This window comes from Bombina bombina, chromosome 12 (genome assembly GCF_027579735.1).
Source record: "Bombina bombina isolate aBomBom1 chromosome 12, aBomBom1.pri, whole genome shotgun sequence".
NCBI classification, from domain to species: domain Eukaryota; kingdom Metazoa; phylum Chordata; class Amphibia; order Anura; family Bombinatoridae; genus Bombina; species Bombina bombina.
Genome location: NC_069510.1, coordinates 83,666,007 through 83,954,364, shown reverse-complemented (window position 1 = coordinate 83,954,364; position 288,358 = coordinate 83,666,007). Strand labels below are relative to the sequence as shown.

The 288,358-nt window shown below is 40.0% G+C and overlaps 1 protein-coding gene across 1 annotated transcript; it reads left to right on the top strand.

The window, feature by feature from the left end:
- The first annotated feature begins 146,269 nt into the window (after positions 1 to 146,269).
- On the top strand, positions 146,270 to 152,757 carry LOC128642683 (endonuclease domain-containing 1 protein-like). Its single transcript, XM_053695463.1, has 3 exons — positions 146,270 to 146,362; positions 150,951 to 150,995; positions 152,191 to 152,757. Exons 1-3 carry the CDS (start codon positions 146,270 to 146,272, stop codon positions 152,755 to 152,757), a joined length of 705 nt encoding a protein of 234 aa, XP_053551438.1.
- The last annotated feature ends 135,601 nt before the right edge of the window (positions 152,758 to 288,358 follow it).

Below are 288,358 nucleotides of genomic sequence, written 5' to 3'. Positions count from 1 at the left end.
ATAAATAGTATTAACCCCTAATCTGCCCTCCCTAACATCGCCGACACCTACCTTCAATTATTAACCCCTAATCTGCCGAGCGGACCTCACCGCTATTCTAATAAATGTATTAACCCCTAAAGCTAAGTCTAACCCTAACACTAACACCCCCCTAACTTAAATATAATTTACATCTAACGAAATAAATTAACTCTTATTAAATAACTTATTCCTATTTAAAGCTAAATACTTACCTGTAAAATAAATCCTAATATAGCTACAATATAAATTATAATTATATTATAGCTATTTTAGGATTAATATTTATTTTACAGGCAACTTTGTAATTATTTTAACCAGGTACAATAGCTATTAAATAGTTAAGAACTATTTAATAGTTACCTAGTTAAAATAATAACAAATTTACCTGTAAAATAAATCCTAACCTAAGATATAATTAAACCTAACACTACCCTATCAATACATTAATTAAATAAACTACCTACAATTACCTACAATTAACCTAACACTACACTATCAATAAATTAATTAAACACAATTCCTACAAATAAATACAATTAAATAAACTAGCTAAAGTACAAAAAATAAAAAAGAACTAAGTTACAAAAAATAAAAAAATATTTACAAACATAAGAAAAATATTACAACAATTTTAAACTAATTACACCTACTCTAAGCCCCCTAATAAAATAACAAAGCCCCCCAAAATAAAAAATTCCCTACCCTATTCTAAATTAAAAAAGTTACAAGCTCTTTTACCTTACCAGCCCTGAACAGGGCCCTTTGCGGGGCATGCCCCAAGAATTTCAGCTCTTTTGCCTGTAAAAAAAAACATACAATACCCCCCCCCCCAACATTACAACCCACCACCCACATACCCCTAATCTAACCCAAACCCCCCTTAAAGAAACCTAACACTAAGCCCCTGAAGATCTTCCTACCTTGTCTTCACCATCCAGGTATCACCGATCCGTCCTGGCTCCAACATCTTCATCCAACCCAAGCGGGGGTTGGCGATCCATCATCCGGTGGCTGAAGAGGTCCAGAAGAGGCTCCAAAGTCTTCCTCCTATCCAGCAAGAAGAGGACATCCGGACCGGCAAACATCTTCTCCAAGCGGCATCTTCGATCTTCTTCCATCCGGTGCGGAGCGGGTCCATCTTGAAGCAGGCGACGCGGATCCATCCTCTTCTTCCGTTGTCTCCCGACTAATGACGGTTCCTTTAAGGGACGTCATCCAAGATGGCGTCCCTCGAATTCCGATTGGCTGATAGGATTCTATCAGCCAATCGGAATTAAGGTAGGAATTTTCTGATTGGCTGATGGAATCAGCCAATCAGAATCAAGTTAAATCCGATTGGCTGATCCAATCAGCCAATCAGATTGAGCTCGCATTCTATTGGCTGATCGGAACAGCCAATAGAATGCGAGCTCAATCTGATTGGCTGATTGGATCAGCCAATCGGATTGAACTTGATTCTGATTGGCTGATTCCATCAGCCAATCAGAAAATTCCTACCTTAATTCCGATTGGCTGATAGAATCCTATCAGCCAATCGGAATTCGAGGGACGCCATCTTGGATGACGTCCCTTAAAGGAACCGTCATTAGTCGGGAGACAACGGAAGAAGAGGATGGATCCGCGTCGCCTGCTTCAAGATGGACCCGCTCCGCACCGGATGGATGAAGATCGAAGATGCCGCTTGGAGAAGATGTTTGCCGGTCCGGATGTCCTCTTCTTGCCGGATAGGAGGAAGACTTTGGAGCCTCTTCTGGACCTCTTCAGCCACCGGATGATGGATCGCCAACCCCCGCTTGGGTTGGATGAAGATGTTGGAGCCAGGACGGATCGGTGATACCTGGATGGTGAAGACAAGGTAGGAAGATCTTCAGGGGCTTAGTGTTAGGTTTCTTTAAGGGGGGTTTGGGTTAGATTAGGGGTATGTGGGTGGTGGGTTGTAATGTTGGGGGGGGGTATTGTATGTTTTTTTTTACAGGCAAAAGAGCTGAAATTCTTGGGGCATGCCCCGCAAAGGGCCCTGTTCAGGGCTGGTAAGGTAAAAGAGCTTGTAACTTTTTTAATTTAGAATAGGGTAGGGAATTTTTTATTTTGGGGGGCTTTGTTATTTTATTAGGGGGCTTAGAGTAGGTGTAATTAGTTTAAAATTGTTGTAATATTTTTCTTATGTTTGTAAATATTTTTTTATTTTTTGTAACTTAGTTCTTTTTTATTTTTTGTACTTTAGCTAGTTTATTTAATTGTATTTATTTGTAGGAATTGTGTTTAATTAATTTATTGATAGTGTAGTGTTAGGTTAATTGTAGGTAATTGTAGGTAGTTTATTTAATTAATGTATTGATAGGGTAGTGTTAGGTTTAATTATATCTTAGGTTAGGATTTATTTTACAGGTAAATTTGTTATTATTTTAACTAGGTAACTATTAAATAGTTCTTAACTATTTAATAGCTATTGTACCTGGTTAAAATAATTACAAAGTTGCCTGTAAAATAAATATTAATCCTAAAATAGCTATAATATAATTATAATTTATATTGTAGCTATATTAGGATTTATTTTACAGGTAAGTATTTAGCTTTAAATAGGAATAAGTTATTTAATAAGAGTTAATTTATTTCGTTAGATGTAAATTATATTTAAGTTAGGGGGGTGTTAGTGTTAGGGTTAGACTTAGCTTTAGGGGTTAATCCATTTATTATAGTAGCGATGAGCTCCGGTCGTCAGATTAGGGGTTAATAATTGAAGGTAGGTGTCGGCGATGTTAGAGAGGGCAGATTAGGGGTTAATACTATTTATGATAGGGTTAGTGAGGCGGGTTAGGGGTTAATAACTTTATTATAGTAGCGGTGCGGTCCGCTCGGCAGATTAGGGGTTAATAAGTGTAGGCAGGTGTCGGCGACGTTGAGGGGGGCAGATTAGGGGTTAATAAATATAATATAGGGGTCGGCGGTGTTAGGGGCAGCAGATTAGGGGTACATAGGGATAACGTAGGTGGCGGCGCTTTGCGGTCGGCAGATTAGGGGTTAATTATTTTAAGTAGCTGGCGGCGACGTTGTGGGGGGCAGGTTAGGGGTTAATAAATGTAATACAGGGGTCGGCGGGGTTAGGGGCAGCAGATTAGGGGTACATAAGTATAACGTAGGTGGCGGTCGGCAGATTAGGGGTTAAAATATTTTAATCGAGTGGCGGCGATGTGGGGGGAGCTCGGTTTAGGGGTACATAGGTAGTTTATTGGTGTTAGTGTACTTTAGGGTACAGTAGTTAAGAGCTTTATGAACCGGCGTTAGCCCAGAAAGCTCTTAACTCCTGCTATTTTCAGGCGGCTGGAGTTTTGTCGTTAGAGCTCTAACGCTCACTTCAGAAACGACTCTAAATACCGGCGTTAGGAAGATCCCATTGAAAAGATAGGATACGCAAATGGTGTAGGGGGATCTGCGGTATGTAAAAGTCACGGCTGAAAAGTGAGCGTTAGACCCTTTAATCACTGACTCCAAATACCAGCGGGCGGCCAAAACCAGCGTTAGGAGCCTCTAACGCTGGTTTTGACGGCTACCGCCGAACTCCAAATCTAGGCCTAACTATTTTTATTTTTTTATACTTACTCTTAGAGTCCTGATATAGCTTCTAGTTAGGATATATTACTGCCAGCGGCCGGGGCAGTATGATGCCTATATTATGCAAATATAGGGCTCTGTGGAGGAGTTTTAGATCTAGCTTTACTTTGCAATGGAAATTAATCTCTTCAAGCAATGTTTTTATTTTAAGCTAAGGCTTTGGGCATGTTGTCAATACCTTTTGTATGGCTGTTGGGCTGTCATGACAAGTTCATATGTCTCTCATATTAACATTCTCCATGTCTAACTAGATGGCATCTAATAAGCTCCCATCTTCATAAAAATTAACACTTGTACCTCTTATAGTAATTCGGAGGCCATTTATTTATAGAGTCCAGTCTTATATTTAATATCTATAATGACTCAATCTTAACACAAAAAGGAAAAATAGATAAATAAATACAATGTTTTCCCATCTCGCCATGTAATTTGAGAATTTAATTTACCACCTCCTCCCCCCCTACATAATGAACCTCCTAGATGAGGAGGGCTACCTATGCTGCTTTTCTTGCCTATGCCGCAACCTTAAATACTCCCCTAGCATGTACTTTTACATATTGCCACAGTATTGACTCTAACTACTACATTCTATTCAGCAGGGCTGATTAACATAATTTTTCAGAAGAGTCTCTGATTGTTTCATCATGTTATTTCCATTTGGGAATTGTACCTTCATTGTGGTTATCACTTCCTATGTTCATTGCCAATTTAATCTAAGCTTATAGGTCTAAAAGTAACCGTTCAATCTACTCAATTTCCTCCCTCAGAGTTTGTTGCACGTATTAAGAGGCACAAGAGTTGCCTTCAATGTCAAGTGAGGAAACACATTTTGTTTAGACCATGTTAAAAGAAAAAGAGGTTCCAGACTTCTGCATTGTATCATCTATATTGTGAATTATTCTTAGTTTTGTTTTATGCTATGTTATTTCATATAAGTTGTATTATTCCGCACAACCTCAATAAAAATTATTTTAAAAAAAAACTGAATTCAAAATTTTCTTATCTGCAACTCTCGAACTAAACATCTGGTTCTTCCTCTTTAACAAGTTCACTAAAATAAAATGTAAACTACGACTGGCATTGCTATCATGACGAATTCAGCAAAAAGGCTGATACCAAAAAATTGGAAAAGCCATAACCTCCCATCAATTTCAGTCTGGAAGGAAGCGACCTCTCAGTCTCTTAAGCTAGAAAAATACCACTACAACCGTAATAAACAGACAGACGACTACCATTCAATCTGCTTCCTATGGGAAGAACACCTCAACCAAACACAACCCTCACCCACGGCATAAGGAACCCAATAGTATCCCTATTCCATATATTTCCCATTACATTCCACTGTCTGAAAACGACAAAAGACCTTTCAGTCCTAACCGACTCACCATCCATCTCTACGGCCTAATAACTTCTTTCTTTCTTACCTGCAGGAACCAAGCAATCAGATTATACCTTATGCAGTTTAATGCCTATGTTGACACTTATTAACTTAATTTAAATTAACCAATAGTTGTGCATACCGCTGTAGACCCGTAAAGGGTATCTTACTCCTGAAGAAAACTGTTTTTCTACTTTTTTTTTTCTGTCAGTTATACTTCTCCTGTTGTTCCTTTGTATTTATAGAATAACAAAAAACTGATGCACATGTAACTATTTCGCATATTTTCACGTCTGTATTGGTTATACATTTTTCAATAAAGCATTTGAAAATAAAAAACAAAAAAAAAATGTTAAAAATAGGAATGAATCTGTTTGTTTGTCATGCTGCCCCCGATGCCAAAACCCGGTGTTGCAATGCAAGAATTACAACCAAAAAACAATTGGTTGCTAACAAAAATGCATTTTTCCCTAACAACCATATATCCCAGGTTGTCCAATCAGAAGGGGCAAGGATCCGTAAGGGCTATCCAATTCGTCAGTGATGGTACAAAACAAAAAGGGGTGGGGTAATATCACATGATAAAAACCCCAAGCATAGAAAAAGAGGATGCTGTCTGTGTGCAAAAACTGTGACTGCTAAAAACTTGGCTGTGTTACCTACAGTTACAAAAAGGCATAATAGCTACCTTGTTTTCCACATGCAAAAACTCAATTTTGGTATTCTGAGACGGATTGGATAAACAAAGAAGTTTTTGGGAGATTGAACTACAATTTGGTTCAAACTGGTGATGTATGGTTGTTATAATTTTTTTTTAAATATTTTAAACAAAGGTTATTGGTAAGATCATAGTCAAATTATAAGTAACTAAGAATTTATTTCAGTTTAAATAAATTGACATTTAAGGTAACGGTTTACATTAAGAATATATGTACTTTTAGTGTCCTAATTAGGATTGTGTTAAAATCAATTGTGATTATATAGCTGAGTGCATTACTTGAATGTTAGTAGCTGAATATCTTGGAATATCATTGTGTTAATTGAATGAAAGGCTATTGTGAATAAGGCTAATTTTAAAGGTAAACTTTTATGAACTTTGCATAGCATATTTTAATAGTCTTAAACATGTATAGTATTGACTCATACTCTGGTTCCTACAAATATATTTCAATGTGTTTATAGATATCAACTAAGGAATTTATATTAATTTTATGGTTTCTAGTATATGCATATTTTATTGGGGTTCAGATTAAAGGATAATTATTAAATATATTGTGTTATAACCCTGCCATATACTGACATAATAAACTAGAGGACTGGTCAAATAAATGGGATCTGAAATGTAATATTACCAAGAGCAAAATTATGCATATAGGATCCAAAAACCCAAAGGCCAATTATAGTCTCAATGGTATATTACTGACTGTAATTAAAGAAGAAAGGGACTTGGGAATTATTATTTCAGATGATTTAATATTTGGTACACAATGCAGCAGTGCATCCAGCAAGGCCAGTCAAATCTTTGGTTGCATTGGAAGAGGTTTTAGTAGCAGAAATAGCAAGGTTCTTATGCCACTTTACAGATCATTAGTTAGACCAAATATGGAATACTGTGTACAGTTCTGGAGACCATAGCTTCAGAAAGATATAAATAAACTAGAAGCTGTCCAAAGGAGGGCTACTAAAATGGTACATGGTCTAAAATATAAAACGTACAAAGAAAGACTCTATGATCTAAATATGTATACTTAAAGGATAGAAGGGAAAGAGGTGACATGATAGAAACCTTCAAATATATGAAGGGACTTAATAAAATAGAAGTTGAAAGCATTTTTCACAAAAAAATAAATGCCAAAACAAGGGGTCACAATTTAAAGTTAGAGGGTAGCAGATTCAGGAGAAATTTGAGGAAGCATTTTTTTACAGAAAGGGTGGTGGATTCATGGAATAAACTTCCATTTGAGGTGGTAAACACAAAGACTGTAAAGGAATTTAAAAATGCCTGGGACATGCATAAGGCTATCCTAAGGAAAAGGTAACATGTAATATGGGTAGACTTGATGGGCCTTTTTGGTTCTTATCTACCGTCAAATTCTATGTATCTATGTTTCTATGTTACACTGGCAAATAAGTGCGCATTGGAAATGCTAGATATGACTGACTGATGGAGCTAGGGCAGTCCAGAAAAATCACTTACATGTTACCTCCTCAGTGGGCCCACTAAAAGGAAGCTCGTACAGGAGCAGGGTTTCCTGGCCTTCTGTGGTCCGCACCTTAGCGGTGCCACAGCTGCAGGGGGGGTGTCCCAAGATGTAGCTACTAGGTTTATGGTGCTTAGCAGAATGGAGGTAATGTGGATAGTAATCCTCAGCCCAGGGAAGGGTGGATGGATAGCAGCCTCGGAACTATATAGCTGCACTGCTGGGGCGGGCCTAGTGGGAGAAACAAACACTGTCCTTCTTAGGGTAGTTGCTATGGCTATATTTCCCTTATCTCTGTACTCTCCTAGTGCTTTATTCTTAATGGGCACAGGGATATATCACCTCCTCTTTTGCTAATGTGAAGAGCTGCAGAGGCCGTATGTGGGAGGCCCCTGGATTAAGCTTGAATGAGACTCTGAGTCTCCTCGCTCTCTAGAGGGCTGTATATAGAGGCTTAGCAATGTGTAGACCAGTGTTCCCTCTAAGGCCAGATTTTCTGAGTGGCCCAGCACTGAAACAGTTAATTAGTGAACCACACCCTCCAGTTGGAAAAAAATACACAATAAAGACAGCAAGGTATGGTTTCCTTATTAACTGCTTCACTGCTGGGATGCTCACAAAATCAGGCCTTAGAGGGAACACTGGTGTAGACTCAAGTCTGCAGATATCAGGGCCTGCAGCGCAATGCAGTTTATAGCACCTCTGTACTCACTGTGTCTTCCAAGATGTAGGCTCACGCCAAATCAATCCTCACCTCTTCGTCTTTCTGTGCCTCTTAGCAGTTCTCAGCTACCCGGACTAGCGTGTCTGCTTACAAGGGGCCCAGATGTAAGGGCCGGTAGATGGGATGATCCCCTTCATCAGGACAGACTGGTATTGGAGTGCTGCAGGGCTGTGTTAAGGGCGGGAAGATCAGGTCTCACAGAGAAGCGGTTACTCTCATCGCAGGTATCTCACATCCCTCACTCGTAGTGGTAAGTCCAGCAGCTCAGAAGGAGGGGGGGGGATTTCCTACCTCTCTGGGCAAAGGCGATCTGCTACGAAGGCTGTCTGCAATAGGCATCCCATGGTCACGTACTGGCTGCAGGCCTCAGCGTAATCTGGTGAACCAGGACTCCAGCACTGACAGACTGTCCAGTTGTGACTTTTCCAAGGTCTGGGTCAGTTTTTAGCCTGTAATGCAACGTCAGTCCCGCACTAGAAAAAATTGAGCTTTTTCATGGGATTTCCATAGCACTGCCATTACAAGTTTTGCGGTGAGGCTAAAAAGCTTATGTTACAGCCTATACCGACACCATCCGTTACGGCATCTGAGAGCAGTAGTTATGAGTTTTACGCAACAAAAATGTTACACAAAACTCATAACTGAACTGTTAAAAAGTACACTAACACCCATAAACTTATACTACCTATCAACCCCTAAACCGAGGCCCTCCTGCATTGCAAACACTATATTAAAGTTATTAACCCCTAATCCGCCGCTCCCGACATCGACGCCACTAATAAAATTTATTAATCCCTATTCCGCCGCTCCCTGACATCGTCACCACTATAATAAAGTTATTAACCCCTATTCCCCCACACCCCAACATTGCCCACACTATAATAATAAAGATATTAACCCCTATTTCGCCGCTCCCCGACATTACCACCACTAAATAAAGTTATTAACCCCTAAACCTCTGACCTCCCACATCACTACCACTAAATAAACCTATTAACCCCTAAACTGCCAGCCCCCGATATCGCCAAAAACTAAATTAAACTATTAACCCCTAAACCTAACAACCCCCTAACTTTACATTAAAATTACAAGATCCCTATCTTAAAATAAATAAAAACTTACCTGGGAAATTTAAAAAACCTAAGTTTAAACTATAAATTAACCTAACATAACTATTAGACTAAAATTAAAATAACAACAAATTAAATAAATTAAATTACTTAAAAAAACCTAACAATTTAAATCTACAATTACAAATAATAAAAAATACTAAATTACAAAAAATAAAAAAATGCTAAATTACAAAAAATAAAAAAATACTAAATTACAAAAAATAACAAACAAAACTATCCAAAATAAAAACAATTACACCTAATCTAATAGCCCTATCAAAATAAAAAAGCCCCCCCCAAAATAATAAAACCCTAGCCTACAATAAACAGTAAAACCCACCACCCAACCAACCCCCCAAAATAAAAAACCTAACTCTGAAAATAACCGAAGCTACCCATTGCCCTGAAAAGGGCATTTGTATGGGCAAATTCACAGAGACTGAAATACAATCAGGATAACAGAGGTTGCATAATCACTATTCTTAACAACAACCAGCACCCATACTCATGATTGAAGTGAAGATTATTTAACATCTGAGATGTCTGTACCTTCATAGGTCTTTACTATTCTCCCCATGGTGTAAAGCAAGCAAGCATACATTGATGTTCAGCTAAGAGCCCCTGATTGAAGACACACTAAAGGAGTCTTTATTTGACTATCTGATACACAGGCTTCATATATGTCTGCAGGAATTCTCCCATCCATAATTCCTCCTAAGAAAATGAAAGGCAAAAATCAGTCAGTTAAAGAGTGCTTATCTAAAGCGCAAGCTAAGAAAAAATCATTGACGCAAGACAAGACACCCATATTGGAAACTGAGGAAAAAGAGGCTATAATGGATACTCAATCAGAAGAACAGACGCAGCTTACTTCAAACTCCCTAATCCAACAACTAAAGGAAGTTTTCCAATTGAACTGAAGTCAGCTATTAAAGAACTAAGAAATGACATTTTAGATATTGGCCAGAGAACATCCGCACTAGAGGACAAAGTAGATGAAATAAGTGTGGAAATTCCCAACATCCAACATTCACTCCAAGAGCATAACAATAGGATACAACAACTTGAAATTCAGCTAGAGGATCTAGAAAACAGATCTAGAAGATCTAGGGGGTAGTTATCAACGTGTCTACTTTTCCTGCCTTCGCCGCCCCAATACGCCCGCCTAAGCTCGCCTCACATCGCCGCCGCGGACCTGCAAAAATTCGCCTAAGTTATCAAAAAAGCTGTCAAAAAGCCGCGCACCAAGTACGGGGCGATGAGCAGCGGACTGTGAGAGTTATCACTCATCCGATCTCGCTGCCCTTCGGCTTTTTTACAGCTTTCTTGCTAGCCTGTCACTAAGCACCCACACTAAACTACACTGTTCTACCCCCTATACCGGCGCCCCCGGAGCCTCCCGCAACTAAATAAAGTTACTAACCCCTAAACCGTCACTCCTAGACCCCGCCGCAACTCTTATAAATGTATTAACCCCTAAACCGCCGCTCCTAGACCCTGCCGCAACTCTTATAAATGTATTAACCCCTAAACCGCCGCTCCTGGACACCGCTGCCACCTACATTATACCTAGTAACCCCTATTCTGCCCCCCCCTATACCGTCGCCCTCTATAATAAAGTTATTAACCCCTATCCTGCTGATCCCGCACCTCGCCGCAACTAAATAAATAGTTTAACCCCTAAACCGCCGCTCCCTGACCCCGCCACAACCTATATTAAATTTATTAACCCCTATCCTGCCCCCCCTACACCGTCGCCACCTATAATACATTTATTAACCCCTATCCTGCCCCCCACTACACCGCCGCCACTGTAATAAAATTATTAACCCCTAAACCTAAGTCTAACACTAACCCTAACACCCCCCTAACTTAAATATTAATTAAATAAATTTAAATAATATTTCTATTATGAACTAAATTAATCATATTTAAAACTAAATACTTACCTTTAAAATAAACCCTAATATAGCTACAATATAAATAATAATTATATTGTAGCTATCTTAGGATTTATTTTTATTTTACAGGCAAATTTCAATTTATTTTAACTAGGTACAATAGCTATTAAATAGTTATTAACTATTTAATAGCTTACCTAGCTAAAATAAAGAGAAATAAACCTGTAAAATAAAAACTAACCTAAGTTACAATTACACCTAACACTACACTATACTTAAATAAATTATTCCTATTTAAAACTAAATACCTGTAAAATAAACCCTAAGATAGCTACAATGTAATTAATAATTACATTGTAGCTATTTTAGGAATTATATTTATTTTACAGGTAACTTTCGGCTAGATTTAGAGTTGGGCGGTAGCCGTCTAAACCTGCGTTAGAGGCTCCTAACGCTGGTTTTTACCGCCCTCTGGTATTTGGAGTCAGTCAGGAAAGGGTCTAACGCTCACTTTGCAGCCGCAACTTTTCCATACCGCAGATCCCCCTACGCCATTTGCGTATCCTATCTTTTCAATGGGATCTTTCTAACGCCGGTATTTAGAGTCTTGGCTGAAGTGAGCGTTAGAAATCTAACGACAAAACTCCAGCCGCAGAAAAAAGTCAGGAGTTAAGAGCTTTCTGGGCTAACGCCGGTTTATAAAGCTCTTAACTACTGTGCTCTAAAGTACACTAACACCCATAAACTACCTATGTACCCCTAAACTGAGGCCCCCCCACACCGCCGCCAATCTATTACATTTTTTAACCCCTCATCTGCCGCTCCGTACAGCGCCGCCAGCTACATTATCCCTATGTACCCCTAATCTGCTGCCCCTAACATCGCTGACAACTACATAATATTTATTAACCCCTAATCTGCCCCCCACAACGTCGCCGCTACCTACCTACACTTATTAACCCCTAATCTGCCGACCGAACCGCACCGCTACTATAATAAATGTATTAACCCCTAATCCGCCTCACTCCCGCCTCAATAACCCTATAATAAAGAGTATTAACCCCTAATCTGCCCTCCCTAACATCGCCGACACCTAACTTCAAACATTAACCCCTAATCTGCCGACCGGAGCTCACCGCTATTCTAATAAATTTTTTAACCCCTAAAGCTAAGTCTAACCCTAACACTAACACCCCCCTAAGTTAAATATAATTTTTATCTAACAAAATAAATTAACTATTATTAAATAAATTAATCCTATTTAAAACGAAATACTTACCTGTAAAATAAACCCTAATATAGCTACAATATAAATTATAATTATATTGTAGCTATTTTAGGATTAATATTTATTTTACAGGCAACTTTGTAATTATTTTAAACAGGTACAATAGCTATTAAATAGTTAAAAACTATTTAATAGCTAAAATAGTTAAAATAATTAAAAAATGACCTGTAAAATAAATCCTAACCTAAGTTACAATTAAACCTAACACTACACTATCAATAAATTAATTAAATAATATACCTACAATTATCTACAATTAAACCTAACACTACACTATCAATAAATTAATTAAATACAATACCTACAAATAACTACAATTAAATAAACTAACTAAAGTACAAAAAATAAAAAAGAACTAAGTTACAAAAAATAAAAAAATATTTACAAACATTAGAAAAATATTACAACAATTTTAAACTAATTACACCTACTCTAAGCCCCCTAATAAAATAACAAAGACCCCCAAAATAAAAAAATGCCCTACCCTATTCTAAATTAAAAAAGTTCAAAGCTCTTTTACCTTACCAGCCCTGAAAAGGGCCATTTGCGGGGCATGCCCCAAATAATTCAGCTCTTTTGCCTGTAAAAAAAAACATACAATACCCCCCCCAACATTACAACCCACCACCCACATACCCCTAATCTAACCCAAACCCCCCTTAAATAAACCTAACACTAAGCCCATGAAGATCTTCCTACCTTATCTTCACCATGCCAGGTTCACCGATCGCTCCAGGCTCCGAAATCTTCATCCAAGCCCAAGCGGGGGCTGGCGATCCATAATCCGGCTGAAATCTTCTATCAAGCAGCGGCTGAAGAGGTCCAGAAGAGGCTCCAAAGTCTTCATCCTATCCGGGAAGAAGAGGAGATCCGGACCGGCAACCATCTTGATCCAAGCGGCATCTTCTATCTTCATCCGATGAGGAACGGCTCCATCTTGAAGACCTCCAGCGCGGATCAATCTTCTTCTTCCGACGTCCAACTGAAGAATGAAGGTTCCTTTAAGGGACGTCATCCAAGATGGCGTCCCTCGATTCCGATTGGCTGATAGGATTCTATCAGCCAATCGGAATTAAGGTAGGAATATTCTGATTGGCTGATGGAATCAGCCAATCAGATTCAAGTTCAATCCGATTGGCTGATCCAATCAGCCAATCAGATTGAGCTCGCATTCTATTGGCTGATCGGAACAGCCAATAGAATGCAAGCTCAATCTGATTGGCTGATTGGATTAGCCAATCGGATTGAACTTGAATCTGATTGGCTGATTCCATCAGCCAATCAGAATATTCCTACCTTAATTCCGATTGGCTGATAGAATCCTATCAGCCAATCGGAATTCGAGGGAGCGCCATCTTGGATGACGTCATTTAAAGGAACCGTCATTCGGCGAGTAGGCGTCGGTTGAAGAGGTTGGATCCGCGTCGGCTGGGAAGAAGATGGCTCCGCTCCGGAAGAAAGAAGATTGAAGATGCCGCTTGATAGAAGACTTCATCTCGATGATGGACTTCCAACTTCAGCCCGATGATGGAGTTCTTCAGCCGCCGCTTGGATCAAGACTTCGGACCCTCTTCTGGACCGATCGCTGAACCCGGTGAGGTGAAGACAAGGTAGGGAGATCTTCAGGGGCTTAGTGTTAGGTTTATTTAAGGGGGGTTTGGGTTAGATTAGGGGTATGTGGGTGGTGGGTTGTAATGTTGGGGGGGGGGTATTGTATGGTTTTTTTTTACAGGCAAAAGAGCTGAATTATTTGGGGCATGCCCCGCAAATGGCCCTTTTAAGGGCTGGTAAGGTAAAAGAGCTTTGAACTTTTTAAATTTAGAATAGGGTAGGGCATTTTTTTATTTTGGGGGTCTTTGTTATTTTATTAGGGGGCTTAGAGTAGGTGTAACTAGTTTAAAATTGTTGTAATATTTTTCTAATGTTTGTTAATATTTTTTTATTTTTTTTAACTTTGTTCTTTTTTATTTTTTGTACTTTAGTTAGTTTATTTCATTGTATTTATTTGTAGGTATTGTATTTAATTAATTTATTGATAGTGTAGTGTTAGGTTTAATTGTAGATAATTGTAGGTATTTTATTTAATTAATTTATTGATAGTGTAGTGTTAGGTTTAATTGTAACTTAGGTTAGGATTTATTTTACAGGTAATTTTGTGATTATTTTAACTATTTTAGCTATTAAATAGTTTTTAACTATTTAATAGCTATTGTACCTGTTTAAAATAATTACAAAGTTGCCTGTAAAATAAATATTAATCCTAAAATAGCTACAATATAATTATAATTTATATTGTAGCTATATTAGGGTTTATTTTACAGGTAAGTATTTAGCTTTAAATAGGAATAATTTATTTAATAATAGTTAATTTATTTCGTTAGATTTAAATTATATTTAACTTAGGGGGGTGTTAGTGTTAGGGTTAGACTTAGCTTTAGGGGTTAATCCATTTATTAGACTAGCGGCGAGATCCGATCGGCAGATTAGGGGTTAATTATTGTAGGTAGCTGGTGGCGACGTTGTGGGGGGCAGATTAGGGGTTAATAAATATAATATAGGGGTCGGCGGTGTTAGGGGCAGCAGATTAGGGGTACATAGGTATAATGTAGGTTGCGGCGGTATACGGAGCGGCAGATTAGGGGTTAAAAAAATTATGCAGGTGTCAGCGATAGCGGGGGCGGCAGATTAGGGGTTAATAAGTGTAAGGTTGGGGGTGTTTAGACTCGGGGTACATGTTAGGGTGTTAGGTGCAGACATAGGAAGTGTTTCCCCATAGTAAACAATGGGGCTGCGTTAGGAGCTGAACGCTGCTTTTTTGCAGGTGTTAGGTTTTTTTCCAGCTCAAACTGCCCCATTGTTTTCTATGGGGGAATCGTGCACGAGCACGTTTTTGAAGCTGGCCGCGTCCGTAAGCAACGCTGGTATTGAGAGTTGCAGTGGCGGTAAATATGCTCTACGCTCCCTTTTTTGGAGCCTAACGCAGCGATTCTGTGAACTCTAAATACCAGCGTTATTTAAAAGGTGCGGGGGGAAAAAAGCACGCGTAGCTAACGCACCCCTTTGGCCGCAGAACTCTAAATCTAGCCGTTTGTATTTATTTTAGCTAGTTAGAATAGTTATTAAATAGTTATTAACTATTTAATAACTACCTAGCTAAAAGAAATACAAAATTACCTGTAAAATAAATCCTAACCTAAGTTACAATTAAACCTAACACTACACTATCATTAAATAAATTAAATAAATTAACTACAAATAACTACAATTAAATACAATTACATAAACTAACTAAAGTACAAAAAATAAAAAAGCTAAGTTACAAAAAATAAAAAAAATAGGTTACAAACATTTAAAAAATATTACAACAATTTTAAGCTAATTACACCTAATCTAAGCCCCCTAATAAAATAACAAACCCCCCCAAAATAAAAAAATGCCCTACCCTATTCTAAATTAAAAAAGTTCAAAGCTCTTTTACCTTACCAGCCCTTAAAAGGGCCTTTTGTGGGGCATGCCCCAAAGAATTCAGCTCTTTTGCCTGTAAAAGAAAAATACGACCCCCCAACATTAAAACCCACCACCCACATACCCCTAATCTAACCCAAACCCCCCTTAAAATAACCTAACACTAATCCCCTGAAGATCATCCTACCTTGAGTCGTCTTCACTCAGCCGAGCAGCGATGAAACCGAAGAGGAGATCCGGAGTGGCAGAAGTTATCCTCCAAGGGGCGCTGAAGAAATCTTCCATCCGATGAAGTGATCCTCCAGTCGGCGCTGAAGAAGTCTTCCATCCGGGCGATGTCATCTTCCAAGAGGCGCTGAAGAAGTCTTCTATCCCAGCGATGTCATCTTCCAAGCGGGGTCTTCAATCTTCAATCTTCATCCCGCCGACGCGGAACATCCTTCTTTACCGACGGACTACCGACGAATGAAGGCTCCTTTAAGGGATGTCATCCAAGATGGCGTCCCTTCAATTCCGATTGGCTGATAGGATTCTATCTATCTATCTATGATATAAGAGGTTTTGAATGGACATTTTGACACACATTTTTATCATTCACTTCTAGTAAGTGCATTTTGTATCAAGCTATTTGATTGAATACATTTACTACCATGAGTTGGGGATGCACTTGGTTTTGTGCTTTAATTTGTCAGATTAAAATGAGTTGCTTAATTTAAATCTACATGATATGAGGCCCTGTATTCAACATAGTAATTTGAAACATAAATCTACTTTTTACCCAGTACAGGCACAGGGGGATCAATAAAGATGTTTAATCAATTTGTTATAGATTCCTTCAGTAGAAGGTTTATATACCCCTTATCCCAAGATCCCTATTAACTACCATATTGCCAAGGTGCATTAGAATCCTGAAAACACACCAGGAATGCCCATAGTATCAGGGATATTCTCGGTGAGCAGCAATTTATCAGTATATATATATATATATATATATATATATATATATATAGTATATATATATATATATATATATATATATATATATAAGGTTCGTGAAAAAAGCACTCACTGGTCCAGCGACGTCTGTGACAGCAAAATAACTTTTATTAATGTGACGTTTCGGGACAGAACAAGTCCCTTCCTCTGACTTGTTCTGTCCCGAAACGTCACATTAATAAAAGTTAATTTGTTGTCACAGACGTCGCTGGACCAGTGAGTGCTTTTTTCACAAACCTTATATTATCCACAGAGCACCCTGGCAGTTGTTTCAAGTCGATGGGAGTGCATACATACCAATTGCTGTATATATATATATATATATAGTCTATATCCAATAAAGGACTGCACTCACTGGATTTAGTTTCAGAAACCTTCAAATCTTTATTGTGGTAACGTTTCGGGGTTCGCAGACCCCTTCCTCAGACCAGACAACAGTGCAAGTGAACAAAGTGTGCAATATATAGCACTAGCCCCACCCATCACAAACATCAAAATTGCGCCAAAAATCCATCACCATGGTAACACACAAACAAGGCCCCATGACCATACCACCAGAAAACACAATCAAAATACAAAATAAAACAAACTGCATATGCAAGTATTTTGCATAACCTCATAGTTGAACACTAATATGTACAATCATCAGTAGTAGTAGATATTCAGTAGTTACAATAGAATCACTGTAATTAGTTACTGATCCAGTTTAAGTAGCATAAAGTATATTTAGACAAGCAATGATGGAAAACACACTAATCAAATAATCAAATAATCAAAGTAAACATCACGCAAGAAGAGGAATCTATCTATCAGTTGCACTGTTTAAAAACATATCCACCTCCCTGTATCCAGTTACAGGACTCAATCTTAAGGAAATATACACATAAGCCATATCATATAAACATTGCAACATAGATTAGGCATTTAAACTTCTAGCATTTGAACTAGATGAAAAATAAACAAATAATAAAAGTCAATCAGATATATATAGATATATATGAGGTATGTTACTGCTAATTCAATGTCCCCCATATTTATCCCAAGGCTTGCTATGACCAATCCTATGTAAAAGTATGTGAGCTATAAGTACTAATCTGACATTCTGGCAGATACAAATATACAAAAATACAAAAATACAAAATTGTCAAGCCCCCTGGGCGCGCAGAGCAATGTGTTGTGTCCCATGCGAGTTGAATATAACAAAAAGGTCCGTAGTTCCCAGTGTCAGGGTTCTATGCAGGATGTCTTAGCCGGTGTATTATTCCCTAGTGTTGGGAGCTAAGATAGATGTAAACATGGGTGCGTGTATTTACCTATGTAGCAAGTCTGTGTACCGAGTCTGTAGTGCATCAGTGAAACAGGCGCGGCTCAACCCGGTATAGCGTGAGTGAGCTTGGAGCACGACCGCATGGCTAATTAGCATAGCCTGTCAGTCAGTCAATGGGCGTAGCTAGGTCACGGAGTGACAGCGGAGCCTGTGATTAGAGTTATGCCGGGCTGCTACTATACCTATCTCAACTGAGCTTCTTTGTGAGCCCCAAGAAAATCAAAGCTAGTATATCAGGCTTATATTAAATGGTCACATAGGTCTTAAATATGGTCTATTGTGAATAAGTATGTATAATCATATGTGTGCCTAAACATCAGAGCATTTGGTGGGAGCTATCAAAAACCGCTGTGTGCGTGATAATGGGAGGCAGGCAGATTCAGGATAAGACGAACCTAGAGCAACACGGATTTACTGCTTAAAACGTGAATCATTAGAAATTAAAAGATAAAAAAATATAAAAAATTAAAAATAACCAAATTAATATTAAACCGTTAGTGAATAAATTAAATTAAATCAATAACCAGCCTGCATCACAGGCCAAGTAGAAAAAAAGGGGGGTAGTTGGGTACTGCCATCATGGGTCTTACATGCTCATAAGAGCCACTAGGGTGTAATTTATATGAATGTTAGATCATGCACCACAGATATTATTACGGGGTAATTCTATTTAGAATAGGCACCATAGTAACAGATTGACAAATGGTATACCATAGTTCAATGGTCTAATACCCCTACAGGTCCTCCCAAATGTAACATGTATAAAACATACTTGTGCCCGAGAAGGTCACTCGTACAGTAGGATCTCAATACAGATATCATTGACCCCCTGTATACATATGGCAATCAAGTTGAGTTAGAGAGACACAATCAAAAGAGGGCACGCTACAGGTAGACATTTCAGTTGAGCCAAAATTTGCAGAGAATAGCAAAAAGACAGAAAATATCAAAAAATCAAAAAATATATATCAAGGCAATATCAAGATGCTAAATGCACAGCGCCTACGGGTCACCATATCAAAAATGTATAGTACAAGTGCACCCTAACCAGCATATATAATACACTAAGTGCTGTCAATACGAATACATTGTTGTGCACAAGGACATATACAGCTGTGGTGAGTCAAGGCATCAGAGGAAACAGTGCCAATCATTCGACATGTTTAATCCTCTGGGGTAGATGGTATCTAGTCTATGGATCCATCTAGCCTCCATCTGCAAGAGTGTCCTGCCCCGGTCACCCCCACGCCTGAGGGGGGGGGACGTGGTCAATTAAAATGAAGCGTAAATCTGTTACCTTGTGGCCTGCTTGCAAGAAATGTCTTGCCACCGGTTGATCCGAGGTCCCTTTGTCGATAGCAGTTCTTATCGCCGAGCGATGGTTTGCCATTCTTAAGCGTGCGTTGTCTGTTGTTTTGCCAACATAAAAACGTCCACAGCAACAGCTCAGTAGGTATACGACATGGCTTGTCGTACAGGTGATGAAGTGCTTTATAGTGAATTTCTGGGTAGTATGGGGGTGTCTGAATACTTTGCATGGGATCATACCGCTGCAAGTTGTGCAGCCCTTGCATCTGTAACAACCCATTTTGTTAGTTCTAAGCCATTTCTTGGTGTAACTATGTTGAGGATCTGTTTGCATAAGTATGTCCCTTAGACTTCTACCCCGTCTATAGCCCATGATTGGTGGATCCATATGCCCAAAGGGTAGTGTCCGGTCTGTGCCCAGAATCTCCCACCTGTTACGAATTGAATCTGCCAATGGTTTCTTTCCTCTGTCAAAGGTGGTTGTAAAGACCATCCTTGGGGTCTCTTTCCTAGTGATTGCTGGAGTGTCTTGTGCCATGTTTGTTTCAATTTCCTTTCTCACCTTCTTAATCAGGTTATCCTTATATCCCCTTTGTTGGAATTTCTCAGCCATCTGGTCCAGTTGGAGATCTCTATTTGTGGTCTCCGTGTTGTTTCGTACAACCCGTATCAACTGTGATTTAATTATTGCCTTCCGGGTATGTGGGGGGTGATTGCTTGTGGCTTCTAGCAATGAGTTACGGTCAGTAGGTTTAGAGAAAAGGGTTGTGAAAAGTCTATCATGTTTCTTATAAATCCATAAATCCAGGAAATCTATCTTCTCTGGATCATATTTCAACTCAAATTTGATTGGGTTTGGTAGTGCATTGAGTTCGGTTACCCATTCAGTGAGGAGTCCCACTGGTCCATGCCACACAAAGAAGACATCATCAATGTACCTTCTATAGTGTCTTATCATTCCATGATTGAACACATCCATGACGTCTCTTTCAAATTGCTGCATGTAAAGGTTTGCATACGACGGTGCCATATTAGATCCCATGGCTGTCCCTGTCAGTTGCTGGTAGAAAGTATCTTCAAAGCGAAAATAGTTCAATTTTAGACATTTCTCAAGAAGATTTAGGATAAAGGTTGTGGGTGGTCCTATGTATGGGTACTGGTCCAATGCTGCTGCAATTGCATTTATACCCCCGGCATGAGGGATCACCGTGTACAAACTTCTCACATCCATAGTTACCAGGATATCATCCTGGGTGATACCCTCCACAGTGTTAAGTATCTTAATAAGTTCACCTGAGTCTTTGATGTAGGAGTCCATGGATCTAACGATAGGTTGTAGAACTACATCAACATATTGAGCCAATGGTTGTAGCAGAGAGCCCCTTGCGGAGACTATCGGTCTTCCAGGTGGGTTTATTTGGTCCTTGTATATTTTTGGCAGGGTATAAAGTATCGGATGGATGGGATGTATAGTGCAGAGGAAGTCAAATTCATCCTGATCAATCCACTTAAGTTGTAATGCTTCTGTCAGTGTTGTATCAATCTCCATTTTGAATTCTTCAGTGGGGTTCCAGGTGAGTTTTTTGTATGTCACTCCATCATTGAGTTGCCTCAGTATTTCTGTCCGGTACTGCGTATAATTCATAATGACAATGGCCCCACCCTTGTCAGCCGGGCGTATGACAATATCAGGGTCAGAGGAGAGTGTCTTTATTGCCAATCTCTCTGTCTTGGTTAAGTTTGGACGATGAAATTCATTGTTACATTGTCCAGAATCCTTGGAAATTAGCCTAGTAAAAGTTTTGATACTAGTTCCACAGGTGTTAGGTTCAAATTTGTTTTTGGCTCTAAATCTCTTGCGCTCTGTGTCCGCATTTAGATCTTTGAAATGTTCTTTAAGTTTTAGATTCCTCTGGAATTTTTGTATATCAAGGTACGTATCAAAGTCATTGTGTTTAAATGTGGGGATGAAGGTAAGCCCTTTGTTGAGAAGGCTATTTTCATCAGCCGTCAATGTCCTGTCACTGATGTTAATGACAATATCCAGTTTCTCTACCTGGGTGGTAGGGGTGGTCTTCTTGCCACAGTAGTTCCCCCTCCTCGGGTGCGGCCTCGGCCTCTTGTGTTGGCTGATCTGGTTGTGACCCCTAAAAAATGTGAGTTAGAAGTAGATGGTACCTGATCTGTATTTCCTTGTTCCACATAGTTAGCCTCATTATCTGATCCTGAGCTGCTGTCAACTGTGTTTAAGAATCTGGACCGGTATTGTCGCTGTCGTCTTGGTCTTTGTGTGTTTCTCTGTTGATTGCTACCATGTAGCCAATAGTAGACTTTTTTCTCCTTATAGTCATTGTCCACAGTGGTGATCTTCTGATTCTTAAAGGCCATGAGTTCTTTCTTGTACTCATTTACTTGTTTGCCGATCTTTTCCATCCATGCATTGTCAGGATCATCCATGAGTACTTGCAATTTCTGGTTGTTAAATATAGTTAGTTCTTCTCTGACTGTAGCCAAAATGTTTGTACATTCCTCAATGACAAGTAGAATCAGGTCCATTGAACACTTGTTAAGAATCTGACACCAGCGTAGGCAAAAGTTTTTATTATTCCTGCCTATAGTTGGCTGGTTCCTGATCCTGAATCCCCTTGGTATCTTATTACTCTTGTAGTATTTAGAGAGGTATACAGTGTGGAGTTCCAGGTCTGTCTCTCTCTTCCTCAGTCTCATTAGATTATTGAACACCGTTAAAGTAGTTTCAGTCTGTTCATTTTCAATCAGTTCTGAATCCACCAATATTCTTAGCGCATCCTCATTGGTAAATGCAAATGTTTTGGTGGTGAATTCCTCCTCTTGTGGATCCAAGTCACCCAAGGCCTCAGCCATTGTAGTAATGGTGTGTGCTTCAGTTATTGCTTGTACTTTACTTCACTCTATGAGGTATCAGTGCAGAAATAAACACCAGTGTGTCCCAAAGTAAGGCCTCACCTAGGCCACAGTTTTGTAGTAGTATCAAAAAAGGAACCACCAGAGTGGAACCCACAGATGGAGTGAGGTTGTAGCAGATTAGTGGTAGTTGGGTGCTAGACACGTAGTATTACTCATATCCTCCGTGTGTGTCTGCACTCCCAATGCTGTGTAGTCATCAACCAGGGTGCAAAGTCAAACAAGTATACAGTCTATATCCAATAAAGGACTGCACTCACTGGATTTAGTTTCAGAAACCTTCAAATCTTTATTGTGGTAACGTTTCGGGGTTCGCAGACCCCTTCCTCAGACCAGACAACAGTGCAAGTGAACAAAGTGTGCAATATATAGCACTAGCCCCACCCATCACAAACATCAAAATTGCGCCAAAAATCCATCACCATGGTAACACACAAACAAGGCCCCATGACCATACCACCAGAAAACACAATCAAAATACAAAATAAAACAAACTGCATATGCAAGTATTTTGCATAACCTCATAGTTGAACACTAATATGTACAATCATCAGTAGTAGTAGATATTCAGTAGTTACAATAGAATCACTGTAATTAGTTACTGATCCAGTTTAAGTAGCATAAAGTATATTTAGACAAGCAATGATGGAAAACACACTAATCAAATAATCAAATAATCAAAGTAAACATCACGCAAGAAGAGGAATCTATCTATCAGTTGCACTGTTTAAAAACATATCCACCTCCCTGTATCCAGTTACAGGACTCAATCTTAAGGAAATATACACATAAGCCATATCATATAAACATTGCAACATAGATTAGGCATTTAAACTTCTAGCATTTGAACTAGATGAAAAATAAACAAATAATAAAAGTCAATCAGATATATATAGATATATATGAGGTCTGTTACTGCTAATTCAATGTCCCCCATATTTATCCCAAGGCTTGCTATGACCAATCCTATGTAAAAGTATGTGAGCTATAAGTACTAATCTGACATTCTGGCAGATACAAATATACAAAAATACAAAATTGTCAAGCCCCCTGGGCGCGCAGAGCAATGTGTTGTGTCCCATGCGAGTTGAATATAACAAAAAGGTCCGTAGTTCCCAGTGTCAGGGTTCTATGCAGGATGTCTTAGCCGGTGTATTATTCCCTAGTGTTGGGAGCTAAGATAGATGTAAACATGGGTGCGTGTATTTACCTATGTAGCAAGTCTGTGTACCGAGTCTGTAGTGCATCAGTGAAACAGGCGCGGCTCAACCCGGTATAGCGTGAGTGAGCTTGGAGCACGACCGCATGGCTAATTAGCATAGCCTGTCAGTCAGTCAATGGGCGTAGCTAGGTCACGGAGTGACAGCGGAGCCTGTGATTAGAGTTATGCCGGGCTGCTACTATACCTATCTCAACTGAGCTTCTTTGTGAGCCCCAAGAAAATCAAAGCTAGTATATCAGGCTTATATTAAATGGTCACATAGGTCTTAAATATGGTCTATTGTGAATAAGTATGTATAATCATATGTGTGCCTAAACATCAGAGCATTTGGTGGGAGCTATCAAAAACCGCTGTGTGCGTGATAATGGGAGGCAGGCAGATTCAGGATAAGACGAACCTAGAGCAACACGGATTTACTGCTTAAAACGTGAATCATTAGAAATTAAAAGATAAAAAAATATAAAAAATTAAAAATAACCAAATTAATATTAAACCGTTAGTGAATAAATTAAATTAAATCAATAACCAGCCTGCATCACAGGCCAAGTAGAAAAAAAGGGGGGTAGTTGGGTACTGCCATCATGGGTCTTACATGCTCATAAGAGCCACTAGGGTGTAATTTATATGAATGTTAGATCATGCACCACAGATATTATTACGGGGTAATTCTATTTAGAATAGGCACCATAGTAACAGATTGACAAATGGTATACCATAGTTCAATGGTCTAATACCCCTACAGGTCCTCCCAAATGTAACATGTATAAAACATACTTGTGCCCGAGAAGGTCACTCGTACAGTAGGATCTCAATACAGATATCATTGACCCCCTGTATACATATGGCAATCAAGTTGAGTTAGAGAGACACAATCAAAAGAGGGCACGCTACAGGTAGACATTTCAGTTGAGCCAAAATTTGCAGAGAATAGCAAAAAGACAGAAAATATCAAAAAATCAAAAAATATATATCAAGGCAATATCAAGATGCTAAATGCACAGCGCCTACGGGTCACCATATCAAAAATGTATAGTACAAGTGCACCCTAACCAGCATATATAATACACTAAGTGCTGTCAATACGAATACATTGTTGTGCACAAGGACATATACAACTGTGGTGAGTCAAGGCATCAGAGGAAACAGTGCCAATCATTCGACATGTTTAATCCTCTGGGGTAGATGGTATCTAGTCTATGGATCCATCTAGCCTCCATCTGCAAGAGTGTCCTGCCCCGGTCACCCCCACGCCTGAGGGGGGGGGACGTGGTCAATTAAAATGAAGCGTAAATCTGTTACCTTGTGGCCTGCTTGCAAGAAATGTCTTGCCACCGGTTGATCCGAGGTCCCTTTGTCGATAGCAGTTCTTATCGCCGAGCGATGGTTTGCCATTCTTAAGCGTGCGTTGTCTGTTGTTTTGCCAACATAAAAACGTCCACAGCAACAGCTCAGTAGGTATATGACATGGCTTGTCGTACAGGTGATGAAGTGCTTTATAGTGAATTTCTGGGTAGTATGGGGGTGTCTGAATACTTTGCATGGGATCATACCGCTGCAAGTTGTGCAGCCCTTGCATCTGTAACAACCCATTTTGTTAGTTCTAAGCCATTTCTTGGTGTAACTATGTTGAGGATCTGTTTGCATAAGTATGTCCCTTAGACTTCTACCCCGTCTATAGCCCATGATTGGTGGATCCATATGCCCAAAGGGTAGTGTCCGGTCTGTGCCCAGAATCTCCCACCTGTTACGAATTGAATCTGCCAATGGTTTCTTTCCTCTGTCAAAGGTGGTTGTAAAGACCATCCTTGGGGTCTCTTTCCTAGTGATTGCTGGAGTGTCTTGTGCCATGTTTGTTTCAATTTCCTTTCTCACCTTCTTAATCAGGTTATCCTTATATCCCCTTTGTTGGAATTTCTCAGCCATCTGGTCCAGTTGGAGATCTCTATTTGTGGTCTCCGTGTTGTTTCGTACAACCCGTATCAACTGTGATTTAATTATTGCCTTCCGGGTATGTGGGGGGTGATTGCTTGTGGCTTCTAGCAATGAGTTTCGGTCAGTAGGTTTAGAGAAAAGGGTTGTGAAAAGTCTATCATGTTTCTTATAAATCCGTAAATCCAGGAAATCTATCTTCTCTGGATCATATTTCAACTCAAATTTGATTGGGTTTGGTAGTGCATTGAGTTCGGTTACCCATTCAGTGAGGAGTCCCACTGGTCCATGCCACACAAAGAAGACATCATCAATGTACCTTCTATAGTGTCTTATCATTCCATGATTGAACACATCCATGACGTCTCTTTCAAATTGCTGCATGTAAAGGTTTGCATACGACGGTGCCATATTAGATCCCATGGCTGTCCCTGTCAGTTGCTGGTAGAAAGTATCTTCAAAGCGAAAATAGTTCAATTTTAGACATTTCTCAAGAAGATTTAGGATAAAGGTTGTGGGTGGTCCTATGTATGGGTACTGGTCCAATGCTGCTGCAATTGCATTTATACCCCCGGCATGAGGGATCACCGTGTACAAACTTCTCACATCCATAGTTACCAGGATATCATCCTGGGTGATACCCTCCACAGTGTTAAGTATCTTAATAAGTTCACCTGAGTCTTTGATGTAGGAGTCCATGGATCTAACGATAGGTTGTAGAACTACATCAACATATTGAGCCAATGGTTGTAGCAGAGAGCCCCTTGCGGAGACTATCGGTCTTCCAGGTGGGTTTATTTGGTCCTTGTGTATTTTTGGCAGGGTATAAAGTATCGGATGGATGGGATGTATAGTGCAGAGGAAGTCAAATTCATCCTGATCAATCCACTTAAGTTGTAATGCTTCTGTCAGTGTTGTATCAATCTCCATTTTGAATTCTTCAGTGGGGTTCCAGGTGAGTTTTTTGTATGTCACTCCATCATTGAGTTGCCTCAGTATTTCTGTCCGGTACTGCGTATAATTCATAATGACAATGGCCCCACCCTTGTCAGCCGGGCGTATGACAATATCAGGGTCAGAGGAGAGTGTCTTTATTGCCAATCTCTCTGTCTTGGTTAAGTTTGGACGATGAAATTCATTGTTACATTGTCCAGAATCCTTGGAAATTAGCCTAGTAAAAGTTTTGATACTAGTTCCACAGGTGTTAGGTTCAAATTTGCTTTTGGCTCTAAATCTCTTGCGCTCTGTGTCCGCATTTAGATCTTTGAAATGTTCTTTAAGTTTTAGATTCCTCTGGAATTTTTGTATATCAAGGTACGTATCAAAGTCATTGTGTTTAAATGTGGGGATGAAGGTAAGCCCTTTGTTGAGAAGGCTATTTTCATCAGCCGTCAATGTCCTGTCACTGATGTTAATGACAATATCCAGTTTCACTACCTGGGTGGTAGGGGTGGTCTTCTTGCCACAGTAGTTCCCCCTCCTCGGGTGCGGCCTCGGCCTCGGCCTCTTGTGTTGGCTGATCTGGTTGTGACCCCTAAAAAATGTGAGTTAGAAGTAGATGGTACCTGATCTGTATTTCCTTGTTCCACATAGTTAGCCTCATTATCTGATCCTGAGCTGCTGTCAACTGTGTTTAAGAATCTGGACCGGTATTGTCGCTGTCGTCTTGGTCTTTGTGTGTTTCTCTGTTGATTGCTACCATGTAGCCAATAGTAGACTTTTTTCTCCTTATAGTCATTGTCCACAGTGGTGATCTTCTGATTCTTAAAGGCCATGAGTTCTTTCTTGTACTCATTTACTTGTTTGCCGATCTTTTCCATCCATGCATTGTCAGGATCATCCATGAGTACTTGCAATTTCTGGTTGTTAAATATAGTTAGTTCTTCTCTGACTGTAGCCAAAATGTTTGTACATTCCTCAATGACAAGTAGAATCAGGTCCATTGAACACTTGTTAAGAATCTGACACCAGCGTAGGCAAAAGTTTTTATTATTCCTGCCTATAGTTGGCTGGTTCCTGATCCTGAATCCCCTTGGTATCTTATTACTCTTGTAGTATTTAGAGAGGTATACAGTGTGGAGTTCCAGGTCTGTCTCTCTCTTCCTCAGTCTCATTAGATTATTGAACACCGTTAAAGTAGTTTCAGTCTGTTCATTTTCAATCAGTTCTGAATCCACCAATATTCTTAGCGCATCCTCATTGGTAAATGCAAATGTTTTGGTGGTGAATTCCTCCTCTTGTGGATCCAAGTCACCCAAGGCCTCAGCCATTGTAGTAATGGTGTGTGCTTCAGTTATTGCTTGTACTTTACTTCACTCTATGAGGTAGCAGTGCAGAAATAAACACCAGTGTGTCCCAAAGTAAGGCCTCACCTAGGCCACAGTTTTGTAGTAGTATCAAAAAAGGAACCACCAGAGTGGAACCCACAGATGGAGTGAGGTTGTAGCAGATTAGTGGTAGTTGGGTGCTAGACACGTAGTATTACTCATATCCTCCGTGTGTGTCTGCACTCCCAATGCTGTGTAGTCATCAACCAGGGTGCAAAGTCAAACAAGTATACAGTCTATATCCAATAAAGGACTGCACTCACTGGATTTAGTTTCAGAAACCTTCAAATCTTTATTGTGGTAACGTTTCGGGGTTCGCAGACCCCTTCCTCAGACCAGACAACAGTGCAAGTGAACAAAGTGTGCAATATATAGCACTAGCCCCACCCATCACAAACATCAAAATTGCGCCAAAAATCCATCACCATGGTAACACACAAACAAGGCCCCATGACCATACCACCAGAAAACACAATCAAAATACAAAATAAAACAAACTGCATATGCAAGTATTTTGCATAACCTCATAGTTGAACACTAATATGTACAATCATCAGTAGTAGTAGATATTCAGTAGTTACAATAGAATCACTGTAATTAGTTACTGATCCAGTTTAAGTAGCATAAAGTATATTTAGACAAGCAATGATGGAAAACACACTAATCAAATAATCAAATAATCAAAGTAAACATCACGCAAGAAGAGGAATCTATCTATCAGTTGCACTGTTTAAAAACATATCCACCTCCCTGTATCCAGTTACAGGACTCAATCTTAAGGAAATATACACATAAGCCATATCATATAAACATTGCAACATAGATTAGGCATTTAAACTTCTAGCATTTGAACTAGATGAAAAATAAACAAATAATAAAAGTCAATCAGATATATATATAGGCACCATAGTAACAGATTGACAAATGGTATACCATAGTTCAATGGTCTAATACCCCTACAGGTCCTCCCAAATGTAACATGTATAAAACATACTTGTGCCCGAGAAGGTCACTCGTACAGTAGGATCTCAATACAGATATCATTGACCCCCTGTATACATATGGCAATCAAGTTGAGTTAGAGAGACACAATCAAAAGAGGGCACGCTACAGGTAGATATTTCAGTTGAGCCAAAATTTGCAGAGAATAGCAAAAAGACAGAAAATATCAAAAAATCAAAAAATATATATCAAGGCAATATCAAGATGCTAAATGCACAGCGCCTACGGGTCACCATATCAAAAATGTATAGTACAAGTGCACCCTAACCAGCATATATAATACACTAAGTGCTGTCAATACGAATACATTGTTGTGCACAAGGACATATACAACTGTGGTGAGTCAAGGCATCAGAGGAAACAGTGCCAATCATTCGACATGTTTAATCCTCTGGGGTAGATGGTATCTAGTCTATGGATCCATCTAGCCTCCATCTGCAAGAGTGTCCTGCCCCGGTCACCCCCACGCCTGAGGGGGGGGGACGTGGTCAATTAAAATGAAGCGTAAATCTGTTACCTTGTGGCCTGCTTGCAAGAAATGTCTTGCCACCGGTTGATCCGAGGTCCCTTTGTCGATAGCAGTTCTTATCGCCGAGCGATGGTTTGCCATTCTTAAGCGTGCGTTGTCTGTTGTTTTGCCAACATAAAAACGTCCATAAGAACTGCTATCGACAAAGGACCTCGGATCAACCGGTGGCAAGACATTTCTTGCAAGCAGGCCACAAGGTAACAGATTTACGCTTCATTTTAATTGACCACGTCCCCCCCCTCAGGCGTGGGGGTGACCGGGGCAGGACACTCTTGCAGATGGAGGCTAGATGGATCCATAGACTAGATACCATCTACCCCAGAGGATTAAACATGTCGAATGATTGGCACTGTTTCCTCTGATGCCTTGACTCACCACAGTTGTATATGTCCTTGTGCACAACAATGTATTCGTATTGACAGCACTTAGTGTATTATATATGCTGGTTAGGGTGCACTTGTACTATACATTTTTGATATGGTGACCCGTAGGCGCTGTGCATTTAGCATCTTGATATTGCCTTGATATATATTTTTTGATTTTTTGATATTTTCTGTCTTTTTGCTATTCTCTGCAAATTTTGGCTCAACTGAAATGTCTACCTGTAGCGTGCCCTCTTTTGATTGTGTCTCTCTAACTCAACTTGATTGCCATATGTATACAGGGGGTCAATGATATCTGTATTGAGATCCTACTGTACGAGTGACCTTCTCGGGCACAAGTATGTTTTATACATGTTACATTTGGGAGGACCTGTAGGGGTATTAGACCATTGAACTATGGTATACCATTTGTCAATCTGTTACTATGGTGCCTATTCTAAATAGAATTACCCCGTAATAATATCTGTGGTGCATGATCTAACATTCATATAAATTACACCCTAGTGGCTCTTATGAGCATGTAAGACCCATGATGGCAGTACCCAACTACCCCCCTTTTTTTCTACTTGGCCTGTGATGCAGGCTGGTTATTGATTTAATTTAATTTATTCACTAACGGTTTAATATTAATTTGGTTATTTTTAATTTTTTATATTTTTTTATCTTTTAATTTCTAATGATTCACGTTTTAAGCAGTAAATCCGTGTTGCTCTAGGTTCGTCTTATCCTGAATCTGCCTGCCTCCCATTATCACGCACACAGCGGTTTTTGATAGCTCCCACCAAATGCTCTGATGTTTAGGCACACATATGATTATACATACTTATTCACAATAGACCATATTTAAGACCTATGTGACCATTTAATATAAGCCTGATATACTAGCTTTGATTTTCTTGGGGCTCACAAAGAAGCTCAGTTGAGATAGGTATAGTAGCAGCCCGGCATAACTCTAATCACAGGCTCCGCTGTCACTCCGTGACCTAGCTACGCCCATTGACTGACTGACAGGCTATGCTAATTAGCCATGCGGTCGTGCTCCAAGCTCACTCACGCTATACCGGGTTGAGCCGCGCCTGTTTCACTGATGCACTACAGACTCGGTACACAGACTTGCTACATAGGTAAATACACGCACCCATGTTTACATCTATCTTAGCTCCCAACACTAGGGAATAATACACCGGCTAAGACATCCTGCATAGAACCCTGACACTGGGAACTACGGACCTTTTTGTTATATTCAACTCGCATGGGACACAACACATTGCTCTGCGCGCCCAGGGGGCTTGACAATTTTGTATTTTTGTATTTTTGTATATTTGTATCTGCCAGAATGTCAGATTAGTACTTATAGCTCACATACTTTTACATAGGATTGGTCATAGCAAGCCTTGGGATAAATATGGGGGACATTGAATTAGCAGTAACAGACTTCATATATATCTATATATATCTGATTGACTTTTATTATTTGTTTATTTTTCATCTAGTTCAAATGCTAGAAGTTTAAATGCCTAATCTATGTTGCAATGTTTATATGATATGGCTTATGTGTATATTTCCTTAAGATTGAGTCCTGTAACTGGATACAGGGAGGTGGATATGTTTTTAAACAGTGCAACTGATAGATAGATTCCTCTTCTTGCGTGATGTTTACTTTGATTATTTGATTATTTGATTAGTGTGTTTTCCATCATTGCTTGTCTAAATATACTTTATGCTACTTAAACTGGATCAGTAACTAATTACAGTGATTCTATTGTAACTACTGAATATCTACTACTACTGATGATTGTACATATTAGTGTTCAACTATGAGGTTATGCAAAATACTTGCATATGCAGTTTGTTTTATTTTGTATTTTGATTGTGTTTTCTGGTGGTATGGTCATGGGGCCTTGTTTGTGTGTTACCATGGTGATGGATTTTTGGCGCAATTTTGATGTTTGTGATGGGTGGGGCTAGTGCTATATATTGCACACTTTGTTCACTTGCACTGTTGTCTGGTCTGAGGAAGGGGTCTGCGAACCCCGATACGTTACCACAATAAAGATTTGAAGGTTTCTGAAACTAAATCCAGTGAGTGCAGTCCTTTATTGGATATAGACTGTATACTTGTTTGACTTTGCACCCTGGTTGATGACTACACAGCATTGGGAGTGCAGACACACACGGAGGATATGAGTAATACTACGTGTCTAGCACCCAACTACCACTAATCTGCTACAACCTCACTCCATCTGTGGGTTCCACTCTGGTGGTTCCTTTTTTGATACTACTACAAAACTGTGGCCTAGGTGAGGCCTTACTTTGGGACACACTGGTGTTTATTTCTGCACTGCTACCTCATAGAGTGAAGTAAAGTACAAGCAATAACTGAAGCACACACCATTACTACAATGGCTGAGGCCTTGGGTGACTTGGATCCACAAGAGGAGGAATTCACCACCAAAACATTTGCATTTACCAATGAGGATGCGCTAAGAATATTGGTGGATTCAGAACTGATTGAAAATGAACAGACTGAAACTACTTTAACGGTGTTCAATAATCTAATGAGACTGAGGAAGAGAGAGACAGACCTGGAACTCCACACTGTATACCTCTCTAAATACTACAAGAGTAATAAGATACCAAGGGGATTCAGGATCAGGAACCAGCCAACTATAGGCAGGAATAATAAAAACTTTTGCCTACGCTGGTGTCAGATTCTTAACAAGTGTTCAATGGACCTGATTCTACTTGTCATTGAGGAATGTACAAACATTTTGGCTACAGTCAGAGAAGAACTAACTATATTTAACAACCAGAAATTGCAAGTACTCATGGATGATCCTGACAATGCATGGATGGAAAAGATCGGCAAACAAGTAAATGAGTACAAGAAAGAACTCATGGCCTTTAAGAATCAGAAGATCACCACTGTGGACAATGACTATAAGGAGAAAAAAGTCTACTATTGGCTACATGGTAGCAATCAACAGAGAAACACACAAAGACCAAGACGACAGCGACAATACCGGTCCAGATTCTTAAACACAGTTGACAGCAGCTCAGGATCAGATAATGAGGCTAACTATGTGGAACAAGGAAATACAGATCAGGTACCATCTACTTCTAACTCACATTTTTTAGGGGTCACAACCAGATCAGCCAACACAAGAGGCCGAGGCCGAGGCCGCACCCGAGGAGGGGGAACTACTGTGGCAAGAAGACCACCCCTACCACCCAGGTAGAGAAACTGGATATTGTCATTAACATCAGTGACAGGACATTGACGGCTGATGAAAATAGCCTTCTCAACAAAGGGCTTACCTTCATCCCCACATTTAAACACAATGACTTTGATACGTACCTTGATATACAAAAATTCCAGAGGAATCTAAAACTTAAAGAACATTTCAAAGATCTAAATGCGGACACAGAGCGCAAGAGATTTAGAGCCAAAAACAAATTTGAACCTAACACCTGTGGAACTAGTATCAAAACTTTTACTAGGCTAATTTCCAAGGATTCTGGACAATGTAACAATGAATTTCATCGTCCAAACTTAACCAAGACAGAGAGATTGGCAATAAAGACACTCTCCTCTGACCCTGATATTGTCATACGCCCGGCTGACAAGGGTGGGGCCATTGTCATTATGAATTATACGCAGTACCGGACAGAAATACTGAGGCAACTCAATGATGGAGTGACATACAAAAAACTCACCTGGAACCCCACTGAAGAATTCAAAATGGAGATTGATACAACACTGACAGAAGCATTAAAAATTAAGTGGATTGATCAGGATGAATTTGACTTCCTCTGCACTATACATCCCATCCATCCGATACTTTATACCCTGCCAAAAATACACAAGGACCAAATAAACCCACCTGGAAGACCGATAGTCTCCGCAAGGGGCTCTCTGCTACAACCATTGGCTCAATATGTTGATGTAGTTCTACAACCTATCGTTAGATCCATGGACTCCTACATCAAAGACTCAGGTGAACTTATTAAGATACTTAACACTGTGGAGGGTATCACCCAGGATGATATCCTGGTAACTATGGATGTGAGAAGTTTGTACACGGTGATCCCTCATGCCGGGGGTATAAATGCAATTGCAGCAGCATTGGACCAGTACCCATACATAGGACCACCCACAACCTTTATCCTAAATCTTCTTGAGAAATGTCTAAAATTGAACTATTTTCGCTTTGAAGATACTTTCTACCAGCAACTGACAGGGACAGCCATGGGATCTAATATGGCACCGTCGTATGCAAACCTTTACATGCAGCAATTTGAAAGAGACGTCATGGATGTGTTCAATCATGGAATGATAAGACACTATAGAAGGTACATTGATGATGTCTTCTTTGTGTGGCATGGACCAGTGGGACTCCTCACTGAATGGGTAACCGAACTCAATGCACTACCAAACCCAATCAAATTTGAGTTGAAATATGATCCAGAGAAGATAGATTTCCTGGATTTACGGATTTATAAGAAACATGATAGACTTTTCACAACCCTTTTCTCTAAACCTACTGACCGAAACTCATTGCTAGAAGCCACAAGCAATCACCCCCCACATACCCGGAAGGCAATAATTAAATCACAGTTGATACGGGTTGTACGAAACAACACGGAGACCACAAATAGAGATCTCCAACTGGACCAGATGGCTGAGAAATTCCAACAAAGGGGATATAAGGATAACCTGATTAAGAAGGTGAGAAAGGAAATTGAAACAAACATGGCACAAGACACTCCAGCAATCACTAGGAAAGAGACCCCAAGGATGGTCTTTACAACCACCTTTGACAGAGGAAAGAAACCATTGGCAGATTCAATTCGTAACAGGTGGGAGATTCTGGGCACAGACCGGACACTACCCTTTGGGCATATGGATCCACCAATCATGGGCTATAGACGGGGTAGAAGTCTAAGGGACATACTTATGCAAACAGATCCTCAACATAGTTACACCAAGAAATGGCTTAGAACTAACAAAATGGGTTGTTACAGATGCAAGGGCTGCACAACTTGCAGCGGTATGATCCCATGCAAAGTATTCAGACACCCCCATACTACCCAGAAATTCACTATAAAGCACTTCATCACCTGTACGACAAGCCATGTCATATACCTACTGAGCTGTTGCTGTGGACGTTTTTATGTTGGCAAAACAACAGACAACGCACGCTTAAGAATGGCAAACCATCGCTCGGCGATAAGAACTGCTATCGACAAAGGGACCTCGGATCAACCGGTGGCAAGACATTTCTTGCAAGCAGGCCACAAGGTAACAGATTTACGCTTCATTTTAATTGACCACGTCCCCCCCCCTCAGGCGTGGGGGTGACCGGGGCAGGACACTCTTGCAGATGGAGGCTAGATGGATCCATAGACTAGATACCATCTACCCCAGAGGATTAAACATGTCGAATGATTGGCACTGTTTCCTCTGATGCCTTGACTCACCACAGTTGTATATGTCCTTGTGCACAACAATGTATTCGTATTGACAGCACTTAGTGTATTATATATGCTGGTTAGGGTGCACTTGTACTATACATTTTTGATATGGTGACCCGTAGGCGCTGTGCATTTAGCATCTTGATATTGCCTTGATATATATTTTTTGATTTTTTGATATTTTCTGTCTTTTTGCTATTCTCTGCAAATTTTGGCTCAACTGAAATGTCTACCTGTAGCGTGCCCTCTTTTGATTGTGTCTGTCTAACTCAACTTGATTGCCATATGTATACAGGGGGTCAATGATATCTGTATTGAGATCCTACTGTACGAGTGACCTTCTCGGGCACAAGTATGTTTTATACATGTTACATTTGGGAGGACCTGTAGGGGTATTAGACCATTGAACTATGGTATACCATTTGTCAATCTGTTACTATGGTGCCTATTCTAAATAGAATTACCCCGTAATAATATCTGTGGTGCATGATCTAACATTCATATAAATTACACCCTAGTGGCTCTTATGAGCATGTAAGACCCATGATGGCAGTACCCAACTACCCCCCTTTTTTTCTACTTGGCCTGTGATGCAGGCTGGTTATTGATTTAATTTAATTTATTCACTAACGGTTTAATATTAATTTGGTTATTTTTAATTTTTTATATTTTTTTATCTTTTAATTTCTAATGATTCACGTTTTAAGCAGTAAATCCGTGTTGCTCTAGGTTCGTCTTATCCTGAATCTGCCTGCCTCCCATTATCACGCACACAGCGGTTTTTGATAGCTCCCACCAAATGCTCTGATGTTTAGGCACACATATGATTATACATACTTATTCACAATAGACCATATTTAAGACCTATGTGACCATTTAATATAAGCCTGATATACTAGCTTTGATTTTCTTGGGGCTCACAAAGAAGCTCAGTTGAGATAGGTATAGTAGCAGCCCGGCATAACTCTAATCACAGGCTCCGCTGTCACTCCGTGACCTAGCTACGCCCATTGACTGACTGACAGGCTATGCTAATTAGCCATGCGGTCGTGCTCCAAGCTCACTCACGCTATACCGGGTTGAGCCGTGCCTGTTTCACTGATGCACTACAGACTCGGTACACAGACTTGCTACATAGGTAAATACACGCACCCATGTTTACATCTATCTTAGCTCCCAACACTAGGGAATAATACACCGGCTAAGACAACCTGCATAGAACCCTGACACTGGGAACTACGGACCTTTTTGTTATATTCAACTCGCATGGGACACAACACATTGCTCTGCGCGCCCAGGGGGCTTGACAATTTTGTATTTTTGTATTTTTGTATATTTGTATCTGCCAGAATGTCAGATTAGTACTTATAGCTCACATACTTTTACATAGGATTGGTCATAGCAAGCCTTGGGATAAATATGGGGGACATTGAATTAGCAGTAACATACCTCATATATATCTATATATATCTGATTGACTTTTATTATTTGTTTATTTTTCATCTAGTTCAAATGCTAGAAGTTTAAATGCCTAATCTATGTTGCAATGTTTATATGATATGGCTTATGTGTATATTTCCTTAAGATTGAGTCCTGTAACTGGATACAGGGAGGTGGATATGTTTTTAAACAGTGCAACTGATAGATAGATTCCTCTTCTTGCGTGATGTTTACTTTGATTATTTGATTATTTGATTAGTGTGTTTTCCATCATTGCTTGTCTAAATATACTTTATGCTACTTAAACTGGATCAGTAACTAATTACAGTGATTCTATTGTAACTACTGAATATCTACTACTACTGATGATTGTACATATTAGTGTTCAACTATGAGGTTATGCAAAATACTTGCATATGCAGTTTGTTTTATTTTGTATTTTGATTGTGTTTTCTGGTGGTATGGTCATGGGGCCTTGTTTGTGTGTTACCATGGTGATGGATTTTTGGCGCAATTTTGATGTTTGTGATGGGTGGGGCTAGTGCTATATATTGCACACTTTGTTCACTTGCACTGTTGTCTGGTCTGAGGAAGGGGTCTGCGAACCCCGAAACGTTACCACAATAAAGATTTGAAGGTTTCTGAAACTAAATCCAGTGAGTGCAGTCCTTTATTGGATATAGACTGTATACTTGTTTGACTTTGCACCCTGGTTGATGACTACACAGCATTGGGAGTGCAGACACACACGGAGGATATATATATATATATATATATATATATATATATATATATATATATATATATATATATATAAATATTGGTATATGCAACCCATGGTGAGATCCATTAAATCAAATGTGAAGGATACTAAAGATAATATAGTCAAATTGGAAGGGATAGATTGGAATCCAGAGTATGATTGCTTGACATGCAATGTATCTGCCCCTTATACCAGTCTTTATACCAGTATATACCATGATTTAGAAATTAAAGCTTTCAGCTGCAGAAATTCCTGGGGTGGGATATCCCAGATATACACACTCAGTTTCTAGCAGAGGGAATTCAATTTATGAGGGTAAATACTACAAACAAATACAGGGTACTGCTATCGTTACAACAACGGCTCCCTAATATGCTAACATATATATATATACATGGAGTGCAGAATTATTAGGCAAATGAGTATTTTGACCACATCATCCTCTTTATGCATGTTGTCTTACTCCAAGCTGTATAGGCTCGAAAGCCTACTACCAATTAAGCATATTAGGTGATGTGCATCTCTGTAATGAGAAGGGGTGTGGTCTAATGACATCAACACCCTATATCAGGTGTGCATAATTATTAGGCAACTTCCTTTCCTTTGGCAAAATGGGTCAAAAGAAGGACTTGACAGGCTCAGAAAAGTCAAAAATAGTGAGATATCTTGCAGAGGGATGCAGCACTCTTAAAATTGCAAAGCTTCTGAAGCGTGATCATCGAACAATCAAGCGTTTCATTCAAAATAGTCAACAGGGTCGCAAGAAGCGTGTGGAAAAACCAAGGCACAAAATAACTGCCCATGAACTGAGAAAAGTCAAGCGTGCAGCTGCCAAGATGCCACTTGCCACCAGTTTGGCCATATTTCAGAGCTGCAACATCACTGGAGTGCCCAAAAGCACAAGGTGTGCAATACTCAGAGACATGGCCAAGGTAAGAAAGGCTGAAAGACGACCACCACTGAACAAGACACACAAGCTGAAACGTCAAGACTGGGCCAAGAAATATCTCAAGACTGATTTTTCTAAGGTTTTATGGACTGATCAAATGAGAGTGAGTCTTGATGGGCCAGATGGATGGGCCCGTGGCTGGATTGGTAAAGGGCAGAGATTTCCAGTCCGACTCAGACGCCAGCAAGGTGGAGGTGGAGTACTGGTTTGGGCTGGTATCATCAAAGATGAGCTTGTGGGGCCTTTTCGGGTTGAATATGGAGTCAAGCTCAACTCCCAGTCCTACTGCCAGTTTCTGGAAGACACCTTCTTCAAGCAGTGGTACAGGAAGAAGTCTGCATCCTTCAAGAAAAACATGATTTTCATGCAGGACAATGCTCCATCACACGCGTCCAAGTACTCCACAGCGTGGCTGGCAAGAAAGGGTATAAAAGAAGAAAATCTAATGACATGGCCTCCTTGTTCACCTGATCTGAACCCCATTGAGAACCTGTGGTCCATCATCAAATGTGAGATTTACAAGGAGGGAAAACAGTACACCTCTCTGAACAGTGTCTGGGAGGCTGTGGTTGCTGCTGCACGCAATGTTGATGGTGAACAGATCAAAACACTGACAGAATCCATGGATGGCAGGCTTTTGAGTGTCCTTTCAAAGAAAGGTGGCTATATTGGTCACTGATTTGTTTTTGTTTTGTTTTTGAATGTCAGAAATTTATATTTGTGAATGTTGAGATGTTATATTGGTTTCACTGGTAAAAATAAATAATTGAAATGGGTATATATTTGTTTTTTGTTAAGTTGCCTAATAATTATGCACAGTAATAGTCACCTGCACACACAGATATCCCCCTAAAATAGCTATAACTAAAAACAAACTAAAAACTACTTCCAAAACTATTCAGCTTTGATATTAATTAGTTTTTTGGGTTCATTGAGAACATGGTTGTTGTTCAATAATAAAATTAATCCTCAAAAATACAACTTGCCTAATAATTCTGCACTCCCTGTATATATATATGAGTAATTTTGAAAAACAAATAATTTGTAATAATAATTCATTTATTAAAAGAATATGAAAATATCATAGATACATAGATAATGTTATAATTATCTGAAGGGGCACATGCAAGGAAGCTAAAAGAGTTTGTGAACCATATCAGTTTGAATTATTTCAATTTGAAGTTCAAGATGACTACAAAGACAAGAGGGTCTACTAATGGTTTACAGGCACACAGGCCACCTCACCCACACCATGTGAGGTATCATGCTAGGAGGGCACTGAAAACAGTTACCCTAGTTCTGGACAGCTATAACCCCACACCGCTTTCGAGTTCACAATATGAAACCTGACAAGTTTTTTCATGGGGATACCACAAGATTAAATGGCATAAGATGAAACCCCAACCTCACCCGAGACGCAGTGGTTACAGGACTTCAACCTCCACTTCCACAGAAGGAATGTTGATATTGTTCTGAATTTAAACAGCTGACCTCTATCAGAGGATGAAAGAAGTGTTTTAAATAAAGGATTAACTTTTGTCCCTACTATATGTATAAACAGGTTCAAAACATATGTGGATCTAATGAAATTCCAATGGCAATTGAAAATTAGGGAGAACTTCCAGGCTGTAGATTAAACGTGACAAATATACCAAGTTCAATCTAAGAAGTACATATGAACCAATTAATTATGATTCCTACCATTAGAACCTTCACTAGGATGCTTACTAAAGATACATGTGAACAGGTCTCACACACTGTAAAGGTATAATTTATCCTAAGGTGAAAGGGAGGCAATTAAAACCTTAGCAGAAGATCCAAGCATTTTGATCTGTCCAGTGAACAATGGGGGAGCAATTATTATACTGGACTATATAAAATCCAGCCAAGAGATCCACAGGCAACTTGCTAACTCAACAATCTACAGAGCCCTTAAAGGCAATGATTGACAACATACTACAGAAATCACTCAAGAATGATTGGATTGACAAAGACACTTTTGAGTTTTTGTCAGTTATCTACCCTGTCTGCCCTATCCTATATGCCCTGCTCTAGGTACAAAAGGATCTACAGAATACCCCTGGTAGACCAAAAGTAGACCAGGGGATTTCTGCTACAACCAATCATACTATTTGTCGACCATCACCTACAACTGTTGGTTTGGAGGATGACTCACCAGAAATAATTAAAACTCTCAAAACCTTTGGATTCATCTAATTATTAATTATACAACCCATATATTGTGTTTCTGCAGGAGACACATTCATTAAATGTTGAGCATCAGAAATTAAAGAGAGAATGAGCTAAGGAAGTTTATTTGTATCCTACAAAAAAAACAGTAGAGGCGTGGCAATTTTATTTAATAAAAGTCTTGATTACCAGATACAAAATGTGATTAGTGACCCGCAAGGTCGTTTTATTTTGGCAAAAATTAAGATAAATAAAGAAGTAATGACTTTATGCAACATTTATGGCCCAAATGAGTCCAACAAAGCTTTCTGGGAAAAAATAAATAAATTATTAACCAAATTCAGTGATACACAGCTTATTCTTAGGTGGAGATTTTAATCTTACTCCAGATTTTCACGTAGACAGAGTTTGTCACTCCATTAATGTAAAAAAGAAGAGTAAAGAAGATAGAGGTAAATTTCGATAAAAAAAACATAATTTATGCTTACCTGATAAATTTATTTCTCTTGTAGTGTATCCAGTCCACGGATCATCCATTACTTGTGGGATATATTCCCTTCCCAACAGGAAGTTGTAAGAGGATCACCCACAGCAGAGCTGCTATATAGCTCCTCCCCTCACATGTCATATCCAGTCATTCGACCGAAACAAGACAAGAAAGGAGAAACCATAGGGTGCAGTGGTGACTGTAGTTTAATTCAAAATTTAGATCTGCCTTAAAAAGACAGGGCGGGCCGTGGACTGGATACACTACAAGAGAAATAAATTTATCAGGTAAGCATAAATTATGTTTTCTCTTGTTAAGTGTATCCAGTCCACGGATCATCCATTACTTGTGGGATACCAATACCAAAGCTTAAGTACACGGATGATGGGAGGGACAAGGCAGGAACTTAAGCGGAAGGAACCACTGCCTGTAGAACCTTTCTCCCAAAAACAGCCTCCGAAGAAGCAAAAGTGTCAAATTTGTAAAATTTTGAAAAAGTGTGAAGCGAAGACCAAGTCGCAGCCTTGCAAATCTGTTTAACAGAGGCCTCATTTTTAAAGACCCAGGTGGAAGCCACAGCTCTAGTGGAATGAGCTGTAATCCTTTCAGGGAGCTGCTGTCCAGCAGTCTCATAGGCTAAGCGTATTATGCTTCGAAGCCAAAAGGAGAGAGAGGTTGCCGAAGCTTTTTGACCTCTCCTCTGTCCAGAATAAACGACAAACAGGGCAGATGTTTGACGAAAATCGTTAGTTGCCTGTAAGTAGAACTTCAAGGCACGGACTACGTCCAGATTATGCAAAAGATGTTCCTTCTTTGAAGAAGGATTAGGGCACAATGATGGGACAACAATCTCTTGATTGATATTCCTGTTAGAAACCACCTTAGGTAAAAACCCAGGTTTAGTACGCAGAACTACCTTGTCTGAATGGAAAATCAGATAAGGAGAATCACAATGTAAGGCAGATAACTCAGAGACTCTTCGAGCTGAGGAAATAGCCATCAAAAACAGAACTTTCCAAGATAAAAGTTTAATATCAATGGAATGAAGGGGTTCAAACGGAACTCCTTGAAGAACTTTAAGAACCAAGTTTAAGCTCCACGGAGGAGCAACAGTTTTAAACACAGGCTTAATCCTAGCCAAAGCCTGACAAAAAGCCTGGACGTCTGGAACTTCTGCCAGACGCTTGTGCAAAAGAATAGACAGAGCAGAAATCTGTCCCTTTAACGAACTAGCAGATAAGCCTTTTTCCAAACCCTCTTGGAGAAAAGACAATATCCTAGGAATCCTAACCTTACTCCATGAGTAACTCTTGGATTCGCACCAATACAAGTATTTACGCTATATCTTATGGTAGATTTTCCTGGTAACAGGCTTTCGTGCCTGTATTAAGGTATCAATAACTGACTCGGAGAAGCCACACTTTGATAGGATCAAGCGTTCAATCTCCATGCAGTCAGTCTCAGAGAAATTAGATTTGGATGATTGAAAGGACCTTGTATTAGAAGGTCTTGCCTCAGAGGCAGAGTCCATGGTGGACAGGACGACATGTCCACTAGGTCTGCATACCAGGTCCTGCGTGGCCACACAGGCGCTATCAGAATCACTGATGCTCTCTCCTGTTTGATCTTGGCAATCAGACGAGGCAGCAGAGGAAACGGTGGAAACACATAAGCCATGTTGAAGAACCAAGGAGCTGCTAGAGCATCTATCAGCGTCGCTCCCGGGTCCCTGGACCTGGATCCGTAACGAGGAAGTTTGGCGTTCTGGCGAGACGCCATGAGATCCAGTTCTGGTTTGCCCCAACGATGGACCAGTTGAGCAAACACCTCCGGATGGAGTTCCCACTCCCCCGGATGAAAAGTCTAACGACTTAGAAAGTCCGCCTCCCAGTTCTCCACGCCTGGGATGTGGATCGCGGACAAGTGGCAAGAGTGAGACTCTGCCCAGCGAATTATCTTTGAGACTTCTAACATCGCTAGGGAGCTCCTGGTTCCCCCTTGATGGTTGATGTAAGCCACAGTCATGATGTTGTCCGAATGAAATCTGATGAACCTCAGTGAGGCCAAGCTAGAAGAGCATTGAATATTGCTCTTAACTCCAGAATATTTATTGGGAGGAGTTTCTCCTCCTGAGCCCACGATCCCTGAGCCTTCAGGGAATTCCAGACTGCGCCCCAGCCTAGAAGGCTGGCATCTGTTGTTACAATCGTCCAATCTGGCCTGCGAAAGGTCATACCCTTGGACAGATGGACCTGAGATAGCCACCAGAGAAGAGAATCTCTGGTCTCTTGATCCAGATTTAGTAGAGGGGACAAATCTGAGTAATCCCCATTCCACTGACCTAGCATGCACAATTGCAGCGGTCTGAGATGCAGGCACGCAAATGGCACTATGTCCATTGCCGCTACCATTAAGCCGATTACTTCCATGCACTGAGCCACTGACGGGCGTGGAATGGAATGAAGGACACGGCAAGCATTTAAAAGTTTTGATAACCTGGCCTCCGCCAGGTAAATTTTCATTTCTTCAGAATCTATCAGAGTCCCTAGGAAGGAGACTCTTGTGAGTGGTGATAGAGAACTCTTTTCCACGTTCACCTTCCACCCATGCAACCTCAGAAATGCCAGAACTATCTCTGTATGAGACTTGGCAATTTGAAAGCTTGACGCCTGTATCAGGATGTCGTCTAGATACGGAGCCACCGCTATGCCTCGCGGTCTTAGAACCGCCAGAAGTGAGCCCAGAACCTTTGTAAAGATTCTCGGGGCCGTAGCCAACTCGAAGGGGAGAGCTACAAATTGGTAATGCCTGTCTAGAAAGGCAAATCTTAGGAACCGATGATGATCTTTGTGAATCGGTATGTGAAGGTAGGCATCCTTTAAGTCCACTGTGGTCATGTACTGACCCTCTTGGGTAGGATGGTCCGAATAGTTTCCATTTTGAATAATGGAACTCTTAGGAATTTGTTTAAGATCTTTAGGTCCAAGATTGGTCTGAAGGTTCCCTCTTTCTTGGGAACCACAAACAGATTTGAATAAAATCCCTGCCCTTGTTCCGTCCGCGGAACTGGGTGGATCACCCCCATTACTAGGAGGTCTTGTACACAGCGTAGGAATGCCTCTTTCTTTATCTGGTTTTCTGATAACCTTGAAAGATGGAATCTCCCTTGAGATATGATCTCCAACGCCCAGGGATCCTGGACATCTCTTGCCCACTAGATCCGTTTCCGGATAGGGGGCCGTTCCTTCATGCTGTCTTGGGGGCAGTAGCAGGTTTTCTGGCCTGCTTGCCCTTGTTCCAGGACTGGTTAGTTTTCCAGGCTTGTCTGGAATGAGCAACAGTTCCTTCCTGTTTTGGAGCGGAGGAAGTTGATGCTGCTCCTGCCTTGAAATTTTGAAAGGCACGAAAATTAGACTGTTTGGCCTTTGATTTGGCCCTGTCCTGAGGAAGGGTATGACCCTTACCTCCAGTAATGTCAGCAATAATTTCCTTCAAGCCAGGCCCGAATAAGGTCTGCCCCTTGAAAGGAATATTAAGTAATTTAGATTTAGAAGTCACGTCAGCTGACCAGGATTTAAGCAATAGCGCTCTACGCGCCTGGATGGCGAATCCGGAGTTCTTAGCCGTTAGTTTAGTCAAATGTACAATGGCATCAGAAACAAATGAGTTAGCTAGCTTAAGTGATTTAAGCTTGTCCATAATTTCATCCAATGGAGCTGTGTGAATGGCCTCTTCCAGAGACTCAAACCAGAATGCCGCAGCAGCAGTGACAGGCGCAATGCATGCAAGGGGCTGCAGGATAAAACCTTGTTGAACAAACATTTTCTTAAGGTAACCTTCTAATTTTTTATCCATTGGATCCGAAAAAGCACAACTATCCTCAACCGGGATAGTGGTACGCTTTGCTAAAGTAGAAACTGCTCCCTCCACCTTAGTATAAGGTAACTATTTAGAATCAGGATTGGAACGCAACTGCAGTACCTAAAAATATGTGGAATGTCTCACTTAACTGATATAATCCTCTATGAGTGAAAAGGATATTCCTCAGTCAATGTGATAATGCTCAGATTGTTGAAATTAACAAACCTCACAGTATAATCTGTAGGAGAGTTTTAGGTGATGTTATCACAGATGTTCCAAGTTAATAGCAAACAAGCCAAACATATTAAACTGAGTAGCAAAAGTTCATAGAAGCACAGTAGGAGGAAGCAGCCGCACAAAGTGGATTAAACACAGGCACAGTTCGTATTAAGCTTAGGCAATGTAGCAAGCAAGAGAACAGAATGTATACTGTCCGGTATTGTAATACAGTTAAAGGTACCTGAAACTTGTATTAGTGGCAGGCTCGTGCGACTTGGTCCGGAGCTGTTTGTCAGTGATCTGAAGCTGGTGCCGGAGAAACCGGAAGTGACGTCACGCTGCAGCAGAGTTGTGTAGTGCTGACAGGCAGCGTTTAGGGGAGAGAAGGCAGAAGTGCTGTAAGAAGACGGTAAGTGAATGGACTTCAATAAAGTGGTTGAAAGTATATTACCGCACTGAGAGAGGCTTTTGCAGTTGCAAGGTATTCTCCTGAACACCACTGTTAGATAAGTCCGGTGAGAGTAGAAATTAGTCTCAAAAGAAAGAATTAAGCTTCTTGGAAACCTCTGGGGAACGTTAGAGTAACTTCAGAGCTAGTATCCTATAAACAAACAATACTAAGCACAGGTTGAGTGCTGCACAGGTGTCTTAAAGGAGAGTTATCCAATCAGGAGAGAGTGGGCGTACTGGAGAGGTGGAGTAGAAAGGTGAAACCTGACAGTACCCCCTCAACAAGGGAGCTGTCCCACAGCGACAGGACCAGGACGATCAGGATGGCGTCGGTGAAACAAAGACAAGAGCCGGGGAGAGTTGAGATTAGAAAGAGGCTCCCAGGAATCCTCATCACTGGAGTAGTTCTTCCACCTAACTAAATACTGTAAGACACCATTAGAGTATCTAGAGTCTAAGATCGAATCAACCTCATACTCATTGTCCGCAAGGGTAGTAGGAAGAGGTGGTAACAGTAGCTGATCGTTCCTCGTGCGGATATAGGGTTTCAAAAGCGAAACGTGAAACGTTGGGTGGATTTTGAGAGTATGAGGGAGTTGTAGCCTAACAGCATTATCATTTATGACCTTCTCTACTGGGAAAGGTCCAATAAAAAGGCTGGCCATCTTTTTTGATGGAATCTGTAATCTCAAGTTCTTAGTGGAGAGCCATACAAGATCACCAATAGTGTATCGAGGAGGTTTCCTTCTTCTGAGATCATAGTAGTGTTTCTGAGATTTTTGAGCTTGCAGGATGTTTTGTCGAATTGTCTCAAAGTTGTGTTGAAGTGAATCATGAAGCTCATCAAGTGTAGGGGAGTCCACAGAGCCAAGAGATGATAGTATGAAATCTGGGTGGTAGGCGTAGTTTGCAAAAAATGGTGTCATCTTGGTGGAAGAATGGATAGAGTTATTGTAAGCGTACTCAGCCATGGAGAGGTATTTGACCCAGTCAGTCTGATGGTAGGAGCAATAACATCTCAAGTAGTGTTCGAGCCACTGATTCAACCTTTCTGCTTGCCCATTAGTTTGAGGGTGAAAAGCAGTGGAGAAGCGATGATCAATCTGAGTTAGTTCACAGAGTTTAGACCAGAACTTAGAGGTAAATTGTGTTCCTCTATCTGTAGTTAGCATGGGTGGTATGCCATGTAGCTTAATGATGTGATCAATGAAGAGAGTAGCAGTTTCAGAGGAAGTAGGCAATTTGTGGAATGGAACAAAATGGGCCATTTTTGTGAAAAGATCGATGACAACAAGAATGGTAGTTTGAGAATTAGATGGAGGTAGGTCAACTATGAAATCCATTGAAACGTGGTGCCAGGGTTTGGTGGGAACTGGTAAAGACATCAATAAGCCAAAAGGTGGTTTTCGCTCAGGTTTGCAAGTGGCACAGGTTCTGCAAGTGGTGATATAATCATATATTGAGGTTTTCATCCTTGGCCACCAGAAGGTCCTGCTAAGCAAATCAAGAGTCCGACGAACCCCAGGGTGACCAGCCAACGGAGAGTCATGGTAATTCTGTATCAAGGGGACTCTCATCTCAGGTGGTAGAAAAATCTTCTTGCCATGATAGAAAATTCCAGAATTTTTTATGAGGTTAGGTAAAGGTGGACTAGTTTGTTGTTTACAGTAGTTTCGTAAGTCCGTTAGCATGGGAGTAGTGAGGCCAATAAAACAGTCAGGGGAAACAATTTCCCTCCTAAGAGGGTAGGAAATCGGTCTCTCTGGCAAACGGGATAATGCATCGGCTTTAGCATTCTTGTGAGCTGGTCTGTAAATAATGTTAAAGTTGAAACGGTCAAAATAGAGGCTCCAACGGACCTGTCTAGCAGAAAGAGTTTTGTTAGATTGAAGGTATTGGAGGTTTTTGTGATCAGTGTATATGTTAATGGGTATATTGGTACCCTCCAAGAGGTGTCTCCAGTGTTCTAGAGAGCGACGAATAGCCAGCAACTCCTTATCCCCAATAGCATAATTCCTTTCCGCAGGAGACATAACTTTAGAATAAAAAGATATTGGATGTAAAGGTTCTGTGAGGGATTTTTGTTGTGAGAGCACAGCGCCAATAGCAAAATCAGAAGAGTCTACTTCTAGGGTATATTGATAGAGAGGGTTAGGAAATTGTAAAATCGGAGCTGTAGTAAATCTGGATTTCAGGTATTGGAAAGCTTTATCGGCATCAGGTCCCCAGGAGAATGAAGATGTGGAACCAGTGAGGGCTGTTAGAGGTCTGACAATCTTAGAAAAGTCTTTAATAAATTTCCTATAATAATTGGAAAATCCTAGAAAGCGTTGTAAATCCTTTCTAGAGTTAGGTTGTGGCCAATGAAGAACTGCATCCACTTTTTCCTTTTGCATTTTTATACCAGAGGGTGAGATATCATAACCGAGAAAAGAAACTTGGTCAGTATGGAATTTACATTTTTCAAGTTTTGCGTATAGCTTGTGTGCTCTAAGTCTGGAAAGAACTAGACGAACATGTCTGACATGTTCTTGTTGAGTCTTTGAGTATATTAGGATGTCGTCGAGGTATATTACTAGACAAACGTCTAATAAATCTCGGAATACATCATTGATGAAAAACTGAAAGGTGGCAGGGGCATTGCAGAGACCGAACGGCATTACCAGATACTCGAAGAGACCGTATCTGGTCCTGAATGCCGTCAGCCACTCATGCCCCTGCTTAATCCTGATCAGATTATACGCCCCTCTTAAATCAAGCTTAGTAAAAATCCTAGCCTCTGAGAGTCTTTCAATCATCTCTGGGATCAAAGGCAGAGGATAACGGTTTTTGATAGTGCACTTATTGAGCTCACGGTAGTCAATAATCGGTCTAAGAGTGGAGTCTTTATTTCGTACAAAGAAGAAACCTGCCCCTGCAGGGGAAGAGGAAGGTCTAATGAAACCTTTTTTTAGATTTTCTTCTAAATAGAGTTTAAGGTGCTCGAGTTCTGGATTGCTTAACGGATAAAGGTGTCCATAAGGGATCCGAGCACCTGGTTGAAGGTCGATAGGGCAATCGTATGCCCTATGTGGAGGGAGGTTTTCAGCCTCCGTTTTACTGAAAACATCAGTAAAATCATGATACTCTGTTGGTAACGTGTCAAGCACTGAGGTTGATTGCAGCAAAAAAGAAGTAGGGAAACACGTGTCTTTGCAGTAAACAGAATCAAATTTTATTTGAAAGGGAAACCAAAGAATACTTGGGTTATGGATTTGTAACCATTTTAATCCCAAAACAACAGAAAAATGGGGGGAGGGTAAAACATCAAAGGACAATTTTTCTATATGACCAGAAATATTAACTAATAAAGGAACAGTCTCATGTGTAATGGGACCAGAAAACATAAATGAGCCATCAATAACTTTGATGGGTATAGGAGTCTTCTTCAGGATCAGAGGGATTTTGTTCTTTTCACAGAATACTTGATCCATATAATTCGCAGAAGCCCCAGAATCTATTATTGCATCGTCAATCATCTGCAGGCTTTGCTCCAGCTGTAGAGAGAGAGAGATAGTGCAATGAGAAGGTTTCATTTGTTGTTGTAAGGAAGACATTAGAGAATCAGACTTACATTTCTTGTTTTTAGACAAAAGTGAGCACTCCTGGACGGAATGGGAGGAGCTTGCACAGTACATACAGAGGTTTTTAAGCCTTCTACGTTGTTTTTCTTCAGGTGTGAGTGGACCCCTCAAGAAACCAATCTCCATGGGTTCAGCATGAACCTTGGTACTTGAGCTGGTGGAGAGGGTTGAGGGTATATAGGAGACCTTTGCCTTAGAATCCATGGCATACTTTTCTGCCTTACGTTCGCGTAAGCGACGATCAATTTGTATAGCGGTTTTCATAAAGAGATCAAGAGTTTTTGGCAATTCAATTCGGGCAAACTCGTCTTTTAATTGTTCAGACAGTCCCAAACGGAATTGGTTCCTCAGAGCAACTGGATTCCATAAAGAATCAGTGGCGTATTGTTTAAAATCCGAAATGTACTCTTCAACTGGTCTCTTACCCTGTTTGAGATTTCTGAGGCTTGTTTCAGCAGTGAGCTGTATATCAGTGTCTTGAAATAACTCGTCCATAGCAGAAATGAAATCTTCTAAGGAGCCTAAAATTGGATCTTGGGTCTCTAGGAATTTGTCAGCCCATGTTCTGGGGTCCCCCCTGAGGAAGGAGATAGTAGTCATAACTTTCACTCTCTCAGTGGGATATGTTTTAGGTCTCATGGTGAAGAGGAGGTAGCAGGCATTTTTAAACTGCCTATAATTTTTACGGTTTCCAGAGAATAAGTCAGGGAAAGGAATCTGTGGTTCAATAATCGCTTCAGTCTGAGTAGCATTTAATGCTAAAGAGTCTTTTATGATACTTCTTAAGGATGCAATTTCAATTTGGAGGTCATGTAATCCCTGAGCTAATTGATCTACTTTTTGAGTTAAATTGTAAACAATCTGGCGTAGGTCTGCTGGTTCCATTTTTTTAAAGGCTTAGTATTATATAAGGTAACTATTTAGAATCAGGATTGGAACGCAACTGCAGTACCTAAAAATATGTGGAATGTCTCACTTAACTGATATAATCCTCTATGAGTGAAAAGGATATTCCTCAGTCAATGTGATAATGCTCAGATTGTTGAAATTAACAAACCTCACAGTATAATCTGTAGGAGAGTTTTAGGTGATGTTATCACAGATGTTCCAAGTTAATAGCAAACAAGCCAAACATATTAAACTGAGTAGCAAAAGTTCATAGAAGCACAGTAGGAGGAAGCAGCCGCACAAAGTGGATTAAACACAGGCACAGTTCGTATTAAGCTTAGGCAATGTAGCAAGCAAGAGAACAGAATGTATACTGTCCGGTATTGTAATACAGTTAAAGGTACCTGAAACTTGTATTAGTGGCAGGCTCGTGCGACTTGGTCCGGAGCTGTTTGTCAGTGATCTGAAGCTGGTGCCGGAGAAACCGGAAGTGACGTCACGCTGCAGCAGAGTTGTGTAGTGCTGACAGGCAGCGTTTAGGGGAGAGAAGGCAGAAGTGCTGTAAGAAGACGGTAAGTGAATGGACTTCAATAAAGTGGTTGAAAGTATATTACCGCACTGAGAGAGGCTTTTGCAGTTGCAAGGTATTCTCCTGAACACCACTGTTAGATAAGTCCGGTGAGAGTAGAAATTAGTCTCAAAAGAAAGAATTAAGCTTCTTGGAAACCTCTGGGGAACGTTAGAGTAACTTCAGAGCTAGTATCCTATAAACAAACAATACTAAGCACAGGTTGAGTGCTGCACAGGTGTCTTAAAGGAGAGTTATCCAATCAGGAGAGAGTGGGCGTACTGGAGAGGTGGAGTAGAAAGGTGAAACCTGACACTTAGGGACCGTCTGCCATAAGTCCCGTGTAGTGGCATCTATTGGAAACATTTTTCTAAATATAGGAGGTGGGGAAAAGGGCACACCGGGTCTATCCCACTCCTTGCTAATAATTTCTGTAAGCCTTTTAGGTATAGGGAAAACATCAGTACACACCGGTACCGCATAGTATCTATCCAGCCTACACAATTTCTCTGGAATTGCAATTGTGTTACAGTCGTTCAGAGCAGCTAAAACCTCCCCAAGCAATACACGGAGGTTCTCAAGCTTAAATTTAAAATTAGAGATCTCTGAATCAGGTTTCCCCGGATCAGATCCGTCACCCACAGAATGAAGCTCTCCATCCTCATGTTCTGCAAACTGTGACGCAGTATCAGACATGGCTCTTACAGCACCAGCGCGCTCTGCATCTCTCCTAATCCCAGAGCTATCGCGCTTGCCTCTCAATTCTGGCAATCTAGATAATACTTCTGACAGGGTATTATTCATGATTGTAGCCATGTCCTGTAAAGTAATTGCTATGGGCGTCTCTGATGTACTTGGCGCCATAATAGCATGCGTCCCCTGAGCGGGAGGCGAAGGTACTGACACGTGAGGAGAGTTAGTCGGCATAACTTCCCCCTCGTCGTCTGGTGATAATTCTTTTATAGATAAAGACTGACCTTTATTATTTAAAGTGAAATCAATACATTTAGTACACATATTCCTATGGGGCTCCACACTGGCTTTCAAACATAATGAACAAGTAGATTCATCTATGTCAGAAATGTTTAAACAGACTAGCAATAAGACTGGCAAGCTTGAAAAACACTTCACAATAAGTTTACAAACAATATAAAAAACGCTACTGCGCCTTTAAGAAGCACAAAACCTGTCTCAAGTTGAAATAACAATGAACCAAAGCAGTTATACCAACCAAATTTTCACAGTAAATGTATTAGGTTAGCAGAGCATTGCACCCACTTGCAAATGGATGATTAACCCCTTAATACCCAAAACGGATAAACAATAGAGAAAAACATTTTTTAAAACAGTCAAACACACTGTCACAGCTCTGCTGTGACTGATTACCTCCCTCAATATGACTTTTGAAGCCCTTTGAGCCCTCTAGAGAAGTCCTGGATCATGCAGGAAGAAGCAGGAAGTCTGAGTCTGAATTTTTACTGCGCAAAAAAGCGCTAAAATAGGCCCCTCCCACTCATATTACAACAGTGGGAAGCCTCAGTTAACTGTTTCTATGCAGAAATTAAGCCAGCCATGTGGAAAAATTATGCCCCAATAAGTTTTATCACCAAATGTACGTTAAAAAACGATTAAACATGCCAGCAAACGTTTTAAAACACATTTTTTAAAGAGTATATATCTCTATTAATAAGCCTGATACCAGTCGCTTTCACTGCATTTAAGGCTTTACTTACATTACTTCGGTATCAGCAGCATTTTCTTAGTCAATTCCATTCCTTAGAAAAATATTTTACTGCACATACCTTAGTTGCAGGAAAACCTGCACGCCATTCCCTCTCTGAAGTTACCTCACTCCTCAGAATGTGTGAGAACAGCAAGTGGATCTTAGTTACTTCTGCTAAGATCATAGAAAACGCAGGCAGATTCTTCTTCTAAATACTGCCTGAGAAAAAACAGCACACTCCGGTGCCATTTAAAAATAACAAACTTTTGATTGAAGAAATAAACTAAGTATAAAACACCACAGTCCTCTCACGACCTCCATCTATGTTGAGGGTTGCAAGAGAATGACTGGGTATGACATGTGAGGGGAGGAGCTATATAGCAGCTCTGCTGTGGGTGATCCTCTTGCAGCTTCCTGTTGGGAAGGGAATATATCCCACAAGTAATGGATGATCCGTGGACTGGATACACTTAACAAGAGAAAATAGTTAATGGCTTGTTGGAATCCCTAGACTTGATAGACACATGGAGATACAAAAACCTGACATCAAGGGAATATACATATCTCTCTAAAGTATATCATTCCTCCTCTAGAATTGATTTCTTTTAATATCAAAGAATCTGATAAATTGATTAAAAGATGCTATTGTAGGAGACAATAGAGTATCAGATCACCCCCCAGTTAAGATATTAATCTCATTAGGTCGATAGTGAGAGAAAATTACGGAATTTAAATTCCCTAAATTTCTGTATGGGTCAGATAAATTTAAAGATTTTAGCATGGAAAAATTGGAATTATATTTAAAGAATAACAATGTTGAAGAATGTGATGTACAAATGCAATTGGAGGTAGGTAAGGCAGTTATTAGGGGAGATATCATTGCATATGTAGCAAACTATAGCACATCCTTACAAAAGCAATATAAATATTTAAACAACAAAACTTAAAGCATCATATAATAAATATCTGGAATAACGGTCCCTTTTAGATTAGAGAAAATATTTAGCTGATAAAAAAGAGACGGATTGTTTTCAGTTTTTTTTAATTTATATCCTCTTTCTACAAACTTCTCTGCTATGGGCTCAGGTAAGAGATCTCAGCTATCACCCAGGATGAGAGTTTAGTTACACCTAGTCAAAAGGATGTCCAAAAAAGATTAACCTTTGTGACCACTTATACACCCGATAAAAAGGAGCTTACTAATATTCTAAAAGATAACTGTCATGTGGTTGCCACTGATAAATCATTATCCTTAGAGGAGTTTCAAGCCCCTGGAGTAGGTTTTAGAAGGAGGAGGTCTTTAAGAGACCTATTAATGACACCTGACAATCAGCAGCTATGTATCAGCCAGTTGGCTAAGAAAAACGAAATTGGATTGCTACAGATGTAGTGTATGCGCCACTTGTAATGGGTTGACACAGGGTGAAATTCTTTGTACACGCACATGCAAATAGAAAGTTTACAATTAAACACAGGTTAATATGTACGACTAGGTTCATAATTTACCTACTGCAATTCAATTGTGGGACATTTCATGTGGGAAAAATGAATGATGACCTTTGCACTAGGATGGCCAACTATAGAGTGGATATTAGAGCAGCAATAGCAAAAGGATGTTTCAGATCAGCCTGTTGCCAGACACTTTGTTGAGAATGGCCACACAGTAGAAGATTTGAGATATATAATCATTGACCACATACCGCAGCTAACAAGAGGAAGTGTTAGATCTACTTTCCTATTACAAAGAGTGTCAAAATGGATATACACACATTGGGGCATATGTATCAAGCTCCTTATGGAGCTTGATGCCCCGTGTTTCTGGCGAGCCTGCAGGCTCGCCAGAAACACCAGTTATGAAGCAGCGGTCACAAAGACTGCTGCTCCATAACCTGTCCGCCTGCTCTGATGAGGCGGACAGGAATCGCCGGAAATCAACTCGATCGAGTACGATCGGGTTGGTTGACACCCCCTGCTGGCGGCCCATTGGCCGTGAGTCTACAGGGGGCGGCGTTGCACCAGATCCACACTAGGGGCCTTAATATCAGAAGCCCATTTGGCTTGAATATAACTTTTGACTTACAATGTTTTTTTTAATAATACATCCAAAAATATCTGGGTGTAGGTAAAAAGTCAGAGATAATTACAATATGGTGTAGTAGAGGGATGGGAAATTGCTTCTAACATATCTGATAAGTATAGCGCTGACACTATACACATTCTTTTCTATGTTCAGGATGTGATTTAAAAGAGGTAACCCTATTCTATAAGTAACCACTAGATGGCAGACATAAGCATGTTAACATAGAAATATGAATATGTGAACATAGGATTAAATGTAAATATGTGAATAGTACTGATTGAAGGGTATAGCAGTATAGTCCTATATTTATGCTATGACGAAAATGTTATGCAGCTGGACAAATATGTAAGTGTACAAGGTATATTGCTGTATTTAGAGTTTTTGATGTCTGTGCTTCTTTTTGACATTTTTAGCTTTTTGGAGCTTCCATATCGATTGGTGCGTATGAGCAGTTGCGCAACTGGGACGCAAATGGATGGCCAGATTCAGGACATGCACGGTGGTTGGGATATAAGATGGGTAATTGTACTGTATTTTTGTATTGCTCTGAGGAAGGGGATTGCCCCGAAACGTCACTAAGAATAAACAGAGTTTGTGAAATTTAAAACTGGAGAGTGCCTGTCTACTTTGGATGTCTGTATTGTTTTACAGTGCACCCTGGATGCTTTATTAAGCGAAGTGAGTGCTGGTTCCTATTTTGAATCTATATATATATGTGTGTGTGTGTGTCTATTTGTATGTGTTTATCTATAAATGTGTATACATGTGCCCACATATATACATTCACACATACAAATGTACACACAAACATGTTTATTAATTAAATAAATGTAAAAAATGTTTGACAGTGACATGCTATATGACAAGGTGGTGGATTGCGAAGGGCACAAATGTATAAACACACAGACATACATCTATATACAAAGGTAAATATGTATTTATTTATTTATATATATATATATATATATATATATATATATATATATATATATACAGTAAATATATATACTGTATATATATCTTTGAGCCCTTTCCAGTCAAACACCTTCAGACATACAAAGTGCACATAATAACTCACCTGAATAAATACCAACTCCACACAGTGATGTTCAGCTCTGCTGAAACAAGAACACCCATGGCGTCCTCATCATGCAACTGTGCATGCACGCCAGGAAATCCTGAAACCCAGAAACCCAGCAACGCCAACTGAAAAACACAAACATAAAAATACTAATTACTAGTATACTTAATTGACAATTGTAACAATCAAAACATAACATCATATTTCAATATTGGCATCACTCGATTCAATTATGTATTTAAGCACCATCGACTAAGAACAATAAATAATGACTCAAACCCTATTTAAAGGGACAGTCAACACCAGAATTTTTAATGTTTAAAAAGAAAGATAATCCCTTTATTACCCATTCCCCAGTTTTGCATATCCAACACAGTTATAATAATACACGTTTTACCTCTGTAATTATCTTGTATCTAAGCTTCTGCTGACTGCCCCCTTTTTTCAGTTCTTTTGACAGACATGCAGTTTAGCCAATCAGTGCTCACTCCTAGGTCACTTTACGTGCATGAGTTCAATGTTATCTATATGAAACATGTGAACTAATGCCCTCTAGTGGTCAAAATGTATTCAGATTAGAGGCAGTCTTCAAGGTCTAAGAAATTAGCATATGAACCTCCTAGGTTTAGCTTTCAACTAAGAATACCAAGAGAACAAAGCAAAATTGGTGATAAAAGTAAATTGGGAAGTTGTTTAAAATTGCATGCCCTACTTAAATCATGGGGAAAAAAAAATTGGACTTGACTGTCCCTTTAAAACACTACTATTCTAAATGTGTATTTAATCCCTTAGGTATTAACATCTCCCATTTGTAAATCCACCTGGATTCCTTTTGCAACAGCTTTTAACCTCTCTCTCCAACTCTATTTAACAAGTCATGGTTAATTATAATGTACCTTAGATCAGACATCGAATGCTTAGCTTGTAAAAGAAGTCTAGTCACCAGCTGCTCAGAGCTGCCCATAGATTGTGCAGTCCGTATAGCAGCACAGTGATTAGCCATTCTCATTCTTAAGTCAACATTAGTTTTCCCCATATAAATCTACCCCAATTGCAATGTAGTGAATAGATTATATATTTTGTGATACGTTACCCTGTTTCTAATCTCAAATGTTTTGTTCTTCCAGGGATGTGAGAAAAATGTACTTTAGTCAATCCATTGCAGGTTTTACAACCACTTCAGCAATAACACCAATTCTTAGGTATACTGAGCCAAGTTCTAGGACTATAATTTAAGATTAAAAGGACACTAAACCCCAAAATAATTATTTTATGATTCAGATAGAGAATACAAATTTCAACAACATTCCAATTTACTTCTATTATTTATTTTGCTTCATCTTTTAGATATCATTTGTTGAAGAAATAGCAATGCACATGGGTGAGCCAATCACATGAGGCTTGTATGTGCAGCAACCAATCAGCAGCTACTGAGCCTATCTAGATATGCTTTTTAGCAAAGAATATAAAGAGAATAAAACAAATTAGATAATAGAAGTAAATTAGAAAGTTATTTAAAATGGGATCTTCTTTCTAAATTATGAAAGAAAAAATTTGGGTTTCATTTCCCTTTAAGTAAGGTCACATATCTCTCAATGAGCAACCTCTTCTATAACTAATCCAAGGTGGCATCATGATCTTGAATAGTGGTAAGTATATTCCAAATATACCATAATATATGAGATAAATTATGTTTATCTGGTGTAGTTATAGTAATACATATTAGCCTGTTGCCACCTTATCCAATGCTGTATATAACCTCATTCATCACATTTAACACTCATCTCCATCAATTGATAGCTTTTGGTGTCCTCAATCCACGTGTTCCTCACAGTTAGGTGGATGACAGCTAGTGGCTTCTAAGATTGAGTTTCTGTCTGTCTCATAATGAATGGTAATTTGTCATTTTCCTTGATGTTTATCAAAGTCAATTTAAAGGTCAAAGTATAATTTTGATTATTCAAACGTTCAAACCCCATCACAGTTCCAGAGATTTACAAAAAAATGTTTTTCAAATCTAAAATATATACCTTAGACAATAATTTAATACTTGAATCAATATTTCACTGAGCAGTCGTACATAAGGGTGACATTGTAGATGTTTCAGAACTGCATGCATTCCCTCATCATGTGGAGTCACTGTACACAGACATATTACATCTACTGTAACCAGTATGTTCTCCTTATAATAACAGTGTCAAAGCTCTTCAAATTTTGTATGAGATTAATAGATGGATGGTTTCTACACAGTATTCAAGTTGTACTCCTTATGTTTATGTACAAGAAAGAACATTCCAGTGGTGGTTTCATGAAAATTTACATAAGAATGTCTCTTTTCAATCTAAACATAGACTTAAAAGGACAGTATACTATAAAATTGTTTTTCCCGTAATGTGTTTCCAGTTACTTTTTTTTACCAGCTGCAGAGTATAAAATGTATGAGATTTGCTTTTTTAAGGTTTATTTGTGTATATGAATTAGCTGATTTTGTGTTTTGAAGCCACAACCTAATAAAATAGGTTGAGATTGTAGGTATAATCAGATCTCATTACTTTATCACACTGTGTACATATACCTGCTTCTTTATCTTATATCTGTAGGTATAATCAGATCTCATTACTTTATCACATTGTGTACATATACCTGTGTCTTTATCTTATATCTGTAGGTATAATCAGATCTCATTACTTTATCACATTGTGTACATATACATGTGTCTTTATCTTATATCTGTAGGTATAATCAGATCTCATTACTTTATCACACTGTGTACATATACATGTGTCTGTATCTTATATCTGTAGGTATAATCAGATCTCATTACTTTATCACATTGTATACATATACCTGCTTCTTTATCTTATATATGTAGGTATAATCAGATCTCATTACTTTATCACACTGTGTACATATACCTGCTTCTTTATCTTATATATGTAGGTATAATCAGATCTCATTACTTTATCACATTGTGTACATATACCTTCTTCTTTATCTTATATCTGTAGGTATAATCAGATCTCATTACTTTATCACACTGTGTACATATACCTGCTTCTTTATCTTATATCTGTAGGTATAATCAGATCTCATTACTTTATCACACTGTGTACATATACCTGCTTCTTTATCTTATATATGTAGGTATAATCAGATCTCATTACTTTATCACATTGTGTACATATACCTTCTTCTTTATCGTATAGCTGTAGGTATAATCAGATATCATTACTTTATCACATTGTGTACATATACTTGCTTCTTTATCTTATATCTGTAGGTTTAATGAGATCTCATTACTTTATCACATTGTATACATATACCTGCTTCTTTATCTTATATCTGTAGGTATAATCAGATCTCATTACTTTATCACATTGTGTACATTTACATGCTTATTTATCCTATATCTGTAGGTATAATCAGATCTCATCACTTTATCACATTGTGTAGATATACCTGATTCTTTATCTTATATCTGTCCGTAAACCAATCACCAATACTTGGAGAGAACAATGGAAAATTAACATTTTATTACCTTATCTATTCTATAACCCACTGGGAGCGTAATTTCTTCTACTGGCTGTGTTAATAAAGCTTGGCCTCGAGGCCAAAAACTTTCAAGATAGGTGTGGATACCACAGGCTACATAAACTATTTCAAATACCAATATAAGGGCAATGGACATACTTATAAATAATTTAATACACTCCAGCAGGTAAAGTGGATCATTGGGAACAAATTAAAGGGGAGAAAATTTTTGAGTAAACTGTCCCTTTAAGAGAGACATACTTGCTACTGGCTTGTGGTAGTATGATTGGATTTACTGCACAAATACATTTTTAAATAGTAAGATATACTGTACATTAGAAAATGTTGCCTCTCATACAGCTACAGGCTTAGATACTCAATATGGTATTAACAGTAACATTATGTTACGGTGGATATTACTAATACTATTGAAGACAAATTTAAAGTTTTAGTAAATGAACTGTTTAATTTTACTCATGGTACAGCCTGATCTATGTTATGATCTCAAGTACAGTCTGATCTTTCAACTTAATTAAAAATACAACTTTAGTGTTTATGGTCAGAGAAGTGGCTGCTTTAAGTTTAGCTGCATCTAAGTCTGTCACCATCTTTTGTCACAACACATCTTTTATGGTGGAAGTCATTTTATTTGACTGCATTACAGAATTTTGTTTGATTCATAAATTAATTCCTTGGTCCAGTAAAGATAGTATTATTTATCGCTTAGCACAAATTGGTCTTCAAACTAATGGTTCATTATTGTTTCCAGTACTGTCACATTAATGGGTGTCTCATAATATTGATCAGTGAAAATTGACTCTTGTTAATGTATCACTATGACATTCCAATCTCAATTCTTTTATCAGTTCCCTTTCCCAATTCCATTACAACTCATGAAACATGTTGGGAAAATCAACAATCTTGTACCTTAAAATATCATTTTAATGTAACTAAACTAGTATTTTCTTTTGGGTGTGAAAGACTTTATTTTTATTTAATTCTGATACTATTAGATTCCACACATGGGGTAATTTATTTACTAGGTCTCATTTATTACCTGGCACATAGTGTAATGTTATTCCACTGCATAATATTGCATGGAATTTTACAATGCTCTGTACTGTTAATTTAATGATAAACAGCATGGGACCATGTTATGGAATTTTCTATTTCTGATTTACCTCTGGGTATGGGATCACAAATGAAAGATTTTTTTTTACAGTAATCACTTCCCTGTTAGTTTCTACAGCAACATGTTTTAGTTTATCTAATATTACTGTGGTACATGAACAAGTTATTTAAAATCAGCCTATTCTAGTGTTTCACAGGCTGTATTTGGATATAGTAATACAGCTTATCTGTTTTTTAATTCCATGTCACAATCAGTGATTATTTTTCAAATCATTATGTTTATTTTTATGTGTGGTTGTGTTTATTGTCAAAAACATTTTAACCTCTTCAGGATGTTAGGACATTCCATGCCATCCGGCTTTAAAAACATAAGGACGGCATGCAACATTCTAAAATCTGCGGCCCCCTGCTCCCATCTTTGTTAAAATATCCAATGGATCTGACTGGGGGGCTTGCCTAGCAACGCAGGCAGTCCCCTATAAGCCTATCGGCAACGTTGGAGTCATGTGATCGCAGTGACAAACATGTGATATCCTGTCTGCACTGTTGTTAACGTTATAAACTTGGACAATTGCCTCCATCCTGAACGGGTTAGACAAATTACATCCCTGGAACATCTAAACTTCCAGCAAAAGTGTCCCCTTGTATTCTGCATATTCAGTTTCAATTGATACAAGTACTCCCATCTGAATGATGTATAATATATATATATATATATATATATATATATATATATTTGTATATATATATATATATATATATATATATATATATATATATATATAGTATACTTATACTTTTTTTTCCCATTTCTAGGACACTCCTCTCTTTTTTCTTGATGTCTGGATGAAATTGTTTTGATTTACACGTGCACTATTTTAAAATCGATCTACTGGGCTACTGCTGGACTACAACAGGACATACATAGGTCTTGTCCATTGAAGAGCTTTATTTAGTGTTGCAACTACTGAGAAGGGAGAGTGTTAGAGAGCTGTTTGTTGGAGATCATGGAGGTGGAAGGGTTGAGGAGGGATCCCTACAGTGAAAAAAATAAAAATAAAACATAAAATTAAAAAAAGCCTTAAAACTGCATACTGGCAGACTGTTTACCTGTACATAAATGTTTTAACAAAAGGAAGTTATCCCCTTTCGTATTTTATGGAAATATATTATTTTTAATCTTTTATCCCTATATATTTTACAGCATCTACTAGTGCTGCTGCAAGACCTGCCTTATCAGTTGAATTAGCTATGCAAATTGAAGCACCTGCCACAGTTGAACCAGTGACAATTTCCACGGAATCAAGTCACAGTTTCTCCTCAGCACACACCCTGCCAATATTATGTGCAGCACCCCTGAATTGGGTGTTGGACAAACAACAGGTATGTCTGTTAATGTAATCTTTAGTTTAATTGAGCTGCTAACATACATATGAATTCAAATTTAAATTTGAAAATCACGTCTAAATTTAAATTTAATTTTAATTTTAGTGGAGGTAACTCATAGCTTGGGACCACCTCCAACATCTTCCTTATCTTCTGAAAGTAATAAACTCAAGAAAACACCTTAAATATTTTAAATGTGCTCCCTTAAAGGGATAGTCAATGTCATATTTTTTAGTTTTTCCTAAAAAAGAAGAAAATCACTGAATAAAATAGCACTGTTAAATTAATTCTCTTTTGCAATCTGTGATTGCCTAGTATTGTAGCCTCTGCAACCATCCCCCTTATCGCAAAGATGTTTTTATATTTCAAATTTTTAAAACTGTACTGAAGAAGTTTTATTTGTAATACATAATATTAATATAACATTGTTGGTTATGCAAAGCTGATTAATGGTTAGTCAATGCGTTATATACATTTTTAAACCATACCAAATTGTGAGTAGACTGTCACTTCAAGATACATATAATTTTTAATTTGTAGATAAGTGAGAGACAAAATAGATTTCAGGTGTGCCATATAGTTAATTTTGTGTTCTCGCCTGACTAGAGTTAATCATTAATTAGAAGCAAGGCAAGTTTAAATGAGAAAAGGGTGTGGTTTAGTCATTATAAACTTACATAGCAGGCTAAATGATGGAAAAACATTTAAGAATAAACAAAAAAACTTTAGTAAATTCTTTAAAATTTACATTTAAAATTAATCTGTCCCTTTAACTACATGTGAATATATTTATTTTTCAAATTTGTTTTAGATACTGAACATGCACGCCTAACAAGATCTCCCTTGCACTGAGAGAGGTGCATAAAACCTTATATAAAGAAGAATCAATGGGCATGTTTGGAGACCTCCTGTGTGTCTCAACATTCAGAGGAGCAGGAAACCCAAGAAACATCTGGAGAACCAATGGCTCCAGTTCCTCCTGTCCCTGAACCAGGTCAGGCAATTCATCCTAATGAAGCAGCAATGCATGAAATGGTGAATCTGTGGAGACAGTACAGGGATGATCACCATGAGCTGATTGGTGCTCTAGGAGGATATTTGGAGCAACATGGGAGGATTCTTCAGAGGGCCCTTGAGTTAGAAGAGGAGAGAATTGCTTAGAAAGGTGCAGGCTAGTTTTAGAGCAAAGGGAGTTAGAAAGAAGGAAGAGAGCAGACCAAGATAACTGCAATTTTCAAAATAATTTGTTGCAAATGATTCAGGGGACCCTGTATCAATTGCTCAGATCTGAACAACGATCACCTCCTCATTCTCTCCCTGCCTCTAAGAGGTCAAAAGAAGAGACATTTTTTTGTTTTTTGTTTGTAATAAATATATATGATTTTGTAATACCGGTAATATATATATATTTTTTTATTTACATATTCATGCAAAAAAATGCTTATATTTGATTTTGTTTATTGAAAGATTTTCAAACAGAGCAGTCAGAGTCCCTGACCCCTACTCCGGTCGAACTGTCCCATCACAGAAGCAACTGGAAAGGACCAAAAGGACAAGGGAGATTAAAAAGTCCCAGCAACGACAAGGCCAGAGATCTGATAACGAATCTCTGGCCACAATTTCCTAAGAAAAAGGAAAGAGGCACCGATACCCAGAGAGATTAGCTTGGGCTCCAGGACACCTATCCTCATGTCCCTTCAGAAACCCGAAAGGAAAGAACACTCAGCAAAGAGAGACCCGTGACCCACTGAACTCCCAGAGTCAAATGAGGAAAACAACCGCAGGAGGATCCAACTGGATAGGCGCAGTAGACCAGATCCTCCCAAATAGAAGGAAATCGAAGAAACCCAGGAAGACTCCAGTAGAGAAATTCCCAGGAAAAACTTCCTCCATTTCTCCGGAAGAGAGAAAAAGAACCGCCCCAGTAGGAACAAGGAGGCTTCCCCAGGACCGGGAAACCAAGCCTGCTACTGGATGCCGGACAGATCCAAAGACTATGAAAATCTGGAAAACAGATTAACTAAAATGCCAAGTCAAAGACAAGGACTGGGTTAAAAAATCCGGACACCCGGAACCAGGAGCCGGATCAAAACTAAGAAACCATGCGGTACAACCACAAAGTTACCCTTTCTGTAATGAAATTGCACAAGAGTTGATGCAATCACTGCCATGCCCCCATGGGGTCTTGAACTCTGATCTCTCATGATGTATCCCAGTGACTGTCCACTCAGCCCCAAAGGGTTTCTAGGATAACACCCACAAAGTCTGAAGACAAAGGTAGGACCCAAAAGAGAACAGAACGCAAACCTTAGAAATTAATCCCTGTTTGAGAGAATATGACAGGCTCTAAATATCCAGACTGGATCAACCCCGGGAACCCCACAGCTCAAGGAATTGACAATGAACGAGCATCCTAAAACTCCTAACAGGCGACGGTAAGAGAGACTGCACAACAATCCCCCAGATCCCCAAGTATATAGGTTAAAAAAGAGGATATTGCAAGAAAAACGGTCCCTAAGAACCGGGTCTCCTCGACTAGATGACAGGAAGTCCCTCCCCAAAAGGCAAAGGGAAGCGAAAAATACAGCAATCCTCAAAAAGGAGAAGAGAAGCACTGCCTAAGGAGATCAGATCCAAAATAGCACAATTCAATCCGCAATGGAGAACCAATAGAGGGGAATAATCACCCCCAACACCAAGGTACTGAAGATCTCCATGAAGTCATCTGATTCCCCCCCTCATGAGGGAGAACTCTATCTCCTGCCCAAAGGACCTCAGGAACTACAAATATACTGCCATAGCAGGATTCGTAATCCCAGCTAGCTATGCTAGCTATGCAGGGACAAGACTCTTAGGATTGAGTACGAACCAAACATCGGACATCCCACCAAGATGAGAAAAAAAAAAACCTCGGATAGAAGGGCCTCCTATAACTTGTAGAAACAAGAAACAACCTCTTAACAAGAAGTAAGCAAACTTAGTACCCAAACAGGACCAGCCTGTTGCCAGGATAAAATGTGCCTGATATAAACCTCAAAAGAACAGAGTGAACTAGTACCCAACCAGTACCAGCCTGACGTCCTGGGTACGACAGAACTGTTCAAGGGTAAACTGAAAGTTCTAAACCCTAGCAGGGCTAGACTAAACAAACAGACAAACAAAAGACAAATAAGCTCTGAGGCTTAAACATTGTCTTATTTTTTTTCTTTGTGAACGTCCGCCGGAAGCAACATCTATCGCAACGATAAAATCACCAGTATCCAAATCCCAGAGAAGAAAATATATTCCTAAAAGTAAAAGACTACAACAGTATCGAGCTCTGGAATAAAAGAAATAAAACACATCCTAACCGGATCAAAAGAAAGAAGGCAGCACCCACAGGTGAACGCCAGAGAGGAATGAAAACACTAACAGCCCAGCCTGTCAGAGACCCGATTCCTCAAGAGCTCAGAACTGGGATAAGATACACAAACAAGAGATGACCAGGAGTAGGATCTCCATCCCTCCACTCGTCTAGCGCTGTTCACCATCTGATTCAGAAGACTGAAGATCCGTTGACAAATTAGAACTGGAATCCTCCAATGCCGAAAACTCATGTCACAGCAGTACACGCAGCCGCGCCAGTCTGAATCTAAAAGCACAGCTCACCTCCGGCGGGGCATCTGAAGGCCCCGAACCTGAAGGCTGTACCCCTGAAGCCTCAGAGGGAACTGTTTCCCCAGAGGAAACATCCGATATAATCAAACTCTCACCTAACGCACCCAGGTTAAGAGGACACGGATGAGCTCTTCGCTTGCAATCAGGAAGATGTAAGAGCACCAAGTCCAAAGATATGGCCATGCGAAAACGTGCAGTAACCTCTGGTAGAAATAAACCTCCTTCCGGAGAAGGGGTAACGACATTTTGAACAACTGCGTTTGTAGGAGCAGAAATTTCTAGGGAACGCACCTCACTGGACACAGAATCATCAGAGGCGGACGGCTCAGCGGTCTCTAACCTCTCCCCATTGTGAGAAGAGAGCACTCTATTACGGCATACAGAACATAATTAATTGGGCAGGAATACTCTGGCCTCCACACAATCTATGCAGGTAAAAGAATCTGAATCAGAGAATTACCTCTTTGAAAAATCAGAATCCTCTATAATTTGACTGATTAAATTATGGACAAAAATAACTGGCACCTTACACCCCCAATGGCTGGGGCATTCACCACCTCCTATGACCCAGACAAGTAGAGAAAACAGACCCTCTTCACCGACACTCGGTCAGGAATAAGGAAATGGAGAACGAAAAACGTGACCACGCTCGGTCGCGAGGTGCAACCTACAGGCCAAAGGAAAAGTGCTCAAGTCCACAAGAACTGCGCAGCTCGAAAAAACTTGTACGTTCCGCAATAGCCATGAGCCCCACATAAGCAGATAGCATCACATAACAAACATGATTAAGGTCCCCCACTGTTCAATAACCCCCCTCAGGAGATATTAACCCTTGATTCCATAAGATAAAGGTGTCCCACTGAGACCCTGTCTAATATCATTAGATTATATTCCCACAAGGAAAAAAAAATGAAACGATCTTACCGGAATCTATGCCGTGGAGCAGTAACATGGTCCTTCAAGTTTAAAAATATAGTAACGTCGCTGCTGACATGGACTTAAGTGAAGAAAGCAGACAGCGAAACTCGTCAATGCTGATTGCTTATGGAGCTGTTAATATGAGTCGGGATAGTTTCACAGAAAGACTCTCCCTGAATCTCCAGACTCTAACTTTCATCCATGCTCTCACTGAGAGGCTGAATGGACTACTTAAAACTCCAGTCCCATCTCGAAGAGTACTACCCTCCATAAGAGACTACTCCGTAAACTTCTAACATTTCTCTGCCAACCTCCTGTGACGAAAGGCAAAGAATGACTGGGGGATGAGGGAAGTGGGGGAGGTATTTAAGCCTTTGGCTGGGGTGTCCTTGCCTCCTCCTGGTGGCCAGGTTCGGTATTTCCCAAAAGTAATGAATGCAGCCGTGGACTCTTCCCCGTTTTAAGAAGAAAATTATGTTTATCTGGTGTAGTTTTAGTAATAAATATTAGCCTGTTGTCACCTTATCCAATGCTGAATATAACCTCATTCATCACATTTAAAACACATCTCCATCAATTGATAGCTTTTGGTGTCCTCAATTCACGTGTGCCTCACAGTTAGGTGGATGACAGTTAGTGGCTTCAAGATTGAGTTTCTGTCTGTCTCCTTATAATGAAAGGTAATTTGTCATTTTCCTTCTCCTTTCTAAATCCTAAGGTCCAAGAAGTTCTCTTGATGTTGATCAAAGTAAATTTAAAGGTCAAAGTATAATTTTGATTATTCAAACGTTCAAACCCCATCACAGTTCCAGAGATCTACAAAACATTGTTTTTTAAATCTAAAGTATATACCTTAGACAATAGTTTAATACTTGAATCAATATTTCCCTGAGCAGTCCAACATAAGGGTGACATTGTAGTTGTTTCAGTACTGCATGCGTTCCCTCATCATGTGGAGTCACTGTACACAGACATATTACATCTACTGTAACCAGTATGTTCTCCTTAATAACAATGTCAAAGCTCTTCAAATTTTGTATGAGATTAATAGATGGATGGTTTCTACACAGTATTCAATTTCTACTCCTTATGTTTATGTACAAGAAAGAACATTCCAGTGGTGGTTTCATGAAAATTTACTTAAGAATGTCTCTTTTCAATCTAAACATAGACTTAAAGGGACAGTATACTATAAAATTGTTTTTCCCTTAATGTGTTTCCTATTACTTTTTTTTACCAGCTGCAGAGTATAAAATGTATGAGATTTGCTTTTTTTTAAGGTTTATTTGTGTATATGAATTAGCTGATTTTGTGTGTTGAAGCCACAACCTAATAAAATAGGTTGAGCTTGTAGGTATAATCAGATCTCATTACTTCATTACATTGTGCACATATACCTGCTTCTTTATCTTATATCTGTCCATAAACCAATCACCAATACTTGGAGAGAACAATGGAAAATTAAAATTTTATTACCTTATCTATTCTATAACCCACTGGAAGCGTAATTTCTTCTACTGGCTGTGTTAATAAAGCTTGGCCTCAAGGCCAAAAACTTTCAAGATAGGTGTGGATACCACAGGCTACATAAACTATTTCAAATACCAATATAAGGGCAATGGACATACTTATAAATAATTGAATACACTCCAGCAGGTAAAGTGGATCATTGGGAACAAATTAAAGGGGAGAAAATTTTTGAGTAAACTGTCCCTTTAAGAGAGACATACTTGCTACTGGCTTGTGGTAGTATGATTGGATTTACTGCACAAATACATTTTGGAATATTAAGATATACTGTACATTAGAAAATGTTGCCTCTCATACAGCTACAGGTTTAGATACTCAATATGGTATTAACAGTAACATTATGTTATGGTGGATATTACTAATATTATTGAAGACAAATTTAATGTTTAAGTAAATGAACTGTTTAATTTTACTCATGGTACAGCCTAATCTATGTTATGATCTCAAGTACAGTCTGGTCTTTCAACTTAATTAAAAATACAACTTTAGTGTTTATGGTCAGAGAAGTGGCTGCTTTAAGTTTAGCTGCATCTAAGTCTGTCACCACTTTTGTCACAACACATCTTTTATGGTGGAAGTCATTTTATTTGACTGCATTACAGAATTTTGTTTGATTCATACATTAATTCCTTGGTCCAGTAAAGATAGTATTATTTATCGCTTAGCACAAATTGGTCTTCAAACTAATGGTTCATTATTGTTTCCAGTACTGTCACATTAATGGGTGTCTCATAATATTGATCAGTGAAAATTGACTCTTGTTAATGTATCACTAGGACATTCCAATCTCAATTCTTTTATCTGTTCCCTTTCACAATTCCATTACAACTCATGAAACATGTTGGGAAAATCAACAATCTTGAGCGCGATCCGATAAAGATCGTAGTTTGCGGCGCAAGCAAGGGAACCCCCGCCGCCCGTAGTTTCAGCTCGCAACTCGAGCTATCCTATATACGACGCCGTCAGAGGCTAAAGTGCCGTAAGTCTGACAAATCAGCGATGTCCAGAAATCTGCGTAAGTACAAATTTCTGGAGTCGCCAGTGACTTACGGCACTTTAGAAACTGCCGGCGCCTACAAAACCTGACTAAAGTTATTAAATCTCCCGTACTGTCTAACACGCCTCTCAAACATAGCCCGACACGTCTAACCCTCTATCCGCTATCCCCCCTCACTATCCTAACAATAAAAAAATGTATTAACCCCTAAATCGCCGCTCCCAGACCCCGCCGCCACCTAATAAAGTTATTAACCCCTAAACCGCCGCCCACAGACCCCGCCGCCAGCTATATTAAATCTATAACCCCCTAATGTGAGCCCCTACCCCGCCGCCATCTACCTTACCTACCCCCTAAAGTGAGCTCCTACCCGGCCGCCATCTACCTTACCTATCCCCTAAAGTGAGCTCCTACCCCGCCGCCATCTATTTTAAAATTATTAACCCCTAATTTAATCCCCCTACACCGCCGCCACCTATATTAAATTAATTAACCCCTAATCTAATACCCCTACCCCGCCGCCAGCTATATTAAATTATTTAACCCCTAAAATACTAAACTATCCCTACTACTAAACCTAAGTCTAACCCTACAAATAGCCCTTAAAAGGGCTTTTTGCGTGGCATTACCCCAAAGTAAACTGCTCTATTGCCAGCCCTTAAAAGGGCTTTTTGCGGGTCATGCCCCAAAGAATTCAGCTCTTTTACCAGCCCTTAAAAGGGCTTTTGGCGGGGCTTTGTCACAAAGTAAACTGCTCTTTTGCCTATAATCTAAATCCCCCTACACCGCCGCCACCTATATTAAACACATTAACCCCTAATCTAATCCCCCTACACCGCCACCACCTATATTAAACACATTAACCCCTAATCTAATCCCCCTACACCGCCGCCACCTATATTAAACACATTAACCCCTAATATAATCCCCCTACACCGCCGCCACCTATATTAAACACATTAACCCCTAATCTAATCCCCCTACACCGCCGCAACCTATATTAAACACATTAACCCCTAATCTAATCCCCCTACACCGCCGCCAGCTATATTAACCCTAATTATATTAGGGTTAATATAGTTATTATATTATATATATTAACTATATTAACCCTAATTATATTAGGGTTAATATAGTTAATATCGTTATTATATTATATATATATTAAGTATAATAACCCTATCTAACTCTAACATCCCTAACTAAATTCTTATTAAAATAAATCTAATTAATATTAATATTATTAATTAAAATATTCCTATTTAAATCTAAATACTTACCTATAAAATAAATCCTAAAATAGCTACAATGTAATTAATAATTACATTGTAGCTATTTTAGGGTTTATATTTATTTTTCAGGTAACTTGGTATTTATTTTAACTAGGTACAATAGCTATTAAATAGTTAATAACTATTTAATAGCTACCTAGTTAAAATAATTACCAATTTACCTGTAAAATAAATCCTAACCTAAGTTACAAATACACCTACACTATCAATAAATTAAATAAACTACAAATATCTAAACTCAAATACAATTAAATAAACTAAACTAAATTACAAAAAAACCAAACACTAAATTACAAAAAATAAAAAAGATTACAAGATTTTTAAGCTAATTACACCTATTCTAAGCCCCCTAATAAAATAATAAAGCCCCCCAAAATAAAAAAATTTCCCTACCCTATTCTAAATTAAAAAAGTTAGCTCTTTTACCTTACCAGCCCTTAAAAGGGCCTTTTGCGGGGCATGCCCCAAAGAAAACTGCTCTTTTGCCTGTAAAAAAAAACACAATACCACCCCCCAACATTACAACCCACCACCCACATACCCCTACTCTAACCCAAACCCCCCTTAAATAAACCTAACACTACCCCCCTGAAGATCTCCCTACCTTGTATTCACCCAGCCGGGCAGAACTCTTCATCCGATCTGGGCGATGTCTTCAATCAAGCAGCAGAGAAGTCTTCTTCCACCCGGCGAGGTCTTCAAGCAAAGCGGCATCTTCAATCTTCTTTCTTCGCTCCTCCGCCGCGGAGCATCCATCCGGCACGACGACTTCCCGACGAATGAGGTTCCTTTAAATGACGTCATCCAAGATGGCGTCCGTCGAATTCCGATTGGCTGATAGGATTCTATCAGCCAATCGGAATTAAGGTAGAAAAATCTGATTGGCTGATTGAATCAGCCAATAACATTCAAGTTCAATCCGATTGGCTAATTGGTTCACTTCAGGGGGGTAGTGTTAGGTTTATTTAAGGGGGGTTTGGGTTAGAGTAGGGTCATGTAGGTGGTGGGTTGTAATGTTGGGGGGTGGTATTGTGGGGTTTTATTACAGGCAAAAGAGCAGTTTTCTTTGGGGCATGCCCCGCAAAAGGCCATTTTAAGGGCTGGTAAGGTAAAAGAGCTAACTTTTTAAATTTAGAATAGGGTAGGGAATTTTTTTTATTTTGGGGGGCTTTATTATTTTATTAGGGGGCTTAGAATAGGTGTAATTAGCTTTAAAATCTTGTAATCTTTTTTTGATTTTTTGTAATTTAGTGTTTGTTTGTTTTTGTAATTTAGTTTAGTTTATTTAATTGTATTTGAGTTTAGATATTTGTAGTTTATTTAATTTATTGATAGTGTAGGTGTATTTGTAACTTAGGTTAGGATTTATTTTACAGGTAAATTGGTAATTATTTTAACTAGGTAGCTATTAAATAGTTATTAACTATTTAATAGCTATTGTACCTAGTTAAAATAAATACCAAGTTACCTGTAAAATAAATATAAACCCTAAAATAGCTACAATGTAATTATTAATTACATTGTAGCTATCTTAGGCCTAGATTTAGAGTTCGGCGGTAAAAGGGCTGTTAACGCTCCGCAGGCTTTTTTCTGGCCGCACCATAAAATTAACTCTGGTATCGAGAGTTAAAACAAATGCTGCGTTAGGCTCCAAAAAAGGAGCGTAGGGCATTTTTACCGCAAATGCAACTCTCGATACCAGAGTTGCTTACGGACGCGGCCGGCATCAAAAACGTGCTCGTGCACGATTCCCCCATAGGAAACAATGGGACTGTTTGAGCTGAAAAAAAACCTAACACCTGCAAAAAAGCAGCGTTCAGCTCCTAACGCAGCCCCATTGTTTCCTATGGGAAAACACTTCCTACGTCTGCACCTAACACTCTAACATGTACCCCGAGTCTAAGCACCCCTAACCTTACACTTATTAACCCCTAATCTGCCACTCCCGCTATCGCTGACCCCTGCATTACACTTTTAACCCCTAATCTTCCGCTCCGTAAACCGCCGCAACCTACGTTATCCCTATGTACCCCTAATCTGCTGCCCTAACATCGCCGACCCCTATGTTATATTTATTAACCCCTAATCTGCCCCCCACAACGTCGCCGACACCTACCTACACTTATTAACCCCTAATCTGCCGAGCGGACCTGAGCACTACTATAATAAAGTTATTAACCCCTAATCCGCCTCACTAACCCTATCATAAATAGTATTAACCCCTAATCTGCCCTCCCTAACATCGCCGACACCTAACTTCAATTATTAACCCCTAATCTTCCGATCGGAGCTCACCGCTATTCTAATAAATGTATTAACCCCTAAAGCTAAGTCTAACCCTAACACTAACACCCCCCTAACTTAAATATAATTTACATCTAACGAAATAAATTAACTCTTATTAAATAAATTAATCCTATTTAAAGCTAAATACTTACCTGTAAAATAAACCCTAATATAGCTACAATATAAATTATAATTATATTATAGCTATTTTAGGATTAATATTTATTTTACAGGCAACTTGGTATTTATTTTAACTAGGTACAATAGCTATTAAATAGTTAAGAACTATTTAATAGTTACCTAGTTAAAATAATAACAAATTTACCTGTAAAATAAATCCTAACCTAAGATATAATTAAACCTAACACTACCCTATCAATAAAATAATTAAATAAACTACCTACAATTACCTACAATTAACCTAACACTACACTATCAATAAATTAAATAAACACAATTGCTACAAATAAATACAATTAAATAAACTAGCTAAAGTACAAAAAATAAAAAAGAACTAAGTTAGAGAAAATAAAAAAATATTTACAAACATAAGAAAAATATTACAACAATTTTAAACTAATTACACCTACTCTAAGCCCCCTAATAAAATAACAAAGCCCCCCAAAATAAAAAATTCCCTACCCTATTCTAAATTAAAAAAGTTACAAGCTCTTTTACCTTACCAGCCCTGAACAGGGCCCTTTGCGGGGCATGCCCCAAGAAGTTCAGCTCTTTTGCCTGTAAAAAAAAACATACAATACCCCCCCCCAACATTACAACCCACCACCCACATACCCCTAATCTAACCCAAACCCCCCTTAAATAAACCTAACACTAATCCCCTGAAGATCTTCCTACCTTGTCTTCACCATCCAGGTATCACCGATCGGTCCTGGCTCCGATATCTTCATCCAACCCAAGCGGGGGCTAGACATCCACTGAAGAAGTCCAGAAGAGGGTCCAAAGTCTTCCTCCTATCCGGCAAGAAGAGGACATCCGGACCGGCAAACATCTTCTCCAAGCGGCATCTTCGATCTTCTTCCATCCGGAGCGAAGCGGCAGGATCCTGAAGACCCCCAGCGCGGAACATCCATCCGGACCGACGACTGAACGACGAATGACGGTTCCTTTAAATGACGTCATCCAAGATGGCGTCCCTCGAATTCCGATTGGCTGATAGGATTCTATCAGCCAATCGGAATTAAGGTAGGAATTTTCTGATTGGCTGATGGAATCAGCCAATCAGAATCAAGTTCAATCCGATTGGCTGATCCAATCAGCCAATCAGATTGAGCTCGCATTCTATTGGCTGTTCCGATCAGCCAATAGAATGCGAGCTCAATCTGATTGGCTGATTGGATCAGCCAATCGGATTGAACTAGATTCTGATTGGCTGATTCCATCAGCCAATCAGAAAATTCATACCTTAATTCCGATTGGCTGATAGAATCCTATCAGCCAATCGGAATTCGAGGGACGCCATCTTGGATGACGTCATTTAAAGGAACCGTCATTCGTCGTTCAGTCGTCGGTCCGGATGGATGTTCCGCGCTGGGGGTCTTCAGGATCCTGCCGCTTCGCTCCGGATGGAAGAAGATCGAAGATGCCGCTTGGAGAAGATGTTTGCCGGTCCGGATGTCCTCTTCTTGCCGGATAGGAGGAAGACTTTGGACCCTCTTCTGGACTTCTTCAGTGGATGTCTAGCCCCCGCTTGGGTTGGATGAAGATATCGGAGCCAGGACCGATCGGTGATACCTGGATGGTGAAGACAAGGTAGGAAGATCTTCAGGGGATTAGTGTTAGGTTTATTTAAGGGGGGTTTGGGTTAGATTAGGGGTATGTGGGTGGTGGGTTGTAATGTTGGGGGGGGGGTATTGTATGTTTTTTTTTACAGGCAAAAGAGCTGAACTTCTTGGGGCATGCCCCGCAAAGGGCCCTGTTCAGGGCTGGTAAGGTAAAAGAGCTTGTAACTTTTTTAATTTAGAATAGGGTAGGGAATTTTTTATTTTGGGGGGCTTTGTTATTTTATTAGGGGGCTTAGAGTAGGTGTAATTAGTTTAAAATTGTTGTAATATTTTTCTTATGTTTGTAAATATTTTTTTATTTTCTGTAACTTAGTTCTTTTTTATTTTTTGTACTTTAGCTAGTTTATTTAATTGTATTTATTTGTAGCAATTGTGTTTATTTAATTTATTGATAGTGTAGTGTTAGGTTAATTGTAGGTAATTGTAGGTAGTTTATTTAATTATTTTATTGATAGGGTAGTGTTAGGTTTAATTATATCTTAGGTTAGGATTTATTTTACAGGTAAATTTGTTATTATTTTAACTAGGTAACTATTAAATAGTTCTTAACTATTTAATAGCTATTGTACCTAGTTAAAATAAATACCAAGTTGCCTGTAAAATAAATATTAATCCTAAAATAGCTATAATATAATTATAATTTATATTGTAGCTATATTAGGGTTTATTTTACAGGTAAGTATTTAGCTTTAAATAGGATTAATTTATTTAATAAGAGTTAATTTATTTCGTTAGATGTAAATTATATTTAAGTTAGGGGGGTGTTAGTGTTAGGGTTAGACTTAGCTTTAGGGGTTAATACATTTATTAGAATAGCGGTGAGCTCCGATCGGAAGATTAGGGGTTAATAATTGAAGTTAGGTGTCGGCGATGTTAGGGAGGGCAGATTAGGGGTTAATACTATTTATGATAGGGTTAGTGAGGCGGATTAGGGGCTAATAACTTTATTATAGTAGCGCTCAGGTCCGCTCGGCAGATTAGGGGTTAATAAGTGTAGGTAGGTGTCGGCGACGTTGAGGGGGGCAGATTAGGGGTTAATAAATATAATATAGGGGTCGGCGGTGTTAGGGGCAGCAGATTAGGGGTACATAGGGATAACGTAGGTGGCGGCGCTTTGCGGTCGGAAGATTAGGGGTTAATTATTTTAAGTAGCTGGCGGCGATGTTGTGGGGGGCAGATTAGGGGTTAATAAATGTAATATAGGGGTCGGCGGGGTTAGGGGCAGCAGATTAGGGGTACATAAGTATAACGTAGGTGGCGGTCGGCAGATTAGGGGTTAAAATTTTTAATCGAGTGGCGGCGATGTGGGGGGAGCTCGGTTTAGGGGTACATAGGTAGTTTATGGGTGTTAGTGTACTTTAGGGTACAGTAGTTAAGAGCTTTATAAACCGGCGTTAGCCAGAAAGCTCTTAACTCCTGCTATTTTCAGGCGGCTGGAATCTTGTCGTTAGAGCTCTAACGCTCACTGCAGAAACGACTCTAAATACCGGAGTTAGAAAGATCCCATTGAAAAGATAGGCTACGCAAATGGCGTAGGGGGATCTGCGGTATGGAAAAGTCGCGGCTGCAAAGTGAGCGTTAGACCCTTTAATCACTGACTCCAAATACCAGCGGGCGGCCAAAACCAGCGTTAGGAGCCTCTAACGCTGGTTTTGACGGCTACCGCCGAACTCTAAATCTAGGCCTTAGGGTTTATTTTATAGGTAAGTATTTAGATTTAAATAGGAATATTTTAATTAATAATATTAATATTAATTAGATTTATTTTAATAAGAATTTAGTTAGGGATGTTAGAGTTAGATAGGGTTATTATACTTAATATATATATATAATATAATAACGATATTAACTATATTAACCCTAATATAATTAGGGTTAATATAGTTAATATAGCTGGCGGCGGTGTAGGGGGATTAGATTAGGGGTTAATGTGTTTAATATAGGTGGCGGCGGTGTAGGGGGATTTAGATTGTAGGCAAAAGAGCAGTTTACTTTGTGACAAAGCCCCGCCAAAAGCTCTTTTAAGGGCTGGTAAAAGAGCTGAATTCTTTGGGGCATGCCCCGCAAAATGCCCTTTTAAGGGCTGGCAATAGAGCTGTTTACTTTGGGGTAATGCCATGCAATTTAGTTAGGGATGTTAGAGTTAGATAGGGTTATTATACTTAATATATATATAATATAATAACGATATTAACTATATTAACCCTAATATAATTAGGGTTAATATAGTTAATATAGCTGGCGGCGGTGTAGGGGGATTAGATTAGGGGTTAATGTGTTTAATATAGGTGGCGGCGGTGTAGGGGGATTTAGATTGTAGGCAAAAGAGCAGTTTACTTTGTGACAAAGCCCCGCCAAAAGCTCTTTTAAGGGCTGGTAAAAGAGCTGAATTCTTTGGGGCATGCCCCGCAAAATGCCCTTTTAAGGGCTGGCAATAGAGCTGTTTACTTTGGGGTGATGCCATACAAAAAGCCCTTTTCAGGGCTATTTGTAGGGTTAGACTTAGGTTTAGTGGTAGGGATAGTTTAGTATTTTAGGGGTTAAATAATTTATTATATTGCTGGCTGCGGGGTAGGGGGATTAGATTAGGGGTTAATGTGTTTAATATACAGGGAGTGCAGAATTATTAGGCAAATGAGCATTTTGACCACATCATCCTCTTTATGCATATTGTCTTACTCCAAGCTGTATAGGCTCGAAAGCCTACTACCAATTAAGCATATTAGGTGATGTGCATCTCTGTAATGAGAAGGGGTGTGGTCTAATGACATCAACACCCTATATCAGGTGTGCATAATTATTAGGCAACTTCCTTTCCTTTGGCAAAATGGGTCAAAAGAAGGACTTGACAGGCTCAGAAAAGTCAAAAATAGTGAGATATCTTGCAGAGGGATGCAGCACTCTTAAAATGGCAAAGCTTCTGAAGCGTGATCATCAAACAATCAAGCGTTTTATTCAAAATAGTCAACAGGGTCGCAAGAAGCGTGTGGAAAAACCAAGGCGCAAAATAACTGCCCATGAACTGAAAAAAGTCAAGCGTGCAGCTGCCAAGATGCCACTTGCCACCAGTTTGTCCATATTTCAGAGCTGCAACATCACTGGAGTGCCCAAAAGCACAAGGTGTGCAATACTCAGAGACATGGCCAAGGTAAGAAAGGCTGAAAGACGACCACCACTGAACAAGACACACAAGCTGAAACGTCAAGGCTGGGCCAAGAAATATCTCAAGACTGATTTTTCTAAGGTTTTCTGGACTGATGAAATGAGAGTGAGTCTTGATGGGCCAGATGGATGGGCCCGTGGCTGGATTGGTAAAGGGCAGAGAGCTCCAGTCCGACTCAGACGCCAGCAAGGTGGAGGTGGAGTACTCTTTTGGGCTGGTATCATCAAAGATGAGCTTGTGGGGCCTTTTCGGGTTGAGGATGGAGTCAAGCTCAACTCCCAGTCCTACTGCCAGTTTCTGGAAGACACCTTCTTCAAGCAGTGGTACAGGAAGAAGTCTGCATCCTTCAAGAAAAACATGATTTTCATGCAGAACAATGCTCCATCACACACGTCCAAGTACTCCACAGCGTGGCTGGCAAGAAAGGGTATAAAAGAAGAAAATCTAATGACATGGCCTCCTTGTTCACCTGATCTGAACCCCATTGAGAACCTGTGGTCCATCATCAAATGTGAGATTTACAAGGAGGGAAAACAGTACACCTCTCTGAACAGTGTCTGGGAGGCTGTGGTTGCTGCTGCACGCAATGTTGATGGTGAACAGATCAAAACACTGACAGAATCCATGGATGGCAGGCTTTTGAGTGTCCTTGCAAAGAAAGGTGGCTATATTGGTCACTGATTTGTTTTTGTTTTGTTTTTGAATGTCAGAAATGTATATTTGTGAATGTTGAGATGTTATATTGGTTTCACTGGTAAAAATAAATAATTGAAATGGGTATATATTTGTTTTTTGTTAAGTTGCCTAATAATTATGCACAGTAATAGTCACCTGCACACACAGATGTCCCCCTAAAATAGCTAAAACTAAAAACAAACTAAAAACTACTTCCAAAAATATTCAGCTTTGATATTAATGAGTTTTTTGGGTTCATTGACAACATGGTTGTTGTTCAATAATAAAATTAATCCTCGTGTAAACAGCACTGTACATGTACAACCCACACAGCTGTAAAGTCATATTGACTTGTAATCCTATCAAAAGTGCACTTACGATGTATAACTTTATTATTTGTAAAATAAAACTATTTTTGAAAAAAAAAAAAAAAAAAAAAAATTAATCCTCAAAAATACAACTTGCCTAATAATTCTGCACTCCCTGTAGGTGGCGGCGGTGTAGGGGGATTAGATTAGGGGTTAATGTGTTTAATATAGGTGGCGGCGGTGTAGGGGGATTTAGATTGTAGGCAAAAGAGCAGTTTACTTTGTGACAAAGCCCTGCCAAAAGCCCTTTTAAGGGCTGGTAAAAGAGCTGAATTCTTTGGGGCATGCCCCGCAAAAAGCCCTTTTAAGGGCTGGCAATAGAGCTGTTTACTTTGGGGTAATGCCACGCAAAAAGCCCTTTTCAGGGCTATTTGTAGGGTTAGACTTAGGTTTAGTGGTAGGGATAGTTTAGAATTTTAGGGGTTAAATAATTTAATATAGCTGGCGGCGGGGTAGGGGGATTAGATTAGGGGTTAATTAATTTAATATAGGTGGTGGCGGTGTAGGGGGATTAAATTAGGGGTTAATAATTTTAAAATAGATGGCGGCGGGGTAGGAGCTCACTTTAGGGGGTAGGTAAGGTAGATGGCGGCGGTGTAAGGGAGTCACTTTAGGGGGTAGGTAAGGTAGATGGCGGCGGTGTAAGGGGGTCACTTTAGGGGGTAGGTAAATTAGATGGCAGCAGTGTAAGGGGGTCACTTTAGTGGGTAGGTAAGGTAGATGGCGGCGGTGTAAGGGGCTCACATTAGGGGGTAGTTTAATATAGCTGGCGGCGGGGTAGGAGCTCACATTAGGGGGTAGTTTAATATAGTTTGCGGCGGGGTAGGAGCTCACATTAGGGGGTATGTAATATAGCTGGCGACGGTGTAGGGGGATCACATTAGGGGGTTATACTTTTAATGTAGGTGGCGGCGGGGTCCGGGAGTGGCGGTTTAGGGGTTAAATACTTTATTAGTGATTGCGGCGGGGGATCGCAGTTGACAGCTAGATAGACATTGCGCATGCATTAGGTGTTAGGTTTTATTTAGCAGATCGCGGTTGACAGCTAGATAGACATTGCGCATGCGTTAGGTGTTAGGTTTTATTTAGCAGATTGGGGTTGACAGGTAGATAGACATTGCGCATGTGTTAGGTGTTAGGTTTATTTTGTAGCTAGTTTAGGGAGTTACGGGGCTCCAATAGACAGCGTAAGGCTTACTACGGCTGCATTTTGTGGCGAGGTGAAAATGGAGTAAGATTTCTCCATTTTCGCCATGTAAGTCCTTACGCTGGATATTGGATACCAAACTGCGCTGGTTTGGTATACCTGCCTATGGCCCAAAAAACTACGGGCGAAGGCAGAAATATACGAGCGTAACTTCTAGGTTACGCCGTATATAGGATATCAAACCAGCGCAAAATTCAGCGTCACCGGCTTTTGCAGGCGACGCTGCATATCGGATCGGGCCCCTTGTACCTTACAAGATCATTTTAATGTAACTAAACTAGTATTTTCTTTTGGGTGTGAAAGACTTTATTTTTATTTAATTCTGATACTATTAGATTCCACACATGGGGTAATTTATTTGCTAGGTCTCATTTATTACCTGGCACATAGTGTAATGTTATTCCACTGCATAATATTGCATGGAATTTTACAATGCTCTGTACTGTTAATTTAATGATAAACAGCATGGGACCATGTTATGGATTTTTCTATTTCTGATTTACCTCTGGGTATGGGATCACAAATGAAAGATTTTTTTTTACAGTAATCACTTCCCTGTTAGTTTCTACAGAAATATGTTTTATCTAATATTACTGTGGTACATAAACAAAGTATTTAAAATCAGCCTATTCTAATGTTTCACAGGCTGTATTTGTATTTAGTAATACAGCTTATCTGTTTTTTAATTCCATGTTACAATCAGTCATTATTTTTCAAATCATTATGTTAATTTTTTTGTGTGGTTGTGTTTATTGTCAAAAACATTTTAACCTCTTCAGGATGTTAGGACATTCCATGCCATCCAGCTTTACAACACCTTAAATATTTTAAATGTGCTCCCTTAAAGGGATATTCATTGTCATAGGCCTAGATTTAGAGTTTGGCGGTAGCCGTGAAAACCAGCGTTAGAGGCTCCTAACGCTGGTTTTAGGCTACCGCCGGTATTTGGAGTCACTCAAAATAGGGTCTAACGCTCACTCTTCAGCCGCGACTTTTCCATACCGCAGATCCCCTTACGTAAATTGCGTATCCTATCTTTTCAATGGGATCTTTCTTACTCCGGTATTTAGAGTCGTGTCTGAAGTGAGCGTTAGAAATCTAACGACAAAACTCCAGCCGCAGAAAAAAAAACAGGAGTTAAGAGCTTTCTGGGCTAACGCCGGTTCATAAAGCTCTTAACTACTGTACTCTAAAGTACACTAACACCCATAAACTACCTATGTACCCCTAAACCGAGGTCCCCCCACATCGCCGCCACTCGAATTTTTTTTTAACCCCTAATCTGCCGACCGCAAAGCACCGACAGCTAAATTATCCCTATGTACCCCTAATCTGCTGCCCCTAACACCGCCGACCCCTGTATTCTATTTATTAACCCCTAACCTGCCCCCCACAACGTCGCCGCCAGCTACTTACAATAATTAACCCCTAATCTGCCGACAGCAAAGCGCCGCCACCTACATTATAGCTATGTACCCCTAATCTGCTGCCCCTAACACCGCCGACCCCTATATTATATTTATTAACCCCTAATCTGCCCCCCTCAACGTCGCCTCCACCTGCCTACACTTATTAACCCCTAATCTGCCGAGCGGACCGCACCGCTACTATAATAAATGTATTAACCCCTAATCCGCCTCATTAACCCTATAATAAATAGTATTAACCCCTAATCTGCCCTTCCTAACATCGCCGACACCTAACTTCAATTATTAACCCCTAATCTGCCGACCGGAGCTCACCGCTATTCTAATAAATGTATTAACCCCTAAAGCTAAGTCTAACCCTAACACTAACACCCCCCTAAGTTAAATATAATTTACATCTAACGAAATTAATTATCTCTTATTAAATAAATTATTCCTATTTAAAGCTAAATACTTACCTGTAAAATAAATCCTAATATAGCTACAATATAAATTATAATTACATTGTAGCTATTTTAGGATTAATATTTATTTTACAGGCAACTTTGTAATTATTTTAACCAGGTACAATAGCTATTAAATAGTTAAGAACTATTTAATAGTTACCTAGTTAAAATAAATACAAAATTACCTGTAAAATAAATCCTAACCTAAGTTACAATTAAACCTAACACTATACTATCATTAAATTAATTAAATAAAATACCTACAATTACCTACAATTAAACCTAACACTACACTATCAATAAATAAATTAAATACAATTCCTACAAACAACTACAATGAAATAAACTAAATAAAGTACAAAAAATAAAAAAGAACTAAGTTACAAAAAATAAAAAAATATTTACAAACATAAGAAAAATATTACAACAATTTTAAACTAATTACACCTACTCTAAGCTCCCTAATAAAATAACAAAGACCCCCAAAATAAAAAAATGCCCTACCCTATTCTAAATTACTACATTTCAAAGCTCTTTTACCTTACCAGCCCTGAACAGGGCCCTTTGCGGGGCATGCCCCAAGAAATTCAGCTCTTTTGCCTGTAAAAAAAACATACAATACCCCCCCCCCCAACATTACAACCCACCACCCACATACCCCTAATCTAACCCAAACCCCCCTTAAATAAACCTAACACTAAGCCCCTGAAGATCTTCCTAACTTGTCTTCACCCTACCAGGTTCACCGATCCGTCCTGAAGAGCTCCTCCGATGTCCTGATCCAAGCCCAAGCGGGGGGCTGAAGAGGTCCATGATCCGGCTGAAGTCTTCATCCAAGCGGGAGCTGAAGAGGTCCATGATCCGGCTGAAGTCTTCATCCAAGCGGGGCAGAAGAGGTCTTTCATCCGATTGAAGTCTTCATCCAAGCGGGATCTTCTATTGTCATCCATCCGGAGCGGAGCGGCAGGATCCTGAAGACCTCCGACGCGGAACATCCATCCTTGGCGACGACTGAACGACGAATGACGGTTCCTTTAAATGACGTCATCCAAGATGGCGTCCCTCGAATTCCGATTGGCTGATAGGATTCTATCAGCCAATCGGAATTAAGGTAGGAATATTCTGATTGGCTGATGGAATCAGCCAATCAGAATCAAGTTCAATCCGATTGGCTGATTCGATCAGCCAATCAGATTGAGCTCGCATTCTATTGGCTGTTCCGCGTCGGTGGTCTTCAGGATCCTGCCGCTCCGCTCCGGATGGATGACAATAGAAGATCCCGCTTGGATGAAGACTTCAATCGGATGGAAGACCTCTTCTGCCCCGCTTGGATGAAGACTTCAGCCAGATCATGGACCTCTTCAGCTCCCGCTTGGATGAAGACTTCAGCCGGATCATGGACCTCTTCAGCCCCCCGCTTGGGCTTGGATCAGGACATCGGAGGAGCTCTTCAGGACGGATTGGTGAACCTGGTAGGGTGAAGACAAGGTAGGAAGATCTTCAGGGGCTTAGTGTTAGGTTTATTTAAGGGGGGTTTGGGTTAGATTAGGGGTATGTGGGTGGTGGGTTGTAATGTTGGGGGGGTATTGTATGTTTTTTTTACAGGCAAAAGAGCTGAATTTCTTGGGGCATGCCCCGCAAAGGGCCCTGTTCAGGGCTGGTAAGGTAAAAGAGCTTTGAAATGTAGTAATTTAGAATAGGGTAGGGCATTTTTTTATTTTGGGGGTCTTTGTTATTTTATTAGGGGGCTTAGAGTAGGTGTAATTAGTTTAAAATTGTTGTAATATTTTTCTTATGTTTGTAAATATTTTTTTATTTTTTGTAACTTAGTTCTTTTTTATTTTTTGTACTTTAGTTAGTTTATTTCATTGTAGTTATTTGTAGGAATTGTATTTAATTTATTTATTGATAGTGTAGTGTTAGGTTTTATTGTAGGTAATTGTAGGTATTTTATTTAATTAATTTAATGATAGTATAGTGTTAGGTTTAATTGTAACTTAGGTTAGGATTTATTTTACAGGCAATTTTGTATTTATTTTAACTAGGTAACTATTAAATAGTTCTTAACTATTTAATAGCTATTGTACCTGGTTAAAATAATTGCAAAGTTGCCTGTAAAATAAATATTAATCCTAAAATAGCTACAATGTAATTATAATTTATATTGTAGCTATATTAGGATTTATTTTACAGGTAAGTATTTAGCTTTAAATAGGAATAATTTATTTAATAAGAGATAATTAATTTCGTTAGATGTAAATTATATTTAACTTAGGGGGGTGTTAGTGTTAGGGTTAGACTTAGCTTTAGGGGTTAATACATTTATTAGAATAGCGGTGAGCTCCGGTCGGCAGATTAGGGGTTAATAATTGAAGTTAGGTGTCGGCGATGTTAGGGAGGGCAGATTAGGGGTTAATACTATTTATTATAGGGTTAGTGAGGCGGATTAGGGGTTAATACATTTATTATAGTAGCGGTGCGGTCCGCTCGGCAGATTAGGGGTTAATAAGTGTAGGCAGGTGGAGGCGACGTTGTGGGGGGCAGATTAGGGGTTAATAAATATAATATAGGGGTCGGCGGTGTTAGGGGCAGAAGATTAGGGGTACATAGGGATAATGTAAGTAGCGTCGGTTTACGGAGCGGCAGATTAGGGGTTAAAAATAATATGCAGGGGTCAGCGATAGCGGGGGCGGCAGATTAGGGGTTAATAAGTGTAAGGGTAGGGGTGTTTAGACTCGGGGTACATGTTAGGGTGTTAGGTGCAGACGTAGGAAGTGTTTCCCCATAGGAAACAATGGGGCTGCGTTAGGAGCTGAACGCGGCTTTTTTGCAGGTGTTAGGTTTTTTTTCAGCTCAAACTGCCCCATTGTTTCCTATGGGGGAATCGTGCACGAGCACGTTTTTGAGGCTGGCGGTGTCCATAAGCAACTCTGGTATCGAGAGTTGAAGCTGCGTTAAAAATGCTCTACGCTCCTTTTTTGGAGCCTAACGCAGCATTTTTGTGGACTCTCAATACCAGAGTTATTTTTATGGTGCGGCCAGAAAAAAGGCAGCGTTAGCTACTCGGGTCGTTACCGACAAAACCCTAAATCTAGCCGATATTTTTTTGTTTTTCCTAAAAAAGAAGAAAATCACTTAATAAAATAGCACTGTTAAATTAATTCTCTTTTGCAATCTGTAATTGCCTAGTATCGTAGCCTCTGCAACCATCCCCCTTATCGCAAAGATGTTTTTATATTTCATATTTTTAAAACTGTACTCAAGAAGTTTTATTTGTAATACATAATATTAATATAACATTGTTGGTTATGCAAAGCTGATTAATGGTTAGTCAATGCGTTATATACATTTTTAAACCATACCGAATTGTGAGTAGACTATCACTTCAAGATACATATAATTTTTAATTTGTAGATAAGTGAGAGACAAAATAGATTTCAGGTGTGCCATATAGTTAATCTTGTGTTCTCGCCTGACTAGAGTTAATCATTAATTAGAAGCAATGCAAGTTTAAATGAGAAAAGGGTGTGGTTTAGTAATTATAAACTTACATAGCAGGCTAAATGATGGAAAAACATTTAAGAATAAACAAAAAAACTTTAGTAAATTCTTTAAAATTTACATTTAAATTAATCTGTCCCTTTAACTACATGTGAATATATTTATTTTTCAAATTTGTTTTAGATACTGAACATGCACGCCTAACAAGCTCTCCCTTGCACTGAGAGAGGTGCATGAAACCTTATATAAAGAAGAATCAATGGGCATGTTTGGAGACCTCCTGTGTGTCTCAACATTCAGAGGAGCAGGAAACCCAATAAACATTTGGAGAACCAATGCCTCCAGTTCCTCCTGTCCCTGAACCAGGTCAGGCAATTCATCCTAATGAAGCAGCAATGAATGAAATGGTGAATCTGTGGAGACAGTATAGGGATGATCACCATGAGCTGATTGGTGCTCTAGGAGGATATTTGGAGCAACATGGGAGGATCCTTCAGAGGGGCCTTGAGTTAGAAGAGGAGAGAATTGCTTAGAAAGGTGCAGGCTAGTTTTAGAGCAAAGGGAGTTAGAAAGAAGGAAGAGAGCAGACCAAGATAATTGCAATTTTCAAAATAATTTGTTGCAAATGATTCAGGGGACCCTGTATCAATTGCTCAGATCTGAACAACAATCACCTCCTCATTCTCTCCCTGCTTCTAAGAGGTCAAAAGAAGAGGCATTTTTTTTTGTTTTTTTGTTTGTAATAAATATATATGATTTTGTAATACCGGTAATATATATTTATTTTTTTATTTACATATTCATGCAAAAAAAATGCTTATATTTGATTTTGTTTATTGAAAGATTTTCAAACAGAGCAGTCAGAGTCCCTGACCACTACTCCGGTCGAACTGTCCCATCACAGAAGCAACTGGAAAGGACCAAAAGGACAAGGGAGATTAAAAAGTCCCAGCAACGACAAGGACCATAGATCAGATAACGAATCTCTGGCCACAATTTCCTAAGAAAAAGGAAAGAGGCACCGATACCCAGAGAGATTAGCTCGGGCTCCAGGACACCTATCCTCATGTCCCTTCAGAAACCCGAAAGGAAAGAACACTCAGCAAAGAGAGACCCGTGACCCACTGAACTCCCAGAGTCAAATGAGGAAAACAACCGCAGAAGGATCCAACTGGATAGGCGCAGTAGACCAGATCCTCCCAAATAGAAGGAAATCGAAGAAACCCAGGAAGACTCCAGTAGAGAAATTCCCAGGAAAAACTTCCTCCATTTCTCCGGAAGAGAGAAAAAGAACCACCCCAGTAGGAACAAGGAGGCTTCCCCAGGACCGGGAAACCAAGCCTGCTACTGGACGCCGGACAGATCCAAAGACTATGAAAATCTGGAAAACAGATTAACCAAAATGCCAAGTCAAAGACAAGGACTGGGTTAAAAAATCCAGACACCCGGAACCAGGAGCCGGATCAAAACTAAGAAACCATGCGGTACAACCACAAAGTTACCCTTTCTGTAATTAAATTGCACAAGAGTTGTTGAAATCACTGCCATGCCTCCATGGGGTCTTGAACTCTGATCTCTCATGATGTATCCCAGTGACTGTCCACTCAGCCCCAAAGGGTTTCTAGGATAACACCCACAAAGTCTGAAGACAAAGGTAGGACCCAAAAGAGAACAGAACGCATACCTTAGAAATTAATCCCTGTTTGAGAGAATATGACAGGCTCTAAATATCCAGACTGGATCAACCCCGGGAACCCCACAGCTCAAGGAATTGACAATGAACGAGCATCCTAAAACTCCTAACAGGCGACGGTAAAAGAGACTGCACAACAATCCCCCAGATCCCCAAGTATATAGGTTAAAAAAGAGAATATTGCAAGAAAAACGGTCCCTAAGAACCGGGTCTCCTCGACTAGATGACAGGAAGTCCTTCCCCAAAAGGCAAGGGGAAGCGAAAAATACAGCAATCCTCAAAAAGGAGAAGAGAAGCACTGCCTAAGGAGATCAGAACCAAAATAGCACAATTCAATCCGTAATGGAGAACCAATAGAGGGGAATAATCACCCCCAACACCAAGGTACTGAAGATCTCCATGAAGTCATCTGATCCCCCCCTCAGGAGGGAGAACTCTAGCTCCTGCCCAAAGGACCTCAGGAACTACAAATATACTGCCATAGCAGGATTCGTAATCCCAGCTAACTATGCTAGCTATGCAGGGACAAGACTCTTAGGATTGAGTACGAACCAAACATCGGACATCCCACCAAGATGAGAAAAAAAAAACCCTCGGATAGAAGGGCCTCCTATAACTTGTAGAAACAAGAAACAACCTCTTAACAAGAAGTAAGCAAACTTAGTACCCAAACAGGACCAGCCTGTTGCCAGGATAAAATGTGCCTGATATAAACCTCAAAAGAGTAGAGTGAACTAGTACCCAACCAGTACCAGCCTGACGTCCTGGGTACGACAGAACTATTCAAGGGTAAACTGAAAGTTCTAAACCCTAGCAGGGCTAGACTAAACAAACAGACAAACAAAAGACAAATAAGCTCTGAGGCTTAAACATTGTCTTATTTTTTTTCTTTGTGAACGATAAAATCACCAGTATCCAAATCCCAGAGAAGAAAATATATTCCTAAAAGTGAAAGACTACAACAGTCTCGAGCTCTGGAATAAAAGAAATAAAACACATCCTAACCGGATCAAAAGAAAGAAGGCAGCACCCACAGGTGAACGCCAGAGAGGAATGAAAACACGAACAGCCCATCCTGTCAGAGACCCGATTCCTCAAGAGCTCAGAACTGGGATAAGATACACAAACAAGAGACGACCAGGAATAGGATCCCCATCCCTCCACTCATCTAGCGCTGTTCCCCATCTGATTCAGAAGACTGAAGATCCGTTGACAAATTAGAACTGGAATCCACCAATGCCGCCAACTCATGTCACAGCAGTACACGCAGCCGCGCCAGTCTGAATCTAAAAGCATGGCTCACCTCCGGCGGGGCATCTGAAGGCCCCGAACCTGAAGGCTGTACCCCTTGAAGCCTCAGAGGGAACCGTTTCCCCAGAGGAAACATCCGATATAATCAAACTCTCACCTAACGCACCCAGGTTAAGAGGACACAGATGAGCTCTTCGCTTGCAATCAGGAAGATGTAAGAGCGCCAAGTCCAAAGATATGGCCATGCGAAAACGTGCAGCAACCTCTGGTAGAAATAAACCTCCTTCCGGAGAAGGGGTAACGACATTTTGAACAACTGCCTTTGTAGGAGCAGAAATTTCTAGGGAACGCACCTCACTGGACACAGAATCATCAGAGGTGGACGGCTCAGCGGTCTCTAACGTCTCCCCATTGGGAGAAGAGAGCACTCTATTACAGCATACAGAACATAATTAATTGGGCAGGAATACCCTGGCCTCCACACAATCTATGCAGGTAAAAGAATCTGAATCAGAGAATTACCACTTCGAAAAATCAGAATCCTCCATAATTTGACTGATTAAATTATGGACAAAAATAACTGGCACCTTACACCCCCAATGGCTGGGGCATTCACCACCTCCTATGACCCAAACAAGTAGAGAAAACAGACCCTCTTCATTGACACTCGGTCAGGAATACGGAAATGGAGAACGAAAAACGTGACCACGCTCGGTCACGAGGTGCAACCTACAGGCCAAAGGAAAAGTGCTCAAGTCCACAAGAACTGCGCAGCTCGAAAAAACTTGTACGTTCCGCAATAGCCATGAGCCTCACATAAGCAGATAGCATCACATAACAAACATGATTAAGGTCCCCCACTGTTCAATAACCCCCCTCAGGAGATATTAACCCTTGATTCCATAAGATAAAGGTGTCCCACTGAGACCCTGTCTAATATCATTACATTATATTCCCACAATGAAAAAAAAATGAAACAATCTTACTGGAATCTATGCCGTGGAACAGTGACATGGTCCTTCAAGTTTAAAAAGATAGTAACGTCGCTGCTGAAATGGACTTGAGTGAAGAAAGTAGGCAGCGAAACTCGTCAACGCTGATTGCTTATGGAGCTGTTAATATGAGTCGGGATAGTTTCACAGAAAGACTCTCCCTGAATCTCCAGACTCTAACTTTCATCCATGCTCTCACTGAGAGGCTGACAGGACTACTTAAAACTCCAGTCCCATCTCGAAGAGTACTACCCTCCATAAGAGACTACTCCGTAAACTTCTAACATTTCTCTGCCAACCTCCTGTGACGAAAGGCAAAGAATGACTGGGGGATGAGGGAAGTGGGGTAGGTATTTAAGCCTTTGGCTGGGGTGTCCTTGCCTCCTCCTGGTGGCCAGGTTCGGTATTTCCCAAAAGTAATGAATGCAGCCGTGGACTCTTCCCCGTTTTAAGAAGAAAATTATGTTTATCTGGTGTAGTTTTAGTAATAAATATTAGCCTGTTGTCACCTTATCCAATGCTTAATATAACCTCATTCATCACATTTAAAACACATCTCCACCAATTGATAGCTTTTGGTGTCCTCAATTCACGTGTGCCTCACAGTTAGGTGGATGACAGCTAGTGGCTTCTAAGATTGAGTTTCTGTCTGTCTCCTTATAATGAAAGGTAATTTGTCATTTTCCTTCCCCTTTCTAAATCCTAAGGTCGAAGAAGTTCTCTTGATGTTGATCAAAGTAAATTTAAAGGTCAAAGTATAATTTTGATTATTCAAACGTTCAAACCCCATCACAGTTCCAGAGATCTACAAAACATTGTTTTTTAAATCTAAAGTATATACCTTAGACAATAGTTTAATACTTGAATCAATATTTCCCTGAGCAGTCCAACATAAGGGTGACATTGTAGTTGTTTCAGTACTGCATGCGTTCCCTCATCATGTGGAGTCACTGTACACAGACATATTACATCTACTGTAACCAGTATGTTCTCCATAATAACAATGTCAAAGCTCTTCAAATTTTGTATGAGATTAATAGATGGATGGTTTCTACACAGTATTCAATTTCTACTCCCTATGTTTATGTACAAGAAAGAACATTCCAGTGGTGGTTTCATGAAAATTTACTTAAGAATGTCTCTTTTCAATCTAAACATAGACTTAAAGGGACAGTATACTATAAAATTGTTTTTCCCTTAATGTGTTTCCTATTACTTTTTTTTACCAGCTGCAGAGTATAAAATGTATGAGATTTGCTTTTTTTAAGGTTTATTTGTGTATATGAATTAGCTGATTTTGTGTGTTGAAGCCACAACCTAATAAAATAGGTTGAGCTTGTAGGTATAATCAGATCTCATTACTTCATTACATTGTGCACATATACCTGCTTCTTTATCTTATATCTGTCCATAAACCAATCACCAATACTTGGAGAGAACAATGGAAAAATTAACATTTTATTACCTTATCTATTCTATAACCCACTGGAAGCGTAATTTCTTCTACTGGCTGTGTTAATAAAGCTTGGCCTCAAGGCCAAAAACTTTCAAGATAGGTGTGGATACCACAGGCTACATAAACTATTTCAAATACCAATATAAGGGCAATGGACATACTTATAAATAATTTAATACACTCCAGCAGGTAAAGTGGATCATTGGGAACAAAGGGGAATTTTTTTTTGAGTAAACTGTCCCTTTAAGAGAGATATACTGGCTACTGGCTTGTGGTAGTATGATTGGATTTACTGCACAAATACATTTTGGAATATTAAGATATACTGTACATTAGAAAATGTTGCCTCTCATACAGCTACAGGTTTAGATACTCAATATGGTATTAACAGTAACATTATGTTACGGTGGATAGTACTAATACTATTGAAGACAAATTTAATGTTTAAGTAAATGAACTGTTTAATTTTACTCATGGTACAGCCTAATCTATGTTATGATCTCAAGTACAGTCTGGTCTTTCAACTTAATTAAAAATACAACTTTAGTGTTTATGGTCAGAGAAGTGGCTGTTTTAAGTTTAGCTGCATCTAAGTCTGTCACCACTTTTGTCATAACACTTCTTTTATGGTGGAAGTAAATTTATTTGACTGCATTACAGAATTTTGTTTGATTCATACATTAATTCCTTGGTCCAGTAAAGATAGTATTATTTATCGCTTAGCACAAATTGGTCTTCAAACTAATGGTTCATTATTGTTTCCAGTACTGTCACATTAATGGGTGTCTCATAATATTGATCAGTGAAAATTGACTCTTGTTAATGTATCACTATGACATTCCAATCTCAATTCTTTTATCTGTTCCCTTTCACAATTCCATTACAACTCATGAAACATGTTGGAAAAATCAAGAATCTTGGGCGCGATCCGATAAAGATCGTAGTTTGCGGCGCAAGCGAGGGAACCCCCGCTGCCCGTAGTTTCAGCTCGCAACTCGAGCTATCCTATATACGACGCCGTCAGAGGCTAAAGTGCCGTAAGTCTGACAAATCAGCGATGTCCAGAAATCTGCGTAAGTACAAATTTCTGGAGTCGCCACGACTTACAGCACTTTAGAAACTGCTGGCACCTACAAAACCTGACAAAAGTTATTAAATCTCCCAAACATAGCCCAACACGTCTAACCCTCTATCCGCTATCCCCCCTCACTATCCTAACAATAAAAAAATGTATTAACCCCTAAATCGCCGCTCCCAGACCCCGCCGCCACCTAATAAAGTTATTAACCCCTAAACCGCCGCCCACGGACCCCGCCGCCAGCTATATTAAATCTATAACCCCCTAATGTGAGCCCCTACCCCGCCGCCATCTACCTTACCTACCCCCTAAAGTGAGCTCCTACCCGGCCGCCATCTACCTTACCTATCCCCTAAAGTGAGCTCCTACCCCGCCGCCATCTATTTTAAAATTATTAACCCCTAATTTAATCCCCCTACACCGCCGCCACCTATATTAAATTAACCCCTAATCTAATACCCCTACCCCGCTGCCAAGTATATTAAATTATTTAACCCCTAAAATACTAAACTATCCCTACCACTAAACCTAAGTCTAACCCTACAAATAGCCCTTAAAAGGGCTTTTTGCGTGGCATTACCCCAAAGTAAACTGCTCTATTGCCAGCCCTTAAAAGGGCTTTTTGCGGGTCATGCCCCAAAGAATTCAGCTCTTTTACCAGCCCTTAAAAGGGCTTTTGGCGGGGCTTTGCACAAAGTAAACTGCTCTTTTGCCTATAATCTAAATCACCCTACACCGCCGCCACCTATATTAAACACATTAACCCCTAATCTAATCCCCCTACACCGCCGCCACCTATATTAAACACATTAACCCCTAATCTAATCCCTCTACACCGCCGCCACCTATATTAAACACATTAACCCCTAATCTAATCCCCCTACACCGCCACCACCTATATTAAACACATTAACCCCTAATCTAATCCCCCTACACCGCCGCCACCTATATTAAACACATTAACCCCTAATCTAATCCCCCTACACCGCCGCCAGCTATATTAACTATATTAACCCTAATTATATTAGGGTTAATATAGTTAATATAGTTATTATATTATATATATTAACTATATTAACCCTAATTATATTAGGGTTAATATAGTTAATATCGTTATTATATTATATATATATTAAGTATAATAACCCTATCTAACTAAATTCTTATTTAAATAAATCTAATTAATATTAATATTATTAATTAAAATATTCCTATTTAAATCTAAATACTTACCTATAAAATAAATCCTAAAATAGCTACAATGTAATTAATAATTACATTGTAGCTATTTTAGGGTTTATATTTATTTTTCAGGTAACTTGGTATTTATTTTAACTAGGTACAATAGCTATTAAATAGTTAATAACTATTTAATAGCTACCTAGTTAAAATAATTACCAATTTACCTGTAAAATAAATCCTAACCTAAGTTAGAAATACACCTACACTATCAATAAATTAAATAAACTACAAATATCTAAACTCAAATACAATTAAATAAACTAAACTAAATTACAAAAAAAACAAACACTAAATTACTAAAAATAAAAAAAAGATTACAAGATTTTTAAGCTAATTACACCTATTCTAAGCCCCCTAATAAAATAATAAAGCCCCCCAAAATAAAAAAAATTCCCTACCCTATTCTAAATTAAAAAAGTTAGCTCTTTTACCTAACCATGCCTAAGCATGCCCCAAAGAAAACTGCTCTTTTGCCTGTAAAAAAACACACAATACTACCCCCCAACATTACAACCCACCACCCACATACCCCTACTCTAACCAAAACCCCCCCTTAAATAAACCTAACACTACCCCCCTGAAGATCTCCCTACCTTGTATTCACCCAGCCGAGCAGAACTCTTCATCCGATCCGGGCGATGTCTTCAATCAAGCGGCAGAGAAGTCTTCTTCCAAACGGCGATGTCTTCAATCAAGCGGCAAAGAAGTCTTCTTCCATCCGGGCAATGTCTTCAAGCAAGCGGCAGAGAGTCTTCTTCCATCCGGCGATGTCTTCAAGCAAAGCGGCATCTTCAATCTTCTTTCTTCGCTCCTCCGCCGCGGAGCATCCATCCGGCATGACGACTTCCCGACGAATGAGGTTCCTTTAAATGACGTCATCCAAGATGGCGTCCGTCGAATTCCGATTGACTGATAGGATTCTATCAGCCAATCGGAATTACGGTAGAAAAATCTGATTGGCTGATTGAATCATCCAATCAGATTCAAGTTCAATCCGATTGGCTAATTGGTTCAACTTTTTTAATTTAGAATAGGGTAGGCAAGTTTTTTTTATTTTGGGGGGCTTTATTATTTTATTAGGGGGCTTAGAATAGGTGTAATTAGCTTAAAAATCTTGTAATCTTTTTTTTATATTTTGTAATTTAGTGTTTTTTTTTTTAGTTTAGTTTATTTAATTGTATTTGAGTTTAGATATTTGTAGTCTATTTAATTTATTGATAGTGTAGGTGTATTTGTAAGTTAGGTTAGGATTTATTTTACAGGTAAATTGGTAATTATTTTAACTTGGTAGCTATTAAATAGTTATTAACTATTTAATAGCTATTGTACCTAGTTAAAATAAATACCAAGTTACCTGTAAAATAAATATAAACCCTAAAATAGCTACAATGTAATTATTAATTACATTGTAGCTATCTTAGGGTTTATTTTATAGGTAAGTATTTAGATTTAAATAGGAATATTTTAATTAATAATATTAATATTAATTAGATTTATTTTAATAAGAATTTAGTTAGGGATGTTAGAGTTAGATAGGGTTATTATACTTAATATATATATATATAATATAATAACGATATTAACTATATTAACCCTAATATAATTAGGGTTAATATAGTTAATATAGCTGGCGGCGGTGTAGGGGGATTAGATTAGGGGTTAATGTGTTTAATATAGGTGGCGGCGGTGTAGGGGGATTAGATTAGGGGTTAATGTGTTTAATATAGGTGGCGGCGGTGTAGGGGGATTTAGATTGTAGGCAAAAGAGCAGTTTACTTTGTGACAAAGCCCCGCCAAAAGCTCTTTTAAGGGCTGGTAAAAGAGCTGAATTCTTTGGGGCATGCCCCGCAAAAAGCCCTTTTAAGGGCTGGCAATAGAGCTGTTTACTTTGGGGTAATGCCACGCAAAAAGCCCTTTTCAGGGCTATTTGTAGGGTTAGACTTAGGTTTAGTGGTAGGGATAGTTTAGTATTTTAGGGGTTAAATCATTTAATATAGCTGGCGGCGGGGTAGGGGGATTAGATTAGGGGTTAATTAATTTAATATAGGTGGTGGCGGTGTAGGGGGATTAAATTAGGGGTTGATAATTTTAAAATAGATGGCGGCGGGGTAGGAGCTCACTTTAGGGGGTAGGTAAGGTAAATGGCGGCGGTGTAAGGGGGTCACTTTAGGGGGTAGGTAAGGTAGATGGCGGAGCTGTAAGGGGGTCACTTTAGGGGGTAGGTAAGGTAGATGGCGGCGGTGTAAGGTGCTCACATTAGGGGGTAGTTTAATATAGCTGGCGGCGGGGTAGGAGCTCACATTAGGGGGTAGTTTAATATAGTTTGCGACGGGGTAGGAGCTCACATTAGGGGGTATGTAATATAGCTGGCGACGGTGTAGGGGGATCACATTAGGGGGTTATACTTTTAATGTAGGTGGCGGCGTGGTCCGGGAGTGGCGGTTTAGGGGTTAAATACTTTATTAGTGATTGCGGCGGGGGATCGCAGTTGACAGCTAGATAGACATTGCGCATGCGTTAGGTGTTAGGTTTTATTTAGCAGATCGCGGTTGACAGCTAGATAGACATTGCGCATGCGTTAGGTGTTAGGTTTTATTTAGCAGATTGCGGTTGACAGGTAGATAGACATTGCGCATGTGTTAGGTGTTAGGTTTATTTTGTATCTAGTTTAGGGAGTTACGGGGCTCCAATAGACAGCGTAAGGCTTACTACGGCTGCATTTTGTGGCGAGGTGAAAATGGAATAAGATTTCTCCATTTTCGCCATGTAAGTCCTTACGCTGTATATTGGATACCAAACTGCGCTGGTTTGGTATACCTGCCTATGGCCCAAAAAACTACGGGCGAAGGCAGAAATATACGAGCGTAACTTCTAGGTTACACCGTATATAGGATATCAAACCAGCGCAAAATTCAGCGTCGCCGGGTTTTGCGGACGACGCTGCATATCGGATCGGGCCCCTTGTACCTTACAAGATCATTTTAATGTAACTAAACTAGTATTTTCTTTTGGGTGTGAAAGACTTTATTTTTATTTAATTCTGATACTATTAGATTCCACACATGGAGTAATTTATTTGCTAGGTCTCATTTATTACCTGGCACATAGTGTAATGTTATTCCACTGCATAATATTGCATGGAATTTACAATGCTCTGTACTGTTAATTTAATGATAAACAGCATGGGACCATGTTATGGATTTTTCTATTTCTGATTTACCTCTGGGTATGGGATCACAAATGAAAGATTTTTTTTACAGTAATCACTTCCCTGTTAGTTTCTACAGAAATATGTTTTATCTAATATTACTGTGGTACATAAACAAAGTATTTAAAATCAGCCTATTCTTTTTTTTTTTTTTTATAAACAACTTTATTGAATATTGCAGAATGTGATACATATAATAGGAGACGCAGCTCCTTGTTGTTTACATATCCAACAGTTGTCCATTATTTGTTATCCTTACTTTAATACAAAATATATTAACTTTCTAGAACTCTCTACTTATTGGAATCAATAGAGATATACGTAATAACAACGTAGAAAAAAGGAGAAGGGGTAGCGGGAAGGTGGAGAATAAGGGAGGGAGAGAGGAGAGAAAGAGAAAAGGGGAGAGAAGAGAGAGAAGAAAGAAAAAAAAAAAAAAAAAAAAAAAAAAAAAGGGAAAGGATCCGTCCTGCTCTGTCCGTGTCCCCTAGCCTGTCTAATTTTCTGAGGGTTGTTTTTCTTTAAGTAATTGAAGATATGTGTCCCAAGTTTGGGTTATCACTGCATAAGTATCCATTTTTCCATGTTTGAGATAATAGTATTCTTCTAGTGAAATTAACTCGGAAACCTTCTGAACCCACATAGTAAGTGAAGGTGCTCCATTATATTTCCAGTTTTTGGCTATCAGTTGTAAAATCAGCCTATTCTAATGTTTCACAGGCTGTATTTGTATTTAGTAATACAGCTTATCTGTTTTTTTATTCCATGTTACAATCAGTCATTATTTTTCAAATCATTATGTTAATTTTTTTGTGTGGTTGTGTTTATTGTCAAAAACATTTTAACCTCTTCAGGATGTTAGGACATTCCATGCCATCCAGCTTTACAACACCTTAAATATTTTAAATGTGCTCCCTTAAAGGGATAGTCATTGTCATATTTTTTTGTTTTTCCTAAAAAAGAAGAAAATCACTGAATAAAATAGCACTGTTAAATTAATTCTCTTTTGCAATCTGTGATTGCCTAGTATCGTAGCCTCTGCAACCATCCCCCTTATCGCAAAGATGATTTTATATTTCAATTATTCAATTGCTTAGATCTGCACAAAAGATCACCTCCTCATTCTCCACCTGCCTCTAAGAGGTCAAAAGAAGAGACATTTTTTTTTTGTTACAAATATATATATATGTAATACCGGTAATATATATATTTTTGTTTATTTACATATTCATGCAAAAAAAAAACCCAACAGAATTTATGCTTACCTGATAAATTACTTTCTCTTGCGGTGTATCCAGTCCACGGATTCATCCTTTACTTGTGGGATATTCTCATTCCCTACAGGAAGTGGCAAAGAGAGCACACAGCAGAGCTGTCCATATAGCTCCCCCTCTAGCTCCACCCCCCAGTCATTCGACCAAAGGTTAGGAAGAAAAAGGAGAAACCATAGGGTGCAGTGCTGACTGTAGTTTAACAAAAAAAAATTTACCTGACTTAATTGCCAGGGCGGGCCGTGGACTGGATACACCGCAAGAGAAAGTAATTTATCAGGTAAGCATAAATTCTGTTTTCTCTTGCAAGGTGTATCCAGTCCACGGATTCATCCTTTACTTGTGGGATACCAACACCAAAGCTTTAGGACACGGATGAAGGGAGGGAACAAGACAGGTACCTTAAACAGAAGGCACCACTGCTTGCAAAACCTTTCTCCCAAAAATAGCCTCCGAAGAAGCAAAAGTATCGAATTTGGAAAATTTGGAAAAAGTATGCAGTGATGACCAAGTCGCTGCCTTACAAATCTGTTCCACAGAAGCCTCATTTTTAAAAGCCCATGTGGAAGCAGTAATTGTTTCAGGAGGCTGCTGGCCAGCAGTCTCGTAGGCCAAACGGATGATGCTTTTCAGCCAAATGGAAAGAGAGGTAGCAGTCACTTTCTGACCTCTCCTCTTACCAGAATAGACAACAAACAAGGAAGATGTTTGTCTGAAATCCTTAGTTGCTTGTAAGTAGAACTTTAAAGCACGAACCACATCAAGATTATGTAACAAACGTTCCTTCTTCGAAGAAGGATTAGGACACAGAGAAGGAACAACAATTTCCTGGTTAATATTCTTGTTAGAAACAACCTTAGGAAGAAAACCAGGTTTGGTACGCAAAACTACCTTATCTGCATGGAACACCAGGTAAGGTGAATCACACTGTAAGGCAGATAACTCTGAGACTCTTCGAGCAGAAGAGATAGCTACCAAAAACAAAACTTTCCAAGATAACAACTTAATATCTATGGAATGTAAAGGTTCAAACGGAACCCCTTGAAGAACTGAAAGAACTAGATTTAGACTCCATGGCGGAGCCACAGTCTTATAGACAGGCTTGATTCTGACTAAAGCCTGAGTAAACGCTTGGACGTCTGGTACCTCTGCCAGACGCTTGTGCAAAAGAATAGACAGAGCAGATATCTGTCTTTTTAAGGAACTAGCTGACAATCCTTTCTCCAATCCTTCTTGGAGGAAAGACAATATTCTGGGAATCCTAATCTTACTCCATGAGTAACCCTTGGATTCACACCAACAAAGATATTTCCGCCATATCTTATGGTAGATTTTCCTGGTGACAGGCTTCCTAGCCTGAATCAGGGTATCTATAACTGACTCAGAGAAACCCCGCTTTGATAGAATTAAGCGTTCAATCTCCAAGCAGTCAGACGCAGAGAAATTAGATTTGGATGCTTGAACGGACCCTGTATTAGAAGATCCTGCCTCATTGGCAGTGTCCATGGTGGGACAGATGACATGTCCACTAGGTCTGCATACCAAGTCCTGCGTGGCCACGCAGGCGCTATCAGAATCACCGCAGCCTTCTCCTGTTTGATTCTCGCGACCAGACGAGGGAGAAGAGGAAACGGTGGAAAGACATAAGCCAGATTGAAGGACCAAGGCGCTGCTAGAGCATCTATCAATACCGCCTTGGGATCCCGGGACCTGGACCCATAGAGAGGAAGTTTGGAGTTCTGACGGAACGCCATCAGATCCAAGTCTGGAATGCCCCATAGCTGAATCAGCTGGGCAAACACCTCCGGGTGGAGTTCCCACTCCCCCGGGTGAAAAGTCTGACAACTTAGAAAATCCGCCTCCCAGTTGTCTACTCCTGGGATGTGAATTGCTGAGAGATGGCAGGAGTGATCCTCCGCCCACCTGATTATTTTGGTTACTTCCTTCATCGCTAGGGAACTCTTTGTTCCCCCTTGATGTTTGATGTAAGCTACAGTCGTGATGTTGTCCGACTGAAATCTGATAAATTTGGCCGCAGCTAGTTGAGGCCATGCCTGAAGCGCGTTGAATATCGCCCTCAGTTCCAGAATGTTTATCGGGAAAAGAGCTTCTTCCCGAGTCCATAAGCCCTGAGCTTTCAGGGAGTCCCAGACTGCACCCCAGCCTAACAGACTGGTGTCGGTCGTTACAATGATCCACTCTGGTCTGCAGAAACATACTCCCTGAGACAGGTGATCCTGAGACAACCACCAGAGAAGAGAATCTCTGGTCCCCTGGTCCAACTGTATTTGAGGAGACAAATCTGCATAATCCCCATTCCACTGTTTGAGCATGCATAGTTGCAGTGGTCTGAGATGTATCTGAGCAAAAGGGACTATGTCCATTGCCGCTACCATTAATCCGATTGTCTCCATGCATTGAGCTACAGATGGCCGAGAAATGGAATGAAGAACTCGGCAAGTAGTTAAGAGTTTTAACTTTCTGACCTCCGTCAGAAATATCTTGATTTCTACCGAGTCTATCAGAGTTCCTAAAAAGGGAACCCTTGTGAGTGGGGAGAGAGAACTCTTTTTGATGTTCACCTTCCACCCGTGAGACCTCAGAAAAGCCAATACAATCTCTGTGTGAGACTTGGCTCTTTGGAAAGACGGCGCCTGAATTAAGATGTCGTCTAGGTAAGGCGCCACTGCTATGCCCCGCAGTCTTAGAACCGCTAGGAGGGACCCTAGCACCTTTGTGAAAATTCTGGGAGCAGTGGCCAACCCAAAAGGAAGAGCCACAAACTGGTAATGCCTGTCTAGAAAAGCAAACCTGAGAAACTGATGATGATCTTTGTGGATAGGAATGTGCAGGTACGCATCCTTTAGATCCACGGTAGTCATATATTGACCTTCCTGGATCATAGGTAAGATTGTCCGAATGGTCTCCATCTTGAATGATGGGACTCTGAGGAATCTGCTGAGAATTTTTAGATCCAAGATTGGTCTGAAAGTTCCTTCTTTTTTGGGAACCACAAACAGGTTTGAGTAAAAACCCAGTCCTTGTTCTGCAATTGGAACCGGGTGTATCACTCCCATTGTATGTAGATCTTCTATACAGCGTAAAAACGCTTCTTTCTTTGTCTGATCTGTAGACAGACGAGAAATGTGGAACCTTACCCTTGGAGGGGAGTCCTTGAATTCTAGAAGATATCCCTGGGAAACAATCTCTAATGCCCAGGGATCGTGAACATCTCTTGCCCAGGCCTGAGCGAAGAGAGAGAGTCTGCCCCCTACTAGATCCGGTCCCGGATCGGGGGCTACCCCTTCATGCTGTCTTGGTGGCAGCTGCAGGCTTTTTGGCCTGTTTACCCTTGTTCCAGCCCTGGTAAGGCTTCCAGGTTGCCTTGGGCTGTGAAACGTTACCCTCTTGCTTTGCAGCCGGAGAGGCTGAAGCGGGACCGCTCCTGAAATTACAAAAGGAATGAAAATTAGCTTTGTTCTTAGCCTTAAAGGGCTTGTCCTGAGGGAGAGCATGGCCCTTTCCCCCGGTGATTTCTGAAATAATCTCTTTCAATTCTTGCCCGAAGAGGGTCTTTCCTTTGAAAGGGATGTTTAATAGTTTGGATTTTGACGACACATCGGCAGACCAGGACTTGAGCCAAAGCGCTCTGGCGCCATAATGGCGAAACCTGAATTCTTTGCCGCTAACTTAGCTAATTGAAAAGCGGCATCTGTGATAAAAGAATTAGCCAGCTTTAGAGCCTTTATTCTATCCATAATTTCCTCATATGAGGTCTCCGTCTGGAGCGAGTCCTCCAGCGCCTCAAATCAGAAAGCAGCTGCAGTAGTTACAGGAATAATGCAGGCAATAGGTTGGAGAAGAAAACCTTGTTGAACAAAAATGTTCTTAAGTAAACCCTTTTTATCCATTGGGTCTTTAAAAGCACAACTGTCTTCAATTGGTATGGTTGTGCGTTTAGCAAGTGAAGAAACAGCCCCCTCTACCTTAGGGACCGTCTGCCACGAGTCCCGCATGGGGTCAGTTATGGGGAACATTTTCTTAAAAACAGGAGGGGGAACAAAAGGGACACCTGGTCTATCCCACTCCCTAGTAACGATATCCGCAATCCTCTTAGGGACCGGAAACGCATCAGTGTATACAGGGACCTCTAGGTACTTGTCCATTTTACACAATTTCTCTGGGACCACCATAGGGTCGCAATCATCCAGAGTAGCTAATACCTCCCTGAGCAATACGCGGAGGTGTTCTAGTTTAAATTTAAAAACCAATGTATCTGAATCTGCCTGATGAGAAACCTTTCCTGAATCGGAAATTTCTCCCTCAGACATCAAATCCCTCGCCCCCACTTCAGAGCGTTGTGAGGGTACATCGGATAAGGCTACCAAAGCTTCAGAATGCTCATAATCTGTTCTTAAAACAGAGCTATCACGCTTTGCAGGTAACACGGGCAGTTTAGATAAGAAAGCTGCAAGGGAATTATCCATGACTGCCGCTAGTTGTTGTAATGTAAAAGGGGCAGACGCACTAGAGGTACTAGGCATCGCTTGAGCGGGCGTAACTGGTTGTGACACATGGGGAGAGGTGGACGGGCTACCCTCATTACCTTCAGTCTGAAAATCATCTAGGGCCACATTTTTAAGTGCAACAATATGATCCTTAAAGTGTATAGACACATTAGTGCAAGTGGGACACATTCTGAGAGGGGGTTCCACCATGGCTTCTAAACACATTGAACAAGGATTTTCCTTGGTGTCAGACATGTTTAACAGACTAGTAATATGCACAAACAGGCTTAGAAATCACTATAAATAAATAAAAAACACAATTGCAAAAAACGTTACTGTGCCTTTAAGAGATAAAAAAGGCACACAATTTTACAAAACAGTGAAAAATGCAGTAATCTTCTTGAAATTTTCACAGTATGTACCTAAAGCCTTAGTAAGATTGCACCACTAGCAAGAAAAAGGATTAACCCCTTAATGCCCAAACTGGAGCAGCCTAAAGCCAACAACCGGTTAAATTACTGCAGCACCTTGCCACAGCACTGCTGTGGCCCTACCTGCCCTTAGGGATCAGATTTGGGGGAATAAAGCTTCTTCTAGGCCCTCAAACAGCAGCAGGACCCTCCATGTGAAGCAGCATGAACTTCTCTTTCAATTCTAACTGCGCATCTGAGGCGCGAAATTAGGCCCCTCCCACTCCTCTCCGGAGCTATGAGGCCTACAAAAATCACTTCTAAGTGAATAAAATTTAGCCATGTGGGTAATAACCCCAGAAAGAACTCAAAAGTGCTTTCAAAGTGACTCCCAACGAGTATTTCCTAAGCAAAATAATTGATTGCTCTGAGTTAGTGTCAACCAGCATAATTAGCCCTGTTATGTAAGCATTCAATTCTTTACTAAGTCTCAGAACATAGCTTACCCTCCCCACATGGGGATATTGTCAGTCTCTTCTAGCATTATCTCAGTCTTGTCTAGAAATAAATGACTGAACATACCTCATTGCAGTCAAGCCTGCAAACTGTTCCCCCCAACTGAAGTTTTCTGGTACTCCTCAGTCCTGTGTGGGAACAGCAAAGGATTTTAGTTACAACATGCTAAAATCATTGTTACGGTTGCCTCCAGGCTGGCTGGAAGTTGGACCGTAGAAAAGGATGCTCCTAGCGCTCACCAAAGGAGCAGCAGCACCGTGGACACTATAACTGCTGCGTAGCCACCATAAGTAACGCAGACTCTATGAACCACCGCTGCTGGGCTGGTATCTCGCCGTCTGCTCTGCGCCCTGGACCTACGACCAGGCTCCAGTAGGTGAACCTCTTCCTTCTGTAGCAATCCCTGTAGCTAAGGGAGTATGAAGAGCATAGCAATCCCTGTAGTGATATAAGCTGTCCCCTACAAACATGAGTCAAAGCTTCAAGTTAGAGGGTCAACATAGGTCTGATGTGCTGGAGCACACAGCCTGCTTTTATTCAGGTTACATGCAAACAGGACACTCTCAGGGGGAGGCATAAAATCCCCCATCACACATTTGATATTAGATAGAGAGACACTCCCTTTGACAGGCCACAACATTTACTTCAGCAGATAACATTACACACAATAAAACAATGCAGTCCACCTTATCAATACTAGAAGTCTGATTAGACAATGGGAAAGTTGATCACTAAACCTAATTAGAGCTAATCCCAGCAGACTTGTATTTAGAATAGGTTTCTTGAAGCTGAACAAAATTTAACTCTTAATGGCACACAATGAAACTGAACCAAGTGGGAGAAAGCCAGGGACAAGTCATTTCACAGGTCTGGGGACATAGTCTTAAAGGGGCATTGTTCATCAAAGTCACAATATGTCCCCAGATGGTTCTTAAAGGGCCACACACACCCAACAAAAGTCAATATGTCCTCAGGGGCACAATCTTCCAGGGGCCATAGTCATGTGGAAGGAGGCTGGCAAATAGGCTTCTCCAAAATCCAGGGAAGCAGGGCAATTTTTCATTTAAAGGGCCAGTTACAAACAGCAGTTTGTAACATATCTCCCCTTTTGGAGGGAGACTAACCAGGCACCTGACCTTCTGCCGGTCAGTGCCCAAGTTAGTCTCGCAACCCACCCACAAATAATCGCTAGCAGCAAAGTAGCCCCCCCACAATACGTAGTACTGGCCTGTAAGTTCCAGGTTGCAGGATGAAAGTGCAGCATCCTCGGCCTTCCTGGCGCAGCTGGGCAAATAGCTGATGGTACTTGGGGGGCAGAGGCCAGCGGCACTCTGCCCTGGTGCCAGCGCTTCTGCTGGGGTGAGGGGTTTGCAGGTCAGTTCTGTAACAAGGACAAGGTCTGTAGGGCAGAGGCCAGCAGCGCTCTGTCCTGATGCCAGCTCTTCTGCTGGGGGAATTGGGGCATAGTCCTGCCCGGTGGCAAAGGGAACGTGGGGGTCAGTGGGGGCCAACATCTCCACTGTTAACCCTGGGCCCAAGTTAGGAGTTAGCTGGGGAGGGGGAGATTGGCTTACCTCCTCCTCCTGATACTCCGGCGGCCGTTGGGAAGGGAGGTCGATGCTCTCCGCTTCCTGTGGAACATGCTGCGGCTGGGGAGAGAGACCGGTTGTCTCCTCTCCCTGGAAGGCACACTCCGGCTGGGGAGGGAGGTCGATGCTCTCCCCTCCCTGTAGCTGGGTCTGTCGCTGGGGATCTGGGCCGCCTGCCCAGCATCCCTGTAGGGCCGGTAGAGAGACTGCGGTCCCATCTCCACCTGCCTGCTGGGGGTCCTCCCAGGACCAGTCTATGAGGCCTGCTGCCTCTGGTATCTCTGGTTGGGGTTGGGGAAGGAGACCGGTTGTCTCTTCCCTCTGCACAGTATACTGCCGCTGGGGAGGGAGGTCGCTGCTCCCCTCTCCCTGTGGAACATGCTGCGGCTGGGGAGAGAGACTAGGTGTCCATACCCTCAAACTCCACAGTTGGCGCTCAAAGGCTCGTGCCGCTTTGTTCTCCGTATCCAATTCCCGGATGATGCGACTGACTACCTCCTGCGCAGGGTCTGGACCATATCGGACTAGCCGCCTCTTTACCTCTGGAACGAAATCCGCGCCCTCATAGCGACGGATCCGGTTGAGGTGCTCTTCACATGGTTCTGACCAGTATCTTGTCAGCTCCATGCTGCTGTAGGTAGGGACGCTGCGCAGTGGCTAGCGTTGCCCTCAATTACTCTCCTACGATACCAGTGCTGTTGTGGTGCTGCTCCTTGCGCTAGGACACCAATCCCACCGCTGCCGCCAAATGTTACGGTTGCCTCCAGGCTGGCTGGAAGTTGGACCGTAGAAAAGGATGCTCCTAGCGCTCACCAAAGGAGCAGCAGCACCGTGGACACTATAACTGCTGCGTAGCCACCATAAGTAACGCAGACTCTATGAACCACCGCTGCTGGGCTGGTATCTCGCCGTCTGCTCTGCGCCCTGGACCTACGACCAGGCTCCAGTAGGTGAACCTCTTCCTTCTGTAGCAATCCCTGTAGCTAAGGGAGTATGAAGAGCATAGCAATCCCTGTAGTGATATAAGCTGTCCCCTACAAACATGAGTCAAAGCTTCAAGTTAGAGGGTCAACATAGGTCTGATGTGCTGGAGCACACAGCCTGCTTTTATTCAGGTTACATGCAAACAGGACACTCTCAGGGGGAGGCATAAAATCCCCCATCACACATTTGATATTAGATAGAGAGACACTCCCTTTGACAGGCCACAACATTTACTTCAGCAGATAACATTACACACAATAAAACAATGCAGTCCACCTTATCAATACTAGAAGTCTGATTAGACAATGGGAAAGTTGATCACTAAACCTAATTAGAGCTAATCCCAGCAGACTTGTATTTAGAATAGGTTTCTTGAAGCTGAACAAAATTTAACTCTTAATGGCACACAATGAAACTGAACCAAGTGGGAGAAAGCCAGGGACAAGTCATTTCACAGGTCTGGGGACATAGTCTTAAAGGGGCATTGTTCATCAAAGTCACAATATGTCCCCAGATGATTCTTAAAGGGCCACACACACCCAACAAAAGTCAATATGTCCTCAGGGGCACAATCTTCCAGGGGCCATAGTCATGTGGAAGGAGGCTGGCAAATAGGCTTCTCCAAAATCCAGGGAAGCAGGGCAATTTTTCATTTAAAGGGCCAGTTACAAACAGCAGTTTGTAACAATCATCTTCCTCTCAGCAGAATTCTTCATCTTTTTTCTGCTAGAGAGTAAATAGTACAAACCGGTACCATTTAAAAATAACAAACTTTTGATTGAAGATAATAAAACTACAATTCTAACACCACATTCACTTTACCCTCCTGTAGAGAGACTCTAGTGCTTAGAGCCGGCAAAGAGAATGACTGGGGGGTGGAGCTAGAGGGTGAGCTATATGGACAGCTCTGCTGTGTGCTCTCTTTGAATCCGTGGACTGGATACACCTTGCAAGAGAAAATGCTTATATTTGATTTTGTTTATTGAAAGATTTTCATCAACTAAATTTATTTTTTATTTCTTTCACCTAGATTACCTCTAAACCTAAGTCTAACCCTAACCCCCCCTAACTTAAATCTAATTTAAATAAATATAAATAAAAATACTATAATTAAATAAATTAATCCTATTTAAAACTAAATACTTACCTATAAAATAAACCCTAATATAGCTACACTATAACTAATAGTTACATTGTAGCTATTTTAGTATTTATATTTATTTTACAGGTAACTTTGTATTTATTTTAACTAGGTACAATAGTTATTAAATAGTTATTAACTATTTAATAACTACCTAGATAAAATAAAGACAAAATTACCTGTAAAATAAATCCTAACCTAAGTTACAATTAAACCTAACACTATACTATAATTAAAGGGACATGAAACCCAATTTTTTTCTTTCATGATTTAGAAAGAGCATACAATTATAAACAACTTTCTAATCTACTTATATTATCTATTTTGTTATTTGCTGAAAAGCATACCTAGATATGCTTAGTAGCTGCTGATTGGTAGCTGCACATAGATGCCTCCTGTGATTGGTTCACTGTGTGCTTTGCTATTTCTTCATTAAAGTATATCTAAAGAATAAAGCAAATTAGGTAATAGAAGTAAATTGGAATGTTGTTTAAAATTATATTCTCTACCTTAATCATGAAAGAAAATGTTTGGGTATAGTGTCCCTTTAAATAAATTAAATTAATTACCAACAATTAAATACAATTAAATAAAACTAAATAAAGTACAAAAAAAAAAAAACCACTAAATCACAGAAAATTAAAAAAAATTACAGGAATTTTAAACTAATTACACCTAATCTAATCCCCCTAATAAAATAAAAAAGCCCCCCAAAATAATAAAATTCCCTACCCTATACTAAATTACAAAGTAATCAGCTCTTTTACCAGCCCTTAAAAGGGCTTTTTGCGGGGCATTGCCCCAAAAGTAATCAGCTCTTTTACCTGTAAAAAAAAATACAATACCCCCCCAACATTACAACCCACCACCCACACACCCCTACTCTAAAACCCACCCAATCCCCCCTTAAAAAAAAACCTAACACTAACCCCCTGAAGATCACCCTACCTTGAGCCGTCTTCACCCAGCCGGGCCGAATTCTTCATCCAATCGGGGCAGAAGAGGTCCTCCATCCGGCAGAAGTGTTCATCCAGGCTCCATCTTCTATCTTCATCCTTCCAGCGCGGAGCGGGTTCATCTTCATCCCAGCCAACACGGAGCATCCTCTTCATCCGGAGTTCTAACGACGAATGACGGTTCCTTTAAGTGACGTCATCCAAGATGGGGTCCCTTGAATTCCGATTGGCTGATAGAATCCTATCAGCCAATCGGAATAAAGGTAGTAAAAATCCTATTGGCGATGATGTCCGGGGCGGCAGATTAGGGGTTAATAAGTTTAAGGTTAGGAGTGTTTAGACTCAGGGTTCATGTTAGAGTGTTAGGTGTAGACATTAAAAGAGTTTCCCCATAGGAAACAATGGGGCTGCTTTAGGAGCTGGACGCTGCTTTTTTGCAGGTGTTAGGTTTTTTTCCAGCCGTCTCAGCCCTATTGTTTCCTATGGGGAAATCGTGCATGAGCAGCGCTGGTATTACAGTGAGAAGTGGAGCTAAATTTGGTCAACGCTCACTTTTCTGAGGCTAACGCAGCGTTACCAGCGTTGTTTAACGTGAGCGCTGGAAAAAAAGGCTTGTTAGCAACGCAAGTCTTTACCGACAAAACTTGTAATCTAGCCGTATGTTTGTTTGATTTTATTAACATAATCCGTTGTTTAAAAATGCTTGTTGTTCAAACACAATGCATAGCCAAAATATATTTGTATCTGTTTATTAACATTCCAAAAAACGAGAGAGTGAAAACATATTAAAAATAAACACCTAGATTACGAGTTTTACGCTAAACAGGGTACAAAACTAACTGCAAAAAAGTTGCGTTATTTCTAACACCTGAAGTGCGGAATGAAAAATCTCCGTAACGCCACCCCATTGATGTCTATGGGGAAAAAAAGTTACATTTAAACTTAACATCCTAACATAAACCCCAAGTCTAAACACCCCTAATCTGCCGCCCCGACATCGCCAACACCTAAATAAAGTTATTAACCCCTAATCTGCCGCTCCCGACATCACCAACACTAATAAAGGCTATTAACCCCTAATCTGCCACTCCCCGACATCACCAACACTAATAAAGGATATTAACCCCTAATCTACCGCTCCCAACATCACCAACACTAATAAAGGCTATTAACCCCTAATCTGCCACTCCCCGACATCGCTGTCACTATAATCAGGTTATTAACCCCTAAACCTCTGGCCTCCCACATCGCCACCACTAAATAAACCTATTAACTCCTAAACCGCCGCCCACCCCACATCGCAAAACACTAAATTTAACTATTAACCCCTAAACCTAACACCACCCTAACTTTAAATTAAAATTAACTATAATTAAATAAAAACTTACCTGTGAAATAAAAATAAACCTAACATTAAACTATAAATTAACATAACATATTATTATAAAATAAAAAATACTACCAATTAAAAAATCTAAATTACAAATTTAAAAAACCTAACACTATGAAAAAAATCTAAAATTACAAAAAATAAACTCTAAATTACGAGAATTTTTTTTAAAAAAAAATAAGATTACAAAAAATAATAAAAGAAACTATCAAAACATAATTTATGCTTACCTGATAAAATTATTTCTCTTGTGGTGTATCCAGTCCACAGATCATCCATTACTTGTGGGATATTCTCATTCCCAACAGGAAGTTGCAAGAGGATCACCCACAGCAGAGCTGTCTATATAGCTCCTCCCCTAACTGCCACCTCCAGTCATTCGACCGAAGACAAGCAAGAGAAAGGAGAAACCATAGGGTGCAGTGGTGACTGTAGTTTAAAATAAAAATTACCTGCCTTAAAATGACAGAGCGGGCCGTGGACTGGATACACCACAAGAGAAATAAATTTATCAGGTAAGCATAAATTATGTTTTCTCTTGTAAGGTGTATCCAGTCCACGGATCATCCATTACTTGTGGGATACCAATACCAAAGCTAAAGTACACGGATGAAGGGAGGGACAAGGCAGGTACTTAAACGGAAGGTACCACTGCCTGTAAAACCTTTCTCCCAAAAATAGCCTCCGAAGAAGCAAAAGTATCAAATTTATAGAACTTTGAAAAAGTATGAAGCGAAGACCAAGTCGCCGCCTTGCAAATCTGTTCAACAGAAGCCTCATTTTTAAAGGCCCAAGTGGAAGCCACAGCTCTAGTAGAATGAGCTGTAATCCTTTCAAGAGGCTGCTGGCCAGCAGTCTCATAAGCTAAGCGTATTATACTTCTTAGCCAAATCGAAAGAGAAGTTGCCGAAGCCTTTTGGCCTTTCCTCTGTCCAGAGTAGACAACAAACAAAGCAGATGTTTGACGAAAATCTTTAGTAGCTTGTAAATAATACTTTAAAGCACGAACCACGTCAAGATTGTGTAATAGACGTTCCGTATTTGAAGAAGGATTAGGACACAATGACGGAACAACAATCTCCTGATTGATATTCTTATTAGATACCACCTTAGGTAAAAACCCAGGTTTGGTACGCAAAACTACCTTATCTGCATAAAAGATCAGATAAGGGGAATCACATTGTAAGGCAGATAACTCGTAAACTCTACGAGCCGAGGAAATAGCTACCAAAAATAGAACTTTCCAAGATAAAAGTTTGATATCTATGGAATGAAGAGGTTCAAACTGAATCCCTTGAAGAACTTTAAGAACCAAATTTAAACTCCATGTGCAAAAGAATAGACAGAGCAGAAATCTGTCCCTTTAAGGAACTAGCTGACAATCCTTTTTCCAATCCTTCTTGGAGAAAGGATAATATCCTGGGAATCCTGACTTTACTCCATGAGTAACCCTTGGATTCGCACCAGTAAAGATATTTACGCCATATCTTATGATAGATTTTCCTGGTGACAGGCTTTCGTGCCTGAATTAAGGTGTCAATGACTGACTCGGAGAAGCCACGCTTTGATAAGATCAAGCGTTCAATCTCCAGGCAGTCAGTCTCAGAGAAATTAGATTTGGATGGTTGAAAGGACCCTGAAGTAGAAGGTCCTGTCTCAGCGGCAGAGTCCATGGTGGAAAGGATGACATGTCCACCAGATCTGCATACCAAGTCCTGCGTGGCCACGCAGGCGCTATCAAGATCACCGATGGTCTCTCCTGCTTGATTTTGGCAATTAGACGAGGGAGCAGAGGAAACGGTGGAAACACATAAGCCAGGTTGAAGGACCAAGGCGTTGCTAGAGCATCTATCAGCGTCGCCTTGGGATCCCTGGACCTGGATCCGTAACAAGGAAGTTTGGCGTTCTGGTGAGACGCCATGAGATCCAGTTCTGCTTTGCCCCAACGATGAATCAATTGTTCAAACACCTCTGGATGGAGTTCCCCCTCCCCCGGATGAAAAGTCTGTCGACTTAAAAAATCCGCCTCCCAGTTCTCTACGCCTGGGATATGGATAGCTGATAGGTGGCAAGAGTGAATCTCTGCCCAGCGAATTATCTTTGAGACTTCTAACATCGCTATGGAACTCCTTGTTCCCCCTTGATGGTTGATGTAAGCCACAGTCGTGATGTTGTCCGACTGAAATCTTATGAACCTCATTGTCGCTAGCTGAGGCCAAGCCTGAAGAGCATTGAATATCGCTATTAGTTCCAGAATGTTTATCGGAAGGAGTGTCTCCTCCTGAGTCCACGATCCCTGAGCCTTCAGGGAGTTTCAGACTGCCCCCCAGCCTAGAAGGCTGGCATCTGTCCTTACAATTGTCCAATCTGGCCTGCAAAAGGTCATACCTTTGGACAGATGGACCCGAGATAGCCACCAGAGAAGAGAATCCCTGGTCTCTTGATCCAGATTTAGTAGAGGGGACAAATCTGTGTAATCCCCATTCCACTGACTGAGCATGCAGAGTTGCAGCGGTCTGAGATGTAGGCGGGCAAACGGCACTATGTCCATTGCCGCTACCATTAAGCCGATTACTTCCATACACTGAGCCACCGAAGGGCGACAAGTGGAATAAAGAACACGTCAGGAATTTATAAGTTTTGATAACCTGGTCTCTGTCAGGTAAATCCTCATTTCTACAGAATCTATTAGAGTTCCCAGAAAGGAGACTCTTGTGAGAGGGGATAGAGAACTCTTTTCTTCGTTCACTTTCCACCCATGCAACCTCAGAAATGCCAGAACTATGTCCGTATGAGACTTGTCAATTTGGAAATTTGACGTCTGTATCAGAATGTCGTCTAAATAAGGGGCCACTGCTATGCCCCGCGGCCTTAGGACTGCCAGAAGTGACCCCAGAACCTTCGTAAAGATTCTTGGGGCTGTAGCTAACCCAAAGGGAAGAGCTACAAACTGGTAATGCCTGTCTAGGAAGGCAAACCTGAGAAACCGATGATGATCTTTGTGTATCGGAATGTGAAGATAAGCATCCTTTAAATCCACTGTAGTCATGTATTGACCCTCCTGGATCATAGGTAGGATGGTACGAATAGTCTCCATCTTGAATGATGGGACCCTGAGAAATTTGTTTAAGATTGGTCTGAAGGTTCCCTCTTTTTTGGGAACCACAAACAGATTTGAATAGAATCCTTGTCCCTGTTCCTCCTTTGGAACTGGGTGGATCACTCCCATAACTAGGAGGTCTTGAACACAGTGTAAAAATGCCTCTCTCTTTATCTGGTTTGCAGAGAATTGTGAAAGGTGAAATCTCCCTTTTGGAGGGGAAGCCTTGAAGTCCAGAAGATATCCCTGGGATACAATTTCCAACGCCCAGAGATCCTGGACATCTCTTGCCCAAGCCTGGGCGAAGAGCGAAAGTCTGCCCCCTACTAGATCCGTTACCGGATCGGGGGCCAATCTTTCATGCTGTCTTAGAGGCAGCAGCAGGCTTTTTGGCCTGCTTACCTTTGTTCCAAGTCTGGTTAGGTCTCCAGACGGACTTGGACTGGGCAAAAGTTCCCTCTTGTTTTGTATTAGAGGAAGTTGATGCAGCACTCGCCTTGAAATTTCGAAAGGCATGAAAATTAGTCTGTTTGGCCCTTGATTTGGACCTATCCTGAGGAAGGGCATGACCTTTTCCTCCAGTGATATCAGAAATTATCTCCTTCAAACCAGGCCCGAATAGGGTCTGCCCCTTGAAGGGAATATTGAGCAGCTTAGACTTTGAAGTCACGTCAGCTGACCATGATTTAAGCCATAGCGCCCTACGCGCCTGAATAGCAAAACCAGAATTCTTAGCCGTTAGTTTAGTCAAATGAACAATGGCATCAGAAACAAAAGAATTGGCTAGCTTAAGTGCTCTAAGCTTGTCAAGTATATCATCCAATGGGGTCTCTACCTGTAAAGCCTCTTCCAGAGACTCAAACCAGAAAGCCGCAGCAGCAGTGACAGGGGCAATGCATGCAAGGGGCTGTAGAATAAAACCTTGTTGAATAAACATTTTCTTAAGGTAACCCTCTAACTTTTTATCTTTTGGATCTGAGAAAGCACAACTGTCCTCGACAGGGATAGTAGTACGCTTAGCTAGGGTAGAAACTGCTCCCTCCACCTTAGGGACCGTTTGCCATAAGTCCCGTGTGGCGGCATCTATTGGAAACATTTTCTTAAAAATAGGAGGGGGAGAGAACGGCACACCTGGTCTATCCCATTCCTTAGTAATAATTTCTGTAAACCTTTTAGGTATTGGAAAAACATCAGTGTAAACAGGCACTGCATAGTATTTATCCAATCTGCACATTTTCTCTGGCACTGCAATTGTATCACAGTCATTCAGAGCAGCTAAAACCTCCCTGAGCAACACGCGGAGGTGTTCAAGCTTAAATTTAAATGTTGACATATCAGAATCAGGTTGAATCCTCTTCCCTGAGTCAGAAAAATCACCCACAGAAAGAAGCTCTCCTTCCTCAGCTTCTGCATATTGTGAGGGGGTATCAGATATAGTTACTAAAGCGTCAGTATGCTCTGTATTTCTTCTAACTCCAGAGCTGTCTCGCTTTCCCCGTAACCCAGGTAGTCTGGATAATACCGCTGACAGTGTATTATCCATGACTGCCGCCATGTCTTGTAAAGTAAACGCCATGGGCGCGCTAGATGTATTTGGCGCCTCTTGAGGGTGAGTCCCTTGAGCGGGATTTAAAGGTTCTGACACGTGGGGCGAGTTAGTCGGCATAACTTCCCCCTCGTCAGATTCCTCTGGTGATACATTTTTTAAAGACAGAATATGGTCTTTATTACTTAAAGTGAAATCAGTACATTTGGTACACATTCTAAGAGGGGGTTCCACCATGGCTTCTAAACATAATGAACAAGGAGTTTCCTCTATGTCAGACATGTTTAAACAGACTAGCAATGAGACCAGCAAGCTTGGAAAACACTTTAAAACAAGTTAACAAGCAAAAAATAAAAACGGTACTGTGCCTTTAAGAAAAATAAAAAAGGTCAGAATTTGAAAAACAGTGAAAAAAAGCAGTAAATCAAACGAAATTTTTACAGTGTGTATAATAAGCTAACAGAGCATTGCACCCACTTGCAAATGGATGATTAACCCCTTAGTTTAAAAAAACGGATCAAAAAAATTATATAGACGTTTTTTAACAGTCACAACAAACTGCCACAGCTCTGCTGTGGCCCTACCTTGCCATACAAACGACTTTGGAAAGCCCAAAAACCCTTTAGAGAGGTCCTATAGCATTCAGGGGACTCCTTGAGGGAAGCTGGATGTCTCAGTCTGCAAAAGTTACTGCGCAATTAAGCGCTAAAATAGGCCCTTCCCACTCATATCTACACAGTGGGAGGCCTAAGAAAACTGTTTCTAGGCAAATTTAAGCCAGCCATGTGGAAAAAAACTAGGCCCCAATAAAGTTTTATCACCAAAACATATATAAAAACGTTTAAGCACTCCCAGCAAACGTTTAATATGACAGGAATTGAAAAATAATAAGAGTATTACCTCTGACAGTAAGCATGATACCAATCGCTATTAAATCACTGTAATCAGGCTTACCTTAAATAAATCTGGTATCAGCAGCATTTTCTAGCATTTACATTCCTCTAGAAAAAATTTAAACTGCACATACCTCATAGCAGGATAACCTGCACGCCATTCCCCAGCTGAAGTTCCCTCTCTCTTCAGTTATGTGCGAGAACAGCAATGGATCTTAGTTACAACCTGCTAAGATCATTAGAGACCACAGGCAGATTCTTCTTCTATTTTCTGCCTGGGACCAAAATAGTACAACTCCGGTACCATTTAAAAATAACAAACTTTTGATTGAAGAAAAAAACAACTACATTTCACCACATCTCTCTTACTGCTTCCGTGTGTGTCGAGAGTTGCAAGAGAATGACTGGAGGTGGCAGTTAGGGGAGGAGCTATATAGATAGCTCTGCTGTGGGTGATCCTCTTGCAACTTCCTGATGGGAATGAGAATATCCCACAAGTAATGGATGATCCGTGGACTGGATACACCTTACAAGAGAAAAATAAAAACAATTACACCTAATCTAATAGCCCTATAAAAATAAAAAAGCCCTCCAAAATAAAAACACCCCCTAGCCTACAATAAACTACCAATAGTCCTTAAAAAGGCCTTTTGTAGGACATTGCACTAAATTAAACATTTATTTTACCTGTAAAAAAATACAAAGTCCCCTGAACAGTAAAACCCACCACCCAACCAACCCCCAAAATAAAAAATCTAACTCTAAAAAAACCCTAAGCTACTCATTGCCCCTAAAGAGGCATTTGTATGGGCATTGCCCTTAAAAGGGCATTTGGCTCTTTTTCACTGCCCTTAAAAGGGCATTCAGCTCTTTTACAAAAGCACTAATCGAAAAAAAAAAAAACACCCCCAAAAAATGAAAAAAAAAACCCCACTAACCCCAGAATATCTACTTATGGTTCCTGAAGTCCAGACATCTATCTTCATCCAGGCGGCGAGAAGGCTTCATCTAGGCGGCAACACCTACATCCATCTCAGGGACGTCTTCTATCTTCATCCCAGCGTTGCGGAGCGGAGCCATCCTGGAAGCCAATACCATCTTGCGCAGAGGGTCCTCTTCATTCTGTCACTGCCGTACACTGAAGTTGAATGCAAGGTAGAATACAAGAGGTTCAAAACAGCCAATAGGATGAGAGCTACTGAAATCCTATTGGTTGATTTTTTAATTGGTAGTATTGTTTTTATTTTATTAGAATAGTTATGTGAGGTTAATTTATAGTTAAATGTTATTTTTATTTTTATTTCACAGGTAAATTTTTATTTATTTTAATATAGTTGGAATTTTAATTTAAAGTTAGGGGGTGTTAAGTTTAGGGGTTAATAGGTTTATTTAGTGGCGGCGATGTGAGGGGTGGCAGTTTAGGGGTTAATAGGTTTATTTAGTGGTGGCGATGTGGGAGGCCGGAGTTTTAGGGGTTAATAGGTTTATTTAGTGGCGGTGATGTGGGAGGCCGGAGTTTTAGGGGTCAATAGGTAGTTTATGGGTGTTAGTGTACTTTGTAACATTTTAGTTATGAGTTTTGTGAAACATTTTTGTTTTGCAAAATACATAACTACTGGTTTTAGATGGCAGTATGGATCGTGTCGGTATAGACTGTAACGCAAGCTTTTTAGACTCAACACACAACCTGTAATACACTATGAAAATCACACACAAAAACTTCATTTTTTTGAGTGCGGAATGGATGTTGGGTTACAGGCTAAAATGCTTTCGGTATAGCTATACCGACACGACTCGTAATATGCATTCCTGGCCATTACGCTGGAATTGCCATTTTTCCAGCGTTAAAAGCCGTATCGCAACACTTGTAATCTAGCCAATAGTTAGCATTTGAATCAATTTTGTGGAATTATGTTGGCACAAACATATTGCTTAGCAAAAAAAAAAAACCATTAAAATCCAAATGTGTGCAGTCTGTAGTTATATAAATACATATTAATCTTATCTTGAAGATTTTTTTTTTCATCTATTGTTTTTTTAACAATATGGTTTTTCCAAATATGCTTTAAAAATAAACAACTTGTGTATAAGTGCAATAAACACATTTAACATAACATCCCTAAACATCAGTAGCATACAAAAAATTTACATGAAAATGTTTATTGTCCAAATACTGCCTGAATATACTCAGCTCTAGCTTGGACTCCCCTTGAATCATTTGGCTCTATGGGTGCTAAGTTATTATCGTCATACTCTGCCAAATATAATATCTCCACTTCCACATCTTGTATTCTAATTGCTATATTGTGCAGCATACAGCAAATTAAAAATAGCTTTAAAACTTTCTGTGGGGCATATTGCAGTACTCCACCTGAGTTATCTAAACACCGAAATCTACTCTTTAAAACTCCAAATGACCGCTCTATGGCACATATAGTAGCTATGTGTGCTTCATTATACTGTAATTCTTCTTCAGATGAAGGATTGTTGACTGGTGTAAACAACCACAAAAAGCGAGAATAGCCAGAATCTCCTGCATGCAATAAACAGACAATGGGGTAGCTTTATCAAGCAGCGGATGCTGCAATCTACCCCCAAAGTTTCTGGCTCGCCGGAAACTTAAGTTAAGAAGCAGCAATCTCTCTTCCTTTGGGAAGCTGCACAGATACATGGGTACAATTAATAGCGCCCAATATGTTATGCATCGCATTCATTTTGTACACATTATATTTTAAACTATGCCAATCCTCAGGTGTATTGGGGAAATGCACACAATGGATTAGACGTTGGAGTAAGGCATTCATAACAACCTTTAGATGTCTTGAGAAGGTTGGCTGACTCATCCCAATCTTTATGCTGGTGACTGATTGAAAAGATCCAGTAGCCAGAAAATGAAGAACATAAAGGAGTTTGACCATACCAGGTATTGCCCTTGTCCGTGCTGTAAGGGGTTATAGGGAGTCTCTCTATGGAATTCCTATTGAGACAGAATCTCCTAATGATCTCCCTTTCACTCAAGGCATGGAGACCAATTTTTGGGAGAAATACACTTGGCACTCTTATGCATCTTTGTTGACACTCTTCTACTGCTAGTGCAGCCTGTTCCTGTGCAGCTTGTTGCTGGTTCATTAACCCTTTGAGTGCTAAGCACTTCCCCACCTGGGTGCTAAGCTGATTTTTTTTTTTTTTTTTTTTCAGATTCCCAAGACTTACACCATGGGGAAGATTAGGCGATTACCATTCCAACGGTGGGTCTTGGGGGTCTGTAGCTGCTTAGATGCCTGAGATACAGGCTTCTAAGCAGCATGCCCCCTTTCCCTATACTTTGTATTGTAAATTGTTAATAAAGTTGCACGGTGACGTCATCACGTCATTGCGCGTGACGTCACCGCGCAAAACATGAAGCCTGTCACTATGCAGGCCCGATCGCTGGGGTAGGAGCGGGTGGGAGCCCCCAGATCTCCCTCAAGGTGGGAGAGTGCTAGCGATGGCTCTGAGCTGTCGTTAGCACCAGAGTGGGAAACTCTGTGACGACTCAGAACCGACGTTAGCACTCAAGGGGTTAATCTCCTCCTTCTGTGTCGAAAAAGTATAGGAAATGTAAACATATTCATCATGTTCAGTGTTAATGACGGTCTAGGAAGACAAACAGCATAGAACTAAACCTTTCTGTGTTGTCAGAGAAACCCTTTTATAATGCAGTAACATCCCTTTATTTCTATAGCATTTGCCTGCTCAAAGGTGGCAGACTGAACGTTAAGTATGCTGCGTCGAAAAAGACGCGAGTGTACCTGTTGAAAGGTTAATAAATATTATTTTGGTCGAATAGAGTTGTATGTGAAGGCGCTTTAGCAGTAGTACACTCAAATACTGCAAGCATTGATTTGCTTTGAAATGATCTCGCAGGAGCGTATGTTCCGTCAAACTGTTCAACATTTTACTATGTTGACGCTTTGTTAACTACAAATTTTGCGTCTAATTTGACGCGGAATTCCAGTGTATTCACAGTTAAAGCATTGATAAATCGGCGCCTAGGGGGAAATGTGAGTTTGCATTTGACTTCTCAAAGTCCATTTGTTACTATTTGTAAACTACCGCTCCACTTGTAATCTAGTCCTAAACGTTTTATGTCATCTTAGTGATCACCTATACATTATAAAACAAAGTCTATATATTTTTGGGTGTTTTTACTGTAAAATATCTTTGAAAATAGCATTTGTCCCACTTATTTTTGAGATGCCGGAGTGCCTTAATTATATTTAAAGGGATGCAAAAAGAAAATTCTGTAATGTGTTAGAGCATTTCGGTATTACTTACATATTACTATGTTTAACTTCTGCAAAAAGGGTTAAACACATCATTAAGTAAGCTCCAAAGCAGCAATGTGCTACTGGAAGCTAGCTGAACACATCTAGTGAGCCAGTGACAAGAGGCACCAATCACCAGCTGACTCCCATCAGTGCATTACTGCTCCTGAGCCTAGTTAGATATACTTTACAACAAAGGATACCAAGCGTATGAAGTAAATTTAGTAATGTAAGTAAACTGGATAGTTGATTAAAATGATCTATCTAAATCTTGAACGTCTAATTTTAACCTTCATGTCCCTTTAAGTGATATTAAGTGATAGCTTAGATCACAGGACAGGCTCATTTACATTTGTCCCTAATTTACCACAGGAGATATGGAACTTGAATTTCACTAGGTTTTTAAAAGGGTACACCCCTGAGTTGCTCTTGATTTTGAAAGCTTTGTATATAGATTTTTTCCTGATATAGAGCTTAATTGCTAACATATACTATGCATATAAAATGACATAAGAAATGTGAACCTTTTATACTAAGTTACTCTGATAACACAATATGAAATTTGATAACACGCCAGATATCCAGAGAATAATGATTCCTTTTATCTTACTGTTGCAGTGTAACATTTCTTACTAAATGTTATTTTATTGCAATTTGATGCCAGGACAGGATTAGTTCACGTGTTTGGAAACTCCCAATCTATATAAAAGGAGGTAAGTTTTGAAAACTTCCAAACTGTTGTGAAGAAAATCACAGTATTGCCCTCCAGATTTGTGGTTATTATTATTTTCAGTTCAAAATAATCACAATGATCTATTTGTTTCTACCAGTCCTGGTTTTGATAAGCTTAGCTTTGGCTAAAGTTGACCCAAATTTTGAAGCGTGCAAAAGATATTTCTATGCCAACACTCCTCCTCAAGGATTTGAGCAACTCCCTGACCAGAACAACATTGTACCTATCTGCCAAATGATCAAGAACGTCAACAATCCATTCTTCGCTTCTCTGTATCACACGGGCTACAGATATGGTTTATATTCTGCCTATATATTGGACGCTCGTAAAGCCAGCATTAGTGAATCAGAGGTGGGTCAGAGCTCGAGACATTATAGTAATCTCATGACACAAGAATGTTCACATAGACAGATACACATGTAACTTATAACATTTACATACATTTTTATTGTAGTAGAAACTAATTTGGAAGGTTAACCTTGACATACACATACGTGTATCATACACATTATATGACAAGCACATGCACTGCACGTAATATACATAAATATTACACATGTATCATCTTCAGTGCATGTACTAAATCATACATGTATCATCACACTCTCAACAATATTTTTGTCATTATACTCACTACAATAATCCATTTTTTGCTTCATTTATAATCAGAAGGAGAACATATGTGGTGACTTTGAGATCCCCTCGGAAGATACGTATTTTAATCGGGAACCACAGGTGAGCAAATTAAGCATAATTTAATATTACAATACAACCTCACATATTAACTGTCACATGCATGCTGTAAGTACTTCTTGCATAAGTAAAAAAGTAGTCATAAAAAAGTTGCTTTGCTCAAAAGAACTTCTTACATTCAGGAGTAACAGCTTTGCAGACCAGGAAAGATGCTGCTCTGTATTTCACTGTTCTCTTCAAACAGCATTTTGCTATGGCTGCACAGTGTTAACGGGACAGTCAACACCAGAATTATTGTTGTTTAACAAGATAGATAATCCCTTTATTACCCATACCACCATTTTGCATAACCAACACAGTTATAATAATTCACATTTTACCTCTGTGATTACGTTGTATCTAAGTTTCTGTAAACTGCCCCCTTATTTCAGTTCTTTTGATAGACCTGCATTTTAGCCAATCAGTGCTGACTCTTAAGTAACTTCACGTGCGTGACCTCTATGTCATCTATATGACACACATGAACTAACGCCCTCTAGTGGTGAAAAAAATGTCAAAATGAATTCAGATTAGAGACGACCTTTAAGTTCTAAGAAATTAGCATATGAGCCTACCTAGGTTTAGCTTTCAACTAAGAATATCAAGAGAACAAAAGAAAATTGGTGATAAAAGTAGATTTGAAAGCTGTTTAAAATTACATGCTCTATTTGAATCATGAAAGTTTATTTTGGACTTGACTGTCTCTTTAAGGAAAATTTACACAGTGCAGCCAGAGCACAGCAATGTTTAAAGAGAACAGCCTAATGTGGAGCAGCGCTGCAAAGTAGAAGCACTAACAGTTTCTGCATGTGCCCTGTTCTTTCTGCAGACATGCTGCATTTTCTGCAATGACATCTCAGATCACCACATGTTCTGCCTTAGGGGCCATTTTATTATTGCCTGGCGGACATGATACGCTGCAGCGTATCATGTCCGCCAGACATCGCTGAATGTGGACAGCGCTTGTGCAATGCCGCCCCCTGCAGATTCGCGGCCAATCGGCCGCTAGCAGGAGGTGTCAATCAACCCGATTGTATTTGATTGGGTTGATTGCTGTACCCCGCTCAGAGGCTGCGGAAACAGTTAAGGAGCAGCGGTCTTAACTGCTGTTTCCGGCGAGCCTGAAGGCTCGCGTGGAAACATGGGATCAAAGGCCATTCGGCCCTTGATAATTCAACCCCTTGGGGTCTATATATATATAAATATATATCTAGATTTGAAACGCAATCTTCAAAATTATACCACCAAGTCCAATTATTTAAATATTTCCAATAAAGACTTATAACCTTAAAATCAATTAATAGAGTACTATTATTAAATGTAGCAAAGGTTATGGGAAAAGCATTTAAAAGAGAGCAGTCTGGAAATATCTTGTAAATGTTCAATAAGTAAATTTAATGCAATCAATAAAATATGTGCATATTCACAAATAAAATGTATAAAATAAATAAAATACCGGCATCTGTACAAAAACATACATATATAACTATATGGTATGTTGCTTTAAAAATGTTTATATTAAATGGAAGCAACAGATAATTCAAAATATAGCAGGTATTTGAAAAACAGCGATCATTTAAAACACCAAATAATTGAATGCGACAATACCTCTATACAGATCAAATGTCCTGATTTTTGCAAAATAGTTATTTGTTAGGCCCCAAATAAACTTGAGTTAGATGGCTATTTATGTACCTTACCAAGCCATGAAAATGTACCTATAGTTGGTTCTCAAACAGTTTTTCCAGAGGTCACGTGACCTGAATCCTCCAATCCAAAGGCTCCTATTCCAAGAAAAAGTGGAATTCGCTCTGTTTGAAACTCTTGTGCTTCGTAGTTAGACACAAAGTTGCAACTTGTGAAATGATTGTAGTACAAAGTTCCAGATACTTAGTGAGCACTCACCGTATCCTAAAACACCTTAGGTAACTTTTTATTCTAACTTTTTATTTTGGTTTTTTTTTTTAAAGGGAGTCTTAGTTTTAGTAAAGGTATAACTGTGTTTTTTTTTAAAAAAAAATCTGTAATGTTAGGTTTTGTTATGTTTTGGAAATGTATTTTTTTTTACACTTAGGGGGTGTTCGCTTAGAGGTGGGGGGTTAGGTAGTGTATGGGGCAGTATGTGTTGAGGGTTGTGGTGGTATAAGGGTTAATAGGTTAGGGGGTATTGACAGTATAGGGGTTAAGTAGTGTAGGGGTTGTTGCAGTGAGTTTTTGGTGGCATAGGGGCTAAGTAGTGGAGGAGTTATTGAGGTGGGCTATTGGCAGTATAGGGGTTTAGTACTGTAGGGGTTATTGCAGTGGGCTATTGGCGGTATAGGGGTTTAGTACTGTGGGGGTTATCGTGGTGGGCTATTGGCGGTATAGGGGTTTAGTACTGTAAGGGTTATTGTGGTGGGCTATTGGCGGTATAGGGGTTAATAGGTTAGGATGGGGGTTGTGGCAGTATAGGGGTTAATAGGTTAGGGGCATTGGCAGTATAGGGGTTAAGTATTCTAAGGGTTATTGTGGTGGGCTATTGGCGGTATAAGGGCTGAGTAATGTATTGCGGTGGGCTATTGGTGGTATAGGGGTTAAGTAGTGTAGGGGTTATTGCGGTGGGCTATTGGTGGTATAGGGGTTAAGTAGTGTAGGGGTTATTGAGGTGGGCTATTGGTGGTATAGGGGTTTAGTACTCTATGGGTTAGTGCATTGGACTATTGGCAGTATAGGGGTTAAGTAGTATAGGGGTTATTGCGGTGGGCTATTAGCAGTATAGGATAGGGGTTAGTAGGTTAGGAAGTTTATTGCGGTGGGCTATTAGCTGTACAGGGGTTAGTTAGTGTAGGATTAGTTTGCGGTGGTGGGTTATGTTGGTTTAGGGGTACATAGGTATATTTATGTGTCTCTGTGCTATATATTTAAAAGGGATCCATTGCTTTACATTGCCAATGTCGGTGCGATGCTGCGTTTAAACAGTAATGTTGGCACTTTTGAATATTTTTATTCTCAACATCCTGTCAGATCTCTTTTAAATATATTGCCACCTAGCAGCACTTTCAAGCCTACATGAGTTCTGTTTCCCCCAAAAAGAAGTTTATTGTGGCTCTTTGCGTGCGTCAGAAGTAGCAAGCGCAGTACAGGTTAAAAGTAAAAGTGTTCTCTTAAGCGCAATTGAATTTAATGTGTCGGGATAGTGCGACTTCAAAACTCTGGCTTACTCTTGAGAAAGCCGGTGTGTTCAACCGGCGAAACGCGTTGAGCTTTTTGATCCTTCTGAGCATTCGTAGGCGAAGTAGAGTGCCCTGACGTCAGCGGAGTCTCTTTCGCCATTGCCGAAAGCCCGGGTTGTTTGAACGAGATTGAAACCCGCTGGAACTGTCTGATAGCCTCGCACAGGACGTCGACGCTGAGCCGTGGTTTTCACACCACCTCCGGAACTGCTTATGTTATTACTAAGGGCTTGTTGTCATTTTACTTCTAGTAAGTGTTGATTTACTAGTGTGCCTTGATCTTTGTTAATAAATACTGCCTTGAATCGAGTTGCGCTGTCTCTTTCTATCTCTACAGCTCTTCAAAACTCTGGTCAACTGTTACACTCGACTAAAAGGTTGCACAAAACACATCAAAGTTATATTTAAAAATACAGTTACACTCATAACAACACTATCTCATAAAAATTATTAAATAAAATTGCAATAAATGTTATAAGGGCTCAAAGATATGAGGTCTCGGGTGTTAGAAAAAAAGACAGGGAAAGGGTTTTAACATAGAGATACATACATATACATGTCGAAATATGTATAAGAATGTGTATATATATATATATATATACTGTATATGTGTGTGTGTGTACATGTGTATTTATATGTGTATGTATTTACAGACAAATTATTCTTACCTGATAATAATGAATGCAGCTGTGGACTCTTTCCATTTATAAAGAAAAACTTAAATTATGCTTACCTAATAATTGGGCTGTGGACTCTTTCCATCTGAAGAAAAGAAAATTATCAGGTAAGCATAATTTAAGTTTTTCTTTATAAATGGAAAGAGTCCACAGCTGCATTCATTACTTTTGGGAAAACAATACCCAAGCTATAGAGGACACTGAATGCTAAAACGGGAGGGTACAAAAGGCGGCCCATTCTGAGGGTACCAGGCCTGAAAACCCCTACCCAACAAAAAAACTGCTTCGTCCGAAGCCGATAAAATTTGAAATTAAAATTTGAAAAAGAAAAGGCCCCAACAACACTGATCCGCAGACAGTCTACAGGCCTACTAGAGACAGCAAAGGGAAATACAACTGAGCCTCCAGGAGACACGGGAATCCGACACAGAGAAGAAACTTCTCCTAAAATATAGTGCAACCGCACCTGATAATGAGGGACAGAGTCCTCAAGTCACAAGGTAACTAAGAGAGTAAGATCTTCAGATACCGAAACATGTGCAGCAACCCCGGAGGCAAGCACCTGAGTCAACACCACATGTTACAGTCATGCCAGGATGCAGGAAGAGCAGCAGAAGGTAGGTAGCAAAACTAACCATCAGACTACAAAACATCCACTAGCAGTGGGACCAACACAAGCCAACCCAAAAACTGCCAGTCCTACTCCCATATCTTGAACATGGAGAAAGTACAAAAAAACTCAAAAGGGCTCACCCCACCAGAAATTACCCAAGGGCGGACAACAGATCACAGACCCTGTTAAAAGGATTGCCAACACACCGTCAAGGTGCACCAGCTGCTGCTGGGTTCAAACTGCAACCCTCTGCTCGCTAAGCAGCTAAACTAACCTGCAGGCCACTACAGCTGACCGGCAGGTCTGAAGACAGGGGAACAGGAAGGACCCCACACACCAGTCCCCAGAGGAGGACAGAAAAAGATGGACTTAGCCACCCTAACGAAACTTGGGCGCCAACCCAAATATCTCTAACAAATAGGTACTCCAAAAAGAACCCCTTAGGAGATGAACATAGAAAATGCAATAAATTCTCCCAGGTGGAACAGAGCAACCCCAGAGAGCAGCCCGCCCTCCCCTATAGAATACCTGTTCCAACAGCCTGTGCACAGGACAGGACAACCAACCTCCTGATAGAGGAAAACCCTGCCCCAAAAGGAGGACAAAACTACCCCCCCCCCCTCCAAAGGGGAGAGCATGGAGAACAGCACGCATGCTCCTATCACAAGAAGCCATAGGCCGAGGACCCAAAAGCCAAATTAAATTCATCCAGACGTCAGAGATGGATACCGAAGAACTCCCCAAGAAGGGAAGCATACATCATTCAAAGGGCACAGAAAACCTGGCCAAGCTGCAAGCAACTCAACTGGCTAGATCCAAAGCCCTAACCTATGTTCCTTGGAAAAACTTGATCACTAGCCACAGGATCATCCAAGAGAAAAAATATAGGCCTGAGCTCTAGATTGTTTAACAAACAACAACCCAGGGAACACAAATATCCTGTCTGGAAAAAAACACAGACCTCACAGGGATAGAACCGGAGTAACCCGGAGAATAGCAACGAGACTCACTTGTAATTCCCAACCCAAATGGAAGAGAACAGCCCTGGGAAGAGTGCAAAACTCCAAAAAGGAGCTAGAGTATGTCAGAGTCACACCAAGACTCTAGGGCCCAAGATGGCGTTAAAAACAACACCAAGCGAAGTCAAGACAAGTCCGGAAGTCTCATCCCGAAGGGAGAGATAGATAAGCAATAAGCCCAAAAGGACAATTCCAAGAGCCCCTGAAGGCATAAACAGCTGCCAAGAGGATTAAAACCTCCAACCCACGCGGGGAAGGAAACATTCCCAGTTCCAATAGAAAATTGTAATCAACTGAGTGAGCCACAGCAGAACTCCACAGAGTCCCAGTCGACCAACTGAAGGCCAATGAGGACTGAAACAATCCTCGTGCCTCCCGGACCCTCAGGTCCTCTCAGAATGCTTAGCTGAAACTTGAAAAAGAAAACACAAATAATAAGGTAAAGCACTTGGCGCCCTAACCGGACCAGCCAGGCAGAATAGGCGCCACGTGTCAGAATCAGGCCAAAATGAACAGAAGAACTGAACACAATCAGGACCAGCCTGAAACCAAGGGTCCACACTGTCAAGGCTGAAAATAATCCCCCCTAGAGTGGGAGAATAAACAACAGACAAACATAGGACTAAACATGTCCTTTAGAACAAAACTTCCTCAGAAGTAACAGTGCAAACAGATTGTGAGTATCAATTCCATAAAAATTTCCCGAAGGAAATATAAACAAAATTGAGCATTAAACCAAAAATAAAAAATCATCCTAACCGGATAAAACTAAAAGATAAGGCAACCCGTAGATTTATTGCCTAAGAGAACAGAGACACCCGCAGGACCAGCCCAACAGGCTACAGTCATGCCAAACTCAACACTGGAAAAGGATATGCAATAAACAAGATTATAAGGGGATTACTTCATCCCCTAAATCTAATTATGTGAGCCATTCGAAGCAGAAGACTGAGGATTCCTGCGTCCATTAAGGATAGGATCTCCTAACAATGCCAAAAGGTGCCTGAGTAGAACACAAAGGCACGCCAGTCTATAACAAAAAGCACAGCACTCCCCCACTGGGAACTGAGCAGGACATCCTGTACCCTGAAGAGCCAGGATAACGGGGCACGAACACAATTGTGAGCAAACATCAGGATGATGTAGTTGTACTAACGCCAAAAGTATGTTAAAGCGGAAATGTGCAGTAACCTCCGGAGGGAACAAACCAGCCTCCAAGGAAGGATAAACATATTCTGGGTCACCTGCACATGTAGTAGTATGGAGCGGTAGGGAACTCGCCTCTCAGAGGACAGGGCCCCCCCGAGGCAGATGGCTATTTGGGTCTTCTTCCAGACAGATCCATCGTCTTCTATCTTCATCCGGATTGAAGGCGGCACGGAGCAGAGGGGCTGAGCTGTGTTCCTGATGCCTGGATCCTCAGCTGCAGTCCTCAATGATGCCAGTCCTTGGCGGTGTTCCTCTGTGGCATGGAGGCTCCTCTTCATGCGATCTTCTGTCGCACACTGAAGATTGAATGCAAGGTACCCCATATTTATTGGGGTACCTTGCATTCTTATTGGCTGAAATTTTGAAATCAGCCAATAGGATGAGAGCTACTGAAATCTTATTGGCTGATTTGAACAGCTAATAGGATTTCAGTAGCTCTAATCCTATTGGGTGATTTCAAAATTTCAGCCAATAGGAATGCAAGGTACCCCAAATTGGTTGTGGTACCTTGCATTATATCTTCAGTCTACGACGGACATCAGATGAAGATGAGCCTTCATGCCACCGAGGACCACCACCGAGGACCGTCACCATTGAGGACCGCCGCCATTGAGGACCACCGCTGAGGATCCAAGCATCGCTTTTGTTTCACACTTTTCACGTTCCATTGAAGTCTATGAGCAATAAGTTAACGCAATCATCATATTCTAAGTTTGGCATTTTGCGCGTGTCGGGTTAGTGCCCGAATGAAAACTTTTTACTTTCAACCTGTAATTTGCACACTACTCAATGCGCATAACAAACTTCTAATGGAGTTAATGCAAGAGCGGGATAGAAAAATATCCCCCACTCATAATCTAGCTCTGTGTGAACCCTGCTCTTTACATTACTGTCTTCCAACACATTTAAATGAAGAAGATTATATGAAAAGCTGCTATTTTAAAGTTGTTTTTTCCTTCTCCCATAGTCTATAACAGGTGAATGAATATCCGTTCAAAAATGAATTATTGTTCTAATATTCAGACAATAATATTTGAACAATAACCCTATATCAAGCGGATAGTACATTTTTGTCATTTGTTTCCTTATGAATGAGATGAGTGCACATGCCTAATACACACTATGGGGCCGAATTATCAATGTCTGACGGACATGATATGCTGTAGAGTATCCTGTCCGCCAGACATCGCTGAATGCTGACAGCATACGCTGTCGGCATTTATCATTGCACAAAGAGTTCTAGTGAACTGCTTGTGCAATGTCGCCCCCTGTCAATCAACCTGATCGAATGCGATCGGGCGGATTGATGTCCGCAGCCTCAGAGGCAGCAGACCAGTTAAGGAACAGCGGTCTTAAAGGGACAGGAAACCTCAAAATTTTCTTTTATGATTTGGAAAGAACATACAATTTTAAACAACTTTCCAATTTACTTCTATTATCAAATTTTCTTCAATCTTTTGTTATCCTTTGCTGAAGGAACAGCATTGTGATACTGGCAGCTAGCTGAATACATCTAGTTAGCCAATCACAAGAGACAAATGTGTGCAGGCACCAATCAGCAGCTAGCTCCCACTAGTGTAGGATATGTGCGTATTCTTTTGAACAAGGAACACCAACAGCTAGATTACGAGTTTTGCGTTAAGAGCGGTGTGGTACTAACTTGCAAGTTATTGTCACCGCTCACTTACCTACAGCGCTGGTATTACAGGTTTTTATAAACCCAGCGTTAGCAGACAAGAAGTGAGCGTAGAGCAAACGTGTGCTCCATACTGCACTCCAATACCAGCGCTGCTTAAGTCAGAGGTGAGCTGGTTGTACATACTCGTGCACGATTTCCCCATAGACATCAATGGGGAGAGCCGGCTGAGAAAAAGTCTAACACCTGCAATAAAGCAGCGTTAAGCTCTGTAACGCAGGCCAATTGATTCCTATGGGGAAACTAAATTAATGTTTACACTTAACACCCTAACATGAACCCCTGAGTATAAACACCCCTAATCTTACACTTATAAACCCCTAAATCTGCCGCCCCCGACATCGCGACACCTACATAATGTTATTAACCCCTAATCTGCCGCCCCGACATCGCCGCCACTATAATAAACATATTAACCCCTAAACCGCCGCATTACTGCATCGCAAACACTAGTTAAATATTATTAACCCTTAATCTGCTGCCCCAACATCGCTGCCACTATACTAAAGTTATTAACCCCTAAACCTAAGCCTAAGTCTAACCCTAACACCCCTTAACTTAAATATAATTAAAATAAATCTAAATAAAACCTATTTTAATAAATAAATAATTCCTATTTAAAACTAAATACTTACCTGTAAAATAAACCCTCACGGCTAGATTTGGAGTTTTGTCGGTAACGACCCGAAAAACTAACGCCGGCTTTTTTCTGGCCACACCATAAAAATAACTCTGGTATTGAGAGTCCACAGAATGGCTGCGTTAGGCTCCAAAAAAGGAGCGTAGAGCATTTTTAACGCAGCTTCAACTCTTGATACCAGAGTTGCTTACGCAAGCGGCCAGCCTCAAAAACGTGCTCGTGCACGATTCCCCCATAGGAAACAATGGAGCTGTTTGAGCTGAAAAAAACCCAAACACCTCCAAAAAAGCCGCGTTCAGCTCCTAACGCAGCCCCATTGTTTGCTATGCGGTAACCCTTCCTACGTCTGCACTTAACACTCTAACATGTACCCCGAGTCTAAACACCCCTAACCTTACACTTATTAACCCCTAATCTGCCGCCCCCGCTATCGCTGACCCCTGCATATTATTATTAACCCCTAATCTGCCGCTCCGTAAACCGCCGCTACTTACATTATCCAATCAGCCAATCAGATTGAGCTCGCATTCTATTGGCTGATCGGAACAGCCAATAGAATGCGAGCTCAATCTGATTGGCTGATTGGATCAGCCAATCGGATTGAACTTGATTCTGATTGGCTGATTCCATCAGCCAATCAGAATATTCCTACCTTAATTCCGATTGGCTGATAGAATCCTATCAGCCAATCGGAATTCGAGGGACGCCATCTTGGATGACGTCCCTTAAAGGAATCGTCATTCGGCTAGTAGGCGTCGGGAGAAGAGGATGTTCCACGTCGGAGGTCTGCAAGAAAGAAGATTGAAGATGCAGTTGATAGAAGACTTCATCCGGATCATGGACCTCTTCAGCTCCCGCTTGGATGAAGACTTCATCCGGATCATGGACCTCTTCAGCTCCCGCTTGGATGAAGACTGCAGCCGGATCATGGACCTCTTCAGCCCCCTGCTTGGGCTTGGATCAGGACATCGGAGGAGCTCTTCAGGACGGATCGGTGAACCTGGCAGGGTGAAGATAAGGTAGGAAGATCTTCAGGGGCTTAGTGTTAGGTTTATTTAAGGGGGGTTTGGGTTAGATTAGGGGTATGTGGGTGGTGGGTTGTAATGTTGGGGGGGGTTATTGTATGGTTTTTTTTTACAGGCAAAAGAGCTGAATTCTTTGGGGCATGCCCCGCAAAGGGCCCTGTTCAGGGCTGGTAAGGTTAAAGAGCTTTGAACTTTAGTAATTTAGAATAGGGTAGGGCATTTTTTTATTTTGGGGGGCTTTGTTATTTTATTAGGGGGCTTAGAGTAGGTGTAATTAGTTTAAAATTGTTGTAATATTTTTCTTATGTTTGTAAATATTTTTTTATTTTTTGTAACTTAGTTCTTTTTTATTTTTTGTACTTTAGCTAGTTTATTTAATTGTATTTATTTGTAGGAATTGTATTTAATTAATTTATTGATAGTGTAGTGTTAGGTTAATTGTAGGTAATTGTAGGTAGTTTATTTAATTAATTTATTGATAGTGTAGTGTTAGGTTTAATTGTAACTTAGGTTAGTATTTATTTTACAGGTAATTTTGTAATTATTTTAACTATTTTAGCTATTAAATAGTTCTTAACTATTTAATAGCTATTGTACCTGGTTAAAATAAATACAAAGTTACCTGTAAAATAAATATAAATCCTAAAATAGCTATAATATAATTATAATTTATATTGTAGCTATATTAGGATTTATTTTACAGGTAAGTATTTATCTTTAAATAGGAATAATTTATTTAATAAGAGTTAATTAATTTTGTTAGATGTAAATTATATTTAACTTAGGGGGGTGTTAGTGTTAGGGTTAGACTTAGCTTTAGGGGTTAATACATTTATTAGAGTAGCGGTGAGCTCCAGTCGGCAGATTAGGGGTTAATGTTTGAAGTTAGGTGTCGGCGATGTTAGGGAGGGCAGATTAGGGGTTAATACTATTTATTATAGGGTTAGTGAGGCGGATTAGGGGTTAATAACTTTATTATAGTAGCGCTCAGGTCCGCTCGGCAGATTAGGGGTTAATAAGTGTAGGCAGGTGGAGGCAACGTTGAGGGGGGCAGATTAGGGGTTAATAAATATAATATTGGGGTCGGCGGTGTTAGGGGCAGCAGATTAGGGGTACATAAGGATAACGTAGGTGGCGGCGCTTTGCGGTCGGCAGATTAGGGGTTAATAAGTGTAGGCAGATGGAGGCGACGTTGAGGGGGGCAGATTAGGGGTTAATAAATATAATACAGGGGTCGGCGGTGTTAGGGGGAGCAGATTAGGGGTACATAAGGATAACGTAGGTGGCGGTCGGCAGATTAGGGGTTAAAAAAATTTATTCGAGTGTCGGCGATGTGGGGGGACCTCGGTTTAGGGGTACATAGGTAGTTTATGGGTGTTAGTGTACTTTAGAGTACAGTAGTTAAGAGCTTTAGAAACCGGCGTTAGCCCAGAAAGCTCTTAACTACTGACTTTTTTCCTGCGGCTGGAGTTTTGTCGTTAGATGTCTAACGCTCACTTCAGAAACGACTCTAAATACCGGAGTTAGAAAAATCCCATTGAAAAGATAGGATACGCAATTGACGTAAGGGAATCTGCGGTATGGAAAAGTCGCGGCTGAAAAGTGAGCGTTAGACCCTATTTTGAGTGACTCCAAATACCGGCGGTAGCCTAAAACCAGCGTTAGGAGCCTCTAACGCTGGTTTTCACGGCTAACGCCAAACTCCAAATCTAGGTCTTAGATAGCTACAATATAACTAATAGTTACATTGTATCTAGCTTAGGTTTTATTTTAATTTTACAGCTAAGTTTGTATTTATTGTAACTAGGTAGAATAGTTACTAAATAGTTATTCACTATTTACTAACTTCCTAGCTAAAATAAATACAAATTTACCTGTAAAATAAAACCTAACCTGTCTTACACTAACACCTAACCTTACCCTACAATTAAATAAATTACCTAAATTAAAGACAATTAACTAAATTCAATACAATGACCTAAATTACAAAAAAACCCCCACTAAATTACAGAAAATAAAAAACAAATTACAAGATATTTAAAGGGACAGTCTACCATAGAATTGTTATTGTTTTAATAGATAGATAATCCCTTTGTTACCCATTCCCAGTTTTGCATAACCAACACAGTTATATTAATATACTTTTTACCTCTGTGATTACCTGGTATCTAAGAACCTTCTTCCAGCCCCCTGAACACATGACTGTGACTGTTTATTATCTATTGTCTTAAATTTAGCATTGTTTTGTGCTAAATCCTAAATAACCCCCTGTGCCTGAACACAGTGTTATCTATATGGGCCACGTGTACTTTCTGTCTCTTTGTGTTGAAAAGAGATTTTAAAAGTATGTGATAAGAGGCAGCCCTCAAAGGCTCAGAAATTAGCATATGAGCCTACCTATGTTTAGTTTAAATTAATAATACCAAGAGAAAAAAGCAAATTTAATGATAAAAGTAAATTGGAAAGTTGATTAAAATTAAAAGTCCTATCTGAATAATGAAAGTTTAATTTATACTAGACTGTCCCTTTAAACTAATTACACCTAATCTAATAGCCCTATCAAAATAAAAAAGCCCACCCAAAATAAAAAAAGAAACCCTTAGCCTAAACTAATCTACCAATAGCCCTTAAAAGGGCATTTTACGGGGCATTGCCCCAAAGAAATCAGCTCTTTTACCTGTAAAAAAAATAATACAAACAACCACCCACACAACCAACCCCCAAATAAAACTCTAATTAAAAACACCTAAGCTACCCATTGCCCTGAAAAGGGCATTTGGATGGGCATTGCCATTAAAAGGGCATTTAGCTCTTTTTCAGCCCAAACTCCTAATCTAAAAATAAAACCAACCCAATATACCCTTAAAAAAATCCTAACACTAACTCTCGAAGATCCACTTACAGTTTAGAAGAGCCGACATCCATCATCAACGAAGCCGGGAGAAGACTTCATCCAAGAGGCAAGAAGTCCTCAATGAAGCCGGCAGAAGTGGTCCTCCAGACGGGCAGAAGTCTTCATCCAGACGGCATCTTCTATCTTCATCCATCCGGCGCGGAGCGGGTCCATCTTCAAGACATCCGACGCGGAGCATCCTCTTCTTCCGACGACTCCCGACGAATGAAGGTTCCTTTAAGGGACGTCATCCAAGATGACGTCCCTTAGATTCCAATTGGCTGATAGAATTCTATCAGCCAATCGGAATTAAGGTTGAAAAAATCCTATTGGCTGTTGCAATCAGCCAATAAAATTGAGGTCGCATTCTATTGGCTGTTCCAATCAGCCAATAGAATGCAAGCTCAATCCTATTGGCTGATTGGTTCAGCCAATAGGATTGAAGCTCAATCCTATTGGCTGATTGCATCAGCCAATAGGATTTTTTCAACCTTAATTCTGATTGGCTGATAGAATTCTATCAGCCAACAGAAATCTAAGGGACGCCATCTTGTATGACGTCACTTAAAGGAACCTTCATTCGATGGGAGTCGTCGGAAGAAGAGGATGCTCCGTGTCGGATGTCTTGAAGATGGACCAGCTCCGGTGGATGAAGATGGATGAAGATAGAAGATGCCGTCTGGATGAAGACTTCTGCCCGTCTGGAGGACCACTTCTGCCGGCTTCGTTGAGGACTTCTTGCCGCTTGGATGAAGGCTTCTACCGTCTTCGTTGACTGTAAGTGGATCTTCAGGGGTTAGTGTTAGGATTTTTTAAGGGTGTATTGGGTGGGTTTTATTTTTAGATTAGAGGTTTGGGCTGAAAAAGAGCTAAATGCCCTTTTAAGGGCAATGCCCATCCAAATGCCCTTTTCAGAGCAATGGGGAGCTTAGGTTTTTTTAGTTAGGGTTTTATTTGGGGGGTTGGTTGTGTGGGTGGTGGGTTTTACTGTTGGGGTGGTTATTTGTATTATTTTTTTTTACAGGTAAAAGAGCTGATTTCTTTGGGGCAATGCCCCGCAAAAGGCTCTTTTAAGGGCTATTGGTAGTTTAGTTTAGGCTAGGGTTTTTTTATATTTTGGGTGGGCTTTTTTATTTTGATAGGGCTATTAGATTAGGTGTAATTAGTTTAAATATCTTGTAATTTGTTTTTTATTTTCTGTAATTTAGTGGGGGTTTTTGTAATTTAGGTAATTGTATTGAATTTAGTTAATTGTCTTTAATTTAGGTAATTTATTTAATTGTAGGGTAAGGTGTTAGTGTAAGACAGGTTAGGTTTATTTTACAGGTAAATTTGTATTTATTTTAGCCAGGTAGCTAGTAAATAGTTAATAACTATTTAGTAACTATTCTACCTAGTTAAAATAAATAGAAACTTGCCTGTAAAATAAAAATAAACCCTAAGCTAGATACAATGTAACTATTAGTTATATTGTAGCTAGCTAAGGGTTTATTTTATAGGTAAGTATTTAGTTTTAAATAGGAATTATTTATTTACTAATAGTAGGTTTTATTTAGATTGATTTTAATTATATTTAGGTTAGGGGGTGTTAGGGTTAGACTTAGGGTTAGGGGTTAATAACTTTAGTAAAGTGTCAGCGACGTTGGGGGCGGCAGATTTGGGGTTAATTGATGTAGATAGGTGGCTGTGATGTTAGGGGTGGCAGATTAGGGGTTAATAATATTTAACTAATGTTTGTGATGCGGGAGTGCAGCGGTTTAGGAGTTAATATGTTTATTCTAGTGGCGGTGATGTCGGGATTGGCAGATTAGGGGTTAATACATTTATTATAGTGTTTGCGAAATGGGAGGCCCTCGGTTTAAGGGTTAATAGGTAGTTTATGGTGTTAGTGTACTTTTAACACTTTAGTTATGAGTTTTATGCTACAGCTTTGTAGCGTAAAACTCATAACTACTGACTTTAGAATGCGTTACGAATCTTGGTGGTATAGGGTGTACCGCTCACTTTTTGGCCTCCCAGGACAAGCTTGTAATACCGGCACTATGGTAGTCCCATTGAAAAAAGACTTTACAAAATGTGCGTAAGTTGATTTGCGTTATGGCCAAAAAAGTGTGCGGTGCCCCTAAACCTGCAAGACTCGTAATAGCAGCGGGCGTGAAAAAGCAGTGTTATAACTTGATAACGCTGCTTTTTCACCATAACACAAAACTCGTAATCTAGCCGCAAGAGAACGAAGCACATTTGAAAATGGAAGTGAATTTAAAAGTGTCTTAAAATGACATTCTCTATCTGAATCACGCAAGTTTAATTTTTACTTTCCTATCCCTTTAAGACTGCTGCTACTTAAAGGGACATAATACTCATATGCTAAATCACTTGAAACTGATGCAGTATAACTGTAAGACGCTGACAGGAAAATATCACCTGAGCATCTCTATGTAAAAAAGGAAGATATTTTACCTCACAATTTCCTCAGCTCAGCAGATTAAGTTCTGTGTAAAAAAGAAAATGTATGCTTACCTGATAAATATATTTCTTTTCTTGACACAGTGAGTCCACGGATCATCATAATTACTGTTGGGGATATCACTCCTGGCCAGCAAGAGGAGGCAAAGACCACCACAGCAAAGCTGTTAAATATCACTCCCTTACCCACAAACCTCAGTCATTCGACCAAAGGGAAGAAAGGAAGTAACATAAGGTGCAGAGGCGTCTAAAGTTTATAGAAAAATAAACTGTCTAAAAAATACAGGGTGGGCCGTGGACTCACTGTGTCAAGAAATAAATACATTTATCAGGTAAGCATAAATTTTCTTTTCTTTCTAATGACACAGTGAGTCCATGGATCATCATAATTACTGTTGGGAACCAATACCCAAGCCAGAGGACACGGATGATAAGGGAGGGACAAGACAGTTAGCCTAAACGGAAAGCACCACTGCTTGAAGAACCTTTCTCCCAAAAGAAGCCTCAGCCAAAGCAAAAGTATCAAACTTATAAAATTTAGAAAAAGTGTGTAAAGATGACCAAGTAGCAGCCTTGCAAATCTGTTCCACAGAAGCCTCATTTTTGAAGGCCCAAGAAGAAGAAACAGCCCTTGTGGAATGAGCCGTGATTTTCTCAGGAGGCTGCTGTCCAGCAGTCTCATATGCCAGGCGAATAACACTCCTCAGCCAAAAAGAAAGAGAAGCAGCTGTAGCTTTCTGACCCTTGCGCTTCCCAGAAACAACAACAAACAAAGAAGAAGACTGGAGAAAATCCTTAGTCGCCTGCAAATAATATTTCAACGTACGAACCACATCCAGGTTGTGCAACAAATGCTCCTTATGAGAAGAAGGATTAGGACACAAAGAAGGAACCACAATTTCTTGATTAATATTCCTATCCGAAACCACTTTGGGAAGGAAACCTAAGGCAGTACGCAGGACCACCTTATCAGAATGAAAGATAAGGTAAGGAGATTCCCACTGCAGTGTTGAAAGTTCCGAAACTCTTCGAGCAGAAGAGATAGCAACCAAAAACAAAACCATCCAGGATAACATCTAATTATTCAAATAATGCATAGGCTCAAACGGAGCCTGTTGAAGAACTCTACGAACCAAATTAAGACTCCAAGGAAGAGTAGCAAACTTAAACATAGGCCGGATTCTAACCAAGGCCTGACAAAAAGACTGAACATCTGGCACATCCACCAGACCCTTGTGCAACAAAATAGATAAAGCAGAAATTTGACCTTTCAAGGTACTTGAAGATAAACCCTTCTCCAGACCCTCCTGGAGAAAAGACAAAATCCTAGGAATCCTAACTTTACTCCAAGAATAACCTTTGGATTCACACCAATACAGATATTTACGCCATATCTTATAATACATTTTTCTAGTTATAGGCTTACGAGCCTGAATCATAGTCTCAATAACCGACTCAGAAAACCCACGCTTAGATAATATCAAGCGTTCAATCTCCAAGCAGTCAGCTTCAGAGAAACGAGATTTGGATAAAGGAAGGGCCCCTGAAGTAGAAGGTCCATCCTTAATGGAAGTCTACAAGGTGGAAGAGATGACTTCTCCACCAAATCTGCATACCAGATTCTGCGAGGCCACGCCGGTGCGATGAGAATCACTGATGCCCTCTCCTGTCTGATCCGAGCAATGACTAGAGGAAGAAGAGCAAACGGAGGAAACACATATGCCAGACTGAACTCCCAAGGAACTGCCAGAGCATCTATCAGTACAGTCCAAGGATCCCTTGACCTTGACCCACACCTCAGAAGCTTGGCATTTTGGCGAGATGCCATGAGAGCAAACTCTGGCTGTCCCCACTTGAGAATCAAGCTGGAAAACACCTCCGGATGAAGTTCCCACTCCCCCGGATGAAAAGTCTATCTGCTCAGAAAATCCACTTCCCAATTGTCCACCCCTGGAATGTGGCTCCCAGACAAACAGCAGTTGTGAGCCTCCGCACACTGAATAATCTTGGCTACCTCGGTCATGGCCAAGGAACTCTGAGTTCCTCCCTGATGGTTGATGTAAGTCACTGATGTTATGTTGTCCGACTGAAACCTGATAAACTGGGCTGAAGCTAGTTGAGGCCAGGCCAGAAGAGCATTAAAGATTGCCCTCAGCTCTAGAATATTTATGGGAAGAATCGACTCCTCCCGAGTCCATAGAACCTGAGCCTTCAGCGAGCCCCAAACAGCTCCCCATCCCGGCAGACTTGAATCCGTGGTCACGATCACCCAGGTAGGTCTGCGAAAGCAGGTTCCCTTAGAGAGAAGATCTCTAGACATCCACCACAGAAGAGAATCTCTTGTCGCCTGATCCAGAACAATTCGAGAAGACAGATCCGCATAATCTCCGTTCCATTGTCTGAGCATTCATAACTGCATAGGCCTGAGATGGAACCGAGCAAACGGAATGATGTCCATAGCTGACACCATCAGACCAATTACCTCCATACCCTGAGCCACTGGTGGCCGAGGAGAGGACTGAATGGCAAGACAAGAGTCGAAGATATTTGTTCTTCTGACCTCTGTCAGAAATATCTTAATCTCTAGAGAATCTATTATGGTGCCCAAAAATACCACCCTTGTAGCTGGAATCAATGAACTTTTTCCTAAATTCACCTTCCATCCGTGGGAGCGCAGAAAAGACAAGAACAACTCAGTGTGGGAGTTTACTTGTTGAAAAGATGACGCCTGAACCAGAATATCTTTCAGATAAGGCACCACTGCAACACCCTGCAACCGGAGCACCGCCAACAATGCTCTCAGGGCCTTTGAGAAAATTCTGGGAGCCGTTGCAAGACCAAAAGGAAGGGCCACAAACTGAAAGTGTTTGTCTAAGAATGCAAACTTTAGAAACTTGTGATGATCCCTGTGAATGGGAATATGCAGATATGCATCTTTTAAATCCACAGTAGTCATGAACTGACCCTCCTGAACCAAAGGAAGAATGGAACGAATAGTATCCATCTTGAATGATGGAACTCTGAGGAACTTGTCTACACATTTGAGATCTAGAATTGGTCTGAAAGTTCCCTACTTTTTGGGAACCACAAACAGACTGGAATACAAACCCAGACCCTGCTCCTGAATTGGAACAGTAACTATAACTCCCAGGTCAGAAAGATCCTGAACACATTGTAAGAACACCTCTCTCTTTATCTGGTCTACAGATAATCTTGAAAGGTGAAACCTGCCCCTGGGAGGAAAATTCTTGAACTCCAACTTGTATCCATGGGACACCACGTCCACCGCCCAGGGATCCGGAACATCCCGAACCCATGCCTGAGCGAAAAAAGAAAGTCTGCCCCCCACAAGATTCGCTCCCGGACCGGGTGCAGACTCTTCATGCTGACTTGCCTGATGAAACAGTGTGGTAAAGCACTGAGAAACGTGTTGTATATTTAAAGGAGGGTAGCTAGCAACCCCTGCCTTCTGGTTCCATTGTTTTATATTTTTAGTTTTCAAAAAAAAAGCTTTATTGGCGAAATAAGAAAAATACAGAGCATTATTATGAGTACAATACAATGTCAGTTGTACATAATTTGCAAACATCTGTACTATTAAGGTTTGCTTGTATAATTTCGCAGATAGGAATTAGATCAATTCAAACAGTATAAGAAAAAAAGAACCTAGTCAGGTACTGCAGAAATGTGTACCGACTACATTACTCAAATATCAACTGCAACTGTTTAGTGATACCAGTTAAAATAACAGCAAAAACATAAGAAGAAAATAAAAATATAAATCCTCGGGTACAGATCATACGGTATTTATAGCTTTTAGCAGCTTACACTCCTTACACAGCTGCTTATAATACTGCACTCGATTTAAAGATAATGCTTTAGGAAGGAAGAAGTAGTAGGATAGGGCTACAGGGCAAAAAGAGAGGAGGGTAAGAAGGAGGGGGGGTGAAAGAAGAAGAAGAAGGAAAAAAAAAAAAAAAAAAAAAAAAAAAGGGGGGGGGGTTGGGAGGAAATGAACCTCTCTCACGTTATTAACTCACAGTCCTCGTCCCTCCCAGGTCAGCAGCATCATCTCGTGTATGTCAAGTTTTCCAATTTTAAGGTAATGATATCTTTCAAGTCTCAGCAGGTCTGCTACTTTAGTTTTCCACTCCTGAACACTCGGGGTGGCCTGTTTTTTCCAGTAAACGGGAATCAGGCTTTTTGCTCCATTGAGCATCACCAGGAAGAGCCTAGATTTGTCTTCCCTTGTGATCTTAGGTAACTGATGGTATAATAAGTAACTTGGATTAGGAGGGATGATCACCTCGAGAACCCTACTCATTTCAGCCATTATATCATTCCAGTAAGGTGTTAGTAGGGGACAGGTCCACCAAATATGCAATAGGGTGCCATTTTCTCCGCACCCTCTCCAGCATCCCCCATTTGAGTGAGGGTATATGTGTTTTAACCTTTGGGGGGTCAAGTACCACCTGCTCAGCAATTTATATTGTGTTTCCTGAATTCTAGCCGAGATTGATGCTCTCTTTGTCTTGTCAAATATCTTGTTCCACTCTTTGGGTCCAATTTCTAGGCCCAGCTCGTTTTGCCATGTCTGTGTGTAACCCGGAAGACAGTCATCCCCGCCTAGCTGTAACATTCTATAAATCTGAGATATCAAATGAGATGGAGGCGCGGACATTGTGCACAAGGTTTCAAAATGTGTTCTGCGTCTAGTCAAGTCCGGTTTGGCTTTATGAGTGTCAAGGTAGTGCCGTGTCTGTGTCACTGTGAACCATGAGGCAAAAGCCCCCCTGTTCCACTCAACTAATGCCGCTTGTGATTTCAATTTACCTTGACAGAGTATATTATACATTGCTGAGTCACCAAGGCTGTAGGTCTTGTTCGGGAAATTGAGCCTTGATAGAAATTCCATATCAGGATTTTCTCTGATTGATGTGATTGGTGAGGATTGCGTCGATACGTAGGTGGCTGTTTTAATCAGTTTATCCCAAGTCGAGAACACTTCCTCGATCATTGGGTAGAGTTTGACCTCTAGAGGTCTGTCTTTAGAGGGGGTCCACGCGAGAGCTCCCACGTTGCCCCTCTTCAGCAGCACGCCATCGACCTGAACCCAGGCCTTTTGGGCCGAGTTATGACACCATTCCACTAATCGTTGAAGAGATATTGCCGTATGATACGTTCTCAGGTCTGGAATACCTAGTCCGCCTCTATTCCGAGGGAGGAAGGTAGTTTTCCTTTTGATTCTAGGCTTTAGATCTCTCCAAATATAGGACTCAAGAGCAGACTGTATTTGATGAATGATGTGCGAGGCCGCAGATAGTGGGATGGTCTGCATGACATATAGCACGCGTGGCAACACATTCATTTTAACCACTCCGATGCGGCCCATCCAAGAGATGGTTTTATTTCTCCAAGACGATAGATCTTTAAGGATCTCGTCTCTTATGCCCTTGTAGTTCATGTCTACAGTCTCTTTTATGCATGGGGTTAAGTGAATACCCAGATATTTTAGTTTGCCATGTGCTATTTTTATTGGGCATGTACCTTCCAAAATTTGAAAGTCGATGTGGGGAATCAAGATATTCATAATCTCTGACTTGGAAGGGTTTAGAAGAAAGTTCGATACTGTGCCAAAGAGTTTGAGCTCCTCTAGGGCCACCGTCAGGGACCCCTTCACATCCGATATCATAAGTAAGACGTCGTCTGCGTACATGGCAAGCTTATGTTCGTCACTTCCTACAAGGACACCATGTATTTCTGGGCTTGTCCGGATCCTGCTCGCCAAGACTTCAATTGTCAATGCGAACAAGAGCGGAGACAGGGGACATCCCTGCCTGGTCCCGTTACGAATCGTAAAGGCGTCAGAGAGTACTCCATTCACCCTAACTCTAGCGTTCGGCGCCGAGTACAGGGACATGATCTGATTTATAAATTTAGAGCCCAGCCCAAATTTCTCCAGAGTGTGTCGCATAAACTCCCAACTGACCCGGTCAAACGCTTTTTCTGCGTCTGTGGAGACCAGGGCCAGAGGGGTTCCAGTGTTGTGGGCATGCGTTATAATCTGGAGGACTTTTAGGGTATTATCCCTTGCCTCTCGTTTCGGAATAAATCCCACTTGATCAGTAGAGATCAGTTGTGGTAAGTATTTGTTTATGCGGTTAGCTATAACTTTCGCCAGAATCTTGATATCTGAGTTTAGCAGCGATATCGGACGATAGTTCTCTGGTCTATTGTCTGGTTTGTTGGGCTTAGGGATTACTGTGATATGTGCTTCGAGCATCGTATGAGGCAGGATCGGAGAGTCAGATAGCCGGTTAAAGAGAATCAACATTTCTGGTGCCAAAATGTCACAGAATGTTTTATAGTATTTAGTTCCAAATCCATCCGGACCTGGACTTTTCCCTGTTGCTAGATCCTTAATGGCTTGTTTAATTTCTAATAGTGTGAATGGAGACTCCAGCGCCTCGGAATCTTGGTCGGAGAGCCTGGGGACCTCCACTCTTTCTAGGTATTCCAATATCTGTTGCGTTTCTCGTGCTCGTGGGGGGGGGGCTCATCTCCTACTTCATTTACTCTCTGTATGTTATAGAGGTTCTCATAGTAAGATCCGAAGATCTCAGCAATTGATTTACCGTCTTCTCTCTGACCCCCATCTGGATGAGTCATGCTATATACATAATGTTTGGTTTTTTTCCTAGCTATTGCTCTGGCTAGTAGACGTCCAGCTTTATCTCCTTGTTCGTAAAATTGTTGCCTTAAGATTAAGGCAGCTTTTTGATAGTCTACTTGAAGGAACTTCATGAGTTCCGATCTCGCTTGAGTCAATCTCTCGGCTAGTGTAATATCTGCTGGTATTCTTTTATGTGCTTGCTCCGCCGATTCTACATCAGCGAGCAACTTGCGATATTTCTCTCTCCTTCCCCTTATTATTCCAGCCTTTCGCTTGAGAAAGAGGCCTCTGATTGTACATTTATGAGCTTCCCAGATCACTGAGGCCTGGGAATCCGAGTCTTTGTGTATTTGGAAATATTCTATTAGTGCCCTTTCTATTTCCAGTTTGAATACTGGATCCTCCAGGAGGAGGTCATCCATCTTCCAGATGTATGGGGTGGCTGGTACATTGGACCACAATACGGTGCATGTGACCGGAGCATGGTCTGACCATGTAATGGGGAGTATATTGCTGTTCGTGGAGAGTGTAAGTCCGATCGTGTCTGTAAACCAGTAATCGATTCTGGAGTATTTTCTATGCGGGTGAGAGTAAAATGTGTAATTCTTAGATGTAGGGTGGTGCAACCGCCAAACATCATATAGTGCTGAGTCCCTGAGGGTGGTTAGTATGCGTTTAAGAGATTTATGAGGGACGCTGGAGAGGCCGTCGGAGGTATCTAGGGCTGGGTCCAAGGAGGCATTTAGATCACCACCCAAGAATAGAATACCGGATTGGATCTCGTGTATTTTGTGAATTACTTTCTGAAGGAAGACCTGCTGAGATTGATTAGGGGAATAAACATTGACTAATGTTATAGGTCTATTGTATAGTGAACCTGTGAGGATCAGATATCTACCCTCTGGGTCTCTATATATTTCTGCCAGTTTGAATGGTAAGTCTGCACTGAATAGGACACCCACCCCATTTTTTTTCTGGGGACCTGAGGCGAAGAAGGCCAAAGGGTACTGACGACTATACCAGCGGGGTTCATGGCCTATAGCAAAGTGTGTTTCTTGAAGGTAAACGATGTTACCTCCCTGTCAATGTAAGTCTCTCATCACCATAGATCTCTTAGCTGGGCTATTCAGGCCTTTTGCATTTATCGAAATTAATTCTATGGGACGGGATACAATTCCCAGGCGTGGGTTCGTCATGCTTACCTTATTATTTTGGGAGAGAAGAAAAAAAAAAAAAAAAAAAAAAAAGGGGGGTAGAGGAGAATAGACTAAAGTTAGGAAAACCAAGAAATACTTACAAGGGATAGGGAAGAGTGAGTCACGTCACAATGAGGGAAGCTTAAATGTGAAGCACTCTGTATAACAGAGTCTTTGTTATAGAAAGAAACTGTAACTGGTATTATGCAGAAACTAATCCGCCTAGAAAGGGACGGATAATATTAATAAACAACAAAAGCAGGGGTAGTGTTCCCCGCCTACTTACGCTATATATATTTAACATTGAAAAAATAAACAACAGTAATAAGTGCATAGAAAAAGGTGCATTTTTCCCGACCTACCCTCCGTATGTTTCTGGGAGGGCTCCTGTGATGAACCTCTTTCCAAATTCCAGGGGGAAACCTAATATGAGGGTGTTAGTCTATGTGATGCGAGGGTCCTTGCCCCTTATGATACTTGATAAATTTAGTAATTGCTTTCAGGTGTTTTATGTACCTGTGGTAAACAGGATTGTTATCAACCACTTATATGCTTCTTGGGTGTTTTCTGCCTCAAGTGGGTAAGGGAAGACCTCTATAAAGATCAAAACTAAGTTTTCTAGGGAGAGGAAGGCCTAACGGTTATATATCCTCTGTTCGGTCCCAATTTGTCCTATGGGTTTAACAGCATTATTTATTCTAAAACATTCTCTTCTTATATACTAGTCTATAATTCTAGGGATCGGCTGTATAATATTTTCCTGTATCCCACAGATCTTGGTTATTATTAAATCAAGCATAACTATTGCTCTACTTATTTAGGGAGGGGCGTAGAGTAAGGGCTTCTGGAATTTACTCCAGAAGATTAGGGCTGCTGGACCGGAAACTCATGTCTCAGAGTTTTTATCTCAACAATGTTCCCTCTATTTGCCTCATACTAGCTAGGGTACCTCCATTGGACTGTGAGTAACAAACCATTTGGGCCAGATGAGCCATGATTCAGTAAGATCTTATTAATGCCCCTGGGTATTGTGATGGTAACTATAGGGTCAGGTTCTGGTCTAGGTAATAACATATAAGTAGCCACATATGTATAGACACAATTGAACATCATTAGTGTTATAATTATAGACAAACATCTGGTTTTGCTACTAACATTATTCTACGGGATGCGATAACTCTAGGGATCCTCTGTATACTATATCCCTTTATCCCATAGTTCTTGGTTATTATTAATACAAGCATAACTATAACTCTACTTATTTAGTAAGGGGCTTAGATTAAGGGCTTCTGGAATCTGCTTCAGGAGAATGGTACTGCGGGGCTAGAGACTTATGTCTCAGAGTTTTTATCTTAACAGTGTTCCCTCTATTTGCCTCATCCTAGATAGGGTATTCCCCTCAGACTGAGTGTAATAAGCTAGCTTAGTCAGATGAGTCATAATTCAATCAGAACCTAGCAACATATAGGGATATCATGGTGACAGTTACAGAAACAAGTTCTAGTCCGTAAAGTAATAACATATAAGTAATCAAACATGTGCACACACAACTGAACATCATTAGTACTGTGAATTATATACATGCATCAGGTATTGCTACTAATGTTATACTATGGATTGATCATAGGGAGTACCATCAGTTAAGAATTGTAACAATTTAAAACACTAATAGGTTATAACTTATCTGAGGTGGTTCTCAGTGTCCAGGAGGTTAAAGCCCAGTTTCAGGGCTACTGCTAGGGAGGGTAGGTCATATTGTCCAAGTAGTGAAAGACAAAAGGAAAAAAGAAATGTTCCTTATGTTCAGTCTGGGAGATGTTGCAGGCCGCTAGGTTCCCCTTCTGCTGGGCCCTCCGGGGCTACAGGGGCCTTTACAGGAAGTCTTATATTAAGGCCAAGAGCCTGATTGAAGGACGGGAGATCTGATGGTGTCTTGAGGACATGTGTGACATTATTTTTAGTGACCATGAGGCTGGTAGGAAAACCCCATCTATATGGGATTCTATTGGCTTTTAAGGCAGAGGTGACAAACCTGAGGTCCCTCCTCTTTTGGAGAGTAGCTGGACTCAGGTCTGAGTATACTTGCAGTTCAACACCTCTAAATTCTATCTGTTGCTTGTTTCTAGCTAATCGAAGCACTTCTTCTTTTTCTTTAAAGGATAGTAGCTTTAAAATGATGTCTCTAGGTGGAGCCCGTCCTGGAGGTTTAGGGCGCAGCGCCCTGTGTGCCCTTTCAATCTGGATCTCAGGACCCATAATTTCATTTCTGAGATACTTGACAAAATCTTGAATATATTCCTGTATAGCAGGGGGTTCGATTGACTCTGGAACTCCTCGCAGTCTGAGGTTGTTCCTCCTACTGCGGTTCTCGAGGTCCTCAATTCTGTCTAGCAGTGTATGTACTGTGCTCTCTTGCGCCTGCAGAAAGCTAGCTTGGTGCTGGAGATCAGAGCTGAGTACTTCATGCTTTTCTTCTACCTGGGTTACCCTGCGGTCTACAGCTGAAATATCTCGTTTAAGTTCGTGAAACATAGATTTAAAATCTTTCATGGCCTCTTTTATATCTGCTTTGGATGAGAGAAGCTTTATATCTTCTTTGGTCACACAGTTTTGGTGGGTGTGCATTGTGTCAGTATTATGAATCTGTGCAGCTACTCTTTTCTGTTGTGTCTCAGGCTTCTCCAGAGGAGCTGTAGAGTCATTTGCAATTAAAAAATTGTCCATCACTGTGGTTTGAGAATTCTTGGGGAGTCTAGCCTGTCTTTTGCTGGTCATTACATATACACCACCAGCCCAAAATGTATGACCTGAAAGCAGTGTAACAGTGTAACAGGCCAAATGACAAGAGTTTAATAGGAATTATGTCTCTGTAAGGTAGTGGTGGCAACGTACATGCAGCCGTTATTATACTATAAGAGGTTAGATTTATCTTGAGGAAACTGAGGCACTGAAATTATAGTAGCAGTCTAATGAATTTCCTTTGCATGCAGTGTTTGCGGCCTATGTAGTTGTAGCCGTGGATATTCCACTGATCTCACATAAGAAGCCTCACATGCAGAACCCACTAGGAGGTCCTGGGATGTAGTACTGGTAAGGGGATAGCAGAGTTCAGTACCTTATAAGTGTTAGATGGAGAGTGTCAGTTCCGTTCGCCACGTGGCTAGGCCTGATGGTGCGGTCTTGCTCGGGCCTGCTCCGCTCCCAATCTGCTACGCTGTTTGAACAGGCTGTGAGGGTTCACCGTGAAGGAGGTCAGTGTCCGGTATATAGTTCCTCCTGATCGCAGCTTGCAGACAGCCTCAGTCGATGTAGCCGTTAGTCTCCTCGGTATGTGCGCTACAGTGCGTGAGTTCACCTTAGTGCAGGACGGCTCCGGAGGTATGCCAGTGTAGCCTGCTCCCGGTGCTATAATGCACCGTTTGTGATCCTCCTCCTAATCAGTAACGTTTTTTGTGTATCGGAGGTATTTGAGTGCGATCACTCCCTCCGGGTGCTGTCAGGCCCAGTGATGGCGGAGCTGCTATCAAGTGTAGCTGCGGCTATTAAGCTGCCTCTGGGTTGTAAAAAGTGTCTCCGATTAGCGGGTTAACGTTAGGAAAGTCAAAAATGCTATTTTCTGCTTAAAATTATTTGATATATGCACTTATTTTAGCGTAAGTTCAGCAGGGACATCAGAGCTTTTCTAGAAAGCAGCCATCTTCAGCTATGGCTAGGCTCCGCCCCCCCATTGTTTTATATTTTTATCTGTATTTTTTGTATTTTTGATTTACAATAAATCAATTTTACATTTTGTTCATTATACATTGGAACCATGCCTTTCCTACCTACCTGTTACTCCTTAGGGAGCTATAGGCTGCATTTGTTGCAGTCTATTCTGCAGTTTTAGTTTATAGTCTCTATCCTTTGAGACTCTTGATTACCTGTGTTACTGTGTTACTGTGTCCCTGTGTTCCAGTGCCTGTGTTACCATCATATCAGTAAGCTGGTTTGCTGCTAAATATCCAGCTTGTGCCTAATAGCACTGTCTGAGTGCTCTTCACAAATGTGAGTATACTGAATAAGAATCTACACTGATATCTTTTTGGTTTATTACTACTACACACAGGCACCCTGTTTTTTTCTTATCTTCTCCAGATTTGATGTCATTTTGTTCCTGCAATCAGTGAGCTGGGTTGCTGTTAAACATTCAACCTGCTTCCAATAGCACTGTCTGAGTGCTCTTTGCAAATGTGAGTACCCTGATTAAGGTTCTTTGAAAATTATCCTTTGGTTATCAACTGGTACACACAGGCGCCTCTCTTGTTTCTTTCATCTTCCCGATTCTTTGTCATCCACATGTGAGGAGAGTGCAGCATTACTGTATCATCGCCATCAGATCAAAACAATTGTCTTCACCTTTCCTTGGTTGAACCACACAGATCTTATTGGACTTTGTTGCTTGTAAATGGGTTTGTCCATAAATAGCATTGGAATATTATATGTATATGTCTATTGTACCTAGTGTTAACAATACTACTACTGGCACTCACTTATAACTGTTTTTGTGTATGTGTATAGTGTGCATGCACATTGGTGTGTGTATACTTGTGTATGTGTATATATATATATATATATATATATATATATTATATATATATGTACATGTGTATATACATATATAATTCATTTTTCACAAATATGTGTGTGTATATGTGTTGTTAGATGTTTTCGTATTGATGTGTAGGGCTTACACACTCATTTTTCATTGTCCCAATACACTTATTATAGCACCCCCTATTTAGAGCTAGTTTATATTAGTCTCTTCAACAATCAATTCATGCTGACTTTGAGTGAGAGACAGGATTCTTAGATTGCTTCACCTTGCTCCAAGACTGATTGGACTTCCAGGAGGCCTTGGACTGTTCCTGCTTGGAAGATGAGGGGGAAGGCTTGCCTGAAAAGTTACGAAAGGAACTTTGGCGTCCCTTCGACTTATTTCTCTTATCCTGAGGGAGAGAATGACCCTTTCCTCCCGTAATATCTGAAATAATCTCAGCTAAGCCCGGCCCAAACAAGGTCTTACCTTTGTAAGGAATAGACAAAAGCTTAGACTTAGAAGACACATCCACAGACCAAGACTTCAACCATAAAGCCCTGCGAGCCAAAACAGCAAACCAGAAATCTTTGCTCCCAACTTGATGACCTGCAAAGAGGCATCCCTGATAAAAGAATTAGCCAATTTAAGAGCCCTGATCCTATCCAGGATCTCCTCAAGAGGCGTATCCACCTGAATAAAATCAGACAGCGCATCAAACCAATATGCTGCCACACTAGTGACAGTAGCAATACACACCGCACGCTGCCTTTGCAACCCCTGGTGAACATACATCCTTTTAAGCAATGCCTCCAACTTCTTATCCATAGGATCCTTAAAGGAACAGCTATCCTCTATGGGAATAGTGGTCCTCTTGGCCAAAGTGGAAATCGCTTCCTCCACCTTGGGAACTGTCTGCCAAGAATCCCTAACAGAATCAGCAATTGGAAACATTTTCTTAAAAATCGGGGAAGGGGAAAAAGGAATCCCAGGCTTCTCCCACTCCCATGCAATAATCTCAGAAGCACTGTCTGGAACAGGAAAAATCTCCACCGCTGAAGAAACATCAAAATATTTGTTCAGCATTCTAGATTTCTTTGGATTGACTACAACCGTAGCATCAGAGTCATCCAAGGTAGCCAAAACCTCCTTGAGTAGCACCCGGAGGTACTCAAGTTTAAAACTGAAAGTTACCACTTCAGCATCAGAAGAAGGAACTATACTATCTGAGTCTGAGATCTCCCCCTCAGATGCTACAGAAGAATCTTCCCCCTCAGATCTATTAGAGGAACTATTCAACATAGCCACACCTGATTCAGATACCTTACTCCCTGAATCCTTATATCTCCTTTTACACTTCCCCTGTAACATAGGAAAAGCCGCCAGGGCATCAGTTACCGCAGAGGATATCTGGGTAGCAATGTCCTGAAAGGTAACCCCAACTGGAGTTACAGATGAAACACTGGGCACTGCATGAGTAGACACTAAAGGATAGGACATATGAGGAGAGAGCTATGGCATATCCTGGACAGTTGACCCCTGAACAGCATCCGCCTTAGCTAATGATGGCTCAGATTCAAAAAGTCTATCCCTATAATGTAATGTCCTATCAATACATGATGAACAAAAAGGGATTGGAGGTTGCACATTAGAGTCAAGGCATAAGCTACATGTAACATCTTGCAAAGCCCCTAGATCCATCTTATCAAAAATAAATCAAACTGGCTTCCTAAAAGTTAAAAATTAAAAACGTTACTGGCCCTTTAAATTTTAAAAGGACAACGTTTTTACTGCAAAAAAACTGTTTGCTTTTCCAAACGAAAAAAAAGGCTAAAGCAAAAACTACTGAACCCTCCAGGCAGACAATGACACAAGCAACCTCCACACAGACAGGAACATAACAGAGCTCCAGAGAGGCGAGCAACTTAATTGCCACCTCAGCAAACCGCCCCTCCTATTCGTGGGCGTGACAAAAAGACTGACCGCCATAACATATTAGAAAAAAAGCCGGTATAAAAAACAAACACACGCAGCAACACCGCTGCAAAACTGAGAGCCTCTCCTCCAAAGTGTCTTAACAGTGCCCGCATACTGCCCACATATGATTTCAGTCCCAATCCCCAGAAAAGTGCCATAACCTTTTCTTCTGTCAGCAAAGGAAAATAATAAACAGGCACTTGCCTGAGACCAATCTGCCTGGCAGCAGGGCAGTAACACAGATATGGGAAGGCTTCCTCCCCCATAGACCCGTGGAAAAAATTAAAGTCTGACTAATCCTAATCAGGCATTCAGCCCAGACATGGAAGGTACAGTGAGAATGAAAAACCCCACCAGTTTCCAAATGCTCAAAAGCCACCACAGCTCTACTGAAGAGACTGATGTGGGTACACAGCTAGAACCCAGAACAAAACAGAACAACCTGCTCTGCTTTTAAAAATAACAAACTCTTGATTGAAAAATCTTCAGACACCTTAAAACTTTACCACCTCCTTGCACAGGCAAAGAGAATGACTGGGGTTTGTGGGTAAGGGAGTGATATTTAACAGCTTTGCTGTGGTGCTCTTTGCCTCCTCCTGCTGGCCAGGAGTGATATTCCCAACAGTAATTATGATGATCCGTGGACTCACCGTGTCATTAGAAAGAAAGCTATACTTCAGATACTGCCCAGCTGCAGGTAAAAAAAATAAAAAATAAATGAAGAAATGAACAGCAGCCAATCAGCAGTGCTGAGGTCATGAACTCTTTTACTGTGATCTCATGAGATTTCACTTAACTCTCATGAGATTTCATAGTAAACTTCCTTAAACTGAATAGGGAAATAAGATGAGTGTGCACGAAAAGCTCAAAGACATACTGATTTGCTGCTTAGAAGTCCTTTACAATGGGATGTGGCTACTGAGGATTTTTTGAGGTAAAATATATTTCTTTTTTACATAGAGATGTTCAGGTGATATTTTCTAGTTAACTTTTTACAGCTATGCTGCATCAGTTTCAAGTGTTTCAACATTTGGGTATCATGGCCCTTTAACTGCTGTTCCCGGCGAGCCTGAAGGCATGCGCGGAAACAGATGCACCATATGGTGCTTAATAATATGGTGCTTAATAATTCGGCCCCTATAAAACAAGCACATGAGCTACACGTGATATACATAAATATTGCACATGCATCATTTTTAGTGCATGTAACACATCATATGTGAAACATCACACTCTTCAACATTATTACTGTAATTATACTAACTATAATAATTCATTATTTTCTTCATTTTATCACAAGGAGAACATATATGGTGGACGTCAAACTTTTCAACTGGAACCACAGGTGAGTGAATCAAGAATAATTTAATATTACAATACATCACAAATAAACTGTCACAAGCATGCTGTAAATACTTCTTTCATCCTGACATTCATTTTCTGTGCTATATAGTTACACTTAAATAGTTTATCTATTATGTGACATTATTGCAAATAAAATTAAAAATCCTTTCATAAGTTTTTTAAAAAGAATAGTTATTTTAAATGAAGAAAAAATAATTTAATACTTTATAGTTATTCATAAAATGTATATCAAGAGTACTCTGTTTTTCTCATGGTTAAAGACAAATATATATTTTTTTCGTGATCTCTTTAAAAGGACATGAAACCCCAAATTTTTTCTTTCGTGATTTAGGTAGAACATACAATGTTAAACAACTTTCCAGTTTATTTCCATTATCAAATTTGCTTTACTACTACTTGTACTACTGGTTTCTAACTGAACATATGGTTGAGCCAGTGGTGTAGATTTTTCTCTGTTCTTTAAATTTGTCACTTTACAACGCATAGTTAAATCTTCATGAAACCCCAATTTTTTTATCATGATTCAGATAGAACATACATTTTTAAACAACTTTCCAATTTACTTCTATTATCTAATTTGCTTCCTTGTCTTGGTATCCTTTGTTGAAGACGCAGCCATGCCCTACTGGGAGCTGGATGAATGCATTGGGTGAGCCAATAACATTAGGCATATATGTGCAGCCACCAATCAGCAGCTCCTGACCCCTCTCTAGGTATGATTTTGAACAAACGGTACCAAGAGAAAAAAAATAAAAAATTATATAATTAAAGTAAATTGGAAATATGTTTAAAATCACATGCTCTATCTGAATCAGGGTTTCATGTCCCTTTAATATGTGCAAGTGCAGATGGGCATATGTAGATCTACTGGATTAAAATGTAGAAATACTCAGTCTTGCCCATGGTGACATATCACACAGACAAAGAGAGACACATTTTCTCATATGAACCAAAAACATAAAGGCATGAACAGAATACAATAATTTATATATATGCACAAACTATGGATAAACAGAAGTGACATAGACAGGCTGATATTCTACAAATATTTTACATTTATCATCAAGCACTAACTATATAAGACTGAACATATATGTACCATACATACACCATAAGTACATACAAGACCCATTGTAAACACATGGTCCTTAACTCTAGTTCATTTCTTTTTGTAGCTGGTGGACACAAATCTTCCTCAATACATGATGCTTCAACCTGATCTTGAAGCTGAGATTAAAAATCATAAATTTCCTGGAGACCCTAAAGATCGTATTCGTATGGTTCAGGCAGTGAACTCTGACTATATAAATTCGGGATATGACAAAGGGCACCTGAATCCATGTGCCGACCACCCACCTGGAGAAGGGCAGACAGCCACTTTCACTTTCACCAATGTGGCTCCAATGGCATTGTCACTGAATAGAGTAGCTTGGAGAATCAATGAGATGAACGTGAGGAATATTGCTCCCCAATGCAAGATCATGTATGTCATCACAGGAGTGATACCTGGAGACGATTGGATTATTGTTAAAAAACAGAAAAGAATTAACATTCCCAGCTACATTTGGAGTGCATTTTGCTGCTTAGACAACAATGATAAACCATTCAAAGCACAGGGTTTCATGGCAAAAAATGAAAATAATTTGAAGGTCAATCCACACTCTATTTCTGATCTGCAAAGTATACTTGTTGCACAATATAAAATACAAAATATTATCTTGTTCCAGAACAACTGCAAATAAGTGGAAATAGTGAGATCCATTAATAAAGTAATTACACTTATACATGCACAAAATTTGGGAATATCATTCATATGTAAACGGAATACACAAATATTGCCTTACTCACAGTGATTTCAACAAAATATAAGAGACAAAGAAAAATAGATTATAGAAGTAATCTAGAAAGTTGTTTAAAATCGTATGCACTATCTGAATCATGACTTTGGCCTCTAGTTATCAACGTGTCTACTTTACCTGTCTTCGCCAGCCCAATACGCCCGCCTAAGCTCGCCTACCATCGCCGCCGCGGACCTGAAAAACCTTGCCAAAGTTATCAATAAATCTGTCAAAAAGCCGCGCACCAAGTACGGGGCGATGAGCAATGGACTGTGATAGTTATCACTCATCCGATCTCGCTGCTCTTCGGCTTTTTGACAGCTTTATTGACAAGCTGCCACTAAGCACCCACACTAACTATACTGTTCTACCCCCTATACCAGCGCCCCCCCCGCAACTAAATAAAGTTATTAACCCCTAAACCGCTGCTCCTAGACCCCGCCGCAACTCTTATAAATGTATTAACCCTATACCGCCGCTCCCGGACACCGCCGCCACCTACATTATACCTAGTAACCCCTATCCTGCCCCCCCTATACCGCCGCCACCTATAATAAATTTATTAACCCCTATCCTGCGGATCCCGGACCTCGCCGCAACTAAATAAATAGTTTAACCCCTAAACCGCCGCTCCCGGACCCCGCCGCAACCTATATTAAACTTATTAACCCCTAATCTGCCCCCCTACACCGTCGCCACCTATAATAAATTTATTAACCCCTATCCTGCCCCCTACACTGCCGCCACTGTAATAAAATTAATTAACCCCTAAACCTAAGTCTAACACTAACCCTAACACCCCCCTAACTTAAATATTAATTAAATAAATCTAAATAATATTTCTCTTATTAACTAAATGAATCCTATTTAAAACTAAATACTTACCTTTAAAATAAACCCTAATATAGCTACAATATAAATAATAATTATATTGTAGCTATCTTAGGATTTATTTTTATTTTACAGGCAACTTTCAATTTATTTTAACTAGGTACAATAGCTATTAAATAGTTATTAACTATTTAATAGCTACCTAGTTAAAATAAAGAGAAATTTACCTGTAAAATAAAAACTAACCTAAGTTACAATTACACCTAACACTACACTATACTTTAATAAATTATTCCTATTTAAAAATAAATACTTACCTGTAAAATAAACCCTAAGATAGCTACAATGTAATTAATAATTACATTTTAGCTATTTTAGGATTTATATTTATTTTACAGGTAACTTTGTATTTATTTTAGCTAGTTAGAATAGTTATTAAATAGTTATTAACTATTTAATAACTACCTAGCTAAAAGAAATACAAAATTACCTGTAAAATAAATCCTAACCTAAGTTACAATTAAACCTAACACTACACTATCATTAAATTAATTAAATAAATTACCTAAAAATAACTACAATTAAATTCAATTAAATAAACTAACTGAAGTACAAAAAATAAAAAAAGCTAAGTTACAAAAAATAAAAAAAATAAGTTACAAACATTTCAAAAATATTACAACAATTTTAAGCTACTTACACCTAATCTAAGCCCCCTAATAAAATAACAAAGCCCCCCAAAATAAAAAAAAAATCCCTACCCTATTCTACATTAAAAAGTTACCAGCTCTATTACCTTACCAGCCCTTAAAAGGGCATGCCCCAAAGAAAACAGCTCTTTTGCCTGTAAAATAAAAATACAACCCCCCCCAACATTAAAACCCACCACCCACATACCCCTAATCTAACCCAAACCCCCTTAAATAAACATAACACTACCCCCCTGAAGATCATTCTACCTTTAGCCGTCTTCAGCCAGCTGACCCACCGATGGAACTGAAGAAGAGATCCGGAGCGGCAGAAGTCATCATCCAAGGGGCGCTGAAGAAGTCTTCCATCCGATTGAAGTCATCATCCAAGGGGCGCTGAAGAGGTCTTCCATCCGATTGAAGTCTTCATCCAAGCGGCGTCTTCAATCTTCATCCATCCGGAGTGGAGCGGAGCCATCTTCAGACGAGCCGACGCGGAGCCATCCTCTTCTTCCCGACGACTAACGACGAATGACGGTACCTTTAAGGGACGTCATCCAAGATGGCGTCCCTTCAATTCCGATTGGGTGATAGGATTCTATCAGCCAATCGGAATTAAGGTAGGAAAAATCTGATTGGCTGATTTAATCAGCCAATCAGATTAAAGTTCAATCCGATTGGCTGATCCAATCAGCCAATCAGATTGAGCTCGCATTCTATTGGCTGTTCTGTAATAACTTTATTTAGTTGCGGCGGTGTAGGCGGGACAGATTAGGGGTGTTTAGACTCGGGGTACATGTTAGGGTGTTAGGTGTAGACAGCTCCTATAGGAATCAATGGGATGTCTGGCAGTAGCGAACATGAACTTTCGCTATGGTCAGACTCCCATTGATTCCTATGGGATCCGCCGCCTCCAGGGCGGCGGTTTGAAAACCAGGTATGCTGGGCCGGAAAAGTGCCGAGCGTACCTGCTAGTGTTTTGATAACTAGCAAAAGTAGTCAGAACTTGTGTGCGGTACATCTGGAGTGACGTAAGAATCGATCTGTGTCGGACTGAGTCCAGCGGATCGAAGCTTACGTCTATATTCTACTTTTGCCGGTGTCTAGGGCTTGATAACTAAGGCGAATCAGCCTCGCCACAAATACGTTGTGGAATTCCAGCGTATTTGAGGTTGACGGCTTGATAACTAGGGGCCTTTATATGAATCATGACAATTTAATTTTGAAATCCATGTCCCTTTAACATGTGAATATTATAAGGGACACAAAACCCAAACTCTTCTTTCATGATTCAGATAGTGCATACGATTTTAAACAACTTTCTAGATTACTTCTATAATCTACAAAATTTGTGTTTAATTATGTCTATACGTTTGATGTCACAATCTTATAAACAATCATGAAATAAAAATAAAGATACAGAATTAAATGTATATGTTATAATTTGAATAAATAATAACTAAAATGTGACTGATGAGAGTGGGAAGTGATGTCACCTGATGGGGGCGGGGCTTAGGTCCGTTATTGTCTAGGTCGCAGTTACTAAGTGAAACCTATGGTACCAGATGTATATTTCCATGCTCTTCAATAAAATAGTTTTGTACCCTCTCTGCTGTGTTCTGCATCTCATGACAGTGACTAAACAACAAACAAACACCACAACATTCCTTATAAATGAGAATGAATGCATAAATAACATACGGCTAGATTACAAGTGTTGCGGTACGGCTTTTAACGCTGAAAAAATAGCCATTCCAGCGTATTGCGAGTCGTGTCGGTATAGCTATACCGCAAGCATTTTAGCCTGCAACCCAACGTCCATTCCGAAAATTAGTGGGATTTTCATAGCGCCGGTATTACAGGTTGTGCGTTCCGGCTAAAATGTTTCCATTATACCCTATACCGCCCTGATCCATTCTGCGATCTGAGAGCAGTTGTTATGGATTTTGTGAAACAAAAATGTTTCACAAAACTCATAACTAAAGTGATACAAAGTACAAACACCCATAAACTAGCTATTAACCCCTAAACCACCGCCATCCTGCATCGCAAACACTATTCAAAACTTATTAACCTTAATCTGCCGCCCACCCCCATCACGACTATTAAATAAACCTAATAACCCCTAATCTGCCGCCCACCCACATCGCCAACACTATTTAAATATATTAACCCCTAATCCGCCACTCTCCAACATTGCCGCCACTATAATAAAGTTATTAACCCCTAAACCTCCGGCCTCCCACATCGCCACCACTAAATAAACCTATTAACCCCTAAACCTCCGGCCTCCCACATCGCCACCACTAAATAAACCTATTAACCCCTAAACCTTCGGCCTCCCACATTGCCGCCACTAAATAAACCTATGAACCCCTAAACCTCCGGCCTCCCATATTGCAAAACACTAAATTAAACTATTAACCCCTAAACCTAACACCCCCTAACTTTAAATTAAAATTACAATATAACTATATTTAAATAAATAAAAACTTACCTGTGAAATAAAAATAAACCTAAGTTTAAACTATAAATTAACATAACATTATTATTCTAAAATAATAAAATTACAAATTTAAAAAAAACTAAAACTACAAAAAAAATCTTAAATTACAAAAAATAATAAACAAAATTATCAAAAATAAAAACAATTACTCCTAATCTAATAGCCCTATAAGAATAAAAAACATAAATTATGCTTACCAGATCATTTCATTTCCTTCTGTATAAGGAGAGTGCACAGCTTCATTCCTTACTGTTGGGAAATACTGAACCTGGCCACCAGGAGGAGGCAAAGACACCCTGGCCAAAGGCGTAAATACCTCTCCCACTTCCCCCATCCCCCAATCATTCTGCCGAGGGAACAAGGAACAGTAGGATAAATATCAGGATATAAAAGGTGCCAGAAGAAAAAAATAATTTAGGGGGCCACCCATCAGAGAGCTCGGGCGGGGGCCGTGGACAGAAGGGAATGAAATTATCTGGTAAGCATAATTTATGTTTTCCTTTTTAATATAAGAAGAGTCCACAGCTTCATTCCTTACTGTTGGGAAACTTATACCCAAGCTCTAGAGGACACTGAATGATAACGGGAGGGACAAAAAGAGAGGCGGACCCTAATCTGAGGGCACCACAGCCTGCAAAACCTTTCTCCCAAAGGCTGCTTCAGCAGAAGAAAAAACATCAAACTTGTAAAATTTAAAAAAAATCTGATTTACAAATCTGATCCATAGAGGCCTCGTTCTTAAAGGCTCAAGAGGAAGCCAATGCTCTAGTAGAATGAGCCGTAATCCTTTAAGGAGGTTTGTGTCCCTCTGTCTCATAAGCTAAGCGGATAACACTCCTTAACCAAAAAGATAAGGAAGTCGCAGAGACGCTCTGCCCCTTATGCTTCCCAGAATAGGCAACAAAGAAGGAAGGAGTTTGTCTAAAATCCTTAGTAGCCTGAAGATAGAACTTTAAGGCTCAAACCACGTTATGAAGCAAACGGTCCTTCAAAGAAGAAGGATTAGGACACAAGGAAGGAACCACAATCTATTGGTTGATGTATCAGTCTGATACGACCTTAGGGAGAAACCCTAACTTAGTACGTAGGACAGCCTTATCAGAATGGAACACCAGGTAAGGCGGCTCACATTGCAAGGCGACAAGCTTGGATACTCAATAGCCAGTAGAAACAGAACCTTTCAGGATAACAACTTAATGTCAATTTCATGCATAGGCTCAAACGGAGCCCGCTGCAAAACTTTAAGAACAAGATTCAGACTCCAAGGAGGAGCCTTAGATCTGAACACGGGTCTGATCCTAATCAGAGCCTTAACAAAAGACTGTACATCAGGAAGCTCCAAGAGCCTCTTGTGCAGTAAAACAGACAGGGCCGAAACCTGTCCCCTCAGGGAACTGGCAGAAAGACCCTTCTCCAGTCCATCCTGGAAAAACAATAGGATCCTGGCACCTTAACCTTATGCCAGGGGAATCCACGCTCTTCACACCAGAATAAATAGGTTCTCCACACCTTACGATAGATGCGATGAGTAACCGGCTTACAAGCTTGAATGAGAGTATCAATAACTCTCTCCAAAAAAACACTCTTGGCTAGGACTAAGCGTTCAATCTCAACGCAGTCAGCCTCAGAGAATTTAGATTTTGATGAACAAAGGGACCGTGTTCCAGCAGATCCCTGCGACAAGGTAACTTCCATGGAGGAGAAGATGACATCCCCACCAGGTCCGCGAACCACGTCCTCCGCGGCCACGATGGAGCAATCAATATCACTGATGCCTGCTCCTGCTTGATGGGGGCCACTACACTAGGAAGGAGTGGTAACGGCGGGAAAAGGTAAATTAGTTTGAACCTCCAAGGCACTGCTAATGCATCTATTAACTCCGCCTGAGGATACCTGGACCTCAACCCATATCTCGGTAGCTTGGTATTGAGACAAGACACCATGACATCTATCATGCTCCACCACCTGGAGCATATCTCTACAAACACTATGGGATGGAGAGACCATTCCCCGGATGAAAGGATTGTCTGCTGAGAAAATCCGCTTCTTAGTAGTCTACAACCGGAATGTGGATCGCTGACAGCGAATAGCTCTGGGCTTCTGCCCACTCCAGGATCCGAGACACTTCCCTCATTGCTAGGGAGCTTCTCGTTCCACCCTGATGGTTAATGTACACCGCCAAGGTTATATTGTCTGATTCGAATCTGATAAACCGGGACGAACCAAGAAGAGGAAAAGCCTTCAGAACATTGAAGATAGCTTGAAGTTCCAGAATGTTGATCGGGAGGGAGCGTTTGCAGGCCCTTTGCCTTCCTGGCACCCCAAACAGCTCCCCATCCTGATAGACTCGTGTCCGTAGTCACAATCTCCCAGGATGGTCTTTGAAAGGATATCCCTCGGGACAGATGATCTGGACAGAGCCACAGAGAGAGCGAATCTCTCGACCGGTTGTCCAGGGAAATCTGTTGAGAAAGATCTGAATGATCGCCGTTCCACTGCCTCAGCATGCACAGTTGTAATGGTCTGAGACGGAACCTGGCAAAGAGAATTATGTTCATGCTGGATACCATGAGACCAATTGCCTCCATACACTGAACCACAGATGGCCTTAAGGAGGGCAAGACATGCCAAAGCTAGCTTGCAACATCTCTGGTCTGTTAGAAATAACCTCATGGATATGGAGTCTTTTATAGTACCCAGGAATTCTACCCTGGTGCTTGGAATAAGAGAACTCTTGTCTATGTTTATCTTCCATCTATGAGATCGAAGAAGAGAGAGAAGAGATACCCAATGGTCCTCCGCCAGATGAAAAGATGGTGTTTGTACCAGAATATCGTCCAAGTAGGGAGCCCCTGGAACCTTCGTGAAAATTCTTGGAGCAGTAGCTAGACCAAACGGAAGTGCAATAAACTGGAAGTGCTGGTCCAGGAACGGAAACCTTAGGAACTGGAAGTGATCCTTGTGGATTGGAACATGAAGGTAAGCATCCTTCAGATCTATAGTGGTCATGAACTATCCTACCTGAACTAGAGGAAAGATGGACCTTATTGTCTCCATCTTGAATGAGGGGACATTTAGGAACTTGTTTAAGCACTTTAGGTCCAGAATCGTGTGGAAAGTTCCCTCCTTTTTTGGGACCACAAACAGGTTTGAATAGTATCCAAAACCTGGGACAATGACCCCAAGGGAGGACAGATCCCGCATGCACCCTAGAAAGGCTTCCATCTTTTCTGGTTTTGAAGACAGGCTTGAAAGGAGAAACCTGCCCTTGCGTGGTTGAGATTTGAAACCTATCTTGTATCCCTGATTTATGACCTCCAGGACCCATGGATCCTGCGTGTCCCTGAACCAAGCGTCTGAAAACAGCAACAGACTTCCCCATACATGATCCAGTGCCAGATCAGGGGCCGCCCCTTCATGCCGAATTGGTCTTGGCGGGCTTCTTGTTCTGCTTAGATTTATTCCAGGATTGAGCCGGCTTCCAAGTACTCTTGGCTTGCTCGGGCTTAGAGGAGGCCTGTTGTCATTGGGATTTTTCAGAATGAAAGGAACGAAAATTAGAGCCTTGTCCCTTAGACTTGTTCTTTTTATCCTGCAGTAGGAAGGCACCCTGACCTCCTGTAACCATGGAGATAATGGTGTCCAGGCCTGGACCAAATAAAATCTTTCCCTTAAAAGGAAGGGAAAGGAGTCTAGACTAAGAAGTCATATTTGCAGACCATGAATGCAGCCAGAGCGCCCGACAGGTCTGCTCTGAAAAAACAGAAATCTTAGCATTTAAGCGAATGATCTGCATGTTTGCATCACAGATAAAAGAATTAGCAATTCTCAAGGCCTTAATTCTTTCTTGGATAACATTGAGGGGACCCTCCGCCTCGATCAATTCCGATTAAGAGTCGCACCAGTAGGCCGCAGCTCCAGCAACCTGAGGCAACAGCCGCTGCCGGTTAAAACAAGTATCCCGAATGCTGAAATATTTTTCTGAGAAAAGTTTCCATCTTCTTATCCATCGGCTCTCTGAACGACAAGCTATCCTCAAGTGGGATAGTAGTACTAACAGAAATAGATAGGGAATGTGTAGGGTGTATGCACAGTGAAATATCCAAAAGGTCCTCAAAGGCGCCTAATATCAGATCCAATGAAGACTTTGGGAGAGTCCCCTCCCCGCCCCTCAGTGCTATACAAAAGGGATACTGTTAACACACATTTAAAAATGTTACAAAGTAACTCATTACTTGTGGGTAGTGTGCTCAAATTTTCAAAGACTTCACTTCTGCATCCTCAATTCACTCACTTAGTGCAGTGTGGACCTCTTGCAGGTATGCTCACTTCTTGCACAAGTGCCTGGAATGCTGGTTCCTTTCTTGGTCCACTCTGATGTTGGACAAAAGATAGGGGGGTGTCATTTAAGCAATGGAGCGTGTTAGCTAAGTTCTCTATGTAACCAGGTCAGCTTACATTTATTGTATGCACTCATTAGAACTCACACCCAGATCACAAAAAACCTCAATACAGCTTTACTGGAAGCAGTACACATAAGCTTTTGCAAGATGAATTAGTAGTGATAGGTGTTAGCTAGCAGTTAGTTAGGTGAATTATAGTGTTTGATTGGATGGTGTAAGGAAGGTGCGAGTATTTAGAGTTAAAACATTTGACTAAGGCAAAATACAGGTAGTTAAAGAAGGATTTTCTTTTAGAGCCGTTACCCTCTGGTGCAGCAATTTGTGTTTACATTTCAAGTACTGAGATTCGTTCTAAATATTTAAAACACTTACAATAATGAAGTGATTGACATGGTAGTGCATCAGCTGTTTGTTAACTTAGGACTACATGCAACCGGAAGCCTGATTGGTTTAGGAGAGGGAGGAGTGTGTATATCATTACCCAATGGGCAATCAGATGAAGGTTTTTAAGTTTGCAAGCTATCACATTGTTTTAAGCAGGCTAGGAGTAAGGTAGCAGCCAAAACCGGTCAGCCTATTTTTCATTTGATATTGCACTGTATTTTACCCTCTGGGTGAGTACACCCTGTAAAAGTACCATTAAAGGATATGAATTTTACCTATACCCACGGTGATCCTAGTAACTTTCTTTTGTTTATGGGATAGTAGTACCCCTGGCCCGTGTGGAGATAGCACCATCCACCTTATGGACGAAATCCCACAACTACAATTGAGAGTCCGGGACCTGGAATATTTTTTTAAAAGAAGACGAAGGGGAAAAGGAAGATACAATTTTATCCCACTCGTTCTTAATAATGTTCACCATTTTTACAGGTACAGGAAAAGTTAACGGCACTATCCTGTCCTCATAAACTCTGTCTAATTTAGGAATCAAAGGTTCATCAGGTAGCTTGGCCTCTGGAACCTCTAATGTAGACAGAACCTCCTTTAGAACAAAATGTAAGTGTTCAATCTAAAGGCTATTTCCTCCACAGCAGGAAGCCTAGAGGTAGCAGACTCCGATCCAGAAAGTTCACCCTCTTAAGATTCAGCGTGTGACCCATCCTTGGTTAATTGAAAAACAGATAAATCTAATAAATCACTTGATGACCCCTGGACAGGAGAGCTATGTTTAACCTTTCGCTTTTGCTTGACAAGGTGAGGTAAAGCACTAAGAGCCTCAGACGCTGCCATCTTTAACTGCACGGTAAAGTCTGATGGTAAAAGGCTCCCTCCAGATGGAGGATCAGGTGTGCTACGGGAAGCTGCATGTGATGAGGGAGATGACTGATGGGTATGCACCTCACGGGACAGCGAGTCCTCAGAGGTGGATGGCTCAGTGGTACTAAAGGGGTTAACCTTCTTAGACATAATAACTTTGTTGATGCATGTGGAACATAGTTGAGAGGGCAGTCATATCAAGGCCTCCTCACAATATAAACAGGTATTACTATTTGGAATAGAGGGAGTACCCTCAAGAGTATAAGAATCCTTTATAGCTTAACGCTAATGACAGTAGGACACAGAATAAAACAATCTTTTTATTTTTCACAAAAACGGCACCTTTATACTCCCAATGGCTGGGGCACTCACTACCTCCTAAACCCAGGCAAAACAGAGAAATAACATCTTCTCCGACAGCTTGCTCGGTCAGGAAAGAGGAAATGAAAGTGTGACCACTCCCGGTCACGTGGTGCACAAGGCAGGGCTGCCCCTGCAATGAGAAAAAGCACACCAAGCTACAAGCTGCGTAGCGTTCAAAGTGAAAGTAAAAACCTGTGTGTTCCAGCCACATTACAAACAGTCTATGAGCCCAATGAAATCTCACACATAAAGCAGCATAAAATCAAAGCATCACATTTGATTAATCCCCACTGTTCAATAACCTCCCTCAGGAGATATTAACCCATGATTCTATTAAGATAAAAGGAGTCACACTGTGACCCTGTCTTCTAGCGTTTTCAACATATGTAAAAATTGAAACCATCTTACCAGAATCCATGCTGTAGAACAGAAAACACAGCCTCTCAAGTGTGACAGTCTTGTAGCATCGCTCCTGACATGAACTTGAGTGAACAAACGAGCAGGCAGTGAAACTTGTCAACACTGATTGCTTAAGGAGCTGTTAGCAGGCATCCTGGATGGGTTCACAAAAAAGACTCTCCTTGAATCTCCAGACTCTAACTTTCGTCAATGCTCTCACTGTGACGAAATGCAAAGAATGACTGGGGGATGGGGGAAGTGGGAGAGGTATTTAAGCCTGGGGTGTCTTTGCCTCCTCCTGGTGGCCAGGTTCAGTATTTCCCAATAGTAAGGAATGAAGCTGTGGACTCTCCTTATATTAAGAAGGAAAGCCCCGCCAAAATAAAAGCACCCCATAGCCTACAATAAACTACCAATAGCCTTTAAAATGGCTTTTTGTAGGGCATTGCCCTAAGTTAAACAGCTCTTTTACCTGTAAAAAAAATACAAAGTCCCCCTAACAGTAAAACCCACCAACCAACCCCCCAAAATAAAAAAAATGATGAGCGCTTCTGAAATCCTATTAGCTGTTCAAAACTGCCAATAGGATGAGAGCTACTGAAATCCTATTGACTGATTTGAACAGCCAATAGGATGAGAGCTACTGAAATCCTATTGGCTGATTTGAACAGCCAATAGGATTTCAGAAGCTCTCATCCTATTGGCTGATTTGAATTTGAATAATCAAATCAGCCAATAGGAATGCAAGGTACGCCATTTTGAAACGGCTACCTTTCATTTAACTTCATTGTACGGCGGTAACCGTATAAAGAGTACGCTCCGCGCAGGATGGGATCAGTTTCCAGGATGGCCGCCGGAAGACAGAAGACATCCCCAAGATAGATGAAGGTGTCGCAGCCTGGATGAAGACTTCTCGCGGCCTTGATAAAGATGTACTTCAGGAACCGTGAGTAGATATTCTGGGGTTAGTGTTAGTTTTTTTTTTTTTTAGATTAGGGATGGGAAGTAAAAGAGCTTTTTTTCATTTTTTCGGGTATTGTTTTTTTTTAGATTAGGGCTTTGGGCTTTTGTAAAAGAGGTGAATATCCTTTTAAGGGCAGTAAAAAACAGCTGAATGCCCTTTTTTATTTTGGGGGGTTGGTTGGGTGGTGGGTTTAACTGTTGGGAGGACTTTGTATTTTTTTACAGGTAAAAGAGCTGTTTAACTTAGGGCAATGCCCTACAAAAGGCTATTTTAAGGGCTATTGGTAGTTTATTGTAGGCTAGGGGGTGTTTTTATTTTGGGGGGGCTTTTTTATTTTTATTAGATTAGGTGTAATTGTTTTTATTTTTGATAATTTTGTTTATTCTTTTTTGTAAGCTTAGTCGCCTAGATTACAAGTTTTGCGTTAGAAGTTGTGCGGTGCTAACGAGCAGTTTATGCTCACCGCTCACTTACAGACAGCACTGGTATTACGGGTTTTTACAAACCCGGTGTTAGCCGCAAAAAAGCGCTGCTTACGTTAGCGGTGAGCTGGTAAAACGTGCTCGTGCACGATTTCACCATAGGAATCAATGGGGGAGAGCCGGCTGAAAAAAAACACCTGCAAAAAAGCAGCGTAAAGCTCCTAGCGCAGCCCCATTGATTCCTATGGGGAAAATACATTTATGTCTACACCTAACACCCTAACATGAACCCCGAGTCTAAACACCCCTAACCTTACACTTATTAACCCCTAATCTGCCGCCCCCGACATCGCCGCCACCTGCATTATATTATTAACCTCTAATCTGCCACTCCGGACACCGCCGCCACCTACATTATACTTATGAACCCCTAATCTGCCGCCCCCAACATCGCCGACACCTACATTTTATTTATTAACCCCTACTCTGCTGCCCCAATGTCGCCACCACCTACCTACATTTATTAACCCCTAATCTGCCACCCCCAACGTCGCCGCCACTATAATAAAGTTATTAACCCCTAAACCTAAGTCTAACCCTAACACCCCCTAACTTAAATATAATTAAAATAAATCTAAATAAAATTGCTACAATTAACTAAATAATTCCTATTTAAAACTAAATACTTACCTATAAAATAAACCCTAAGCTAGCTACACTATAACTAATAGTTACATTGTAGCTAGCTTAGGGTTTATTTTTATTTTACGGGCAACTTTGTATTTATTTTAACTAGGTAGAATAGTTATTAAATAGTTATTAACTATTTAATAACTACCTAGTTAAAATAAATACAAATTTACCTGTATAATAAAACCTAATCTAAGTTACAATTACACCTAACACTACACTACAATTAAATGAATTACCTAAATTAAATACAATTAATTAATTACAATTAATTACAGCTCTTTTACCTGAAAAAAAATTACAATTCCCCCCCAACATTAAAACCCACCACCCACACAACCAACCCTACTCTAAAACCCACCCAATACCCCCTTAAAAAAACCTAACACTAACCCCTTGAAGATCACCTTACCGGGAGACGTCTTCACCCAACCGGGCAGAAGTGGTCCTCCAGACGGGCAGAAGTCTTCATCCAACTGGGCAGGAGTGGTCCTCCAGACGGGCAGAAGTCTTCATCCAGCCGGCATCTTCTATCTTCATCCATCCGGCGTGGAGCGGGTCCATCTTCAAGCATCCTCTTCTTTCCACGGCCGACGACTGAATGAAGGTTCCTTTAAATGACGTCATCCAAGATTGCATCAGCCAATAGGATTTTTTCTACCTTAATTACGATTGGCTAATAGAATTCTATCAGCCAATCAGAATTGAAGGGACGCCATCTTGAATGACGTCATTTAAAGGAACCTTCATTCAGTCGTCGGCCGTGGAAAGAAGAGGATGCTCCGCTTCGGATGTCTTGAAGATGGACCCGCTCCATGCCGGATGGATGAAGATAGAAGATGCCGTCTGGATGAAGACTTCTGCCTGTCTGGACGACCACTTCGCCCAGCTTGGATGAAGACTTCTCTCGGCTTCGTTGAGGATTTCGGCCCGGTTGGGTGAAGACGTCTCCCGGTAAGATGATCTTCAGGGGGTTAGTGTTAGGTTTTTTTAAGGGGGGATTGGGTGGGTTTTAGAGTAGGGTTTGTTGTGTAGGTGGTGGGTTTTAATGTTGGGGGGGAGGGAATTGTAATTTTATTTTCAGGTAAAAGAGCTGATTACTTTGGGGCAATGCCCCGCAAAAGGCCCTTTTAAGGGCTTTTTGTAATTTAGTGCAGGGTAGGGCTTTTTTATTTTGGGGGGCTTTTTTATTTTGTTAGGGGGATTAGATTAGGTGTAATTAGTTTAAAAATCTTGTAATTTCTTTATTATTTTCTGTAATTTAGTGGGGGGGTTTTGTACTTTAGATAATTTTATTTAATTGTAATTAATTGTATTTAATTTAGGTAATTAATTTAATTGTAGTGTAGTGTTAGGTGTAATTGTAACTTAGGTTAGGTTTTATTTTACAGGTAAATTTGTCTTTATTTTAACTATGTAGTTATTAAATAGTTAATAACTATTTAATAACTATTCTACCTAGTTAAAATAAATACCAAGTTGCCTGTAAAATAAAAATAAACCCTAAGCTATCTACAATGTAACTATTAGTTATATTGTAGCTAGCTTATGGTTTATTTTATAGGTAAGTATTTAGTTTTAAATAGGAATAATTTAGTTAATTGTAGTAATTTTATTTAGATTTATTTAAATTATATTTAAGTTAGGGGGTATTAGGGTTAGGGCTAGACTTAGGTTTAGGGGTTAATAACTTTATTATAGTGGCGGCGACGTTGGGGGTGGCAGATTAGGGGTTAATAAATGTAGGTAGGTGGTGGCGATGTTAGGGCCGGCAGATAAGGGGTTAATAATATTTAAATAGTGTTTGCAATGCGGGAGTGCGGCGGTTTAGGGGTTAATGTATTTATTATAGTGACGGCGATGTCCGGTTTGGCAGATTAGGGGTTAAAATATTTATTTTAGTGTTTGCGATGTGGGAGGGCCTCGGTTTAGGGGTTAATAGGTAGTTTATGGGTGTTAGTGTACTTTTTAGCACTTTAGTTAAGAGTTTTATTCTACGGCATTGTAGTGTAAAACTCTTAACTACTAACTTTAAAAAGCGGTACCAGTCTTGACAGGAGAGGGTTTACCGCTCACTTTTGGTCAGACTCGTAATACCGGTGCTATGCAAGTCCCATTCATAATATAGGATACGCAATTTACGTAAGTGGATTTGCGGTATTTCTGAGTCTGGACAAAAAAGTGAGCAATACACCTGTACCTGCAAGACTCGTAATACCAGCGGGCGTTAAAAAGCAGCGCTAGGACCTCTTAACACTGCTTTTTAAGGCTAACGCACAACTCGTAATCTAGGCCCATGTTTTTTATTTTTCATAATTTAGTGTTTATTATTTTTTGTAATTTTAGATTTTTTTATTTTTTTTGTAGTGTTAGGTTTTATTAAATTTGTAATTTAGATTTTTTAATTGGTAGTTTTTTTATTCCATTAGAATAGTAATGTTAGGTTAATTTATAGTTTAAACTTAGGTTTATTTTTATTTCACAGGTAAGTTTTTATTTATTTAAATATAGTTATATTGTAATTTTAATTTAAAGTTAGGGGGGTGTTACCAATCAGATTTTTAGTTTGCTCCGTTACCTTTATGTTTGAATATTACTTTTAATTGGGGTCATTGGCCCCCATCACTACCTTGTATTCTGTAAAAGAGCAGAGAACAATATATTATATATCCAATGCTAAATTTTCAGGTTAGGCTTTGGTCCTTTTAATCTCTATACCCTTTTTGTTTTCTTTATCAGCATAAAAGATCCAAGTGTGGTCTTAACCTTTATATATAGGGACTAAAAAGAGGATTTATGTTTAAGCATTTTGTTCATGTTCCTAACACATTGTCTGTTTTATGAGTAAGATTTATTTCCTATATGACTATGTGAGACTTGTATTTTGTATAATTCCTCAATAAAAATATTAAAATAAAAAAAATAAAAAAAATAAAAAGTTAGGGGGGTGTTAGGTTTAAGGGTTAATAGTTTAATTTAGTGGTTTGCGATGTGGGAGGCCAAAGGTTTAGGGGTTGATAGGTTTATTTAGTGGCGGCAATGTGGGAGGCCGGAGGTTTAGGGGTTAATAGGTTGATTTAGTGGCAGTGATTTGAGAGGCCAGAGGTTTAGAAGTTAATAGGTTTATTTAGTGGCGGCGATGTGGGAGGCTGAAGGTTTAGGGGTTAATAACTTTATTATAGTGGCGGCGATGTCGGAGAGCGGCGGATTAGGGGTTAATAGCTTTTATTAGTGTCAGCGATGTTGAGAAGCGTCCAAATAGGGGATAATAACTTTATTATAGTGTCGGCGATGTCGGCGAGCAGAGGAATAGGGGTGAATAACTTTAATATAGTGTCGGGGAGCGGCGGAATAGGGGTTAATAACTTTTATGAGTGTCGGCGATGTCGGGAGCGGCAGATTAGGGGATAATAACTTTATTTAGGTGTCAGCGATGTCGGGGCGGCAGATTAGGGGTGTTTAGACTTGGGGCTTATGTCAGGGTGTTAGGTTTAAATGCAACTTTTGTTTCCCCCCTAGACATCAATGGGGTTGCGTTACAGAGATTTTTCATTCCGCACTTCAGGTGTTTTATTCTAACACTCTCTCCCCATTGATGTCTATGGGGGAAAGTGTGCACAAGCACGTCAAAGCAGCCCTTGGATTTTGTGCAGTATGCAGCTTAACGCCACCATATTGCACGCACAATGCTTTTTAGTAACTCGTAATGGCAGCGCTATGGAGAGTGAAAGAACGCAATTTGTTTGGCATTAGTTTCGCACCCTGTTTAGCGCAAAACTCCTAATCTAGGTGATAGAATTTTCTCTGTATCTTTCTTAGCTCTGTATTCCTCAGAAGTGAAAAATGATATACAGCCAGATTACGAGTTTTAAGTGCAATAGGGAAATTAACAACCACAACAAAACCATTGTTATTCCACCCCCCTATAGCGCTGGTATTACAGGTTTCCAAAAAGCAGGCTTGTGCGGGCGAAATGGTTGCGTTGAGATCCATACCGCACTGAAAACAGACGCTGCTTTGACGTGCTCGTGCACGATTTTCCCATAGACATCAATGGGGAGAGCTGGCAAAATAAAACTAACACCTGCGATCACGGAATGAAAATCTCTGTAACGCAGCCCAATTGATGTCTATGGGAAATAAAAATAAACCCTGAGGGGCCCATTTATCAAGCTCTGGATGGAGCTTGAGGGCCCGTGTTTCTGGCAAGCCTGCAGGCTCTCCAGAAACAGCAGTTATGAAGCAGCAATCTAAAGACACACATCGCCAAAAATCAACACGATCGAGTACGATCGGGAACATTGACACCTCCCTGCTGGCGGCCGATTGGCCGCGAATCTGCAGGGGGCGGTGAGCTGCTGGTGCAATGCTGAATACGGAGAGCGTATTGCTCTCCACATTCTGCAAGGTCTGGTGGACCTGATCCGCACTGTCGGATCAGGTCCGCCAGACCTTTGATAAATATCCCCCTGAGCCTAAACACCCCTAATCTGCTGCCCCTAACATCACCACCACCTACATACACTTATTAATCCCTAATCTGCTGCCCCTAACATCGCCGCCACCTACATAAATTTATTAACCCCTAATCTACCGCTCCCAATGTCGCTGCCACTATACTAAAGTTATTAACTGTAAGCATAACCCTAACGTAACCCTAACCCTAAGCCTAACCCTAACACCCTAACTTTAACATAATTTAAATACAGCTAAATTAAAGTTACAATTATTAACTAAATAATACCTATTTAAAACTAAATACAAACATACTTGTAAAATAATAATAGTTATATTTTGTAGCTAGATTAGGTTTCATTTTTATTTCACAGGTAAGTTTGTATTTATTTTAACTAGGTAGACTAGTTAGTAAATAGTTATTAACTATTAATAACTACCTAGTTAAAATAAATACAAACTTACCTGTGAAATAAAACCTAACATGCCTTACACTAAAGCTAACATTACAAAAACAATAAAAAAAATCCTAAAATAAAATTAACTAAATTACAAAAACACTAAATAAAAAAAACAAACGAAATTATCAAAATTAAAGACGAATTACACCTAATCTAATAACCCTATCAAAATAAAAAGCCCTCCCAAAATAACCCCCCCCCCAGCCTACACTAAACTGCCAATAGCCCTTAAAAGGGCCTTTTGTGGGGCATTGCCCCAAAGATATCAGCTCTTTGACCTGTAAAAAAATACAAAAAAAACCCAACAGTAAAACCCACCACCCACCCAACCAACCCCACAATTAAAAACCTATCTAAATAAACCTAAGCTAACCATTGCCCTGAAAAGGGCATTTGTATGGGCATTTCCATTAAAAGGGCATTTAGCTCTTTTAGGAATCACCCAAGCCCTAAGCTAAAAAAAAACCCAGCCAAAAAACCCTTAAAAAAAACTAACACTAGCCCCCGACGATCCACTTACAGTTATTGAAGTCCCCGCTTGAAGGATCCATCCAGCCGGTGAAGTCCTCATCCAAGTGGCAAGATGTCTTCATCCAGGCGGCCTCTTTGATCTTCTTCCATCCGGCGCAGAGCGGGTCCATCTTCAAGACATCCGGCGCGGAGCATCCTCTTCATACGGTCACCGCCGTAAACTGAAGCTTCAATGCAAGTGACGTCATCAAAGATGGTGTCCCTTGTATTCCTATTGGTTGAAAGATTTCTATCAGCCAATAGGAATTAAAGCTGAAAAAGTCCTATTAGCTGTTCCAATCAGCCAATAGGATTGAGCTCTCAATATAAAACATATTAACATAGTAGATGAGGTTTAAAAATAAGTCCATCGAGTTCAACGTATATACAAATATACTTACAAAAAAGCTCTAGTTGATCTTAAATTAATCCCATTAAAAGGTGACTCATTCAACACAAGCAATCATATCCCTGAATTCTGTTTCTAGCCAGAAAAGTATCCAAACCAGTTTAAATGTATATAAGGTATTGACATTGGCATTCACTACCTCCTCTGGTAGGGAGTTCAACAATTTTATTGCTCTTACACTTAAAAAATGTGTCCGTTGCAGGAAATTAAGGGGCTGATTTACTATTGTACGGATGGACATGATCCGATATTGCAGATCATGTCTGCCGCACATCGATAAATGCTGACAGCATACACTCTCAGCATTTATCATTGCACCAGTAGTTCTGGTGAACTGCTGGTGCAATACTGCCCTCTGCAGATTCGCGGCCACTCGGCCGCTAGCAGGGGGTGTCAATCAACTTGATTGTTTTGGATCGGGTTGATTTCTTGCGATGTCTGTCCACCGGCTCAGAGCAGGCAGACAGGTTATGGAGCAGCAGTCTTTAGGGGCTTGATAAATATGCCCCTAAATCTCTTTTCCTCCAGCCTTTAATTTTGACCTATTGTCACAAACAATTTTCTTGGCATAAATAGAGCTTCTGCCCTCTGTGTATATGGGCCTTGAATATATTTATAAAAAGCAATCATGTCACCTCTCAAGCACTTTTTTCAAGAGAAAACAGACCTAGTTTGGCTAGCCTCTCCTCATAGCTTAAATTCTCCATTCCCTTAATTAGCTTTGTGTTTTTTTTTGAGATTGGTCCCCAGAGGTCTTACCAGGGATTTATACAGTGACAGAATTATGCTTTCCTCCCTTGAATCAATGCCTCTTTTAATACATGCTAGCATCTTATTAGCCTTAGAAGCCAATGCCCTGCATTGTGCACCCATCTTTAGCTTGTTATCGATTACTACTCCCAAATCCATTTCCTCCTCTGTTTGATTAAGTCTTGTCCCATTTAAATACAGGTAGCCCTCAGTTTACGCCGGGGTTAGGTTCCAGAAGGAATGGTTGTAAATCGAAACCGTTGTAACTTGAAACCCAGTTTATAATGTAAGTCAATGGGAAGTGAGGGAGATAGGTTCCAGGCCCCTCTCAAAATTGACATAAGTAAAACCTAATACATTATTTTTAAAGCTTTGAAATGAAGACTTTACATGCTAAACAGCATTATAAACCTAATAAAATAATCACACAACACAGAATATATAATTAAACTAAGTTAAATGAACAAAAACATTTGCTAAACAGCATTATAAACCTAATAAAATAATCACACAACACAGACTTCACTTGCATTTTTCTGCAAACAGTTCTTTCTATGCATTCCAATCTGGACTGATTTATAGACAGGAAGATCTTGTTCTTTTGAAATCTGCTCGATAGCTCAGGTCTGGTTAAACTGATTAATTTCAGCTTGCTTGGGTTTGCTGCAACACAAGCGGACAGCTCCACCTACTGGTTATTTTAATAAATGCACTGCTTCTCAATGCTTTTCAATAGCAGTCACATGACTGGAAAAAAAGGTTGTTATTCTGAAACGGTGTAAATTGAACCGCTGTAAAACGAGGGCCACCTGTAATATATTGTTTGCTTATTTTTACTTCCAAAATGTAGAACCTTGCATTTTCCGTATTAAGGGACGGATTTAACAAGCAGCGGATGCTGCTGTCTCCGCCCGAAGGTTCCGGCTACAGCGAATCATGTCCGCCCAGCATATAATAATCTCATATTACATTTACCTGTCCATATTTCTAATTTTTGCAGATCCCCTTGTAATGCAAGTTCCTCCTGTTCTGACCTAATGATCTTACACAACTTTGTATCATCTGCAAAAATAGAGATGTTACTATTTAATCCTTGTATATTTAATCCTCCTGCACTCAGACTTCTGTAACACTTTCTGCCCCTTTTAACCATTCTGTGTTCCAAGATATAATCTGTAAATTCCATTGAATTGGTCAGTATTGCTTCAGACTTGAAAAAGGAAAGATTACTTCCGAAAGCTTGTCAACTTAAAAAATGTATAGTTAGTCCAATAAAAAAGCATCATTGCTCAATGCAATACTCCTGTTATTTATTTATATATATATATATATATATATATATATATATATATATATATATATATATATATATATATATATATATATATATATATATATATATATATATATATATATATATATATATAAAAAACAGCAATTTAAAATATGGGGAGGCAAAAAGTGAGTTTAAAATCCTCCACTAAATCCAAAATGTAGAGAAAATAACTCATTGTGTAAACCATTTACAAATCAAGACAAGTCAGAAGACTTGCTTTAACCACAGAAACTCTCTGATTACACTGTTTCCAATGCAGCAAAGGATTCTGGGTGAGACATGCAAATGAGGTTCACAATGACTCACTTTTTTACTTCAAGCCTGCTTTTTAAGGCAGACTTCCCTTTATGCCATAGCATTGCCGCGTTACACAGCTTCTAATCTTAGCTAGGGGTAGTACAGTGATTCAGACCAATCCCAGTTTGTGGTATTGCCACTCATCAGCTGGGAGTAGGTTGAATCACTGCTTGGTAAAGTTGTTTTCTGGGGTAAAAACATTAGCAATTTAAAATATGGGGAGGCGAAAAGTGAGTTTAAAATCCTCCACTAAATCCAAAATGTAGACAAAATAACTCATTGTGTAAACCATTTACAAATCTAGACAAGTCAGAAGACTTGCTTTAACCACAGAAACTCTCTGATTACACTGTTTCCAATGCAACAAAGGATTCTGGGTGAGACATGCAAATGAGGTTCACAATGACTCACTTTTTTACTTCAAGCCTGCTTTTTAAGGCAGACTTCCCTTTATGCCATAGCATCGCCGCATTATACAGCTTCTAAGCTTAGCTAGGGGTAGTACAGTGATTGAGACCAATCCCTGGGATTTTCTCTCTCTCTCTATATATATATATATATATATATTGTATATAAATAACATCTATTTTTAGACATGTATATGCATGTATCTCATTGTTAAAGCCCTTCGGCAGCTTTTGTTTTCCTAACACCGGAGATCTCATATCTTTGAGTCCTTATAACTTTTATGTTTTGAGAATAATTATTATTAGACAATGTTATTATGAGTGTAACTGTCCGTTGTAATGTATTTTTCAAGTGTTTTTTGCACAGCTCTGAGATCACTGTAAGGATTCTAGCATAAATCAAGATTGCGCTAGCGAAATCGTGATTTTGCTCAACTTATAATATCAGCCCAATTAAAAAGGAGCACAAATGACCACGAAAACCCTCACAAAATCATTTGCGCTCCACTTGTAATTTAGCCCTAAATAAGAATATTGGATAAAAAGTATTTTACATATTTTCAGCTACTTACCCTCAAAGGGCTCCAATGCGGGCTCCAATGCACTAATATATATATATATATATATATATATATATATATATATATATATATATATATATATATATATATATATATATTTTAAAAAATCAAAGTCCAAAAGGGATAAGCACAGTACAGTCCTTCGTTAGTCAGCAACTGCCAGGGTGCACATTACAATTATGTAGTATACCAAGCTGAAAAAATGGCACTCTGTAGACTTTTAATAAAAATTACCTTTATTAATACCAATTAAAAAACGGCATGACATTTCGGGATTCATACAATCCCTTTGTCAAATGCCCCCACATGGTCCACCTCAGTGAACCTAAAAACATATGTCAGCATGTTCACCTAACCGTGTTTAAATGTACCTCGGTCAACAACGAGCTCCAATTGCGTTACCCCGTGCATGTGATGTCATCACACTACGTCACTCGAATTAGTGCACGCATGGAGGACGGTTACCATAGTAGCCATATAAACAAAACAAACCCAAATGAGCATATTACTATGATATACGCAACCAGTGCATGAACGACCACACCCCCACTAACACTCCAGCCTCCTAATCGACGTAACAAATGTGACGCCCCAGGGGATGGGAGTCAGTGTTAGGATGGTTGTCATGACAATATAATATATAGAAGCCACCCGTAGCGGTTTAGAAGTATAGAAATTCACAGATATACACATTTATACATTACTTTGTACATTGTCTAAACCATACACAGAGTGAAATATGCAGCATCAGTATATATGTTACCTATTACGTATATTATATCTATCTAACATCATAGAGAATACATCATTACATCATTAACATTCCTTTAAAGCAATGGAATAAAGTATTAAACTAACAATTTTTAGAACATACAGTATATACCACTCCTATGTTACAATAGTATCCTAACCCAGATCCCTTAAGATAAACCTATCACCAACTTGTGCTCTATCATACCTAGACCTAAATCCTACTATACGTCTTCAATGCCAATTGAGGTAAGGTAAAGACCAGTGAGATTCTATTAGATCGAACAATCATGTATCATCCTGCTGGTATGTCCATATCTCTGAATGATTCAATTGCCATAAGACCGCTGCTCCTTAACTCCTTAACTCCTACACCTCCTCTGAGGCTGTGGACATCAATCTGCCCGATCTCATACGATCGGTTTGATTGACACCCCCTGCTAGCAACATTGCGGCAAGGGCGGAATTGCACAAGCAGTTCACCAGAACTGCTTGTGCAATGGTAAATGCCGACAGCGTATGCTGTTGGCATTCAGCAATGTCTGGCGGACATGATCCGCTACAGCGGATCATGTCTGCCAGACATTGATAAATCGGCCCCATAGTATTCTTAAGGTGCGTTATTGAAATATTACATATAAAGGGCTAGATTACAAGTGGAGCGCAATTGTTCGTGCCCACGCAATAAGGGGTACAACGCAAGGGATTTAGTTCATTGGACCGCTTAACATTTTACACGTTAACTGTTTTGCAAAAATAAAAATCTGCACAAAACACATAAAAAATACATTACAACATAAAGTTACTTTCATAATAATACTGTCTAATAAAAAGTATTAGAAAAAATATTGCACATAAAAGTTTTAAGGGCTCAAAGATATGAGATCTCAGGTGTTAAATAAATCCCTTATTAATGTTCAAGGAAGACCCATCGTTTCAGGAATTGGGTCATTGCTTGAGCCTTTGGGAGAGTGGGTTGAAAAGATACTTCAACCATTAGTAAAAATGTTACCATCATATCTGAGAGATACAAAACAGCTCCTTAACATCATAGACACAACAGAATGGAAGTCTAACTACTTATGGATAACAGTTGATGTAACAAGCCTATACTCTAGTATCCCTCAACAACAAGGAATAGAAGCTGTTAGATTTTTTTCTGGATACATTTTCACACTATAACTCAGAACACAAAGAATATGTACTTAGAGTATTAACTTTTTTGTTATCACATAACTATTTTTCTTTTGGGGAACAGTTCTTCCTACAAAAAAGAGGCACCGCCATGGGTGCCACTTTTGCACCAGCCTTTGCTAATATTTACATGGGCTGGTGGGAATTAAAGTATATCTGGGGAGAAGGCTGTTCCTTGAAGAGAAATATTAAACTATATAAGCGATATATTGATGACCTCCTATTTATATGGCAGGGGTCAGAAATAGAATGTGATTTTTTCTTAACTGAGCTTAATAATAATGACAAAGGGTTGAAATTTACTTATACTATAGATAAAATCAAGATAGACTACTTGGATCTCACATTAATTGGCAATGTAAGTAATAATAGCATTGAAACTCGTCTTCATAGAAAAGCAATAGCAGGCAACAGCCTTTTACACTCCATAAGCATGCATCCAATGCATACTAAATATGGAATCCTGAAAGGAGAATTTATATTTATGTTCCACACAGGATGTTTATACCAGAGAAAAAGAAATCTTGAAAGAGAGATTTACACAAAGAGGATACCCCAAATATTTAATAGATAAAGCAGAAAAGATGTTGAAAAACTTGATAGGAAATTAAGAGTAAACCTTTAGTACAGAAAGATTTACCTATCTTTGTTACTAATTATAGTAACCAGTTTGAAGAGATTGCAAGTATTATAAAGAAAAATCTACCCATTTTAAAAGGAGATGAAACACTTTATAATTTAGTGAAAGATGGATGCAAATGCGTATCTAGAAGGAATAAAAGTTTGGGGAATACGCTATCTCCTAGTGAAATAAGGAGTATGAAAGAAAAGAGAGAGAGTAGTTGGTTAAGTTGTAAGGGGCATTATAAATGCGGCAAATGGAATTGCAAAGTATGTAAGCATACACTGACATTAAAGCAGTTTCAGTCTAAAGTAACACAAAGAGTATTTGAGATTACTGATTGTACCAATTGTCATACTACTTATGTGATATATCAATGCAACCTACAATATGTAGGTTTAACATCTAGAGAGGCAAAAGATAGAATAAAAGAACATCTCTATGAGGTTAAAACAGCATGTCCGAAATCACAAGTAGCTTGTCACTTTAAATATATGCTCAATGAATGTACAGAAAACTTAAAATGGCAAATAATAGAACATGTATTTACACCCAGGAGGGGTGGCAATCGAGACAAGCTTGTACATAAAAGAGAAGCATTCTGGATCTTTAAATTAAAAACTAGGGCACCAGAAGGGCTAAATATTCAAATAGATCTTATTAATTTCTGGGAGTAAAATCTATGAAACTTTGTAATAGGGTATATAAACTCTCTTTATTTCTAGAGTCAAAGTTTTGCTTTTTTGAACTTTAAAGTATCGCTTATTGCTTTGCTTTTTTTATAATATCGTTTATTGAAGGATTTTAACCAATCAGTTCTCATGTAGAGTAATTATCAATATACTAAATTTATTGTAAAAAAGTATGTTCATTTAATATTATGGCATTTATATGCACCATGTCTCTAAGAGGACAATAGAATAAATATGTTTAGTTTTCTAGAGTATTAGCTAGCGTAAGGAGAATATCAAAGAAATAGTTGCTATTTATATGTTGGTTACTTAGAATTTTCTTTAGTTCCCTCTAAGTTCTTTGATATTATCTAAAGTGTATTAATTCTTATTAATAGATGTAATTTATGGTATTAAGGGAATATTATTAGGTTAATATACGCAAATATGCTCTCCAATATATTTGTAGATAGAGTTTTTAAGTGTATGAATTAAACCTTAAAGTATTCACCCATATGTATCAATACTTCTTGTATGAACGTTATATGAACTGAAATGTACTATGCCTTTATTTGCTTTCGTTTCATCTTATTAGGCTTATACAGAATGCCTAGGTAATTGCATTATATACGTGCTATAGTTCGCAAATGATTTCATCTTAATATGTATTTTTTATGAAGTCTAGCCAATTTAATATAAAGAAGGGTTTCACTATTAGAGTTAACTTTATCACTGTTTATGTATTTATTGTACTTATAGTGTATATTATGTTGCAGATATATAGACTGGTCTGAGAGGGAAAATTTGCATGTTATGAAGGATTAATTTTCTGTGTAAGCATGACATAAGAGTATCACACATGTATTTAATTAGGTTGTAAGGGTCAGTGCAGCACGGTCTATGAGGAAGGCGCAAGCTGAAACGCGTAAGACCGGTGCTGCACTGGCCTCAGGATCCTCTGATGAATGTTTTTAAAGTTTCCAATAAAAGTTAATTTTTAACTTTTCACCCTCTGCCTCGCTTTCTGGATTTTGTATATGTTAAAAAAAAAGCCAGCGAAGGGCTTTAAAATTTAAATACATACAGATACATATCTAAAGATGGATATGTGTGTATATATATATATATATATATATATATATATATATATATATATATATAGAGAGAGAGAGAGAGAGAGAGAGAGAGAGAGAGAGTACAGATGAAGCTTGCACTCTCTGGATTTTCAAAAAGGTGCTTTATTTAGCAAAAAATGTGACGTTTCGGGGATCAATCACCCCTTCATCAGACCTGATGAAGGGGTGATTGATCCCCGAAACGTCACACTTTTTGCTAAATAAAGCACCTTTTTGAAAATCCAGAGAGTGCAAGCTTTATCTGTACTATATTAATTCGTGCCTGCACCCTGGTAGATGCTTTTTAAGTGAGAGTGCGCTTTCCTTACTCTATTATCTATATATATATATACATATGAATATATATATATATATATATATATATAGAGTGAGTCAGGTGCACTCTCACAAACAGTTCTTTAAATGCCATGGTGCTAGAGTAAGGAAAAGATATGGCAAGCAGGAAACAGCACTCTCTGGTCTTAGTAAATAAGTAAATTTATTAAGTGACGTTTCGGGGAATGCTCCCCTTCATCAGACCAATGTTACATACAGTGAATCAGATATTTATACCCTCACACAGGACCCTCCCCCAGTGTAAAAAATGCCAAAAACTGTTGCCTAGGCAACCAGTTCTTGGTAAACAACACAGTGCAATTATACAATAAATTAAAAGACATAAAGAAATAACAGCAAGTAACAAATATGTTTAAATCTACACCTACACAGAGAGGTACAAGTTCATATAATATAGCTTATCCTTGGCATGATCTAGATATTCATTCCCATACCTCTACAGTGATAAACAACCATGGCAACAGTTTAAAAACATTTCTCTCAAGTACCAGATAGTGTTGCAAACCATATATCCTAGTCCAGCAGCGAACACGTAATTTTAAATAGGAACAAAGGTTCATCAGAGACTATATACCTGACCTGCAGTCCCTACATACATACAGATGCAAATGTAAATAACCGGATTAATCCACATAAGACTCAATGGTCTGGGGCCCCAAGCGTACAGCACCTGACACAGGCCAGCCCGCGTTCATTCTAGAGAGCATAATTACACATTTAAATTGATCAAATTAGCCCCGTACAGAAATAGGGGGGAACGTAACAACGTGCACAAAAATGATCACACCATAGTATGTTGTCTGTCTATTCAAAAAAGCCCTTAATTGTCAAAACCCCTTTATGCACAATCATGTGGGAATTACCTTAAATAAAAAAACGGGACTTCCAAGTAATCAGCTACAAACGGCCCCTATTAGGAAAGGTTTACAGGCCGGTGAGTGCAGAGGACCCTAAGTAGTGTCAGACAGATCAAGCTCCAATGCGCATGCGTATCGCATGTGAGGCGCCACCCACACTAGCGAAAATAGAGCCACAGGATAGGAGGTGAGGGGCAAGCCCCTATATACCTAAACACTAACGTTTGAAGAACAATAAACCATCCTAACTCTGAGACACCAATCATGATTAAATTAATATTAGAGGTCCCTCCTATTTAGTGACTGCGAATAAGGGAGCATATACAGTTACCAAAAGGATAAATAAGGGGCTATGTGTCAGGCTGTAGGATTCAAAAAGTGAAGAAAATATTTATATCAGCGGTAGCCCACATTGCATGTTGGTGCGCTAAACAACAGATACCAAAAAGGAACTAATAAGGGCTATACGTCAGGCTGTTTGACTATAGGAGTGAACGATATACATACTGACTAAATAATGGGGCCACTGTAAAATATCTATAAACTATAATGGGGACTATTGCTATATGTAAGGATCCAATACTAATGATATTATAATACTGAGGAGAAGTATATCCGTGAATACCGTTACAAAAATAAGACAATAATGGTACAGGTGCCCCGTCCTAACAAATGACTATACTGAAATAGATCAACAGTTACACCTTGACAGTTTAAACATAAGCAAGCAGTAAAGTGAAAAGAGAAAATGCCCAGACACCTAGGGTGTCATGAATCAAACCATTAATCACAAGTGCCCAGTTCACAATTAGTCCACATATAGGGGGGATATCAAGATCTAATCCGTGCGAATTGCAGAGACTTGTAAAATGTCCTCACAAGAAGCAATGCCAGTCAATACCCATGTTCAAACCCCTTGGGTGAACAGTGTCCAGTTGTAATTCCACTATCCTTTTTCGGTAATAGCAGCTTTCCCCGATCACCCCCCCGGCTCAGTAGGGGAACCTTGTCAATTAGTTTAAACCTCAAGTCTGCCACGGAGTGGCCTTTTTCCATAAAGTGCCTGGCCACAGGCTGGTCACTTTTCCCTTTGTCAATTGCAGTGCGTATGGCACTTCTGTGGTTTGCCATCCGTTTTTTGATGTCGTTGGAAGTCTTGCCTATATAGAACAGGCCACAATTACAGTTCAACATAAATATATCACGAATTTCGTGGTGCATGTAAGGTAATGCTTGATTTTAAAGTTCTCATTCGTGTGTGGGTGTCAGAATTGGCTGCATTGGAGCATGGCATTACATGTAACACAGCTAGGACACTTATAGGATCCCTTCTTAGTCGAAGTTATTACCTTACAATAGCTGTTGATAGGGTCTGTCCTCATCAGTATATCCTTTAAGTTTCTACCCCGCTTATAGCCAATCCTTGGTGGTCCATACCCACGGTAGGGTAATGAGTCATCAGACTCTACAATGTCCCATTTCTCTTTCAAAGTCATCCCCAGGGTCCTATTGTTGGGGGTGTAAGTAGTAATAAAGTTAATCCTACCCTGGGTACCCTTGCCAGTGTGGTCAGCATTTAGTTGCACTAAACTTTTTTAAACTGTTGCCATGGTTGTTTTTCACTGTAGAGGTATGGGAATGAATATCTAGATCATGCCAAGGATAAGCTATATTATATGAACTTGTACCTCTCTGTGTAGGTGTAGATTTAAACATATTTGTTACTTGCTGTTATTTCTTTATGTCTTTTAATTTATTGTATAATTGCACTGTGTTATTTACCAAGAACTGGTTGCCTAGGCAACAGTTTTTGGTGGTTTTTATACTGGCGGAGGGTCCTGTGTGAGGGTATAAATATCTGAATCACTGTATGCAACATTGGTCTGATGAAGAGGAGCATTCCCCGAAACCTCACTTAATAAATGTACTTATTTACTAAGACCATAGAGTGCTGTTTCTTGCTTGCCATATATATATATATATATATATATATATATATATATATATATATATATGTGTGTGTGTGTCTATATGTGTGTACATATGTATTTATATGTGTATATATGTGTCACGGATACCGGGCTGCAAGGGTTAAACCCCTACCCCCCTACAACCTCACCCCTGTTGTTTCTCAGTGGTTTTGGGCTCCTCAGAGCAACCACAATCTCTGGAAGCTTTTTGTTGGCTTGTTTTTGTGTTCTAAACTTGTTAAGGGAAGAGCTGGTCTATAACCGGGAAAACCCTCCTAGGCTGGCCGGGCTCCTGGAACTCCCGGTTGCCGCCTCACAACGGACACCCGCCTAACCTCTCCCAGGCTGGCCGGGCTCCTGGAACTCCCGGTCGGCCACAGAACAGCAGGACACCCGCTAATTTTACCCCTGGTTGCTTCAGCAACCATGTGCCCCAGAGCTCCGCTCTTTTGGGGATTAGTAGCCCCTAGGGAGGACAAGATGTGGGGGAATTACCGGAGGGGAGTTCCTTTGGGAACAGGGTTTTTTTGATACCCCTACCCCCATAAATTCAACGGGCTGTATCCCCGGTCCCCAGTGACAAATCCCACTAATTTTTGGACTGTGGCATCTGGGAACTGAGAGCTTTAAAATGACACCTGCTCTCCCGGGATCACCCCGAAACCGCCACCCCTGTGTGCTGGGATTCTGTGGGACTGTGGCTGCTATGGAGGTGCTGGTCTGTCTGGAGGGTCAGGAATGGCGGGAAAATTGTGGGATTGTCCAGTATCTTATCAAGATGAGCTTTGTGTATAAAAGGAGTGTGTGTTTTCAATAAAATCAGTTCCTGTTTCGCCTGAATGCTAGTTTGTCTAGTTAATTGGTTGGGCTCCAGCTAAAATCACTTTCCTGGGCTACATAGCAGCCTGTTCCAGGCAGAGGAAGGACCCTCTGGCAGAGCTACCTAGTCTGGGTACCCAGAGTCTGCCACAGGGTGGGACCCTGAATACTGGTGCTGTCGGGCATCAGGGGTGGCTACAGGCTGTGGTCACTTGCAAGCTACATAGCTGCAGTCAGCAGGGAGGAAGCAGGACCCGTATGGCAGAGCTACCCAGTCGGGGTAGCCGGGGTATCCGTCACAATATGTATACATAGAATACAGAAAAAAATATGAAAAGTGTGTGATACAGCACTTATAGTAGTCAATATGTGTTATAATCAACACTAAAAAGCCATACTGGGACACAATAGAAAGCTCAATACAGATATTATCAGCACCCCTTATGAGGTACAACAACCACCCTTGAGGAATAGTAAAGTTGTACATCCTGGGATTCCAATCCCTAATACTCATATAGCTGGATGACAAAGAGCCATGCTTCCCTGGAACGCTGTGTTCACACATACAAAACTGGGTAACCACTCTGTTTACTATGAAACTTGCATCCAAGCCCTCAGCTGCTCCTTCAATATGAATGAGCTGCATGGCTTCTGGGGCTCCAATACTTGGCGTCTTGTGTACTCCCTTACATCGGAGTATGATGGCACAGAGGGAAGACAGGGGTGTGTGTATCTCCGTGCCCAATACGAATAGAGGTAAGCGTGCACAAAATGAGCTTCGAGTGCCAGTTAGTGAAATACAGAGAAAGACGAGAAAAACTCAGCTCATAATATAAAACTTTACATTTAATGATATGTTTAAAAATGATGACAGCAGCCAACCGAGTATACAAAAAAGGATAGAATGCACAGCACAGCAGGCTTACACGCTTCAGCGTTCAGCCGTATTCATAGCCTAACATATGTGCACTTCTCAATGTCTAAAATACCCTAAAAACAATGCTATTGGTTAACAGGAAGACGCGCATCACCATCTTATTAGTGGAAATGCCTAGTAAGGACTGCAAAGATTTAACCCTTGATGGTAAACCACTAAAAGTTAATTCACAAAAGGATTATAAGAATCCACTAAAAGTGTAAAAACAAAATTTATGCTTACCTGATAAATGTATTTATTTCCGGATATGGTGAGTCCACGACATCCTCAATTACTAGGGGGAATATCACTCCTGGCCAGCAGGAGGAGACAAAGAGCACCACAGCAAAGCTGTTAAGTGTCACTCCCCTACCCATAAACTCCAGTCATTCAACTGAAGGGAAATGGAAAAAAGGAATAACACAAAGGTGTAGAGGTACCTGATGTTTATTCAAAATAACTGTCTTACAAAAAAAGGGTGTGGTCGTGGACTCACCATATCCGGAAAGAAATACATTTATTAAGTAAGCATACATTTTGTTTTCTTTCCTAAGATATGGTGAGTCCATGATGTCCTCATTTACTAGTGGGAACCAATACCCAAGCTAGAGGACACAAATGACAAGGGAGGGATAACAAAACAGGCAAGCCTAAACAGAAGGCACCACCGCTTCAAGAACCTTTCTCCCAAAAGAAGCCTCAGACGAGGCAAAAGTATCAGATTTGTAAAATCTTGAAAAAGTGTGCAGAGAGGACCAAGTTGCAGCCTTGCAAATCTGTTCCACAGAAGCTTCATTTTTAAAAGCCCAAGAAGAAGAGTCAGCCCTAGTAGAATGAGCTGTATTTCTCTCAGGAGGCTGCTGACCAGCAGTCTTGTAAGCAAAACGAATAATACTTCTCAAACAGAGTGAAAGAGAAGTAGCAGTAGCTTTCTGACCCTTACGCTTTCCTGTGAAACTAACAAACAGGGGAGAAGACTGGCAAAAATCCTTAGTCAACTGTAGATAGAACTTAAAAGCATGCACAACATCCAAATTGTGCAACAGACGTTCCTTATGAGAAGAAGGATTAGGATAGAGAGAAGGAACAACAAATTCCTGATTGATATTTCTATCCGAATCCACTTTAGGAAGAAACCCAAATTTAGTACGAAGAACTTCCTTGTCAGCATAAAAAAGTAAGGAAAGGCGAATCACACTGCAAAGCCGAGAGTCCAGAGACTCTCTGAGCAGAAGAGATAGCAACAAGAAACAAAACCTTCCAAGATAACAACTTAATATCTATGGAATGCATAGGCTCAAACAGTGCCTGCTGCAAAACTTTAAGAACAAGGGTAAAGCTCCAAGGAGGAGCAACAGACGTAAACACAGGCCTGATTCTGACCAAAGCCTGAAAAAAAGATTGAACATCTGATACATCTGCCAGATGCTTATGTAACAAAATAGATAGTGCAGAAATCTGACCTTTCAGAGAACTGAATGACAGTCCCTTCTCCAGACCTTCCTGGAGAAAAGACAGAATTCTAGGAATCCTGACCCTACTCCAAGAGTAGCCCTTGAATTCACACCAATAAAGGTATTTACACCATACCTTATGGTAAATCCTTCTAGTAACAGGCTTACGAGCCTGAATCAAAGTCTCAATGACCAACTCAGAAAAAACACGCTTGAACAGGACTAAGCGTTCAATCTCCAAGCAGTTAATTTCAGAGAAACAAGATTTGGATGAAAGAATGGACCCTGAGTGAGAAAGTCCTTCTTCAGAGGAAACCTCCAAGGTGGAAGAGATGATATCTCCACTAGGTCTGCATACCAGATCCTGTGAGGCCATGCAGGGGCTATTAGAATCACTGATGCTCTCTCCTGCTTGATACGAGCAATGACTTGTGGAAGGATAGCAAACAGAGGAAACAGGTATGGCAGACTGAAATCCCAGGAAACAGCCAGAGCATATATCAGTGCGGACTGTGGAACCTTGTCAATTAGTTTAAACCTCAAGTCTGCCACGGAGTGGCCTTTTTCCATAAAGTGCCTGGCCACAGGCTGGTCACTTTTCCCTTTGTCAATTGCAGTGCGTATGGCACTTCTGTGGTTTGCCATCCGTTTTTTGATGTCGTTGGAAGTCTTGCCTATATAGAACAGGCCACAATTACAGTTCAACATAAATATATCACGAATTTCGTGGTGCATGTAAGGTAATGCTTGATTTTAAAGTTCTCATTCGTGTGTGGGTGTCAGAATTGGCTGCATTGGAGCATGGCATTACATGTAACACAGCTAGGACACTTATAGGATCCCTTCTTAGTTGAAGTTATTACCTTACAATAGCTGTTGATAGGGTCTGTCCTCATCAGTATATCCTTTAAGTTTCTACCCCGCTTATAGCCAATCCTTGGTGGTCCATACCCACGGTAGGGTAATGAGTCATCAGACTCTACAATGTCCCATTTCTCTTTCAAAGTCATCCCCAGGGTCCTATTGTTGGGGGTGTAAGTAGTAATAAAGTTAATCCTACCCTGGGTACCCTTGCCAGTGTGGTAAGCATTTAGTTGCACTAAACTTTTTTTTAAACTGTTGCCATGGTTGTTTTTCACTGTAGAGGTATGGGAATGAATATCTAGATCATGCCAAGGATAAGCTATATTATATGAACTTGTACCTCTCTGTGTAGCTGTAGATTTAAACATATTTGTTACTTGCTGTTATTTCTTTATGTCTTTTAATTTATTGTATAATTGCACTGTGTTGTTTACCAAGAACTGGTTGCCTAGGCAACAGTTTTTGGCGGTTTTTATACTGGCGGAGGGTCCTGTGTGAGGGTATAAATATCTGATTCACTGTATGCAACATTGGTCTGATGAAGAGGAGCATTCCCCGAAACCTCACTTAATAAATTTACTTATTTACTAAGACCATAGAGTGCTATTTCTTGCTTGCCATATATATATATATATATATATATATATTTATATATATATATATATATATATATATATATATATATATATATATATATATATATGTGTGTGTCTATATGTGTGTACATATGTATTTATATGTGTATATATGTGTCACGGATACCGGGCTGCAAGGGTTAAACCCCTACCCCCCTACAACCTCACCCCTGTTGTTTCTCAGTGGTTTTGGGCTCCTCAGAGCAACCACAATCTCTGGAAGCTTTTTGTTGGCTTGTTTTTGTGTTCTAAACTTGTTAAGGGAAGAGCTGGTCTATAACCGGGAAAACCCTCCTAGGCTGGCCGGGCTCTTGAAACCCCCGGTTGCCGCCTCACAACGGACACCCGCCTAACCTCTCCCAGGCTGGCCGGGCTCCTGGAACTCCCGGTCGGCCACAGAACAGCAGGACACCCGCTAATTTTACCCCTGGTTGCTTCAGCAACCATGTGCTCCAGAGCTCCGCTCTTTTGGGGATTAGTAGCCCCTAGGGAGGACAAGATGTGGGGGAATTACCGGAGGGGAGTTCCTTTGGGAACAGGTTTTTTTTGATACCCCTACCCCCATAAATTCAACGGGCTGTATCCCCGGTCCCCAGTGACAAATCCCACTAATTTTTGGACTGTGGCATCAGGGAACTGAGAGCTTTAAAATGACACCTGCTCTCCCGGGATCACCCCGAAACCGCCACCCCTGTGTGCTGGGATTCTGTGGGACTGTGGCTGCTATGGAGGTGCTGGTCTGTCTGGAGGGTCGGGAATGGCGGGAAAATTGTGGGATTGTCCAGTATCTTATCAAGATGAGCTTTGTGTATAAAAGGAGTGTGTGTTTTTAATAAAATCAGTTCCTGTTTCGCCTGAATGCTAGTTTGTCTAGTTAATTGGTTGGACTCCAGCTAAAATCACTTTCCTGGGCTACATAGCAGCCTGTTCCAGGCAGAGGAAGGACCCTCTGGCAGAGCTACCTAGTCTGGGTACCCAGAGTCTGCCACAGGGTGGGACCCTGAATACTGGTGCTGTCGGGCATCAGGGGTGGCTACAGGCTGTGGTCACTTGCAAGCTACATAGCTGCAGTCAGCAGGGAGGAAGCAGGACCCGTATGGCAGAGCTACCCAGTCGGGGTAGCCGGGGTATCCGTCACAATATGTATACATAGAATACAGAAAAAAATATGAAAAGTGTGTGATACAGCACTTATAGTAGTCAATATGTGTTATAATCAACACTAAAAAGCCATACTGGGACACAATAGAAAGCTCAATACAGATATTATCAGCACCCCTTATGAGGTACAACAACCACCCTTGAGGAATAGTAAAGTTGTACATCCTGGGATTCCAATCCCTAATACTCATATAGCTGGATGACAAAGAGCCATGCTTCCCTGGAACGCTGTGTTCACACATACAAAACTGGGTAACCACTCTGTTTACTATGAAACTTGCATCCAAGCCCTCAGCTGCTCCTTCAATATGAATGAGCTGCATGGCTTCTGGGGCTCCAATACTTGGCGTCTTGTGTACTCCCTTACATCGGAGTATGATGGCACAGAGGGAAGACAGGGGTGTGTGTATCTCCGTGCCCAATACAAATAGAGGTAAGCGTGCACAAAATGAGCTTCGAGTGCCAGTTAGTGAAATACAGAGAAAGACGAGAAAAACTCAGCTCATAATATAAAACTTTACATTTAATGATATGTTTAAAAATGATGACAGCAGCCAACCGAGTATACAAAAAAAGGATAGAATGCACAGCACAGCAGGCTTACACGCTTCAGCGTTCAGCCGTATTCATAGCCTAACATATGTGCACTTCTCAATGTCTAAAATACCCTAAAAACAATGCTATTGGTTAACAGGAAGACGCGCATCACCATCTCATTAGTGGAAATGCCTAGTAAGGACTGCAAAGATTTAACCCTTGATGGTAAACCACTAAAAGTTAATTCACAAAAGGATTATAAGAATCCACTAAAAGTGTAAAAACAAAATTTATGCTTACCTGATAAATGTATTTATTTCCGGATATGGTGAGTCCACGACATCCTCAATTACTAGGGGGAATATCACTCCTGGCCAGCAGGAGGAGACAAAGAGCACCACAGCAAAGCTGTTAAGTGTCACTCCCCTACCCATAAACTCCAGTCATTCGACTGAAGGGAAATGGAAAAAAGGAATAACACAAAGGTGTAGAGGTACCTGATGTTTATTCAAAATAACTGTCTTACAAAAAAAGGGTGTGGTCGTGGACTCACCATATCCGGAAAGAAATACATTTATCAAGTAAGCATACATTTTGTTTTCTTTCCTAAGATATGGTGAGTCCATGATGTCCTCATTTACTAGTGGGAACCAATACCCAAGCTAGAGGACACAAATGACAAGGGAGGGATAACAAAACAGGCAAGCCTAAACAGAAGGCACCACCGCTTCAAGAACCTTTCTCCCAAAAGAAGCCTCAGACGAGGCAAAAGTATCAGATTTGTAAAATCTTGAAAAAGTGTGCAGAGAGGACCAAGTTGCAGCCTTGCAAATCTGTTCCACAGAAGCTTCATTTTGAAAAGCCCAAGAAGAAGAGTCAGCCCTAGTAGAATGAGCTGTATTTCTCTCAGGAGGCTGCTGACCAGCAGTCTTGTAAGCAAAACGAATAATACTTCTCTAACAGAGTGAAAGAGAAGTAGCAGTAGCTTTCTGACCCTTACACTTTCCTGTGAAACTAACAAACAGGGGAGAAGACTGGCAAAAATCCTTAGTCAACTGTAGATAGAACTTAAAAGCATGCACAACATCCAAATTGTGCAACAGACGTTCCTTATGAGAAGAAGGATTAGGATAGAGAGAAGGAACAACAAATTCCTGATTGATATTTCTATCCGAATCCACTTTAGGAAGAAACCCAAATTTAGTACGAAGAACTTCCTTGTCAGCATAAAAAAGTAAGGAAAGGCGAATCACACTGCAAAGCCGAGAGTCCAGAGACTCTCTGAGCAGAAGAGATAGCAACAAGAAACAAAACCTTCCAAGATAACAACTTAATATCTATGGAATGCATAGGCTCAAACAGAGCCTGCTGCAAAACTTTAAGAACAAGGGTAAGGCTCCAAGGAGGAGCAACAGACGTAAACACAGGCCTGATTCTGACCAAAGCCTGAAAAAAAGATTGAACATCTGATACATCTGCCAGATGCTTATATAACAAAATAGATAGTGCAGAAATCTGACCTTTCAGAGAACTGAATGACAGTCCCTTCTCCAGACCTTCCTGGAGAAAAGACAGAATTCTAGGAATCCTGACCCTACTCCAAGAGTAGCCCTTGAATTCACACCAATAAAGGTATTTACACCATACCTTATGGTAAATCCTTCTAGTAACAGGCTTACGAGCCTGAATCAAAGTCTCAATGACCAACTCAGAAAAACCACGCTTGAACAGGACTAAGCGTTCAATCTCCAAGCAGTTAATTTCAGAGAAACGAGATTTGGATGAAAGAATGGACCCTGAGTGAGAATGTCCTTCTTCAGAGGTAACCTCCAAGGTGGAAGAGATGATATCTCCACTAGGTCTGCATACCAGATCCTGTGAGGCCATGCAGGGGCTATTAGAATCACTGATGCTCTCTCCTGCTTGATACGAGCAATGACTTGTGGAAGGATAGCAAACAGAGGAAACAGGTATGGCAGACTGAAATCCCAGGGAACCGCCAGAGCATCTATCAGTGCGGACTGTGGATCCCTTGACCTTGAACCGTACCTTGGAAGCTTGGCGTTCTGATGAGATGCCATCAGATCCAACTCCGGCACCCCCTATTTGAGGGATAACCTGGAGAACAACTCCGGATGGAGAGCCCACTCCCAGGATGAAACCTCTGTCTGCTCAGGAAGTCCGCTTCCCAGTTGTCCACTCCTGGAATGTGGATGGCAGATAGACAGCAATTGTGAGCTTCCGCCAACTAAAGAATCTGAGCCACCTCCTTCATGGCTAAGGAACTCTGAATTCCTCCCTGGTGGTTGATGTAAGCCACTGAGGTGATATTGTCCAACTGGAACCTGATGAACCGGGCTAAAGACAACTGAGGCCCAGCGATCAGAGCATTGTAAATCGCTCTCAACTCCAAGATGTTTATGGGGAGAGCCGATTCCTCCCGAGTCCATAGTTCTCCCATACATTAAGCCACAGATGGCCGAACAGTAGACTACAGAGAGAGGCAAGAAGAAAGAAATATTTTCATAGATAGGGTATCTATTATGGTCCCTAAGAAAATTACCCTTGTAGCTGGAACAAGGGAGCTCTTTTCCAGAGTCACTTTCCAACCGTAGGAACCTAGAATAGACAACAAGATCTCTGTATGAGAGTTTGCATGTTGAAAATATGGCACCTGAACCAATATGTTGTCCAGGTATGGCACTACAGGAATTCCCTGAGACCTGATCACTGCCAATAGAGCCCCCAGAACCTTTGAGAAAATTCTGGGAGCTGTGGCAAGGCCAAAAGGAAGAGCCACAAACTGAAAGTGTCTGTCTAGAAACGCGAATGTCAGGAACTTGTGATGATCCCTGTGAATGGGAACATGAAGATACGCATCCTTCAGGTCTATGGTTGTCATGAACTGACCCTCTTGGACTAAAGGCAGAATGGAACGAATAGTTTCCATCTTGAAGGACAGTACCTTGAGAAATTTGTTTAGACACTTCAAGTCCAGAATAGGACGGAAAGTTTCCTCTTTTTTGGAAACTACGAACAGATTGGAATAGAAACCTAGGCTCTGTTCCTGTACAGGAACTGGAACTATCACTCTCAGGGAGAAAAGATCCTGAAAACATTTCAAGATGGCCTCTCTTTTATCTGGTCTGCAGAAAATCTTGAGAGGTGAAACCTGCCCCTGGGAGCAAAGGTCTTGAATTCTAATTTGTAACCCTGAGATACTATGTCCACAGCCCAAGGATCTTGGACATCTCATATCCAAGCCTGAGAAACGGAGAAAGTCTGCCCCCTGCATGATCAGATACCAGATCAGGGGCAAACTCTTCATGTTGATTTAGACTCAGCTGCGGGTTTCCTTGATTGCTTCCCCTTGTTCCAAGACTGATTGGGTTTCCAAGAAGACTTGGAGGCCAAATTATCAAATGTCTGTCGGACCTGATTCGACAGTGCGGATCAGGTCCGACAGACATAGCTGAATGCGGAGAGCAATACGCTATCCGTATTCAGCATTGCACCAGCAGCTCACAAGAGCTGCTGGTGCAACGCCGCCCCCTGCAGACTCACGGCTAATCGGCCACCAGCAGGGAGGTGTCAATCAACCTGATCATACTTGATCAGGTTGAATTGTGGTGTTTCCTGTCCGCCTCATCAGAGCAGGCGGACAGAGTTATGGAGCCTGCAGGCTCGTCAGAAACACAGGGCCTCAAGCTCTATTCAGAGCTTGATAGATAGGCCCCTTGGACTGTTCCTGCTTGGAAGAGGAAGATTTTCCTTTGAAATTATGAAATGAATGAAAATTACTCTGATGGCCTTTAGGTCTATTCTTCTTGTCTTGTGGTCTATTCTTCTTGTCTTGTTAGATGCTATAAGATAAAAGCACTGGGGAGTTTTTTTTTGTTTTGTTTTATACGGAGCTTGATAAATGGGCCTCATAAAATTCAATATATAAACTTGTAATATTCTAAGATCATAAGCGAATAAGGTAGATTTGTATAATAGACAATATTTTAAAACTTACAGTATTAAGCACTAATCTATGTGCTAAAAATTAAGAGCAACGCTATAAGCAATGTGAGTTAGCTGTTCCCTGTCATAGGATTATAAGATGAATTGAAGTTATATATCAATTTTTGCTCTATAAGTAGCAATCTTCAGGAGAGAGATGAGAGTTATATATAAAGTGTAATCTAGGTTGTAATCTGTCTCTTAAATAAACAAGTAGAGTGAGACTACTCAGGAGCCTGAGTAGAGTCAAGCGATACTCAACAAGTTGCGCTCGTCTGAAGAGTGGAGGAAGTATAAGGCAGCTATAGAGGACAGCTACTATATGGGGATGAAACCCCAGTATAGCGGGAGTAGATATAGAACAGAAAGATTTAACAGCGCCTATACATCCAGATATAACTGTAAGTGATGTAGAGAAATTAGTCTGTAAGTCCTGTTAGTATAGATAATAAATAGTGAATAGCTAAATGTCAATTAATATGTAGTAGTGATATTCCTACTGAGGTTGGATAGTAGAGAATACCCTTACCAGATATTACCCCAATCTAATGAGGTAAGTATGCCGCACTGGGGGGTATATGTAGGTGGTAGATCACTTCTGGATACCGGTGGATGCTCCCTTTGTGATTTCGTCTGCCTCCTGGAGTATGTAGGGATGTAGTTCTTGCAGTGAAGATATCCCACAAGCTTCCTGTGCAGATGTGTTTTTTGCCTCTTGGAGTTATTCTCTATCCTGGTATAAACTTTCTCCTCCGTCCGTAGGGGTACCCAGGGAGACAAGAGATCATAGATAGTGTAATACAGCTTTTTATTTAGAGTAAGCAAGTAAAATACAGCATACATTCAACTCACATTTATAGCCCTCAAACACAATGAGGTATGTTCACCACGTATAAAACCATAAGTGGTCTCTCAGGGGATGTGACAGTTGAGATTCCAAAGAGTAGGTTTATAAAAATATAAGGTGAGCAATGTCCAGTAAAATTGCCTCATAGGGCAAACAAGTAATAAGAGTAAAAAAGTATTTTTGTAATAAAAAGTGCTAGCTTGACAAGTATAAAACGTTGGTAAAATAAATACAAGTGTATAGATACCCTGACGCGTTTCAAAGGTTTTTTTCTGTAATCCTTCTTCTTGCTTGCCCTATGAGGCAATTTTACCGGACATTGCTCACCTTATATTTTTATAAACCTACTCTTTGGAATCTCAACTGTCGCATCCCCTGAGAGACCACTTATGGTTTTATACGCTGTGAACATACCTCATTGTGTTTGAGGGCTATAAATGTGAGTTGAATGTATGCTGTATTTTACTTGCTTACTCTAAATAAAAAGCTGTATTACACTCTCTATGATCTCTTGTCTCCCTGGGTACCCCTACGGAGGAGAAAGTTTATACCAGGATAGAGAATAACTCCAAGAGGCAAAAAACACATCTACAAAGGAAGCTTGTGGGATATCTTCACTGCAAGAACTACATCCCTACATACTCCAGGAGGCAGACGAAATCACAAAGGGAGCATCCACCGGTATCCAGAAGTGATCTACCACCTACATATACCCCCCAGTGCGGCATACTTACCTCATTAGATTGGGGTAATATCTGGTAAGGGTATTCTCTACTATCCAACCTCAGTAGGAATATCACTACTACATATTAATTGACATTTAGCTATTCACTATTTATTATCTATACTAACAGGACTTACGGACTAATTTCTTTACATCACTTACAGTTATATCTGGATGTATAGGCGTTGTTAAATCTTTCTGTTCTATATCTCTGTAATCTGTCTCTATATAGAACATTTTAAGTGAGTGTTTTCTATCAGTTTACACGAGAATCTTAACACACTTCTTTCACTTTCACATTACACGAGTTTCACTGATACTCTGAGAATTGCAGAATGTCTCAGCTTCTAATATAATATTCCCACTTTTTTTTTTTCTCTTTCCCCTAACACACACTTTTTTCACTCTTGTTTTTTTTTCTCTCTCACTATTTTTATATCACACACCTCTTCACGTTTGCAAGTTTCCCTGACACTTCACTTTTTCGTTCTCATATGGAGAGATATGTACACAGTTTAAAACAAAAGTCTCCAATGATGGCCTCCAGAAATAAAGAGAGAAATAAAAACAAAAATAATGCTGAAAGTTCCTCAGTAGAGGTAGGAGAATTGATGGCCACTAATCAAGAGGCACATACACTAAATCAAATGTCTAATCAATTTCTTCCACAATTTGATAATATAAGGAAAGATATATCTGAGTTAGCTAATGAGTTAAAACAATATAACTCCAGATTAACAGAGGCAGAGGATAGAATATCTTATCTTGAAGATCAGGTAGCTTCAAAAGAATCTGTTATTAATGTTCTGGGCAAACAAGTATCTAAATTACAAGGCAGGCTAAATTCCCTAGAGGACTGATCTAGACGCAGTAACATTAGGATACTAGGTATTTCTGAAAAATTTAAGAACGAAGAGTTAGAAAAAGTAGTATCTCAAGAGCAACCAAAATGGTTACAAATGCCAATAGAAGATACGGAAATAATAGTGGTAAGAGCACACAGAATTGGTACTAGAATGCAAAAAACTCAAAACTAATAAATAAGTAACCCCTATCCACGCCCAGTAATTGCAAAACTACTTAATTACCAATGTAAGGTAGAGTTAATGAAATATTATAAAAAAAATGAGAGACCCCCTGATAATAGATAGGATTAAGATTATGCTTTTCCCGGATTTCTCCCTGGAAACAGCTGCAAAAAGAAAAGCTATGACTCAAGTTTGTAACCAAGTCAACTAAAATGGGTTAAAAGCTTATATAGTTTATCCAGCTATATTCAAGATTGAGTGTAAGGAAGGGGTTAAATCATATGATAATCTACAAGAGGCAAAAAACTCTGCTATGATTATTTTTTAAAGGATTAAAAGCTCTAAAGATTAAGAAGCTCAAAGAATCCATACTGTTAAGAGTATGGGTAGCATTTGTATTTTTTTCTGAATCTGATGGTCCGTAGCTTGATCACTAAACTGATTTTGTTAACTGTAACTGTAATGTTTACTGTTCTTTTCTGGATGATTTCTACTATGACGAATATAAGTAAGAATTTTATCTATGAGGAGGTTTATTTTATTTTGTGAAAAGTATATGTATTATTATAGTTTTAATAAATGAGTTTTTGCCCTTAAGATATTTACTATAAAGCAAGTAATATGCTGTACAAAGGGTTTTTTTTTGTTTTTTGGGGGGGGTTCCTTCCTCCTCCACTGGGACCTCCCCCGTTTCACCAGGCCATTTCTCCAAGTCATTAAAGATGATTACAACATTTATAAAATACCCCCAAGTAATAAATTATTAACTATTACCTTGTGGAATGTGGCTGGTATCTCATCACCGATTAAAAGAAAAGCAATTCTCAAAAATCTCAAAAATCTAAATTCAGATATTGCATTATTGCAAGAGATAAGATTAAAAGAAATTAAATAGCTAAATTGAAAACCAACTGGGTGGGAGAGGTGTATGCCACATCCTGTTTAAGTAGGAAGAGAGGGGTTGCCATATTAATTAATTGGAAAATGGACTAAAAAATACTAAAATGTGTCCTGGATCCAGAATCTCGCTTTCTAATTTTACAAATACAAATTAAAAATCTCCTTATGACTATATGTATTGTTATGGCCCGAATGAGCTACATTTAAAATTCTGGCATAATCTTCAAGCTAAATTGATTGAATATACAAACGCTAATTTAATAGTAGCTGGTGATTTTAATTTAACCCCTAAATTTCCTATAGATAGATACAGCCCTAACACTAGAAGATATGACTATAGACTTAAAAAAGAAGCAAAAGTCTTTAAATCTTTTCGAAAGACATTGAAACTCCACGGTATTTCGTGTTTGCAAAACCCAGACGAGAAAGCCTATACTTGTATGTCTAAAAGTTTTCTATCCTTATCTAGGATTGATGTATTTATGATAGCTGAGAATTTTATGAAAGAAGATACCCTAGCTGAAATTAAAGATTTTACAATATCAGATCATCCCCCAATTATATTAAAAGTTCCTCTTGTAGGGACGATGACTCGAAGTAAAATAAATAACTTCTTCTTTCCCAGCTTCATGAAAGATAATTAATCATTTACAGAGTGGCTTAAAAAAACATGGAATGAATTCCTACTGAATAATAAAGAATATAGTCAGAGAAAAGAGATTATGTGGGAGACAGCAAAGGTGGTATTAAGAGGAGAAATTATAAGCTATTTGACCCAGTTTAAATAGCTGTCTAATAAATGTAATAAATATCTATTGGATTCGTCCAAAGCTAATTGGTCAGAATATATCAGTTCAAAACAGGAAAGGGATGTTTTTAATTCAAAAAGTGTATAGAGAGGATTTAAAGAGCAGAGTGAGATTCATGACATTTGGCAATAAAACAGGGAGCTATTTGGCAAAAATTACCGAGCTAACTAAAAAATCAAATATAATAGGTGCCATTAAAAAAGAGGGGAAAATGGTGACAAATATAAAAGACATGTCAATTTTTTTTTGAGGTTTTTCAAAAGTTTTATAATGCAGATGAGATACATGAAAGTCTAGAGAAATTGAATTCTCCGATATCAAAGGAGGAAATAGAAATAGGAATTAAGAATGCTGCTTATAATAAAGCTCCTGGGTTGGACCAATTACCTTCCGAATTCTATAAAATCTTAGTAAAGGAGGTTACTCCTCTGTTAACAGATCTGTTTAATCTCTATTATTCCGGTAATAGTACAATGTCAAATTTTTTTACAAATGCAACAACCTCCTTGATTCTTAAAAAAAGGGAAAACTGCCAACCTGATTGATTCTTATAGGCCAATTTCGTTACTAAACACTGACTACAAAATACTGGCCACAATAGTGGCTAATAGACTTAAAGATGTCATGGACAATCTCATATCAGTAAATCAAACAGGTTTTATGAAGAATAGATCCTCCACTTTAAATATTAGGAAAACATGTGCAATACTGGACTATTATTGGAATGATAGAGACCGGGAAAATAAAGGTAGAGTAGACGACCTGGCTTTGATAACAATTGACGCTGAAAAAGCTTTCAATGCAATCCAGTGGGACCATCTATTTTCTAGCCTGAATAATTTTGTTTTTGTGGAAACTTTACCAATTATATTAAATCTATTTATGATAGTCCCCTATCTATAATCTCAATAAATGGGATGCTTACACCGGAAATTAGATTGGGTAGAGTTACACGACAGGGATGTCCCCTGTACCCGTTATTTAATTTAGTAATTGAACCATTAGCAATAAAACTAAATCAAACTATACAGGGAATTATATGTAACTCAGTAGAAACAAAAATTCTATTATATGCAGATGATGTTATTGTTTTTTAAAAAATAAAAATAATAATATGCCTATTCTCATGGATCTTCTTAAAAAAATTGGTTCCTTCACAGGATATAAAATGAATATGGCCAGGTCGGAACTGATGTGGATCAGAAAAACATAAAACTCTGCCCAAAATATTTAATTTAAAGAAGTCGACAAAATATTATATTTAGGTATCTGGCTAAATAGGAACTCAGCAAAATGGTATGAGGAAAATAATTCTATTTTTTGTAAATTAAACAGTTCATTTGAATTCTGGAAAAAGCTCCCTTTGTCTTTGTCCGGGAAAATTAACTTGGTGAAAATGGTCTGGTTTCCAAAAATGTTATATAAATTACAAAACCCACCATTATTAATTATAAAGAAAAACATCAAACTTTTTAATAAAGGTTTAACTAATATTTTTTTTTTTGGGGGGGGTAAAAAGAAAGTCAGATATTCTATAAGTAAAGGAGGGATGGGGGAGATATTTTTTTTTCTTTCTCCTGTGTTGTTTTTGTTCCTCATCATAGAGTTATGGATTTTTTTTTTTTTTTTTACTGTAATCTCCAATTTATGGAGGGTTAAGAAAGTTGTTTTATTTTCAATGTTGAGGGTTTAGTATCCATATCCTCCAATGAGTTATCTTGCCGGGTTTTGTAAGTATTGTGTTAAAAAAAGAGGAAAAAAGTTCAACAATGTGTTATGAAGTGATATATATTTTGCTTTTGAATGTTATTTTTGTTTTTGTTTTTTCTGTTTTTTGTCTTTTATTGCTTCTCTGAAATATTTATCACCTTGGCAAGGCAATCAAATGTATTATGATCACACTGTTGAAATAATAAATAAATAATAATAATAAAAAAAAATACATTAGCAACCCACTGAACCGTCTTACTTTTATGTTATGCCCAGAGCCCTAACTGCTGTTTACACAGATAATAAGCACATTGCCCAGATTATAAATACATATATCCTGATAATAAGCACATTGACCAGGTTATGAGTACATAATATATACCCTTATAACAAGCACACTGCCCAGATTATGAGTACATGTACACTTATAATAAGCACATTGTCTAGATTATAAATACATATGATCAATGTTTCCTGCATCTTTAATCTTTTTTTTTTTTTGGGAAAGTGTCAATTGTTCCTAACCATGTACTTGTGCTCATCCTGTGATATTATCTAAAAAATGATTGGCTTCAATTTTATTGTTCAGTACATGCCAAACTCCAGACTTTAGAACTTTAATTTTAGCTGGATACAACAAAAAAGCGTTAAAGCCTTTCTCTATTAATTTTGAGCAAAAGGGGGCCATTTCTTTTCTGCGAGTAGACGTCTCCAGTGAGTAATCTTGAAATATTAATATTTTTTTGTCTTTTAAGAGGACTGTGGCTTTCTTTTTTCTATAATAGTTCAGAAAAGTTATCTTGTCTTGGAAGTGTAAAAATTTAACAATTATAGGTCTACTCACAGTTGTGCCATCAGATCTATTTTTCTCGGGTCCTATCCTATGTATACTTTCAATTATTATTTTAGCTTGGCCATTAGGTATGTCTAAAAGGGCTGGCAATATTTCATCTATGAACTTATTAAGATCACCAAATTCTTGGGTCTCTGGAACTCCTAGTATTCTCAGGTTGTTTCTTCTAGAACGATCTTCAAGATCATCCAGGCTATCTTGTAATCTCTTAATAGTAGTATCATAATATTTGGAATCTTGTTCTCGTAAGTTCATTCTATCTTCGATTTCTGAAATTCTAGCCTCAGCTTCATCTAATCTGTTATTAAACTGCCTTACTTCCAACGATAGAGCTGCAACATCTTGTCTAATCAGCTCGAGATGGGGTAACATTGAGGATGAAAATTGCTCAACCAACTGTTGAGCATCTAGATTTGTCTGGGGTATAGAATGTTCTTCTATTATACTGTCTTGGGAAAGAGAGGTGTGACTTTTAGCTTTTTGTTTGTCTTTTCTGGGTGGCATTGTGGGCGATTTATTTTTAGCTGTGTAAACAAATTTCTCCATATGAAGTAAAAAAAGAGACCAAAAAGTGTGATGCGCAAATTAGATTGTGAACAGTGTCTTGTGGGTTTATTTGTTATCGTGCAGTAGTATCAAATAGAGAGAGAAAAAAAAAAAAGAAAAAAAAAGTCATTTTGTGAGGATAAATTCCTCAGAAGGCAAAATAACGTGCTATGTGTTCAAGTGTAGGATATAATATGTGAGTTGTGCAAAAAGGGAGAATTCTACCTTCGTTATGCCCACTACTGTTCTAGCGATATCAGAAAGAGTTTCAGTAACACCAATTATTGTAACACAGTAAAATAGGTAGAGAGTATTTATACTTATTATGCTCACTATTTGTGTGAGGATTACAGTTACACGATTTGTTAGAAGTTCTCTGCTGAAATAATGCAGAGGAGGGAACTAACCTCTTTAATGCAATGGATGATTAATTATTAGTTCTGTCACCTTCAGACGGGCCTTTCAGTCTCCCCAGTTATTACGACACACCCAGTTTAAACAACAAATATTTGTGCTTAATATGGTTTTTGCATATAAAAGAATTTCAATGGCAGAACTTAATGCAGGCCCTCACGGGCAAGAGAGCAACAATAGGGCCTAAGGTCCTTAAAACCTGGGACTTATAAATGTTAGGCACCCTTTTAACATTATTTAATTGGAGTTGTTTTTCAAATGATTATGTTCCCTGAGTTCAAAAGCAGTACAAAAGATGTAATCTACCACAAATAAGAGAATTCCTTATAAAAAAAAAAAAAACAACAAGCAGGGGAGCTAAACTCCTCTATATTGCAACATTATCAAGTAACACACATTAATGTCCTTGGCTTGAAAAAAGGTTATTCTAAATATATAGGTAAGTGCCTCACCTCTAATTAATCTACTATATATAGAGAGAGTATAAAACCTTAGGATAAATAGATTTGCATATAGTGGTTTGCAAACATTTAATTACATTTCGGCATCCCTGCTTAATAAATTCCTTAACAAGGGCAGTTCAAAAGAAGGATATTACTAGCCTTAACCAGGGAGAGCAGGGCAAGTGGCATACGTCAGCTTTATACTAGTTGGTTGCCAATATTTTCTGTATAGCTGCATACCCTTACTTCAAAAAACATTGCTGTCTTATATTCAGTGTAAGCAAGAAAAATAGGCAAAAAACAGAGTTGACATAACATTCAAACTTTGAGCAGTAGTTGCAGTCTATCAGGCCCATTTATCAAGCTCCGTACGGAGCTTGAAGGGCCGTGTTTCTGGCGAGTCTTCAGACTCGCCAGAAACACAACTTATGAAGCAGCGGTCTAAAGACCGCTGCTCCATAACCCTGTCCGCCTGCTCAGAGCAGGCGGGCAGGAATCGCCGGAAATCAACCCAATCGAATACGATCGGGTTGATTGACACCCCCCTGCTGGCAGCCAATTGGCCGCGAGTCAACAGGGGGCGGCGTTGCACCAGCAGCTCTTGTGAGCTGCTGGTGCAATGTTAAATGCGGAGAGCGTATTGCTCTTCGCATTTAGCAAGGTGTTGCGGACCTGATCGGCAGTGTCGGATCAGGTCTGCAACACCTTTGATAAATTGGGGCTTATCAATCAAATCAGCAAAAAGAAAGCCACATATAGTAGCAAAGTCAACAGCAGCTCCCCCAGCACTCAGAGGCTTTTTCCTTCTTTCCCCCTTACTTTTCTGAGTCAGAACATTCCTTCCGGCACTGGGTTACCACTCTCCCTGAGGGGGGACTTAAATTGAGGAGTTCCACCTCACCCTGTCCTTCAGTACAAGTCCAGCAGACTCTGTTATTCTCTTAGGCTTTATGCGCATAGCCAAAGGGTAGCTTCACCCACCCTCTAAGGGACCCAGACTAGATTTAACCTTTATTACCGGTATAGCTGTAAATACAGTGGTTCTGAGAGAAAACTGACCACGGTGGGGGGGAAGTTTAAATTTATCCCGAATTTCTTGCAGTTCAAGTTCAATCAGTTCCCTAGCTATCTTCACTGGGCTGTGTGAGACTCAGAGGGGGGACTAATGTCAGCTAAGTTTCCCTTTTCCCAGGCTATATACCTGACAAACAGCAGGGTTTTTTTTTGAGATATTATAAGTGTTTGCGCTGTCTTCACCCTCCCTCTTGAGCACCCAGACTTTATAGCTAGTGGAGATGTGTGAGGGCTGCAAATGCCACTATTTTAATTATCATACGGCAATACCTAGACTTTAATCTCCTCACCCACACTTTAGATATATCCGTGAAAAGATAGTCTGGGTGTCAGGCATGAAAAAAAAAAACACAGGCCGCTGAATGAAGTCAGAAACTTGTCCTTGGCCAGAGGACTGCTAACGGCCAATTATGGATTACTGGACCAAGCACTCGTTTGCGTGCTTTAGACGGCTTCCTCGCCACTTCTCCCTCCTTCTCCCAGTGGCTTGGGCCCAGGCGAATCCTGTCCGCCAAGAGCTGCGTCGTCCTCGCAGGTAGTGTGCGTTGGTGAGCAGTTAGGAGCTCTAGGTCGCTCCCTGTAGCTTCCGACTCGATGGACTTCACTGTCGGTTCTGTGGCTGGCTAAATACAGAAGCCTGGAGGTAGCTAGCCTGAGCGGGATCTGTCTGCTGCTAGCTCAGACGCTAACACGCTGCTCACGCACACTGGATGCGCACATCAGGGCTGCTGACGTCGTGTCCCGCATTCACTTTAGTACCGTATGTTACATGCCTGTCATACTATCGATACCTGTACCAAGATCACACTTACTGGGCTGTCCGATTATAAATACATATACCCTGATAATAAGCACATTGCCCAGATTATAAATACATACACCCTGACATACCACCCAACATTTCAAACTTCAAAAGAGGGACAGCCCCCCCCTCTTGCGGCAAACATTTTAAATTTGGTGGGCAGGAGCAGGGATGGGCCTTAAAAAAAACCCATAAGACCAAAGTAATATAAATAAAATTCAAAATAAAGTCATATCTTTTAATACTCTTAGGCAGCAAATCAAACACAAGCTCAAACCACTGGTATAGCTATGTGAGTTCTGTATTTAATTAGCCTTTGCAGAGACAGTGCTAAATATTTTTATCTTAATTGGACATTTAATAATAGACTCTTTAAAACTGCTCTCTGCATTCCCCATTAATATTTTCGATTCTGGCCTTTAAAGTCAGCAAAAATGCACAGTAACACACTACATAGCATACACTTACACATGCAGATACACACACACTACATAGCATACACTTACACATGCAGATACACACACACTACATAGCATACACTTACATATGCAGACACACACACACTACATATCATACACTTATACAGGCAGATACACACACACGCTACATAGCATACACTTATACATACAGATACACACACACTACATAGTATACACTTACACATGCAGATACAAACACATACTACATAGCATACACTTATACATGCAGCTACACACACACACTACATAGTATACACTTACACATGCAGATACACACACACTACATAGTATACACTTATACATGCAGATACACACACACACATACTACATAGTATACATTACACATGCAGATATTTACACACTACATATTATACACTTATACATGCAGATACACACACACACACTGCATAGCATACACTTATACATGCAGCTACACACTTATACATACAGATACAGACACACACCACATAGCTTACATTTATACATGCAGATACACACACACACACTACAGAGTATACACTTAAACATGCAGATACACACACACACACTACATAGTATACACTTACACATGCAGATACAAACACATACTACATAGCATACACTTATACATGCAGCTACACACACACACTACATAGTATACACTTACACATGCAGATACACACACACTACATAGTATACACTTATACATGCAGATACACACACACATACTACATAGTATACATTACACATGCAGATATTTACACACTACATATTATACACTTATACATGCAGATACACACACACACACTGCATAGCATACACTTATACATACAGATACAGACACACACCACATAGCTGACATTTATACATGCAGATACACACACACACACTGCATAGCATACACTTATACATACAGATACAGACACACACCACATAGCTGACATTTATGCATGCAGATACACACACACAGGGCTGGACTGGGAATAAAAAGCAGCCCTGGAAAAATATGAAGACCAGCCCTATTTTATGTTGAGTCAGTAGAATGCAAATGCCCCATTTTTCTCAAAGGGCATTACTGGAATACTCCTCCCCTAATATTTTTTCAGAATTAAATTATATTACTTTGTATTAAACAAAAATGCCAGATTGATGTTATATAGCAAAACTACAACCCAATTGTATCAATTAATCGCCCCTTTAAATTATAGCTTTCCAGTCCCAGCTGCTGCAGCCCACTGGGAAATCTCCTGGTATCCTGTGAGGCCAATCCAGCCCTGCACACGCACACACACTTATACATACAGATACACACACACACTACATAGCTTACACTTATACATGCAGATACACACACTACATAGCATACACTTATACATGCAGATACACACACACACTACATAGTATACACTTACACATGCAGATACACACACACACACACTACATAGCTTACACTTATACATGCAGATACACACACTACATAGCATACACTTATACATGCAGATACACACACACACTACATAGTATACACTTACACATGCAGATACACACACACACACTAAATAGCATACACTTATACATACAGATACACACTTATACATACAGATAGACACACACACTACATAGCATACACTTATACATACAGATACACACACACTACATAGCTTACACTTATACATGTAGATACATACACACACACTTATAGATACAGATAGACACACACACTACATCTTATATGGGTAGCTGTAATTCATTGTATGGGGTCCTGGGGTTGGCAAGCACATTAGCTGGCAGTCTGAGGCTGCCACTGTTCATTACCCTGGTGTTAGAACTGCTCATCGTATAAAACTGAAGGCATGTGTCAGGGTTTTTTCACTGTTGTGTTTGCCATGTGCTGCTGGCAGCCATTTTACTCACCTCTCTTCCTGACTTTGGTGCATTGTGGGGGATGCTGCTCAATTCCTGCACTTCCTTTTATGGTGAGACTGGTGTGCATCATCCAAGTGAGACAGGATGCAGTCTCAGAATTGTGATGTCATCACTTATTGTTTAAAGGGCCTCTGTTCAGTATGCTTTGCCTTTGCGTTGTCTCAGACCTGTTTGTGAGAATTCCTGTGTATTACCTGGCTGCCTGACGTCCTTCCTGGTTCCTGATCCCTGGCTTGTTCCTGACTCTGCTGTTTTCCTTGTTCCTGATTCCGGCTCGTCTTACTATTCGCTTTGGCTTCTGACTCGGCTCGTCTGACTACCAGCTCTGGTTTTGTCTCCTGGCTTGTTATTTGACTTGTGGACTTTTTATTATTTTTTTGCTATTAATAAAGGTGTGATTATTTTTGCACTTCTCGTCTCAGTCTAATTCCTGGCACCCTGACATTACGCAAAGGCCATGAATCCTGATGGTGCTAATAATCCACCTTTACCTGCCATCATTTCCAGGATGGATGTACAGGATCACCGCTTGGATCAATTTACACTAGCCCTGCAAACCCTGCTGACTCGCACTGCACATTTGGACCAAAGTGTCCTGCAAGTTATGGCTGCTCCTGTTTCCGCTGCTGCACCTATGCCTACCAGGAGCATGTCCGGTTCTGCACCTCTACCTCAGCGATATGGAGGCGATCCTATTCAGTGCAGAGGGTTTTTGAACCAGGTGGGCATTTACTTTGAGATGTTACCTCAGGCGTTTCCCTCTGACAGAGCTAAGGTGGGATATCTCATCTCATCTCGTTACTCTCTGACACAGCTCTTGCCTGGGCTAATCCCTTGTGGGAGACTAATAAACCTGTGATTTCAAATTACCCTGAATTTGTGGCCTCCTTTTGAAGGGTATTTGATGTTCCGGCTCGCTCCTCCTCTGCTGCTAAACGACTCATGTCCATTCAGCAAGGTACAAGATCTGTTGCTCAGTATGCTATTGAGTTCCGTACGCTTGCCGCAGAGGTAGGTTGGAACAATGAAGCCCTTGTTGCTGCCTTCTTTCATGGGCTCTCTGATGCGATTAAAGACGAAGTTGCTGCCAGAGATTTACCAGAGGATCTCGAGGCATTGGTGTCTTTTTTGATCCTAATTGACATCAGACTCAGAGAGAGGCTCTCTTTCAAGGAGTGCTTGTGGAAGCCTCCTGTTCCGTTGTCTCCTATGTGATCGTTCCCACCTATGCCTCCCTCTCCTCCCATGCCTCCTGGTCCCGAGTCACCAGGTACTGCTGAGCCGATGCAGCTGGGATTCACGTGTCTCTCCGCGGCAGAGAGGGCCTTTAGGAGGAGGGAGGGGCTCTTCCTCTATTGTGGGTTACAGGGCCACCTTTTGAAGTCTTGTCCTACACGGCCGGGAAACGCTCGCACCTAAGGTCCTGTCGGGGGCAGACCTTGGGTGGTTTATCCTCGTCCCCGGAACTGCTTAAGGAGAAACCTTTGGTCACGGCTGTCCTTTCCTGGGTGGACTCCTCCATAGTCACCCAGGCTCTTGTTGACTCCGGTGCTGCGGGCTATTTCATTGACAGTGCTTTTGTATCAAAGCATTCCATTCCTGTTTTGCCTCGATGCGTTCCGCTTGCTATTGAGGCCATTGATGGCAGGCTCCTTCAGCCGACACTCGTTACTCACGAAACTGCTCTGTTGTCCATGGCTGTTGGGGCTCTCCATTTTGAAACCCTCCAGTTCCAGGTGATAAACTCTCCGCATTTTCCGGTTGTTCTGGGTTATCCCTGGCTCCAAAAGCAAAATCCCAACTCGACGGGCGCAGGTCCGAAATGTTGTCGTTGTCCCCGCAATGTATTTCGACTTGTCTTCGGAAACCAGTTAAAGTCTTGTGCACTTCTTCGGTTTCTCAATTGCCAGAGGAGTACCGAGAGTTCCTAGACGTGTTTGACAAGGTGCGTGCCGGTACGTTGCCTCCTCACCGGTCTTACGATTGTGCAATAGACCTGCAACCCGGAGCCATTCCTCCTCGGGGCCAGGTGTACCCTCTGTCTGTTGCAGAGAATTGTGCTATGGAGGAGTATGTTGCTGATGCTCTGTCGTGGGGGATCAGCCTCAAATCCTGCTCTCCTGCAGGGGCTGGCTTCTTCTTTGTGAAGAAAAAGGGTGGCGAGTTAAGACCATGTATCGATTATAGGGGTCTTAATCGTCTTACCATTAAGAATGCTTACCCTATTCCGCTTATTACAGAACTCTTTGACCGCCTCAAGGGAGCTACGGTCTTTACTAAACTTGATTTGAGAGGAGCGTACAATCTCGTTAGGATTAAGGAGGGCCGCGAATGGAAAACAGCATTTAACACCAGGAGCGGGCATTATGAGTATCTTGTAATGCCTTTTGGCCTATGTAATGCTCCTGCTGTTTTTCAGGAATTTATTTATGATGCCCTACGAGATATGTTACAACAGTGTGTTGTGGTGTACTTAGACGACATCCTCATACACTCACCCACACTTGAGGCTCATCGTTCTGATGTTACACGGGTTCTTCAGAGACTACGTGAGAACGGCCTGTTTTGTAAACTCGAGAAGTGTGAGTTCCATCAGACTCAAGTAATCTTCCTAGGTTATGTTATCTCCATTGCAGGGTTCTCCTTGGATCCTGACAAGTTATCTGCAGTTCTGCAGTGGCCTCGCCCAGTTGGTCTTCGGTCTATTTAACGTTTTTTGGGGTTCGCCAATTACTATAGAAAGTTTATTAAAAAATTTTCTTCCTTGGTCAAACCTATCACAGACATGACCCATAAAGAGAATGATCCACTCCATTGATCACCTACTGCCATTAAGGCCTTTGATTGTCTTAAGACTGCCTTTGCTGCCGCTCCAGTTCTGGCTTATCCTAACCCTGTCCTGCCTTTCGTTCTTGAGGTCGATGCGCCTGAGACTTTAGTAGGTGCCCTCTTGTCTCAACGTCCTAGGGCTAACGGTTCCTTGCATCCATGAGGTTTCTTCTCTAAGAAATTGTCTCCAGCAGCGTGCAATTATGAAATTGGTGACAGGGAATTACTGGCCATAATTTTGGCACTTAAGGAATGGAGGCATCTTCTCGAGGGTACTAGTGTGCCAGTGCTCATTCTTACTGACCACAAGAATTTAACTTATCTATCTGGAGCAAAACGTTTGTCGCCCCGACAGGCCAGATGGGCGCTATTTTTGTCTCGGTTTAATTATGTGGTCTCCTACCTGCCTGGTAGTAAGAATGCTAGGGCTGATGCCCTCTCTCGACAATTTTCGCCTCTGTCTAAGGAGGAGTCTGTACCTACTTCTGTTATACCTCCTGACCATATTTACCATACGTACTAATTTGACTTGGGGGAGGAGATCCTGGCTGCACAAACCAATGCACCTCCTGAGAAACCAAGTGGTAAGTGTTTTGTTCCTGAGAATCTTTGACCTAAACTTTTGCACACTTACCACTATCCTAAAGCCGCAGGTCACCCAGGCAAGAACCAAATGATTTGGTCTGTCACTCGACAATTCTGGTGGCCAGGTCTTCGTACTGATGTTGCTGCGTATGTTGCCTCCTGCTCAGTTTGTGCACAGAATAAGACTCCTCAACGTCTTCCTGTGGGTCTTCTTCAACCTATTGCTAATGGTAAGAGTCCTTGGACACATCTTTCCATGGACTTCATTGTCGAGCTCTCTGTTTCCAATGGCAATACTGTTATCCTTATGGTGGTTGACCGTTTTTCTAAAATGTCACATTGCATTCCCTTGATGAAGCTGCCTACCGCTCAGGAGCTTGCTTCAATTTTTGCCCGGGAGGTCTTTCGTTTACATGGGTTACCCAAGGAGATAGTGTCGGACCGGGGTAGCCAGTTTGTCTCCAGATTTTGGCGTTCCTTTTGTGCTCAAATGGGGATCCAGCTTTCCTTCTCCTCAGCATATCACCCTCAATCCAAAAGGGGCTGCGGAACGGTCTAATCAAGCTCTGGAACAGTTCCTCCATTGCTATGTCTCAGATCACCACAATAATTGGTCTGAACTGTTACCTTGGGCAGAGTTTGCTCGTAATAGTGCTATTAATGCTTCCTCCAAGATATCTCCGTTCATGGCGAATTATGGGTTTCAACCATCCTTGTTGCCCGATTCATTCATGTCTCAGGGTATTCCTGCTTTGGAGGAGCATCTCCGGCAACTCCGTTCCACGTGGGTGCAGATTCAGGATTGCCTTCATCGTTCTATGCAGCGCCAAAAGTTCCAGGCTGATCGTAGGTGTCTGCCCGCACCTTCCTACCAGGTTGGTGAGAGAGTTAGTCTGTCCTCCCGCAACTTGAACCTTCGTGTGCCTTCCAATAAATTGGCTCCCCCGTTATGTTGGTCCTTTTCGAATACTCCGACGGGTTAATCCTGTGGCCTACGCTCTTGACCTTCCTCCTGCTATGCGCATCTCCAATGTTTTTCATGTCTCCCTCTTGAAACCATTGGTTTGTAATCGGTTTACCACTGTGTTGCCTCGTCCCCGTCCTATCTTTGTTAACAACCATGAGGAGTATAAGGTCAGCAGCATTATTGACTCTCGTATGTCCAGGGGCCGTGTACAGTATTTGGTTCACTGGAGATGCTACGGTCCCTCCTCTGATGTTCATGCTCCCGCCCTCCTCCGTGCCTTCCATGCCCGTTTCCCCAATAAGCCTTTTGTCCTCCCGCGGGGTAGGGGTCGTTGAGGGGAGGGTACTGTCAGGGTTTTTTCACTGTTGTGTTTGCCATGTGCTGCTGGCAGCCATTTTACTCACCTCTCTTCCTGACTTTGGTGCATTGTGGGTGATGCTGCTCAATTCCTGCACTTCCTTTTATGGCCAGACTGGTGTGCATCATCCATGTGAGACAGGATGCAGTCTCAGAATTGTGATGTCATCACTTATTATTTAAAGGGCCTCTGTTCAGTATGCTTTGCCTTTGCGTTGTCTCAGACCTGTTTGTAAGAGTTCCTGTGTATTACCTGGCTGCCTGACGTCCTTCCTGGTTACTGATCCCTGGCTTGTTCCTGACTCTGCTGTTTTCCTTGTTCCTGATTCCGGCTCGTCTGACTATTCGCTTTGGCTCCTGACTCGGCTCGTCTGACTACCAGCTCTGGTTTTGACTCCTGGCTTGTTATTTGACTTGTGGACTTTTTATTATTTTTTTGCTATTAATAAAGGTGTGATTATTTTTGCACTTCTCGTCTCAGTCTGATTCCTGGCACCCTGACAGCATGCTAGTATTATCAACAGGGATTAGACGTCATCATTACCAGAGGTTAGAGGTCACCATTACCTGAGGTCAGAGGGTATACAGCCTTCTTACTCCTGCTTAACCCACACACCATTCCTTTTCCACAGGGAATCTAACAGGTATAAAACCCTGGGAGAGAAAAGCCAATGCAGGACAGATGACTAGCAATCCGGGACAATGGGACAGTCCCCTAAAATCATGACTGTTCCGTGAAATTTGGGACAGTTGGGGGGTATGCACTGATAAATAGCACATTGGCCAGGTTATAAATACATATACCCTGATAATAAGCACATTGAGCAGATTATAAATACATATACCCTGAAAATAAGCACATTGACCAGGTTATGAGTACATATACCCTGATAATAAGCACATTGTTCAGATTATAAATACATATACCCTGATAATAAGCACATTTACTAGGTTATGAGTACATATACCCTGATAACAAACACATTGCCCAGAATATGAGTACGTATACACTGATAATAAGCACATTGCCCAGATTATAAATACATATACCCTGATAATAAGCACATTGGCCAGTTTATAAATGCATAATATATACCCTGATAAAAAGCACATTGCCCAGATTATGAGTACATATACACTGATGATAAGAACATTGCCCCGGTTATGATTGCATATACACTGATAATAATCAGATTGCCCAGATTATAAACACATATACCCTGATAATAAGCACATTGACCAGGTTATGAGTACATAATATATACCCTAACAAGCACATTGCCCAGATTATGAGTACATATACACTGATAAGTGATAATAAGAAAATTGTCCAGATTATGAGTGCATATACACTGATAATAATAACATTGTCCAGATTATATTTATGAGTACATATACACTGATAATAATAACATTGTCCAGATTATGAGTACATATACACTGATAATAATAACATTGTCCAGATTATGAGTACATATACACTGATAATAATAACATTGCCCAGATTATGAGTACATATACACTGATAATAATAACATTGTCCAGATTATGAGTACATATACACTGATAATAAGAAGATTTCCCAGATTAGGAGTACATATACACTGATAATTAGAAGATTGCCCAGATTATGAGTACATATACACTGATGGAATTACTTACATTGTATATTTGATATATCTTTATAAATTTGGTTGTATGCTTTAGTTAAGTAACATACACATTACCCATGGGTGAGAGCATATCTAACTAATGAACATGAGGGTGTGTTCCTCCAAGCCTTCTAATTGGCTACATCACTCATGTTGTTCTCCAATCATCTGAGGGGGGTGTACCTTACTAATGGCATAAAGAACGCATGTTTGGGAGAAAAAGTTATGTTCTGTTTGGAAATTTCTTGACAAAGTCTGCTTAGAAGGCAGATGAAACGCGTAGAGTTAAAGAGTTCTAAGATAAAATATTTCTAAAGGATCTGCATACATTACTGGTCATGGAAGCAATCAGCTGTTTAAAACGGCAAAGATTTGACTTTTGAAAGACTGGGCTTGCAGTGGATCCTGAGCTTTAAGTGAAGCTGCTTATGACCAGGATATCTCTGATGTGCCTGTTTTTACCTGCAATTTTGTAAGTGCAATATAGCACACTGTGTTTTAATAAATTTTGTTTTACTTCCTTGAATCTGGGTTGTGCTTGTGTTTTCCCCCCAGACATATACACTGATAATAATAACATTTCCTTCCTAAGAAGATAGGGAGAGTCCACAACTTCATTCCTTACTGTTGGGAAATACAACACCTGGCCACCAGGAGGAGGCAAAGACACCCGAGCCAAAGGCTTAAATACCTCTCCCACTTCCTCATAACCCCAGTCATTCTTTGCCTTTTGTCACGTAAGGAGGTGGCAGAGAAGTGTCAGAAGATTTGAAGAGTCCTGAATGAAGGGTATCTGCCCTTTGAGATAGGACCAGAGTTTTTAAGTAGTCATTTCAACCTCTGAGTGAGAGTATCGATGAAAGTTAGAGTCTGGAGATGCAGGGCGAGTTTTCTGCAAAGCCATCCAGACTACCGCTAACAGCTCCTAACCAATCAGTGTTGACGAATTTCACTGCCTGCTTTTTCTACACTCAAGTCCATGTCAGGAGCGCTGCTATAAGACTGTCACAATTGAGAGGCTGAGTTCTGTTCCACAGCAGGGATACTTGAGGTAAGATTGTTTCAATGTTTACACCTTTCAACACTATACAGGGTCACAGTGTGGCTCCTTTATACCTCGATAAGTATCCTTCTGCGGGGGGCATTATTGAACAGTTGGGGTTAATCAGATATGCTGCTTTATGTGTGAGTTTTTTTATATTAGGCTCATAGACTGTGTGTTTTTGGTGGATCAAACAGGTTTCACTTTCGTTTTGAAGGTGTTGTGCAGATCATAATAGCTTTGGCGCCCATTTAAATAGCAGATGAAGTCCTGCATTTGTGAACCATGTGACCGGGAGTAGTCTATGCTCTTTTCCTCCATTCCTGCTGCAGTCTACATCTGGGGAGATCGATTCCTCTGTTAACTGCCTGGGTCTAGGAGGTGGTGAGTGCCCCAGCCATTGGGGGTATAAAGGTGCCTTTTTATAATAAAAAAGCGTTGTTTATTTGTGTTCCTCTGGGATATAGCTAAGCTATGGAGGACTCTGATGCGTTAGAAGGTACTCCTGTCCTAAATTATAATGCCTGTTTATATTGTGAGGAGGCCATGGTTTACCTGCCCTCTCAATTTTGTTCCATATGTCTTAACACTGTTCTACATTCTAAGAAGGGAGACAAGCCTGCTAAGCCAGTTAGCGCTATTAGTCCCTCTGAACTGTCAACATCTCAGGACTCTGCATCCCGTGAAATTACTACCCTTGCTACATTTTCCACTCCACATGCAGTTCCCCTAATCCTACATCTGGAGGGGGCCTTCTCCCTGCGGACTTTGTCGCGCAGTTACAAACGGCGGTGTCTGCGCCCCTGAGTGCTTTACCTCGCTCTAACAAAAGAGAAAGGTTAAACATAGTTCTCCTGACCTGGAGTCATCTAAATATTTTTCAGACTTAGCGATTATGTCTCATTTATCCAACGATGAGTTAACCTCTGTGGCCTCAGAGGAGGAACTTTCTGGGTCTTCAGTATCTAAGCCTCCTGCAGTGGAGGAACCCTCCTTTAGATTTAAGATTGAAAACTTGTGGTTCTTATTAAAGGAGGTTTTGTCTACGCTAGAGGTTCCAGAGGCTGCGCTGCCTGATGAACCTAAGATTCCTAAATTAGACAGAGTTTATGAGGACAGGAAGGTTCCTCTGACTTTTCCTGTGCCGGTTAAGATGGCGAACATTATTAGTAACAAATGGGATAGAATTGGATCTTCTTTTTCCCCCTCGTCGACTTTTAAGAAGTTGTTCCCGGTACCGGATTCACAACTGGATATGTGGGGCTCCATTCCTAAAGTGGATGGCACTTTCTCCACGCTTGCTAAATGTACTACTATCCCGCTAAAGGATAGTTCTTCATTCAGAGAGCCGATGGATAAGAAAATGGAAACTTTTCTAAGAAAAAAGTTTCAGCATACAGGCTTTCTTTTTCAACTGGCAGCGGCAGTTTCCGCAGTTGCTGGAGCAGCTACCTATTGGTGCCACTGTCTGTCAGAACTTATCGAGGTGGAGTCTCCACTCAGAGATATTCAAGACAGAATTAGATTTCTAAGAATTGCTAATTCTTTTATCTGTGATGCGATCATGCAGATTATTAAGTCTTGGTCTGCCGATATGACTTCTAAGTCCAGGCTCCTTTCGCCCTTCAAGGGTAAGATTTTATTTGGTCCAGGACTGGACTTTATTATTTCTATGGTTACTGGAGGTAAGAGTGCCTTCCTACCGCAGAATAAGAAGAACAAGTCTAAGGGACGACAATCTTCTAATTTTCATACCTTTTGTTCTGACAAGTCTCAACGACAGCAATCCTCTTCTAAGCCAGAGCAACCCAAGAGCACTTGAAAACCGTCTCAGTCCTGGAATATGTCCAAACAGAATAAAAAGACCACCAAGAACAAGTCGGCATGAAGGGGCGACCCCCGATCCAGGATCGGATCGTGTAGGAGGCAGAATGTCTCTTTTTTCAGATGTTTGGTTCCGGGATGTTCAGGATCTTTGGGTCCTGGAGGTCGTATCTCAGGGATACAGGATAGGCTTCAAATCTCGCCCGCCAAGGGGCAGATTCCTAGTCTCAAATCTGTCTGCCAGACCAGAAAAGAGGAAAGCCTTTCTAGGGTGTGTTCAGGATCTGTCCTCCTAAGGAGTTATTGTCCCGGTACCTATCGAAGAAAGAGGTTTGGGGTTCTATTCAAACTTTTTCGTGGTCCCAAAGAAGGAGGGAACTTTCCGCCCGATTCTGGACCTAAAGTGCTTGAACATGTTTCTCAGCATCCCTTCTTTCAAGATGGAGAGGGTAGGGTCCATTCTTTGAAGAATGGACCATACCCTCAGATTCCAATCAGACAATATACCTCGGTTGCCTACATCAACCATCAGGGGTGAACGAGAAGCTCCTTATCGATGAAGGAAGTATCTCGGATTCTGGAGTGGGTGGAGGCCCACAGCTGTTTGCTGTCAGTGATCCACATTCTGGGTGTGGACAACTGGTAAGCTGACTTTCTCAGCAGACAATCCTTTCACCCAGGGGAATGGTCTCTCTATCCCGAGGTGTTTGCAGAAATATGCAACAAATGGGGGACGCCAGAAATAGATCTCATGGCATCCCGTCTCAATACCAAGTTACCCAGGTACAGGTCGAGGTCAAGGAATCCTCAAGCAGAGCTAGTGGATGCACTGGCAGTGCCTTGGAGGTTCAATCTCATCAATCGTTTTCTTCCATTACCGCTTCTTCCTTGTGTGGTGGCAGGAGCGTGCATCAGTGAACCTGATTACTCCGTCGTTGCCAGAGAGGACGTGGTTTGCGGATCTGGTGGGGATGTCCTCATCTCCTCAGTGGAGGTTACCTTGTCGAAGGGACCTGCTGATACCAGTTACGAGGCATATCTACCATAAATTGTGGAGGACCTACTTGCACTGGTGTGAAGAGCGTTGGTTTTCCTGGCACAAGGTTAAGGTTGCCAGGATATTATCTTTTCTCCAGGACGGACTGGAGAAGGGTCTGTCGGCTAGTTCCCTGAGGGGACAGATTTCTGCCCTTTCGGTTCTATTGCACAAGAGACTGGCTGAGCTTCCAGATGTGCAGTCCTTTGTTAAGGCTCTGATTAGGATCAGACCTGTGTTTAGATCTGGGGATCCTCCTTGGAGATTAAATCTTGTTCTTTGTGTTTTGCAAAAGGCTCCGTTTGAGCCTATGGCCCCAATTTATCAAGGTCTGTCGGACCTGATCCGACAGTGCGAATCAGGTCCGCCAGACCTCGCTGAATACGGCGAGAAATACGCTTGCCATAATTCAGCATTGCACCAGCAGCTCACAAGAGCTGCTGGTGCAACGCCGCCCCCTGCAGACTCGCGGCCAATGGGCCGCCAGCAGGGAGGCGTCAATCAACCCGATCGTACTCGATCAGGTTGAATTGTGGCGATTCCTGTCCGCCTGCTCTGAGCAGGCGGACAGGTTATGGAGCAGCGGTCTTTGTGACCGCTGCTTCATAACTGCTGTTTCTGGCGAGTCTGAAGGCTTGCCAGAAACACGGGGTATCAAGCTCCATACGGAGCTTGATAAATATGCCCCAATGCCCCTATGCATTCTGTTGACATAAAATTGTTATCTTGGAAGGTTCTCTTTCTGTTGGCTATTGCCTCTGCGCGCAGAGTCTCTGAGATTTCTGCTTGCAATGTGAGCCCCCTTATCTTGTTTTTCATGCAGATAAGGCAGTTTTACGTACTAAATTAGATATTCTTCCTAAGGTAGTGTCAGATTGCAACATCAATCAAGAAATTGTTGTTCCTTCCTTGTGTCCTAATCCTTCTTCATCGAAGGAACATTTGTTTCATAATTTGGATGTGGTTCGGGCCTTGAAATTTTATCTTCAGGCTGCCAAGGAGTTTAGACAATCTTCCTCTTTGTTTGCTGTCTATTTGGGGAAGCGTAAGGGGCAGAAGGCCACTACAACTACAGTGGCTTCCTCCTGGGCCTTTAAAAACAAGGCCTCTATGGATCAGATTTGTAAGGCAGCGACCTGGTCCTCCTTACATACTGTTTCTAATTTTTACAAGTTTGATGTGTTTGCTTCGGCTGAAGCAGCTTTCGGGAGAAAAGTTTTGCAGACTGTGGTGCCTTCAGAATAGGGTCCGCCTCTTCTTTTTTGTTCCCTCCTGTTATTCATTCAGTGTCCTCTGGAGATTGGGTATAGTTTCCCAACAGTAAGGAATGAAGCCGTGGACTCTCCCTATTTTAGGAAGGAAAACATAATTTATGCTTACCAGATAAATTACTTTCCTTCCGGGTAGGGAGAATCCATGAACCCCGCCCATTTTTTCTCTTCTCTAAAGGCGGCTCCCTATTATTATTTATTTTTCTTCTGGCACCATTTAGACCCCGATTTTTTTTACTTTTCCTTGTTCCCTCAGCAGAATGACTGGGGTTATGAGGAAGTAGGAGAGGTATTTAAGCCTTTGGTTGGGGTGTCTTTGCCTCCTCCTTGTGGCCAGGTGTTGTATTTCCCAACAGTAAGGAATGAAGCCGTGGACTCTACCTATCGGGAAGGAAAGGAATTTATCTGGTAAACATAAATTATGTTTTTCCAGATTATGGGGCCTAGTTATCAAGCCGTCAACCTCAAATACGCTGGAATTCCGCATCGTATTTGTGGCGAGGCTGATTCGCCTTAGTTATCAAAGGCTCGAGACCGGCAAAAGTAGAATTTTGTGACGTAAACTTCGATCCGCCGGACTCAGTCCGACACAGATCGATTCTTACGTCACTCCAGATGTTCCGCACACAAGTGCGGCACATTCTCACTACTTTTGCTAGTTATCAAAAAACTAGCAGGTACGCTCGGCACTTTTACGGCCCAGCGTACCTGGTTTTCAAAGCGCCAGCCTGGAGGCGGCGGATCCCATAGGAATCAATGGGAGTCTGACCATAGCGAAAGTACAAGTTCGCTGCTGCCAGACATCCCATTGATTTCTATGGGAACTGTCTGCACCTAACACCCTAACATGTACCCCGAGTCTAAACACCGCTAATCTGACCCCCCCCTACACCGCCGCAACTAAATAAAGTTATTACCCCCTAAACCGCCGCTCCCGGAGCCCACCGCAAGCTACTCTATACATATTAACCCCTAAACTGCCGCTCCCGGAGCCCACCGCAACTATAATAAATGTATTAACCCCTAAACCGCCGCTCCCTGAACCCGCCGCAACCTATATTAAATGTATTAACCGCTATCCTGCCCCCCCTACACCGTCGCCACCTATAATAAATTTATTAACCCCTAATCTGCCCCCCCTACACCGTCGCCACCTATAATAAATTTATTAACCCCTATCCTGCCCCCCACTACGCCGCCGCCACTGTAATAAAATTATTAACCCCTAAACCTAACCCTAACCCTAACGCCCCCTAACTTAAATATTAATTAAATAAATCGAAATAAATTAACTCTTATTAACTAAATGAATCCTATTTAAAACTAAATACTTACCTTTAAAATAAACCCTAATATAGCTACAATATAAATAAGAATTATATTCTAGCTATCTTAGGATTTATATTTATTTGACAGGTAACTTTCAATTTATTTTAACCATGTACAATAACTATTAAATAGTTATTAACTATTTAATAGCTTACCTAGCTAAAATAAAGAGAAATGTACCTGTGAAATAAATCCTAACCTAAGTTACAATTACACCTAACACTACACTATACTTTAATAAATTATTCCTATTTAAAAATAAATATTTACCTGTAAAATAAATCCTAACCTAAGTTACAATTAAACCTAACACTACACTATCATTAAATTAATTAAATAAACTACCTACAAATAACTACAATTAAATACAATTACATAAACTAACTAAAGTACAAAAAATAAAAAAAGCTAAGTTACAAAAAATAAAAAAATAAGTTACAAACATGTTAAAAATATTACAACAATTTTAAGCTACTTACACCTAATCTAAGCCCCCTAATAAAATAACAAACCCCCCAAAATAAGAAAAATCCCTACCCTATTCTAAATTAAATAAATTTCAAAGCTCTTTTACCTTACCAGCCCTTAAAAGGGCCATTTGTGGGGGCATGCCCCAAAAAGTTCAGCTCTTTTGCCTGTAATAGAAAAATACAACCCCCCCCAACATTAAAACCCACCACCCACATACCCCTAATCTAACCCAAACCCCCCTTACAAAAACCTAACACTAATCCCCTGAAGATCATCCTACCTTGAGTCGTCTTCACTCAGCCGAGCCACCGATGGAACTGAAGAGGACATCCGGAGCGGAAGAAGTTAATCCTCCAAGCGGCGCTGAAGAAATCTTCCATCCAATGAAGTCATCATCCAGGCGGCGCTGAAGAGGTCTTCTATCCGGGCGAAGACATCTTCCAAGCCAGGTCTTGAATCTTCCTTCCGCCGACGCGGAACCACCTTCTTCACCGACGGACTACGACGAATGACGGCTCCTTTAAGGGACGTCATCCAAGATGGCGTCCCCTCAATTCCGATTGGCTGATAGGATTCTATCAGCCAATCGGAATTAAGGTAGGAAAAATCTGATTGGCTGATGGAATCAGCCAATCAGATTGAGCTCGCATTCTATTGGCCGTTCCGATCAGCCAATAGAATGCGAGCTCAATCTGATTGGCTGATTGGATCAGCCAATCGGATTGAACTTGAATCTGATTGGCTGATTCCATCAGCCAATCAGATTTTCCTACCTTAATTCCGATTGGCTGATAGAATCCTATCAGCCAATCGGAATTGAGGGGACGCCATCTTGGATGACGTCCCTTAAAGGAGCCGTCATTCGTCGTAGTCCGTCGGTGAAGAAGGTGGTTCCGCGTCGGCGGAAGGAAGATTCAAGTCCCGGCTTGGAAGATGACTTCGCCCGGATAGAAGACATCTTCAGCGCCTCTTTGAAGATGACATCGGCCGGATCGAAGACTTTTCTTCAGCGCCGCCTGGATGATGACTTCATCGGATGGAAGATTTCTTCAGCGCCGCTTGGAGGATTAACTTCTTCCGCTCCGGATGTCCTCTTCAGTTCCATCGGTGGCTCGGCTGAGTGAAGACGACTCAAGGTAGGATGATCTTCAGGGGATTAGTGTTAGGTTTTTGTAAGGGGGGTTTGGGTTAGATTAGGGGTATGTGGGTGGTGGGTTTTAATGTTGGGGGGGGGTTGTATTTTTCTTTTACAGGCAAAAGAGCTGAACTTTTTGGGGCATGCCCCCACAAATGGCCCTTTTAAGGGCTGGTAAGGTAAAAGAGCTTTGAAATTTATTTAATTTAGAATAGGGTAGGGATTTTTCTTATTTTGGGGGGTTTGTTATTTTATTAGGGGGCTTAGATTAGGTGTAAGTAGCTTAAAATTGTTGTAATATTTTTAACATGTTTGTAACTTATTTTTTTATTTTTTGTAACTTAGCTTTTTTTATTTTTTGTACTTTAGTTAGTTTATGTAATTGTATTTAATTGTAGTTATTTGTAGGTAGTTTATTTAGTTAATTTAATGATAGTGTAGTATTAGGTTTAATTGTAACTTAGGTTAGGATTTATTTTACAGGTAATTTTGTATTTCTTTTAGCTAGGTAGTTATTAAATAGTTAATAACTATTTAATAACTATTCTAACTAGCTAAAATAAATTGAAAGTTACCTGTCAAATAAATATAAATCCTAAGATAGCTAGAATATAATTCTTATTTATATTGTAGCTATATTAGGGTTTATTTTAAAGGTAAGTATTTAGTTTTAAATAGGATTCATTTAGTTAATAAGAGTTAATTTATTTAGATTTATTTAATTAATATTTAAGTTAGGGGGCGTTAGGGTTAGACTTAGGTTTAGGGGTTGATAATTTTATTACAGTGGCGGCGGCGTAGTGGGGGGCAGGATAGGGGTTAATAAATTTATTATAGGTGGCGACGGTGTAGGGGGGGCAGGATAGGGGTTAATAGGTTTAATATAGGTTGCGGCGGGTTCATGGAGCGGCGGTTTAGGGGTTAAACTATTTATTTAGTTGCGGAGAGGTGCAGGATCAGCAGGATAGGGGTTAATAATTTTATAATAGAGGGCGACGGTGTAGGGGGGCAGGATAGGGGTTACTAGGTATACTGTAGGTGGCAGCGGTGTCCGGGAGCGGCGGTTTAGGGGTTAATACATTTATAAGAGTTGCGGCAGGGTCTAGGAGCGGCGGTTTAGGGGTTAGTAACTTTATTTAGTTGCGGGGGGCTCCGGGGGCGCCGGTATAGGGGGTAGAACAGTGCAGTTTAGTGTGAGTGCTTAGTGACAGGCTAGCAATAAAGCTGGGAAAAAGCCGAAGGGCAGCGAGATCGGATGAGTGATAACTGTCACAGTCCGCTGCTCATCGCCCCGCGGCTTTTTGACAGCTTTATTTGATAACTTAGGCGAACGTATTCAAGGTCCGCGGCGGCGAAGGTAGGCGAGCTTAGGCGGGCGTATTGGGCCGGCGAAGCAAGAAAAGTAGACGGCTTGATAACTACCCCCCTATGAGTACATATACACTAATAATAAGAATATTGCCCAGATTATGGATACGTATACACTGATAATAAGAAGATTGCCCAGATTATGAGTACATATACACTGATAATAATAACATTGCCCAGATTATGACTACATATACACTGATAATAAGAAGATTGCCCAGATTATGAGTACATATACACTATTAATAATAACATTATCCAGATTATGAGAACATATAAACTGATAATAATAAAATTATCCAGATTATGAGTACATATACACTGATAATAATAACATTGTCCAGATTATGGGGCCTATTTATCATAGGTCTTGAGGACCTGATCCGATAGTGCAGATCAGGTCCACAAGACCTCGCTGAATGCGGAGAGCAATACGCTCTCCGTATTCAGCATTGCACCAGCAGCTCACAAGAGCTGCCGGTGCAACGCCGCCCCCTTGCAAATTCGCAGCCAATCGGCCGCCAGCAGGGGGGTGTCAATCAACCCGATCGTACTCGATCGGGTTGAATTCCGGCGATTCCTGTCCGCTTAGAGCAGGCAGACAGGGTTATGGAGCAGCGGTCTTTGAAGACTCGCCAGAAACACGGGCCCACAAGATCCTTACGGAGCTTGATAAATGGGCCCCTATGAGTACATATACACTGATAATAAAACAATTATCCAGATTATGAGTACATATACACTGATAATAATAACATTGTCCAGATTATGAGTACATATACACTGATAATAATAACATTGTCCAGATTATGAGTACATATACACTGATAATAATAACATTGTCCAGATTATGAGTACATATACACTGATAATAATAACATTGCCCAGATTATGAGTACATATACACTGATAATAATAACATTGTCCAGATTATGAGTACATATACACTGATAATAATAACATTGCCCAGATTATGAGTACATATACACTGATAATAATAACATTGTCCAGATTATGAGTACATATACACTGATAATAATAACATTGTCCAGATTATGAGTACATATACACTGATAATAATAACATTGTCCAGATTATGAGTACATATACACTGATAATAATAACATTGCCCAGATTATGAGTACATATACACTGATAATAATAACATTGTCCAGATTATGAGTACATATACACTGATAATAATAACATTGCCCAGATTATGAGTACATATACACTGATAATAATAACATTGTCCAGATTATGAGTACATATACACTGATAATAATAACATTGCCCAGATTATGAGTACATATACACTGATAATAATAACATTGTCCAGATTATGAGTACATACACACTGATAATAATAACATTGTCCAGATTATGAGTACATATACACTGATAATAAGAAGATTGCCCAGATTATGAGTACATATACACTGATAATAATAACATTCTCCAGAGTATGAGTACATATACACTGATAATAATAACATTGTCCAGATTATGAGTACATATACACTGATAATAATAACATTGTCCAGATTATGAGTACATATACACTGATAATAATAACATTGTCCAGATTATGAGTACATATACACTGATAATAATAAAATTATCCATATTATGAGTACATATACACTGATAATAATAACATTGTCCAGATTATGAGTACATATACACTGATAATAATAACATTGTCCAGATTATGAGTACATATACACTGATAATAATAACATTGCCCAGATTATGAGTACATATACACTGATAATAATAAAATTATCCATATTATGAGTACATATACACTGATAATAAGAAGATTGCCCAGATTATGAGTACATATACACTGATAATAATAAAATTATCCAGATTATGAGTACATATACACTGATAATAATAACATTGCCCAGATTATGAGTACATATACACTGATAATAATAACATTGCCCAGATTATGAGTACATATACACTGATAATAATAACATTGCCCAGATTATGAGTACATATACACTGATAATAATAACATTGCCCAGATTATGAGTACATATACACTGATAATAATAACATTGTCCAGATTATGAGTACATATACACTGATAATAATAACATTGCCCAGATTATGAGTACATATACACTGATAATAAGAAGATTGCCCAGATTATGAGTACATATACACTGATAATAAGAAGATTGCCCAGATTATGAGTACATATACACTGATAATAATAACATTGCCCAGATTATTTGTACATATACACTGATAATAATAAAATTATCCATATTATGAGTACATATACATTGATAATAATAACATTGTCCAGATTATGAGTACATATACACTGATAATAATAACATTGTCCAGATTATGAGTACATATACACTGATAATAATAACATTTTCCAGATTATGAGTACATATACACTGATAATAATAACATTGCCCAGATTATGAGTACATATACACTGATAATAATAACATTGCCCAGATTATGACTACATATACACTGATAATAATAACATTGTCCAGATTATGAGTACATATACAATGATAATAAGAAGATTGCCCAGATTATGAGTACATATACACTGATAATAATAACATTGCCCAGATTATGAGTACATATACACTGATAATAAGAAGATTGTCCAGATTATGAGTGCATATACACTGATAATAAGAAGATTGTCCAGATTATGAGTATATATACACTGATAATAATAACATTGCCCAGATTATGAGTACATATACACTGATAATAATAACATTGCCCAGATTATGAGTACATATACACTGATAATAATAACATTGCCCAGATTGAGTACATATACACTGATAATAAGAAGATTGTCCAGATTATGAGTACATATACACTGATAATAATAAGATTGTCCAGATTATGAGTACATATACACTGATAATAATAACATTACCCAGATTATGAGTACATATACACTGATAATAATAACATTGCCCAGATTATGAGTACATATACACTGATAATAATAACATTTTCCAGATTATGAGTACATATACACTGATAATAATAACATTTCCCAGATTATGAGTACATATACACTGATAATAATAACATTTTCCAGATTATGAGTACATATACACTGATAATAATAACATTGCCCAGATTATGAGTACATATACACTGATAATAATAACATTGCCCAGATTATGAGTACATATACACTGATAATAATAACATTGCCCAGATTATGAGTACATATACACTGATAATAATAACATTTTCCAGATTATGAGTACATATACACTGATAATAATAACATTGTCCAGATTATGAGTACATATACACTGATAATAATAACATTGCCCAGATTATGAGTACATATACACTGATAATAATAAAATTATCCAGATTATGAGTACATATACACTGATAATAATAACATTGCCCAGATTATGAGTACATATACACTGATAATAATAACATTGCCCAGATTATGAGTACATATACACTGATAATAATAACATTGCCCAGATTATGAGTACATATACACTGATAATAATAACATTGTCCAGATTATGAGTACATATACACTGATAATAAGAAGATTGTCTGGATTGGATGAGACTCTTAAGCGCTTGTGCTTAATTACCCAATAAGGAAAGATAGTCTTACTATGTAGTTGGATTCAATGAGATCTATTTATTTTTAGAATTATAAATACATACAATAAAATTTAAAACAATAGAAATTGATTCTTAAAACAAATCTAACTGGTTGGCCAACCATACAGTGTGAATAAAATGATATAATATGTTTTCCAATCCCTGTTACTTAGTGTGTTATACAAACATATCTGTATATTTGAATTTTTGAATTTTGGTTTAATTGCAGATATTTTTTATGGATTTGATATAGTGGACTTGTGAAGAAGTATGGTATCCACAAAGAATATTCGCAATATTAATTCTTAATTACCATATTTACCATATTCGTTTGTTTAAAGCTGAACATACATAATTAAAATAGCGTCAATGGTATCAACAATATAATTAAAATAGCGTCAATGGTATCAACAATAGTAACAAATAATAAAAGTGAAACAAAAATAAAGTGATACAGTAAAAATCGTATAAGTTATGAAAGATAAAGTCTTTCTGCCGTGATCGTTAGAGTAATTGTTAATTGCTTTTTGTTAAAAGCGCTGTTGTTAAGTCCTCCGTGGGGATAGTATGTGCGGGCGTGCTGCAACACGTTTTTATCTAATTGCTATATATATTGCGATTATAAGTCACTGTTAAGTAGTTTTGGTTATCTGTCCTTCACATTAACTTCCTTAGTTGGTGTAGGTATAATAAATCTTACCCGTTGTTTCTTTTGGGATACTTTGTTTCTGGTCTAGTTTCTTTTTGTACCCAATTCAATCTTTACTGTGATGAATGTGGATCGGAAGCCAGGATAGCCGCTGCCGGTGTTGTAGTGGTTTCAGTATGTCGAGTTGGTTTGTCTCTGCGATTACACACACTTGAAGAAGTAGATGCTGGGGTATTGTGGTAGTGTGCTTTAACCGTTAATCCTTTTGTCAGATGGCTGGGCTTTTTGCCTGGTTTAGGTTTTCAAAACCTATTTGAATTGTTGCGAATGTGTTCTGTTTAGATCCGTACTCTATTTGTTTCAGAGTATCCGATCTGCAGGTGTCCACAGGTTTCTTTAGGCCCAATTATTAGGTAAGGTATTTCAGTTGTTCTTGGCGGTCCTTTGAAAGGAGGACTAGGTGCTTTGAAGGTTGTTCTTGAACGCTTCAGATCGGATACTCTGAAACAAATAGAGTACGGATCTAAACAGAACACATTCGCAACAATTCAAATAGGTTTTGAAAACCTAAACCAGGCAAAAAGCCCAGCCATCTGACAAAAGGATTAACGGTTAAAGCACACTACCACAATACCCCAGCATCTACTTCTTCAAGTGTGTGTAATCGCAGAGACAAACCAACTCGACATACTGAAACCACTACAACACCGGCAGCGGCTATCCTGGCTTCCGATCCACATTCATCACAGTAAAGATTGAATTGGGTACAAAAAGAAACTAGACCAGAAACAAAGTATCCCAAAAGAAACAACGGGTAAGATTTATTATACCTACACCAACTAAGGAAGTTAATGTGAAGGACAGATAACCAAAACTACTTAACAGTGACTTATAATCGCAATATATATAGCAATTAGATAAAAACGTGTTGCAGCACGCCCGCACATACTATCCCCACGGAGGACTTAACAACAGCGCTTTTAACAAAAAGCAATTAACAATTACTCTAACGATCACGGCAGAAAGACTTTATCTTTCATAACTTATACGATTTTTACTGTATCACTTTATTTTTGTTTCACTTTTATTATTTGTTACTATTGTTGATACCATTGACGCTATTTTAATTATATTGTTGATACCATTGACGCTATTTTAATTATGTATGTTCAGCTTTAAACAAACGAATATGGTAAATATGGTAATTAAGAATTAATATTGCGAATATTCTTTGTGGATACCATACTTCTTCACAAGTCCACTATATCAAATCCATAAAAAATATCTGCAATTAAACCAAAATTCAAAAATTCAAATATACAGATATGTTTGTATAACACACTAAGTAACAGGGATTGGAAAACATATTATATCATTTTATTCACACTGTATGGTTGGCCAACCAGTTAGATTTGTTTTAAGAATCAATTTCTATTGTTTTAAATTTTATTGTATGTATTTATAATTCTAAAAATAAATAGATCTCATTGAATCCAACTACATAGTAAGACTATCTTTCCTTATTGGGTAATTAAGCACAAGCGCTTAAGAGTCTCATCCAATCCAGATTTTACCCCCACTTTGAAGTTTGTGAGATTACTTCTTCGAGACTCCCTAGCTTTTACCCCCACAGCGCATAGTTTATTAACCCAACACACTAATAAGAAGATTGCCCAGATTATGAGTACATATACACTGATAATAATAACATTGTCCAGATTATGAGTACATATACACTGATAATAATAACATATTCAATATATCAATACTTTGTTATATATCCTTTGTTGGCAATGACAGAGGTCAAACGTTTTCTGTAAGTCTTCACAAGGTTGTCACACACTGTTGCTGGTATGTTGGCCCATTCCTGCATTCAGATCTCCTCTAGAGCAGTGATGTTTTGTCACTGGGCAACACAGACTTTCAACTCCCTCCAAAGGTTTTCTATGGGGTTGAGATCTGGAGACTGGCTAGGCCACTCCAGGACCTTGAAATGCTTCTTACGAAGCCACTCCTTCATTGCCCAGGCGGTGTGTTTTGGATCATTGTCATGCTGAAAGACCCAGCCACGTTTCATCATCAATGCCCTTGCTGATGGAAGGAGGTTTGCACTCAAAATCTCACGATACATGGCCCCATTCATTCTTTCATGTACACGGATCAGTCGTCCGGTTCCCTTTGCAGAGAAACAGCCCCAAAGCATGAGGTTGCCACCCCCATGCTTCACAGTAGGTATAGTGTTCTTTGGTTGCAACTCAGCATTCTCTCTCCTCCAAACACGGCGAGTTGTGTTTCTACCAAACAGTTCTACTTTGGTTTCATCTGACCATATGACATTCTTCCAATCCGCTTCTGGATCATCCAAATGCTCTCTAGCATACTTCAGACAGGCCGGACATGTACTGGCTTAAGCAGGGGGACACGCCTGGCACTGCAGGTTCTGAATCCCTGGCGGCGTAGTGTGTTACTGATGGTAGCCTTTGTTACATTGGTCCCAGCTCTCTGCAGGTCATTCACTAGGTCCCCCCGTGTGGTTCTGGGATGTTTGCTCACCGTTCTTGTGATCATTTTGAACCCACGGGGTGAGATCTTGCGTGGAGCCCCAGATCGAGGGAGATTATCAGTGGTCTTGTATGTCTTCCATTTTCTAATTGTTGCTCCCACAGTTGATTTCTTCACACCAAGCTGCTTGCCTATTGCAGATTCAGTCTTCCCAGCCTGGTGCAGGTCTACAATTTTGTTTCTGGTGTCCTTTGAAAGCTCTTTGGTCTTCACCATAGTGGAGTTTGGAGTGTGTCTGTTTGAGGTTGTGGACAGTTGTCTTTTATACTGATAACAAGTTCAAACAGGTGCCATTAATACAGGTAATGAATGGAGGACAGAGGAGCCTCTTAAAGAAGAAGATACAGGTCTGTGAGAGCCAGAAATCTTGCTTGTTTGTAGGTGACCAAATACTTATTTTCCACCATAATATGCAAATAAATTCTTTCCAAATCAGACAATGTGATTGTCTAGATTTGTTTCCACATTTTGTCTATCATAGTTGAGGTATACCTATGATGAAAATTACAGGCCTCTCTCATCTTCTAAAGTGGGTAAAGTGGGAGAACTTGCACAATTGGTGGCTGACTAAATACTTTTTTGTCCCACTGTATAAAATAAAATTGAAAATATTATCTGTATACAATTTGATCTGAACAGTGATAACCGTACTCTATTTCATCATAATATATGGCTGGCCTATTTTATAATATAGAACTAAAACTTTTGAGAGAAAAAGAAAGAAAAGCAAGAAAGAAGAGAGGAATAGAGAAACAAATAAAAAAATCCCAACTGTTAATCAAAATATATCGATAACCCAGAAATACTGCATACATAGTTTTATCAGTTTAACTAATTAAACTGATGACTCTTCTAACAGACTTTAGTAATATATAAAAAAACACTCAAACTGCATACAAAGGCCTCTAGTTATCAAGCCGTCAACTGCAAATACGCTGGAATTCCACAGCGTATTTGTGGCGAGGCTGATTCGCCGTAGTTATCAAGCCCTACAGCCCGGCAAAAGTAGAATATAGTGACGTAACATACGATCCGCCGGACTAAGTCCGACCCAGATCGATGGTTACGTCACTACAGATGTTCTGAACGCAAGTTCGGCACAATCTGACTACTTTTGGTAGTTATCAAAGAACTAGCAGGTACGCTCGGCACTATTCCGGCCCAGCGTACCTGGTTTTCAATCCGGCGCCCTGGAGGCGGCGGATCCCATAGGAATCAATGGGAGTCTGACAGCAGCGAGAGCTCATGTTCGCTGCTGCCCGATATCCCATTGATTCCTATGGGAAGTGTCTGCACCTAACACCCTAACATGTACTCCGAGTCTAAACACCCCTAATCTGCCCCCCCCTCACCGCCGCCTACTTTATACTTATTAACCCCTAAACCGCCGCTCCCGGACCCCGTCGCAACTATAATATATGAACCCCTAAACCGCTGCTCCCGGACCCCTCCGCCACCTACATTATACCTATTAACCCCTAATCTGCTGCCCCCTATAACGCCGCCACCTACATAAAGTTATTAACCCCTATCCTGCAGATCCCGGACCCCGCCGCAAATAAATTAATTGTTTAACCCCTAAACCGCTGCACCCGGAGCCCTCCGCCACCTACATTACATTTATTAACCCCTATCCTGTCCCCCCCCTACACCGCCGCCACCTACATTACATTGATTAACCCCTAATCTACCCTCCCTACACCGCCGCCACTATATTAAATGAATTAACCCCAAAACCTAAGTCTAACCCTAACACTAACACCCCCCTAACTTAAATATTATTTAAATTAATCTAAAAAAATATTACTATAATTAACTAAATTATTACTATTTAAAACTAAATACTTACCTGTAAAATAAACCCTAAGATAGCTACAATATAATTAATAATTACATTATAGCTATCTTAGGGTTTATTCTTATTTTACAGGCAACTTTGTATTTATTTTAACTAGGTACAATAGCTACTAAATAGTTATTAACTATTTATCAGCTACCTAGCTAAAATAACTACAAAATTACCTGTAAAATAAATCCTAACCTAAGTTACAAATACACCAAACACTACACTATCAATAAATTAATTAAATAAATTAAATACAATTATCTATAATAAAATACAATTAAATAAAATAAACTATATTACAAAAAACAAACACTAAATTACAAAAAATAAAAAAATATTACAAAAAGTTTAATCTAATTACACCTAATCTAAGCCCCCTAATAAAATAAAAAGCCCCCCAAAATAATAAAATTCCCTATCCTAAACTAAATTACAAAAGTAACCAGCTCTTTTACCAGCCCTTAAAAGGGATTTTTGTGGGGCATTGCCCCAAAGTAATCAGCTCTTTTACCTGTAAAAAAAAGAAGTACAATACCCCCCCAACATTACAACCCACCACCCACACACCCCTACTCTAAAACCCACCTGATCCTCCCTTAAATAAACCTAACACTACCCCATTGAAGATCACCCTACCTTGAGCCATCTTCACCCAGCCGGGCACTACAGGTCATCCGATGCGGCAGGACATCCGACCCGGCAGAAGTCTTCATCCGATCGGGGCAGAAGAGGTCCTCCATCCGGCAGAAGTCTTCATCCAAGCGGGGCAGAAGAGGTCCTCCATCTGGCAGAAGTCTTCATCCATCCGCGGCTCCATCTTCAAGACCTCCGACGCGGAACATCCTCCTCGGCCGACGGACTAACGACGAATGAAGGTTCCTTTAAATGACGTCATCCAAGATGGCGTCCCTTGAATTCCGATTGGTTGATAGGATTCTATCAGCCAATCGGAATTAAGGTAGGAAAAATCCGATTGGCTGATGTAATCAGCCAATCGGATTGAAGTTCAATCCGATTGGCTCATTGGATCAGCCAATAGAATGCGAGGTCAATTCTATTGGCTGATCCAATGAGCCAATCGGATTGAACTTCAATCCGATTGGCTGATTACATCAGCCAATCGGATTTTTCCTACCTTAATTCCAAATGGCTGATAGAATCCTATCAGCCAATCAGAATTCGAGGGATGCCATCTTGGATGACGTCATTTAAAGGAACCTTCATTCGTCGTTATTCCGTCAGCCGAGGAGGATGTTCCGCGTCGGAGGTCTTGAAGATGGAGCCGCTGATGGATGAAGACTTCTGCCGGATGGAGGACCTCTTCTGCCCCGATCGGATGAAGACTTCTGCCGGTCCGTGACAGGATATTGTTATGCAGTATGTTCCTTTAAGGATTTTAGCCAATCAAACACATACGCCCCTTACAAAACACCTGCTCACTTTTCATTCAGTGCTTAGTATTTTGTCTGACTCCTTCGTAGTTACTTCAACTAAGCTCCTATACTACGATATTTATTTCTAAATATTGTGACTCAAATATAACCTGCTACCAGTTTCTACAGTGATACTTCCTGCTCCACATTGGATATTTAATTCCTGCCGCCTTCATATCACCTCTCACCTGTACAATACCGGATCGTCTCACTGTGTCTGTAGCTAACTCCGTTCAACTAACTTCTTCAGCAACTACCCAAACCTGCTACTGGATATTTCTACTAAAGTTGTGAGTTGTGACTTGTACTGCATTTGAAGGTAATTTCACTCACCATCTCTCCTAAGTATTACTAGGTTGCTTCACGGCATTCCGCCATCTCACCTTTCTCTGACGTCAGACGCCACAGAAACAAGACGCATCTCTCACTGCAACGATCAGCGGTTACAACTCGCTATACTATCAGGAAGATTCGTATTTACCGGACATTAGGTAACTTTATTCATCTAATCTTCTTATGGTATAATCGATTGAAGAAATACATACAGAGTCTCAAATATTATTACTGAAATAACTTAATTCTGTGAACTTTTCTTTTGAATACTCTCCAGTATTTCAGTCAGACTCCGGACATACTTTTGCTCAGTCTATAGCATTTCTTTCCATAAGAGATTTTGCTTATTTGCCTTGCTGGATACTTTTACTATAAAAACACCTCTCTTTATTAGTTATTACTTCCAAATAGTTTTATCAAAAGAAAGGTGTAACAAACAAAATTACAGGAAACTCCTGATATATCCTAAAATTTATAAGCACAGATTTAAACATAAATATTCAACCTGACTGGATATATATATATCGTTACATAATACTAAGCCATAAAGAGTGTTTATACACAACATGGAACAACCAAATCTTCCCCAGGTTGTGCATAATTTGTCCCAAAAGGTGGACCAGATGGGACAAGCCATTTTAGATCTGCAATTAGAAAATCAAGTGTTAAGAGAATTACTTAAGGATTCTAAAGAGCAGCACAGCACATCTCCTGAACCACAAGTCTGCTTACCAGAAATATTTACTGGTGATAGAAAACATTACAGACAATTTAAAAATGCCTGTGGTCTTTTGTACAGTTTAAAACCTAAAACATACCCCACTGACCGTGTGAAAGTTTTAACTACTATCTCTTACTTAAAGGCTGAACCTAGAACATGGGCAGACCAGCTCTGTGAATCAAATTCACCTGTATTAAATTCACTTACTGATTTCTTTCATGCAATGGATGAGCTTTATTCTGACATTGATATTCATTTATCAGCAGAGACAAAGATGAGACAATTGAAACAGGGAAAGAAACCAGTTGAAGACTATATAAGTGAGTTCAAACTGTATGCGACAGATTCCTCCTGGAGTTTAATTTCTCTTAGGAACCAATTTAGACTTGGTCTTTCAGACAATCTAAAAGATGAACTTGCTCGCACAGAAATGCCAGACACTTTAGAGGGGTTAATGAAATTGGCTACACAAATTGATCGCAGGTTGCGTGAAAGGAAGGCTGAGCGGCAACACACTAAGGTACAGCAGAAAACACAATACTTCCCTAGATCCTCAGAACCCAGTACTACCACTGATCGAAGCACCCCAATGGAAATTGGCGTGTTGAGAGGACCACTATCAGCAGAAGAAAGATTACGACGTAGATCGCAGAGATTATGCATGTATTGTGCCAACCCCAGCCATACAGTTAGTGACTGCCCGACTCTCCACAAGAATAAAAAGAGTAAGTCTACTTATTTATATAAGTCACACAATTCTGAATTAACCCAAACTTACTGCAATCTGTCTCTTTCACTACAGTGGGACCTTAACAGACTGATGACCAACGCCATAATTGATTCCGGAGCTTTTGGAAACTTTATAGATTCCACTTATGTTGCTAACAATAAAATTCCTGTAGTTATAAAGAATATGCCTGTTTCTCTTAGAGTTATTGATGGTTCCACACTGGTCACAGGTCCCATCACTCATCACACAGTTCCTCTTTTTATTACAACTGTATCAGGTCATACTGAAATTTTGACATTTGATATAATTCCATCACCTCATTTCCCTATTGTTTTAGGTCTCCAATGGTTGCAGCTGCATAATCCTACTATCAACTGGGAAACTTTAGAACCTTCTTTTATTTCATCTTACTGTAAAAATACATGTTTCCCTCACCAAAAAATACTACATACTACTAATGATGCATTAAATTTGCCCTCCTACTACAATGATTTTGAAGATGTCTTTAGTAAGGTTGAGGCTGAGACCTTACCACCACACCTCGTCTATGATTGTCCAATTGAATTAATTCCAGGATCAGCTCTACCAGTAGGACACTTGTACCCATTGAGCCAACCCGAACTTACACATCTCAAAGAATATTTACAAGAGAATATCCGTAAGGGCTTTATAAGACCCTCCACCTCTCCAACAGCCGCTGGTATGTTTTTTGTTACTAACAAGGACAAGACGTTAAGACCCATCATATATTACAGAGAACTAAATAAATGTACAGTGAAAAATCGCTATCCTTTACCCCTCATACCTGAGTTAATAGAAAGACTGACTGATGCTACCATATTTTCAAAACTTGACTTCCGCGGAGCATACAATTTGATACGGATACGAGAGGGTGACGAATGGCTCACTGCATTCAGGACCCGTTACGGACTTTTTGAATACCTGGTGATGCCATTTGGGCTATGTAATGCCCCTGCCACGTTCCAGCATTTCATTAATGACATCTTCCGTGATTTGCTGGACGTGTGCATGGTGGTCTATCTAGATGATATACTAATATATTCTGCCACTCTAGAAGAACACATCAAACATGTCAGATGGGTCCTAGCACGTTTAAGAGTACATAAATTGTATGCCAAACCGGAAAAATGCTCTTTCCATAATACTACAATATCTTTTCTGGGTTATACCATCTCACCATCAGGTATACAAATGCAGACTGAAAAAGTAGAGGCAGTAAAGGATTGGCCTACTCCCACAAACAGAAAAGAACTACAGAGATTCCTGGGGTTCTCAAACTATTATTGAAAATTTATAAAAGACTTTTCTAAGGTTGTTCGTCCACTCACTCAGCTTACTGGTTCTACTGTTCCGTTTAAGTGGACTTCAACGCATACCAGCGTTTTTAATTTATTAAAGACATTATTCACTACTGCTCCAATTCTCAGGTTCCCCAATGTAAACCTACAATACGTCCTTGAGGTTGACTCTTCTGATCACTCCATAGGAGCAGTTCTTTCACAACAGGATTCACCTACAGCTCCGTTACATCCCATATCATTTTTCTCCAAAACGATGTCTACCGCTGAAAAGAACTATGCAATAGGAGACAAGGAGTTACTTGCTATTCGTAAGTCGCTTGAATTCTGGAGACATCTCTTAGAAGGAGCATCTCATCCGATTTTGATCTTCACAGATCATAAAAACTTACAATACTTGCAAAACAACAAAACCCTGTCAAGCAGACAGGTACGTTGGAGTTTATATTTCTCCCGGTTTGATTTCCAAATAATTTACAGACCAGCTTACAAAAATGGAAAAGCAGATGCCCTTTCAAGACAAGTCACACCACAATGTGAAACTCAAAACCCGGCATGCATTATACCTACTGAACGGTTCATAGGGTTCACCACCATGTTTCTGAAAGAGGTCCAAAAATATACTGATTTATCACCCCCAAGTATATATAAAGACCTCATATGTAAAGATGGGTTATTTTATTATAAGGATACTCTCTACATTCCCGAAGAACTCAGGATTCAATTATTAGAACAGAATCATGATTCACCTATGGCTGGACATCCAGGTGTAAAACGTACTGTAGACCTACTCAGAAGAAAGTACTGGTGGCCAAATATGTTGCAAAATGTTCACGATTACATAAACTCTTGTGCTATCTGCCAAATCTCTAAAACAGACAGGAAAGCTCCTTACGGATTACTTATGCCTTTACCCACTTCTACAAAACCTTGGCAACAGATTGCTCTGGACTTTATTGTTGAACTTCCACCATCCAAGACTTACACTACTATTCTAGTCGTCATTGACACATTTACCAAAATGGCTCATTTCTTACCATATAATAAATTACCCACTTCTTCTGAGACAGCCACATTGATCTTGGACAATATCGTCAAGCTTCATGGAGTACCCAAGACGATAATATCAGACAGAGGATCACAGTTCACTTCACACTTTTGGAAAAGTTTATGCACTTCACTTAACATTGACCACCATTATACAACTTCATACCACCCACAAGCTAATGGTCAGGCAGAAAGACTTAATCAGTGGTTAGATGAATACCTCCGTTGCTTCTGTTCTTACCAGCAAAATAATTGGTCTTCTTATCTGTCTACTGCGGAGTTTGCATACAATAATTTAACTAACTCTTCGACTAAACTTACACCATTTTATGCCAATTATGGATTCCATCCCAGTTTTGATTATGTGTCCTCCACTGCATCTAGTTCACCTATAGTAGACGACTTATGCAATAAAATATTGGATAATTTCAGATTCATTAAAGAAAACATAGAAAAGGCACAAACAACCCAAAAATACTATTATGACCTTCGACGAAGGAAACCTCCTTCCTACAAAATAGGAGACAGGGTATGGTTGTCAACCAAGAATTTGAGGATCCAAGTTCCATCTAGGAAGTTAACACAAAAATTCTGTGGTCCTTTCCCTATCCAAAGAATTGTGAATGACAATGCTGTTACCCTTCAATTACCTCCTACTTTGAAAATACACCCGACATTTCATGTATCATTGATTAAACCTTATCTTCAAACAAGGAATACTACACCCGTATTACCTCCAGTTTTGGACACTCAAGATCCTGATGTTTATGAGGTTCAGACTCTTTTAGATTCCAGATACTTTAGGGGTGTTTTACAATACTTAGTCCGGTGGAAAAACTGTTCTGTGGAAGAAGACAGTTGGGAACCATCATCTAACCTCAACGCTCCTCGGTTGGTGGCTCAGTTTCACCGGAGATTTCCCGATCGTCCGCGACCTCAAGCTGTGGGACAGCTTGCCTGAAGAGGGGGTCCTGTCAGGATATTGTTATGCAGTATGTTCCTTTAAGGATTTTAGCCAATCAAACACATACGCCCCTTACAAAACACCTGCTCACTTTTCATTCAGTGCTTAGTATTTTGTCTGACTCCTTCGTAGTTACTTCAACTAAGCTCCTATACTACGATATTTATTTCTAAATATTGTGACTCAAATATAACCTGCTACCAGTTTCTACAGTGATACTTCCTGCTCCACATTGGATATTTAATTCCTGCCGCCTTCATATCACCTCTCACCTGTACAATACCGGATCGTCTCACTGTGTCTGTAGCTAACTCCGTTCAACTAACTTCTTCAGCAACTACCCAAACCTGCTACTGGATATTTCTACTAAAGTTGTGAGTTGTGACTTGTACTGCATTTGAAGGTAATTTCACTCACCATCTCTCCTAAGTATTACTAGGTTGCTTCACGGCATTACGCCACAGAAACAAGACGCATCTCTCACTGCAACGATCAGCGGTTACAACTCGCTATACTATCAGGAAGATTCGTATTTACCGGACATTAGGTAACTTTATTCATCTAATCTTCTTATGGTATAATCGATTGAAGAAATACATACAGAGTCTCAAATATTATTACTGAAATAACTTAATTCTGTGAACTTTTCTTTTGAATACTCTCCAGTATTTCAGTCAGACTCCGGACATACTTTTGCTCAGTCTATAGCATTTCTTTCCATAAGAGATTTTGCTTATTTGCCTTGCTGGATACTTTTACTATAAAAACACCTCTCTTTATTAGTTATTACTTCCAAATAGTTTTAACAAAAGAAAGGTGTAACAAACAAAATTACAGGAAACTCCTGATATATCCTAAAATTTATAAGCACAGATTTAAACATAAATATTCAACCTGACTGGATATATATATATCGTTACAGTCCGGATGTCCTCTTCTGCCGCATCGGATGACCAGTGGTGCACAGCTGGGTGAAGACGGCTCAAGGTAGGGTGATCTTCAATGGGGTAGTGTTAGGTTTATTTAAGGGGGGATCGGGTGGGTTTTAGAGTAGGGGTGTGCGGGGTGGTGGGTTGTAATGTTGGGGGGTATTGTATTTCTATTTTTTACAGGTAAAAAAGCTGATTACTTTGGGGCAATGCCCCGCAAAAGTCCCTTTTAAGGGCTGGTAAAAGAGCTGGTTACTACTATTTGTAATTTAGTTTAGGATAGGGAATTTTATTATTTTGGGGGCTTTTTTATTTTATTAGGGGCTTAGATTAGGTGTAATTAGATTAAACTTCTTGTAATTTTTTTTTATTTTTTGTAATTTAGTGTTTGTCTTTTTTGTCATATAGTTTAGTTTATTTAATTGTATTTTATTATAGATAATTGTAGTTAATTTATTTAATGAATTTATTGATAGTGTAGTGTTAGGTGTATTTGTAACTTAGGTTAGGATTTATTTTACAGGTAATTTTGTAGTTATTTTAGCTAGGTAGCTATTAAATAGTTAATAACTATTTAATAGCTATTGTACCTAGTTAAAATAAATACAAAGTTGCCTGTAAAATAAAAATAAACCCTAAAATAGCTATAATGTAATTATTAATTATATTGTAGCTATCTTAGGGTTTATTTTACAGGTAAGTATTTAGTTTTAAATAGGAATAATGTAGTTAATTATAGTAATATTTATTTAGATTAATTTAAATAATATTTAAGTTAGGGGGGTGTTAGGGTTAGGTTAGACTTAGGCTTTGGGGTTAATTCATTTAATATAGTGGCGGCGGTGTAGGGGGGTAGATTAGGGGTTAATCAATGTAATGTAGGTGGCGGCGGTGTAGGGGGGGCAGGATAGGGGTTAATAAATGTAATGTAGGTGGCGGCGGGGTCCGGGTGCGGCGGTTTAGGGGTTAAAAAATTAATTTATTTGCCGCGGGGTCCGGGATCGGCAGGATAGGGGGTTAATAACTTTATGTAGGTGGCGGCGGTACAGGGGGCGGCAGATTAGGGGTTAATAGGTATAATGTAGGTGGCGGCGGGGTCCAGGAGCGGCGGTTTAGGGGTTAATATATTTATTATAGTTGCGGAGGGGTCCAGGAGCGGCGGTTTAGGGGGTAATAACTTTATTTAGGTGCAGGGGGCTCTGGGAGCGGCGGTTTAGGAGTAAAACAGTATAGTTTAGTGTGGGTGCTTAGTGACAGGCTAGCAAGAAAGCTGCAAAGAAGCCGATGAGCAGCGAGATCGATGACTGTCAGTTAACAACAGTCCGCTGCTCATCGCTCCGTACTTGGTGCGCGGCTTCTTGACAGCTTTCTTGATAACTTTGGCGAACATATTCAGGTCCACGGCGGCAATGTTAGGCAAGCTTAGGCGAGCGTATTGGGCTGGCGAATGCAGGAAAATACGGAGCTTCATAACTAGAGGCCAAAGCGTTCACACAGCAAACTGCAAAGGCTAGGAATAGAGGCCTATTTGTTCAAAAGGGAATTCTAATACAATTAATTACATGCTCTAATTTGCTAGAACACATCATTTCTAGCGCTACATAAATATTAATTTAACCCCTGAAAACACTTTGGTAAAGTCCTGCCCAGAAGCAGTGAGCATGATAACAACCAATGATTGGAGGGGTTGCTATTTTGTCACTCCTGATTGGCTGACCAGCTGTGTTCTGTTTAGGAGCCACAATGCTTGCTGCTCCTGAGTGGGACTTTACTTAAGTGTTTGGCACCTTTTCAGGAAAGATTTGAATTGACCCCTAGGAGTGAAATATTTTCCCAAAAATCTCAAAATTCATGTATTTATCAATGAAATTAAATCACTTATTTGTAAGATACTAGTGAATGTATAATAGTGAATCTGTGTACTTTTGGAATAAGACATAGGGGCCGAAGTATAAAGCGTTGAATGGAGGTTGATGCCCATGCTTCTGCGTGAGCCTTCAGGCTTGCCGGAAACAGTAGTTATGAAGCATCGGTCTAAAGATCGCTGCTCCATAACTTGTTCGCTTCTTTTGAGGCTGCGGTCTCCAATCTGCCCGATCCTATACAATCGGGCTGATTGACACCCCCTGATAGTGGCCGATTGGCCACGAATCTGCAGGGGACGGCATTGCACAAGCAGTTAACCAGAACTGCTTTTGCAATGATAAATGCCGACAGCTTATGCTGTCGACATTTATCGATGTGCGGCAGACATGATACGTTACATCGTATCATGTCCGTCCGCGCTCAGGGCCGGATTTCTCATTAGGCACAGTAGGCATGTGCCTACAGGCGCACTGCAGTGAGGGGCGCCTACCAGCTGCCTGTATCGGCAATTAGGAGCAATGCAAAAGCCATTTTTTTTCTTTTGCACCTATTTCAGGCACAAGACTGGCTAGCAGCTCACAACATCAAATGAGCCATACAAACATTCCTTCCCCTCTGCTCCCTTCCTCCCTCCCCCCTTTCAGACTGAAGTGTGTTTTTAAAACCGGGCCAGTGTGGTTAAGGGGTGACCCGGTGTCAGGCAACTGAAAGATGTACTGCAAGCATCAGCAGGCACCGCCCCTCCTCTCCCTGTGCAGACATCAAGGAAGTGATTTACTGCTTGTTTTGAAGCAGAAGCTTGGCACCATGGACCAGAAGGAGTAGGGGGTCTGGCTACTGTCTAAGGTGTGGGACTGCTTGTCACCGAGGATAGTTAAAGATGTGCCATTAACTCACTCACCGCTGACAGCATTTTGCATATAGTGTTAGGTACATTACTGATCTGTTTGAGCAATTGGCAGCAGCTGAAAATAAGTTTAACTTATTGTACCCAAATAACACTATATGCAGCCAGCACTTAGTTTAAGGGACATTTAAAACTAAACAGTTCATGTGAAATCCCCTAAAACAACAATAGTCAAAACAAGTCCACCCAACAAAAAGAGAGCAGTGGAGTACAGAGGAAGGATTGTGCTGGGTTATTCCTACCCCCCCCCCCATACAACAAATAACCATAAATCCATTTAATGCACAATAGAAATATGTCCAGGATTTCACAACTGGGTTACTAAATTAATCTACTAGAGCACTATAGCTGTGACATCTTTATTTTACTATGTGCTGTTTCAAAAGAGAAGTATGTTAAATACATACACCCACTACACATGCATGCTACAAATATACACACAAGACACTCATCAAGTCACATATTACTATTAACTTTTATTAATATTGTTATGTCCTTATGACACTAGATTAAGAAGCATATGTAATATATCTGATGTTATAGCTCCACATTAGGGGGAGTGACACCATGAGTTACAACTTTCAAATTCACTTCTATTACCTAATTTGCTTTGTTCTCTTGGTATCCTTTGTTGAAAAGAATACCCAGGTAGGCTCATGAGCTGGGACCTAGCTGCTGATTGGTGGCTGCACATATATGCCTCTTGTCACTGGCTTACTGATGCATTTAGCTAATTCCCAGTAATGCATTGCTGCTCCTTCAATAAAGGATACCAAGAAAATTAAGCAAAATTGATAATAGATGTAAATTGGTAAGTTGTTTAAAATGTAATGCTCTATCTGAATTATTTTAGGTTTCAAGTCAGTTTAAGGATGGAATAGTTTATCTAAAGTTTTAAAAGCATTTTTTTTTTTCATTATTCAATTCAAGTATGTTTGCAATAGATTTGTTTTCATTTTGCTGCAGTGAATTCTAATTAAAGGGACAGTAAAGTCACAATTAAACTTTCTTGATTCAGATAGAGTATGCAATTTTAAACAACTTTCCAATGTACTTCTGTTATCAAACTTGCTTTGTTCTCTTGGCCTCTTTTATTGAAGAGTAAAACTAGGTAGACTAATAAGAGCTCAGGAGTGTCCATGTGTCTTTAGTACCCTATGGCAGCAGTGTTTTGCAACATTATTTGTAGCTTTATTATAAAAAAACCTAAAACAAATATTATTTTTTCACTTTTTTTGTAAGGGGGGGGGGGGGGGGGCGCTTCAGGTTTATGTGCCTACAGGCACCTGAGATGTAAATCCGGCCCTGTCCGCGCTTTAGTAAATCGGCCCCTTAGTAGCTATTTTTGACATCTTTAGCATCTGCTTTTTCAATAAATATACTTTTATAGTTTTCTTTTGAGGTTCTGAGATGGTTTAACATCGTAGCTATTATGTTTTTAGAATAATCCAGTTAATGATATAAATTTGTGTTTTTACTAGTTACAATAACTAGTTTAATGTTAAATGTTGCAAATAACTTTGTAAATTTAAAAAAGCAAAACATACCATTATCATTTGTTTTATTAAATTATATATGTTCCATATCAAGTAAAATATAAAATAACAAATAAATCAGTATGTTCCTAAGAAATACAAGAGTGCTATCAATATTTGTTTGGACTTATCTTTACATTTTCTTCAGAAATAAGGTTATACTATGATGCAACTATCTTTTAAAGCAGTCACATTGCCAACATGCCTGACTTTTCACTGGAATAATATAAACTAGGGATGGGCAGTCAGTAACTCTTAATTGGGCACAAAATTGAAAATTCTACCATTTGACTTGTATGCAAGACTTTTTCTGCCTTTTTCTTTTTTAAAAACCATTTGAATTAATTTACCTTTAATTTTGACATCTAAAATCTATCTATCTTTTCTCTTGCTATTCATCCTTATATGGCCTAGTTTCATAGAAGCTTGTGACGGTGCTGAGTTCATCTTCTAAATTTATTGAGCATTGCCCCAGTTATATTGTCCTTTTTTGGCACAGAGACATTGGCATATTTATGTTTTGTGCTGCCCTAGGCACTCAAAATTCTGCTGCCCCATACCCCCCCTCCCCGCTTTAAATGTTTTATGCCTTCTTTCCACTTAATATTTTTTTTGGTCAGTGTGTAAAATGTTTTTGTTTTGTTTGTTTTTTCATAACAATTCTAAAGAAAATGGGCTAGCAAAACACTTGCATACAGGTGGGTTGAATTGCACGCGGATCATACCATTTTCTCCCTGAGAGAAGGGAGAGAAAAAAAGGGGAGGGGAGAAAAAGGAGGGAAATAAGGGAGGGAGAGAGAGAGATAAGAGAAAAGTAGGGAGGGAGAGGAGAAAAGGGGGAGGGAAAGAAAGGAGTGAAAGAAGGGAGCAAGGGAGGGAGTTGAGAGAAAGAAGGGAGGGAAAGAAGGGAGGAAGTTGAGGTAGGGAGGGAGTTGAGGGAGGAAGGGAGGGAGAAAGGGAAAGAATGAAGAGAGGAATGGAGGGAAAGAAGAATACACTTTGAAACAATCACTGCCCTTTACATGCAACAACATACATTAATTACCATTATTCAAGTAATTCAACTTTTTAAGTGTCCGTTTACTATTTACTCCATGGGTTCATGAATGCAGAGAAAGCTAGCTATTAGTAGCTAACATATATTAGCACTGAGAGTTTATGATTAGACATCACAGGCTGATCTAAGCAATGCACACACGCATCCAGTCTTCTCCTCCTTCTCATAAGTTCTCCTCCAGCCTCACCTTGGAAGCATATCTCTGGGCAAGTTTCTCACCAAGAACGCTTCCACTGCATAAATGCCGGCAGCTCTAAATGAAGCAACGGTTTAAAGGAGCACTGCCTGTAAAGAGCGACCTTAATCAGTGCACGTGCCTTGGGGTCGATCCGATAAAAATCGTCGCCCGCAAAAGCCGGCGACGCCAAGAATTGCGCGGATTTGGTATCCTATATACGGCGTAAGCTAGAAGTTACGCGCGTATATTTCTGCCGTCGCCCGCAGTTTTTTGGGCCATAGGCAGGTATACCAAACCCGCGCAGTTTGGTATCCAATATGCAGCGTAAGGACTTACGTGGCGAAAATGGAGAAAACTTACTCCATTTTCACCTCGCCACAAAAAGCAGCCGTAAGAAGCCTTACGCTGACTATTGGAGCCCCGTAACTCCCTAAACTAGCTGCTAAAATAAACCTAACACCTAACGCATGCGCAATGTCTATCTACCTGTCAACCGCGATCTTCTAAAATAAACCTAACACCTAACGCATGCGCAATGTCTATCTACCTGTCAACCGCGATCTTCTAAAATAAACCTAACACCTAACGCATGCGCAATGTCTATCTCCCTGTCAACCGCGATCCCCCCCCCCACCCCCAAATCCCTAATAAAGTTATTACCCCCTAAAACGCCGCTCCCGGACCCCGCCGCCATCTACATAAACTAACCCCCTACTGTGAGCCCCTAAAACCGCCGCCATCTACCTTATCTATCCCGTAATCTGACCCCTTACACCGCCGCCACCTATATAAAAATTATTAACCCCTAATTTAATCTACCTACCCCGCCGCCAGCTATGTTATCTATATTAACCCTAAGTATATTATAGTTAATATAGTTATTACATTATATATATTAACTATATTAACCCTAATTATATTAGTGTTAATATAGTTAATATAGTTACTATAGTATTTATATTAACTATATTAACTCTATCTAACCCTAACACCCCTAACTAAATTTATATTAAATTAATCTAATTAATTTATAAACTAAAATATTCCTATTTAAATCTAAATACTTACCTATAAAATAAACCCTAAGATAGCTACAATATAATTAATAATTACATTATAGCTATGTTAGGGTTAATATTTATTTTACAGGTAAATAGTTAATTATTTTAACTAGGTATAATAGATATTAAATAGTTATTAACTATTTAATATCTACCTAGTTAAAATAATTACCCAATTACCTGTAAAATAAATCCTAACCTAAATTACAAATACACCTACACTATCAATAAATTTAATAAACTACTAACATCTATCTAAAAATACAATTAAATTAACTAAACTAAATTACAAAAAAAAACAAACACTAAATTACAAAAAATAAAAAAAAGATTACAAGATTTTAAAGCTAATTACACCTATTCTAAGCCCCCTAATAAAATAATAAACCCCCAAAATAAAAAAAATTCCCTGCCCTATTCTAAATTAAACATATTTCAAAGCTCTTTACCTTACCAGCCCTTAAAAGGGCCTTTTGTGGGGCATGCCCCAAATAATTCAGCTCTTTTGCATTCAACAAATACAATCACCCCCCCCCCCCATTACAACCCACCACCCACATACCCCTATTCTAAACCCACCCAAACCCCCCTTAAAAAATCCTAACACTACCCCCCTGAAGATCTCCCTACCTTGTCTTCACCACACCGGGCCGATTGAGCTCGCATTCTATTGGCTGTTCCGATCAGCCAATAGAATGCGAGCTCAATCTGATTGGCTGATTGGATCAGCCAATCGGATTGAACTTGAATCTGATTGGCTGAAGCAGCGGTCTAAAGGTCTAAAGACTACTGCTCCATAACCCTATCCGCCTGCTCTGATGAGGCAGACAGGAATCACCACAATTCAACCAGATCGAGTACGATCGGGTTGATTGACACCCCCCTGCTCGCGGCCCATTGGCCGCGAGTCTGCATGGGGCAGCGTTGCACCAGCAGCTCTTGTGAGCTGCTGGTGCAATACTGAATACGGAGAGCGTATTGCTCTCCATATTCAGCGAGGTCTGGCGGACCTGATCCGCACTGTCGGATCAGGTCCGACAGACATTTGATAAATAGGCCTCTTAGAGAACAAGGTGGATCCTTATGGGACTGAATATCCCTTTTAAAGATTGGGAATTTATTGGGCAGCAGTTCAGGGCACTGTTCTGTCATGTGAAGGCTTTTTTGATTTTGGCTATGGGGATTTATTTGCACAAGTTTACCTTTTATTTTATTTGGGTGATATCTTTTTAAGGAGGTTGTTGGCGGTTCTTTTTACCACATCTCACTTTTGAATTTGGATCATTTGACCGCTCAGTTACTTCTTGAGTGCTGAATGCTTTGTTTCTAGCCTGTTGCTTCTCTCTGATGTTTCCAGGATCTGCAGTTTGAACAGGATTATTTTATCTGCTGGTGTGGATTGGATTCCTGGTTATCGGTTGGGTGAGTCTCTCCAGCATGGCTGGGGTGTAGAGGTGCCGGTTTTAATAAATTATTTGTTATCTATGCCTAAAGTTTTTGCATTCTAAATATTTATATAAAAATTAGAGTATAGGGGAAATAAAGGGATTTTTTATTTACTATCGGCTAGCTTTAGAGTTTTGTCGGTAACGACCCGCGTAGCTAACGCTGGCTTTTTTCCCCCCGCACCTTTTAAATACCGCTGGTATTTAGAGTTCACAGAAGGGCTGCGTTAGGGTCCAAAAAGGGAGCGTAGAGCATATTTACCGCCACTGCAACTATCAATACCAGCGGTGCTTACGGACGCGGCCAGCTTCAAAAACGTGCTCGTGCATGATTCCCCCATAGGAAACAATGGGGCTGTTTGAGCTGAAAAAAAACCTAACACCTGCAAAAAAGCAGCGTTCAGCTCCTAACGCAGCCCCATTGTTTCCTATGGGGAAACACTTCCTATGTCTGCACCTAACACTCTAACATGTACCCACGAGTCTAAACACCCCTAACCTTACACTTATTAACCCCTAATCTGCCGCCCCCTGCATATTATTATTAACCCCTAATCTGCCGCTCCGTACACCGCCGCAACCTTCATTATACCTATGTACCCCTAATCTGCTGCCCCTAACACCGCCGACCCCTATATTATATTTATTAACCCCTAATCTGCCCCCCACAACGTCGCCGCCAGCTACCTACAATAATTAACCCCTAATCTGCCGACCGGTCCTCACCGCTACTATAATAAATGTATTAACCCCTAATCCGCCTCACTCCCGCCTCAATAACCCTATAATAAATAGTATTAACCCCTAATCTGCCCATCCTAACATCGCTGACACCTAACTTCAAGTATTAACCCCTAATCTGCCGACCGGACCTCACCGCTACTCTAATAAATTTATTAACCCCTAAAGCTAAGTCTAACCTTAACACTAACACCCCCCTAAATTAAATATAATTTAAATCTAACGAAATAAATTAACTCTTATTAAATAAATTATTCCTATTTAAAACTAAATACTTACCTGTAAAATAAACCCTAATATAGCTACAATATAAATAATAATTATATTGTAGCTATCTTAGGATTTATTTTTATTTTACAGGTAACTTTCAATTTATTTTAACTAGGTACAATAGCTATTAAATAGTTATTAACTATTTAATAGCTACCTAGCTAAAATAAAGAGAAATTTACCTGTAAAATAAAAACTAACCTAACTTACAATTAAACCTAACACTACACTATCATTAAATTAATTAAATAAATTAACTACAAATAACTACAATTAAATACAATTACATAAACTAACTAAAGTACAAAAAATAAAAAAAGCTAAGTTACAAAAAATAAAAAAATAAGTTACAAACATTTTAAAAATAGTACAATAATTTTAAGCTAATTACACCTAATCTAAGCCCCCTTATAAAATAACAAAGCCCCCAAAATAAAAAAAATGCCCTACCCTATTCTAAATTAAAAAAGTTCAAAGCTTACCAGCCCTTAAAAGGGCCTTTTGTGGGGCATGCCCCAAAGAAAACTGCTCTTTTGCCTGTAAAAGAAAAATACAACCCCCCCAACATTAAAACCCACCACCCACATACCCCTAATCTAACCCAAACCCCCCTTAAATAAACCTAACACTACCCCCCTGAAGATCATCCTACCTTGAGTCGTCTTCACTCAGCCGACCATCGATGGAACCGAAGATGAGATCCGGAGCGGCAGAAGTGATCCATACGGGCGATGTCATCTTCCAAGCGGCGCTGAAGAAGTCTTCCATCCCGGCGATGTCATCTTCCAAGCGGGGTCTTCAATCTTCTTCTTCAGGATCCATCTTCATTCTGCCGACGCGGAACATCCTTCTTCCCCGACGGACTACCGACGAATGAAGGCTCCTTTAAGGGACGTCATCCAAGATGGCGTCCCTCGAATTCCGATTGGCTGATAGGATTCTATCAGCCAATCGGAATTATGGTAGGAAAATTCTGATTGGCTGATGGAATCAGCCAATCAGATTCAAGTTCAATCCGATTGGCTGATCCAATCAGCCAATCAGATTGAGCTTGCATTCTATTGGCTGTTCCGATCAGCCAATAGAATGAAAGCTCAATTTGATTGGCTGATTGGATCAGCCAATCGGATTGAACTTGAATCTGATTGGCTGATTCCATCAGCCAATCAGAATTTTCCTACCTTAATTCCGATTGGCTGATAGAATCCTATCAGCCAATCGGAATTTGAGGGAGGCCATCTTGGATGACGTCCCTTAAAGGAACCTTCATTCTGTTTTAGGACGTCGGAAGAAGAGGATGGATCCGCGCTGGAGGTCTTGAAGATGGAGCCGCTCGTCATCGGATGGAAGAACATAGAAGATGCGGCTTGGATGAAGATGTTTGCCGGTCCGGATCTACTCTTCTGCCCGGATAGGATGAAGACGTCTGCCCGAAGATGGAATTCTTCAGCCGCCGCTTGGATCAAGACTTCAGCCGGAGGATGGACGTCACTCTTCAGCCCCCGCTTGGGCTTGGATGAAGACTTCGGAGGCTCTTCTGGACCGATCGGTGAACCCGGTGTGGTGAAGACAAGGTAGGGAGATCTTCAGGGGCTTAGTGTTAGGTTTATTTAAGGGGGGTTTGGGTTAGATTAGGGGTATGTGGGTGGTGGGTTGTAATGTTGGGGGGGGTATTGTATGTTTTTTTTTTCAGGCAAAAGAGCTGAATTCTTTGGGGCATGCCCCGCAAAGGGCCCTTTTAAGGGCTGGTAAGGTAAAAGAGCTTTTCTATTTTAATTTTAGAATAGGGTAGGGCATTTTTTTATTTTGGGGGTCTTTGTTATTTTATTAGGGGGCTTAGAGTAGGTGTAATTAGCTTAAAATTGTTGTAATATTTTTCTAATGTTTGTAAATATTTTTTTATTTTTTGTAACTTAGTTCTTTTTTATTTTTTGTAATTTAGTCTAGTTGATTTAATTGTAGATAATTGTAGGTATTTAATTTAATTAATTTATTGATAGTGTAGTGTTAGGTTTAATTGTAACTTAGGTTAGGATTTATTTTACAGGTAATTTTGTAATTATTTTAACTAGGTAGCTATTAAATAGTTATTAACTATTTAATAGCTATTGTACCTGGTTAAAATAATTACAAAGTTGCCTGTAAAATAAATATTAATCCTAAAATAGCTACAATATAATTATAATTTATATTGTAGCTATATTAGGGTTTATTTTACAGGTAAGTATTTAGCTTTAAATAGGAATAATTTATTTAATAAGAGTTAATTTATTTTGTTAGATTTAAATTATATTTAACTTAGGGGGGTGTTAGGGTTAAGGTTAGACTTAGCTTTAGGGGTTAATAAATTTATTAGAGTAGCGGTGAGGTCCGGTCGGCAGATTAGGGGTTAATACTTAAAGTTAGGTGTCGGCGATGTTAGGGAGGGCAGATTAGGGGTTAATACTATTTATTATAGGGTTATTGAGGCGGGAGTGAGGCGGATTAGGGGTTAATACATTTATTATAGTGGCGGTGAGGTCCGGTCGGCAGATTAGGGGTTAATAATTGTAGGTAGGTGGAGGCGACGTTGGGGGCGGCAGATTAGGGGTTAATAAATATAATATAATATTTTGGCGGTATAAGGGGCAGCAGATTAGGGGTTCATAGGGATAACGTAGGTGGCGGCGGTGTGCGGTCGGCAGATTGGGGTTAAAAATTTTTATTAGAGTGGCGGCGATGTGAGGGGACCTCGGTTTAGGGGTACATAGGTAGTTTATGGGTGTTAGTGTACTTTAGAGCACAGGAGTTAAGAGCTTTATAAACCGGCGTTAGCCCAGAAAGCTCTTAACTTCTGACTTTTTTCTGCGGCTGGAGTTTTGTCGTTAGATTTCTAACGCTCACTTCAGCCAAGACTCTAAATACCGGCGTTAGAAAGATCCCATTGAAAAGATAGGATACGCAAATGGCGTAGGGGGATCTGCGGTATGGAAAAGTCGCGGCTGCAAAGTGAGCGTTAGACCCTTTCCTGACTGACTCTAAATACCAGCGGTAGCCCAAAACCAGCGTTAGGAGCCTCTAACGCTGGTTTTGACGGCTAACGCCAAACTCTAAATCTAGCCGCAAGGATGCCGATCCCAAGCTTTCTCTGTCATTAGTACAGTAGATTCTGAGGAGGTTAATTTTAGATTGAAACTGGAGCATCTCCGTTTACTTTTAAAGGAGGTTTTAGCTACTTTGGATAACTTTGAAACAATTACAGAGGCTAATAAACTGAATATAGTTTTTGATGTCAAACCTAAATCTGTGGAGGTTTTTCCTGTTCCCTGATCACATGTCTGACATTATATCTCAGGAATGGGAGAAGCCGGTGTTCCTTTTAACCATTCTCCTGTGTTTAAAAATATGTTTCCTGTGGCTGATTCAGTGCAAGATCTGTGGCGCACTGTTCCTATTGTAGAGGGTGCTATATCTACCTTAGCTAAGAGAACTACTATTCCTCTTGAAAATAGTTCCTCTTTTAGAGACCCCATGGATAAGAAACTGGAGGGTTATTTAAGAAAGAAGTTTCTTCATCAGGGTTTGCAGTGGCAACCAGTTGCTAGTATTGCAACAGTTGCTGGTGTAGCTTCTTATTGGTGTGACTCATTGTCTGATTTAATTTCAGAGGAGACTATGATAGAGGAGATGCAGGATAGAATCAAGGCTCTAAAATTGGTAGAGGTAGGTAGTTTTCTTACTACAGGATAATAAAAATAGACCCAAGGGTCATCCGACTTATAATTTTTGTTCCTTTTGTAACTTTAAGGGACAGAAATCTTCCTTGTCTTCTAAATCTGAGCAAGCCAAGACTTCTTGAAGAGCTAGCTAGTCCTGGAATAAGGTTAAGCAATCCAGAAAGCCTTCCGCTGATGCTAAGGCAGCATGAAGGGGCTGCCCCCGATCCAGTGCTGGATCAGGTAGGGGGCAGGCTTTCCTTCTTTCAGCAGGCTTGAATTTGCGATGCTCCAGATCCTTGGGCAGTGGATGTGGTCTCTCAGGAATACAGGATAGGATTCTAATCTTGTCCCCCCAGGGGCAGATTCTATTATTAAGATTATCTTAAAACCAGGTAAAGAGAGAAGCCTTCTTAAACAGCGTAAGGGATCTGTCTTCTCTGGGAGTAATTATCCCAGGTTTTCTAGCAGAACAGGGTCAGGGATTTTATTCAAATCTTATTGTGGTTCCTAAAAAAGAGGGAACTTCTTGACCCATTCTAGACCTCAAGTCTCTCAACAAGTTTCTCAAGGTTCCTTCCTACAAAATGGAGACTATTCATTCTATTCTCCCTCTAGTTCAGGAGGGTCAATTTATGACCACCATAGATCTGAAGGATGCATATCTTCATGTGCCTATCCACAGGGAACATTTCAAGTTCCTGAGGTTTGCTTTTTTGGATCAACATTTCCAATTTGTAGCCCTTCCTTTTCGGCCTCGCCACTGCTCTTTTGGCTTTGGCCAGATCTCTAGGGATTGCTGTGGCTCCTTACCTGGACAATAATTTGGTTCAGGCACCATCTTTCAGTTAGCAAGATCCCATACAGATTCTCTGTTAGACATTCTCCGCTCTCACGGGTGGAAGGTGAATCTAGGGAAATTTTCCTTGGTGCCAAGTACCAGGCTAAGTTTTCTGGGGACAATTATAGACTCAGTATCTATGTAGATTTTTTTGACGGAGGTCAGAAAATTCAAGCTTCTGGAGGCCTGTCGTTCTCTTCAGTCCTCAGTTCATCCAACAGTGGCAGTGTGCATGGAAGTAATTGGTCTCATGGTAGCATCCATGGACATTATTCCATTTGCTCACTTCCATCTGAGAGCTCTACAGTTATGTATGTTCAGTCAATGGAACAGAGACCACTCGGATCGCTCTCAGAGGATAGTTTTAGACTCTCAGACAAGGATTTCTCTATCTTGGTGGATCTCCCAAGACCATTTGTCTCAGGGTACTTGTTTCCTGAGATCTTCTTGGGAGATTGTGACCACGGATGCCAGCCTGTTAGGCTGGGGAGCAGTTTGGGGGTCACTAAGAGCTCAGGAACTTTGGACTCAGGAGGAGTCTGCCCTCCCTATAAATATCCTAGAATTGAGAATTGGCCTCAACTGAGTTTAGTCTGGTTTATCAGATTTCAATCGGACAACATCACTTCAACCACCAAGGAGGAACTCAGAGCTTGTTAGCTATGGAGGTGACTCACATTCTTCAGTGGGCAGAGTCTCACAATTGTCATCTCTCTGCAATTCATATCCCAGGGGCGGACAACTGGAAAGCAGATTAGCTAAACAAGCAGATGTTTCATCCAGGGGAATGGGCTCTCCATTCAGAAGTTTTTTCGATGTTAACCCTCAAATGGGCAGTTCCGGAGCTGGATCTGATGGCATCTCTTCTAAACGCCAAATTTCCAAAATCCAGAGCAAGAGATCCTCAAGCAGTTCTGGTAGATGCCCTGGCAGTGCCATGGGATTTTGGTCTAATTTATCTGTTTCCTCCGGTTGCCCTCCTTCCTCGAGTGATAGCTTGTATCAAACAGGAGCAGGCTTTGGTGATTCTAACAGCTCCTGCGTGGCCTCGCAGAACTTGGTTTGCGGACCTAGTGAAGATGTCTTAATTTCCTCCGTGGAAATTGCCTATGAGGAAGGATCTTCTTCTTCAGGTTCCCTTCCTCCGTCCGAACTTAGTCTCTCTGAAGCTGACTGCTTGCAGATTGAATGCTTAGGGGCCTATCTATCAAGGTCCGAATGGAGCTTGATTGCCCGTGTTTCTGGCGAGTCTTCAGACTCGCCAGAAACAGCAGTTATGAAGCAGCGGTCTAAAGACCGCTGCTCCATAACCCTGTCCACCTGCTCTGAGCAGGCGGACAGGAATCGCTGCAATTCATCCCGATCGAGTACGATCGGGTTGATTGACACCTCGCTGCTGGTGGCCCATTGGCCGCAAGTCTGCAGGAGGCGGCGTTGCAGCAGCAGCTCTTGTGAACTGCTGGTGCAATGCTGAATACGGAGAGCGTATTGCTCTCCGTATTCAGCGAGTTCTGGTGGACCTGACCTGCACTGTCGGATCAGGTCCGCCAGACTTTGTTAAATAGAGGCCTTAGTCTTATCCAGATGAGGTTTTTCTGTGAAGGTTATTGAGACTATGATTCAGACTCGTAAGCCTGTTACTCACAAGATTTATTATAACGTATGGAGTAAATACCTTCATTGGTGTGGTTCTAGGGTTTTTTCTTGGAGTCAATACAGACATTTAAATAAACCATTTTACAAGCGGTTGTAATTATTGTTATTATTATTATTTTCCACATTGCTAGCTGTTCCCATTAAGGGTCAAATTAAAAGTTAAGTGCTATTTAGCGATTTTGATATATCACTAATGTGTCCTTTCTTCAGGAGGGCCTGGAGAAAGGCTTATCAGTTAGTACCCTAAAGGGTCAGATCTTGGCTCTGTCGATTCTTCTGCAGAAGCCAGATGTTCAATCTTTTGTCCAGGCTTTGGTTAGAATCAGGCCTGTGTTTAGGTCAATTGCTCCTCCTTGGAGTCTTAATCTGGTTCTCAAAGTTCTGCAGCAGGCTCCATTTGAGCCTATGCATTCTGTTGATATTAAGTTATTGTCCTGGAAGGTTTTGTTTCTGCTGGCTATTTCTTCTGCCCGTAGAGTTTTGGAGCTTTCGGCTCTACAATGTGACTCTCCTTATATTATTCTTTATGCGAATAAGGCGGTCCTCCATACTAAATTAGGATTCCTACCTAAGGTGGTTTCGGAACGCAATATTAACCAAGAAATTGTTTTTCCTTCATTTTGTCCTAATTCTTCCTCTAAGAAAGAGCTGTTGTTGCACAATCTGGATGTTGTGCGTGTTTTGAAGTTCTATTTGCAGGTTACAAAAGATTTTAGTCAATCTTCTGCTCTTTTTGTTGTCTTTTCTGGTAATCGGAGAGGTCAGAAGGCTTCTTCTTCTACTCTTTCCTTCTGGTTGAGAAGTGTTATTTGATTGGCTTATGAGACAGCTGTACAGCAGCCTCCATAGAAAATTATGGCTCACTCCACTAGGGCTGTCGCTTCCTCTTGGGCATTTAAAACTGATGTTTCTATGGAACAGATTTGCAAGGCGGCCACTTGGTCATCATTGCATACTTTTTCAAAATGTGATCTTTTTGCCTCAGCTGAGTCTTCTTTTGGGAGGAAAGCTCTTCAAGCGGTGGTGCCTTCTGTTTAGGCTCGCTTGTCTTGTGTATCCCTCCCTTCAATTCTGTGGACTCTAGCTTTGGTATTGGCTCCCACTAGTAATTGAATGGATTTGTGGACTCTCCATGCCATTGGAAAGAAAATATAATTTATGCTTACCTGATAAATTATTTTCTTTCCTGGCATGGAGAGTCCACAACCCGCCCTTATTTTAAGACGTCTTTTTGTCATTTTCTAAACCTGAGGCACCTCTATACCCTTTGGGGCCAAATTATCAAGGGCCTAATGGCCCCTGACTCCCCTGTCTTAAAACCGCTGCGCCTTAATTCGTCCGCCACCTCTGAGCGGCAGACAGCAATCAGTCTGATCAAATACGATCTGGTTGATTGACACCCCCTGCTAGCGGCCGCAAATCTGCCGGGAGCGGCATTGCACAAGCAGTTAACCAGAACTGCTTGTGCAAAGTTAAATGCTGAAAGCGTATGCTGTCGGCATTTAGCGAAGTCGGGCGGACATGATTCGCTACAGCGAATCATGTCCACCCGCCATATGATAATTTGGCCCCTTTGTGTCTTCTTCTCTTTACATGATTCCTCGGCTGAATCACTGGGGATTGTGGGAAGTGGGAGAATACTTGAAGCTTTGCTGGGGTGTTCTTTGCCTCCACCTGGTGACCAGGAGATGAATTCCCACTAGTAATTGAATGGATTTGTGGACTCTCCATGCCAGGAAAGAAAAGAATTTATCAGGTAAGCATAAATTATTATTTTGTCTATATAGCTTTTTATTAGTGGGTACTCCTGAAATTTGCACGTATTGGTACCTAAGGTGCCCAATACCCGATATCTTGCACGTTTAGGGCCCCATTATGAGTGGAGCGAATATGTTTATGCGCAAGCAATATCGGGTTTTTTGTGAGGTTAAATTGCGCTGGTACGCAATATTCTAGCTTTGGATTTTTGTGCTTGTTAGGTTTTACTTTCAACTCATAATACCAGCGCAACCCGACAAGCGCAGAAATGTTACTTTTAGCACATTAGTGATATAGGGAAATCGCTAAATAACGCTTAACTTTTAATCTGGCCCTCAATGGGAACAGCTAGCAGTGTGGAAAATAATAATAATAACAATAATTACAATCGCTTGTAAAATGGTTTATTTAAATGTCTGTAGTGGTACTTCTGTTTTGTTAATGTAAAGTAGTCTTTTTGGTTCGGACGATAGGTGTCTTAGCAATCTCTCACTGGGGGTGCTCTGGGCGGTCTAGACTGGTTGGGATTTTTCACCTACACAGGCTCAGAATGCGGAATTCCTCAAGACTCTATGGCCCTGATGAAGTATTTAGACTTGCAGTCGTCTCTTGCTATTTCAAAGATGACAAGGTTATAACCCTGTATGATACATGTGGTCAAGTAAATCCATCTTATCTCTAATCCCCTTTACATGATAAAATATACAAGTTGGCAGGGCTGAGCTGACTACCCTCCAAGATGGACACGTGAGTCTGAGCTCCAGCGCCACAGAAGCACTCAGTGCGAATGTACAGGGGCATCCGGACACCTACCCCTCTCTGAGCCCACTGCACACATCACCCACAGCATAGGGGTCAGGCAAATATCCTTGCCACAAGTAGGATGTGGCGTGGCTAACAGATTATCCAGCATGCAATGGGAGTTAGTGTCCTGGACCTAGGCAACATTTTGCCCTTGTCTTAACTGGAAGCTATATCTTCCTCATTGAGGCTTTAAAGGGACAGTTTACTCAAAAATGTTCTCCCCTTTAATTTGTTCCCAATGATCCACTTTACCTGCTGGAGTGTATTAAATTGTTTACAAGTAGCTCCTTTAACCTTATATTGGCATTTGAAATAGTTGATTTAGCATGTGGTATCCCCACCTATTCTGAAAGTTTGTGGCCGCAGGTCCAAGCTATAGATAAGCTTTGTAAACACAGCCAGCAGAAGAAATTACACTCTCAGTGGGATATAGAAGAGATAAGGTAATAAAATGTTGATTTTCCATTGTTCTCTCCAAGTATTGGTGATTGGTTTATGGACAGATATAAGATAAAGAAGCATGCATATGTACACAATGTGATACAGTAATGAGATCTGATTATACCTACAAGCTCAACCCATTTTATTAGGTTGTGGCTTCAAAACACAAAATCAGAGCTTTAATATACACAAATAAACCTTAGAAAGCTAATTTTCATACATTTTTTACTCTGCAGTTGGTATAAAAAGCAATTGTAAACACATTAAGGAAAAACTATTTTACAGTATACTGTCCCTTTAAGGATACCCTGCACACGGCCCCTATTGCCACTATTGGATGTGGTAGCTGTTATAAAACACAACTGCTGAGCCTTCATTAGAACTTCCAGTGCTAAGCCGCAATTAAACATATTTTACACAATCTCGAGCCTATTTGTAGCGACTTGCTCTCTATCTAACTTCTATATATCTTCATGTAATGCACCTGAATTCCTCTCCCATTAAGTGGAAGCTGACTGTGTTACAGATATACAAGTCTAGCCTCCCCACTGGCTTCTATGTGCATATGGGACAGTTTTACAATTAGTTGGCTGCCTGCATAACTGCATGTAATGAATGTAACATCAAGTGCCTCTTAGACCAGCAATCTGTTATTGTTGTGAGCAACTGCTACACTACTTTCCACTTGTTATGCAAGAAATGATTTGTAAAAATGTTCATTGTTTGTCTATATCACTACTATTGGCTACACTATTCACTGGACAATCGTAGGGAGACTCAAAGTGCCTATCACTTTTAGTTTATTTTCCTCTATAATTCATAAATACTGGAGGGAGTTATCTGTAATAGGAGATAAAAAAGAGGGCGCCACATAGGGTGATATTGTTGGATAAAAGTTCAAATGGGTAATTATTATCGTCGCTTACCGGAGAACGATGCACCGTATTGTAACCGGTGCTGACAGGCAGGCTAACACTTTCAGTGGTTAGCACACTGGGTGGCCTCCGGCAGGTTGTACATAGCTGGTACTCAGCGTTCACTTGATTGGTGTGCGTCTGTGCAGCTGCAGCTAGCGAGTCAGACACTGTGGTGGATCAGACAATTTCAAACCTTTATCAGGGAGGAAGCACTGCAGTAGATCGAACACTTTGACACCTTAACCAGGAAGGTTCAATAGAGAACAGAGGACAACTTCCGTATATAAAATAAATGAATTTTATTCCATACAAACTGCTACGCGTTTCTAGACCTACACCGGTCTTTTCATCAGGCATACAAACAATGGATGCCTGAAGAAACGGTTTATACCGAGAAACGCGTTGCATGATTTTTACTTATTGTATATGAGGGATATATGTACTTTTAACTATTGATAATTTTATTAAATCTTTTTTAACCATATAAACCTCATTGCAATTGATTATTCCTGAGCTACCTGTTCATTCTGAATGCTGTGGATCTTCCTGCATTATCCCCTGTACAGCCAGCTGGGTTGCTGAGAAAGCCAGCCTGCCTCTATTGGCACAACTGAGTGCCGCCACACTCCTGCTTTCCATATTGCTGGACACATCACACACCATCAGTCTAGACACTGAATCTTCTACCTTGGATACCAGGGATTGCCATATCAGCCAGCTGGTGTGCTGCGAATACCAGCCCGCTCCTATAGGCACACCAGAGTGCCTTTCCAGATTGTGAGTACCCTGCACATGTATTATATGTGATTTTGGCTGTTTCAGATTCACACATACGGCGCCTCTTTCCTTGTGTTTTGATTTTAGATTTATTAACCGTTGGAGGGTGAAGATTGAGTGCTGCCTTCATAGAAGATAGATACCTGTACCACATTGGACTTCCTTGGACTCACTGTCTTTTTGTTTTCCACCTATGATTCAGGACTGTGGCATATAGTAGTGTGCTCACACACACCATTATTATATCTACATTATTATTATATCTATGCCATATCAGCAATCTGCCGACTAATGGTCTGAAATATTTATATATTAACACGTAGGCACACATATATATTGTTTATTATTCATACTAGCGCCCCCTATTGGGTTATACCCTTTGTTTTTTTAGTTTGATATATAGCCACTCTTGGGCTTAAAGGGACATGAAACCCAAAATTTTTCTTTCATGATTCAGATAGCGAATACAATTTTAAACAACTTTCCATTTTACTTCTATTATTTAATTTGCTTCCTTCTCTTGTTATACTTTGCTGAAAGGTTTATCTAGGCAAGCTCAGGGGCAGGGTTCTAGCGGTTGATTGGTGCCTGCATATATATATTGATTGTGATTGGCTCACCCACATGTTCAGTTAGAAACCAGTAGTGCATTGCTGCTCCTTCAACAAATGATTCCAAGAGAAAGAAACAGATTAGATAATAGAAGTAAATTAGAAAGTTGTTTGAAATTGTATTCTCTATCTGAATCATGAAAGACAATTTTTGGGTTTCATGTCCCTTTAATAAAGTACCATACAAATTAGGTAGGTATAGTAACCTGCAATATAAAAAATACACAGATGAGGTATAAAGGAACAGCCAACACAATCTGGGATCTCTTAGAACTGTTTATAAATAAAGCTTGCTGTTAACTAGATAACTAGAGGAGTGTCATACCCTTTGAGTAACATTGCTCATTTAAAGATTGGCATTTCCCTTTCTAGGACATATGAATTATGTGAAAGCTAGATGTAACTCTAAGGAGCTGGTATATCTGCTCAGGAATATAGGAATGGGGAGATATGTTTAAGCATGCTAGATGTAACTCTAAGGTGCTGGTATACCTGCTCGGGAATATAGGAATGGGGAGATATGTTTAAGCAAGCTAGATGTAACTCTAAGGAGCTGGTATATCTGCTCAGGAATATAGGAATGGGGAGATAAGTTTAAGCAAGCTAGATGTAACTCTAAGGAGCTGGTATATCTGCTCAGGAATATGGGAGTGGAGAGATAAGTTTAAGCATGCTAGATGTAACTCTAAGGAGCTGGTATACCTGCTCGGGAATATAGGAATGGGGAGATATGTTTAAGCAAGCTAGATGTAACTCTAAGGAGCTGGTATATCTGCTCAGGAATATGGGAGTGGAGAGATAAGTTTAAGCATGCTAGATGTAACTCTAAGGAGCTGGTATATCTGCTCAGGAATATGGGAGAGGGGAGATAAGTTTAAGCAAGCTAGATGTAACTCTAAGGAGCTGGTATATCTGCTCAGGAATATGGGAGTGGGGAGATATAAGCATGCTAGATGTAACTCTAAGGAGCTGGTATATCTGCTCAGGAATAGGAGTGGGGAGATATGTTTAAGCAAGCTAGATGTAACTAAGGAGCTGGTATATCTGCTCAGGAATATAGGAGTGGGGAGATATGTTTAAACAAGCTAGATGTAACTCTAAGGAGCTGGTATATCTGCTCAGGAATATAGGAGTGGGGAGATATGTTTAAACAAGCTAGATGTAACTCTAAGGAGCTGGGATATCTGCTCAGGAATATGAGAGTGGGGAGATATGTTTAAGCATGCTAGATGTAACTCTAAGGAGCTGGGATATCTGCTCAGGAATATGAGAGTGGGGAGATAAGTTTAAGCAAGCTAGATGTAACTCTAAGGAGCTGGTATATCTGCTCAGGAATATGGGAGTGGAGAGATAAGTTTAAGCATGCTAGATGTAACTCTAAGGAGCTGGTATACCTGCTCGGGAATATAGGAATGGGGAGATATGTTTAAGCAAGCTAGATGTAACTCTAAGGAGCTGGTATATCTGCTCAGGAATATAGGAATGGGGAGATAAGTTTAAGCATGCTAGATGTAACTCTAAGGAGCTGGTATATCTGCTCAGGAATATAGGAATGGGGAGATAAGTTTAAGCATGCTAGATGTAACTCTAAGGAGCTGGTATATCTGCTCAGGAATATGGGAGTGGAGAGATAAGTTTAAGCATGCTAGATGTAACTCTAAGGAGCTGGTATACCTGCTCGGGAATATAGGAATGGGGAGATATGTTTAAGCAAGCTAGATGTAACTCTAAGGAGCTGGTATATCTGCTCAGGAATATAGGAATGGGGAGATAAGTTTAAGCATGCTAGATGTAACTCTAAGGAGCTGGTATATCTGCTCAGGAATATGGGAGTGGAGAGATAAGTTTAAGCATGCTAGATGTAACTCTAAGGAGCTGGTATACCTGCTCGGGAATATAGGAATGGGGAGATATGTTTAAGCAAGCTAGATGTAACTCTAAGGAGCTGGTATATCTGCTCAGGAATATAGGAATGGGGAGATAAGTTTAAGCATGCTAGATGTAACTCTAAGGAGCTGGTATATCTGCTCAGGAATATGGGAGTGGAGAGATAAGTTTAAGCATGCTAGATGTAACTCTAAGGAGCTGGTATACCTGCTCGGGAATATAGGAATGGGGAGATATGTTTAAGCAAGCTAGATGTAACTCTAAGGAGCTGGTATATCTGCTCAGGAATATAGGAACGGGGAGATAAGTTTAAGCATGCTAGATGTAACTCTAAGGAGCTGGTATATCTGCTCAGGAATATGGGAGTGGAGAGATAAGTTTAAGCATGCTAGATGTAACTCTAAGGAGCTGGTATATCTGCTCAGGAATATGGGAGTGGAGAGATAAATTTAAGCATGCTAGATGTAACTCTAAGGAGCTGGTATATCTGCTCAGGAATATGGGAGAGGGGAGATAAGTTTAAGCAAGCTAGATGTAACTCTAAGGAGCTGATATATCTGCTCAGGAATATGGGAGTGGGGAGATATAAGCATGTTAGATGTAACTCTAAGGAGCTGGTATATCTGCTCAGGAATAGGAGTGGGGAGATATGTTTAAGCATGCTAGATGTAACTAAGGAGCTGGTATATCTGCTCAGGAATATAGGAGTGGGGAGATATGTTTAAACAAGCTAGATGTAACTCTAAGGAGCTGGGATATCTGCTCAGGAATATGAGAGTGGGGAGATATGTTTAAGCATGCTAGATGTAACTCTAAGGAGCTGGGATATCTGCTCAGGAATATGAGAGTGGGGAGATAAGTTTAAGTAAGCTAGATGTAACTCTAAGGAGCTGGTATATCTGCTCAGGAATATGGGAGTGGAGAGATAAGTTTAAGCATGCTAGATGTAACTCTAAGGAGCTGGTATATCTGCTCAGGAATATGGGAGAGGGGAGATAAGTTTAAGCAAGCTAGACGTAACTCTAAGGAGCTGGTATATCTGCTCAGGAATATGGGAGTGGGGAGATATGTTTAAGCATGCTAGATGTAACTCTAAGGAGCTGGTATATCTGCTCAGGAATAGGAGTGGGGAGATATGTTTAAGCATGCTAGATGTAACTCTAAGGAGCTGGTATATCTGCTCAGGAATATAGGAGTGGGGAGATATGTTTAAACAAGCTAGATGTAACTCTAAGGAGCTGGGATATCTGCTCAGGAATATGAGAGTGGGGAGATATGTTTAAGCATGCTAGATGTAACTAAGGAGCTGGTATATCTGCTCAGGAATATAGGAGTGGGGAGATATGTTTAAACAAGCTAGATGTAACTCTAAGGAGCTGGGATATCTGCTCAGGAATATGAGAGTGGGGAGATATGTTTAAGCATGCTAGATGTAACTCTAAGGAGCTGGGATATCTGCTCAGGAATATGAGAGTGGGGAGATAAGTTTAAGCAAGCTAGATGTAACTCTAAGGAGCTGGTATATCTGCTCAGGAATATAGGAGTGGGGATATATGTTTAAACAAGCTAGATGTAACTCTAAGGAGCTGGTATATTTGCTCAGGAATATAGGAGTGGGGAGATAAGTTTACGCATGCTAGATGTAACTCTAAGGAGCTGGTATATCTGCTCAGGAATATAGGAGAGGGGAGATAAGTTTAAGCAAGCTAGATGTAACTCTAAGGAGCTGGTATATCTGCTCAGGAATATGGGAGTGGGGAGATATAAGCATGCTAGATGTAACTCTAAGGAGCTGGTATATCTGCTCAGGAATAGGAGTGGGGACATATGTTTAAGCATGCTAGATGTAGCTCTAAGGAGCTGGTATATCTGCTCAGGAATATAGGAGTGGGGAGATATGTTTAAACAAGCTAGATGTAACTCTAAGGAGCTGGGATATCTGCTCAGGAATATGAGAGTGGGGAGATATGTTTAAGCATGCTAGATGTAACTCTAAGGAGCTGGGATATCTGCTCAGGAATATGAGAGTGGGGAGATATGTTTAAGCAAGCTAGATGTAACTCTAAGGAGCTGGTATATCTGCTCAGGAATATAGGAGTTGGGAGATAAGTTTAAGCAAGCTAGATGTAACTCTAAGGAGCTGGTATATCTGCTCAGGAATATAGGAGTTGGGAGATAAGTTTAAGCATGCTAGATGTACCTCTAAGGAGCTGGTATATCTGCTCAGGAATATAGGAGTGGGGAGATATGTTTAAGCAAGCTAGATGTAACTTTAAGGAGCTGGTATATCTGCTCAAGAATATAGGAGTGGGGAGATATGTTTATGCATGCTAGATGTAACTCTAAGAATCTGGTATATCTTCTCAGGAATTTGAAAAAGAGCTGAATGCCCTTTTAAGGGCAATGTCCATACAAATGCCCCTTTAGGGGCAATGGGTAGCTTAGTTTTTTTTTAAAGTTAGGTTTTTTTATTTTGGGGGTTGGTTGGGTGGTGGGTTTTACTGACCAATAACGAAGCCTAAGCCTCAGGATAGAGAGAGTGCGCTAACAAGCTAAAAGTATACACACCATATAAAGATATGTTCAAATTTAATAAACAAAATAAAACAGATTACACAAAAACATGTATAGAAATTAAATGTAGGGACGTCTCCCGAAGATTAAAAATCTTAAAAAACATATGATGCGAGCAAATATTTGCAGATAGCAACTAACAATTAATGAGATGTAAAATGTATGGCAAAAACACTCATATTATAAAATATATGGCATAACACTGATAATAATCATAAAAACAAGGAATATTAATAAAGACAAGCACCAAGTTCATATGTATAGTCACAGTGCAGATGGCCGTATGCAAATGAGCATCAGTATTGTAGCATTACGGCTTAGATTCGTAACAAACTTGTACCACAAATAGATACAATGTACTGTACCGTGAGTCAAGAGAGTGTTCAGAGGGTGTTACCGAGGAAAGGAAATCCTTCGGTCAAAGCTTGGACCGCGGCTGTAGTGACTGCCGTTCCTGGAGATAGAAGTGTGCAGACCTCTGCACATGTGAGTCGGGATCTGACGTCACAAACTTCTCATCCGCTCTTCTCAGGTTATGGATTGCCGCTCCAGCAGCGTGGAAGAAAAAACAGCTGATTGCTGTATGCTGATGGAAACTTGCTACGAGAGCAGACTAAACTGCTGTAGATATATTCGTTGATCCGATAGACTGGTAGGGCACAAGTTATCCCTTACCTTGGGATATACAAAGATGCTGGTAACCCGGGTTAAAGTTGCAGTACAGACTGTACTGAGGTATCCCTTAGTGTTTCAAAGTCACAGTGTCACAGATGCAAGCGACGCGTTTCGCCCTCCCTTGGGCTTTATCAAGATGCATGTGACAGTTAGCTGAGAGCCTTTTAAAGTGATCCATTCGTTTGTAATTGGTTAATGCATTCAGTTGTAAAGGTAACACCCTCCAGGTAGTTAAGGTGGTATCTTTGTTACTTTTACCTTTGAAATCTCTTTTCTTTAGTTGCTAAGGTAACACCCTCTAGGCAATTAAGGTGGTATATACTTGAATGAATCATTATAGATTCTATGTGCTTGTTTAATACCAAATTATATAAAAAAAAACGTTAAAAATAAAAGAGCTGTCTATGCATTACATAATCACTAGCAGCTGTGTTATAACAAAAAGCCATACTGATTTTTGGATTGCTCATTCTAAATATAATTCTAAGCTAAAAAAAAAATTTTTTAGGAACTTAAGGAGTATCTACCTTGAGCGAACATATATGTTATGAAGATATATTTACAATATGTTATAAAAATAAATAAATGCATGATATCTTATAAATAAGTGAATGAATATATAGATGAAAATGCATTGACAATATAAAGATTGTAAACCTATCAAAATAATTAAAAGTATATAAAGTGCCTGTGCATGTGAATATAAAGTGCTACTGGACAAATCTATTCAAAAAAAATGGGGAAAGGTCCAGTTCTGAGTTGAGGCCCTTTGGGAATAAAGTGTCATATTTGTAAATCAATTAAGCCTCTTGTATTAAAAGTGTTTTTTCTTTGTTACCTCCTCTCCAATGTCCTTTAACTTTTTTGATCCCCCAAAAATTAAGTGCTTTAGTGTCCCTGTGATGTTTTTCTTTAAAAGGAATTGCTCAAGAATAGAAGACTTTGAGAATCAGGTCACTCTAATAGCAAAAAAATTTGAGGATAGGGGATATGAGAAAGTTAAAATTGAAAATGCTATTTCCAAAGCACGTTTAACCAATAGAAATGAACTTTTAGAGTATAAAACTAAAAAGAGAGAAGAGAACGGTCTAATTAATGTTCCCCTTATCACGAATTACAGTGTAGATCATAACATAATCAAAAAGATAATAAAGAAACACTGGCCCCTCTTAAAAGAAGACAACATAATTGGGAAACATCTGGCAGATAAACCAACTTTTATTTTTAGAAGAGCGAACAATTTTAAAATGCAGCTAGCTCCCAGTGAACTGAAAAGGAATAAAAATTCAATTCAGAAAGACTTAGAGGGTAAAATACCAGTAGGTTTTTTTCCCTGTTATACGTGTAAGGCCTGCAAACACAGCTCTAAACTGAAGACTTTAAAAATAAACAGTTCAGAAACTAATTTTCAAATTAAAGATCTAATTAGGTGCAATCATAAAAATATTATTTATGCATTAAAATGTACATGTAATCTTTTTTATTTTGGTGAAACCACTAGATCCCTAAAGGACAGAATTAGGGAACACCTGTTATGTATAGAAAAGGGTAGGGATGACACTTCACTTTATAAACATTTTAAAGAAAAACATCACAGGGACACTTAAGCACTTAATTTTTGGGGGATCAAAAAAGTTAAAGGACATTGGAGAGGAGGTAACAAAGAAAAAACACTTTTAATACAAGAGGCTGAATTGATTTACAAATATGACACTTTATTCCCAAAGGGCCTCAACTCAGAACTGGACCTTTCCCCATTTTTATTTGAATAGATTTGTCCAGTAGCACTTTATATTCACATGCACAGGCACTTTATATACTTTTAATTATTTTGATAGGTTTACAATCTTTATATTGTCAATGCTCTTTCATCTATATATTCATTCACTTATTTATAAGATATCATGCATTTATTTATTTTTATAACATATTGTAAATATATCTTCATAACATATATGTTCGCTCAAGGTAGATACTCCTTAAGTTCCTAAAAAATTTTTTTTTAGCTTAGAATTATATTTAGAATGAGCAATCCAAAAATCAGTATGGCTTTTTGTTATAACACAGCTGCTAGTGATTATGTAATGCATAGACAGCTCTTTTATTTTTAACGTTTTTTTTTATATAATTTGGTATTAAACAAGCACATAGAATCTATAATGATTCATTCAAGTATATACCACCTTAATTGCCTAGAGGGTGTTACCTTAGCAACTAAAGAAAAGAGATTTCAAAGGTAAAAGTAACAAAGATACCACCTTAACTACCTGGAGGGTGTTACCTTTACAACTGAATGCATTAACCAATTACAAACGAATGGATCACTTTAAAAGGCTCTCAGCTACCTGTCACATGCATCTTGATAAAGCCCAAGGGAGGGCGAAACGCGTCGCTTGCATCTGTGACACTGTGACTTTGAAACACTAAGGGATACCTCAGTACAGTCTGTACTGCAACTTTAACCCGGGTTACCAGCATCTTTGTATATCCCAAGGTAAGGGATAACTTGTGCCCTACCAGTCTATCGGATCAACGAATATATCTACAGCAGTTTAGTCTGCTCTCGTAGCAAGTTTCCATCAGCATACAGCAATCAGCTGTTTTTTCTTCCACGCTGCTGGAGCGGCAATCCATAACCTGAGAAGAGCGGATGAGAAGTTTGTGACGTCAGACGCCGACTCACATGTGCAGAGGTCTGCACACTTCTATCTCCAGGAACGGCAGTCACTACAGCCGCGGTCCAAGCTTTGACCGAAGGATTTCCTTTCCTCGGTAACACCCTCTGAACACTCTCTTGACTCACGGTACAGTACATTGTATCTATTTGTGGTACAAGTTTGTTACGAATCTAAGCCGTAATGCTACAATACTGATGCTCATTTGCATACGGCCATCTGCACTGTGACTATACATATGAACTTGGTGCTTGTCTTTATTAATATTCCTTGTTTTTATGATTATTATCAGTGTTATGCCATATATTTTATAATATGAGTGTTTTTGCCATACATTTTACATCTCATTAATTGTTAGTTGCTATCTGCAAATATTTGATCGCATCATATGTTTTTTAAGATTTTTAATCTTCGGGAGACGTCCCTACATTTAATTTCTATACATGTTTTTGTGTAATCTGTTTTATTTTGTTTATTAAATTTGAACATATCTTTATATGGTGTGTATACTTTTAGCTTGTTAGCGCACTCTCTCTATCCTGAGGCTTAGGCTTCGTTATTGGTCATTAACTTGTGTCTGATACAAGCAGAGATTGTATCTTTAGAGTAAGTGTTTAGCAATACCATCCTTTAGCGCGCACTAATCCACTTATTTAAATCTGGTGGGTTTTACTGTTGGGGGAATTTGTATTTTTTTACAGGTAAAAGAGATGATTTTTTTTAAGGCAATGCCCTTCAAAAGGCCCTTTTAAGGGCTATTGGTAGTTTATTGTAGACTAGGGTTTTTTATTTTGGGGGGCTTTTTTTTATTTTGACAGGGCTATTAGATTAGGTGTAATTGTTTTTATTTTTGATAATTTCGTTTATTATTTTTTGTAAGCTTAGTGTTTTTTATTTTTCATAATTTAGTGTTTTTTATTTTTTGTTATTTTAGATTTTGTTTTTCGTAGTGTTAGGTTTTTTTAAATGTGTAATTTAGTTTTTTAATTGGTAGTTTTTTATTTTATTTCACAGGTAAGTTTTTATTTATTTGAAGATAGTTAAATTGTAATTTTAATTTAAAGTTAGGGGGGTGTTAGGTTTTGGGGTTAATAGTTTAATTTAGTGTTTTGCAATGTGGGGGGCTGGCAGTTTAGGGGCTAATAGGTTTATGTAGTGTTTTGCGATGTGGGGGGGCTGGTGGTTTAGGGGTTAATAGGTTTATTATAGTGACGGCGATGTGGGGGACCGGAGGTTTAGGGGTTAATAAGTTTATTATAGTGGCACCGGTGTCAGGGAGCAGCGGAATAAGGGTTATTTACTTTATTATAATGGCAGCGATGTTATGAGTGGCAGAATAGGGGTTAATAACTTTTGTTAGTGTCGGCGATGTCGGGGGCGTCAGATTAGTGGTGTTTAGACTCGGGGGTTTATGTTAGGGTGTTAGGTTTAAACGTAACTTTTTTTCCCCCATAGACATCAAGATTTTTCATTCCTCGCTTCAGGTGTTTTTTTCTAACACTTTCTCCTCATTTATGTCTATGGTGAAAGCGTGTACAAGCACGTCAAAGCATCCCTGGGATTTTGTGCGGTATGAAGCTTAACGCAACCATATCGCACGCACAAGGAGGCTTTTCAGAAACTCGTAATGGCAATGTTATGGAGGGTGAAATAAGGCAACTTTTGTTGCGTTCGTTACGCACCTTGTTTAACGCAAAACTCGTAATCTAGGTGTCTGTTCTTTCTTTTTTCTACAGGTCTCTGTAAGGAGTATGTGTCCTCTCACGCCTTGTAAGCTGTCTTCCTGCCAGACAGCTAGATTGCAGGTAAGTGCTTTTTGTCTTCTAGGTTTGGAGACTTGAACTTTTCAGATACTGCTGCTTTATTTTATTGGGACTCATTAATCCTTTTTTAAAGGATTTTCTAATGGCAGGATGCATGCACTTATTTTGTGACTGAGACTGGGGCTGTTGCTTTAAGAGTTTAATTTCCAGTATATGTGAGGTTCCTTAATCACATATATTTTTATTAAGGCTTTTTTTAGTTGAACTTAGCAGTTTTTCTGTGTTATAGGAGTGTTTTTACTTTTTCTTGATTCCGTTGTTACTGTCGCTTTAAGACAACTGGGAAGCGGACGCAAGAAGGAAATTCAGCTGTTATGAGAAATGAGTGCTTTTGAATTTGGCGTAATTTCTAGATAGTTGATCATGTGACCTATTGCGTTTCTGTTCTCAGTGTGTGAGCGGAGCGGTGGTGTGCGTTTCAGTCGCTCTGGAAGGAGACTCTCGATCTGCTGGTTTTTAGTTTTTCTAGGTTTTCGCATGATTCAGAGGAGTCAGGCAGGGCACCTCAGCATGTTCTGAGGTGTAGAGGTCCCTAGGTCTGTTATTTTTCTGTTTGCATTTAACATATTTTTGATCTGTGTGCAAGACTACTTAAAGTGATAGTAGTCTTTTTGTAAAAGTTATTTTTATTATAAATTTGGGGAACTTTTATTGTAGCTATAATGGACATGGAACAAGTTTCTTGTAACAAATGTTTATTATGCCTAGAGACAAAAATTGATTTGCCTATGAAATTCTGTGCAGCTTGTTTAGCTAAAACTTTGAAATGTAAAGATAAATTGTTGCCCTCTGAACCCAATAAAGTCTCTCAGGATGATACTGTTCAGGCAATGCCGCAGCTTTCTCCACAAACGTCCCAAGCCTCACTGGCGTCACATGCAGTGCCCTGTGGTTCCTCTCATCCTCATGGAGGAATATATTTGCCTGCAGATTTTGCTGCACAGATATCTTCTGCGGTATCTGCGGCATTATCTGCTTTTCCTGTGTTGGGAAAACGCAAGAGGAAAACTAAACATTTAGCGGATGATAAGGTGTCTGTTTCAGACAGTGTAAATCATTTGTCTGAGGTTAAAGAAGTTAGCTTCAGGTTTAAGCTTGAACATTTTTGTGTATTGTTAAAGGAGGTATTGGCTACTTTGGACGACTCTGACTCTCCTGACGTAGTTAACCCTAAGAAATCTAGTAAGCTTAATACATTTTATGATGTTCCTTCCTCAGTGGAACTGTTTCCTGTTCCAGACCGTGTGACAGAGATTATTTCACAGGAATGAGAGAAGCCAGGGATACCTTTCTCCCCGTCTTCAAGATGTTTCCTGTTGCTGACTCCATTAAAAATTCATGGCGCACGGTGCCTAAAGTAGAAGGGGCTATTTCTTCTTTGGCTAAGAGAACTACTATTTCTATAGAAGATAGTTGCTCTTTTAAGGATCCAATGGACAAGAAGCTGGAGGCTTATTTGAGAAAGATGTATGTTCATCAGGGTCTTTAATGGCAACCTGCAGTTTGTATTGCCACAGTTCCAAGTGCAGCATCTTAGTGGTGGGATGCTTTGATCCTATTTTAGAGGAGACTCCACTGGAGGAGATCCAAGATAGGATTAAGACTCTTAAACTGCCAATTCCTTTATTTCTGATGCTAACATGCAGGTTATTAGATTGGGGGTCAATATGTCTGGCTTTTCTGTCTAAGCCCGCAGAGCTTGTGGCTTAGATCTTGGTCAGCTGATGTTACCATCAAGTCTAAGCTTTTGGCACTTCCTTACAAGGGTAAGACCTTGTTTGGACCTGGTCTAGCAGAAATAATATCTGATATTACAGGTAGAAAAGGCTCTTTTCTACCGCAAGACAAGAAGAATAGACCTAAAGGATGTCAGAGTCATTTTCATTCCTTTCGTAGCTTCAAGGGTCAAAGGTCTTCCTCTTCCGCTTCCAAGCAGGAGTATTCCAAGTCTTCTCGGAGACCTAGTTAGTCTTGGAACAAGGGGAAGCAATCTAAGAAACCTTCAGCTGAGTCTAAGACAGCATGAAGGGTCGGCCCCCGGTCCGGGATCGGCTCAAGTGGGGGGCAGACTTTCCCTGTTTTATTGGGCGTGGTAACGAGATGTCCCAGATTCTTGGGCCGTGGGCATAGTTTTTCAGGGTTACAAGATCGAATTCAAATCCCTCCTGCCAAGGGGCAGATTTCACCTCATGGTTATCTGCAAATCAGGTAAAAAGAGAGGCATTCTTGACTTCCGGCGGGCGGCGATCCAAGATGGCCACAGGCTCCTGAAGCTCTGTTCAGCTTAGAGTTAAAGTGGCTATAGATCTTGCCATCCTCTTCTCTCTTGACAATATCTGTGTCTGGGAACTCACTGGGATCAAGGTATAACACCCCTTGGCCACAGAGAGAGAAGAAAATAAGCCGTTTGGCTTGGTGGCGGGAATATCACCGCCATGTCTCTCATATCTATTCCTGATTTTAAAAAAATTGAGTTACCTATCAATACAGACCGTTGCACTGACTCACTCATCCTGGATGAATTAAAAGTAATGAAAGTACAGGAACAACCTTACCGGCAAAAGACACTCGCTTGCGGTCTTGCCTCTCAGACTGCAATAGCTAACCCCACATTGCATCCACAAGCGAATGATAACTACGTAGCCACAGGACCTTTGCAGGGGAGAGGGACGATGGTAACAGTGGAGCCCAAAGCAAATACCTACAACACAATTATATGGCCAAATAAAGCACTGGAGGAGGGACCACAGATATATTTTTTGGCACACCCGGTGATCTCTGTATCTCTGGCTGACTGCAGAGGAAGAAAATGGAATCGGAACTATGCAAGATAAGATGATCATACCCACTGCAAATATTAGTTATTGTTTTATGCCGTTGCTTGTGTTATACTGTTATTGTTGTGTGTTTTTTTTTGTTTTTTTTATTGTCCCACTTTGCTGACCCCAATTGACCAGTCCAAAAGTGAAGAGTCATGGGATAATAGGTCACTTCTTTTTTTAACAATCCTCCTTACAGGAAGCTGCTGGAATGGAGCCTGCACCGGTTATCAAATATTTCCTTTCAAAACCGGCTTACCACACAGCCTACTAGCGTGTAGTTGTGAAATGTTTTAGTCATTGCATTTGTGATATTTAACAAATGTGGCATTTTCGTTTCCCTAATTTGCTTATTAATGTTAATGATTGTAATGCTTTTGTATATATGTAGGAAATTATATATTACGGCAGGTACTGAATCTTAACAACTGCCCAGTTGCTCACTCCTGAGATCCATACACAGGATACTGTTTGTGGAAGTCTGGATACTTTAAGTAACTTCTATCCCATGCATAGCTTTTCTTGGTAGACTGCTATACAAATAAGTACCATGAGTTTATCATGCTTTGCCTCCCTCTGTTTATTTGTTTTGACAGGTAAAACATCCGCCCACTCACAGGGAACTGACCTGCAACTGATACATATAACTGAATTGCGAATGTGTTCTATTAAGATAGCCGCTTACGTACTAACGGTACTTTCTGGGACTTGTTTTGTTTTTAGTTTTTGTTGTGTTTGTCTGGCCTATAAGTTTTAGTTCAGTTTTTTTTAAAAAGGCAAAATTAGAGAGTTGGGGCAATAGACAAGGAGCAAATCTTGGTAAATATATACAATAAAGCATAGTTTTATACCTGTATAAAATGAATTACCATGTATTCCAAATGTAATATTCCAACTCATCAAATGCTCTGCAAAAGTTACTTCTTAGGTGTTTATAAGTGTGCTGTGAACCAGCAATGCTCCTAATGCTATACGCTTGAAATCAATGTTTCCTATTTTCATATATTATGCATCATGTATTTTTTTGACAATACCAATTATAAAATCTGCTAAGAGCGACCTTAAATAATACCAAAATATCTGTATGTAAACAGGGATCAACACAAATTCCTGAGATTCGCTTTTCTAGACAAACACTTTCAGTTTGTGGCCCTTCTGTTTGGCCTTGCCACAGCTCCCAGAATTTTTTCAAAGGTTCTGGGGGATATCTTGTCAGTGATCAGGTCTCGGGGAATTAGCAGTGGCGCCATACTTGGACAACATCTTGGTTCAGGCGCCATTTTTTCAATAAGCAAGCTCTCATACAGAGATCTTGTTGTCTTTTCTACATTCCCACGGATGGAAAGTGAAGTCTACTGTTCGGCCATCAATAACCCAATGCATGGAGTTAATTGGTCTGATGGTTGCTTCCATGGACATCATTTCCTTTGCTCGATTCCATTTGAGAGTTCTGCAGTTATGCATGCTCAGACAATGGAATGGAGACCATTCAGATCTGTCTCAGAGGATAGATCTAGACCAGTCGACAAGAGACACTCTCCCGTGGTGGTTTTCTCAAGAGCATCTGTCTCAGGGCATATGTTTCCAGAGACCTTCCTGGGTGATTGTAACCATGGATGCCAGCCTGGTTGGGGAGCAGTCTGCGACTTGTTAAAGGCCCAGGGACTATGGACTCGGGAGGAGTCTGCTCTCCCCATAAACATCTTAGAGTTGAGAGCAATGTTCAATGCTCTGATGTTTTGGTCTCAGTTGTCTTTAGCCCGGTTTATCAGATTCCAGTCAGATAACATCCCCTCAGTGGCTTACATCAATCACCAAGGAGAAACTCAGAGTTCCTTAGCCAGGAGGAGGTGGCTCGGATTATTCAGTGAGCAGAAGCTCACAATTGTTGCCTATCTGCCATCCACATTCCAGGAGTGGACAATTGGGAAGCAAATTTCCTGAGCAGACAGTCATTTCATCCTGGGGAGTGGGCTCTCCATCCGGAGGTGTTCTCCAGGTTAACCTTCAAATGGGGGTACCGGAATTGGATCTGATGGCGTCTCGGAAGAACGTCAAGCTTCCAAGGTACGGTTCAAGGTCAAGAGATCCGCAGGCAGCTCTGATAGATGCTCTGGCGGTTCCTTGGGTGTTTGATCTAGCTTATCTGTTTCCTCCATTTTCTCTCCTTCCATAAGTCATTGCTTGTATCAAACAGGAGAGAGCATGCATCAATATTTCTTATAGCTCCTGCATAGCCTTGCAGGATCTGGTATGCAGATCTAGTGATGATGTCATCTCGGCCTCCATGGTTTCCTCTGAGGAAGGACCTTCTAACTCAGAGTCCATTCCTCCATCCAAATCTTGTTTCTCTGTAGCTGGCTGCTTGGAGATTGAACGCTTAGTTCGGTCTAAGCGTTGTTTTTTCTGAGTCGGTCATTAAGACTATGATCCAGGCATGCAATCCTGTTACTCAAAAGATTTACCATAAGGTATGGTGTAAATACCTTTATTGGTGTGAATCTAAGGGCTACTCTTGGAGTAGGGTCAGGATTCCTAGAATTTTGTCTTTTCTCCAGGAAGGTCTGGAGAAAGGATTATCAGTCAGTACTCTCAAAGGTCATATTTCTGCTTTATCTATTCTGTTACACAAGTGTCTGGGGGTTGTGCCAGATGTTCAATCCTTTTGTCAGGGCTTGGTCAGAATCAGGCCTGTGTTTAAATATGTTACTCCTCCTTGGAGTTTAAGTTTAAACCTTGTTCTTAAAGTTTTGCAGCAGGATCCGTTTGAGCCAATGCATTCCATAGATATTAAGTTGTTATCTTAAAAGGCTTTGTTGCTTGTTGCTGTAATGCTCGTGGGATACTCCTCTATCAGACCGAACTCGGCCAGTAGTCTTGTTATCCCGGCGTCGAGTCGGAATGATAGGGAATATCCCAGAGCAGAGAAAGTTAGTAAGATGAGGAGGGTGGCACTCACCACAGGCAGGACAGTCCCCAGCGGCAACAGCAGAGCAGTCCAAGGGCACACCACTAGAATGGTCAGGCAAGCAGGGTTCGGCAACAAAGAGGCAATCCAGGACAACAGGGGTTAATAAGCAGAGTAGTCAGACAGGCAGGGATCAGCAGCAGTATATCAGTCCAGCAATTTAGGGGTTAAACAGACAGAGTAGTCAGACAGGCAGAGTTCAGCAGCAGTAAATCAATCCAGCAATTCAGGGGTATAGCAGGCAGAGTAGTCAGATAGGCAGGTTCAGCAGCAGTATATCAGTCCGGCAATTTAGGGGTTAAACAGGCAGAATAGTCAGACAGGCAAAGTTCAGCAGCAGTTAATAAATCCAGCAATTCAGGGGTATAGCAGGCAGAGTAGTCAGACAGGCAGGGTTCAAACACATTAAGGCAGTACTGAAGTAATGATCTATCACACCCAAGAGCACACAAAGTAACACCTATACTTGGGCAGTGATAGATCTTTATAGAGGGACTTACATAGGTGCAGGATTGGCGCCACAGGAATCCGGAACCTGCATCTGAGAGAGAGGAGCGTGCGGCAATGACGTCAGCGCCGCACGCATCTAGACCTGACATAGCCCCTGGCAACGAGCAGAGAAGGAGATGCTGTGCTTTGCAACTTTCGGCTTTGCAGTATGATTCTCCTTATCTTATCTTTTATGTGGATAAGGTGGATCTTCATACTAAGTTGGGTTTTCTTCCTAAAGTCAGGAAATTGTTGTTCCTTCTCTATGTCCTAATCCTTCTTCTCATAAGGAAAGTTTGTTGTACAACTTGAATGTTGTGCGTGCTCTGAAATTCTACCTATAGGCAACTAAGGATTTTTGCCAGTCTTCTGCCCTGTTTGTTTGTTTCTCTGGAAAGCGTAAAGGTCAGAAAGCTACTGCTACTTCTCTTTCTCTCTGGTTGAGAAGTATGATTCATTTAGCGTATGAGACTGCTGGAAGCAGCCTCCTGAAAGAATTACAGCTCATTCCACTAGGGATGTTTCCTCTTCTTGGGCTTTCAAAAATGAAGCTTCTGTGGGACAGATTTGCAAGGCTGCAACTTGGTCCTCTCTGCATACGTTTTCCAAATTTTCCAAATTTGATACTTTTGCCTCGGCTGAGGCATCTTTTGGGAGAAAGGTTCTTCAAGCGGTGGTGCCTTCTGTTCAGGTCTGTCTGTCTTGTTATCCCTCCCTAGTCATCTGTGTACTCTAGCTTGGGTATTGGTTCCCAATAGTAATTGATGACATTGTGGCCTCACCATATCTTAGGAAAGAAAACTAAATTTATGCTTACATGATAAATATATTTATTTCTGGAGTCCACAACCCCACCCTGTTTATTAAGACAGTTATTTTTTACTAAACAAACAAAAAGCTCACCTACCAATAAAAAGTAGCTAAGAGTGCAACCTAGATAGAAGTATAATATATAAGTAGTAAAAAGGAAGTGGAGTTCACCAATACGTGAATTCCAAAAGTCTAGGATATAAGCACCTGATAGACAATATTTAAATAAAACAATGACAATCAAGTATGATAAGTGCAAAATATACTTTATATAGATAGAAATAAATATACAATATAAATCCTAAAAGACAAAAAATGAATCATTCATTCATCCATACACTCACACACAGCAAGGGGTCCCCTTAATAATGCAAAACAGAGCATGAATGGTATAGATGAGTGGTGCACCACTATAAAGTCCTGTTAGCTGCAGATGGAATAGGCAGAACAGCACAATGAAGCAGAAAGATGTTCAAGCATAGGTGTTGCAGGAAAGCAGCAAGCAAGACTGTAAAGCTGGTCTTAGATGATGCAAAGTCAAGCTGTATTGAAGTGCAGGACATAAAGTCATATACCAGAAAAAGCACACAATTGCTCAGTAAGCAAGTAGATTATGTCAGAGGGATTATCGTAAATGTTCCAATCATTTCCACCAAACGCCTCAGATAATAGTAATGTACGATAGATTTATACAAGTTCCATAAAGCAAGTGCCACAGTTATTGCGGAACATCAGCATACAACCGCATCCGGCGGTGCCTTAGATGTAATAAGGAAGAATGATACTTATCCGCTCAAAGAGTTCATCAGGTGGGCACTTTGTCAAATATCAGAAAGGCAGGCAAACAGGTGGAAACGGGGACATACCCAAGCAGGGTGAGGTAGCGACCGACCAACGCATCCCTGTGCGCGTTTCGCTCCGCTCTCGTGGTCGCTCGGAGCTTCTTCCGGGTCTGATGTCACATTGTTGAACAGGCTTCTTTATTGAGCAAAAGACGAGCACCTGATTGCAGGCAATACCATAATGCACATAGTATGCGGGTGTGGCTTAGTGCAAGGAATCATCATATTGGTTCAGTCCAGAACTTAAAGAGCCAGTTATGTACAATTTAAAACTGCAACAAGTGAGATTAAAAAACGGGATTTCTTTTTTACTTATTAAATGCTACAAAACTATATACTTTTGATTCTCATAAACAATCATACCCACATTCATACACAAAATTAGTACTAAATCAAAATCTTACTAATTAAAGCTAAACTTTAAAGGGACGGATATATTTATGGTTAATCATGAAAAATATAGGATTTATACAATTTTTTTTACAAATTTTGCAAGCAAATTTAATCAATAGTTCTGCTTACAGACCATCAATACACAAACAACAGCAGATTAAATATACAATTTTGGATCAATAATAAGGAAGGAGAGTGTCAGTTCAAGTAAGAGGCAAATTCCATTTTTTCATTGAACCCATTAGGAGATAATGTGTTTAGATAATACATCCATCGGGTTTCTTTTTGCAGAAGAATTGTATCAATGTTACCACCTCTCTTACTTGCCTTTACAGACTCAATACCAACGAATTTCAGACAATCCGTTTTAGATTGGTGGTATTGTGCAAAATGTCTAGCAATGGGACTATCAATATTAAAATCTTTGATATCATCACGATGTTCAGTGATACAGGAGCAAAACTCTCTGTATGTTTTTCCCACGTAAAAAAGAGGGCATGAACAAGATAGGAGGTATATCACCCCTTCAGTCGAGCAATTGATAAAAGATTTTATTTGATAAACATTTTCAGTATTGCTTGCAAACGTCTTAGTTCTTTTAACAAACTCACAACAAACACATGGGGTACATCCTACAATTTTTTGTGAATGCTCCTCCAACCAATTAGTTTGTTTCACCTGATTAAATTCACTACTGACCATTGACCAAACAGTCTTTAAGGTTATTGGCCCTTCATGCAGTCATAAGGGGATAATCCCCAACATGTTCCTGTAAAACAGGATCAAGTAAAAGAAGATGCCAATTTTTTTGTAAAATGCTTTTAACTGTATCCCAATGGGAGTTAAATTTAGTGATAAACCTAATCTTAGGAGTCATAGTATCACTTTTTAATACTTTATTTTGAAAAAGAAGGTCTCTCCTATTAGTATTCCTTACTGTGTAAAGGGCCCTTTTCACACAACGTTTTGAATATCCCCTATCATAAAATCTCTCCGCCATTTCCATGGCTTGTCTGTTAAAGGTTTTATCATCAGTACAAATTCTACGAAGGCGCAAAAATTGCCCATAGGGGATACTTTTCTTTAAATTTTCAGGGTGATGACTAGATCCTAAAAGAAGGCTATTAGAGGCTGTTGGTTTTCAATAAATTTCAGTTACCACCATGTTGTCTTGTTTAATAATCAATAAATCAAGAAACTCAAGTTTTTTACTGTTATAGTTGCAAGTGAGAAAGATGTTGAGATCATTTTGATTGAGAATAGATACAAATTTCAAAAGTTCTTGTTCAGTTCCATCCCACAGGATGAAAATATCATCCACATATCGAATCCAGAGGGCCACATGTGCATCAACCCACTCAATAAGATCACCAAATACTATGTTGGTGGGAGAATAACACTATACTCTACACCGTTGTGTTATTCCTTTTTTCTATTTCTTTCGGTCAAATGACTGGGGATTATGGGTAGGGGAGTGATACTTAACAGCTTTGCTGTGGTGCTTTTTGCCTCCTCCTGCTGGTCAGGAATGATATTTTCACTAGTAATTGATGACGTTGTGGACTCACCATATCTGGAAATAAATAAATTTATCAGCCAAGCATAAATTTTGTTTTTATTTTAGTACTGGCAGACTTTTCTACACCTCAATTGTGTCTTTGATTTCAAAGTCTTTATCTAAACCTGGAATATATATAGTTTTCTTTTTGCTACTATATCTGCATGCCCAGCAAGTTAGGCATGGATAAAAACCTTTTACACTTTCACCCTTCAGATCTTTATCTTTATTTATGGGATTTTTAATTCTTTTGAATTCGCTTGGGGCTAACATGGTTTTAAAATTCTATTGGCTAGATTATGAGTTGTGCGTTAGGCTTAAAAAGCAGCATTGAGAGGTCCCAACGCTGCTTTTTAACGCCCACTAGTATTACGAGCCTTGCAGGTACAGGTGTACCGCTCACTTTTTTATCCAGACTCAGAAATACCGCAAATCCACTTACGTCAAGTGCGTATCCTATTTTTTCAATGGGACTTGCATAGCGCCGGTATTATGAGTCTTCCAAAAAGTGAGCGGTAGACCCTCTCCTATCAAGCCTGGTACCGCATTTTAAAATCAGTAGTTAAGAGTTTTACACTACAACGCCGTAGCATAAAACTCTTAACTACTGTGCTAAAAAGTACACTAACACCCATAAACTACCTATTAACCCCTAAACCGAGCCCCCCCCCCACATCGCAAATCATTTTTTAACCCCTAATCTGCCGAACCGGAGATCGCCACCACTATAATAAATATATTAACCCCTAAACCGCCGCACTCCCGCCTCGCAAACATTAGTTAAATATTATTAACCCCTAATCTGCTGTCCCTAACATCGCCGACACCTACCTACATTTATTAACCCCTAATCTGCCGCCCCCATTGTCGCCGCCACTATATTAAAGTTATTAACCCCTAAATCTAAGTCTAACCCTAACCCTAACACCCCCCTAACTTAAATATAATTTAAATAAATATAAATAAAATTCCAATCATTAACTAAATTATTCCTATTTAAAACGAAATACTTACCTATAAAATAAACCCTAAGCTAGCTACAATATAACTTATAGTTACATTGTAGCTAGCTTAGGGTTTATTTTTATTTTACAGGCAACTTTGTATTTATTTTAACTAGGTACAATAGTTATTAAATAGTTATTAACTATTTAATAACTACCTAGTTAAAATAAATACAAAAGTACCTGTAAAATAAAACCTAACCTAAGTTACAATTACACCTAACACTACACTATAATTAAATGAATTACCTAAATTAAATAAAATTAGCTAAAGTACGGAAAAAAAATTACAGAAAATTACAGAAAATAATAAAATAAATTACAGAAAATAATAAAATAATTACAAGATTTTTAAACTAATTACACCTAATCTAATCCCCCTAATAAAATAAAAAAGCCCCCCCAAAATAAAAAAGCCCTACCCTACACTAAATTACAAATAGCCCATTAAAGGGCCTTTTGCGGGGCATTGCCCCAAAGTAATCAGCTCTTTTACCTGTAAAAAAAAGCACAAATACCCTCCCAACATTAAAACCCACCACCCACACAACCAACCCTACTCTAAAACCCACCCAATCCCCCCTTAAAAAACCTAAACTAACCCCCTGAAGATCACCCTACCGTGAGACGTCTTCACCCAACCGGGCAGAAGTGGTCCCCCAGACGGGCAGAAGTCTTCATCCAACCGGGCAGAAGTGGTCATCCAGACGGCATCTTCTATCTTCATCCATCCGACGCAGAGTGGGTGCATCTTCAAGACATCCGACGTGGAGCATCCTCTTCTTCCAATGGCTAAAGACGAATGAAGGTTCCTTTAAATGACATCATCCAAGATGGTGTCCCTTCAATTCTGATTGGCTGATAGAATTCTATCAGCCAATCGGAATTAAGGTAGAAAAAATCCTATTGGCTGATGCAATCAGCCAATAGGATTGAACTTCAATCCTATTGGCTGATTGGAACAGCCAATAGGATTGAGCTCGCATTCTATTGGCTGTTCCAATCAGCCAAAAGAATGCGAGCTCAATCCTATTGGCTGATTGCATCAGCCAATAGGATTTTTTCTACCTTAATTCCGATTGGCTGATAGAATTCAATCAGCCAATCGGAATTGAAGGGATGCCATCTTGGATGACGTCATTTAAATTAATCTTCATTTGTCTTTAGCCATCGGAAGAAGAGGATGCTCCATGTCGGATGTCTTGAAGATGGACCCGCTCCGCGTTGGATGTCTTGAAGATGGACCCGCTCCGCGCTGGATGGATGAAGATAGAAGATGCCGTCTGGATGAAGACTTCTGCCCGTCTGGAGGACCACTTCTGCCCAGTTGGATGAAGACGTCTCACGGTAGGGTGATCTTCAGGGGTTAGTGTTTTTTTAATGGGGGATTGGGTGGGTTTTAGAGTAGGGTTGGTTGTGTGGGTGGTGGGTTTTAATGTTGGGGGGGTTGTTTGTAAAAAAAATTTACAGGTAAAAGAGCTGATTACTTTAGGGCAATGCCCCGCAAAAGGCCCTTTTAAGGGCTATTTGTAATTTAGTGTAGGGTAGGGCTTTTTTTATTTTGGGGGGGCTTTTTTATTTTATTAAGGGATTAGATTAGGTGTAATTAGTTTAAAAATCTTGTAATTATTTTATTATTTTCTGTAATTTATTTTATTATTTTCTGTAATTTTCTGTAATTTTTTTTCCGTACTTTAGCTAATTTTATTTAATTGTATTTAATTTAGGTAATTCATTTAATTATAGTGTAGTGTTAGGTGTAATTGTAACTTAGGTTAGGTTTTATTTTACAGGTACTTAATTATTTTATTATTTTCTGTAATTTAGTGGGGTTTTTCGTACTTTAGATAATTTAATTTAATTGTAATTAATTGTATTTAGTTTAGTGAAATAATTTAATTATAGTGTAGTGTTAGCTTTAATTGTAACTTAGGTTAGGTTTTATTTTACAGGTACTTTTGTATTTATTTTAACTAGGTAGTTATTAAATAGTTAATAACTATTTAATAACTATTGTACCTAGTTAAAATAAATACAGAGTTGCTTGTAAAATAAAAATGAACCCTAAGCTAGCTACAATCTAACTATTAGTTATATTGTAGCTAGCTTAGGGCTTATTTTATAGGTAAGTATTTAGTTTTATTTAAATTATATTTAAGTTAGGGGGGTTAGGGTTAGACTTAGGTTTAGTGGTTAATAACTTTATCATAGTAGCGGTGATGTTGTGGGCGGCAGATTTGGGGTTAATAAATATAATGTAGGTGGCTGCGGTGTCCGGAGCGGCAGATTAGCGGTTAATAATATAATGTAGGTGTCGGCGATGTCAGGGGCGGTAGATTAGGGGTTAATAAGTGTAAGATTAGGGGTGTTTAGACTCGGGGTTCATGTTAGGGTGTTAGGTGTAGACACAAATGTATTTTCCCCATAGGAATCAAGGGGGCTGTGTTAGGAGCTGAACACTGCTTTTTTGCAGGTGTTAGGTTTTTTTTCAGCCGGCTCTCCCCATTGATTCCTATGGGGAAATCGTGCACAAGCACATTTTACCAGCTCACCACTAACGTAAGCAGCGCTGGTATTGAGGTGAGATGTGGAGCAAAATTTTGCTCTCCGCTCACTTTTTTGCGGCTAATGCCGGGTTTGTAAAAACCCGTAATACCAGCGCTGTCTGTAGGTGAGGGGTGAGCATAAACTGCTCGTTAGCACCGCACCCCTGTTAACGCCAAACTCGTAATTTAGGTGTTTGTTTTTCTCTATTTTATCTTTGGATATGGAAAGACTCAGTAATAGGAGATAAGATCTCACCAATAAGCAGTTTATTTTTGAATCTGTACCTAAGATCAGGTCTCCAAGCAAGTTTAGAAACTTGCACTTTTTGAGAGAAGCATTGATTATTATTTAATCAGATATTTCATTAATCCGTATATTAGTTGGCTCCCCTCAAGAACTTTTATCCTGAATCCACACTTAACACCACGTTTCCATGCAAATTTTCACACATAAATTCTTTGAGCATTAACTAATATTATTTACACAAGTAGAACCATCCGTAGCCCCTCTTAGTTACTACTATTTTTTTCTTAGTATCATAGAATGGGTACTCGCTTAACCGCCATCTCTTGGTCAATGGTTCAACCTAAGAACTCTAGAAGTTTTTATTTTTTTATTTTTTATTATTAAGTTTTTTATATGAAGGTTTTATACTAAGCTTACACAAGTATAGATAGCGTAGTCATTTACCTCCAAAAGTTCTTTATATTAGTCTAAGAACTCCAGAAGTCTTCAATAAGCCATATAGCGATACCTTCAATGAGATCCTTATAGATAGCATAGTCATGTATCTTTTATCTTCTATATTGAAGCAAGCACTAACTAGAATTATATAAGAACACGAAAGGAAATTAATGGATATTAGGGCAAGCTCTTTATAGAGACCCTTCCATGGAACACTAATCCCTTGATATTGACATTAGTCAGTGGCACCATATGTCCCAAGGGAAATCCCAAAATGCATCTAAATTATCGATACAAGTATTGTCGCCAGTGATAATTCTACACACATTAATACCTACTTGAGTTTATATGAGTCGCTCAAACTTCTCTGGCATTTATATGTGTGGCATCTAGCATTAACTTCGCTTACAGCTTAGACCGGATCAGTGACAGTTATTGTGATGTCACACAGCGAGAATATGTGCCATAGGAGCAATTTAGGATACATTTTCAACAACGTCTGAGACCCTTCCATGTAAAACCAATCCCTCGTTATTTACGCATAATATGTCTCAAGGGAGGGGTGGGAATCCCAAGATGTATTCAAACCAGCAATATTAACATTGATATTAACATTATCATTAGTGGTAATTTTATACAACAATATTTATGTGATTGATTTTACACAAGCCGCCCACACTTCTCTAGCATCTGTATGTGTGGCATTTAGCAATCAAGTGTACTACTGATCCCGAGCTGTCAAAACTCGTAAACAGCCTAGATTGGATCAGTGACAGTTACTGTGATGTCACACAGCTAGAGAAGAAAGGCGAGAATATGTGCCATAAGGAGCAACTTAGGACACATTCAAAATAATGGTTGAAATAGAGCAGACAGCAATAAATGATTGGATTAAACTTCTGTATCCACATCGTTAGGGACTCAACTCCTCAGCCAATCAGATTAAGGATAGGCAGACAGGAAGTAAACAACAGCTGATGAGGATGAAAAAACCTCCAATATCACAGATTTAAATACATCTTACGGTCATCTAACATACTTATGAATATATCCAGCCCCAAAAGGGACTATATAAGGAATTTGTATTATTAATGATATTTAGAAAGATATTTATTCATACGCTAAATGTCACTTCTGGTTTCGCTACTGGGGCCCAAACACTAAATTCAAGTGATTCAGATTAGGATATATAAGGCCACCAGTTACTCTTAGTTCTAAGTATTGATAAAGGCGCATATAAGGGGCCAAAACACGTTGACTCGTAAGTTCCCACGGGAATAGGGCCCTCAATCCCTCCTGTATGTGTTTGTAAATTTGTCCTGTATCTTACAAGTCTTGTATTGTTTTATTTAAATGAATTGTATCCATGGACAGCGCTGCGGAATATGTTGGCGCTTAATAAATAAAGTATAATAATAATAATAACTGGTAAGCCTATTTTCTACTCACTGACATTGTTGAAAGCAATTTGCACTATTGTATTTATTTCCACACAGGAGGACCTAAAGAGGATTTTCACAAGATCACCAAAAAATTTGACTCACCCAACGGATTCATAACAAGAATCAAGTTTAGATTTTATAATATTTCTATTTTTATTTTTGATCTCTAATTTTATTTTTATATATTTTTTCTGCATTTTTGCTCACATTTTTCAGTTTTCTGTTTTGTTTTTTGATTATATATATATATATATATATATATACACAAAACACGGAAGGGAATTGCACTCTCATACCGGACCGGGTACACATCCCATGACCCTGCAACATGCTCAGCCCTGGGTGACTCACAGGAAGCTGTGCTGTCTCCAGAGCCACAGGCAGTTAACCCCAGACAGGTCTGGATGCAAGAACCATAGGGAAAATTACAAAACAAATTAATACAACACACAGAGAAAACCCAGCACTCACTTACAAGCTCTCAGCTAAGATTTAAAAGCAAAAATGGAAAGGTTAGTTACAGCATCTGGCCAAATGGGACAAGCCCAGGTACCTCGTCAAGGTCCTTTCCAATACCTGGGACCCTAACACAGCCACACAATGGAAGCTTTCAAATCCAAACAAACTGGGAACAAGGGAAGGGTGCACAGGCATATGTAATCACCCTAGACATATACAAAACACGGAGGGGAACTGCACTCTCATACCGGACCGAGTGTAGCTATTGCCATTTGGTGGGCTAAGTTAGGAGCACTAGAAAAGGGCTTGTCTTACGCATTTCAGCTCCTGTTGAGCCTTATTCATAGACTGCATAATGCCCAATTCTGTTATGCAAATTTATAAAGGCTAACCTAACCATATATATATATATATATATATATACACCATTTGAACGTTTGATTATTAACACCAAGCTCACCTACTTGATCTTCACATTGATTTTTATATAACTTTTACACTGATGACTTCCCACTTCTCAGGATATTTTCAGTAATTCTCTGACATTTCTCATCACCATGACGTTGGATACACATTTCACATCGTATTTTTCACGAACTTTGGACATTATTTTTGGCCACATCACTGTGTTTATTGGATTTTAATACTGTCATAACTTAGAGCTTATCAAGATACCAAGTCAGAATATTCAAATCCATATAAGATATCAAGGCTAGCGGAGTATAATCCGCTTCCTCTGATACCAAATTGTGCAATCCATTTGTGATTTGATGTAATTTGTTTTTCATTGTTTTAATTGTGCATGGATCCATGCTTTTAGTTTGTTAGATTGTAATACATTTCTTTTTATCCACCTATAAGAACGCCTGTCTGCCCATTAGTACCTTAGCCTTTATTTGCTAGGCGCACCGACTCCACCTTTATTCCTGTACGATTATCAATTTGGTATGCTAGGTACCACTTGTTCGGAGCTATAGGTACCATCGCTTCCCCCCTTGGCGCTTGATCATCTGTACGGTGCGGGGGAATAGGGGTTAATAACTTTATTATAGTGGTGGCAATGTCGGGGAGTGGAGGAATAGGGGTTAATAACTTTTATTAGTGGCGGCGATTACGGGAGCGGCAGATTAGGGGTTAATAACTTTATTTCGGTGTCGGCGATGTCGGGGGAGGCAGATTAGGGGTGTTTAGACTTGGGGTTTATGTTAGGGTGTTAGGTTTAAACGTAACTTTTTCCCCCATAGACATCAATGGGGTTGCGTTACGGAGCTTTTCATTTCGCGCTTCAGGTGTTAGAAAAAAAAAACTAACACTTTCTCCCCATTGATGTCTATGGGGAAAGCGTGCATGAGCATGTCAAAGCGGCGCTTGGATTTTGTGTGGTATGGAGCTCATTGCCACCATATCGCACGCACAAGGCGGCTTTTCAAAAACCTGTAATGGCAGCGCTATGGAGGGTGAAACTTTTGTTGCGTTCATTTCACACCCTCTAGAGCGCAAAACTTGTAATCTAGGTGTTTGTAATTTAAACAAGCAAAATATAACATTAGTATTTGTTTTATTAAATTATATATCTTCCATATAAAATAAAAAAATTAAAATAGCAAATATATCAATAGATAGTTGAAAATTTAAAATGTTAAAAATTGCCAGAGAAGTGCGTGTTACAATGGTCTTTGTTCCTAAGAAATACAAGAGTGCTATCAATATTTGTTTGGACTTATCTTTACATTTTCTTCAGAAATAAGGTTAAACTATGATGCAACTTTCTTTTAAAGCAGTCACATTGCCAACATGCCTGACCTTTTCACTGGAATAATATAAACTAGGGATGGGCAGTCAGTAACTCTTAATTGGGCACAAAATTGAAAATTCTACCGTTTGACTTGTATGCAAGACTTTTTCTGCTTTTTTCTTTTTTAAAAAACTTTCGGCTAGATTACGAGTTTTGTCGGTAAAGCCGTGCGGTGCTAACGAGCCTTTTTTTTCCAGCGCTCACTTAAGACAATGCTGGTATTACAAGTTTTCTGAATGGCTGTGTTAGCCTCAGAAAAGTGAGCGTTGAGCAAATTTAGCTCCACATCTCACTGTAATACCAGCGTTGCTTAAATCAGCGGTAAGCTGGCTAAAACGTGCTTGTGCACGATTTCCCCATAGGAAACAATGGGGCTGAGCTGGCTGTAAAAAAAACTAACACCTGCAAAAAAGCAGCATCCAGCTTCTATCGCAGCCCCATTGTTTCCTATGGGGAAATTAAATTTATGTCTGCACCTAACACCCTAACATGAACCCCGAGTCTAAACACCCCTAATCTTACACTTATTAACCCCTAATCCGCCGCCCCCGACATCGTCGCCACCTACATTATACTTATGAACCCCTAATCTGCTACCCCCAACATTGCCGAACCCTACATTATATTTATTAACCCCTAATCTGCCGCCCCCAACGTCGCCGCAACCTAACAACACTTGTTAACCCATAATCTGCCGACCGGACATCGCCGCCACTTTAATAAATGTATTAACCCCTAAACCGCTGCACTCCCGCCTCGCAAACGCTAGTTAATTTTTATTAACCTCTAATCTGCCTGCCCTAACATCGCCAACACCTACTTACATTTATTAACCCCTAATCTGCCACCACCAACGTCGCCGCTACTATAATAAAGTTATTAACCCCTAAATCTAAGTCTAACCCTAACCCTAACACCCCCCTAATTTAAATATAGTTTAAATACATCTAAATAAAATAACTACAATTAAATAAATTAATCCTATTTAAAACTAAATACTTACCTTTAAAATAAACCATAAGATAGCTACAATATAACTAATAATTACATTGTAGCTATCTTATGATTTATTTTTATTTTACAGGCAACTTTGTATTTATTTTAACTAGGTACAATAGTTAATAAATAGTTATTACCTATTTAATAACTACCTAGCTAAAATAAGTACAAAATTACATGTAAAATAAATCCTAATTTAAGTTACAATTACACCTAACACTACACTATCATTAAATAAATTACCTAAACTACCTACAATTAATTACAATTAAATACAATAAACTAAATTACTAAAAAAAACAAACACTAAATTACGGAAAAAAAAACAACTAAATTACAGAAAATAAAAAAATTACAAGAAGTTTAAACTAATTACACCTAATCTAATCCCCCTAATAAAATAAAAAAGCCCCCCAAAATAATAAAAATCCCTACCCTACACTAAATTACAAATAGCCCTTAAAAGGGCCTTTTGCGGGGCATTGCCCCAAAGTAACCAGCTCTTTTACCAGCCTTTAAAAGGGCTTTTTGCGGGGCATTGCCCGAAGTATCAGCTCTTTTACCTGTAAAAAAAAAGAATACAATACCCCCCCCCCCCCCACATTACAACCCACCACCCACACACCGGCGCGGAACATCCTTCTCGGCCGACAACTACCCGACGAATGGCTGGTCCTTTAAATGACGTCATCCAAGATGGCGTCCCTTGAATTCCGATTGGCTGATAGGATTCTATCAGCCAATCAGAATTAAGGTAGGAAAAATCCTATTGGCTGATTTAATCAGCCAATCGGATTAAAGTTCAATCCGATTGGCTGATTGGATCAGCCAATAGAACTTACCTTGCATTCTATTGGCTGATCCAATCAGCCAATCGGATTGAACTTCAATCCGATTTTCTGATTAAATCAGCCAATAGGATTTTTCCTACCTTAATTCCGATTGGCTGATAGAATCCTATCAGCCAATCGGAATTCGAGCAACGCCATCTTGGATGACGTCATTTAAAGGACCAGCCATTCGTCGGGTAGTTAGGGGGGTGTTAGAGTTAGGGTTAGACTTAGGTTTAGAGGTTAATACATTTAATATAGTGGCGGCGATGTCCGGTCAGCAGATTAGGGGTTAATAATTTTTATTATAGTGTTTGCGATGTGGGGGGGCCTCGGTTTAGGGGTTAATAGATAGTTTATGGGTGTTAGTGTACTTTGTAGCACTTTAGTTAAGAGCTTTATGTTCTGGCGTTAGCCCATAAAACTCTTAACTACTGACTTTTATATGCGGTAGGAGTCTGGACAGGAGAGGGTCTACCGCTCACTTCTTCCAAGACTCGTAATACCAGCATTAGGCAAATCCCATAGAAAAGATAGGATACGCAATTGACGTAAGGGGATATGCGGTAGCCTCGAGGCACGGAAGAAAAGTGAGCGCTGAGCCTCTACCTGCCAAATTTGTAATACCAGCGTTAGAAAAAAAAGCAGCGTTGGGACCTCTCAACGCTGCTTTTTAAGGCTAACGTAAAACTCGTAATCTCGCCGTTTGGAATTAAATTACCTTTAATTTGGACATCTAGAATGTTTTAATCTATCTATCTATCTATCTATCTATCTATTATCTGTCTATCGTTTCTCTTGCTATTCATCCTTATATGGCCTGGTTTCATAGAATCTTGTGACGGTGCTAAATTCATGTTCTAAATTTATTGATAATTGCTCCAGCTATATTGCCTTTATTTTGTCTATATAGCTTTTTATTAGTGGGCACTCCTGCCATTTGCACGTATTGTTACCTGAGGTGCCCAATGCCTGATATCTTGAACATTTAAGGCCACATTATGAGTGGAGCAAATACGTTTACGTGCAAGCGACATCGTTTTTTTTTTTTCAATCGTTTGCGCTCAGGTTAAATTGTGCTGGAACGCAATATTCTATCTTTGGATTTTTGTGCTTGTTGGGTTAACTTGAGCGCAATTTTTTTTACTTTGAACTCGTAATACCAGCGCAACCCGACAAGAGCAACAATTTTACTTCTAGAGCATTTAGCGATATAGCGAAATCGCTAAATAGCGCTTAACTTGTAATCTGGCTTTTAATGGGAACATCTAGCAGTGTGGAAAATAATAATAACAACAATAATTACACCCGCTTGTAAAATGGTTTATATAAATGTCTGTAGTTGTACTCCTTTTTGGTTCATTTAGTTTGACCTCACACACATATGCTCTTGCATTTTTCTCTCTGGTATATGGTTCACTTCTGTCTTTTATTTACT

Excerpts from the sequence above, each read along its gene's own strand:
- LOC128642683 (XM_053695463.1), top strand. The coding sequence starts at position 146,270 with ATGGTGCGGTCTTGCTCGGGCCTGCTCCGCTCCCAATCTGCTACGCTG. Across the intron at positions 146,363-150,950 it reads GTGAAGGAGGTCAGTGTCCG|GAGAACATATATGGTGGACG; the intron begins GTATATAGTTCC and ends TTTTATCACAAG. Across the intron at positions 150,996-152,190 it reads CTTTTCAACTGGAACCACAG|CTGGTGGACACAAATCTTCC; the intron begins GTGAGTGAATCA and ends TTCTTTTTGTAG.